Source organism: Melopsittacus undulatus, chromosome 11 (genome assembly GCF_012275295.1).
Source record: "Melopsittacus undulatus isolate bMelUnd1 chromosome 11, bMelUnd1.mat.Z, whole genome shotgun sequence".
Taxonomy (NCBI): Eukaryota; Metazoa; Chordata; class Aves; order Psittaciformes; family Psittaculidae; genus Melopsittacus; species Melopsittacus undulatus.
Window position 1 is genome coordinate 1,972,895 of NC_047537.1, and position 274,266 is coordinate 2,247,160.

Consider the following 274,266-nt stretch of genomic DNA (forward strand, 5'->3'; position numbering starts at 1 on the left):
GAAGTGCTTCTCCTCTGAGCATCTCCAAGGAACATGGAAAGATGTAATTGCAAAGCGTTGCTCCTGCTGGTGCAGGCTCAGGGGCCGACCATATGCCTTGCTAAGTGAGTCAGTAGTCAATGATTTTGGCTGCTGAGCTTAATGCAGTGATCAGAAAATGTCTGCCAAAGTGAAGTTTCAAGAAATGTTTGTTTTCTTCCCAGATCTAGATACGCTTCTAGTTTGGTTTGACACCTCTAAATACTTCTCTAGCTGTAGCTGGGAAGTTGGTGGGCAGCTGTGGCAGATGTAGTAACACAAGGCAGTGTGCTCTGTGCTCTAGCTGTGTGTGTGGGTTTGTTTGCTTAACCACTGGGTGGGCATGGCATGGCTCTGAGTGTAGGTCCTGCCAATGGCCTGATCCTTCGTGCTTTGAAAGCAGGAAAGTAAGATGCTAATAGAGTTCTCTTCTGTGCTGTAGAATGAAGAAAAAAAATGACTTAATAAAAGTTAGACCCAAGTTCATGATATTTTATTGTGTCTACAACTGCTTGTCTGTTCTGCAGGAACGCTGTCAGAGCATTACTCATGGCAGAGGGAATATCCCTGAAGAGTTTTTCACAGTTCATGTGTCAGACAGGAATGCAAAGGATCAATTTACAGCCACAGACAAAGATCTGAAAATGTCCGGGGGGACCTGGGAGAATGCTGCTCACCCCAAATAGCTTTGCTGATCTAACTGCTTCCACTTGTCTGACTGCAGCGTGTTTTACACCAACCCAGAGTTAATTTCTGAGTGGCAGCAGTAAAAGCATTGCATGTATACAGCAGCAAGAGCTGGTATAGGAACGTTAAACATTGTGTCACCTCCTTGCAGCCTCTTCTGTTAGAAAACTAAAGGGAATTTCAGTATGTTTTGGAAGGCTTCTGAGTGCACTTCCAGGGGGAAATCTGCTGGTGCTGTGCAGCTCCATGTCCATGAGGACCTTGCTTTGTTTTGCAGATCATCCTTTAACCTGGGCTGCAGCTGTCAGAAGGAGCCAGGCAGTGAGCAGGGGGGTTGTATTTAGCAGTGCTCTCTGGGAGAGCTGCTCACAATGGTCTATAAGCCAAGCAAAGCACGTGGGAGTAGTTTACTGGTTCTGTTTAGCCAGTTTGCAGGTAATGGTTATACTTTACCTTAAAGTTGGTAGATGTTCATTCATTTGCTTCTTAGTTGTATTTGTTTATTGTAATTTAAAGTTTCCTGGTAAACTTTAGTCAAAGCCAGAGGATGCATTAATCTGTCCAGGAGACACTGGTTTAAAATCAACCTTTCTTTTTTTCATGTAATTTGCAACAGGATCTCTAAAGTTAGGCCTTCATTTTAGATGCATGCGTATGTATCCAGTAAGAGATGGCATGAGAAGTGTCACTGAGTTACCAGGAATTATTTTGTTTGGAAGAGCACACGTGCAGTTCATCCTCTTTATGGCTCTTACAAATGTTTGTTTCTTTTAAGACTGAATAAAAAATAAAGCAAAGATTTCATTCTTATTGTGCCTTCAAACCCAAGGTGAACTAGATCCCCCAAATTAAAGATATGGAAAATGTAATCAGCATTCAGGATTTAGGGATAAAAAGCAGGTGCCTTCAGCATGAAGCCAGTGCTCAGCACACTCGGGGCTGCTGCCTGTGCCTCTGCCTAGGAGAGAGGCATGTTTTATTTTCCCTGCTTATTCATTTTCTGAGTCATTCATCTTGTGCTATAGCTATTGAAAACTGTAACTGAGTCTGGGAAGCGCTTGGCTTTTGAGTGCTGCCTCCTGATTGGACTGGGGAATGCTGCTGCTCGGGAATAATGTGTGAATACCATCTGCTCCGAGGAGCTGGGGCTCGCCGTGAATTCTGCTTGGAGAGGCACCTTTAGCCAGGACTACAGGCAGGGAGCAAGCTTGCTTTTCCTGTTTCTTATCCAAACTTTTAGTTGTCGCTGGATTTCCTTTGTATTACCCCATTGAACTTTTTTTGTGCTTTGCTCAAGGGCTGAGGTGCTTCTCCTGTGGCTTTTGGGCTTGTTTGTCCTTTATATTCTTTTTGTGCCTGCATGGGATTTCTGCTGGGGTTCAGCATGCACACCAACTGGGGGAACAAATCAGCAAGTTTTGCAGCAGTTTCCTGCAGCACAACAGTTCACATGGAATGTCTGAGGTGCTCTGAGAAACTACTTCCCAAAATTTGACCTGCTCGGAAAGAGGTAAGCACTGAGGCTTCTCCATTTCAGGGACTTTCTCCTTGCACAAAGGTTTTGTTTCCTTAGGAATGGTTATGTCTCTTTTGAAACGTGCAATTGCTTTGTAGCAATCCCTGAGATCAAAGACTGTTTTGTCTCAGAATTTCTTTAATGAGCCTGAAAAAATGAGCACAGTTGGAACAATGATTTCTCTCTGCTCTTTTATATAGAAATTGTTTTGTAATGGGTCTTAATACAAACTTTCTGCAGTGGAAGTGGAGCTGTAATTCAAGACAGCATGTGTTTTTCAGTTTGCATCTTTAGGAAGAGAACTCTTTCAACTCTGGTTTCCCTGATTATGGAATCCCTTTTCCAGCCTGTTATCTCAGATGAAACACAGCTATTTTTCAGCAGGCTGGATTTGCAGTCAAATGGTACATTCCACTTCAGGAAGAGAAGATGTAGTTTGTGAGCCCCTTAATTCCTGCTCACTAATGACCTGCTGGTGCAGCCTCAGTCACTAGAGAGAAAACTGGAGCCATTCCTCAGAACAGGCCTGACAGCAACAGGATTGATGGCCACCACTCTCCCCCATTACTGTTAGCACATACTTAACTTTCTGATGTTGCTGTTTTAAAACGTAGTTATATTTCAGTTCAGTCAGGCACTTTATGTGCACACGGCAAAGTTAGCTGAGGGAGGACATGGAATACTGATGGTTTGCAAAATCTCAGCCTTCCTTCCAGTGACTCACATTATTCAAATTGCTGTTGTCTGTTCTAAGGAGAAATCTGCAAAGCAGATTCCTTGGACTTTGCTGAAGGCTTCACTGTAATTTGACAAATACCTGGTTTTTAGCTTTCCCTTGTGTGTTAACTGTAACTATATAGTAAGTGTGTAAGTTGTGTGTACTTACATGTATGCTACGAGAAATGTACGGCAGCTGTAAGCTAGGGAATGGTAGATTTATGTAACTGATACTTGATCTCACCTAAACTTTTCATGTTGAATCCATTTTAAATAAGGGAAGATGTGACATCTAGCCTGCTTACACTCAGGCCTCTGGAGCTGGTGCTCTGGTGACACAGAAAAGAGCTGTTGCTGTCTGCAGCTTCACTTTTAAAAGAAGAAAGGTTAACAGTTGGGCATCTTTTCTCTTAGTCACTTCCACGGCAAAATGCCAGGTCACCAGAAGTGCCTCTTAATGAGAACAAAACTTACTTTGCTGATGCCTGAATGAGGAGAGCAGTGGCAAGCCAGCACAGGAATGCCTGAATGGCCCAGAGGTGCAGCCCAGTCCACTGGCTGGTGGTCACTGTACTTGCTTAGAATGTAGGGTACAGGGATTGAACTCTCACTGTGCCTGGTCCAAACCCAGTGTCTATCTCTCACTTTATGTATGTTAAAAAACCTTGAAGGGTCATGCATTTTCCAGTACAAATGTGTTTTCCAGTCATCATCATAATTTCTGGGGATGGAAAAAGTATTTCTTATTCATTGTTACCGATAATAAGAGTAAATGGTCACTTGGGTGTTTTTTGGTGGAATTATATTGTCAGTGGTGGATTTCCCAGGTGCCTTTATTGATCTGTCATTGGGCCAGACATAATGAGGAGTAAACTTCTGACCTTTGAACTCCAGAGGTGAAGATCACTTCCATTCCAGACATAGCAGAAAGGTTTTTAGCCATTGGCAGTAGTAACAGATAGTGTTGCTGCAGTGAGATCAGAGCTTCTTAATCCAGTGGTATGTACACGTGCACATTCAAATCAAACACCAGCTGCCTGTAAAAGTGGGTTTATTTTTCGACCGGAGTGGACGAGCTTTTTACACCTCCTCTTCATCTAAAGTAGTCACTTGGCTCATGGTCTAACTGCGGTAGATGATTTTGCATGGGTAGAGTTTCTTGTTTAGGACCTTAACATGGAACCTTTCTGTAGGGGCTGGCTGCTAGATCCCTCCAGAAAGCGCTCCACAGCTACTGCTGGTTAATATTTCCTTTTAATGTGATCTGTGTGTCTGCAAAGCACTTGTTTGCCTGTCTGTGACTAATATGCCAGTATGACCATCAATCCTGCAATGCCAAAGTGTTTTTAACAGTCTAATCCAGGTATCTTCATACCAGCCGGACATGTGTTGCTATTGCCGTGCTCTTAGAAAGGGGAGCTGACTTGAAAGTCACTTTTCCAGGGTGATGCACAGGAAGGATTTATCATTGTATTGTAATTGCATTGCATCTTCTGTGTTCCCAGATAGCTCCTCAGCCATTCTGCTTGCTCCCCAGTTGTCTTCCTTACCCATTTTTCCATTTCTTCCTCCTTTCTTCTTCCCTCCATGCCCTCTCCAACCCCCAGAAAAGAAGACTAATTAGCTGGAGGACAGTTGTCACTTTGCTATGGGGAGCATTATCCCATTATCCACCTGCCATGTCTGTAGGCATCTGGAAAATCTCAGTGCTGGGTTATTTTCAGCAGACCAGAGTATTTGTTTCCTTGAAGATGAATTGTTGTCATTTTCACTATAGGAAAGAGAACAGTCTTGGTACGGTGGCAACTCTGACCGTGCAAGCACACTGTTATGTATTTACAGCTGAGTTTCAGGAATCCACATGGATTTTTCTTCTCCTCTTGCCTGACTTAGTTGCCAGACTTCTTCTGGCACTTCCATCTCACTTAATTTACAAAGAATGTGGCTTCCTCTGCCACACTTGCTGCCTGGAGCCTATATAAATATATTTGTAGTGAACTTCAGCTTAAGACAAATGTGACCTACCTAGAATACAGGTTTCCAGACAAGAACCAGAGTGATGCAGCACTGCCATTAACATTAAAGTACTTTACATGCATCTGTGCCAGCTATTTCTGTTGCCTTTTATATAATCTAATAATGCTTTGCCAAGGAGTAAAATGTAATAGGAACTATTTTTGTGTTCTTGGGAGCTCTGAGCTCCTCTGAATAGATGCCGCCTCCTGCAATGATCTCATCGCTCCTGGTGCTTGCCAGTAGACTAAACCATCAAGGCAAAATCAAGACAACAAAATCAAGATGGGGAATGGCTCTCTTGCCTCTGTTTTGGTCAGATGAAGGTTTGAAGCCAGTGCTTTGAACAGAAGAGAAGCATTAATGGGGAGAAAAGGACTTCAGAGGAACCAGGACAGTCTAGTGGCAAGCACAGTAGACTGGAGAATTCCTGGTTTCTGTTTCAGACACTTGGAGACCATTTTGCAGAGCAACTCTGGAAGTGGAAATCGGCAAAAGTAGGTTTGGCTTCTCATTTCCTCATGGAAAATTTGGAAGTCCTTCTTTCCCTCCGGGTATTTCAGCCTCCATCTGCCCTTTTCTCACAGGAGATCATGCTAAGTACCTTGCTCTGGAGTGGATTCTCTTTAGTTCCCCTGACGCAGGATCCCAAACATCTTATGTGTAATGACTGGCACAGGGACTGAAAATGAACATATTCTGTTTCTTAAGTCCTGAGAATTTAGTCTTGGAAAGCTGTAGCCAGAGCTGTATGGCTGTTACATGGAAAGCTTTAGAATGATCAAAATCAGATTTTATACAGAATAGATGATTTCCCAAAGAAAATGGAGCTAATTTCATCTTTCCATGTCTCCATCTTCCACATTTTTCTTTTTAGATAGTATTTCTTCACAAAGTTACAATGTCTTACTCTGACTTTCATAGTTTCTAAAACAATTCCTGCTATGTTGAATAAAAATAAACCAGTATTTTCTACTGCTTAAAGAGTATCAGACCGTAGTGATGTTCCTTTGAATTTATGAGTTCAGCATTTAACCCATAGAATGAATGCTTTAACGTGGTTAACTGCTCCATAGAAATGAAACTTGGTCAACACTTGTGGGGTTTTGCATGTTTTCCTTGGTGATTTGCAGAAGTATCATCACATTGAACTGTGGGCTGCAAATCAGCTCCAAAACATGCCCCATGCTACCTGCTGGCCTCCTGCACTTATCTGGCTGTGGTTGGCATGGTGAAGCAGAAGGCTGCTCTCTAGACTGGAATGTGTGTGGGTGTTTTCCTTCAAGAGTAACTACAGAATAACCACAGAACTCCATGACTTCAAGTAAAGGCTATAGGTTAAACTCCAAGTGCAGTGTGGAATATAAAGCTGTTACTTTTTAAAGGTCTTGTTTAAGGATAAGATTCCTTAACATTTAAAGCAATAAATATTTGTAGATATTGTGTGTAATATACAGTGTATTAGACTATATTATCCCTATATACCAAAGGAAATCTAATAGGGGTGGCCAACCATAATATTCCAAACTGTACATTTCCAGTCTTGCTGCAGTTCCATGGAGCGCCCTTCGCTTCTGATCCTGACCCCAGCAGGACAAGAACGTCCTTTCTGTTTTGAGATTGTTTTTAAGTAACCCAGAAATGAAGGCAAAGAATATTGTCAGCCGGAGGTAGCTTGTGCATAACTTCAGTCTGCAGCTGCATGAGAACCCAGATTAAATGGTTTATGGACAGTGAATCTGTGGAGTGAAGACAAGGTTTAAAAATAGGTGTTTTGAGCAGAGAAGTGGTTGAGGAGATTAATATTTTAATGTGCATAATACCTCTCACTGAAAAAAGAGGATGTGGTTTAAATGAAGACTGTGTTTTCCCAGTTGCAGTGTATGAAATGGCTGCTGGGGATGTCTCTAGTTTATAGAGAAGAATGTCCTCCTAGTATTAAATGGGGAAATGGGAAATAATTATTGATAGGATTACAAAGAAATGGAAACTACTTGTAACATATGCATGCTTGTGCTTTTCATACAGTCTGTGTGGGTGAATTGAGGGGGGGAGTAAGACAGAATAAGTCTATTATAAAAAAAGAAATTCCTTTAGAAAGATTCCTATCTTAGTGCATGTGGTTTCCTCAAATTTCTTATCATTTTATCAATATGGCTTTATCTCTAAAAGCAAAGTCCCCCCCAGCCCCTACCCTGCTCAGATGAACTGCCGCTCTCAGAAGATGACACCAACTTTCTCCTGCGAGTGCTGAGTAACACTGTAGCTGTGGAAAACGTGGAATAAGAGGATGTTCCAGCAGCCAGATTTTCAGGACAGTGAATAAGATTTATTAATGAGTGGAATGAGAAGATTCAAGAAGAAGGGGTTAGCAGCTTTAGTCATTGATTCAGGCTAGTGCACAGCACATTGATTCCATTCACAGATTTATTCCTGGTATTGCTTCACATAACCAGTATCAGTTAAGGTTTGAAGTACTGATCTTCTTATTTTAATAAATCCTTTAGTATGAAACTGGCTTTAAACTCCCCTTTACTATTGCTATTCCTTAGTGCACAGGGAGTGTCCTGAGATATATTCCTTTAAGGTATTTATTTCTGACGTGAAGTGGGCATCAGTGCTTCATGTTTGGCTTAAAACATACTTTTGGTAATGATAATCTTGGAGTGTGGTGACAAAACGCTTTTGCAAACTCTCCTGCCTAAGATAAGCTTGGAAATGCTTTTTCCTTTTCCTTTCTTTTAATTGCCACTTGCTCCCATGAGCCACACGATGCTTTTGATAACAGTCATCAAATTTTACAGCTATCGCTATAATCTCGCTGCTGTCAGCCATCTGCATCACTCCTCCTGTTCTATAGAAACTGAAGAGAAAACAAACACAGAGTTAAATTTAGACAGCACATCACTCCTGTTAATGGAGTTTTGTGCCCCAAGAATCATCAATGTGCAATATCTGTGCAAATAATCTCATGGAAACGAGAGAGAATCGACACACCAGTAGATTCCTAATGATTTAGAGCCCTTAAGACTGTGTTATGGATAGAAGGAGTGGGCTGTAAATGTTGGAATCGTATAAAAGTCTGGACATTCAGTGTTAGAGCCTCTGGTTAGCAGATTTTCATTTCATGGAGTCTGAACTTGTCATCGCCTGAACAAAGAGGTTGAGTAAAGAGCCTCCAAGTAGTTCTCATAGCACACCTGGTCAAGTGCTGTCAACAGCAGAGTGCAGTGCATGCTCTGAACTGCAGGAGTGACAAAATCTGATTTGATTAAAGAGAAACCTGGGCAAGAAAGGTCAGTCAGTGTTTATACAAACCCATGACACTGTGCTTTGATTCTAGAAAAGACAGGACTATGCAAGGACAGATGGAAAACACAATCACATGGATAATGGGGTGGTCTGTGTCCTACAACTTCACCCTGTCTGTACCATGCTTTGTTCTGTGCCTTTAGAGAAGGTATTTATTCCTCATCATCCATCCTAAATAAAAGTTGCCAGATGTCACACCTAATATGGGATTTCCTGCACTTCAAATCCTGTGATTTGTTTAAAACCACATGGGATCTTGCCTTCCTGTGCTGCTCTTGTACTTCAGTACAGAACCTGAGTTGAAATATGGGTAATATTGCTCCCCTGCTCTGCTCTCCTGACTTCTTTTGGCTCCTTGGGGTAGTGAGAGCAGTGGTCAGGGAAGGTCCCATGTTGGGTAGGTGGAAAAAGAGCTTCTGAAGTTAAATGTGTGTCAGCTCCCTGTAAAAAGAGGTAACGTACCTGAGGTGCAAGATCTTCATTTGTGAGGGTTAGTCAGATGTTCTGCTCTTACATGCCAGGTGTTGAAGGAAAACCACAAACTTAACAAATAATGGTCTTTTATCACTGCTCTGTCTACTGCCTCTTGCTTGCTAGGAGTACCAAGTGCTCAGCAGGTACTGTTTTACATGAGTAACACACAGGAGTTTGCCACTGTTTGAAATATACCTTAGAAGTAGGCTAAAGCTAAATACTTGTTTAAATTACCCCCAAAGGGCAGAAACCAAAACCTGTATCTCCTTGTGTTGATTACCTTTATATTTCATTAAAACCACAGAACAATAGAAGGTTTATTTTGAAGACAGAGCAGTGGTAACATAGACAGAGGGACTGGTTCAGAGATAGAGCTGTCATCTCGAGAGCAAAATTCAAGCCCCTGTGTTTAGGCTTCATGTGAGTGCTGAGGATGACATTTGTGTTCAGCAAAGCCTTTCAGCAATACATTCAGTCACTGTGGCGAGGTGAAAGGGGTCCCACAATAAAACTGACATGGTTTAAATGTCCCGATCACAGCGCTTTAACCTTTGTAGCCCTGACAGGCAAGAACAGAGAAGTAAGATTTAAAAGGAATGTTCACTGAAACTCTGCCATTTTCTGTCTCCCCAATTTTTTCTTTGTGGGGAATCCATTTAAAATCCCACAATAAACCCCTCTTCATCCTCTGAATGTGTCACTGAGCTGCAGAAGTGAGAGCTCGTTCTTGTGAATGAGGGGATTGTACCCAGGTGATGGCAAAACCTTCTGCAGATCTCGGCTTTATAAATATTATTCTGAATCTAATTTTGTTACAGTAATTCATGTAACATGAGTGAGAGCTGCGCAGAGCTCTTCACATGGGGAGACCACACACTGTGTGATCCTTGGAGCCAATCCTCAGCTTGGCTTTTCTTAGCTAAAAACTTAACTGCAGGATGATAAGATATAGCCAGTGCTTTACCTCTGCAATGGCATTCTAAAATTAACTCCATGAGGATAAAAATTAGGCAATGTTTCACCTCTGCAGCTGGATCCTTCTCAGATGAGACTGTTCATCCCACGCTCTGAATCCTGCCTTCATTACCTGTCGTACTCTGCCTCAGAGAACTGGGAAACCGACTTTGCAGTAGCACTGCAGACCAAATATGTTCTTACCCAGTGGTAGGGAGATGAAGCACCTTTCAGACTGTCTCTGACAATTAGAAAAGCCATCCAAACCCTCCTCTTTGCATAATTGTTTTTATCCACAGCTGGCAAAGCGCTCCATAAGTGATAAAGAGCTACTCTCATAGCAGACAAAGTGGTAACTAAAGGTCAGTGAGATTAATGGGGGTTGCCCATGGCCACACAGATTATCTGTCAAAGGCACAGCGAGGTTTCAAGGGTCTCTGTGTGATACTAGGGCCTGTCTGAGGTCCAGGGCTGTGCAGTGCCAATGGTCTGACTGGAAATGAATTGTGCTGTGAGAGTCCTGCTCTCAGCATGCAGCTGTTTGGCTGCTGAATGGTTCCTGTGCTTCTTGGACCTGCCTCTTTCTCCCATGTTTTCTTTCTATGTGAATGCAGGGCTGCCAATGGGGCTGTAGCTGTGCTCAGAAGGCTTAAAATACTCTGGTCATGATTTGGTGCAAACTTTGTCAGTTGTGTTGGTTCTTCTCTAGAGGAGGTTTGTGCTTGTTGCTAGTCCTGCTCATGACAAGGTTATTTTGAAAGCAGAGGAGGAGGCAGGTACCTGCTGTCAGAGCTGGTCGGGGGAGTGATGAAAACGTGACATGAGCTAAACTTCTCTAGAAACTTGGTGTGATTTCTGTATGCCTTGATGGAAATCTGTGGAGAGCTGTCAAGTGAAACGTGGACAGTGCACAGCTGTCCCATGGGCAAAACCAGCAGAGAATCATCGAATAGGGTTGGAAAGAAGCTTAAGATCATCTAGTTCCAGCCCCCCTGCCATGGGCAGGGACGTGCTCCATAAAGACAAGATTTGGGAAGGAGCTGGAATCCTCCTTACTGTAGAATAGGGAAATAAAGATTTCCAGCTGTTAATAATAACAAGCCGAGGATTTGTCTTGTTGGAGCTGGAGCAGAATTGCCTGGAAGTCCCTGGAGAATTCCATCCCAGCACTGCATGTTTGAAAGATTTGGATCCTGGTCTCAAATATTTCCATTGCTTGACTGAATCTCCAAAACTGAACTAGTTTTTTATCATAATCCACTCAGAGACGTGAAATATAAAGTGCTGTTGGCCATCAGTTGAATGTTTTCATAGCAGTAGCGTGACTAGAGTTTGCTGCAGTCCACAGGTCATGGATACCCTTAGGAAGAGAAGAAATCCCTGTGTAGTGCAGCTGACTTTAAAGAAGTAACTAGCAATGGGTTTGAGGTTCCCTTTTAGGTGAAAGAAAGGGGACAAAAGCCAAGTGAATGCCAGCACGGTGCAAGGTCTGGGAACACTTTCAAGGCCTCTTTTATTTTGAGTAATTAATTCTGGGGTGTATTAGAAATGAGCAGGTTATTTTGTGCAATGCTGGAGCAGGAAACGGTGGCTCAGCAGAAAGCTGCACTCTGCTGTAGCATTACGTTTGCAATTCATCACCTGCCTGTAGTGCTTACTCAGTGTCTAGCACAAGTTTATTGGTATTCAGACCAATTATATTCTACATTCACTTAATAATTATCTCTCAAAGACAGATGACTTTAAACAACTCAGTGTTTTACAAGTAACTGGAAGAACCTCTAGTGTGACATCTCTTCTTCAAGGCAGTCTAAATGCAAGCTGCTTTTTGGTGATTTGTTTTGAATAAAGTGATTTTATTGAATAAATATATGCATTAAGGCTTGAGTGTGGAGTATGCAACTTTATACAGATCTGGAAGCTACAGTTTTCCTTGACTTTCCTACAAGAACATTGAGGGCTGCATTGCTGACCTCAGCAAGCCGCTCCTGGCAACCAGTCTTCAGTAGAGCAAGGTGATGACTACCAACTGAATGCAAGAGCCTAAACTCTCCAAACTCTTGCTACATTTTTAGACTGTGCATGTGTTTTCCTGCTTCTCCAGGTGTAGCAGCCACCTCGGGCTGTGGTGTGTGTGTGCAGCTGGGCCCCACGGCTGCAAACATAGCACTAATGGATTATCTGCAGCGTGCAGCTTTTGGGGGCTGCAGTTACTGCTCAGGCTCTGCTGAGTTACTGCATGACTTCAGGCAGCAGTTTTACTGAGTGCAGCAGATGAATTTGCTGTGCTTTATGGAGCACAGAGAAGCTTGTTTTCTGAATTTTAATAGTCTCAATAAATTGTGTTAAGTTGTGTTCCATTAGACTGCAGGAAATTAAAGAGAGCAATTCCAATGTGGATGTTATGGGGAAGGTGTGATGCTAACAGCACAGGTAGAGAAAAGTTCTGAATTTTGGCTGAAGGTGATAGGGATTGCAGAGGGACACAGTGCAGCTCCATCCCCTCCCAGCCCTGCTCTGTACTGAGAGGGGGTACCATGGCCCACAGAACAAAGTGATGATGCTTTTCAGGTTGTGCTTCACAGAGGTGACGAATCATTTGTAATGGTGATCACGTGGCTCTACAGATACAGAGACTGTGAAAAGGACATTTTCTTGTCAAACTATAGTTCTGCATCATTTAAGACAAAACCAGGAACTGCAGCCACTGAAGTTGACACTTTCTTCCTTAGAAAGGGTCTTTGCTGGCTATGATTGTACTGTCATGTAGTTAAAAAGTGATAAAGGAGAAGGATTATATTTAATGGGAAGTGCAGTAGGATGTATGGAGCATCCTCTGACACCAGTAAATTAATCAGACCAGCACCATCACCAGAACCATTTTGATTCTGTGACTTGCATTGGGTGTTAATAACCACAGCAATGGACATCAGCAGATTTTACTTGCAGCCTCTTCATTCCTCTGCACTAAGTGGAGAAATATTGGTTCTTTCCAAGGAGAGTGGTGATGCATCTTAGGGACAGAGAGCATGTGTGGTGAGTGGTTCTCAGCCTTCCTAAGGCTCCTCTTTTGGACAGTAGCTTTCAGATCCTGATTTGCAAGATTAGCGTGTTTTCAACAAGACATGCCAGGTTGAAGCCTCTTCATTGCTGTATCTCAAAATATTATATTGGAAGGCTGTAATGATTGATGAGCATTTCTTGTTGCAATTACAGATGAGGAACAGCAAGCAACAAATCATGCCATGCTGGTGTGTAAGTTACTGAGCTGCTCTCTGTAGTCTGGCCAGCAAGCCATTAAATCAAGCAAAGATGAGCAAGGGCTGCCTGGATGTTCTTGCCTCAGCACAGCAGCTGAGTAAGCTGCTGTCTGTCTAAATCAATCCCTGTTCTGGGAATTGAAACAGTGGAGACACGGAGCCTGTCCGTAGCCACATAAAAGACACATTATGGCTGTAATTTAGGGGGCTACACTTAAAGCAGTTCTTTGAATCCCAAATCCTGTCAGCTCAAAGAATAGAAATTGAGGAGACCATACTGAAGAATGTAAAACTTTCCTCCCAACTTCTTCTCAAACTGGGGGATCCAGCCTGCAGTTAAAGCAATGCATGGGGAGTTTATGCACAGTGTAGGTTGTAATGGGATTTTACAACACAAATCTTGGCACTTATATTTAATATTTGACAATTAAAATAGCTTGGCTGCCAAACACACTGAACATTGCCAGATTTATATAAGATCCTGTCAATTCCTGACCTAGATACTCATTGAGGGAGGGAATTTGCGAGGAGGGAAGCATGAACCAAGCATGGAAGACTGGACTGGCACGTCTTGCCCATTTTCTTTACGTCTTCTGAGTAGTAAGAATCTAAAACATGCAAAATGAGGTTAATAAACTCATTTGGGATGATCACTCTTAAAGTTGTTCCAGTTTCTGTCTTTACGTAATTTACCTGATGTTTGGGGTAGTGAATAATGAGAAATCTGAACAAACAGAGCACTGAGCCTCAATCCCACATGTAAATCTGTGCACATGTGCTGCAAACAAGATAGCACCCATGGACAGATTTGTTTGTGTTGCCAAGTGAGCCAAATGCCATGGGTTTGCTGCTTTTAATTATTCAGTCCTGAAAGAATTTGCTGTGAAATCCCACCAGGCAGAGATAAGACTAAAACCTTGTAATCTACAACCCTACAGGAGGGTCAGTTTATGGCATGAACGTGCTGGATAATTTAGATGGGGAGAGAATCCTTCCTAGTGAAATGGGATGAAGACCTGTGTTATTTTAGTGCTTTGCAGTATGTAAACCAGTTCTGTCCATGACGAACCTAAAGCTGGGAGAACCCAAATGACCGGATCAAATCCAGCTTTGCTGTCCTCACGAGTTTTGTTTCATTCTCAAATGAATTCAGGTTGTCAGGTTAATCCAGTCCGGACAGCGTACGGGCAAGACAAATTCATTACCTTCTGCTCCATGAGTTCTGAGGGGTTTGTGTGCTCTGTGTGAGGATGGGCAGAGGCCCTCCACCGTGACACCCACCCTCATACTGCTCCCGGCCATGTGAGGAGCTCATGTGTGAAAATGTTCCTACAGTTTGGACTGAAGAGCGCATTCCTGGTGCAGTTACAACCACTCCACCAGTAGGTATTCCCCGGGCACTGCTCAGCAATTGCAAGTAATGCTTTAAAGCATCAAATACAGAATGTTTAGTTCGTAGAGAAAATGGCCAGAGCTGGTTTCATAGAAACAACCAGCCTGGGTCCCACAGCATCTGGAACTCTTACATGTTGTAACCTCACTACATGGAAGACAGTAATGGAAAATGGAGTTTTTGCAAGGGAATCCCCTGACATTCCTACCTGGACTATCTGCCTCTCTGTTCTTCATATACACAGATTCTCCATCAGACTGAGAGTCAAGTCTCACCTCCTTTAAGAATACCCCCAACCAAAGGGAAGCCAACACTTAATTCTGTTTTTCAAAAGGAAAAGAAAGTCGTGTCTTGGGAAGGAGGGAAATCAAATAAAAAATGTAATGCTGGAGAAGAAAGGCAAGAAATGCGGTTGCCACGGAAACTGGAGCAGAAGTAGAAACTTTCCAGCACAGAGCAGAACCTAAAAATGAGAAAGCAGAGTGGAGAGGCTTGGCAGATAGCCCACAGCTCCCACCACCTTCTCCTCTCCTCCTGGTGAGGCTTCTTAGTCATCTTTGCCACGCTGTGGAAGTGCTCCGTGTGTTCAGCGCGGGAGGCTGTGCCCCTGGGTCAGGAGCTGTAAAACAGCCCTCAAGGTACGGCAGCTGTGGCAAACCCCACGCTCTGTGCGACCCCGTTTGACTGTATTGGCACCACTTGGTGCCACATCCACTGAACAACAGGAATATTGGCTGGGAAAGGGCATAAGGTCGCAGTGGGTTTGAGAAGTAACTCAGAAAGCGGAAGCAAGACCTTGGTTCTTATTCACACCAAGGCTCTTACAGTGCAGCAATAAGCCACGTAACGAACTCCAAGTGGGCTTGAATACACTTCTGATCCCCTTTTAGCAGGGAAAACAGATAACCTGAGGTCTGCTCCGAGTGCTGCAGTGACTCTGACAAGGCAGGGATGCTGTAACTCAGATCTGTCACCCTCTGCTCTTATCTCAGTCACACGCTGCTCCTTGTCAGAAGTCTGCCTCGGGCACAGGGCATGTTTCATGTCAGGGTACCAGTTGCATCCGATGTATTTTGGACAGCAGAGGTGTATTTCAGGCATTTAGTTCTATCTCTGGATTGTTTGCTGCTGGCACGTTTAAGTCAGCTCTGTGCAGTAAAGTAATACAGTCACTGGATTAGCAATTATTAGGTTCACATGTGCTTTTTAGCATGCCATGGAAAAAGGCAGCTTGGGAAAGCTGGGAACATTACCAGGCAGTGCTGTAAAACCTTCATCCTGCCAGGAACTGGCTCGGGTGAAAGAATGTGAGTGTACCTGGGCCTGTGTGCTGCTACAGATGGAAGTAATGAAACCTACAGTGTTTAGATTTCATTTAGTCATATTGTTGGAAGTAAGCACGTGTGAGGGAGTTGTGCTGGTTTGACCTCAGGCTGCTCAGCGTCCTACCCAATCGACTCCCTTTTTCATGCAATAGAAATGCAGCACAAGCCAAAAAAACCCTGTCTTTACCTCTTTGTATGTGAGGTCTGGATCCCCTCCTCTCAGATATAGCACCCCAAGTGCTGTTATCACTAACAGCAACCACAGTAAAGCACACACATATTTAAATCTGCTGGTTTGCCACTACCTTTACTGCTGAGCTGCACTGCAGCCACTTCACCTGGACTAGTTCTTTGCCTTTCATATGTCTCATTGAAATATGAGTCTGAAGCAGAAGGATTTGTGGTTTGGGTTGTGCCCTGTCCCTACAAACCCTTGTCAAAAGCCCCTCTCCAGGTTTCTTGTAGCCCCTTTAAGCACTGGAAACTGCTCTAAGGTCTCCTCAGAGCCTTCTCTTTTCCTGGCTGGTGTTGAAGCCTTGAGGAACTCACTCCAATACTTCACTGGTGTTTTGTGGCTGAGTAAAATGGATGTGGGGTTTTTTGTTTGTTTGGGTTTTTTAAATGTTCTTTGGCATCTGTGCATGAACACGCCTGTACACAGCAACTGCAGAGTGTGACCTTGTATGTCTTTTCCTAGGCTATTTCTAATGCCAAAGGCAAAGTTTATTCAGCTAAAATAACAAGTATAAAAGGCCTGGCCATGGTGGTTCAGTTCCCGGTTGGGGGTATGTGTGTGTGTTCTCTGCACTCCGCAGAAAGGATTTGAGGGGAGAACAGCTCTCGGGAGGAAGCGTAACCACTTGTGTACTTGGTTAATGTGGGCTCTTGGGACCGATCCCCATGGCAAGGGCTGGACTTTCCGGGTACACCCACGAGTCCCCAGGTTCAGTGGAGCCGGCGCCGTGCTGCCTGCGGGCGGCAGCAGAGCCGTGCGGAGCGGCCCCGGCCCCGCTGCAGACCTCCGGCCCGACGCCGCTGCGGTCCCTTGCCTGCACCAAGGGCTTCCGATGGAGAGACAAAAGACCTTGGGGAACTGCTGTGAAGGAAAACCCGAGTGTTCATTTGCCGGGTTAGAGCACGGTGGTAATGGAGGAATTTACCTGGAAGGGCGGCTTTGACAAGGTTAAAGATAGCGCATTAGGCTCTTCTCAAAGTGTCGATGTGTTACAAAAGAGTCTGGTGTGATAAGGAAAACATCCCTTTAAGCTGTGTTAGAATTCAGGTCTGTCTTCGGAACATAACAGTATTCCATTAGGCTTAAAAGTGCTGACATGGCACTCCGGGTTTCTGGCGTTTTCAGCTGAACAGGCTTCCCCTCCTCTTCCATGCCCTGTGCTTGGTGCATACAAATGTCTTTTCTGTGTGCCCAGAGCTGAGACATTGTAGTTGTCTTTGTTTTATATGGCTTAATTTGAAACTGTCTGATTTCCGTTGGAATAGTGAAAGTATTGTTGGACTCTCAGGGCTTGTTTGTTCCTTAGGAATGCTCAGAAGAGTTGAGACAAAGTGAATAGAGGTGTGCAGTTAATGTATGCAGAGCAAAGCCCAGGCACCGCTGGCAAAAGCTGCACAATACCCTGCATTGTGTTGATTTATATACAGCTATGTGTGTGATGGGATGGAGTTTATGACTGACATGACCTACCCAAAAGAGCACTCCAGTTGCTGCCAAGGTTAGATTCCAGATGACTGGGGTTGTAACAAGATGCCTGCCGTGTAGTATTACCACATACAGAGTAAAGGTAGAGGCTGCTCTGTGGAGTTGCAAGGAATGAGCATTTTGGGAAATTCCTGCTCCTGATGTCTGTTTTCAGCATTGCTCTTAAGTGTTTTACCACTGCAGGTTTGACAGCGTTTGCCAGACTGGCTTGTTTGGATGTTGGATGAAGGAAATCTGTGCCCCTGGCCCTCGTGAGTTCTGTAAGGAGCAAAAGCACATTTGTGTAACGAGTGAAACGGGACCTTCCAAAATCCCTTCAATTCCAGGAGCACGCTCAGCAGCTTTCTCCATGTGCAATACAGCATCCTCTGCTTAGATCTGGGGATCAGTGCAGCCCAGGCTGTGGTCATGGCCATGTAATCTGATGTTCAAAGCTCAGACTTTCAGACACAGTAAGGAGTATTTTTCAGCTCATGGCCTGACCTGAGAGGTCCTGCTATCAGAATGGGAATCTTAAGCTCTTCCTCAAACATCTCTTTTGTTGGGGGTTGGAACTGAATTTCAGAATGCAAAATGCACTCTTCCCAGATTCTTCCCTGGCAGTTGTGTGTACCTTGCTCTCCCTTGGCATCCCAACCACCTTAACAGCCTTTAAATACGCTGTAGGCTCAGGGTGATGGTTACCATATTGTTCCTCTTCCCTCTGCAAGCTGCTCATGGAAGAAAAGACAAGGATGGATTGGAAATTATTTGCTCATACGTAGTTCGTAGTCCAATTTTTAAATCACCTCCTGCTTGTATTATTTCCAAGTCCATCAAACCAATGACCTTCCCCATTACCTGCCCTGTCCACCTCTTAGTGCACAGCCTGCTCACAGCTACCCTCAGTTTCAGAGGTGTCTCTCGCCTCCTGACAGTAGGCATGAACACCAGATGCAGCAGTATCAATGCTGGAAATGGGCTGCACATGGGAAGATCAGTGTTCCTACTAAATTATTATGATGTTATTTTTCTCTCATCAAGGGGAATTCCCTTCACCTCACTCAGAAGAGCCTGTTAAACTCAGCCAGTACCAAATCCCAACAAACATCCTTTCATAGTTTCAGGTTTCAGCTCCATGGCCTCTGACTGTAAGTTCCTTTAATATGTTCACAGCTCCTCTGGGAGAACTAAGCCAAGAATAACCAACACTTTCTCAAGCCAGGCCTCCTGCTTTAAGGTGCTCCGCGTTTCTTTCCCTGCTGTAGCTGTACTTGCTCATCTCCACAGCTCACACTTCCTTATGCTCACAGTGCCCATGGTGAAATGAGGTGTTACCAGGCTCCTGAGAGGAGAGTGCTGCATCCAGTGCTTTCGATTTTGCTGGCTGAAGGAGGACAAAAGACTTCTAACATTGCTCTGCAGTTGCCTCTTGGCTTGGCATACTGTTCATTTCAATAATAAAGTGTTTCCTTTCATTCTCAAACAGTCAGGCCCCTGCCAGAGCCATAATTGTTCACAGATGACTCATTTTGGCTGCAGGATCAAAACGAGGGAAAAGTGCTGTTTGCACAGTCTTTGAAACGTACAAGATGGGAAGAGATGTTCACGCTTGATATTTGTACCATATGTTGTTCCTAAATTTTATTACAGAGCCTTTACATTTCAAAAGAGATTCTCCTCTTATCCTGGGGATGATTTAGAAAGAAAAAGATAAGTAGCGTTTTGACTTAGACTGAGACTAGCAAAGACTGGCTGCAAAGCTTGAGCTGGGAAGTAGCATCTGGTAGGGCTTTGGGAGGGTGGGAGGGTCTCCTTCTGCTGTGAGATATATATATATAATATATGTTACATATATACATATGCACTTTTTAGGTGTTACAGACCCAGTTGTGGTTTTTATCAAAATCACACTGAACATTTCATTCTTTGTAGAATCTGGTTTGCAATCTTGCATCATTGCAGGTGTTCCCATTTTCTTCTCTATAATGAAAACCTAATGAATGTATGTAGAGTGCTCATGCACAGTCACAGTATGGCTCAGTCCTTTGCCCTGTTTGGGTGTTAGCTTTCTGTTTAAAGAGTTCTGTGTTTACTTCAGAAGTCCCTGCTGGGAGGTTAAGCACAGAAGTCAACAGCAAGTTCTTTTTTTAGGGTAGAGAAGAAGGAAATGGTGTGATGGTTCCTGCATTGCTGTTCATAAGCAAGCACGTGCTCTGTCACCTGGGAGCTATTATTTGTCTCTGCTACAAAGATTGTTTTGAGGCCACCCAACTATTTTAAATAGAACACCAAACAGCCATCAGAAACCTTTGCTTTCTTTGCTTTAGTGTGTCATTTTGACTAGGAACTTGTACAAACCCTACAAACCAGGCCATTCAAGACTGCTGCCACATGGGTATATGAGGACCATGAAGACAAGCTGTCACTGGAACGCCCTTTGCAGGTGCTCAAGGAAAGAGTCAAGAGCTGTTAACCAAGTAAAAGAGAGAGTATTAGAAGAATAAAGAGTAGAAATTCAGTAGGAAGAGCTTTTGCTGCAGCTTTTTCCCTCTAAAACCATGATGGGTATATAGTGGAATGGGTATATGTAGACCAGATTGTTACTCTTGTTACAGATAGTCACAGAGGGGAAGACCAGACATGTGAGTTGTTTCCACCAAGTTCCCACACAGAACATCCCGTCCCTGGCATTGCCCTCACATTGTCTTTTGTATTTCTGTTATTTCAAGGAGGTTCTTCACTCTTTGCAATCAGCTGCACTTGGACAATAGCTTCTTTCACACCAGCACTGTGGTGTGGTGCCAGAAGGAAGAATGTAAAATAACAGAAACTACCCTCACAATGGTCTTTAAAAACTGGTTTCCAGTTGGTTTTGTGAACTGGTCTTTAAAAACAATAGTTACATTTTCATGTTTTAACTTGCAAAGAGGGTCTTCTTTTAAAATACACAGTGTTTCTGTGATAACTGTCATGGAAACCTGATAAGGAAGATGGCTGAAGAACATACTTGCCAATATATTTCTTGGAAGAGTAATCTGATGCCAAAAAGCAAATAAAACAAGCAACTCTATATGTAGTGTAGTTTGCAAATTATGTGGCAAGGAAAGGAAGAAAATAATCTGTCATATGAAAAATGGAGTTTGGATTGTATGTATATAAATCAGCAATTTGTTCTAGGAGGGTAAGATCCTTATCAGGCATTTAAACATGAACTGGAAGTGTCTAATCTATTAATTAATCAGCAAGTAAGTTTTACACAGCATGTGGAATCAAGTTCAGCTTTCATTTCATTTGTCAACATAGATGCTGCTTTCAGTGTGATGTTATCATGAGATTAAGCACCCCAAGTGCTGATTCATACAGCTGTGTAGCTCTCATGTGTCCTTTGGAAGCAGCTCTGCCTCAGGAGGTGAGAAGGAAAATGCCTGCTTCCCTTGGAGCAAACTGGGTTCCTTGGGTTAGGTACATGTTTGTGCACAGAGTGAGTCACTAACACCTGTAAAACCCGTTTCTTCTCCCACCTGGAGTTAAACCAGACCAGACTTCATGTGAGCACGGATTGTGATGCCCTGCAGCAACATTCAGAAAGGTTCAGCTGGTTTTTCTGGCCTTCGAGCACACCACATTGGCAAGCTGGTGTATTAGAACACTTAATAAATAGCTGAGACTTTTGCTAATAATAACTAAGAAATTTGGCATAGGAAGCCAGTGATGCCAAACTTTTATCAGCTTGTTCCCTGCAGCAAGTTCACTACTGAATTACAGAGTAAATATTTTTAGGAGTTAATTTATTTTGTTATATGAATATTTGGATGCAAGTTCATGCAGAATACACCGTTTATTACAATAACTTATTATTACCTCTAATAATTACATTCCTAACCTAAAGGGGTTGGTTTTTTAATTTAAATTTGCAGATAGGGAAGATCAGTGTCTAATTCATGTCCATGTGGGTAGGGAGCAACGTGTGAATGTGTTACTGTATTAACATCAAGAACTAGTGATAACTGAGCATCAGAGCCCCATATGCAGCCCTTCATTAGGTCATAGACTTCCCTCGTTGTTTCTGCACTTTCCTCCTCACTGGCACAGAGCACTCTGCTGGCTGCTGCTTTCTGCAAGACTTGACTGGCAGCACTTGTCTTTGACCATTTGTCTTCTGTGCTACCGGTTGCAATGTTTAAGCCTTCTTTGGTCATAGCAGTTTATCAGCTAAGCTCCCTTTCCAGATGATCTTTTGAGGTCCCTTCCAACCTGGGCTGGTCTGGTCTGTGACTCTGATTGATGATTCCTGTACCAAACAAGTTGCACGTCTCTGCTATTTACTGTGAGGAACAGAGACTGCATCTGGTCAGGATGGATGCGTGTCTTTCAGTGATGGGGCAGCCACAGCTTCTCTGGGCACCCTGTGCCAATGTCTCACTGCCCTCAGAGGAAGAACTTTTCCTGATGTCTAATCTCAGTCTCCCCTCTGTCAGGGCAAGGAGAAAACTTGCACTCCATGTGGTAAATGTCAGGATTAATATTAGCCCAGATCTGGGGAAAAATTCCCATCATAGTGTATTACTATAAATAACAAATTTCCAGACAGTGGCATTACAAGACTGAAGTGAATCACCTCTGAGCAATCCATACAACTTTCCCCATTCATTCTCCCATTGAGAGAAATCCCTGGAGCAGCCTTGGCCTGTGGTGCAGCCAGTGCCTGCTGTGTTGCTGCTCTGGCACTGAGCAGGAGCTGATGCCAGCGTTGTCCAAGGAAATTCTTTATAAGGGGGTCCTTCTGCCAAGAGGAAGTGTGTTTGGTTCAGGCTGGCTGCTGAGGTGACCCCTGTAAATAGCAGCGTTAGTTCAGCTACTCAGAGGAGTAAAAGCATTTCAATGAGCACACTTGAATTGGCTGTAGGTTGAGTTCCCAGAGAGCCCCATGGGTCAGCTCACAGAGGCCATGCACAGAATTGGTTTCGCTTTGTCTTGAAGAAAGAAATGGGAGATCTTTGGAAGCCCAGAGCTGCAGTTACTCTGTTAATCACTCAGTGAATCTTTCTTAACATTTGATTTTAGTAATAAAGCTTTTCTAAAGAATAATCAGGCTTAAACAAATGTTTCCTCCCAGCAGCTGCCCATGCATAGTGCTAGCAGTGTTGTACAGTTCCCATTGCTGTAGGAGCAGCTTTGGTTGGTGTGCGGGTCTGTACAAGATACTTCTTTTTGATACAGGAATTGTTGCTATACAGTGCAGACTTTGCCACTCATGGGGTTGTTTCTCCTGGGTTATTGGAAGCAGCACAGGCTGGTTTGAGGCATAGGATGCTGGATTCTGGTAAGAGTTTCTTCTTCAGTTTGTGTTGGGACTCTGTGTGTTTAATTACTTCATTAGGTGTGTGGAAATCATAGCACAAATCTTCAGATAGATTTTAACATTCTAAATTTTATTAGCATCGTTTCCAGTCAGGTTATAAACCAACTTACCCATGTAGCATTTCTTTATTGTTAGGGTACACGTCAGTAAGTTTAGAGTGAGTTACTGGGGTTTATTTTGGGTTCCCCAGCTAGCTGAAAGCTGGTTTGAAAACGTTTCTGTTCTTTAGCTCTATTGTTCTACTGGGAAGTAGTCAGGAAACGTGTCCTGCTTTGAGGCTGGTCCGTGTGTTTCTTCCCTGTTTCCCCGCAGTCCGGAGCTCATTGCGTGGCTCAGGAAGCGGCGCCGGTCGGGTTCTCAGACACACTGACTCTCCTCAGCGTTACCGTAACCTGCCCGGGACCCAGCAGCCCTTCCGATGGGAATCACTGCATGTGCTATTCACAAAGCACTACACGTCCTTCCAGCGCAGGGAATAACATGTTTGTCCCCTCCTGTTTGCCTGTTCCACACTGATTTGGAGCTGCAATGTTGTACTGTGTTCCCACTATCCAGAAGCCACCGTCTGTACACAGAAAGCAAATGTGGGCTGAAGCTCAGTGTGTTGATAGACTTGCTGGGAAGTAGAATCTTTAGGCTTTAGTTTTATTTCTCTTGCTTGGAGAGCAATGAATTTGATGCTTAAATGTAATGTAAATGTTTATTTACTATGAGGGTGCTGAGGCGCTGGCACAGGGTGCCCAGAGAAGCTATGGCTGCCCCATCCCTGCCAGTGCTCAAGGCCAGGTTGAATGAGGCTTTGAGTTCCTTCCAGCCCAAACCACTCTGTGAATCTCTGATTTCTCATTTGGTCCTTAATCTTTGTACCACCTTGGTGCAAGGCTGTCAAAAACCTGCTGCATTCTAGCTGAAGTGGTAAGGAAATTAATTTCCCTTTGCATAGTCATAAAATAATAATAGTTTTCCATTAAAATATTAATAAGATGTAGTTTATTTTTAATTGTGTGTATGAAACTTTCCTTTTTAGGTCTTCAAACAAATATGTCACTGAAGATTTTGCTATGGGTGCAGCTGAATTGAAAGTTAAGTTATCCTTACACAGCGGAAATTGCCTTCCTCTGGCTCTGCGTATGAGTTTATGTATCCCTGGTAGCCTTAAGGCAATAAGCTTGGAATTCTTCCAGCTTCCAGTGTGCTGAACTGCAGACTGCTGAGGACTTGTGAGCAAATTCAAGCAGGCGCATCTTGAGAGTGTCTGGGATCACTGACAAGAACACTCTTATGTTTCTTTTACTTTTTAAAAGACAGGTATTTTGTAGAGATTATTCCCTTATTCCTTCTGCCTCAGACTGTGAAAGGAATATAATCACTTTTCAGAGGTAGAGCAGTTACATTGACAGGGAAATCTGGGCTGCAATTTGTTTTTCAGCTTCTCTATATGATCCTTCTGTAGTTCATGGACCTAATGCAAATCAGAAGTTCAGCTGATACCCACCACTCCTCCCTGCTGCCCACGCAAAACCTTTCCTTGCTTATTTGCTTGCACTTCTGAAAGCCTCACTTCACTTCTTTGGGAGACAGAAATGAAATCATGGAAGCTGTTGTTTCCAGACAGAGGGCTGAACTCAGGCCATTAGTATGTGTGCGGACACATCACTGTACCTCATACCTGTACACACAGAGCTTTTGGGGCCACACTGGGCCCCACAGACAGAACACGGGAACTTTCACTTTCAGAAGAAGGAATTCCCCATAGGATCTGAGGGAGTTAGGAGGAATGACTGTTTCCCTTTAAAGCCCTTTGGGAAAGCAGGAAAGCAAGAGGTCTTAGGGGCTGCCTCAGGAACGTGTGATCTCAAGTACAGTCATTATTTTCCAGGCACAAAGCAATAAACAAATGCTAAAACAGGCGAGTGTCAGCCACTGGGGAGGCTCCTGTCACAGGCACGGCTCCTGTCGTGACATGTGGCTCCTGTCATGATGCATGGCTTCTATCAACCATCCCCCTGGCCCCACAGCCCCGCTGCAGCTGAGCAGCCTGCTCTTTTTGCTGTCAAAGCAAACAAACCCATGTTTGTGTATCCAGAACTTAGTCTGGTGCTGATGCAGAATTTATTCCCATGCTGTTAGTTTTGGTAAAGGAATGAAAGAAATCCCTTTTGCAGAGCCTCGGTGGCCAGGTAACAGCAGTAGAGGATGGGAATGCCAGGTCAGTGCTGGGTGCTCTGATTTCCCTCTGAAGCCCAACAATACATCAAGATGGGTTTTTACTGAGGCATTACAGTTTGGTAGATGCTTAATTTGGTAGGTTAGGTTCGTGTTTGATGTTGGGGACGAGGAGTTAACACCCCCAGAATCACTGCGAGGTTTGGCTCCATTTGCTGCCCTCCCTGAGTGCTTCAGCAGAGCCCCGTGACAGAGCTCATCCTCCTGCCTGGGGAGGGAACAGCCTGACTGTGATGTGTTATTTTAGAGACAGAGGTTTTAATGTTGTCAGCTTTTCTCCAGAGCAGTTAATGTGTCTGACGTTGGCAAGTTATAGGTTCTGCTGTACAAAAGAGCTCTGGTGTCAGGATGGGGCTTGCAAAAAGGCAAAAGAGAAAAAGAAAAAAGAAAAGAAAGAAAATCAAGAGCTGGATTAATTGGAAAGGTCCAGACCAGTCACATTCCCTCCCAGATGGGTCATTCATTTTGTTGCCTGCTGCTATGTAGCAGCTGAACTTCAAGTCTTCAAAAACATTGTTGAGGTGAGAAAGACAGAGGCAAGCTGGTGAAAACGAACAGAACTCCAACCATTTCTGCTCTTATAGCAAAGCTGCTTTCTCTTGCCAGGAGAGTTTTTAGCCCCTCATTAACTTCTCCTGGGTCATGGTCACCTGTGTGAGCGTTTCTGAAGGTGCCAGCTTGATTAAAATGAAAATCCCTCAACATGGTCCAGCAGCTGAAGCACAAGCGGGTGCAGGCACGTGGCCATAGGCACATCCTCTGTGCTTCTACCTGCTTGTAGAGGATGCGCCCGGTCTGCCACGTCCCAGGTAGTGCGAGGATAAGTCACCTACCAACACACATGAACCTTCCCTTTCAGCTTGTCTGCGCTTGGAGGAGCTTTTGGAATAGTTTTGTTTAAACTCTCATTTCCATCAGTGCCTTTTGTACTGCTGGGAATGACAAAAGGAAAATGAAATTGGATCGGCTGCTTTAAATTCATTCCCAGTGATAAAAGCGTAATTGTAAAAGATTCTTTTGAGAGCTACCAGCTCTGTTATTAAGACACAAAAATGCGGAGACGAACCTGAATTCTTGGCTTCTTGTCTACAGTAAATCTCTAACTGACCCTCGGTATTTTCAGACTTCCCCATCACTGGCTTCCAGATGTTCTCAGCTCTGTTTGTGAGTTGAATCCCCTGCACGGGATGAGTCTCCGCTCATCTGGAAAGTGGTTATAGTTGTTCCTGTGCTTTTTAGTTTCTTTTTTTAATCTAAATATGGAATAAAATACAATGACCCTCGATAACAAGAAGAGGGCAGATGTGCAGTAACAGAAGCCTTTACCTTTATGCTGGAATCTAATGTGGGGCTGTAGGAAACGGTGCATGACATAGAAGCACAGAGCAATGTCCCTGTGCAGCATCCCCCTCCCAGGGGCAGAGGGAGCCTCTGCTGTCCAGCTGGGATCTGCCTCCTTGACCTGAACTTGGTGTTGCCCTCTTGATTGGCTGTTCCTGCTCTGCCTAAAAGCTGGCGCTGAATTCCTGATGTGTGGCCTCAAAACCAGGCATGGACTTCCCCGAAGATTGAGACCTGCTTTCTTCCTCCTGGAAGGGCCTTTCTCAGCTGGTAAACATCATGGGTTTACTACTCAGTATGAGAATAAGGAAATCCAGGGTTTGTGGAATTCTGATGTTTTCCATGATGGCACAAGGTTATGAAATGCTAAAATTAAGGCGGATGGTTGGTGGTAGGGAAGAGACTTGTTATGCTGAGGGGGCTGAAGTCTGATCATTTCTGCCTCTTGTTATTGGAGGTACCACACAGTGTAATCCAGGGAAGCTGTCAAGCTTCTGAAGATGCTCCTTCTAACTGGGGAACGCAGCCTGTCCTCAGCCAAACCTGCCTCATGCTGCAGCTTCACCAGACACCACAAGGAGAAACTGCCACCAGAACTAGGACAGAGAGCAGAGAGGGATTGTGCAAGTGTCCTTCTGCGCTTCGTCCCACTCTGATGAGCTGTTTCTGTTGCCTGCCCACTCGTGTGAAGAAGTGGCAGCACATGAAGCTCTTGGCCTTCACAGATGTCTGTGGCTCTTCCTTCAGAGCACTTTCTGTGAAGGGTTCTGGATAATTCACTTCTGACCTTTTTAAACTCTCAGTATGGAGTCATATATTTTTATCTGGTTAGTCTCTTTTATTTTATTTGCCTTTTCTTTTCCTCCATGGCTTAAAGTGTTAATTCTGCCCATTGAAATGTGATTTTATTGAGCAACATGAGCCGGAGGCGGAATCTTCGCTGCCACCAGAGCCCAAATGGTAAATAGGCTCTTTCTCTAATTTGTGGGATGTGCTATAACTCAGTTTGAATGTTGAAAGGAAATGGGCCTCCAGGGGAGTCTGGAGCTCTGTTCATTCAACTTCTAATTAAAGTTTTCCCCTCTCAAGTTTCACTTTATTTTCCGGGGCTTTTGCTCCATGATGATTATTAACATGTGTCCCATGGCCAGGAAATCATTATACCCTTCCCCAAGCCAGTCTTTTGGAGATCCCTCCTGCTGCAGACCAAGTCGCCTGAAACTTCATCTCCGAAATGATCTGATGGCCGGGGCAGGTAGAAACCAACAGCACCCTGAGGCTCCCCAGCGCTTTCCTGCAGCAAGCTCTTGAGCTTTTCCAGTGCAGTGGGATCAGATGTTGCTGTCTGGCAGAGAGGATCCAGTCCAGGATTTCTTCCAGCCTATTCTTCACGTTTCAAGAGCCCAGGCTAACTCTGGCTTCCTATTCCAACTCCAGCAGGCTTATCTTTTTTGGGGCAGGAATTGTTAGTACAGTTTATCTTGCTTGCTGCAAGTCCTCCCTCAGCTGAGACATGTTCTCTGGTGCCGGGGTCTTTTTTTTCCCCTCTCTCTCTCTTTTTTATGTTTTCTTGTTGTTGTTTTTCTTTTTAAATGTGTAAAGTGAAGAGTTCCTCTTCCCCCCTCTCCCTTCCCACGCCAAAGAACCAGCCTCCAGTGAATTAACCGCTGGAGCTGTTGCTGCTGTGCCAGAGGGGAGAGTGAACCTGTGCCTGCATGTGTTTATGTGTAAAATAGATACCAAAATGTCAATGAACAGCAGGAAAAGTTCTGGGAGACCATCTTACTACTATCGACTGCTCCGGAGGTCACGACTACAGAGACAGCGAAGCAGATCCCGGAGCCGGAACAGGCCGCTTAGTAGGGGTAATTGCAACACCCGTTCTCTTCCATTGCCACTGCAAGACATAGGTGCTGTTGCTTCATTACTGTAGATAAGAGTGACCGGTGTGAGGATGTGTAAGTGTACCTGTGTGCTGTGTTCAGCTTCACAGGACAGTGCTCGTGTCTGCTGCAGGGGAGGGAGAACTGGTTGATTTAAAGGGCTTGGGGAGTCAGGCTTGGGGTGTTCCTTATGGCTCTAACACCTTGTGTGGCTGTGACTAACCCAGTCCTTTCACTTATTCATGGTTCTTCTTGTTTCTCCATGTGTATAATGATGGTAACTACTTTCCTGGGCTGTTTGGAGGCCTAGCTGATGGTGATAGAGGTGTGAAAATCCTTCATTAAGAGATGGTGTCTAGGTGCAAAGATGTGTTGCTGGAACTTCTTGTTCCTCCTGGGCTGAGCATCACCAGGGGTTTTGAAATGACAAAGCTGAGTGCAGTTTAGGGGTGGGATTTTCAAAGGAGCCTGAAGATTGTGCTCCAGAGGCACTGCAGAAACCTGTGGGACTTGTGTTCCCAAATCACTTTGCGCTTTTAAAACCCCTGCTCTAAAAGGGCCTATTTGTCCTCATCAGCAGGAGTGAGGTCCAGGGAGTAATGTTTCTTTAGGGCATACTCACTCATGCAGCCCATTTATTCTTCTTGAGGCAGCTACTGACCCAGTTGCATTTTAAAAATCAGCTTTTCTGCCTTTCTTTTCTAGTGTGAAAGAAATGTTTACTGATGCTTATGCCTGTCCTCAGAGCAGGCAAAGAGGAGGGAGGCTGCAGGTCACTTTGCTGCTGAACTGTCTTTCAGAAAGCAGGGGAGAGGTTTGTGTTTGGCCTCTAGTGGGACAATCCGGTCACATTTAGAATGTCTGGAGCTTAATCAAAGTCATTAACTGAAAAGGGCCTTTTACTGTTAGTGTGTGAGTAAAAAGCCATAATAAAAAGCAGCACCGCATCAGGTGTTTGTGCAGATGCAGTTAATCACTGGAGTTAATCCTGATTTATGAAGCAGATTCTGAAGTAGACTCTAGCACTACAAGATTCAGCTCAGTGCAATGTCCTCTTCTGCTTTTCCTGACATTCAGGACTTTTTAAAGGGTTTTGAATCATCACTGAGAAAACAATAGGAAGCTGAATCAGTCCCTTTTCCTTTGAGCACACACTGGTTTTCTTTCCATGGTTTGGTTTTGTTTTGCCTGTCAGGGAGGAGTGTTTGTAAACTCCACAGCATGTAACAGTTCCTCTTCCTCCTTGGTGCTGCTCAAACCCAAATAGTTTGCTGTCATTTCAGTTACTGTGACAAACTGTGTGAGTTTCGTTTAGGTAACCCATTATGAACTTAATGGCGTGATGTGTTATGAACACAAGGAATATACAGGCGGTTTGATGGAAGTGGAATTCAGCCCTAATGTCTGTAAGGAATTGGATTTGAACCAACGGAAATCTTCTTGCTGTTGATCTCTCCCTGGGTATTTGGTGTTTGTCCTACGTTGTCCCTTGGATTCCTGCCTGCTGGAATACCCAGCACTAGTTGAACTCTTCTTGTCTGTAGATCTTACAGGGATTGGTAAATCTGGATAAGAGTTTTCTCCTTATTTTTGACATGTTTTGGTAAGAGATGCAGTGATGTTACACAGCAAGGCCAAGCACTGGGGCTGTGGTGGGGCTTGGTTCAGAACCTGGAGTCCTTTCCTTGGCTCCTGTGCCTTGGCTGCCAGTCTGGCCAGTGGGAAGGGAGTGCCAGGGTACATCAAAGGAAATGCTTCCTTAGCAGCTTTGGTCCCACTGAAGCTTAGAGGTGTGGGAGCTATGGAGAACGCAGGAATCAAAATGAGGTTTGAGGGGTTTTTGATGTAATGTTAATTTCCAAAACCTACAAATCCGGATGAAGGAAGGAGCTGAGGGTCCCACAAATGGTGATGTGCAGCGTGATCCTCAATACTCAGACATCGGAAATCCTCAGCAGGAGGTCACCATAAATGCATTGGAGTTATTTCACAGGAACTGGCCATGGTCTGCTTGCCACATGTGTGTTCCCAGGCATCCTCTTGGCAGCTTTTTGCTCTCTGCAGACTCCAGACCCTTTGCCAGGATCCCCAGACAGCCCAGGTAGCCCATGACCCTTGCTGGAGGAGCAGCGGTACCTGGAAGTTGAGCTTTTCCACGGTGTATCACTTCAGCCCGTTATCAGCATGCTTTTGGACAAGGAGATGTTACCCATTTACCAGGCTGGAGGAGGTCTCTGCTGGCACGAAACCCCCTCTCCCCATCTGGAATCATTCACTGCTCTGCATCAGTCCTGGATGATAAATCCCTGATGCCGGCGCTGTCAGTGGAGCACCCCGGAGCTGCAGGTGCTGCCATCTGCTGCCAGCAGGCTCCGGGTCACAGAGCTGCTTTCCGCCCTCTCTAGCTTGTGTCAGTCTCTTTGCATACAGAAGAGGTTGGGTTTAAAAGCCTACCTTTATACATTGATATTTCCCCCTATCCCTCCCTGAGGGGGCAATGCCACCGATCACACTCACCCTACTGACCAGCCTTGCTCCTTGAGGGCCCGCTGTGGAGCGCAGCCTGCCCAGGACCAACATCCCACCTCAGGCTGGGTTACAGCTTGCACAGCCATGGCACAGTCACAGGCTGCTGCAGCTGAGACTGACTTTGGGAAACAGGGCTTGCTTCCTGAGGTAGGGAGGCTGTAGAAACAGCTGCTCCCTCAGGAGAGCTCTGCTGAGCACATCAGATAGACAACGTGGACAGAATGTGCATTTTCTATGCAAGTATCCAAGGCTTTCTGCTGGGACTCCAAATGCAGGCAGTCTGCTGTGGCATGCAGAAAAATGTATAGGACTGAGCTCTTCACAATGACAGCCAGTTTACTTGATGGTTCATGTGGTGTTACTCTCTATTCCAGGGCTCTCTGGTTAGCCCTGGTGCTTTTAACATGCATTACTTGTGTCAGTATGTTTGCCAGCCTGTCCCCATGGGAGGACCAGGGGTAGAATAGTGGAAGACCAGTGGAAGTGATGGGGAGGGTGAACTGGACCAGAAGAGGACAGCTTGCTCTCAGGAGCCTCATGGGGTCATGCCTCCAGTGTGCTGTTTGACAGTGGATAAACAACAGACATTTAGCCCCACTGTTCATCTTTGTTAGAGTGATGATAATGTCTGAAATCTCCTGGCTCTGCTCTCCACAGGGATTCAGGACACGCTGCAGGTATACACTAGTTAGTTAAAAACCCTAACTGCAGAAACCCCATCTCCTCCATGGACCATCTGTTCAGCTCAGAGACGTGTGTAACGATATGAGGAATCATGGCAGTAATTATGATTACTACCAGGTGATCCATCTAATGTACTGGAAGGTACTTGAGAGGCAGAGAGGGTAGGAGAATTGTCAGTAAAAGCAACACCTGCTCCTGCCTACAGTACTCTGTGGCTTTCTTCATGGTATCTCTGCTGCTACTTTATTATGGGCTTAATGCAGGAACGGGGATCAGCAGCACATGTTCAGTTTGCTCATAGAAACTACTCATGGATGCTTCATTCACAGGTTCATATCTGAGCAGATGCAGCTTTGGCTTCAGGTCTTTCTTCTGTGAAACTCTGCAGGTAATCAGTTGTCATCAAAGCTCTGAGAATTGGAGAGCATTTGGAGTTCCTGATCTTGAAGGTTTAGTGTTCCCAATACTTTTGGCTCTGTCAGCTCCTCGGACAGAAATGTCTTGCTCTAAGTTCTGTTTATCCCAGATGCTTTTCAAGGTGTTCTATAAAAAGGATTTTTATTAAACAAGCTTTCTTCTTTTCCTTTGATGGCTGCTGTGAAGAGAAAAGTGACTGATCTTCAGCAAAGCTCAGTATTTTAGCACACCAAACACTGAGAGCTCGGAGGCGAAGGTCAGACTGGTTTTCTCTCAGCTCAGGCTATTCAGATACACATCTCTTGAAAACGGCTGGAATTTTGTCATTCTCTCTCTCTATCTGATGAAATCAAAACCTTTAAAGTGCTTAAATGAGAGATCAGCATATACCCAAATAGCCAATACCTTAGAGGTGTACTCGCTTGGGATGAAGGATGCAGAGACTTGAAAATTGCCCCAGCATGTACCAGAATGTCATCACAACAAAGGAGGTTTTATTAGATTTAAAGTTAACTCAAATTTCACATGTTTTGCTCTAATCTTTCCCAGCTGAAAATCTGTTTTGTAGCATGTTAACAAACGTGATGTTCAACAAGGAATGCCACATGGAACTTCTCCCTTTCCACCTCTGCAGGGCTTTGTCCTGGAGGCGCGATTGAACCGGATGTTATGAGGGAAGGATCTCTCATTCTGATTAGAAGTTTTTCCCTTACTGAAAATTCCCATTTTATTGTTAAGTAAGATTCAGGGTTAAGTAATTCATTCATTCCCATGAAATGTTGAAACAATACTTTGTTCTTTCATGACCCACAGTTAACTTTCCCTTGAATTGCACATAGCTCCATGCCTTTCAGATCATGGAAAACATAGATGTTTCAGTGTGTGTCTTCTGTTTGCACTCAGGTGCAAATGAGGTTTAGCTTAGGTATCTCTAGCCATGGTAGGGCCTGGGTGTTAGAATCCCTGCATCATCCCCAAACCTGATAGCTCAGCAGTGACCAGGTCTGTGTCTCAGAAGAACAGAAACGTAATTAACTAATGAATAAATAAGCATTTATCATAAGTATAATGCATAAGTAATTTATCATATGCTGTCCCAACAGAACACGTCCCCACACTTACAGTGCCTTTGTCTATCTGACAGCCCCACCATGGGCTGCCCTGCTTGGCCATCTTCTGGTCACAAGCCACTGCAGGCAGCACTGGGGTCATTTCAAACTGAGAATCACACTTCCCATTCTTCATTTATCATTCACTTGGGTTTAAGTTGCAAGTTTTAAGTTACTCACTTTAGTAGCCAATCAATAGTACAATTATATAGCGTTACGTTATAAGGCCTTATGTTCTGCATAACCAAAGGGGTACCTGCATGTGAGATTTCTCGAAGAATCCAAATCTTGTGCCTTAGAATACCTATAATAGTTATTAAAAATATTGCATAAGAGTGTTTTTTCCTTTAAGGACTGAGAGCAGCAAGTGAAGAGTCCAATAATAAATGTGAGTGATAGGGGTTTTTTCCAAGGGTGGTGTCTTTTAAATGCCAGGAAAAGGAAAGCTTCCTGCTTCACAGTGTTTAATGACCATCCCTTTGTTTTTCCAGTCTCTTTAGTGGCATTTTCTCTTTGCACTCGATTTCTATTTGAACTCGTGCAGTTTTTCATTGAAATTTTACCAGTGTGGCTGACAGATGCCCATAGAAAAGATATGCAAAATGTTTTAAGCTGTGCTCTTTGCAGGAACTGTTCAGTGGCAGCCGTGCTATTCTTAGCACCAGTGCTCCAGCTGAGAATGTGCCACATTTGTTCAGTGCTTAATTGTCTAATAAAAATCTCCACTAGCTCTTTTAGCTTGCATGATGGAGGAATTCTTGGAATCATAGGATCATGGAATGGTTTGGCTTGGAAGGGACTTTAAAGCTCATCCAGTTCCATCCCCTGCCATGGGCAGGGACACCTTCCACTAGAGCAGCTTGCTCCGAGCCCTGTCCAACATGGCAACAATTCTTGTATTTTCTTTAGCATGTTTCTAAGAGCTGCAAATACTTGGTGGAGTTGTAAGGTTGATCCATTCTTGTTTAGTGTGGTGGCCAGAGATAACCTGCAGGAGGTCCTGGGGTGCTCAATGACACAGTCATGGCACAAGCTCCAGCAGCTCACTTTCTGTTTTTCCCTAAGGCTTTCCTTTTGCCCCAAGGTAAGAGGAGAAGTTTGGACTCCCATGTTCTTTGAAACCATGACCATAACCCCATGCCTCAACGTCCATGATTCCAGCAGATGCATCCTTTGGAGATAACTAAATATAGCATCGGTCTTGATGGCACTGTGAGATTTGTCAATGCTGCCTAAGAGTAAGTCGGGGAAATCACTATCTAAGGAAGAGCTTATTTAATGCTGTGACAGAAATTTGGAAATTGTACCAGCAGCTTTCAGGCAACTTGAAGATTGACTCGTGTCTCTCTGTGCTCACCTTTCATTTTAGCTCTATTTTAAGGCCTTTTCTTCTAGTAGTAACCTCACATTCCCTTGCCGGTGTTGCTAAGAGGGGCTGATTGCTCTGAAAGGAAGTAAGTAGCAGAGCTGCTCCCAAGTAATGCAGTGTGAGTTTTTATCTAAAAGCCATAGGTAATAAAATGAGAAAGAGGTTAAAAAGCCTGGTCTGAGTCCAACATGGAATTGCTTCCAAAAGCATGCTTAGAGGGGTTCCAGCAGCCTGTTCATGATCGCTTATGTATTAGAGTAAGTTTGTCTCCTTACAGCTATGGCAATCCAAACAATTTAGACACAGAGCTGCCTTTTAAAGCTTTTAAACCTATATTTCCCTTGAAGGTCTTCCAGTGTGCCACTAATCCCTTAAGTTATTGCACTGAAGGCGCTCTATAATCCTTTAATTTACTCTGCTCTCAATGGAGTCAGGAATGAGCTGGGTCACTTCCCATACTTGGGCATTATCAGTTTTGCTTTTTTGCACTGGCTGGGGGTAGTTTGCTTTCCTTTTAAACCCTGCAGAGAGTATTTTAAATGCAGATATGAATTGCTTGTGTGTTTGTGTATGTGCATCTTAAAAATGGCTCACAAACCCCAGCACTCACCCCTTTCACTGTTAGTGCAGCCTTGGGGTCCGGCTTGCCAAGGTTTCCTCAGGCCCCTTTGGAAATCAGCAAACATAAAACTTGATGGCTTTTTGAAAGCTGGGAATTCAGGTACCGTATGGAGCAGATGAGGGTCAGGAAACAGCATCAGCCACAGGGGATTTCTCCCTAGCCTCATGTCCCAGACCTGCAGGAGACAAAGCTCCTCACTAAAGTGTCTCTGGCAGTGCTGAAGGTAAAGCTTTGTGGTGATGAGTAACTCCTGGCAAGTGCTAGGGTTGGTTTTAATGAGCAGAAAGACTACAAAAGGCTGTCTGGAGCAGCACATGGGTTGTCTGAATTTGGAAGGTGTGTCCTGACCGTTGCTTCTTGCCTGCATAAGGGACATGTGGATTTATTGTAGGTTGTTCTTGAGAGCCAGGCTGGGATTCCTGACCTGCTCTCGGAGGCTGCTCGCATTACTTCAGAAGTTCACTTTCAGCTGAGCATTAAAATGTTCACGTTGGGTAAAAACATGCCCTGCAATTGTACAGGCTTTGAGAAACATTGACAAGATAAAGACAGCCAAAGTTTTGCTTCATTAACATTTACACTGAAAGAGGAATCCTCAGATGCTGAGCACTTGATGTTTCTTTTTGAAGCAGCCAATTTATTTGAAGTGCAAGTTTCCTTTGTACATTATGTGCTCACATTTCTGATTTCTTGCAGTACTTCTGCATCAGTGAATTTCTTGTGGAGTCAAAGATCAAGCCTGGGCTTGTTCTGAAGTATCCAAATGTGGTAATAGGTGGACTGCTGTAAAATTTGGCATCTGGAGTTAAATTACAGGATGCTTCTTAAGCTTCTTGGTTACCATGGTAACGAGTAATAGTCATCCTTCATGATTAAGCAGTGTCCATGGTAACCAAACGAGCAAGTTCTAAATGAAAGATATTTTCCCTTTACATTTTTAGCCGTCAAAGGTTAACAGTTATTACCTTCATACCTTTAGATGGGAACAGATTTTGATCTGGCTGCCACAGTTAAAGTGAGAACATTTGGTGTTCATTTACATAACTTTACTTCTAAAACCAGCTGAAACTGGGGTGAACACCAGAATCGAGTTTCTGAGAGGGGTGCAATTCACTGATCTCCCCAGGAAGAGCCAGTGTGGTTCACAACGTGTATTGAATTGTCCTGCAGCATTGAGCGTGCTGCTGAGCAGCTACAGAGCATATAGCTCCTTGAGGGACTGGTTCAGTAGCACAGGAAAGAATCCTGACCCATACTCTGGGTCTTTTTAGGATGGAAACCACAAGTGTAGGGGTTAGTGTAGATAAGAACATCCTCTTGTTTCCTCCCACTTCAAAAATAGGGTGGAAGATGTACGAATGCTGTAGCCCTGGTGGATCCCTTGATCTACCACACATGTAGATAAACTGAATAAAGCATGGCAGCACCATTGCAAGCCAACACAATTGCTGTGGGTTGGTTGCACAAAGCAATGTAACAGTTTGAATGTGGTTTCTGTATGTCCATCTGTGGCATACTGTTATTTATATGAAATAAGGAACCATAGCTGCTCTTAGTATTTTCTCTACCATCTCTTTCATTGGCACTGAGGATGTTTGCTTGAAAGCTAAAAGCTGATACCTGCAAGTATTCTCAGAGTGTGTATGTGTGAGAGAAGCAGATACCCACCCACCCCCAAAGGAAGGAGAAGTCTGAGTCACGATAAATGAGGATTTCTGTTTCACAATTAGAAATCATGGAATGTGAAACGATTGCTGGGAGAGTCTGGCTGGCAGGGAGATGTGTGAGGAGCAGCAGTGAGGAGGACAGGGTGCGATGTCAGCAGCACTCTGGGCACGTAGGCACATAGGGAGATGGCTGATGCATTGCAGATGTGCTGTGTCCTCACATACCTGCCTGTGCGTGTTCTCCCTATCTATCACTGCTGCTTTTTAATACAGCCTTTGAATTGCTTCATCAGGAGAGATCCTGTGTTTTGTCCAGTAGGTACCAACACTTGCTGCTATCCAGTTGGTTAAAATCCAGTACTCTTCTGGAACTGTTTCCAAAGAAACTGAATCCTAAACATCCAGTGTTAAATCCCAGCCTTCTGCTTACTCGAATAGTATTAAAGTTCCTTCAGTGTTAAGGCAATCTAACTTGGATTAATTGGCTCTGGGCATTAAGACTCTTTCAGGCTGCTGCAAAAGCTGCATGTACTATGTGAATTTCAACTCTTAATGTTTGGTCTATTATGCAGATGGATGTGAATGGAGATATGTATGTGACCCCATTTATCTCTCTAATGAAGTGCCATCAATAGAACATCTGTTTCTTTGCTGTAGAAGATGAAACCTCTGATGAATCATGCTTATAAATGAAGTATTTATTTATTTCATTTGCATTCTGCCAGTACAGACCTGTTAGAGCAGCCAGCACCACACATGAATGGAGACATGGCCTGGTATTAAACTGCACACAGTATTCACTTACACTGTGCTGCTACTTCACCCCCAGAGTAAACTGTTGTGAAGGGGTTGTAGTTCACGTGCCCATGTCAGCTGTGAAGGAAGCCCCAAACCAAAGAGAATGTGTTCACAATGAAACAAACCTCACTGATGGGAGACACCAACACTGCTGCAGTCTGGGTGAAGCTCCTGTCTCAGGGGTTGCCACGGTGGCACTATGGGCCACTCTACTGTTTAGTTCTCTCTGCAATTGGAAGCAAAGATAGCCAACGTGCTGCTGTTCTTGTGAGATTTCCAGCTCCCTTTGCAGCTCCTCAGGAGGCCTGGCAGGACCAGTGCCTCAGGTGCTGGGATCCCTGGGAGAGACCCAGCTGCCGAGGGACCCATCCGTGCTCCAGCCATCCTGCTGCAGGGACCCTGTGAGCTTAGCCGAAGGCTGTGTGATACCTGTGGGCTCCACCACTGCATGCTGATGGCCACGTTGTGTGGATGCAGCAGCTCCTGACAGCCTCCAGTGGGAGAGGGTTATATTGTCCATGCCCCATCCCTGCAGTGACAGAGGTGACAGAGAAGGGAGCAGTTTGTCCCTTGCCTTGCCCTGCCCCTGTGAGCTGATGAAGTGCTGCAAGAGAGCAGCCCAGTAACAGCGTTGAATCTTTGCAGAAATGTTAAGCATGATGGATGAACCTAATTTAAATCTCCCCAGAGCTCACTTCTTGTTCTCCAGACTCCTTGTTGCTTGTCTTTATCATCACATAGGAAGAAGCTGATGTTCCACTTCACTTCATCACCCTTTCCAGTTTAACCAGGGTATTAGCAGTCTCCATGATCTGGTCCCCAACCAGGCTGGAATTTCAGCTTCTTCTGATGTATTTTTTAAGCCTGTGCTTGATTTCAGCTTCCCCCTGGAGAAAAGGCTCCTAATGCTATGCCATTAGCAAAAATGAATCCGTTCTCTAGACAGCATCCAAAGAAAGATAAATATCATACATTTTTTTTCAGAGACTGATAAATAAAGGCTAAAAATACCAAGTATATACATAGATAATTAAAAAATACCAGGCAATAAAACGGACTTTGTAGTAAAGGCTGCTCAATCAGCAGGATTTGCTATGTATTGTTAGAAAGGGGGGTGATTTTCTGAGTGCCTGATATTCTCTCCCTGGCACCAGGTCTGGGTACCTGCAACTCTGCCTTCCTTTTGGACACGGATCTGATCCATTTCTTCAGCTTTTCAGGATTGAGGAGTCAGTGTGTCCATACTCATCCTCCTCATGTTGAGAATTAGCTAAGCTTTCCTTTCCTGTTTGTGCTGTTTTCTTCTCTCCTTTCCTTTTTGCCCTCAGAGTAGTTTTTTTCTTGACAAATACATCTCGTCTGTCTCCTCAGGTAAAGAATATGTTCCCCATCAGTCTCTCTGAGGGTAGAATTGCCATAGATACCTCTCCCCAAGCCACAGAACAAATGCCGTGTCCAGACAGGGCAGCATCCCAGTGGAGATGTGAACTCCACAGCAGTGAAAGGTGAGGAGCAGTGGAGAGAACAGGGAAGGTCCTCTTAGGTACCAGCGATACTGAAGGTCAACTAAACAAGCGGATGAACAGCACCAGAGAGAGATCCCACCCCTCTGCTCTGTCCCAGAGGCAGGTTGCCTTCAGGCACTGCAGGTCTGCGCATCTCATTTATCCTGCTGGGTCAGTGCTTTGGGGTAGGGTGGCCAGCAAAGGGGCTTCAGCTCCCTCTAGTGAGGCAGCTGGATTTGTGCTGACAACATTCGCTTCACCCGGCTCCTGGGTGAAAATACAAACAGCTTATTCCAGCTTCGAAGGTTGGGAAGTCTGCCCGAGCTGTCCAGAAGAGATGGGGCTGCAGCACTGGGCAGCCAAAGCCCACGGAAGGACAAGAGCAAAGGGCTGAAGTCCCTTTGCATGGATCAGAGAGCGCCTCAGTGTGCTGCTGGTGAAAGGATTATCTTCCTAGGTAATATTGGAGAAGATAGAGGAATAGATACATATCAAGTACACTGAAAAATAGCACAGCTTTTTTCAGTACTAGATTCAAGAGCCATTAATAGCACTTGCACAGGAGCACTTTGAGGAATATTAAATACTACAGAGCCCACGATGTCCAGGAACCTGACACAGAGATGAGATGAGATGAGATCCATTAAAGTGCACAGTGTGCTATGGCAAAGGTCAATGTCACTTCAGATCATTCTTTAACAAAGGAAAAGCTCTTCTTCCAGCAGATCTTAGTCCCTTTTTGAGAGCAGATGTCATCATTTTTAGCTGATGGGATGATGTGCCTGAGAGTTGAATTGTTTCCTGTTTTCCAGCCATTTCAAATAAGGCTCTTCAGTTCATATGACTGTCCCAGCCACCATCCTTGTGGCTGCAGAGGATTGTATGGCTCTGAGTGGTGCTTCAGGAGCCTTCTATGCTTTCAGGCAGGGACACAGTTGACTCAAAGGTTTCATTCCCACTGCTCAGCTGAATATAGTGGTTTTGTAACACACTTCAGACATTTGTGAGGGCACCAAAGGTAATGGCAAGAAGCTGGAGCTGTTTGGAGTAGTCACTGTGGCATTCAACCAGCCTCGTATTGTTTAATTCTAAATGTTTTGTGCCGGAGTGTAGCACAAAAGGCAAGTAATGCTCCCAGTTTGGCTTGTATGTAAATGCTCAGATAAGTGAGAGTATTTTATTTTAACAAGCTATAGTTCTGTAACCAGCATCCTCAGTTGTCTGAAAGCATGGTGAGAGCATGAGAAACTGTGGCATTATTTCTACTTAGAGCTTTAAATGACTGGGGAGTAAATCACTGATCCTGCTGCAGCCGAGCTGTGGGGACAGCCGGTGGGATTGCTGTGCTCTCTAGAAGTGTATTTAAGCCAAGATGCACAATAATTGTATTCTAACACAAAAAGTGGTGATACAAACTGTTATAGCCTCCACAACACCCCTCTGAGCCTTCATTAGCTGTGCTTTGAGATGAGTGTTTTTTCCGAGGCCACCATTACCTGCCCTAAACCTCTGCTTCATGACCAGTTTCATTTAAAAGTCGATTTTATGGCCTAATAAAGGTTTGACTTTTAACTATTTTCACGTGGAGTAATGGTTCTAATATTGCTGTAGGGGATCAACTGGAATTCACTCAGGGATCACCAGGGCATTGGGTGATATGTTCTCATCAACAGTTCTCCAGGTAATTGAACATTGAAACTGTTCGATTGAAACTGGATTTCCAGCCCAGCTGACAGGAGCAGGAGAGGTTAGTGAGGGCTTCATAACCCACCAGGCTCATAATGCACCTTTGTCCATTGGAAATCAGGCATTTTGGCATCTCTTCTCTCCCCCTCTCAACGCCTCATGAAGGGGGAAAGTTGGCTCAACTCAGTATTTGTTATGTTCTGTCATCATTTATTCCCAGGGTAATATTCCATTTTTAAACAGCACCATTATTCTAACAGCAGCTTCTAAATACCTCTTTGGATTCAGATTAAAGATCCATCTTTCCTCCTGGTCTCAGGTGGCCACCTAAAGCCGTCTGAAATGTAGTTTTCCTGCAGCCTCTCTTGAGTGTTTGGAATCACACAGACATTATAAATACCTGCTCTCCAGGGACTGCTTTTAATTCATAAGTGCTACCGTGAGCCGTGTTAAATCACTGCTGTCACTGTGTGCCTCCTCCTCTCCTCTGTTGGGTTTGTGGTAAGGAGTTCTTAGATAATGCAGAAATTAGAGGAATAACACCTAAATTCATTAAGCAATAAAATTAATGCGCAGAGTGTAATTGTGTGAGCAGGAGACCGGTAATTCCTGTTCCCTCTGGTTTCACAGAAACTCCACCCTGGCAGGCTCGGAGATGTCAAGCACTAACCCGGTGCACGGGGCAGGACAGGGAGGAGCACAACCCCATTGGCAGCTCACTGCTGAGCTCCGGAGCCAGCCTCACCTCTCCCAGGGCTCCCGCAGGATCCTCTCCACCAGCTGTGGGTTGTGATGAGCTCTTAGTGTTCTGCATTACTCCAGATGTCCTGGGGAAGTCTTGTCCTCTAAAGTCTCCTTTCCTTAAAGCACGTCCTTGTGCCACGGGGCAGGGACCTGGCCTCCTGCTGCCGGCCTGTGCAGCATTCCAGTCATACTTCTCTTTCTTGCTGCCTCTGATGAAGTCACCATCTCTACTTCTCTTATTCCTGGCTGGCTCGGAGTGCCATGGCATGTGTGTTGCTGACAAACACGGCTTCCTTTTGGTGAGTTGAGGGAGATGCTTTCTCGTTGCTAACTTCTCTCGTTCAGATTTGTACCTCCTTTTCTTGGCTGGAGTTGGAACAGTTACATAGCAGCAAATCAACTTGGTGGGAAGTGCTTGCTTGTTAGTTATTCCTTCCAGCTGGTTCTCTTTGCTTTTGTTCATCCTGTCTCTTCCACATGGTGATCCCTGGAATTGTGTGTGAGAGGAGAGCAGGAGAGGGGGAAGAGTGTGAAGTAAGATGAACAAACAGGAGTTAATGTAATTCATTCCCACTAATGAATGCATAATCCTGATGATCTTTTGGACTAGCTGTGATTCACAAGAGCAGGTAATGCAAATGTAAAGCATCTCACTTGCTAAGTGCAAAGTAAACAGTAGTAATACTTGTTTGTGTGTTTGTTACACACAATGACCTGCTCTGTGGCAGTGTTGGAGAAGTTGCAGCAAGGAAGGCAGTGATGCTGAGTGGGTTAAACAAGAGCTTTGGTGCCAGGAGCTCCTCACAGGCTGTTCTGCTGCCAATGGCCTGGGAGCCTTGGGGCTGCTCTGTAGCTATTCCACAGCATGAAGAACAGGCATGGAGGAGTGTAGCGAAGACGAATTGTTCTGTCAGATCGGGTGCCATCACTTAGTTAACAAATAAAATGTGTTTCTCACTGTACAGAAACAGATTCAGAACTGCTCGCAAGCCCTACCAAATGCTGCATTAAGGTGCCGTGTTTACAGTGCTGTGTGTTCTGGTGGCTTAAAAAGCCATCCTGGTGCATTACACCCCAAGCAGCTTTTGGACCCAGCTCTGTGTGGTGACTGGGGAGAGGTTTCGGGGGGTTCATAACTTCAAGGAAGTTTCTGTCTGAAGATCTTATCCTGCACTGGGGGAAAGCCAAAACACTGAAGCCTTCTGTAAATATTTGGAAGAGCAGGAAGCCCTTGGGTTGGTTTGTTCTTGCTTCTGGGTCTGTGTGAGGTAGATGAGCCCCAGCCCAGCATGGGTCTGGGGCAGACACTGAACAGTGCTTCTTGTGCAGAGGTTCAGAAGGTGTTCATGAATGAGAACTGGGAGGCTCCTCAGGGGCATGGTTCTGCACTGGGGAAAGCCAAAGGGAGGCTGAGTGGAAATGCCTGGATAGCACTGGGCAGGCTGAGAGAAGTACAGGGAAGATGCTGTCAGGAGAAAATTAAACAAGGGATTTCAGTCCGAGTGGCCATGATGCTCCTCACTGTTCACATGAACCTTTTCCAGCCCAAATCTGAGCTTTTTTCAGAGCTCCTAAAGGGCCAGGTAATATATTTATGTGTGTCTGCCTGATTCAACTGTCCATCAGCTTCTTATTGCTCATCTGTATATAGCCTGTCCTTTATCTGGGTGTTGTGTTGCAAGTGGCAGGGAATCAAGAAGCCATCCCTGTCTGTGGGTATTTGTTCCTGCATGCTGGCATCTCTGCTGTGGGTGCTGTGGCTTTCCACACTACACCCAAGGAATCCGTTTTCAGACCTGGTATTCCTGCACTATAATCCTCATTTAATAGACTGTTACTTCAGTGATTTTCAGGCCTCTGTGTCATAAAAGAAAGATTTGGAGGGTTTAAGTTCATAACAAGTTGAGGACTTTGGGAGAGCAAATAGCGGCCTTAGATACTGTGTGTCTAAGTCCTCAGATCAAATCTGATACAGAGCAAATAAATGGACAAATGAAGGTATAATCCTGGAATTTCTATGAGCTGAGGGATGATATTAAGCTAACAGAGAAACTCACTGTCTAGTGAGGATGTTATCTGATAATACTAAGTGCTTCTGGAAATGTCATTCTGTGGTTAGCTGCCTGTGGTAATTCTGTTCCTCGTTCTGGAATCCTTTATCTTGGGATACAAAGTGGATTGCAGATATTCATTAATGAAACCTTGCAGTGTTCCCATGGGGTTTGCCAGGTTTTTATCAATTGTGAATCTCACGAAGAGCATTAAAATGGCAAAGGGTCACACTGTAGTGTGGAACCTGTAGGTCACACTGTAGGTAGCACCCTGGACTCTCTGTGCTATTGAGGGTATGATGGGCTGCTGTAGAGTCTGTCCAGAAGTAGACAGGACAGGAGGAAGGAGCATCAGAGGCTGTGAGGAAAAGGCTGAAGTCAGATACTGAATCTGATATCAGATCATCTGGTCCCATCTGCCCCAGAAGAGAGGAGGGAGGAAGCTCATTGTACCTGAACCTGTCCTGGCAGGCAGAGCTCTGCCACAGGAACCTTTGAGATAGGCTTGAGCACACATTACTCTCTGCAGAAGATCAATTCCAGTGTATAATGTGTCAAGAGAAGACTTCTCCCAATGGCCAACCTAAATGTCTTTTGCTGTAAATGGTTAGCCATTCTTTATCAGCCTCTAGTGGCTATAGAGACTTAGTTGTTGCCTTACAGTGACCTGTTGTGTGTGCGCTTGCTATATAGCAGACATGGCTAATGCCCATCTCAAGGCAGAGTAACCCAGCCTAAGACTTCTCCTCTAATCCCAAGGAAGTAAACAGGGCAGTTCAATCCTTCATGTATTCATACTATTCGCTATGTAAAACTGTTCTGCTGTACCCTTCTGGTAGTTAGGAGTTACTCATTTACCTGTAAGCTATTTTTACTTCCCTTTAAAACAAACATCTCCCCCCTCCCCGCCCCAAACACCCACACCCAACCCTCCTGTGAGATATTCCTGGTTCCTTCTAAAGGGTTTTGTAATGTGTCTCTCCTGCAGAGATTCCCCTCTCCAGCAATACCCACACGACTTGAGTTAAACTAAATGGAGGTTTGACTCCACTTGGTGAACCATAAACTTAAGGCTGATAGAGAGCTTTAGGTTCTAGCCCATCATTTGTTTTGGTCTGGCTCACACTGATGTGTTTGCTGCTCTGTTTTGGGTATATATTAACAATGAAGTAAGAATTGAAGAGTATGGTTTGTGACTTTGGTGCAGTCAGACCCAGATACTGATCAGCTCTGGGCCATAACACACTCTCCCTTTCCCTGACCTGTGTGGTGGGAAGAGGAAGCAGATTGGGAGATCACTGAAAGTGAGACCATTGTGCACTTTGCTCCGACAAACCACAGTGGTGCAAACCCATAGTGCTGTAACACCTACACGGAGCAGTGTGTACCTGCCCTCTGTGCCGAAGGTAAAAGGTGCGTTGGGTTGAGGAAGAAAGCTCTAGGACTGTGCTGCAGGCCCCTGGGAAAGGCATTTCTTGCAGCTGCTTTTCACCTCACCCCATGCTTCCTGTTTTCCAGCCATGTATATGAGAAATGTGTTTATTTTTCTAGTCATTAGGAAAATGCAAAGCAGCTTCTTCAGTGGTTTTGTCATCTCCAACTCACTTTCAAAACGCTGTAATCAAGTAGGGGTTTATGACAGTCCAAATATAAAAGTGGCCACTGTTCAAAGGAGCCCAAGTGTGAAAGGAGCTGACGTGTGAAGGATTTATTGCCTCCTTGAGGTTCAAAGAGCAGCATTCTGCAAAGAAAGTGGCCAAGACATTAGAAGGCTTGGCTGGAAGTTGTGAAAGCCATTGTGAACTGCTGGGTTTGGCTTTCACACAGGCTGCGTGGCTGCTGGTGAGGGATTATGGGCAGGATTTGCAACCAAGGAAGATGTCACTGAACACTTTGCCCAGTCCATGGGTGGACTCTCACTGTCTGTCCTTGTGGAATAGTTTAAGATATGTTTCAGGACCTGCTGAGTGGAATTGCAGGTATCAGTTGTTCCTTATGGATCCTGAGTGATGGCAGATTTGGCAAGGGGAGAACCTCACTAAGGGGACAGCCCTCCTTGCCAAGACCTGATGACAGCAAACTGCAGATTGCAGAGGCTCAGGACTGGCATGGTTTGAGCAAGAAGCTTGTTACCAGGTCTGAGCACCACTGAATGGCAGCTTGGAAATCCATCTATTTTTATGAGATCTATGGTGCTTTCAAAGAGGGTTTGTGAACCAAGGGAACACCAGCTCATAATAGCTGCTGACCTTAGCTAATACTGCTCTAAATCTTCTCAGTGTTAGGCGTATTTGCTAATTTAGCCTTTCGAGCTCCCTCCCTTCCTCACCTGCAGGGAAGGAGGTAAGTATCCACATTTTATACTTTCATAAATGCAGGGTTTAACAATTTTTCCTAGTTACAAAGCAAATTGCTGGAGGAATTAGAGAGGCAGCTTCAGCATCCTGTGCCTGTAACCCCATTAGCAGCTTCCCTTAGGAGTACCAAGTCCACAAGTGCACGGATCTGTACTTTGCATATAATTCCCACTCAGCTCAATCCATTTTCTGTTTACCTATCTGCAGACTGGAAGTAATGATAATGCCAACCTGTCAGGCATTATCTGGAGCTTACAGTTGTGTAAAAAATGCTAATTGTAGAAGGTGAGAGTCTTGCTGATTGAACACCGTTCTGTGGGAAACAGTGGGGTTGTTGTGTTGGCTCATTTGCAAGAGCATCTCCAAGGAGGAAGCCCCGTTCTGCATGGCCTGCTGGTGTTCCTGGGCTCTTCCTGTGCTCCCGTGTTTGTAACTGTCCTTTGGTTTGTGTTCCACCCGCAGAGTCCCCCCCGGAGAGGTGCGGGCAGAGGCGCAGCATGCCCAGCGGGGTCCCCGAGAAGAACCCCACCATGGAGCCTGCTGCCACAACACCCTTCCGCGTCACGGTACGTGTCTATCCCCATCCCAGAGGTGTGGGAGGGGGGGTTGCTGGAAGGGAAGAGAGAGGTGGTGTGTGTGAAACTACTTGGTAACTTACTCCACAGTAAATGTGGTGGTGGTAGATGCTGCCAGCAACAAGCAACCGTAAAGTATTTCTTGGTAAAGCAACAAGATCTGGATGTGAATCTGGAACAGGTTTTGGTAAGTTGTTCACTTGGAAGACTTTCCTGGTGAGGTTTCCTTTGTGAATCCTAGGGTAATGCAGTGTATTCCTGGATATATTTACTGGTCTGTAACTGTACAGGATGTCTTCATACTCCTACAGAGTATTTTCTAATGTATCATGAGCCTGGACACATTTACAGTTAATGCAATAGAGTCTTGGGATGCTTTGTAATCAGCTGAAGTTGTGTAACATTTCAGGTAACCTCCAGTAACAGTAAGAGAGAAATCTAGTTAGAGGTTTAAAAACATAAGTCCGAGCATAAAGTACACCCAGCTGGAGATGGCTCTACCCAGTCTGAGCGACAGCCATGGCAATCAGAAGCTCATGTTGTCAAGAAGAAAGTGTCTGCTATATGTGTACAATAAGGTTGCACAGAGGTGTTTTTGTTCAGAGAAGAAGCCTTGGAGGTTTTCTCTGCAGGCCACACCTGCTCTCCTGGCTCAGGCACTCCATAACAAACCTGGATAGGTAGAACCAGAATTTCCAAGGCAAGACAATGGTGCAATCTAAAATAAACCTGAGCACACCCAGTTCACCTGAGAGCGTTTGCACGGGTGAATGAATCATCAACAGCAGTTTGTTCAAGGAGTTTACTTTAGTTCTGTAAGCTCTGAAGCTCGTGCATGCTTCACACTCTCTGTGGAGGTGAACTCTGTAGCCATGATATGCAAACACCTACCAAAAATATGAGAGTGTGGGTTTTGGTGCTGTCTTATTTGAATAGTGAAGTAATGAAAGAAGTGAGTGGATGGCAGGAGCCGAGCTCTGTGTTGGTGTGGGTACACCATGTGGCAATGACAGAAGACAATGAAATAGAAAAACAATGGGGTATGAGATGTGTTTAAGCATTTGTTGCAGGGTTGTGTTTGCTTTTCTTCTCCTGGAGTGGATGAAAGGTATTCTCCTAAGAGATCCCTGTTCAATGAGGTCAAAGCAGAGAGGGATCATCTTTTGGTTTGATGCCTCTTGTGGCATCACCTTTTTTGCTAAGCAGAGTGCCTCTTTTTCAATGCCAAGAAGGAAAATGATCTTTTTCCCTAACCCCCTTGGTCCACAAGCCATACACCCTCTCTCTGAATTGATCATCAGTTACATATGCTCCAAAACTCAACATAACAGGCAGACACACAGTAAAGCTACCTGGACAGGCTTCTGCTGCATGCTTTGCATTTATCACAACCTGTCCATGTTAGTCAATGTATATCATTGAACCTTAAACAATGTACTACTTGTTGAAGAAAGAGGCAAAGAATAGAGGGAAAATCTGGATTCTTCACAAGACAGAGGATTTGGGAGTATTTTTCTTAGTGTACTTGTAGTCAGTGAAAAAAAATGCTGTTTATTCCTTTCCCAATGGCATATATCCTGCTTTGTGCTTTTAGAGACTTTAGTCCTGTCTTTAAGCAGGTTAGCTCTGAATAGTGAAACAGCCTATGTGGAATGTGGTTGCTTGCTTTGACTGGCTCTGTTATTCAGTATGGATAATGTTATTCACATGGATAATACATAGCATTTGTCTTCTGTGAGTTACAATCCACTATCATCTCATTTCTGTTCCTGCTCAGCCCTCTGAATGTTATTGCCATTAATATGAATGGCTTCATTACATACAGTTTTTATGGCTGCCCAGATTTCAGCAGATGTCTGACTTAAGAAATATATTCTCCCTCACCTTCCTTCATTAACCAGAGGAACATTAGCAGTCAGTCCACTCCAGCCACTGGGAATAGTAATTAGTGCTTTAGTTTAGTGGTAATGGGATTATTACTTTGGAGCCTGCTGTTGTAGGTTTTGATGTCGTAAGCTTTTCATATTTTACAGCTGATTGTTCTTCCCTGACATCTCCATCCTTCTGCCTCTGAGCCTCCAAGGGACCCGTAAGCTCAGGAGCCATCAGATTCAGCTATTTTGACAGTGTTGCACTCCCAGTTGCTTTGTGTGGACTATAAGAAACCTTCCTGACTGCCGCATTAGTGCCTAAATCAGTAGATTTCGTGCCTGTCCATATAAAACTTCATATAAGCAGGAACTTCTGGTTCTAATGAATTTATTATTGTATCTCATATGGAAGAGATGCACATGTTTGCAGGAGAAATCTTCAGAGTTAAATGGTGTTGTTGGGACTTGTCCTTGTCAATGATTCCACCTCTTGAAGGAAGAGACCTAATTAACAAGTGTTTCAGTAGAAGTCAGTATCTAAGGACAGAAAAAGGAAGACAGAGGCTTGACTTAACAAGAGATGTCAGTTAAATATTGTCTTCTTACATAGTCATCCAGAGTTGTGTGCCCTGAGAATGGGTAATTGGCAGGAGCTGGTAATGCTCAAGAGCTGTAGACATCAGTGGAACCAAGGGCAAATGCTGGACTCTCCTCTACACCCAAGGGACAGTAGTAAAGCCTCATTGCTGACTGGTGTTTACCTTTCAGGAGAATACAGAGAAGCTTTTAGCCTCTCTGCATTGAATCCAAATAGCTTAAGGTGTGAGCTGGGTTAATCCTGAAGCATGTGTTGTGTTTTATCAAACACAGGGACCAGAAGATGAGAAGCTCTGCTGGGTATTAATTAAATCCTCTTGCTCTGCCCACCTTGCAGGGGAATCAGAGCAAGGGTGGGATTGCTGAGACTTGCTGTGGGATAACTTCTCTCCCATCTCATTAGAGTACTGCCATCTATTGACTGCTTTCTTTAAAGCCTGATTTATTTACTTCTCTGTGCAAATATCCCTGGCCAAGCAGGAGTCCAGATTGCCAAAGAACTTGTGCAGAAGAGTTGGAGTGAGGGATTGGATCCCGGAACCAGAATGAATTCTTGCCGCTAGTCTACCTCACTGACTGTGCAAGGAGCATCCTTCCAAAAAGAGAACATTAACATGTGTAGTCTGAATGTTTTTAAACAGCTTGAATGGTTCTCTGCCTTTCTTACAGATCTGTGCCTGAAGAAGCATCTGTGTACTCTCTCTTACCCTGAAATGCTGGATGGAGTTTAGGATTTCCTTCTCTCCAGACCTTTAATCCTCAATTCTAGTATCAATCATTTGCTTTCCAGGATCTCAGGAAACACTTCTGTGGTTTTGGTAGCCACATTGGCTACAAACACCCACCAGCAAAACAAAACCCAGACACTCTGCAGGTATAAAGCTACGTGCTCAGGCTGTCCATTGGTGGGTGGTGCAAGCTGGACTGGAAGGGCAACAGTTGTCAGAGAAGATGCAAAAGCCAAACCCAATGGTATAAACCCTCTTCACTGGCTTATCGTCAGTCATGACAAGGAATATCATCTCCTCATTCTCTCATGTTCCTCCATTATCTGCTTCTTGTCTGTTGTCATGCACCTCAGTGTGATGTCCTGCAGCAGGAGCTTCCCTTTGTGGCTCAGTCCTTAAACTGCTTTCAAGCCCTTCAATAACGGGGTTTTATAGCGGCAAAGAAATAGGAAATCATTTTAGGTTTTAGTTCTTCTGCTTGGAATGTGAACTTGTTTTCCAGCAGCTTTTCTGCTTGTTTGCGTTGGGTACACAGCAGAATTTACAGTGATACATTGTAAGCTACTCTGAAGGCATTCCTCCATCTCTCCTGTTTTTAATCCTTGATAGATGAAGTATTAAATACTAATGACATCCCAGCAAATGGAAACTGCTGAAGAGATGAAAGTGAATGACCCTTTAGCACCCTTTAGCACTCCTCTCCACTGAATATAATCCCAAATAATGGGATCCTGGTTCAAGCTGCTGTGGACAAGATAGTGAAGGATTTTTCCCCAAGATTCTGCCTGCACATAATCCACACCATTTCCCTCTTTTATTCCCCAAAAGCAGTCCTATAAATTGTATTATAATGGTTTTCCTTTAGAGAATTTGTCTTCCTGTGTTATGTGAAGAGCTGAGTGGTGCTTCCCTCAGTGTGATCACCCCATCTTTAATTGAAGTGTAATTGTTTACTAAACCATTCCAACTAGAAGGGAAGATTACTGTCATTTTGCTCTGTGGCTGCATACATTAAAATACCCCTTTTCCAGGGAGTGATTTTAAACAGTGCAGGAACATTATCACAGATGATATACAAACATAAAGCTATTATCATTAAACTGTCAACTGAATTTGGGTAACCAGTGTTAGTGGCAGTAAGAAAGATGTAAATTACTTTGAGAATGTATCTCTCAACTCAGCCACTGTTTCTGGACCAGGACACACTTGGAAGTGTTGGGTTGGAAGAAAAACAAGCTCATTTTTGAGTTATTTCTATCTCACTGTGTTCAATGAGGAGCTCTAACCTGACCCTCAGATTCTGTGGTGTCAGGTACAACAATGTCATGCAGACTTTGTACTCCTAAAGCATCTTGTGTTGATGGATTTCCAGGCTCTCCACAAAGGTATCTCTTTATTAGCACCCTTGTTTTACAGCTGGGAAAACAGAGGTAGGGAAAAGTTAAGTAACTGCAATTTGCTCATGCAGCAAAGCCAGGAAATATGTCCTGAGCTGAATTTCTTGGTTTCTAATTCCCAGCCCTGGTGTTAACCATGAGCTAAGCTGCTCCTAATTACTGCTCTGAAATCCTCCTTCAGTTTCAAGAGAATTGAATGTTCTTCGCAAGCTTGATCCTGTCATGTGAAAATGAGTAAGTGGTTTTCTGGCCTCCCAAGTCACTGCTCCCAGGTCAGACGTGCCTGGCTCTTTACTGGCTCTGCCAGAACCCCATGTCAGATTTCCAATCGCTTGTTATTAAAATTAGAGCTCTCTGTCTTACTCTTCCAAGTCATCCTCTCCATGTAAATCTCTTGGTGGTTTTGCTCTTGAGTTTTTTGCCTGTACCTTCTGAGACATGGGATAAACTGTAGTTAAAGCATGAAAGAGAGATAAAAGGTCATCTTTTCTTCCATCCTCACTGCTGCCTAGCACAGGAATTGGAAAATGAGGCTGGTTGTAAATACAAAATGTGTAGCTCTTTGAGTCTGACCTTGTAGATTGAAAACTTCCCAAGGAAACTTGGAGGTTCCACTTGGGGGAGTACTGGAAGGCAGCACAGTTAAAGCTGTGTGGGGTTGTCAGATTTCAGCAGAGAGCTGCAGTTCAAACCACTGTGGATTTATTATGTGCATCAAGCAGGAGACAGGAATGACAGGATAAAAGACATGGTGCTATGACCTGCTTCACTGAAAAGGGCTCAGCAAGGCGGGTATGGATTTTTTCCCCATTCTGAACGGAATGTGTTCCAGGGAGGTCTCCTCTTCAGAGCCTGTAGCTGTCTGAAGGACACGTCTACAGAATGGAAGAGGCATCAGGGCTCATTCACAGCAGCTTCATTCACACACTGAGGCCACTCTAAGAGTATTAGTAATCCTGCTTTAGTTCTTGTGGGGTGGAGCATGGTGTTGGGCTGCTTTTGATTGCTGTCAGACTGACATGGTTGGGCAGCAAAGGCTGCAGGGCTCTGCAGGGGCTGCCCAGACAGCAGCAAGGCTGGCGCTGGGACAGGGCAGGAAGAAGGGGATGGGAGATGACCTGGTACTGTTAGCATCTGTTAGATGCTTTGTATGAGAAGAACTAATAGAGCTTGGTTGGCTCCTAAAGGATGAGGATCCAGACAGTCTGCAGTCAGAACCTCTTTAATCTGCAGGATGCAGCTTCCACCAAGAGGGAAATAGCCATGAAGCACTGAATTGCTGTGCCCCAGCCACCACTAAAGCAGGGAGAAAGTCACCTTTTTGCCTCCACTGTTGGGCAGTGGGTTAAGAGGGGAGCTTGTGTTTCTAGGGAAAACCAAGTCAAGTAGTGCATTGTTCCCAGGTGAGGAAGGGGAAAACAACATTTCAGCAGGTTGTCTGGCTCTGCAGTGAGTGTAAATTAACCCAATTCATTGATTCTGTGTAGCTATTCCAAATGTTTACACTTCCTCACCCCACTGGGGCTATGAAAACCAATGGCTTTAGCGGAGCATTGTTCAGGGTGAAAAGGAGGCTGATGGCAGAACATCCTTGGAAACACCCTTGGAGCTGTGACAGAAATCCTTGTACCAGGAAGGAGACTGGAGACAGGGAAGGAGTGAGAGTGAGCTCCAAGTGCCTCTTCCTGGAAAGCCTGGGGAAGCTTTTGTGGGAGAAACCTGTGTTGTTCTCAGGATGTTTCTACTCTTTGCTTCCCTCCATTCCTCCACTGCTGTGGAAGCAGCTCTGTAGAGAGCCCACAGGAAGGATATTTTAGGCTGTAAGTGGGGCTAATAGGAAATGCTGATTCCCATTTCATTCTTCTGATCAGTGTGTGCTGGATGATAATTACAGTGACAGTACTTGACACTTCCATAGCACCTCTCATCTGAGGCTGTTAAATTGTTCTGTCAATCGGAATGAAGACAACCTTGCACTCACTGTGGGGTTGCAACTCATCATAATGCCTTCAAGTAAATGGGGAAACTGAGGCATGGAAAGATGAGATGACTTTCCCCACCTTTCAGAATCTGCCTAAAAGGGTTGTGACTGCATAGTAGTGCTGCTGGTCATCTGGTAAGGAACAGAAACAGCTCAAGGCATCATTTAAAATGGTGACGGTGCTTCAAACTGTCCACATGACTGTCCTTAACTCTCTGAAACACATTTGTTTGGCATTTTCTGTGGCAATTTCACCATTTAATACATGTTCAGGTGCTCTGTTGTATTTTACGTTGCAATTGTCTGGATTCCCCCTGCAACAACAGACAAACAGCCTCAGGTTTTCACTGCTTTTCCCAGCAGAATGGTTTGTTACCAGTTCTTTAGAGCCTCCCATTTCCAAAGGACAAGTTGAACAGCAGTGGTTACCTCTTGCTCATCTCCAAACTGCTACACCACCAGATGTGGTGCTATTTCCAACCCTTCCCAGGAAGTCTAAATGCAAAGATCCTTTATTAAGTAACAGGCTGCAGGGACACAAGTGGATGTGCCCAGTTTCATTTCTGGGGGAAGAATGAAAGGCAGAAAGTAAACAAACAGAGGCTTTAATTTATTGCAAGCTCCAGGCACTGCAGAGCTCTCAGATTGCTGCGAGCCCACAGAAAAGCCCATTAAAATATACAACTTGACAGTCTGCCTTTAATTTGTTTCTGGGTCACAGATAGAGAATTGTACTGTAGCTACAAAAGGGAGGATAATAAACACGTTCCCTTCTCCTGCTTTCAATAGCAGTGATACTGTGCTTTCAGAAAACAAGCCCAATATGTACAGTGTGCTTAGAATCTCTTAGAGAGCTCCTGTAGAACACGAGTGTCCGTTCAATCAGGACCTTCATCTCTGAACTTTTTCCATTGGGGAATCTGTATTGCTTTAGCTCATGGATGGTGAGGTAGTAACTTAGATATGAAGTTGATTGCAGTGGAATGAATAGAAACGTGTGTTATTGCCACAGTTAACACTGAGTGTTCTACCAAGTTTTAACCTAGTTTCTGAGGTAGGTTTTTCTCACTTAGGCTAAGCCCTTCTCTTTAATAGCCACGACTATTACCTTAGTAATATATGTATACTATATATATAATATACCATCTTTTGAGCTATAATGTGTTGGGCTTGCAGTGTGATTGATGGCTGTGTACTCTGGTAAGAACTCAGGCTGCTGTGACAGGAGACTGTGTAGGAGATGCTCTGGTCCATTTGGAAGTGATCTTGTCTGCCTTGTTCATGCTCTGGAAGTGTCTGACTGAACTTCCACAGGTATGGAAAACCTTATGGCACTTGCTGCTAAATTACATCATTTAGAAGCTGTTTTGTGGTTTTCTTCCTTCCGTCCCCATCCCAAACTGGTGCTGCCTCATGTGAGAGTGTTTCTCCAGGTGGGGACACTGTTGTTCCAAACCAAATGCAGCTTCTTCAGACTGCAGGTCGGGGGTGGTCTCATGGTGATTAATTACATGGTTTCGTGATACTTGCAGGTGAATAACTGGCTCCTGCTGTGGGTCTGTGTGTAAACATACATGTTGGGATAACATTGATCTCTATATACTTTTCCCAAACTTAGTTACCATGGGAACAGCCTCACTTTCTCCTTCATGCTGTCACTTCTCCTTAGCACTGTACACTGATAAGCAGACTGTACTTGTCCTCCCCACACTCTTTTATTCCTTGTGAACAGTGATAGTCATGGCTCAGGCATCGAGGATCATTTGGGAGAGGGATGATACAAGCTGTAAAGCCTTTCCTGAGGTATTCAGGTGTTCCTGAGCCTGGTGCTCTGCCAGCAACTTTCCTGTCTTTATCTTCCCACATAATTACAGGGAATCATATCTTACCTGCAACATTCTTCAAAGCACAAGGAAATCAGCTGCAGAACTCATCACCTCTTCATTTCCTACATCGCTCTGTGTAGTCATGTATGGAGCTCTGCAGAACGGGATTCCCAGGGATCAGCAGGACCTGCCTCTGCTCGCCCGGGTCTCCTCCCTCCCTTCCTGCCACTCACAGGATCATATCCACACACTTCCCATGATGTGACAGCCTGGCCCAGTTGCCATAAAGGATCAGGTTCCCATCGCACCTCTGCAACTGGTGGGAGCTTTGCCCAGTTGTGTGCTCCAGGCTGTGACGTGCTGGGCTCTGTTGACTCTGTCATGCTCAGGGAGCAGCTGGACCCTGAGGAGTTGCACTGTCACTCTGCCTCCTGCCAGGACCACAGCAGTGTCTGCCTGAGCTGCACTGACCTCCGCAGCCGCTGTCCCGGGCATGCAGGTAGTGTAAGGAAAGGTGCAGCCCAGCTCTGTGCTCATCTGCCTTATACAGGAGTGGGTGGAATCTGGGGTTAGTTTCCTTTCTGTACTGACCTTACTTAGTAGTTGATTATCTGCTTTAATACTGGGAGCAGACATGACCATGGTTTTAGACATACTTGGGGAACAGCCATGTGGTATGGAATAAGATGGGATGAAAGATCAGTGTGTCCAAGTAATGCTGCCCCATATCCCTGCAGCCATTAACTTGTGAGCACTGCAGGCCCCTTTCAGAAGAGCAGGGTCAGAAATGCACCCCTATACTTCCCTATATATGCACCTTGCTTGGTGTTCTGCACCTGCCTGTCAAGTCTAGACTTTAAAAAGATTTACAAATAGTAATGGAAGCTTTGCTAATATTAGGAGGTAGAGGAGGAAATGGCACTCAGAGCACTGCATGACTGGCACAGAGCTGCTCTAACCCAGGGACAGCACACAGGCCACGCTCACCTCCTGGTTTCAGACCTGCTCCGGGTGAAGCTTTCCTTGATAATTAGCAATGAGTCCAAACCAGTTAAGGAATAAATGAACAAGCCTTAAAGCTGCCTGATAGAATTGAAGTTTCCTGCTGGTTGACAATATTCCGCTTTAAAGATAGTAAATCCACTGCTAATAATTAGGGAAGAAATAATCACTGCTAAGACCCAAAATAGGGTCTGCTACTTACAGTGTCTGTCTTGTTATTTTGAGGGATAAGCAGCAATGAACTTCACTTGCCTCCAGTCCTTGCAGGCTATTCTTTTGGGTTTATATCCCTGGCAAGCTTTCAATGTGAGCAACCCAGGCAACCTCATTGTCAGCTGGGTAGTTCAGTGCTACCCCACATCACACTCTTCACCACCTTAACCCAAAGATCAGACACAAGGTACAAGGTTAGGAGGAGAAGGAAAGGAATAAAGGTGGAGAAAAGCACCAGGGAGTGTTCTTGAGTTCTATTTAAATTGATGGTTGGATATTTGTGATTCCATCGGAGCAGGAAAAGCTGCTGGGTGCTTTGCAGCTTTATTTTGCATAGAGGGGCAGGGAGAAGCTTCCGGTCTCAAAGGGCAGGGTGAGCATTTCCAACCTCTGGTTTCTGTTTGAATTAGGAGGGACTTTGGCATTTTGAGAACTCCTTTACAGGTTTATAAAACCACCCTAAAGTTCTCCAAGTTTTGGTGGTATCATTTCAAGTAGAAAGATTCTTTCTACCCCTTCCTAAGGATTATTGTCTGTTACAGTCCTCAGCTTTCTTAATTGGAATACTCTCTGATCTGTGTGCCATGAAGGATAGAAAGGCTCCTGAGAGCAAGGCTGGTGTAACCCCTGTACGTGCCATGCGTGTGTTCCATGTATTCCTTCCCTGCAATTTTTCTGCCTTTTCCCAAAGCTGCAAGCAAGTGAATCAAAGTGAAGTACTCATATCATAAATTGTGAGGTTAGGACAAATGAGCTTCATCTTCAGTATTTCCCCATTGTCTGGAATTGAAGTTGTCTAGAAAGGTAGATAGGGAGAGAAGCACGACTGATGTGTTACAGTTGGTATCCCCCATACCTTTACCAAAGCTAACATTTTTGTTTGATTGCAGCTGTAATTATGGCTGAATACAAATGTTCCAATTTAAGCTTCAGAAATGTGGTGAAAGGCTTTGGAGCCAAGAGCATCTGCCTGAAACATGAGTTTCATATTTGAATGAGTAACTCTTACTGCAAAATTACACGACAAATCCCTGCATTCAAAGGATAATAATAATTTTTTATTCTAAACATATCATCTACCAACTGCTTTCTGCAGATTTATTGGCCTAGCAGCTGGTTTGCTGGGAAATGTGTTATTAAAAGCACACAAGATTTGTCAATGAAAATGCAGTGACTTGATGTCGATGCCTTTCTGTAGACTTCGAGTTGGTCATCAATATTGTGCAAAATGGGGTTATCTCCTCCAGTGTTTGCTCTGCTCTGAAGATTTCAGATGGAAATGAGGAGGGAGATGCCTGATGACTGGATACAGCATGACATCCGTGTGCTGCTCCAGGGCCATCAATCAAAGCAGGGAAAGCACATATGAAACACGCTCATGAAACAGTTTATCATATAGGAAAAGTGGACTTTAAAAGAGAACATTAATGCAAACAGATTTATGGAGATGGCTTTCTCATCTCCCCTGTGTGTTTATTGCTCATCTTTGATACCTGTTCTTACATGAGGCAATGCATTTGACTGGTTAGGCTGCTGGCATGGCAATATATTTGACTGGTTAGAGTGCTGGCATAGGAACGAAGCATTCTGGAGAAGTAATCCTGGCTTTGCAGTTTATCTGCTGTATAGTCAGTGTAGCAAGTCACTTAGACACCTCTGCCTTCCCTGTCCTCTGGGACCTGCCAAAAGAATCTGTTTTGACAGTATTCCCTACCTGCTATTCCACCTCTACCTGCATTCCCTCAGTTCTCTGTCCCTTCTTGGACAGCAAGCTTGTTGAAGCTTGGATCTTCCTATGGATTGTCTTTTAAAAGGCACTTTCTTATTTCTGGTATTGTAAAAGAATTATATGAAAAGATACTCTCTTTTCCTGAAATCAAAGAGCAGCTTCATTTATCCCAACTATTCATGCACAGATTCTGTACCTGGTATAAAGGTGTTGGGCTAAGTTCTACCTGCAGTAAAGGTTCCAAAGTGCAGCTTTTGAAGCCTCCTGGGCTTCTTAGACCATGGCAGAAGCACCAAGGGACTGTGGATCCGGATGTTTATGGCCATGTGCCTTGCACTGCATTACTTTATCACAGCAAGCAGGTCCCTTTATGTAGTTATATGCCAGTATTTTGTGCACAGGCTTGAAGTCTTAAGAACCTGCAGGTGTTTTCCCTTGGATGCCTCCTATAAAAAGTCTGAGTGATAGAGACTATCAATCTTTGCAGAGTTTGGTTGGTTTCCATGCCTGAATGGGATCACCAAGCATCCAAATATACATTGCTACCGTGTCCCCTTAATTCTTTATCTTCAGCTAAATCACAATTATATTTGAAAAGCAGGATGAATGTAATAATCACGGCTGCTATTGAGTGTTTAAGTCATTATTATGCTACAAAAAGCTTGATAGAAGTGTGAATAATTTTCTGTCAACTGGGGATTATCCCTTTTAATCTCAGAGTCACTCCTTGTCCCATACCTGAGGTGTCAGAAACATTGGAATCTGTTGCTCTCTGTTGTAAAATCAATCTCCTGCATGTACAGCATGTGGGAGACTGTAAATGTGAAACTTCCTGTATTTATTGAAAGTCAAATGCTGAAAACTACATCATAAGCAACCGGAGTCTCTGTACCCATAGGATGTGCTTTCAAAGTGTGGAGTAACGCTTCAGATGCGTATGTTCTGGGTGTGGAGATTGTGTTTGAAGTCACTTAAACTCCCATGAGTCTAATGCAGTGAGTATGGTTCTCTTCAAAAGTGCATGGAAAATTGCTGTGGTCTTTCTTAGAAATGTGGACATTCCTTTTCTGCTTCTGCCCTTCTATCCTGCAGTGGGGATTTGCTGCAAAAGTGGGTGGTTGCCCCAGCAGGAGGATGGCTGTGGGTCTGTAATAGCTGTGCTGTTTGAGAAGCTGCATCTGGAATCACTGCAGGCATCTCTGCCATCCCTCAAGTGAGAATGGGCATTTTCCGGGTGCAAACAAGGCATGAGCAGAGCTCCTCCAGGCTCCTGGGGAAGGTTGTGCAGATGCACACTGCCTGCAGGCTTCCTTTCAGAGCTCCAGCATCTGAACTGCATGAGCAAGGGTGTGCATCAGAGAGAAGCCATTAAAATACTGTCGTGGAAATGACCTGAATGGAGCATGGGATGTATGTGACAGCCATCCTTTCCAGAGGCTTGGTTTAACAGGCAGGCAATTCCCTGCAGTAAAACAAATAATAAGCTTTGTAGGAAAATAAACCCTTCTCTAAGCCTAAAGTGGGGAAATGAACACATGTTGGTTGTGATGCTTTGAGGAGGGACAATTCATCTCTACCAGAAGGATTCTGGGCTTCCCCATGTTACATGATAAAGGGAAATGGAGTCATGACAACCCCTGGCATACTGTTAAATGTTGGTATTCTCCTCTCCTTGCTGGCTGTATGAAATTCAATCTCCAAATTGATCCATATAAGATCATCCTGCTTTAACTATTAAGGTTAAATGCCTTACTTTTTTCTGAAGTACCAGTAAAATTGACTCTCTCCTAGAGGTCATAGATGTTGGGATGTTCCCTTGAGTTTTTCTTGATGACCCTCACTGTGGCTGGATTAGTTTGTTTCTTAAAACCTTACATAGAGAATTGTCTCTGGTTTTATGTTACTCAGTTTTCCTCTTTGCAGTAACAAGTCCCAGAATATGGATAAAGTGAAGCATTCTGTTTGCTCTCTAAATGACTGGCACAACTGCAGCAGAAAGCAGGCTTCATGAGCAGTGTGAACCATTCTCATCCACACACTGCTGGGATCTTCAGGGACTATCAGACACTTTGCTTAGTCCTGAGGCTGTCAGGACACAGTTTTTCCTCTGCTGCAATTACAACCTGCCATGGTGGTTGCCAGCACTTGGTTTCAACTTCTGCTCAGCAGTGACAGCTTTGTTCTAGGGGACAAAAGATGGCCAGGAACATAATTTGAGCACCATTCTCTAAGGAGAGAAAGAACAGAGGAAAGCAAAGCTTGGAGTCCCTTTTCCAGCATTCCAAGGAGAAGCAGAGTCTGGGGATGGCCACAGCAAGTCTGGTTCCAGGAGCTGGCAAGCAGCTCCTGCAAGGTGTTACCTGGTCTAACTTCAGTGAAGCACTGGGGAGCTGGGCTGCCCAGCACTGCACAGGAGGTGCTCTGCTTCCATCAGGATTGTTCTCACTAAAGGCAAAGAAGTTCTGTATATAAACAGCTTGTCCTCTGGGATGGTTAAATAGGAAACTTGTTTCACTCCATTGACATCCTTATCCAGGTGACATCCTCACTTGGCTTCATCTAGGCAGGTTTTTCCCAGTCACTCCTCTCTCTGGGTAAACAACTGGTTTTGCTCTTCAAAGTTACTTGCATTCTACCTGTATCTCTGTTTCTGCATCATTCATCCCTGGTTGCTCAATTACCCTTCTCTTGTCTTCCTAAGGAATATTTATCTGTCTTGTTCAGATGGGAGATGTTGACAGTGTGATGATTATGGAACTGTGAACAAATACTCCAGAGCCGTGTGGTTGTGTTTTAATAGGTGAACAAAGGAATCTGAATTGAAGAATTAGCTGATCCCTGGATAACAACTGCTGTTGAACTGCAGTCATGTTCTGGAGCCTTCCTGGTAGTTGCATTCCTTCATCCTGCCTGTTCCATGTGCTAGCTGGGAATTGCAGATGGAGGATTCCCGAGTTTTCTGTTACTTTACTGTAAGGCCTTGGCTTGCCTGAATGTTCCTGGTAGTTCTCTTGGTCAGGGACTAAGGGCTGTGTGCTGGCTGGGGGTGACTTCTTCAGAGCCTGGATAAGAGTCTTTCCCTGCTAGAAAAGAGCAGAAAAGGAACAGAGGGAAATTCTGCCAAGAAACATTTAGCTGAGTATGATGGAAATGTCCTGAGCTCTCCAGCACTGAGGGCTGCCATTGTGTGCAGTGGTAGAAGGACCTGTGACTGGGACATAGGAAATGTCCTGAGCTCCCCTTCACTGAGGGCTGCCATTGTGTGCAGTGGGAGAAGGACCTGTGACCGGGACATAGGGAAATGTCCTGAGCTCTCCAGCACTGAGGGCTGCCATTGTGTGCAGTGGGAGAAGAACCTGTGATGGGGACATTTTCAACAGGATAGGTAAAATCTTCACAAAAATAGACCATAAGCAGCAATCCTCTTTTGGCCTGAGATGGAAAAAGGATGAGATGTTATGTGCTAAAGCTATTGCTTCTTCTGTCTGTGATTTGCTGATACTTCCATGTATTAGATTTGCCGTATTCATAATTAACCCTCAGTGCCTCTCATTCGACGTAATTCCAGGTTTCATGACCTAGAGAGACCCACACTGTCCCTTTGGTGACCTGTGGGCCTCAGTGCATCTCCATCTGATTTTACAAATGGACTGAACTGAGTGTTTCCAGCGACACTGCAAATTTGATTAATCTCTTTGCCGTAGAAGGGCAGTGTTGCTAAGCAGCACTTACCAACACGAGCTGTTTCTCACATTCCAGGACTGCTTTATGGCCTGGCTCACACACATACCCTCTCATGCACTTAAGTCCTGTATCTCTGTGTTTACTCTCTAACTCCGGGTGCCAGAGCACAAGTCTGAGCCCTGCGTGTGGAGCAGGAGGATTTGAGGTTTTGTTGCCATCTCTCACTGGACACGCAATGTTTTTGCAGCTGGTTTTTGTTCTTTTGGGGTTTATCCTAACTCCAAGACACTCGTGTCTCAGAGGGGCTTTCCTTATCCATACAGAATAGTGTTTTAATGTAACATCAGTCAGAGGAAGTGGTGGTTCATGGATGGATGTCACTTGCTCTCACTCTCACACGTGAGAGTTCCTTACTTCACCTCATCTGTGTGTTTCTTCAGGGGCTCAAAAGGTGGCTGGGGAGGGTCCTGAGATGTTGAAATGAGACTGAGAAAGAGAAACCAAGGGACCTACTTTTCACCCACTTGAACCAAGTCATGTGTTTGGCCTCACCTGAACAGAAGGGGCAATGTTAGTCTGTGTGTGCATTTCAGGGCCAGGCAGGACGGGGCCTGGAGCAACCTGGTGTAGTGGAAGGTGTCCCTGCCCATGGCAGGGGGTAGAACTGGGTATTGCATGTGCTAGAAGTGCACTCTTTGGGGCAGGAGACTTCACCAGGGATGTCCATTCGGTCACCTGCTGAATAGAGCCCTTGATCACATCTGACAGGAGGAGAACTGGATGGTGGGCAAACAACTTATAGCTTGGAAGTTCAACTCAAAATAGCTGACAGTAATAAATGATATATGAAGTCTTTGAAGGGATACATATACTTACATGCACATGCCTCTATACACTGAGCAAATAAAAACTATTCGATCCGTAAAGGTCAGCACTATACATGCAATTCCATTCCTTCCTTGTATCAGTGCCAGGAGACCACTCGCTGGATTACTGCTATTCTTAGGCTTTGAGAGACATTTGATTCCTAAACTCGGTGGTTTCTGGTTTGGGCACTTGTTGTAGCTCAATGCAGTCATGTTCTACGCAGGGAATAGTAGAGGTGGGCACTTTGGTGTCTTTACCTGGTAACAAACAGTATCAAATGCTGCCCCAAAGAGGTTCCTATTTTAATTTGAAAGCCAAGACTAACACTGGTAATTGTAGAGACAGGTAAACTCACCTTGTACACTCATGGCTATAATAGGATGCTTAGCATTGGCAAGCCTCTACTTGGGTCACAGATAGAACTATTAATTATCCATTCAGTGGAACCTCAGTAAAAGGCTATTCCCGTGTGCTGTGGAAGAGCAAAAGCAGGAAAAGACCTGATTCCAGAATTAAGTTTAATATAAAAACAGAAATTAAGCATCTAAAGCCTGAAATAAGGATGGGTCTAGGAGAAAAGATTTACTCCAAATTTTACACTCATAATCTTATCCCTTATATACTACAAAAATCCCTGACATCAGATACAAAATACTGCTTTACACATTGAGACTCACAGCAAGTAATTATTTGTGGCAGTTTCATTATTATGAGTAGTGAAAAACTCCCTGACATCCTCTCAAGTCCTCTGATTTACTTGAACTGAAACAAAAAGCTATGGAAGAACTATGAAAATAACCCCATCTGTTCACTAGTTCTTGTGATACCCTGTTTATTGTGTGCTCTTTGGATGAGAGCATAAAGCAGGACCTGTGTCTGCTTCTTCAATGCTCCCGTTAGAGCACTCTAACTCGCGGTTCCAACCCTCACCCTTTCCCATGTGGGCTTGGCCAGCCCCTGTTCTCCTTGCTCAGGACATGCTGAGAGCTGCCAGGCCGTTTCCAAAGGAAGCTGCTTGTGATGCATCCACCTTGATTTACTGATATATTATGTTTAAATTTCATATATATTATGTTTCCATGGTGCTGACTTGTTATCTTCCAAACTTTATCACGTGGGTTCACTGCAAATGAGCATTAATGGTGTGGGAGTCAGTGCCAGATACAAGACTTGCATCAGTACTTTATTTTTCAGAAAACAAGAGCTGAGGATTTTGCTGTCATGAATGCTCAGTTCTGTACCCCTCTCTTCACTCTCTTCCTTCTAGTGTGCTCATCATTGGCCCAGGCTGTGTGAAGGTACATAGCTCCTGCACCTCAGAGGCATACGACTCTGATGGGCTTGCGCATATGCTTTGGAAGGAATATTAAAAATGTTCAAATATAATAATAAAAGATTATAATTTAATAAAATATCATTTCCAGGTTCTTGAGTAATTGGAAATGACACAATTGATAAGCAGGAAAATTTTTAGTGAGAGTCCTGCCTTCCTCCATCTGCAGCAAGATGATGGCAAGCAAGATAGGAAACAACAACCCAGATCCCAGCAGACTGAATTGCCCTGGTTTGAATTGTGCTTCCCTCTTTAGCTGAAGTAGCAGTGATTGTTATTAAGCCATTCCTCAAAAGGATTTGTTTTGGGTTTTTTTTGCTTTCATTCCTTGTATCTTAATATAACTTCAGTCAGCTCTTCTGATTAGAGCTATTGTGTTCCAGACTTGAGGATGTCAGAATCAAAACTGCAGGAACGCAACAAGAAAAGCAATGCCCTTGACTTCAACAAGTGAAATCACTGCACAGGGCAAGCTCTGTATGTCTTTTTCTTGCTGGGCTATTTAAGTTCTGTGCCACACTCCTCTGTGGACTTTGGATGGGATGTCTCATGGTTTTCTGCTGTGGCAGATTCTGAAGGGATGCTTGGGCTCTACAGGTTTCTATTTATTGTCATTTCACAGAGTCTATTAACTTGTTCTGAATGGAACCTCCCTGAGTCTGTAGTTTAATCTTTCCTAAGATATTTTTACTGTTGGTATATGCTGCCCACACATAGGAAGACACAATTCTGCCCTAGACAGCTCTCAGTGTAAACTTAAAAGCATTTAAAGAACATACAATAGAAAAGCCACTACTTTAATTACTGGAACCCACAAGAATGCAGCTAGGCTAGAGAAGCAGGCGATGTTCATCGTGTAGGACTAGCCTCATTTGTCTGGAGATCAGAGTCAAATGTGCTTTAAAGTCATAAATGAAGAAGCAATGGATGATGATGATGTTCTTATGATCTCAGCAGGAAAGCATGGCAGTCACACCCCAGGTCAGGTTGTCTCTCTCTTGTTTTTGTGGAGACCAACTCTTCTGTTTTTTTCTTACCCCTCTAAAAATTACAGGAGATTGTAATTCACACATTAGACTTTCTGATCCCTGGCATGCACTATGGAGGTGCAAAGTATTGCTATAGCAGCATCATTTATCAGCATTAAAATCTCTGACATCTCATTCTCCCAAGGAAGCTAGCAAAGAAAGCTGAAAATTGCCCAGTGTGATCTTCTTCTGGTAGCAGGGAATGTAAAAACAATGGGAAACAGAAGGCAAGTAATGTCTTACTGCAGCCCTAAATTCTCATTTCTGAATCCTGCACGAATCATCTAACAGTTGTCGAGATGTGAAATACAAGGTAATGAGAGAAAGCTGAGATCATCATCTGCTGCAGAAGGTATTTGGTTTTTCCCTTGTCAGTTCCCAGTCCAGAGTTCAAAGCTGTGACTGGATGTGAGGAGATGGCTTGGTAACACAATGACACATTTGTGACTGTGCTGCAGTGATGGAGGAAGTCCACTCTTGCTCCTGCATGATTGGCCAGTTGCATATTTTAGATCTTTTCCTTCCCAGCAAATACTGGATAATCTCCAGAGCAACCAGAGACCTGATCCAGCCAGAGGAACAAGAGCATGAAGAGTTCATATCATAGTGTAAGGCTGATATCATGTCAATAACACCAGTATGAGGCCAATACCATAGTATGAGGGTTATATCATGTCGATAACATGAGTATGAGGCTGATATCATGTTGGTATTATGAGTACAAGGCTGGCTAAGGTCTGAGTACCGAGGGAAATATCTTAGCAATGTTCCAGACAATGCAAATCCTCAAATCTGCTGTTTCATTGTCATGTTTCTCTATTGTATAAAAATTCTCTAAAGGAATTTCTCATGGACAAAAGCCTTCTGAAAAGGCCTTTGTTATCTTAGGCACTGGCTTTGTGTAAGGTGCAGTGTGTGTCACCTGATGGCTTGTGTTACATACATCATGCTGTTTCAATCATGCAAACAGCTCCTGGAGAAATATTCAGTTCACATGGATGTGTGTTGCATACTTCATTTGTAAGGAAGGTGGCACTTAATAACTGTGAAACACCTTGGGTTAGATGTTTTGAATTCTTGGTGTGCTAACAAACAGGAAAGTCACTTCCATAACGAGAGCTGTGCACACTGCCCGAGGGAATTGTGCAACCCGAGAAAAACAGAATGTGACCCATGAATGTCCTAGGTGGGGAAGGAGTGTTTAAATAGCATGAACAAATGACAGGCTGGATGTAACTTAGACTGTGATTATCTTCCTACAAGACATATAAAGGGTATTAATTTGTAAAAGGGAGCTCCTAAAGGCTACATGACCTGTATCCATTCCTTAGTGTTGACTGGAGAAGCTACTGAGACTCCACCTGGAGCGGAGGAGTGCTCTGTGGGTACATCTGGGATGCTGGCATAGTACCCAGTGGAAAGATACCCATTCTTCTCATATTTCTGTCCTTATACGTGTCAAAATCTGTGCTTGATCCAGGGGATATCTTATCCCTGTTCATGGGGATTGGGAAGGGAAGTGGTGCATGCAGAACCTCAGGTTGTGCAGGGATTTGCCAAGTTGTTTGTATCCAGCTGAGTTATTTCTTTGGTATGATGGTGCATAAAAGGAACACTTCTTTAGGCTTCACCCCAAATCCTGGTTTCTCTTCAAAGTGCTGCCCCTTTTTCCAGCTACTGTTCTCAGGCACTCTAAACACTGGACACTACAGTAGTGTTCTACTTTTATTGCCTTATTTAGGGAAGAGATTAAATGTAATGTTCAGATTATGTAGAACATTAACTCCTAACAATAAGCAAATAAGACATTAGAAGCTTTGCTATTAAAACGTTTAATGCTGGCTTTGCTGAGGAGCACTACGGGATCCGTGACTTATGTTCCATGAGGGAGGAGGCGCAGCGGAGAAGAAGGCGCTCTGCGTTCAGTTCCTTCCTCCGTAAAGATAGTGCCTATAGCTGCCCAGCCGGGCGCTGTGCTTAGCCTCTATGGAATAGTTTTACGTGCAGCTCAAACACCTGAATGCAGCCCTGCCACCATGGCTGACAACCTGGAGGCTTTCGAGCAGGTAATGAAGTTCTTGCCTGTCTCCCAGCGAACAGCATCTCACTCCCGAGCCTGCGAGCTGGAGCGGCCGGGCTGGGCCGGCGGAACCCGGCGTCAGCCTCTGCTCCCGTCAGGAGTTGCAATGTGCGAGTCTTGTCTTTCAGACAGTATTTTTATGGGAGCTGATGGTTGCCAGGGAAACGGAGGCTTCGGGGAGTCTCACGCCGACGCAGCGCCCGGCCCCGGCAAGCGCTGGGAGCAGATGTTGGCTGCGAGGAGCTGCGCTGCTGGCGGCCGCACATGAAGGCGGCTGGAGAGAACCATTTGCCTGGCTGCACCCGCTGCAGGAGAGCAGGGCCAGGGCTCGCGCTCCCTTTCTCCCTTTTTGGGTTGTAATTTAGTATTCTTGTCTCACCCCACAGGGGTTCCTCAGCCGGCGGCTCAAAGGCTCCATCAAAAGGACAAAGAGCCAACCGAAGCTCGATAGGAACAGCAGCTTCCGGCACATTTTACCTGGCTTCAGGAGTGTGGACAATGAAAGGTAAGGGGACGTTTCTCAGGGGGTGGGGAGGAGGGGGTGTGGAAGAGAATGAGCATATTGATTTTTCCAGGTCTTGTTAATATCCTGCTTATGTTATTCCGAGCAAGGGCCACATCTGTGATAGAAGTAGACTTGCTTAATTTCCAAGAGGGGTAGTTTTAATCTGTTGGCGAGTACACCGTGCAAGCCCTGCCTTTTCAGGCTAGATAACATGTACAGAGAAGCCCGGCTGCTCTGCTTTCTTTTCCCCAGTAAATCCTAAGTTGATGCACCAGCATATAAATAGCACACAGATGCAGCAGCCAGAGCCGCCTGCTGCAGGTGAGGGAGGGAGGGGAAGGATGCTCACACACTGGACTACACTGTGAACATCGCATTAGACATTGTGTGAACAATAACAGAACAATAGCAACCGTAGTATCCCAAATCCCTCTCTCCTCCTTCTACACACACACACACATCTTCAGCACAGCCCTTCACTGCCATCACTACACTGAGATGGATTCTCGGCATGTGGCCGAAGCTGCTTTTTCTGTCTGAGCCATGACAGGATCTTTCAGTCCAGGAGGGATGTGTTGCAGGGAATGTGCAGATGGATCGCATGAAGCATTTGACATGGGATGGTCAGTGCTGGAGCAAATGCAAGTGATATAAAGGAGAAATGAGACCTTGGTTTTATTCCTCAGCTCAGTTAGAAAGTACAGAGGCTCTGTAGTGGATTTGTATCTATTTATGTCCGTGCAGGTTTATGTCAGTGTGTGCGTGAGACAGGCACACGTTCCAGGTAAATTTATGTGTAAATTCACATGCAGATCAAGGTCATGCTTGGGTAAGGGAGACTCCATTACAAAGAAACAAACTAGTGGCTTGCTTTCAACCCTACATGAATCATTTTGGGGAATGACACAGAAGTACTGAAGTGCCAAGGAAAGTGTGTGTCTGAAAAGGATGCCAAATTGGACATAGGCTGATGTAACCGTTTGTAGTAGTGGCATTTTCATATATCAAAAGGGTACTTCAGAATCCATTAAGTAAATGTTTCACTTTAAAAAGCAATGACAACTTTTACTTTGGTTTAGTTGTACTTATTCACCGGAGGGGCTGTGAATTTCTGAAGCCCTCAGATGACAAGAGTTAATCTGGATTTTTCCTTACCTGCCCTATTCCAGCCTCCTAAGCTTTTTCCTTCTGGATTCTGCAAGTAGAAGGAGTGTGCTGGTCAGTGCAGAGTAATATTTCAGGGGTTGCTATCTAGGAAGACAGAGTTGATTTGATTTGTGTGCTGCAGTTTTCACAAATGCTCAAAGTAGGGCACTGTGTTCCGTATGGAAGACAAGCCAGTGGAACCGGGGATGTGCCTCTAGTGCTGCTGCTTCCCTCAAAGCACAGGCACATCAGACACTGCTGTGTTCTATCTAGATGGATTTTGTTTCTTTCTGTGCATTGGCAGCACCGAGCATGGGAATTAACTGTTTTGGCCAGCCCTGCAGCCAGAATCATTTTCCCAAATTAAGCCTTGTTATTTCCCTGTCCTCCCAGCACAAGAGCCTGGAGCTTGCTGAGCAGGGTCCTTCAGGGAAAGCCACATTTACTGCAACTTTTCTTTAAAGGGATTCCGTGAATGGCTGTAGAGCATTTCCAGTGTAGAGCTGAAAGGGTGGGTTAAAGGAGAGGTAGCATTTGGCAGCCTTGAATAAACCCCAAAGATTTGCTTATATCAGTTTTTAGAAACTGAAAATGAAAGGCTTCCATCAGGCAGTGTCAGTCAGAAATGCTGTATCTGTGATACCTTGACATGCCCTGATGTGGAGGAAACCATCTGACACGTGATGGCTTTTGACAGCAAGATTTAGACCTTTGGCTTTCACAGTAGTGTCAGGTCTGTAATTGTAGGCAAGTGTCCTTCTGCAGAAGACCTTGGCCTTAGGTCCTGTTGCTCTCGGAGAGGTGAAAGAAAAACAGCAGCTGGGCTTCTCAGCCATGCAGTGAGGGTTTGGGTTACAGGAGATAATTTTATCTTCCTGAACATTCCCATCCATGCCTGCTAAAATGCACAATGCACTCACTTCCCTGTGTGAAAGAGCTGGAGTCCTTTCGATCCCTCACCTGCATTTTCTGCTGTCCTCCCTTGTCTTTCCTGCAATCCAAGAACTGTTTCAAGGAAGCATCTGGTATTGGAATATTTGCCTCTTAAATATTTGATTCTTGACTCCATCTTGTATCCAAGCTGACTGTTCACAGACCGCTCCTTTGCTCATGGATATTCCCATTGTAGCAGTGCTCTGGTCTGGAGCTGTGTAGGATTTCTGCAGGAGATGCCATAGCAGAAATAAATAGTGCAATAAATGCAGTCAGAACACTCCAGGTTGAAATACTGACCTACAGGAGATCATAAATGGTTCTGTGACTTGGCTTTTGTGCATCTAAAGTGGTACTGTGTCATGCTTCTTGGTTTCTTTATTTTTCCTTCTCTTGCATGTCGTGGTTAACCTGCTATGTACAGCAGATGCGTATGGATAATGTGCATGTACATGTACAGGCAGCTGACTGGGGGAATGGGTAGAGAATAGGATATAAAGAAACAAATCTGTGCTTTTTACCCTGTGTTTGAGTATTGCATGCACTTAAATACATCATGGAAATTTAAAGCGGAAAATTATGATCTCCTACAATAGTGAGAAATTTTACAGTGTGAGTTTTATGACAAAGGAAAACAGGGAAATAATGTGAAATGTGGGAAAAGTCACGGAATGTTTCACTGTTGGGAATCACCTTGTTGATTTTGTGCCCATTTGGGCTGGTTTCATACCTTGCCATGGCACAAAGCGAGCAGCCAGGTTTCCAGTGGGGTCTCACAAAGCTGCTCTTCTAAAGTGGGGTTATTGTGTGCTGCGGGGAGCTGACAGCTTGGAAATGGGGGTTCCATCTCGGGTTGATGTGCTATCCACCAGTGTTCCCCTGGCCATGGCCAGGCAGATGTTTGTGGTTGTCATGGGTTCCCTGTGTGTATGTGTGTGTGTGTTCAGAGCAACTGTGAAAACTGAAAGAATTCCAGGTTTGGAAAACCTTGGATAACCATTTTTTTCGCTATAGAGAACATCTGGGGGATTGCCCAAAGTGATGTGTTAGAAAAATACACTGATTACAGCCAAGCAGAGCTTATGTTTGCAGAAGAAACATGCTTGTTTCTCATGGAATTGGATTTTACAGTGATCGAGAAGAGACCTTTTGCAGACCAAAGGGTTTGCAGTAACTTCAATAAATGATTATGGGGTTCATATGATGTGGTTTGCCAGATTTCGAGTCTCTTGCATCCTGGGAGTCCTGTTACTGTAACAGTGATAAATTTACTGATTGTGAACACAAGAAGTAAAATCAGATCAAGTGTACCAAGAATTCTATGTGAGAGGTGCATTAATCGGGTACAATCAGTTTATGTAAGTGTGAGGTTTCCAGGAGGATTGCAGACCAAGTGCTCCTTCCCGTTTGTTGGCTGCTTGGATTGCTCATTAAACCTAAAAAGGGTTCAGTAAAAGTGGCCTTTTGCTAACAATGTGTGCTGCAGCCTGATTTATTACCGCAGCTAACCAAGTTTTTATCATGGAGCCTGAATGTTTCTCTTTGTAGCAGCCTCTCTGGAAACAGCCACAAATCAAGCATTTGGCAGATGGATTTTCCTTAATTGGACCCACATTTCTCCTACAAAACTCATGATGGAGAAAGTTGCTGGGTTGGGCTTTGGGCACAGGGAGAACTGAGAGAAGGTTGTTCTGCTGCGGTTGCTAATGATGGTGGTCAGTGCGTTTCTGGTTGTTCTCTTGTTGTAGTGACCTTCTGAGGCCCTGCTGCCACTTTCTTACAATAATCTTTTTAAACCTCATTTCTGACAGTTTGTCAGGAATTTAACGAGTGGGGTCTTGGATGGGGTTTGGAATGGTTTTTAAATCGAAGTACATGAACTTGGTCCCATCTCCCCTGCAACAGGCAAAGGCTACACTAGCACTGAGAGGGCAGGGACACAGCATCACTTCACAGGACAAATACCTTCAGACTGCTTTGATCTGGTGGAAGATGGGTGCTCTGTAGAGCTCCGTGTTCTGATGGGATCCCAGTGTAGATCATTCCTAGGGATGCTATTCCTCAAATTCATTCAGTGCTGAGGGACTCTGCTACTAACGTTTGTGATAGTTTTGTGAGGTTTTTTTCCTATTTCAGAAGATAACATTCTATTTCAGCTTTTCTTGGCACTACAAAAGTCTGAGCATATGGTTGATTGTTAAATGAGCCTCAGCCTTGGAAGGGGTACAGCCATGCCATAGTAACAGCAGCGACCTGCACTCCTGCGACTTCCTCTTCCAACCGCTTTGTTTCTTTATCCCATCAAAAATCTCTGCTAAGAATCCACAGAAGGAAGAGGAAGTGAACAAGTCATGTCCTGCAGTGCATTTAACTCCTCATGTGGTGCTCCTGCAGGCCGCCTTGTGGGTTTTCTGTATGCAATAGGAGAGCATCAATAACTCATGAACGTCTGTGCTCATACAGTCAACTTAGTGTGTGAGTTCTTTCCAGGTCTCATTATCATTTGTTTATTCCCAGCAAACTTGATACACCAAGTATTTTTAGGCATGATGAAAGTGGTTAAGTTTGATGTGGATATGGTGCTGGAGAGCTTGTGTTCTCTTCTGCCTCCTTACTCTAATGGTGTTCGTAGCAAAGCTTTCTAAGTAGGAAGACTTACAGTATTAAGTGTGGATAGTGAAGGGTGACACTCACAGCATGTTCAGTACGGTGCAGCGGCCTCTGGTTTTAATGATAATCAAAATACTGTGAGGAAACACTGCTCAGTTTGTATTGGAATCCATTCAGCACTGTCAGTGTCAGTAACTGAAATGCAGAATGAAGCATCTCGCAAGGTCAGGATCAGGAATACCTGGAGGTCTGGTACCATGGGCAGTGTCTGCTCCCACCCCTGGCCAGGGCACGAGCATCAGTAGCTGAAGGATTCAAGCACAGACCCACAACTGAGCCTGGCCTTGCAGAGCACCTTCATTTCTATCAAGGCTACTTTGTCCTGGAATATGTAAATCAGTCTGTTAATGGGGTTCCTTTGCAAAATATTTCTTGAACCAGAAAGTTAATTACTGATCTCTAATTAATGGCTATGTAAGGAGGCTGGAGCAAAGGCAGAGAACTGCTTTGAAGGAGAGATGCAGGAGGAAATTACCAGTTATCCCCAGAAACTCTTCTGTTCCTCATTTTCTTATGGTATTAGCAAGTTTAGAAGCTGGTATTCATATATTTTAAAAGGATGATACTCTTAATGGAAAGAGGGAGTTTTGGAGGAGGAATTGGGGAGGCACTGAAACAACAAATACAGTCCTTGATATGGAAGAAAGACCAATATTCATACAGCAGAGCCTTGGCAAAGCTCAGGCTCTTCCCTGGTCAGTGCTCCTTGCATTACATGCGCTTGAGGAAGGAAAGTAGAACTCCAGGTAGATCGGGGAGGTTGCAGATCCATCTCACCAGCCCATGGGTACAGAAATAGTTGTTCTAAAGCCCTGTTCAGCTGCTCCAGCCCTGAGAGGGACTGAGAACAACCTGATGCCTTTAGCTTCTCCCAAGGCAACAGCAAGGTTTCAACTATTCTTCCTGTTAAATTGGTTTTTGCACGTGGATGAGAGTCCGTTATTCATATCTGAGGCTGAGGTATTCAGTATTCTCAAATAAATACATAAGCACTTCCCCTTATCCTACATATCCAAACTAACTTGCTGACTAAATAGGGAGGTCATGTCTGATATCTTTCAGTAACCAACTGTATTAATTCCTAGACATTTTTCAAGCCATAGGAAAATGTCAAGGGAAGGGCTAAGAGGCTGGAATTATTTTAACAGCCTTCCTCATGTTCCTCCTTTTCCCAGGTCCCTAACAGTCCAAAGGGTGCTGTGCCCCATGTGGTGCAGCTACCGCTTTGACTCCACTTGGAGTCATGGAGCAAACTGATACAATCCTCCCTGCTTCGGCATATGCAGCACTATTGGGATAATTGGCTTCATGCATCTTACAATTAGCTTGCAAAAATATGTTTTGCATTCCTGACCTTTTCTCTCTAAGCAAGGCCATTGTTTCACTGTCCTGCTTAATTACAAAATATAGTGTTGTGTGAGGGGAGAGATGGCATCGTTGTAGCGTTGCCTCTAATTTGACGAGACATCATAATGGGGAGTTTTCATACTGAGGGCACTGAATTAGTGTAGCGTGAAGCCACAGTGCTCCAAACCTAAATAAGGAGAAGTGAATTTTATGCTCTATCTTTTTGACGTTTGTAATCAAAGCATTGTATTCCAGCTGCAGATGGTTAGTGTTTGAAGAATGTTTGGTAACTGCTGACAATCGGAAGGCTTTGTGTCGGCAGCGGGAGAGCAGGTTGATTAATGGATGGAAGGATGCTGTCTTTCATTTTCCCCTTCTCACAGGCTGAATACACATTATTGACTCATTTGGCCATTGCCTAGCAGACACGATGTTGTGGTGCATCAGTGTACACCTCAGGGTTACAAGCAGATAGTTCTGTTCCTACCCTTCCAGCAAAGACTTAGAGCCAGGGTGACAGTTCAGTTGCATTGTGGCTGATGGCGTCTTGCTATTCCTCAGCTCAAAGACAGATTCTGCTACTCCATTAACATTTTGTTTCCAAACAGATCATTTATTCTGGCTTCGCTGCGGTGAGATTTTCATGTGCATGAATTTCAGTGCAATTACATTAGCATTACTCTTCATGTCAATAAACTTCAGGGGGGGGGAAAAAGAGAAGGAAAATGCCATCACTACAGCCTTTAGACCAGGAGACGCTTCCTGTGAGTTCTTGACCCTTCTGTTTGCTAGTTTAATTATTATTTGTTGACAATAAGAACTAAGATACTTCTATCCCAGGCTGAAACACTCTGGCACACAGTGAAAACTGCTCATGATGAAGACATGACCTTAATCTGGGAGGAGCAGTCTTGCTTTCCACAGGCCTCTGTCCCCTGGCCATGTGTTCCCTGTGCAGCAGGTCCAGTCATCACGCAGTCGCAGGAAGGTCAGCAAGTTGATTCCATGGCAGATTATTATTTAGGTGATGATTTTCTGATTGACCAGGGCACTGAACCAACTCATTTAAGTGCAGAGGAACAGGGAGACGGCAGGAAAGGACTTTTCCTTTCAATGGCATGTGCAGTTGCATTTAATGAGGTGCAATGTCAAACTCTCGGTGTGTAGCCATGGGGGAGAGATATCCACTTGGCATCTGCCTCGTGTTCCGTCTTCCAGAATGGAATTTCCCTTCTCATAGGAGAAGTACATTGCTTGATGGATTCAATTTCTCTGTCCTCTACTCTGTCATTTCTATTGGCAATCAGTATTAGCAATAAACGTCTCTCTCTTGGAAGGAGGAAATGTTTAAAACCAAGTTTCGCTGCATTCCATTGAAACTCTGCAAAACCTTGATTGGAAAATCCATGTGAAGGGCAAAGAGTTGTAAGTGAGCACATAACAACTGATGTTGGGCAGGGTTTGCCATCCTTTGTTCGGGAGCTGGAAGACGCGGCTGTTTGACGTGGGTATCTTGTTATCCAATTTCATATTGCAGTGGTCGTGCACAGAAATGCGCCGATTGTAGCTGGAGGCAGCGTGTGCGCTGAGCTCACTGCTGGCAGCTCCTTGTACAGAGCACTGGGTGTAATGATGTTCAAGACTTGTGAATATAAAATAACTCTGTCAAGTTCATCCATCAGCTGGGAGGGAAGGGGAAAAACAGACGGGAGAAAGAATACGCTCCTCTGTCCTTCCTCCTTACCACAGTCTTTAATAATGCCTTCTGATGTGGAGCCCTGTCTTACATGATGATTAGGGAGGTATCATTTAGTTCATTCACATATGGATGTCTTCTCAGGCTCTGATGTTATGATCTTGTTTATCTGGTTGGCAGTGTTCATCATTTTAACTTTCAGTACAACTACAGAATATCTCATTTTCCCTGGCAAGATTCAGGTCAGGTGTGATGAAAAGAAGCAAGAACTGATTTTAATTGAATGAAAGCACTTCATTTTCAATTGAATTAAAATACAGTTTGTTCTAAAACACTTAACTGATTTGAACTGAAGCCAAAAATATGAATTTAACTTTAATCCATGTGTGTTATATAAGTAATTCGATGAGAAAGGGATGTGGCATGCATTGCACATGATTGATGGTGTGCAGGAGGGTGGCATTCATTCACAAAATGATATCAGTGTATTAGTAATTATTCAAGCCACAGGTATTCTATCAGCCCTTGCCCTTTGCTCACAGGTACAGATGTCTCTGGGGCTGTGCTGGCCCTGTGCAATAGCCATGGCTGGGACATGAGAGATTACACACGTCCCTTGCTCGAACCATTCCAAGCTTCTTCCCCATAGGAGTCCCTCTGCAAAGTACTTACCAAATGATTTAGATAACTCAGTTGTATGTACCTTGAATAATTAATATTTTGCTGTTCTTGCTGTGTGGGAAGATTTGTTCCATTATGGATGTGTTTGTTCCTATACAGAAAAAACACTTTAAATTATATGGATATATATATATACAAAGAGAGAAGAATTTCTATATCATTTTTTTCCTGTCAAAAGAGAATTGACCTGTGTGTGTGTGAGAGATTTTTGGCATTTTCAATCAGAATACAAAGTGTTTCTTACTGCCTTAGGACATAGCAACAATTTTAGTCCTGACTATTGCTAAAAACCAGTGAGAAGCGAATTCGAATTCCAGTTGCCATTTGCTTGATTTTGGTGCTATTTGGATCTCTTTCATTTTAACCCAGGTGCTTTCAGAAGATCAGGTTTACATGCTTTAAAAAACAACACTGCAGCATCTTCCATTTCATTTGGTACATTCTGAATTGGTTACTTTAATGCTTTACCTTCATACTTTAGTCACTGACATGGCACTGCTCACTATTACTCTGTATTGCTCCATTTTCACTGTAACTTCTTCCTAAGTAAACATGGAAAGATGTGTCTGTGCAGTGTCTGTGCTGGTGAGCAGAGAGGGCCAACATGGCACCATTAGCACCCATGGGAGTGCCTTGGTGGATGCTGGTGCCCAGCAGAACCAACAGGGAAGCAACAAACACTGGCCATGCCTTTCCTGAGCTGGCTCCATCTGCAGAGGCTCTGCATGGAACCTCTCCAGCTCACCCAGAATTAATTATTCACTGATCATCACTCAGACCTTATGGATTAGGGAGCAGGGAGAGAAGCTGGCAGGGGGTGGATAGAAGATGGAACAATTTGGATTGCAATTAGTATTTCATTTCTTTCCTTACTCCCAGTTTGCTTAAATTGGAGATTACATGTGAGAACCAAGCGTGGATTTATACCCCAGCAGTGGAAGTTCCCTGTGCACCAGAAACTCGCAAATCCACCATAGTCTTTAATCTCCCCAAAGAGATAGAACACCTGGTTCATTGAAGGACTTGAAACATCAGCAGTGCAAGTTTTGCTCAGAGACTGTTGCAGGGGAGCAGCAGTGCCCTGGCAGAGCAAGGGCACTTCACTGGTTATGTCCTACCCTTATGATGATAGAATCATAGAATGGTTTGGGTTGGAAAGGACCTTAAGATCATCGAGTTCCAACCCCTGCCATGGGCAGGGACACCACACATTAGACCATGTCACCCAAAGCTCTTTAGATATTGTCTCTCTCCATCCATTATCTCCCTTGTCTTCTTTCTAACTCCATGAGTGTGCTCCTTGCCAGGAGTCCTTCAGGGATTATGGCTGTGGTGGATCCATGCTGGATACCAAACCCTGTCTGGAAGCACCCCTGAGCAGACAGCCTCAACCCCAACCCACCAGAGCATCAGCAGCCACAGAGAATGGGATATTGAGTTCAGTCATTACAGAATTGCCAGCCCACAGCTGAAAGTCTGATCCATTTCTGGTGAGAATGTGTCTGATGTTGAACCCTCCAGGGGTTTTCTAGATCCTACCAGTAACCACAGTCTGGGTCACACTTTGCAATAATTACCCTGATGTCTGAGAGGTTGTTGGAAGGTCCCCGGAGGAAGGGGCCCAGTTGTGTTGCAGGATTTAGAGGTAAATGCTGGCAGACCTTCAGCACTTAGAGATCTTTTTAAGTTAGTGCCTTTAATTGCTTTCTTGCATCTCTATTCTATTAGAAACCCTATGAGCCATCTAGAGAAGTGAATGTAGCTAATATTAATCTCCTCGATCCTTCTTCCTATAACCAGTTACTCCTGGCTTCATTTACGCAGACATTTGAGCCCTACCGAGTGGGTAATAATTCTGACTCTATTTTCATGTTCTCACAGAATGTGTAACTTAGGAGAAATCATCTGCATTGGCTTTAACTGTCATCTCTTAAGTGTGGCTTATGAGCTTTGTGTAGCATTGCCGCTTCCCAAGGCTGCTGGCAGCTCTGTGATATGTATTCATAAAGCAATTCCAGGTCCTTGAGTGAAACCTGCAAGAAAAGGGCAAAGAATTATTTGTCTTTTTTTTCATTATCAAGGCCCTCTTGTATCCATTCTGACATGCACTGGAGAGAAGTTTCCGACTTGATGCCTTTATAGCGAAAGCTCTCTCTTTGTATAAAGCAAGGCAGGGTGTCTTGCCCTGCTCAGATAGAGTCACTCATGTTGAGGCCCTCACCAGTTCATGGTTGGCTTATTCCCTGCTCGAGAGCTTGGTTATCTCTGATGCATGGTATAAAAGGTTTCATTGCCTTAAAAAATAACAATAGTCCTGTTCGAGGCGTGTGAAGCCTTTGTTCACAATTACATCTTGTATCAGTGAGTCCCACAGAGGCAGTGAGATGTGTGATACATAACGTGTACCACCAGCATTTTTTAATCTATTGTTAGGTATCTTTCATCTTTAATATCCATTTCTTGGCATTTTAGTAAAAGACAGTAACTAAAAACAGACAGTTTATTCTTATTTTACCATGCTTATTTGCTGATAATTTGCTAAGGGGACATTTGTCATGTCCTCCCTCCTTTTCCAGCCGAAGAGCCTCCCGTAGACTGTTTTCTGTGGTTTATATCGCTTCTTGAGGCTTTCCCTAACAAATACATCACCTGTGTACACTAGCACACCATTGGAAGAAACACCTTTTCTGCTGCTGTCTTTCTTGAAAGCACTGGCATGTATGTGGTGTGCATCTGCAGGATAGGTGTCTGAGGGGTGCTGCAGCTGGGAAACATGAGGAACATGAAGATGGTGGTTTGGTAGCATCCAGCACTCGTGGGACCTGATGAGAAATTCTGGGCTGGAGGAGGAGGGAGACAACAGGGACACTCAGCAGGTGCTGTTACTGACTGAGCACTACAAGGAGACCTGCTTGGAGCAATGTGCGCAGCAGTACAAAGGCTGTGGACTGTCAGCATCCATCCAGGGTGGTCAGGCTGATAGTGCCGTGGCTCTAACAGTCTGTGTCGGATACCACCGCCCTGTGCTGTGTCAGACAGGTTGAAGTGGTGTGGCCCAAGCAAACCCCACACCTCTGGAGATGGAGGATGTGCTGCTGTGAGCTCCTTGCTAGCACCGGGAGGGTGCAGGCTGCCTCCCTTCTGCATCCTTCTCACCTCTGTTCCCCTGGAGCACTCGCCCAGAGCAGGAAGAGCAGCAGCAGCAGAGGCAGAGGCTCCAGAGCTCCCATGGGAACAGAGGCTCCAGGCTCCCTGCTCTGCCAGGCGCTTCCTCAGCCCAGGCATAACACAACCTGCTGCCTTCACTCAGCCTCCCTTTCCATCTCGTCATCCCCTCTTGTCTCAGAGGAGCACATCCTTTTGTTAAAATGAAGTGATAGAGAGTCAGCATTACACAGAGGAATGAGTTATAAAATAATGGGGCTAATAGGCATGTAAAATAGCCTGACTGTGCAAGAGTGCAGTCTATGGAACAGCAGCTGCAGCAGATATATTCAGGTTATCAGTGTGTGGCTATTCTGTGCTGAGAGGGCTTAGGTGTAATGAGAGTTACTGCGTCACGGCACCTCTTGGCAATGAATAGTGACATTTTCCAATAACAACTTTTAGAAATGAAGAAACTCCTCTGGATGAATGTAGCTCTGACTGACAGCCTGGGGAGCTCCTGGCTCTGCCCTCACAACAGCCACAGCTTGTGTGGGCATGGCTGCTTTCCCTGTGCCTCCCAGACAGCAGCTTTGTCCCTCACTGCTCCTTCAGGCTACACGTGCCCCAGGGAGACTGTCAATGGAGAGGACATGGAGCAACCTGCTCTAGTGGAAGGTGTTCCTGTCCCCCGTGAGCTTTAAGGTCCCTTCCAGCCCAAACCAGTCTGGGGTTCTGTGATTACTGTGAGGTGGGGCAGCAGCTGAGAGAATTGGACTGAGATCACCAGGCTGAGTTCAGGCACCCAGATGGTAACTCTGGATTGCTTTAGTCCTACACCACTAGCTGTGGCTGGAGCACTCATCACTAATTTCCTGGGGTAACTGTCCTGGCCTTGGTGCTCTGGAAGTCAGGTTTGATTGATTTTGTAAAATGAAAATAGAAAACCAGACTTAACATAAATAATTCCACCAACACCATCACAAGTGTGAATGGTTTGGGAGTACCAAATTCCCTTCAACATTTAAGGTAATTCCGTAGTCCCTGATTTCACACAGCCCATAGAGTCCAGACTGGTTTGTGTTGAAAGGACCTTAAAGCTCCTCCAGCTCCAACCCCTGCCACAGGCAGGGACCCCTTCCACTGGAGCAGCTGCTCCAAGCCCCTGTGTCCAACCTGGCCTTGAGCACTGCCAGGGATGGGGCAGCCACAGCTGCTCTGGGCACCCTGTGCCAGCGCCTCAGCACCCTCACAGGGAACAGCTTCTGCCTCAGAGCTCAGCTCAGTCTCCCCTCGGGCAGGTCCAAGCCATTCCCCTTGGCCTATCCCTACATCCCTTGTCCAGAGCCCCTCTCCAGGTTTATTCTCCTACATTATCCTAATTTGTTCCAAATCAGCACAAGGCATTCTTGCTCCCGACTCCAGCAGCTTACAGAATAGAGCAGTGTGTCAGTATTTTCCGAGTTGGATGAGTGCTGTATCACCTGCATCTCTGGCATTTTTATTTGCTCTGTGTGATGTATTAAAACCACAGACCTTGTCACCAATAACCTGAAGAAGCATCAATCACCTCTGAGTAGTTTTTCTGGACACTTTTCTTCCTCTTACATTATTTTTTCTCTTGCTTGAAATGTCAGTGCATAAAGGATGCAGAATTAAATTGGATTGGTGCTATCGGTGTTTGGTACAGAAAGAATAACCCGTTTGGTGTCAGTGAAGTATACTGGAGTAACTGGCCCCTCCAAACTGTGCTCATCCTTACGGAGTTAAACCCCTCATGCACCTCTGTGTATTAGGGCACTGTTTGGAATAGCGATTAGGAGACTCTCTAGTAAATGTTGTGATGTGACATTGCAGATGTTCCTGTAATCTCCTCACTGTTTACAACGATTTGTAAACCTTAAAAACGATCCAGATTTTATCTCACCTGAAAAATTGACTGAGGATTCTTCATTATTTTTGTGTTGAAAAATGATGTGAGTGGCAGATTACCAAAAAACCCAACCCCAAACCAAACTGCAACCCCCAAAATAGTCAAATGGGGCCTTTTGTGAGGATCTCTTTGGATGGGCTGTTTCATCCAGTGATTTTAGCCACCATTTGTATCCGAAAGTGCTCTGGGAAAGGTTCCATCTCAGGCAAGTGTCCTGCTTTGTGTAGCTGTTTGTTGTGCTGCTTCTGAGGTCACAGAGCTCCAGTTTTAATGTGTCACAGCATCCAATTCACAGCAGCCTCCCCACGCACCTATTGTAAAGGTTCTGCATGTCCTTCCCATGGTCAGCTTGACTTTGCATTAACTACAAAGAGAACCAAGTACATTGCTTGGAATTCATGTCAGCAGCAGCCCCTTTTCCTGGAGCTCATCTCTGCACTGCCCTTTTCCTTCTACAGCAGGTCACATTATTCCATGTCAATGCATTTGCAGGAAGATGTGTCCTTTCCGTGGTGGTCGCAGGCTGCTGCTGAGCTGTCACCCACTGAGAGTGTGCTCCGTGGTAAACTGGGAGATTGCATAATTATGGCTTACACAACACATCCAAACAGAGCAGGGAATTACGTGTAGGCTGGACTAGGGAAGTCTGAGCTGTTCAGCTTTCACCACCAGCATTCCCTGCAAAGGGAATCCCTGCTACTTGATTTAGTAACACAGAGATGGGGGTTTCGCTTCTCTGGAGAAGGTGGGAAGGAAGGTGGAGAGGTTTGCTCTGAGCTCAGGGGATTTCTGCTGTTGCCACTCTCTAACGGCTCAGAAAGGAGGTGACTTTCCCTGGATCCAGTGCCTCACATCCTTGCTCGCCTGCATGCAAGGGAGTGGTTTTCCACAACAATTGGCAATTCCAGCTCTTGTTTTAAATAGCATGAGAATGAAGCAGACTGTTCCCAGCCTGGTCTCTGCAGATGGGCAGTGGTTTAAAGCCTGCTTCAACAGCCAATGCTGCTAATTCTGGAGTTGGGGGAATACATCAGGGCCTCACATGCAACAAACTCATTTCTCCATCGTGATTCCTCCTCTTTGCTTTGTCTCTGCTTTTCTTCCCCTTTGCTGCCCCTGCACTTCCAGTAAGGGAGCTTGTAACAGCAATGTAGTAAGTGCTTGAATGGCTGGAAACCCTTTCATAGGAAAGAAGATGTGATTGTTAGTTATGTATTTTATTTTTGGGTAACAAACGGGGCTTTGGTGCCTCAGGGCCCTGCATTCCTGGAGTAATTCCTTATGACATGTGTCAGGCTCTGTTTTATTCAGGTGGGTGGTACGATATTAAACAATAAAGCAAGCTTGCATTTCCCTGCAACTGTATTCAGACACACACTCCCTGGCACGGAGATGCCTATTAGCACAATGTCATATCCACACTGGCTGTACCCAGCCTCAGACATTTGGCAAACACTGCATGGGCCTTAAGAGGAATCATCTTAAATCAGTCAGATACCCTACCTCCAGAGTGTCCTTTCTGCCCTGCCTTTGTCCAGCAGAGATAAGGCTGCAAGAGACATTCCTTAAGTGATGCTCCAGATGAAGTGTGCACATCTGAATGGAATATTGATTTTCTAATTGCTGGGCTGCTGTTAAATGAGTTGTTAGTGGGGAGCAGGGGGGAAGCAACTCAAATGTGTTGCAGACTAGCTTGGGTTGGTCTCTGCTAAACACACCAAGGGTGTTAATGGGAGAAATACAGCAAATGGAATAAGGAGGGATTTGTTTTGGTATGACACTGACATAGAGAGGGCAGTATCTTATGCAATATTCCTGGGAGATGGGTCAGTCGCTCTGAATCATCCTTGGAATCATAGAATCCCAGACTGGTTTGGGTTAAAGGGACCTTAAAGCTCAGCCAGTTCCAATATCCTGTCATGGGCAGGGACACCTTCCACTAGAGCAGCTTGCTCCAAGCCCATCCACCCTCCCAGGGAAGAGCTTCTGCCTAAGAGCTCATCTTAGTCTCCCCTCTGGCAGGTTCAAGCCATTCCCCTTGGCCTGCCCCTACAGGCCCTTGTCAATTATCCCTCTCTTGCAGGCCCCCTTTAGGTACTAGAAGATTGTTCTAAGGTCTCCCGAGAGCCTTCTCTTCTCCAGCTTGATCTCATTTATCTCCTTGTAGCAGTCCCTAGAAGCGACCTACCTGGCAGAGAAGCAGACCTACCTTCTGAAAAGCCTTTAGTTGGGCACTTTGGGAAGTGAAATGCAGTCTGTGTGCTGAAGTCTTTATCGCAAGGATCTTCCTGAGACAATAGAAGTGACTATCAGCTCTGCCACCTCCAGCCGATAAGGATTTCTTACTATAGTTTCAGAAAGCACAGCATATGTTTCTGTGTTCAAACACATCCTCTCAGCAGAAAAATAGCTTCTTTATTTTTCTGAAGATTAAAATGCCAAATCAACTAATTACTTTTCTTTGAAAGCCTCCACCACATAAAACACATACTCTCTCGGTGAACTAAATTGATTTATATTCAGCCATTAATTCTTTATAGCCCATAATTTCCAGAACAACAGAGCTCTCTGGAAAATGTGCCCTATTAAGGGACAAGCAGCTTTCTGCATGAGATAGAAACATGTTGGCATGGAAAAGAGCTGTGGGTGCAGCTGAGGCTGGGGTGGCACCAGGGGCTGTGCTGGGACACGGGCATGGGCTCAAGGGGCAGCCATGGGAGAACATCCTGAGCTGCTGGATACAATTCCTGTAAGGTGAAAGGGGAATTACCCTTCCTGAGGTAACAGAGGGCAAAGTCCATGTCCAGGAAGCAGGGGCTGTGGTGTTGTACATGTGATGGTAAATGTGTACAGCCCTGAATTTCTTCCCAAGCCGTTGGATGCTCTTCAGTGCTGCTGCATGTAATTCAATTGGGTGCCACGACCTTTCCTTTTGGGTGGCTCTGCCGTTGGCTTAAGAATACTTGAAATGGTTCCTAATGGCTCCATTGGTCTCATTTGCATTATCCATGGAAGATATTTTTTTGTTATTATTAGGGGAGTTTAGAAAACTAATGAAATTAGAGGAGGGCTCTTCCAGTATGTGCATCACTGACTGGAACTGAGAGCTTGATAATGAAATTGGAATTCATCTACCTCTGTTTCGGGGTAGTAATAGGATGATGATGGAATAAGCCAAGGCATTAGGTACAAAACTGCCGGGTTTTGGCAAATGAAGGAGATGTTATAAAAGATTGTGTCTGACAGGAGGACAGCTTGGACTGCGTGTCCAGAGATGGTACAGGAGGCTGGGCACCGAGACAGGACTTCCAGTAATAAACACCAGCAATAAATGTGCCCATTTGAATGAGGTTTCTCTCCTGCCTTGGGTTTTAGGTGGATCTCAGGCTTTCCCTGCAGGGCTGCCTGTTTGGTGTGTGTTTTATGGAAATCTTCTGTTTGTTCCCCAAACTGAGAGTCTGTCAGACACTGAATAAATGCAGGCAGAGCTGGCAGGGAGGTGTTACAGCACAGGAAACAGAAACACAGTCTTAAACAAATTAAAAGGATGGTAATTAACCAAATGAATTTCATCCTGGAGATAATCAGAGGAAAACATTTAGAAGGAAAATAATCCCAATTCTCAGCAAACAGTCATTAAAACACACTCGTTTTTGGGAACAGTTAACAAGCTGCATCGGAGGCAGCAAAGTAGAATCGAGCCATGATGGATGCTCTTTGGGATGCTGTCTGACGAGGCCCTGGTGTGTGATCTAAACATAGCCCCTTGGTGGGATCAGATTGGGAGTTTGGGAACATCTCTGTCTGCATCAGCCCTCGAGCAGCTGACGGGAGTGCAGAGCAGAGCCTGGTCTGTTATGTAGGTCGGCTGCGGGGTAACAGAGGATGGATTTCATAACCATGTATTTAAAAGGTGTCAACAGTGGGGAGGTGAAAGAATTTAGGGTGGATAATTGACAGATAGACATGGAACAAGGTGGGAAGATGCAGGCATCCAGGCATCGGGAAATCACCCGCATGCAGCATATGTCAGGCTGGAGCTGGCTGCCTGGAGGAGTGAAAGCTCTCCAGTTACTGGCATGGTCCTTGAGGATGTGCTGGAGGAGTCAACCACCCAACAGGTCTCTTCTGCTTTCCATTAGCACCTGAGGATGCCAACCAGGGGCTGAGTAAGGAGATTTATGGGGGAAAGGAGGGTCTGGGGGGAAGAGGGGGAGAATGGGTTAGGGTGCATTGTTTAAACGTCATAGCCTGGGTGCAGTGTTTGTTCTCCAGCAAATATTGGCTGGAGGAGATCTTTGTTTTTTCCTTTTGATTCTCTTGTATAAGCCTCAGATGTTGTCTTTGATGGGCAAAACTAGAGATGGGACATGGCTCCAAAACAGGGACTTGTCCCAGTTGAAAGATACAGAGTTGGAGGAAGTTCGAGGCTTTCTTACAGTTGGTTTATGGCAAAGGAAGCAGTTCTACAGGGCACAGGGCTAAGGGGAAAAGTGTTTGTTTCACAGAGGAAAAGCAGTTCTCAGGGTTTAGTCCAGTTCTCATAGATGGATTCATGAGAAGGAGAGTGTTTGGGTATTACAGAAGGCCTGCAGAGAGGAGAGATCATGCTGGAATCTCTGGGAAACAGACCTGTCTGGGGTTGTCCGGTCTTTACCTGCCCACTCAATGGACAGAGGATGGAGAAAGAAGCTCTGTGCCTGGCATGGAGACCCCAAAGGGTGTCTCTGAAGGGAAGGCAGTGTCTGCTGTACCCTGTCTCACTCAGTCCCATGCAAATAAACTAGATTAAACAAGCTGCTTTTAGGATTAATGAACCTGAGATCCTTAAATTGCATGTTAGGGGGTTTCTGTTGGATTAAGCCTTCTGCACACCACAATGCTCTTATCTAGAACTTATCTGTGTGCAACAAAATGAATTAGAAAGGAAATGTCACTGGGAATCACATACATTAATATGCAGATTTATAATCCCAAATAATCACTGTCTTTTCAAAGAGTTTATGTATTTTTTTACCCTCACCCCAACTTCAAATGTTTCATTTTAGATTTCCATTCCTAGTCTTGCACCATCTGTATGTATGGCTGTGCCAAAGTTTACCTGTTCAGGGACTTCACTGTAGCCTGTGCTCTTGCCTAACAACAGAGAATTATTGTTTCTTTCTCTTTTCAGAAGCAAATGCCTATTTCTTTCATGCTACCTTTGCTTGTAGCCTTGGCAAGAGCAGGGCTGGGCAGTGCATGTGCGGTGGGGTGAGCTGCTGGCCTCTGGTGCTCGGGCAGCAGCTTTGTATTGGTAACACCGGCTCCGGGCTGTTGTACAAGTCATTGGGTTTAAAACCTTGTGTGTGCTGGAAACTCCTCGTGGCCTGGATGTGTTAAAATGGGACATTTTGTCCCGCAGGTCATCTCCTACAGTGCTCACCATTCAAAGCAGGGGTTTGCTCGGGTCAGGAAGGCTCTTCAGAGAAACTGGAGTATCTGGGTGGTGATTCCAAATAGGGAGTTAGGCAAAGGGACTGCCTGTGGGGATTGAACATGATACTGAACTTTGGAGGTAGTAAGGGAGTCAGCTTGGAAAAGTGGGCTACCACAGCTACCATTGAGTAACAAGCCTGAGCTTCCCATTCTTGATCCTTTCCTCCAAGCTATCAGTCACTTAGAAAGCTGTAGAATACCAAACTGCTTAAAACATGTCAAGCTTAAAAGTAATACTCTTGAAACAAATAAATAGCTCATTTTGCCTCTGAATGTGCAGCACATTGCTCCTCACAACCTCTTGGTACAGACATCCTCTCTCAGTCTGACATGCTTTTCCTTTCTCCTGTTAATTACGCTCCGTTTCAAGTAGGTGCTCTGCACTAACAAGTGACTATCATTTAGGAAGGCAGAGTCGGGAGGGATGCGGAGCTTCAGGGAACCCTTTGTGACCTTGGAATGTAGCAGACATTTTTCTTCTTATTTTATTTCAAGTTTGACTTCTTCAAAAGCAGACCTTGGGCCCCGCTCAGATTGAGCCGTGCCTGTGCTGCAGCCATTGCACATCAGTTAAAGTACCTTTTAAATCCCTGCTAGCAAACTCACATCCTCCAATTTATCAAGTTGTGTCTCTTTTACAAGTCCTACACTGCTCCTTTTTGAAGGTCTTCCAGGATTTCCAGGGCCTTCTCACTGAGCCAGAATGTGTTGTTTTAATCTCAAATCTCAGCGCAACAGGGCTGTATTATGGGGTTGAGCTGTCTACAAAGGTACAAATGTCACGTAGGCTACAGAGGAGCCCCTCAGGTGACCAGTGTGCTTCTGCTGAAGTCCTGTCTGAGCATGGCCTCCTTATTTGTCTCTTATTTATTTATTTCTATATTTGGGATTGGGCCAGGAGCTGAAGTCTCTTCTCTCCGAGGAATCATGGCTTTAAATGTTGAAGGTTGAACCTGGTCTGCTGAGCGGAGCTGCAGTGTACTTTGAAATCTGCTTCAAGGTCTGAACTTTTTAAATGGCCCTTTCTCCATTTAATGTTAGAGGAGGCAAAGTCTGAAGCCTCTGAGTGGATTCACAGTCACACTTTAATTAATCATATTTTTACAGCATGCTGCCAGCAACTGTCAGGAGGCAGGAGATGCCTCTCATCCAAATTCACAGCAACAACAAATGACTGCACTCGAAATATCCCCAGCCGGTAAACAGAATAATACCCTCCCCACAGCCCAGCCTCATACATCTGATGGGAAGCAGATTCCTTCCACCCAGCCCCAATCAAACAAGGTCCATTTGCTAACAGGAGCAAGTGCCAGCAGCGGCACGCCTCATAGGAGCCCAAGTGGAAGTGTAGGTGGTGAAAAGGAAAACTGCTTGGCAAGCAAATGGATTTCAGTTTCAGCATCCCCCAAAGGATCACTGTGAAGAGTAAAGGGTGGGGCAGGGAGTGGGAACAGGAACAGGATCTTGGAAGGATCCGGCAAGTTTTGAAATCCCATCTCAGGCTGCAGTAAACTAAAGCAGTTCATTGAGTGTTACATGTGTGGGGGTGAGAATGACCCGTGTGTTGCATTGGAACTGAGTGTGTCTCAAGAATAATGCTTTCTATAAAGAGGAAAATGGCCACAATGAAGTTCCAGCTGAGTGAGGCTCTTTGAGAGAGTACAAGAGGATGAGAAGTGGTCAGAGCCATGTTTGGGATGATGGATTTGAGCCTTCCATAGTTTAAGAAGTGTTCAGGAAATGGAAAGCAACTCATTTTCCTTCCCTGGGCTCTGGCTGGCTTGGCACACATGGGAAAAAGATTAACTTGGTAAAGGATGATGAAGATATTTTTCTCCCATCAACAGGGTGTGTTTCACTGGCCTCTGTTTTGGGCTTGGATTCCTTTTCTAGTTAATATTCAAGCAGCTATTTTGAGAATAGTTTGTTCCTTACCTTCTTTTAACAAGGGGATTCCTCTTGCTGTGTATCTTCATTCTCTTCTTTCTGATAACTGTGAGTCAGGGTGGGTATGAGGCAGCTGAGGAAGAGCAGGGGTTAGGAGATAAATCTGGGGAAGGGGCCGAATACCAGGTATTGGTTTACTCCCTAAGATGTTGGTGGAGTTACTGGGGTGCAGGGATGCTGGGCTTCCCCATGGCTTGGGGTGGGGTAAACTTACCCAAGAGCGGTTGCTAGTGTCAAAACTTATCCTCCAAGCCCTGTACTCATAGAATCATAGAACCCCAGACTGTTCTGTGTTGGAAGGGACCTTAAAGCTCATGCAGTTCCTAACCCCTGCCATGGGCAAGGACACCTTCCTCTAGAGCAGTTCCTTCAGGACCAGTAAGTTTCCTGTACCACCAGTTGGTGACACCACCTGCCTGTGTCACCACTGCCAACAGCACCAGAGGAGGAACTTTGGGGATGGACAATGCTGTGTACTGGGAAAAAGAGAAAGAGAAGGGAGGATTGACTCCTGGATCTCAGCAGGACTGACTGCAGAGAGGGAGGAGAGAACTGTTCATACATTGACTGTGCAAAGAGGGACGTTGCCATTGTCAGGGCTCATAACTCTCTGTGACTAAGCGCGAGTTCTCTCTCTCCAGGGCTTTCACCAGTGCTAAAACCCAATTAAGCCATGTTAAAAGAAACCTCCCAAGAAGCTGACAGCAAAAATACACTGACCTTCTCTGGCAGACGCTGGTGCTGTCATTGGAACCCGGTGCTCTTGTTCCTGTGCTGCCGGTGCCTGCGGGCAATGGGGCCTGGGCTGTGCTGCCAGCACTGCCTGTGCCTGCAGCATCCTCTGTTCTTCCTACCTGTCCCTGTGACATTGCAAAGCTGCTGTTCCCCAGGGCTCGTCCCGTTACACGTTCCCTTTCCTGCCTGTCAATGCTACTGACCTCAGTGTGCTCCAGAAAATCTGAGATGTGGTTTTGCTCCCTCTTCCTGAGTGGTTTGATTTATTATTTATTAATGACATCCAGAGGACACGGTAGTGATGGTGCTGTTATGATGACTGCAGGAAAACTGTGCTTATACAGAGTTACTGGGAAGATAACGCAGTTGTTAGGCAGACTCTAGGCTTAATTCTGCGTAATTCTGGTCTTCCTTGTTGTATGGGGATATATTTACATGAACTTATATGAACTATTGGCAGGGATTAGATTTGGAACAAGACATGAAAAAACAGGCATTCCTGAGCTCCCCTGGGGAAATCACAGTAGATGTTGGTCACAGACACCCCTCGGCCTTTCTCTGAGCCTGCAATGTGAGCAAAGATTAATGCTGGCTCTATGGCTTCTGTGGTGACCTGGCCTCTAGCTGGGGCCTCCAGCTTAACTCTTACAGCCATTGTCCAGCACCCACCACATCTGATCCCAGTGCCTGTGGGATCCCACCCTCACACCACAGAGCTGCTCCCGACCCTCTCCTTGTGCATCCTGGATGTTTAATGAGCCAGTGATGGTGATGGGAAGGCACCACAGAGGCACTGCTCACAGAAAGCTATACTGATGTTTTCCCTTTGTACCCACTCAGTCTGTTACCATTGCTGCTGCTTTGTCACATCAGTGCAGGAACTCAGGAGTCCCTGATCCCTCCCAGCTGCTGAGCTCATTCCAGTAAACAGCCTCTGGTATTCCCAAGGTAAGGGACAATTCACTTCCATGACAGCAAACCAGCTGATGGCCCCATTCAGCCGGGAAACTCAGGCTACATCCGTGCCTTTTGAGGTCTCTTCCTCTACCCTTGAGTCAACGTGGGGCTTTGTCATCCACTTCAGGAGCATCAGGTTTGAAGCATTAACACCCCAGTGCCTCAGGAGTCACAGCTTGGATGCAGCCAGGAGCCTTTGAGACTTTGATTTTCAGGAGGTATCTGAGAGATTATCATAGTCACAATAGACACTCATCCTACTTCTGTGCATAGAACCTCCTTGCAGCACACCAGGACAATCTTATTGCGCCTGCAGTAGGAAACACAATAGGGAAATCCTTTCCCATAGTGCCTTTGATCATTGATTTCTCTGGGGCCTCTCATTGGCTTCTTTGGGGCCTTTAGTGTCATTCTAGCTGAGCCAGTGCTTGAAACCACAACCAACCAACCCAATACACTGTGCACTGCACTTGTGGCTAAGGCAGGTTGGCTGCTGCCTGTCTGCATATCTGATGAAATGAAGATGAGAGGGGCTGTGGAGCAGCATCCTCTGAGAGCACAGCACGGTGTGCTCCACCTCACTGCCTGCTGCCTGCTTAACAAATTGCACTAATTGTCCAGTTCAACACACGTGGGAATTGGGATACTCCAGGCACAGGGGAAAACTACAGCCGCCATCTGTGTGTCTGTGTGCCTCCTGCTTCAAGAAGCTGCCAGTGGAGACTGCTTTGAATAATTCAGGCTCTGAGCTGCAATGTGTAAGATAAGGGGCAATAAGAAGTGCCTGTAGCTGTCTGCAGTGGCACTGACTCTTGCTACCAAAGTTCAATATCCAGCAGTTGCCTTTAGGAGTGAGTTGAACAGTCAGAGCCCTTCCTGCCTGCGCTGGCTACGTGCTGAGCTGCTGTCATGCTGTGGCTGTGAACAATCCTGCACCCAAACGCTTGTACTGAAAGCCCAGTACTGCCCGTGCATCCATCCGGGTTCAGGGGTTTCCCCCATCACTTCCCCTTGATGGTCTGTGTCATTCCACAGGTGAGATCCTGCTGATAAGAGCCATAGGAATGCCGAAGTCCATGGGAGCTCAGCTCACTTGAGGTTTCTCTCTGGGAATTCCTTAAACCAGGGTCACTTTCCAAACCTGCTGACAGTGCTGTGGGACCAAGCAGTGTGATGGAAGAGTGGACAGAGAGGAGGAGGAGCTGATGACTCTTCATCAAAGTCAAGACTGATGGAGGGCAGCGCAGAACCCATCCTGATGCTTCCTTCCCTTCATGTGAATCCGTGGATACCCGTCACAATATTTCTCTGAGCAGCATTACACTTCATTAGTTTGTATTGTTAACTGTGAAAGTCCTGTCAGTTTTTATCTATTGTTTCCTGCCAAGTGCTTTAAACAATCAGAGCTCAATTATGCAGCTATTTCCTTCAGCAGACAGACGGCAGGACCGATAGTCCTTCAGTTGCATGAGATTAAAACAGATAAGTTGCAAGATAAATAGCAGGTTCAGGAGTTCCTTCATGGGCATTAGCACAGGATCGTGCTCCATTGGTTCCATAGCCCTCCCCAGAACTCCTCTGGCTCAAGGTCTTGCTGCTTCTCACTGCCCCATCTCCTTCCTCCAGCCTACCCAGAACACTGAACATGAAGCCATTTATCCAGTGTTGTGTACTTGTGCTTTGAAGAACTAAGTCCTGTAGGATGCCACAGTGTCCTTGTGTGATGTGGTAAGGCAGAAACAGTCTCCAAGGCTGCTGAGCCATTCCTATCAGGAACAGAACTGTTCTGTGGGGAGACCAAGCTTCGTTCCCACCTCCACCACAGGGATATGAGGAAGCCATTAGCCTCAATTCACTGCAGTGCTTCTCTTCGGGAAGACATTAGCTTGTGTCTAAGTGTTCTCTTGAACAGAGGAGACCTCATTGCAAGAAACTTTAAAGGCACATTTACAGCTTGAATGAGACTTGCTGACAGAAATAAAGGGGATTGCAGACTGATGGGTACAGAGTTTTCTCCTGATTTTTAAAACATAAGGTCATCATGGCTCCTTCAAGTCAGCGTGAAGATGCTTATGTAGGTACATCAGTAAGTGGCCTACTTTTCTGGGATGCTGAATCCATTAAAATCAATGGAAATTCTGCATCTCTGAATAAAATGTCACTTATTTTGCTTGCTAATTTTGGGTACCCAAATGCAGGCACTTTGATCTAAAAGTAAAAGGTATTTTAAAACACTGCTGAATTTTTGCCATGCTGTTGGAACATCGAACTCCATGGTGTGTGGTTAAGGCCTGGCTTTCAGGACAATTCAGATGGAAGCTGGACTGAGCCCTGCATGAGGAACTCACCTGGAATCACCTTAGCGTAGAAGGAAGGACATTGTGGAGCACAAAGTGCGTGTGAAACCATCCACTCTGCATTCACAGCCCAGGCTGAGGGCAAAGTGAAAGCATCCAGTAAAAACACAAGTCAGAGCACGCTGTAAAACTCTCCCCAGGGGATCAGTAATTCCTGTAAAGGCATTTTGAAGTCGTCCCATTGCTCAGGCCAGATACAATCTCTGTGCATTGTCCCTCACAGAGAAGTTGCCAGGTCATGACTTGTTTTCTTGCTCCATCTGAACAGTGCTGGTAAATGTCAATGCTGCCTCAGTAAAATGAAGTGAGAGATTTGTCACATGCTTTAATCGTTAGTTTTATAGCACTAAGTATAAAAAATGAGAAACAAATGTCCTTTTGTCCTGGGAGGTCAGTGATTTTCATTGCCTGTCCCTGCTGCGCACAGGAGCTCTCTGGCCTCCTTTGTTCTGCAGAGCACTGAGGCTGGAAGTCCTCATCGAGGACTTCTAACGCGCATCCTCTCTCGTGAAGTATGAGCTCTTCTGTCAGCATTTGTGTCTCACACTGGATCCATCAGTTTGTGCTGATGCTCTGATCGTGTCACACATCCCCCTCCTGAAGTCTCTCAAGCTTCCCAGCTTGTCTGGCATCACGTTCCAGTTGCCTTTCCCCTTCCAGCCTCAGCAGCTTTTCCACAGTGTGTATCCTGACCTCCAAGGAGCATTCACTCCTCTCCCTTACCATTTTCCTGACTGGGTTTTATGTCATCTTTGTGCCTATGACAACACCTCATATTTAGAAGCTGTAGCCTCTCCCTTCCACTCACCCTCTGTTTCCTGGGCATCGGTCATCCCCCTGCTCCAGGTCCTCCTTCCCTTCTGCTCTCCCAGACCTCATCTCCTTTCACTCCTGGGTCTGTCCTGGGGAGTTTTGTTCCTTCCCACATCACCTGATTGCAGGTTGGACTCAGATCCAGCATTCTCCTCTCTTTCTGCTTGCAAATCACCCACTGTGAAGAGCAGAGGCCATTAACACCGTATCACAGTCACTTGTCTGCTCCTGCACAGAACAGCTTCTAGCCACTCATGTCAGCAGTAAAAGTTCTCAGCAAATCCTTCATTTATGAAGTACTTGCAGATTAAGGAAGACCCTGGGAAAGCTTCAACTCACACACACACACACTCACACACAAAGGCCAGAGGGACCACGCTCAAAAAGTCTTCATTTGAATACAATTATGTTCCAAGAGACCCAAGGAACCCTCGTTTGTTTTTAACTGGGTCAGCACTACATCTGCAGCGCTCAGCGTGTTCCATGCGCCAGGATCACCCACTCTGTTTATCTGTAGGCAATATGCTCCTGCAAACTGCCAATTAATTGCATATTTGGTGCCTGCTCTCTCCCAGCATCCTGGATAAACACGGCAAAGCCAATCAGAGGGAGCTGCTCTTGGCTGCCAGGGGAAGGAGATCTGTCATTGTCTCAGCCTTGTTATCTGCAACCGAGGCAGACTTTGAGCAGCATTCTGCTTGTAAACACCCTCTTTAGACACCTTCTGATTTCCATAGATGGCACGTCAGGCACTGTCTGCAGTGCTACCTGAAGATGCTTCAGTAATTGCTCTCCAAAATTCTAGCTGCAGTTTGAGCTTGTTAAAAGGCAAGAGCCATCAATGCTGATATGAGGTGGCAAAGTCCTTAAAATGGAAAGATAAAGCTGAGTCCAAGCAAATGTAAGAGAGAGGGAAGGGGAGGACAAGATAGACTGGATATTAGGGAGAATTCCTTCCCCACAGGCTGCCCAGGGCAATGCTGGAGTCACCATCCCTGCAAGGGTTCACACACGGTGGAGACGAGGCCTCAGTGCCATGGGTTAGTGGTGGCCTTGGCAGTGCTGGGCAATGGTTGGACTGGATGAGCTTAAAGGGCTCTTCCAACCTGGTTGATTCTATGGTTCTGTGATTCTAGGATATAGGCTCGGTCCATAGTTAGCTCTGCTCCGAGGATCCTTCCCTTGGATTTTACCTGGGTTGCTGTTTGGAAGGTGGGGAGCAGCTCTGGTTGTGACATGGCTTTTTCAGAAAGGTCTAATCAGTTGATGTGAGCACAGGGGCACCTTGTCCTTCATCTTCTCCTTCTTAGGTGGGAAGCATTTCCTACCCTGTGCAAGAGTCGTCTGTTATTTAGATCTATATTCGGACAAAGCAATAAACCATAGGGAATAGTCTCCACTGCATGCAGGGTTTTGTGACTGGCCTTATTCTTCTTTTCTGCCTCTCAGCTCTGCTATTGAAATCCCTAAAGAATGCTCTGGAGAGATGATCCCTCATTGGGTTTGGATGTGCACTGGCTGCAGCCAGCAGGTCCTCTCTCTTTCTTTGTTTCTCTCATACTCTAAGATTGAGTGACTTCAGAAGAGGCTCAGCTGAATCAGTGGCCGCAGAGAGCCGGGGCAAGATCTTCTCCCAGGGCAATCCTCAAGAGGATTTTAAACTGCAGTCTTGACATTGAGTTATTGTAAATTAACTGTTGCTTCCAGGCAAGGGATGATGAATGGTCTGAAAGGAAGAGAATGGTCTGAAATGAAGAGATAAGCATGCATATGGATACACGCTCCCAGGCTCTCGTGGACCTTCTGCATTACTAGCAGCTGGGAGTCATTCCTAAGACAGGGAATATTCAATGCTAGGTCAATTCTTGTTTTAGTATGCTCATGTATGTAGAGAATAAATGAGTGGAATTAGTTTGAACCAGTGTAATACAGAAGAAAAGCAAGCTCCTTGTGTGCTCATAACCACACAGGCACACAGGTTTGGGGGTTGGTTTGTTTGCTGAGCTGTTCTTTTGTACCAGCCTCACACTGTCCATGGTTTTATTGTGTCATTTAATATCTACCTACTATTAATGCCCTAAGGCCATAAGTTAAGATGTGCCTGTCTGCCAGCCAAGGATGGGGGTGAGCCCATGAGGGATCCTAGGATGAGGGATCCTAGGAAATGGGAGGCTTGCAGTTAGCCTGGGACAGCCTCTCTATAGTCAAATCCTGCTCCTGTAAATGGAGGAGAACAGAGAACAGAGCCAGTGGGCTGCAGTGGAAGTGGCATTTGGCCTAAGACTCCAAACCTGAGCTCTGTCACAGGCACTGCAAAGCTATTTTCATTCTTAGCCCTCAGTGTGGGATACAGCATGATTGCTGGTGCAAGAACATGCCCTGGATCACAGCAGATGCTCTCAGCTCCCTTTCTCATTAACTCAGGGAATGGTGCAAACAGCTGAGATGGATAATGTGACTGTCCCCACTGCTTGTGGTCATCACCAGAGCAGCGAATCTAAACATGTGCTGTCAGAAATGAGCACAAACCGCTGCTCAAGGAGGATGTTTTGGGCAAGGGGGGAAGGCACTGGGAGCTGTGGGAACTTCAACACAATATTCCAGTTTTGGGTGGTTTTCCTTTGATTTCTGTAATGTGCCAGAATCTTCTCATTGGCAGAGTGGAGGAAAATCTGTTGTCCTGAGCCTGCTTACCAGGGCTTTGTGGAGTATTGTGGTACTGAAACACAGTGAGATGAGATGAGATGTGTGTTGCTGTCAGACTGGAGTTTATCATCATGCTGTGTATGGCTAATAATGAAAGTTTAGATTTCAAGAGGATTTGAGGAGAATGGCCTTTAATTCCTGTATGTCTGCATTGTGGACACATCCCTGTACGCCCGGGCTTCTTTACAATTCAAAATGTGAATTGTAAATACCCACAGAAGGAGGCTGCAAGCTAAGCTGGCAGCATTTATAGTTGCAGCTTTAAAGATTAACTGCTTTCAGGAAGTAATAAAGATCAGGGCTGCCCGATGCCGATGCAGCTGCCTGGGAAAGCACATTGACATTGCAATGCCAGGCTTGGGGAGCAGTGCAGGGAGGGGTGGGAAACCTGCGCTCCTCTGATGCCACCAGCATCCATCCACCCAGCAGCTCCCAGTGTTCAGTAGCCAAGAGCCTCAGGTAGGGATGGTGAATACACAACAGTTTGGAAGCGATGGGAGCCTGATACGGAGTAAATGAAGAGGGAATGTTCACATTGACCTGAGGTGCAGAGGAGCCGGTGCTCCTGTGCAGCCCCTCTCCCTTCTTACCCGTGTGTTCACACTGATTATGTATGGGGGAGAATAATGCTAGGTGAAGCTTAATTAGGAACGAGCCGCTTTGTGATGGAAGCTGGGAGTGCGGTGCAGTTTGTTCAGCCTGGATCCCAGCCAGTACCTGTGGGAGCTCCCAGGCAGCAGGGAAGGGGCTGGGAGCAGATGCCTCTCCTCCAGAGCAGAGCCTCAAGGAAGGGTTTGAATTACAAAGGAAGGGAAGGGGCTGAGCTTCCCAGCCCCCCACCTCCTCACAAAGGGCAATAGTCAGTTTACTTTAATAACCCCACTATCAGCTGCAGAGGAAGTCTGGCGGTGCCGGAGTCTGGAGCACATCAAGAGCCCGCTCAGGCACCGAGCAGAGGGACAGGCAGGAGATGGGCTCGCACTGCTCGCGGAGGAGCTGACTTCTCCGGGCACCTCAGAGCTGGGTTCTCTCCTGATCTGATTTCTCTGTCCCGTGGAGCTTGGGGTAAGTGTCTGGTAGTTTTCCACTTACCTTTCTTTTCAGTGGTTCGCTAGGATTTGCCAGATTACAATGGACAAAGTATTCCCTGCACCTTCGTGAGCTTGCTCTGGAAGTTGGACCTTTAAAATCCTTTTAACTCATATGCTGCTGTTTAAAAAGGGACAGATGTGGAGAAAACCGACCTTCCAGTGCCTTGCTTCAGCTGGTGGGACTGCTGGGCTCCAGCATCGGAGCGTCTTAGTGTTCAGATGCTGGGTTGCTCTGCACAGGGATCTTCCGAGGTCCGTCAGTCGTTCAGTGGTGCAGATGTGTGTGCTGTTCCTGTGAAATCAGCCTGGGGGCTTGAGCTGGAGCCAACCTCTGTGTTTCATCACCCACCGAGTGCTCCGTGCCTGCTCTAGACATAGGCAGGGGGAGAAGGAAAGATGCAGGAATCAAATGGTGAGTGGTGTGTTTGGAAGGTGTTTACTCCAAGCATTGGTATGCCGGAAAAAGGGATTCGATAATCTGGGAGCACAGGGAAGCAATTCCCTCCCATCCCGGGAGCGGAGCGTGTGGCACAGCCTATGGAATGAGTACAGTTTTGGAAGCGGCTGTAAAAGCTGTGGATGGTTGTGAGAACAGCACTGGCCAGGCTGGGGCGGGTGTGTTTGCAAGCAGGGTGCGTGTAGGCGGCTGTGTACGTGGTAAGAGCGCAGCAGAGCTAACTTTAAAGGGAGATGTACTGGAACTCGTGTAATGTAGGAATCCGAACGTCCCTTCCCGGCCTCCGTGCTGTGAACCTGAAAAGACAAACCCTGAAACGATTGTTAACGCTGCCTTTGTTAGTCATCCTTCGTGCAGTTTGTTTCTTTTCACGTTTCCAGTCAAAGGACATAGACTGGTTTCACTCCCAACTCCACTCCTCCTCTATTGTTAGCCTCTCCCAGCTTCCCGTGCAATTGTCCAGCTCCGCTCTTTCCAGCGCCCAGCGGAAAAGGATATTGTTGAAAAGAAGGAGAGTATTTCAAGTTAAAGCCTGGCAAGCACTTGCGTCCTCAGAGGCTGCAGGCACACTTCCTCCCTCCCATCTTTTCCCCCCAAAGTAGCAGGTTGACCAGTATTGTGTCCAATATCATAGACAGCAGCAAAATGACTTTTAGCCATTCACTAGTTAATAAATACAGCAAATAATAATCACTGTTGGAAAAGGCAGCATATTTATAATCAATGTACAACTAGGGGAACACCCAGATACAATGAAAACAGTGAAGTGTGATCACAAGAGAAGCCTCATTCAGTCTTGCGAGCTGGAGACAGTGAGGATTTGCCTCAGCAGCAGCACTGAGCATCTGCCCCAGGCTTGGGGATTGTGGCTTGTAAGAAGGGCATAAGGAAAGGAGAGTGCAGGGATGGAGAGAAGGTCAAGGCTGCATCTGTGTTTGTTCTCTTTAAATCATGCTTGATGTAGCAAATGGTAATTAAGCCTCATGTTAATGGTCAGAGGTAAACTGAGTGACTCTCCTTGCTCCCTTCTGATTCCCAGCCATCATGGAATGGTTTGGGTTGGAAGGGACCTCAAAGCTCATCCAGTTCCAGCTGCCACAGGCAGGGACACCTCTGACACCTCCAGCAGAACCCATTGCCCTGTGGCTCTGCAGTGCAGTGCCAGGGCTCCTGCCACCATCCTTCCCACTGCACAGCCAGGAGCAGGAGGTGTCCCCAGGCATGACAGCAGCCGTGGGAAGGAGAGGGCTGCCGTGGGGCTTGTAAATACAATGTAGGCTCCTGTGGCCTCATTAGTGACAATGTTAGTAGAGGGGACGTGAGCAGAGCTGTGCTGTAGACAAAGAGGAGCCTCAGTTCAGCAGGAGACATTGCCCAGCACAGGGTGCTCCACTCACACCCAGCCTGAGCCGCAGCCCTGTGCCTCTCTGGGGTTCTATCTCAGGCTTCTGTGGCCCCAGGGTGCATGGCTGGGAAGCTGGGAAGGCAGGAGTGGGATGAGAGCACTCAGTGATTCTGTGAGCTTCTTTCTGCTGACAGTGACAGCAATAACACCTTTTCTGATTTAAAAGGCTCCCTCAGCTCTGCTGGGTATTGTACAGAAACACCCCCCTCCGTGGATTCTCTTTGACTTTCACCATTTCAGAGACGTGCAATTTGATGACAGATTTAATAATACCAGATACAGTTGTCATTTGTGTTGAGAAGAGCTATTTGAGAAACTTGGAGCTCTATCACCTGTGCTAGCAAAACATAAGACACTCATTTGTTCACTCCTGATTTTAGGTGCTGAAGACACAGTTTTAACACTCTTTGGGCACTGATGTCTGATGGAGATGTGTTAAATGCTGGGCCCAAGCTGCCAGTTGCTCCAGTCAATGACTATGCATATAGCATATGCATTAGCATGTATAGGCTGATTATATATGATTATTATAACATGTTAGCTTACGTTCCAAGTTCCAAGATTGTCTCCCTTCCCCAGCACTGGTTCTTTCTGCCCTGCTGCAATGGGCAGATCTGGCACACTTCATTTTCCAGGAAGGAGCAGACTGGGCTGCAGCCAGTACATTTACAGCAAAGACAATGAAAACAAGAATTAGAGTGATAAAATGATTAAAAAGGGGTTTTAACAAAGCCTCCAAGCAGTTTGTCATATCCTGCAAGGTGCTTGACTGCTGTGCTGCACCGGAACCTTCTTGAAGGGGTTGCACAACGTGATGCTCCCATGGGAGAGAGCAGAAAACTCCAGCACAGAGATTCATAGAACAGACTCTCAGAATCATGGAATCATCTTGGTTGGAAAGGACCTTTAAGATCATGGCCCCCAACCATTAACCCACCACAGCCAAGGCCACCACTAAACCAGTCCCCCTGTTAGTGCTGTTTGCTCTTGGATTGCCCTTTCCTTCCCTGCAACTCAGAGGATTGCTGCATGTTTTAGGGACCTCTCCTGCTGGAGCCTGGGACAGGCAGTCAGCACCAAGGGACAAGTGATATAGAGACAACATATACAAGAGTGAGGAGAGCAATGCCTGATGAGCCTGTGGGGCTTGGAATGATGGGCATGAGAAGAGCTGAGAGCATGAAGTTACACAGACCATGCCAAGAGAGAAGCATCCGAAATGTGGGATCAGAGCTCTCCCAGTCAAAGCACAGGGCAGATATTAACTGTACTAACAGTGGTCCTTGTTGCTTTATGGAGGGTGACACAGACTTGGCCTCACCAGGCTCCTGAGGGTGTTGCCACTGCAGTTCTTTTCAGGATCCAGGTGACGGGGCTGGATGAAGAGTGCTCCAAGTGATGCTCGTGGCAGCCCTTCCACGGTGCTACAGCTTGCAGCCGACTGTGGCAGAGAACTGCTGCACGGAGTGAGGTGACACCTCCTCTGTGTGTGTCTGTGTGTCTGTGTGTCCGTGCCTCCATGCACATGGAGGGGCTCCAATCCAGAGCCGGTGTCCATGATAAATGGGGGTTATCTGAAGACAGACTGCTTGTGCTTCCCTGACCGTGGCCAGGCAGTTGTCCAGGACACCTGCAGCACAAGGCAGCCTTCTCCTGCCCACCCCTGGGCCAGGACAGCATCAGTAACAATGAGAATTGATGAGCTCTGTCATGTCGAGCAAGCAAAGCGCTGTGCAACAGATTAATCACTGGTTGCAGTGCTGACGGGAGCTTTCTGCTTCTCTCCTGGCATCAGTGCAAGGTTGTTAGTTAAAAACGAGTTTGATAAAGAGACCCTTGACTCCCAGCACTTCTGTCTCCTCTATTACCTGCCCACCAAACATGAGGCACTGTTAGCTCCAAAGGTGCTTTATAGTGCTCAAGTTGCTCTAGCAGAATGTAGCAGCACTAACAGCTCTCCACACTTGTCCATTGCTTCCTAAGCAGTAACTTTGCAGTCACATAATGATCTGCCTTCCCTTAGGCAGAAGCTCTTCCCTGTGAGGGTGCTGAGGCGCTGGCTTAGGGTGCCCAGAGAAGCTGTGGCTGCCCCATCCCTGGCAGTGCTCAAGGCCAGGTTGGACACAGGGGCTTGGAGCAGCTGCTCCAGTGGAAGGGGTCCCTGCCTGTGGAAGGGGTTGGGGCTGGAGGAGCTTTAAGGTCCCTTCAACCCAAACCAGGCTGGGGTTCTGTGATGCTATGATCTGTTGGCTGTGTTCAGTGAGAGATCTCAAACAGGGCCGTGGGGCCGGGGCCGCATGTTTCCCTTTCCTACCAGAGAGACTTTGCTCATTGTTCTCTAATTTCAGCAGGCAGGAAAAAACCCACCTTTGAGTTCTGCTGCCTGCCCTGGCCCCACAGCTGCTGAGCCATTGTCCCTGTGCTCATACCCGGACCCGCTCTCCTCCTTTCCCCATGGGTAGCTCCGAGATGTTATTGTTCTGCAGTGATTTTATTTAACCCTGACTGAGACCAGACCATTGTTTCCTATTGACTCACATCACCTGCAGGTGGCCTCTTCCTGTCCCCACATGAGTGCAACGCAGGGTGGGAGATGGTGGTGGCTGGACCTGAGGTTTAAAGACTGCTCCCACTACAGCAACCCCAGGAGGATGCCGGCAGAGGAGGGAGCAGTGGAGCCATGAGGCTGCAGCCGTGTGCTCTGCAGGCAGCCCGGGGCGCAGGTGAAGAGAATGGAGAGATCCATAGGGATGCTGTCTGGTGGTCGGGATGTTTGCCCCTCATTATGGCAGACTAGTATCAGCTGCTCACATCCAGCCTCATTTGCTTGTGGATGGTGCATCCAGAGACCCTCTGGCTACACACATTGTGTCAGCAGAGGCCGAGTGCTGTGCTGCATTGAACGCTTGACAGGTCCATGGAGCGAGCTGCCAGCAGGTCTGTTTCAGCTGCAGGTTCAGTTTGGTTCATCAGGCTTGGCTCTCACTTTTCTCCTTGCTGATTTCTCTTTTAAGAGCTCTCTTACATCAGAGCCGGGCGCTGTTGCCCATCTTCGGTGTTGGAGGTGACTTGTGGAACGGAGCCCCCTCTGCTCCTGTTAACGCTAATGGCAGTTACCCAGCGCTGGAGAGGGAGCAGCGCGTTCTGCATCACAGATGTAACATCCACATGAAATTTCATCACCTTGGTTTCAAGAAAAATAAACTGTGGCCGGACTTCAGTCGTGGCTGTGAGGAGGAGTACGAGGGAGCCTTGTATGAGCATGGAGAGTATTTGTAGCTAAGCAACCAACAGCAGCAGGAAGGATAAATCAAAAGTTTCAGGGCTCTGCCTGCCTGCCTTCAAGGGTCAGGAACTGTATTTTCCCTTTGTTAACAAGATTGCCTTCCGTTGAAACATCAGCTATTAGCTGCTGCTGGAGGCAGGATACCATATTAGATAGACGAGGAGCTTGTTGTGGGGCACTGGGCTAGAAACATAAATGAAAGGATGGAGAAGAGAAGCCTCTTGCCAAAGGCCATGGAGTGAGTCAAGTCTTCCAGCAGCTTACAGCAAAATGTTCTTGGAAAAGTAATGTCTAACACATAGATTAGAAAATACTGTATATGTTTGTGTTACACCTGTGTAAGTCCTCCTAAGAGCTCCTCACGCTGCTATAGGCCACATCCCCATTTCAGAGATGGCAAAAGTCGAGTGGCTGGATGGCTGTTGTGAGTCACGTTTGAATCGGTGAGTCTCTGTGGCTTTGTTCATTGCATGTGTTTGCACAGTTCTGTTGCTTGGGGCACTGATCTCCTGCTCTATGATTGCAACACAGATCCAAGCCCCATCAGCTAATAGAGCTTTACTTTCTACAGAGCTATTGTGCAGGGTTCTTCACTGGTTCGCACCAGAAAACCCAGGAGCAAGAGTTTTACTTTAAAATAGATTTTATTTATAAGGGGGAAATTTCCCAGAAATGCCAATGGGAACAGCAGCAAATCAAATCCCAGCAGTGGGTTCTCAATGGAACTTCTCCTTTTAAATACCAGTTTATAACCTCAGGATATTTTCCATCTCTGCTTCTCACTCCTGCTTAGTCAAGAGCTGGTTGGAAATGATGCTGTGGTCTCTGCCCTGCCCTGCAGCCTCACAGCTCACCTGAGGGACATGCATCCCTCTGTGCTGCAGAAGATCTCCTTGAGCACTTCTGAACTGTTGGAGCCCCAGGCCCCTGCTAAATCCACAGCTGTAATACACCATAAATCTGGGCCTTAAATAGATTTATTCCCTGATCAAGAACCCCAGAGACCTCTTAGCCTTCATAGACACTAAAGTTGGTGTTAATTATAAAGCTGAGTGTATTAAGGCCAGATCTCTTGGTATTTATATGGAACTGTATTGCTAAGCCAGATTTATTATTTTAATGAGAGGAATAAACTCTAATACAGTAGAACTCTTGTGGTCTTGAACTTCCAAGACCCATCCCAGCACCATTCACATTGCTGGGCAGTGCTGTGCCGAAGCCTCTCAGCAGCACTGACCACATATTTTAGCACTTTATGGCATTTTCTCCACTTTCCACCTAAAAACCTTCCTGTATCAGTGAGCATTTCAGTGGCGTTTAAAAAACTGCCTCAATTTTTATGTATTCCTACTCTTCATACATTGCTCTGTATTCAGAGCATCCTTTAAAAGACAGTGACAAGCATATAACTTTTAGGGAGGCAAGGGCTGGTTTTTCTCTCTTATTTACTGATGCAGCTCTAAGCCTGGCTGATGGTGACTGGAGTTACTCAGCTGTGAAAAGCACTCAGGGATGTGAAAGCAGAGGGTGTTTCTGGCCATTAGCACCAGTGTTAGCACAAGAGGCCACTTAGTCCCAACCCACAGCTGGGCTCTGAGTGGTGCCTTGGGCTGGCAGGTAGAGATTAAATGCCTGTTGGGTATATTTAGCAATAACACTATGCCAGCATGCCAGTGAGTGATTCTGGGGCTACTTTTAATGTTAACATTCATCCAGGATGGATTTTATTTCTTGTATTGGAGAAACTCTCACTTTTGGAAGTAATGGAAGCATGGTTTGGAAATGGCATCGTTCAAGGCCAGGCTGGAGGTGGTTCTGAGCAGCCTGATTTAAGATATTCCTGCTCACTGAACTCCATGAGCTTTGAAGGTCTCTTCCAACCCAAACTATTGTATGAGTCTATTTTAGAAGAGAAAGAACCCCGTGCATTGGCAGTTTGAGGGGGATGTTCTGCACAGACAAGGTACAGCCTGAGATAAGAGGAACCCCATGTGTTCATACAGATCTAAGCTTTGCTGTTTGGTACTTTTTCTCTCCTCCCACCCACCTTGGGACTGAAGTGAGGTAGATCTGACCTGTTTGCACTGCTCTGCACACAGGAGCTGAGCCGCCCTGGCTGGTTCCTGGGTTATTCCTGGCTCCCAGAGCACTCAGACCAGGAAACCGCTCCCTGAGGCACTGAGGGACTTTCTGAAGTGCTTCCACAAACACAGATAAGGGCAAACTGTTGAAACCCAAACACTGGGGCTCTCTCCTGACCCTTCCTCTGCCTGCAGTGGGACAGCGGGTGGTGGGGAGGCAGCTCCTGCCTCTGTGCTGCCTGTAGCTCACCCTCCTAGGGATGGAGATGGACCCAGCTGGTTGTGAAACAGATTGAGGACACTGCAGTCCACTTAAAATCCATGTTCAGAGTGGTGGTTTCATCTTTCTCTCTTCACCTGATGAGCTTTCCCCCTCTTATCTGTGTGTGGCAGGGTTTTGTTCAGTCGGGTTCTCTCCGGTTTGTCAGTACATCCAGTCCCTGTGTCTCTTACGGGAAAGCAGAACCCTGAACCCAAACCCCTCTGTCTCGTGGCTTCGGAGTAGTTCCATATTGGCAGTGCCCCCATGGTAACTAATGTTATTTATTAATTAATCCTTTGAATGACAGCCAAGCAAATAAGCAGGAGTGCTGGCTGCTCCTTCCCAGCTCCATGCAGGTCCTGGGCTGGCTGCGACAGTCCTGCCCTTGCCACGTCTGATGGAACCAGGCTATTGGGGTCCTTTCTCTGAATGTAAGAAGTTGCTCTTCAGTGCTTCTTTAGGGTGTTTTCTCTACTTCCATGCCCTGTAAGTGCCTCTTTTTCACTGTCACTCTTCTTCCCCAAAATCACAGCCTCTTGTCTTTAGTTCAATTTTTCCATTTAATGAAATAACCCTGTAATTAAATGCTCTTTACAAATCCCTGGGCAGGGTATCTCCTGACAAAAAGCACTCTGAGTTTTAGTATTATTACTAAAGCAAAGTAATGAAATGCTTGAATCCTTGTCAAGTGTAATTCAGGGGGTTAATCACTTAAGTTGAAAGGAAAAGTTAGCTCCATCATTGATGCTGAACTGATCAGCTCTGTGTCCTGTCAAGTTCTTTACTGTTTAATTAGCCTTTGTTCTGGCCTAGAACATGAATACATGTAGTTGCACATACATTTGTATGAGCTTCTGTATGGTAGCACAAGGTGCTTAAGTATGTTTGGGTTTCTGTTCCACTGGGCAATAAGCTAAATAGAGGGGAAGCTGAAGGAGAATAAAAGACTTTTCATGTCTGTGATGTGTAGCTTGACAAAGCCACTAAAACACCTCACTAAGAAAAGCAAAGCTGAAAACATCTGAACTTGCTGAAATGTTCTCATCATCGAGAAATAGTTTTGCAGCTTCAGTTTGAAGTACAAAAGAAAAGCAACTCTGTGAATCAGACAAGCCCACATTCCCTCCTGACCTGCACTAGCTGCTGGGTCATGCACTCCTTTCCCATCTCCAAGCTGTTTGTGTTAATGATTTCCAGACCCCAGCTAAAGGCTCAGAAAGCACTTGGGCAGATATTGGCCATCTGGGCTCTCAGAACAAGGCTTCCCAAAGTCAGGACAGGTTCAGCTTCCAGAGTGATGGCTTAGATATGGAGCCCTTGTCACAGCTGGGGCAGCTGGGGCTCAGAGTCTGTGCTTGCTGGGTATCCTGCTCTGGGCATGGGAGCCTGGGCAGGGGTATGACAACTGTGGGCTGTGGGAGATTGGTCTCTCCTGTTGCTGTCAGTACAGCACTGATGAAGATGGCAACAGCAGGAGTCTTCTGGGACACCAGAAAGCAGCGCCAAGGTTACAAGCAGCCTTTGTTTGGTATGTAGAGGCTTTACAGCTAAAGTTGCACATCTCTGGCAGGGGACATCTGCAGCAGATGCAGATAGCCAGGGAATGTATTTGATACCTCCTCACTGAGGAGCAGTCTGTGGGATAAGAAGCGTAACGTGCAGGACTGACAGTGCTGGCTGCATCCATGAACACATGTGTGCTGGAGCACTGGGAAAGGGCAGGGAGACACTATGGAAACGTGGCATACGATAAGGTGAATCATTCCAAAGGACTGTGGAGGCCTGTGCCCTGGTTCATGGCTGTGTCTGTACTGGATGTGATGCTGCAGCACAGTGTGTGTCCCCAGCACCTCCCACATCCCTCTGTGCCTGCCTGGAGCAGGCAGGATGTGTCCTGTGTGGTGTTGCCCCTACCTGAGCATCCCTCTGCCAGCAGCTCTTCCTCATGAAAACACACTGTCCTGCCCCATCCTGTCTTCAGTGGCCAATTTCCCTGGTGCCATGGTGCATCCAGTGCCACAGACAGGGTTCAGCTCCTTCTTCATTGTGGTCTCTGAGGCTCTGCATGGGGTCTGTGCTTGTGCTCAGCTCTTCTTAGATGGCAAAGAGGCTGCCCCAGAGGGAGACAATCACACAGGAAGAGCAGTGCAGGTATGTTTGGGGTGGTTTGGAGGCAGTGGAAGGGTAAGATCAGCTGGAAGGAGGAGGGCGGAGGGTTCAGACTTGTTAGTCTGCATGTGGCCAGCTGAAACGTTCCTTGCTTCTGATCTTCCTTCATCCCATCTTTGATCTGAACCATACTTCTCCCTGGAAGGCTTCCAACATTCCTGGTGTAGCCATGAAGCTCCTTTTTTAACCCCCTATGCAGGCCACATCCCTCAAATTTAAGAAGGACGCTGCGATGATGAAGTGGGACTGCTGTGTCACTCCTGGATAAACACGTTTGACTTCTTCAGATGTTCTTGATCTCTCTTTATTGCTAGAACAAGCCCAGAACAGGGGACAGCAGCACAGGCACCCGCATTCATCTCACGGTTTGACTCAGTGCAGTGAGGAAAAGCATCCCCATAAAGGATTCAAGCTGAGGTTTGAGTACAGTTGTCCAGTAAGTTGAGAACTTTTGGCCTCCCTCATTTCTAGACTGACATCTCAGACAGATCCATGTGCCAGAAGCACACTGGGAAGCAAAGACTGGGTTGGGAGTGATGCCAGGAGCCAAGATGCATCTGTACAGCTTTGGAGCAGCAGCTCCTAGACCATCTCTGGCCTAGGCAGCAGGGTGATGGAGGGAGCCCCAGTGCTGGGTAGTGATGATGCTTGTAGAAAGGACAACACAGAAAAGCATCGCACCCTGCTCCTGCTTAGCAAGGTCAGAAGCAGAAGAGAAAAGGCTTCGCTCTCCAGAGGTGAAGAGCCTCTCCTTCCTGCAGCAGGAGAAGCCTGACACTAGATAAGTAAATGTGAGAGGATTCATAAAAACCTAATTTATAATTTGCTAGAATATAATCCTATTTGATCAGTGTTATTCAGTTCCCCTTTCTTTTTGAATTCAGTGCACTTAACTGTTCTACGAGGGTTTATGAATGTTTAAAAATTGCTTTGTGGTCCCTAAAGTAATTCGACAAGTCTGACAGCTATTGATTAAAAACCTGGAATTATTCAGGCTGGAGGATGACTTAGGGGATTAGATAGAAAGTTTTTTCGAATGTGAAAGGAAATAAGATGTTGGAAAGTAAATATGTTCTGGAATAGTTTTGAAAAATCCATTACAACTGTGAAATTAAATTGAAATGAGATACTTGGTGTGGAGATGGAGGAACTAAATGCTGGCTTTACTATTTAGGCATGGGGTAGGGCTTGCTGTCCCAGCTCCAACAAGTGTTTCCCTGGAAGGAGCTGGATCCATGGCAGCAGAGCCCCAGCACCTGCCCGCTCCTGGCCGGGGATCTGCCAGCTCCTCCTGTTCAGCCCTTGTGCATCACGGAGTTAGATTCCAAGCAAGGTCAGTGGGCAGCTGTGGGGCTGATGGGAATGTGGCTCTTTCTGTCCAATATGGATGTTCCTGTTTGTGGGATAGACGGGAGCTGATCCAGACTAAATGACCGCAGCCTCATGGACTCTCCTCATTTGTACTCCCCTGCGGTAGCTGGGAGCAGTGATTATGCTGGATACCTCTGTCTCAACTTGTCCTTCTGCACCAGACCTCCAGGAAGGAGATCCAAGAACAGGCTGTACATCTCTGTGCATGCCGAAGAGACTCTCCTAGGAAATTGTTAGACCAGCCAGGCCATTGTCCATAAGGAAAGGACCAGAAGGAATTCTTTGTTCAGCAGATCCAGAGCTGTTCTGTTACTGATAACAGTGGTTTAGAATATCCTTCATAAATGTGTTATCTCCATCTTAGCATCATGGAGGTTTTATCCTCATTCTCCCTCTTTCTGGAAGGCTCATGTCAGATTTCAGTTCTCTCACAGTTAAAAGCCCTCTTCTGATTTTCAAGTCTCCATCTGTTCACTGCCAGGTTTTAGCCTCTTGCTTCCCCAGTGCTGCCCTGTGGCCTGAACAGCTCTTGTCTTTCTCAAGGACATACAGTCCTCATGCCCTGCAGTCTCTTGTAGGCTGAACAGGCCGAGTGTCACAACCTGAATGTGAACCTGAGGTATCGTATCCCTCCACCCCTCTGCATTGAGACTCAGGTCAGTCCTTTGGGACAGCAGTGGGAACGTTTCCAGCTTGGCTGGGACCCAGCACTCAACCCAGTCACAACGCTCTGCAGATCTGAGGGGCATCAATGTTGCTGGTGTTTAATCAGATGATTGCTGGCTGTTGGTATTGGTTCTTGAGTGATTCTGTCCACATAGATAATAAATTGCTGTGATGATTCAGTTCCAGGGATTGAACAGCAGATCTGTGGATGTGGAGATATTAAATAAGCAGGTTCCTTGGCCTGTTACCTCTGCTGGGTACCACACAGCCTTTCCTCATCTCCAGTAAATCCCAGTTTCACCGGGATCAGTATAAACCATGTGTTCAAAAGCCTCTGTCTGGAGAGTCTGCAAGGTACAATATGGAGCTTCTCCATGGTGTCACCTACACCAAGCATGGCATTTTAAACCCTTGGGCTATATATGGCTCTCAGTTATATGGCAGTGACAATATGAAGTCTTAAAAAGATGAATGGAAAGAAAAAGAGACCTTCAAATTTAGTTACTGCTACAAAACACAAGGCACCAGTTGTCATTGTGCAGCAGACAGGGATTATCCCTAAACCCAGCACCTCCAAAGGGAAGGGCAGTCATGAAGCTGACCCCAGGCGCACTTTGAACTTGGCTACCACTGATTAATTAAGTTTTTCCTTCCTTGAGCCTGATTTAGTTCTTATGCTCGGAATGAAGGATTGAAGTTAAGAGACTGTTGCGAAATGGAAGGACAGCTCTCATCCCCTCTTCCTCCTCTCATCCCCTCTTCCTCCTCTCATCCCCTCTTCCTCCTCTCATCCCCTTCCCTAGCACATGCACACACATGTGGGTAGGAGAGGGCTCGATGTGCCTGATGACAAATCAGTCTCGGAAGGCATTCCTGTCCCAGAATTCTTGTCATTCCTCCTGCAATTGCACCACTTTCCCTCTGGATGTTTGTTCCTGTCGAGCTTGAAATGTCAGCAGGGCATGACGAACACTTGGCTAGTGCTGGCTGTAGGTCTCGGGGCAGGGTGGAAGGTGTAACAGTGATTCTGTGTTTCTATGGCAAGTAGGAAGGTTTCTGTGCAGCTGTGGAGTTTCTTCCATTCCTTGCTTTAATGACTGGGCTTTCTGGGATGTTTCAGATCCATTAGTGGCAGGGCTGAGGCCCAGCACTGCCAAACAGGACCCCAAGATCAGAGTTTTCCTCTGCTTCAGAGAGCAGAGGTTGGGCATAAGGATGAGACTGTGGCTGCTTGTGTTGCTCCCCGGGGTGCAGGCTTGCACAACAGCCCCGAAACTTCACAGCCCTCCTTGGTTAATAGCTATAATGAGTATAATACGAGTTCATTGATGTACTGGTATGTACAACCTTCCGTATGGGCAGGGAAATGCTGAATAAACCAGAAGGAAACCCGTGCAGGTACAGTGAAGGCACTGGATCCAGAATTTTGGTTGTACTTACAATGACTTGCCTAGACCAGAGACAGAGTGGCTGGAAGCAGGAGGTCAGTATGGCACCGGCACCATCAGAGCTCCCTGGCACCATTGAAACCCTGTGTGACAACTTTGTGACTTGTGACTGGGGACAGGCAGGGACAGGCCAAAGGGAATGGCTTGAACCTGATAGAGGGGAGACTGAGCTGAGCTCTGAGGCAGAAGCTGTTCCCTGTGAGGGTGCTGAGGCGCTGGCACAGGGTGCCCAGAGAAGCTGTGGCTGCCCCATCCCTGGCAGTGCTCAAGGCCAGGTTGGACACAGGGGCTTGGAGCAGCTGCTCCAGTGGAAGGGGTCCCTGCCCGTGGTAGGGGTTGGAGCTGGAGGAGCTTTAAGGTCCCTTCCAATACAAACTAATCTGTGATTATGATTCTGTAACTGACATTTGCAGGGTTATTTCCACTCTGTACTGAACAGGGCAGTAGTGTAGATCACTGCTGAGATGGACAGATACTGGCTTTGAAAAGTCTGTTTAGGTAGGATTAGTGACAAGGGGAAGTGCAGACACAGAGCAGAACAGCTCAGTTTCCTTTTACCCTCCACTTCGCTGGTATTTGGTTACCACAATGGAATTGTTTTGTTTTGGAAGGAGTTTTATAGAACAAAGGTGGGAATAGGTTTGCTCCCACTCACCAACTGAATCAACTCATCTCTGGAAAGCCATCCAGCCACTGCTTTCCTAACGCTCTGTGCAGCCTGGTGCTGTATCCCAGTAAACACGCACGGATTTACAGGGATGGTGGTTTTACATGGATAGTCAGAGCTAAAACAACTTGTCAGATATGATTCTGCTGATCCCTTAATTAGAATTCTTTAACCCACTTTTGGAGGCGAAACGATAGTTTAGAGTAACGAGGGAGTACGTTTTGATTGAAGGATGTACAATAATCTGCCCCGAATCTGTTCGGCTGCATTGTACCAAATTAACTTATTTCTCTGTATTTGTTCCTATTCAAAGCATAAATAATTCAGCGTTTTGTCTCTCTGTGAATGTGAGGAGCATGCTTGCTGGTTCCAGATCAGATGGAGCAGCGATGTTTATTACTCTGATGGTGGGGGATGATTGTTGCATATTTAATATCACCATAAATAAAACCCATGGAGCTGAGGTCCTGCTTGTGGGATGGGCATGTGGCTCTCCCCTGGCATGGCTGATCTATAGCACTCAGAGCTTTTGGGGATGCAGAGGCTTTACTGGCTTGTGGTGACACAAGGCTTGAGGGTTGACTGCATTGACCAGCATCCTCCTGCAGCACTCCCAGCCCCAATCTGCTGAAGCAGAATCCTTTGTCTCACACAGAAATACTAAGACTCACACAGTGTCACAAAGCAAATACCAGAAGAAGTAAAACAAACCTCATTAAAATAAAGTGGCTGGATGATAAGGTGAGTGTTTAACACACCTTTTAACAGCACTATGTCTTTTCCTCATTTTGTCTTGCTAATGCCTTTAAAAGCTGCCTGAAAGTATTTTAGAGTAATTGCCCAAGTAGCTGGAGTTTTAGTGTTCTTACAATGGGCATTGAACAGCTCTGATTCCAGTAGGTCTATTAGTATGGGGAGAGTACCGTGTGGTGAGTGAGTATCTGTGCCATGCCTGTTACTCCCAGTTATAATTCACATCCCTTCCAAGGGTGGCACAAGTTTGAGAGCACTCTGCAGTGCTGGGCCTGGTGTTGTGCCTCACTGTAGTAGTCTTGCAGGGTTTGTCCAGTCTCTGCTGGGGCTGTGCACAGGGTTTCGCTCCAGCACTTTGCTGAGCTCTGGCCTGTCACCCAGCGCCGGTTTCCATCTTCTGCTCTAAAATTCACTGGCATGGAGATAAATTCTTGTACACTTTACCTAAGACGCTTGCCAGAATAAAGGGAGTGAGGCGCTGCTTGGCAATAGTGAAAAGCAAAGGAGAAAGAGTGAGCTTTGTCCATGAGCCATTTGCAAGCCAAGGCAGTCCCGCTAGGTCACATTCTTGTTCTCTCAGCCTTGGCATGGATCACCTCTTTTTAATGGAGTCCAGTGTTCCCAGTGTTTCCAAACTTGTTTTAGTGTTTGCAGCAAGCTGGGATGGTCTCTGAGAAACAGTTTGTCTGGATCTGATTTAGAGCAAGGCAGCGTCATCGTGTTGGAAGCACGAGAGGCTCCGCACAGCCCTGCGAGCACCAAGAGGGATGGACGCTGCTCCTGCTCGCATGGGGAAGGCTGAGGTCTCTTGAGAGGATCCATGTCAGTGTCCAGGGAGGACTGGGGAGTACACACAGGGCACCAGCTCTTCCTGGTTTGCTGCTCTTGTACTGGCCAACCTGCTAATGTGGTCATGTAGCAGGAAAGCCCTCCTGTCAAGCATGAGGAGTGACTCCACTAAAGCCAGCAATGCTGGGCAGTGTTAAACAGATGTGGATCAGAAGTGATTCAGACCCCTCCCTTTCCTGGAACACAGCCATTCTGCTTGTTTAGTATTCTAAAAGCAGAGTCAATAACTATTTTTGTCTCTATTCTCATTTCTCACGTACATATAAAGGCTCTGTTGATGGTGAGCTTGACAAGCCAGGCTGCAGTTAGGATGCCAAAAATCTCAACAGTCATGGAGCGAGACAAGGATGAAGTTAAAAAACAACTTAGATAAAAGGGCTGCGGTGTCCGAGCTGCAGCATGTGGCACATCTCCCATCCTCCGAGACACAGGAATTCACGTTGTGGAAGTCTTCCTGGTGAACAGCTCAAGTTGTGCTTCCCGGCTGCACTTGGGATGTCACTGGATTTGTGAAGAAGCTGCTTTCACACTTCCACAGGCAAAGGCATTGAAAAACATCTTTGTTTCTTAAAGTGTAGAAGGTAATAAAGTGTTTATGGGGTATTGTAAGGGGAGGCACATGTCAAAGGCACCGGGACTGTACTCAGGAATGGCACATCAACCTAATGCAGGGGTTTTTATTGCCTTCTTCCAAACAATAGCGTTCAGACTTAACATTCATCCCTTGGCTGCATCTCGGAGGAGGGCCTGGGTCAGGCACTGTCTGACGTTACGTCTCAGGCAGGCACTGAACCAGTTTGGGTTTCCTCCCAAGCTTCCTCCCAGCTGCTTTCCTTTTGTCGAGACAATCACATTGGTCGTTATTAAAGTAAAACCAGAAGGGGAGTAAAGTGAATCATGTTCCCAAGCAGCTTCACTAAAGGCTTTCATTAACTCACCATGGGCAGGAATGTGTCTGCTGAGGAAAATGTGCCTTGTCCAAGCGACCCGACTGCTCCAACCGCTGCGTCCTTTTCCACTATGAGGGCTCTAAGGGAGCCCTGTGCCAGGAGTGACCTCGTGCTTCTGGCTGGCACTAAATACATGGTGTTTGCCCTGGAAATCAGTGCTTGTCCTGGCACCGTCACCCCTTGGGGTCAGCAGAGTGGGGTGGGAGACATGAGAGTGGAGTCCAGCCTCGGCTCTCCCTCCTCAAAGGTGAACCTATCAGAGTGGGGCTGAGCCAGATGCATGTGAACCCTGCTGCCAGCCCCAACCAGAGCTGCCTGCTGCCCAGGGACTGGGGTTCCACTTGCCACCAACTCTCATCTCTGTGAAAACACAAAACTAAACAGAAGGAAACAAGAAATCTGGGTTCTGATCCCATCCTTTCTGGACATGAATGTGTGTTGTGGGCACTTCAGAGAGGTGCTTGGCAGCTTTTCCAGGCTGTGGATGTGCTGCTGGCAGCTGTGGTGCAGCTGGTTTGTGCAGAAGATGTGGTTTGGAGGCTGCAGACATTGAACCCATCCCTCTGCATCGGGGGAAAAGTAGTTTGTGTTATCCTTGCATTACCCCCCTTCAGCAGCCAACCTGATCCTCACCAGCTGGGCTTTTCTGAAGTGTTCGAAGGGATGGAATTGTGGAACATTTTCCTTACTTGGGAATTGTTTTAACTTCTCAGAAGTCACCATGGCACCAGTACTGTCCATGTCCCACCCCTTTGCTGACACATGAGCCCAGCAATTTGAATTGGCCTTGTACTCTGTAAATGAGATAGGACTGGAGGTCAGGCAGTGACTGGCTCACAGTGTGCTCAGTTGCTCATGGTCAGCCAGGGTCCGTTTGTGTAATTCCTGTTGACAAGCTGTTGATTTCCTCATGGAAAGACAGCCCTCACACACAGGCATGCGCACAGCCTTGCAGCCAGGGCTGGAGCCAATCATGCTCCAGTGAGACCATTCCCGAGGGTGTATGTGTATGAGTGTGTGCCCAGCTTTCGGAAGGAGGCAGCAATTGGGCTGGTCTGGAAGATGAAGTCAGGGACCTACAAATACAGCACAGGCAGAGAGGAGTAATAGTGGGGGGCTGATAACAGCAAATGGAGCTTTTCAGCTTGCAGTTTGAAGCCAGTATTCACTGAGATGGGTGGCTGTACTTTAGAGGAGCGATGGTGAAGTGGTACTTGTTGAGGTCCTCCAAGGCCTTTCCCCATTGCAGCCCCACCTGGCCTGGATAGGGGACACCCAATGAGGACAGTGGCTGGGCTCCTGGGGGGCTCCTGGCTGGGAAGGGGGCACAGCTCAGCTGAAATGAGCTCACCCATCACCTGAACTGGTTCAGCTGGATCACCTGTCCTTGCCTGTGCCTGCCTGTGCCCTGCATGAGCCCTGCTCTGCCTGCAGATGGGGTCAGCCGTGGCCTGGAAAGGAAGGACAGAACAGTCCCGGGCCACCCTGGACATGGCCCTGATTGTTTTATAGAGCCCTGTTAGGGTTTACTGCTCACTGCGCGGCTCTGGTGACGACAGGCGGAAAGCAGCTGGGACTGGCTGGGCTGGGCTGGATGCTTTCCCGTGTGTACAGTGCGGTGCTCATGCGGGAGCTGTGCTGCTGCTGCTGCTTTCAGTTTTGCCCCTCTGGGTTGGTCTATAAAGGCACACGGGCTGGTGCTGCCGAGGCTGTGCGGAGGAGAGGCAGCATCGCCAGCCAGCGGCTCCTGCCTCCCGGCCAGGTGAGTGCCCTCATCCCGCAGGCACTGCCTGCTCCGTGCCCACCCGGCAGCACCATCCGCTCTTCTCCTCTCTGGCTCCCCTGCTCCAGTGCTGGCTGCTGTGTCTGGGAGCTGAGGGCAGGCGCTGGTACCCAGTGGGAGCCTGCTCCAGCCTCCGCCCTTCCCCATGCTGGGGATGCTGCAGGTCCAGGTCCCTCCTTCAGTGCTAGGTTTCTAGTTGCTTGGGTTTCCTCTTAAGCCTGTGTTCCCATCTGGTTGAGTTTTGGGCAGGAAGAGAGGTGTAGGGAATGAGCAGATGAGGTGGCAGTGGGCTGGGAACAGGCAAAGTGAGGGCAGTGGATGTTGGGAAGGAATTTGCAGAGCTGGACCACAGAGTTCAGCAATGCTCAAGGCCAGGTTGGACACAGGGGCTTGGAGCAAGCTGCTCTAGTGGGAGATGTCCCTGTCCGTGGCAGGGTTCGGAACTGGAGGAGCTTTAAGGTCCATTCCAACCCAAACCTTTCCATGATTGTATGAGTCTATTATATTCTGTCCCTTCTCTTTGCCTCATCTAATTCCTCAGCAGAGAAGGTGCAGTGCCCTTTGCCAGCATCAGCCATGCCCCCCTCCAGAACAGAGCCCGGCTTTAGCTGCCATGGAGCGCATCCAGGGCAGGCTCTTCAGCTGAGGAGCAGATTGCAGTTCTGCTGATGAGAACATACGCTGGCCCCGGGTATTCCCAGGGATTTGACCTAAGCTCAGCATCTGTCAGGATAAGAAAAGTGGTTTAGTGGCACTGACACAGTGGCAGTTCAGAGGATGGGCAGCAGGGCTGGGGGGTGCAGGCTCTGCTCTCTTCAGGGATGGGTTTATATTCCAGCACAGGAAGAAAAGCTGTTTGTGGAAATCAGTGGTTTAAGAAATTAAATGCAAGAACAAAATCAAACCCCAAACTTCCCAGATCAAAACACACTGAATTTCCTAGAAGAAAGCAAAATAAGAATTCCTGTTTTCCACTGTGCAGATTTAACCCTTTAGAACTGAGGAACCACAAGGTGAGTGGAAAAGGCAAGAGCCAGGACTGGGTGTAAGCAGTGGAACCAGGGCTAGATCTGCAGCAGAAAAGTGTCCATGGCACTGTGCTTATTTTAATGCAATTGAGCTACATCAGCTCAGGCTCTTTGTGTCGTGTGTCCAGTTTTAACTCTTCTTGTGGTCAGTGCAAGCTAATAGCCTCAAATGTAGGTTTGCATATGAAGAATGGAGTAAAACTGCAGATGAGACAGAAATACTCCTACCTCAGCAGTCAACTGAGGCCGAGGCAGGTTGTGAGGAGCTGTGCAGTGACCCTGGATACCCACTGCAAAGGAAAATCCTCTGGGATTCTATCTCTATAAAGATTCTGCACAACTCTCAGTGTAAAATGCAGCCCTTTTTGCAATGAAGATGAGCAGGAGTTTAATTTGGTTAACAACTGCGGCAAGTTAATCCTGTTCAGGCCAGGATCAAACCAGTTTCAGTGCATCTGTGTCAGTGCTTTGCATCTGCCTGACTAGATTGATTTAAAATAACTTGGTTACAAAAGGAAATTGTTCTTACTGCACAGCTACTGAATCAGGGCACAGACCAGTCCCTGTTGCTGCCTCCATTCCCTTCCTGCTTATGAAACTTTTGGTCAAGTTCCCCTTTGGTTCCCTTGTGTAGAAGATGAGGATGCAGATACCCAGGTACCAGCCAGGGCTGCTCACAGAGTGCACTCGGGAATCTCCATGTCCAATCCAGAAGACAGTAGAAAGAGTTTCTGGTCACAGTGTTGTACTGGGTCTAATTTAATCTCTCTGAGAGAAGTCAGCCATCAAATGTTAGGAAATCAGTGCTGGTTGACCTCTCTGTTGGAAGCTCATGTGTTGGTTATGGCAGTTAGAGGGTTTTAAACTTAGAACCATAGAGACTGGTTTGTGTTGGAAGGGACCTTAAAGCTCCTCCAGCTCCAACCCCTGCCATGGGCAGGGACCCCTTCCACTGGAGCAGCTGCTCCAAGCCCCTGTGTCCAACCTGGCCTTGAGCACTGCCAGGGATGGGGCAGCCACAGCTTCTCTGGGCACCCTGTGCCAGCACCTCAGCACCCTCCCAGGGAAGAGCTGCTTTCTATTATCTAATCTCAATCTCTCCTCTGTCAGTTTAAAGCCATTCTTAAAGCCAACCTTGTTCTTTTGCTGTCACAGACAAGAGAGCCAAGAACAAATATAGAGCTGAGCTTTCATCCCCTGAAGAGAAGATGGGTGTGAGGTTCCTGCACCCCGTCTGCTCTCTAGGCTGGAAGGTCTGTTGGAGCCGATGTGTGTCACAGAGAGCACAGCCACCAAGGCCAGATCTGTGCTGCAGGTACCACAGGGCACACTGTGTAAACACATCTGCACTCATCAACACCCTCTGAGTCCAGTACATGTGCTGGTAAGAGCTGTCCCTCCCTTCCCTGGAGAATGCCATCCTGACTACGTTTTGAGATCACAAACCATGACTCTCACTTGAAGCAGACTAGCCTGTGTTTCCATCTTCAGGGAGCCACATCCTATCCTCAGCCCTGGGTAACCATAACTAGCCTTAATAGACCCCAACAGCTTTACTGGATTCACTGATACAAGGACCCATGTCCACGGTTGGGAAACTGAGGCACAAAAAGGGCAGAGAGACCACACCAACCCTGAGTAAAACAGACAAACCCCTCTTCTTTCAGTCTGGACTTTCTCCAAGTATCACTGTGATACTTTATCAGCTCTTGCTATACACAGATTTATATAAAATCATTTCTATTCCATTGAAGTAATTGTCAGAGATTCATTTTTAGGGTGTTAGCACTGATTCCTGAGCGGACGTGCCCTGCTGCTCCCACCAGCAGCCTATATCCAGGGAGAGCTGCACTCTCTGGTTTGGGGGGATGCTCTCTCACCCTAATTTATTGAAAAGAATTAATTTCAGGTTTAAAATAGTGCTGTCATTTCTGAACCCTGTTCAGTCTGTGCCTCACTCCCGAGTCTTCGCTCTGACCTTTCCCTTATCTTAAATCCTCTGGGCTGTACGCAGTGTTCATTAGTTAAACTTTCAGAAGGGAGCAGCAGGTGTAGGCTGTGGATAAGGACTGCACGGGAGCTTGGCTCCCTGCTCACCCACACCCCCCGAGCAGGCTCTGCCTGTAATTTAATTTAGGGCAGTGCCAGGATTTGGGCTTTTTTTAAAGAGTTTTTCACACTTTGTCAATTTTAATAACCATTTTTCCATCAGCTCTGGAAGACACTGTCCTGGCATCGCCTGAACTCCATAGGGGTGACACTTGTGCTTGAAAACATGAGCTGGAGAAGTGATGCTGTGCGCCCTGGTACTGCACGGTTTAACTCCTGGTCACAGAGGGTCGGGGTCCCAGTGGGGTGGCAGAGCTGTATGTGCTCCAGGAAAACCAGGCGGCTCATTCCTGGAAATGGGTTATCAGTGTGAGTCAGTGGAGAGAATGGGGAAAACCAGTGAGGTAATCTTTAAAGGTGTCTTTCCTTTTCCTACCTGTACATTGGGGAAGATGGGGACAGCAGTGGGGATTTCTGTCAGGCATTGCTGCACTGATCCTGCAGACACATCTTCCTGCGCAGGGATCTGGGGATGTGTTCGGGATGGGGCTGTCTGTGGAGGTGCTGTGCTCCTTGTGTCAGTGTTACTCATTCTGTTGGTGCTTGGCCATGGCCTGGTGCTCCCACCCAGGCACTGGATCTGCCCTCCACATTCCTTAGTGTGTTCTGTTGGCCCTGTACCTTGCCAGTGTATGCTCAGATGCCAGAGTGCAAAACCACTCTGTCTTCCAAGGGCTTCTGTGTCCAGTAACATGCTGGAAGCAGAGGAGAGCAGGGGATAGTGTGTGCTCCCCAGGATGGATTGCCTACAGTTACAGCTCTGAAAGCCATAGAAAAATCACCAGCTTCATTGGTGTGAATCTCTCATTCCATCTGAAAAGCAGGTTCCCATGAGAAGGATGTGCTTTATATCCCTAGAAGACACTAAAATCTATCTGGCTAGAAGGCAGATAGCAATTGGAAGAAATTAGCTTTATATCCTGGTGCCATCTCTGGATAAAATGCACACAATCAAAACAAACTTTAAAAGGCTTTGAGCTTTTCTTCCCTTTTTTAAGGAAGTTCAGCAGCAGCAGAACATTTCCCTAACTTTATTCTGTCTTCCCATTGATTGGATGTTGCGTTTTAAGAACATCATTTTGTTTAAGAACATCATTTTGTCTAAGAACATCATCCAGCCTCTGAAATCAGCTATTACCTATTACACCAATGCTATTATGTAGGCACCAATATTGTCAGACAGGAGAAATCAAAATAAAATGTAGCTTAGATGCTACAACATCTATTTGTGTTTGTCAGGCTCAAAGTCATTGGTACCCCTGCGATTTGAAATTCAAACCTTGACTCCTGCAAGTGCTCCTTGGCTCACACTGTTGTGGAATGTTAAGCGGTGTCTTCGGAGCGAGACTAATAGCCCAAAATGAGAGCGACTGTTTGCAGGAATGGCACCTCACAAAAAGCTCTCTGAAATCTGCTGCTAATAGCAATGCTGGGTTTTAAATACAACCTCCTGGAAAGATGAGTGGCATCTCAGCAAAGACAGGTTTCCTGGTGATTGGGATTAGGAAAGCCTAACGCTTGTTCAGGGGAGCAGAAAAGTGAAGCTAATTACAAGCAGAAAGAGAAATTGGCTGGTCCAGACCCACTGCCCAGCTGTGATGAAATACGGTGTAAAAGGCAGCGTTAGGCAGAGGTTAAATATTCTTTCAGTGTAAATACTGTTGGACACGGTGCCTGGTTCTTAGGAAGTCCAGAGGTCAATTCTGCTTCGTGGCTGCAGCCTGGCTCTTGTGAGCATCCAGCCCATTGGAATAGAGCAGGTGAAGGAATCTTTACTAAACCCCTGTTTAAGCTGGCTGCAGAGCCTGGGGCATTTCTGTGCCCTCAGCCTCAAATTACCTGCTTGGAACTGAACTGAAGGACAAACCAGACACAAACGCAGCCAAGGGTTCAGGCTGTTGAGCTCCATGTGAATGTGTGGTTTGATGGAGGAACACTGGGAGTCCTGACAGCCGGTTTAATGATACCTGCAGTGAAATCTCATGTTGCTTGATGATGCTGTAGGTTGTGGTACAGGCACTGGAGAGTTCGTCAGAAGGCCCCCACAATGATGACCGTGGCCACCCCACTACCAGCTCTGCAGTGACATGTCTTTTCATGTTAGTTAGGCTGAAATATGGGATTGTTCAAACTGCTTTTTACAGCATCACCAGGTATTTGATCTTAACTGTAAAACTGGAATAAATGTGGATAGTCACAGTCCCTTCCACTGCTAACTCTTCATGGTTTTTAGGGCATTCATTTTTCCCCGGTGATAGACAGTGTGGTGATAAAGCACTGGCTTCACAGTCAATAAAGAGTGAGAGATACCTGGGTTTAAGAGCTCAAAAGGGTAAACACAGCAGGGGTTTGGAAAGGTCATTGCCCAGAGGACTGGAGGCAAAGCAGTGCCTGACCATCCTCCTCTATCCAGCTGAGGAAAGGGAATAACCCAGGTCTGGCTGGGACCAAGGAGGAAGAGCAACCCAGAGAAAGAGGACTAGAAATAATATAGATAATAATCCCTGAACTGTGAATGGAAATGGCTGTAATAACCCATTCAAGGTGTTGTGTTACCTGCCCTGTGATGACAAGTGCTGCTTCTTAAACAGTGAGTCACTGGGTAGGTGTTGGGATCCCACAGGAACAGGAGGTGCAAATGTGAAGAAGGGGAAAAGGTCACATACTGTGCCTTGGGAGGATGCTGGTGTTGGCAATGGTAGTAATAGCTCTGACTGTTGTACACCCGTGTATCACCCTCAGAGCTGCCTGTGGGGAGAACAGTCGGCAGGGAAACACCACCTTGTGCAAATGAGGAATGAGGTACAAGCTTGATTGAAGGAAGCTGGCTTGGAACAAAATTAGCTGCTTTTTGGTGGTGGCAATGCTCACTGCAGCTGTATTTCAGCACTGAGCCAATGGAGTGAGGCTTCTTTATGGTCTCCCACTCCATGGGGACGGGGAAAGAGCCATCCCCAAGGCTCTGGTCTGCAGAGGTTATGGGGGGAATGACTGACCTGTGCATGCCCCAAGGAGCTGTGTGTTTTAGAAACCAACCCAAGCCCAGCACAATGGCTGGGGCAGGGCCATGGCAGCACATCACTGGTGGGAAACATGTTATTTGTGGAGGTGGGAAAGCGCAGCAGGATGGGTTCCAACGTCACACATTACTTCATCTCCCAATGCCAGGCTCCTGTGCCAGTCCTGCACGGACTGACCTTCTGGAATTCAGGTCTGGAACAGGGGAAATCCAACTGGGCAGTTCCCAGCTCTTTCACTGGATCTTGCCATGTCATCTGGCAGCAGCAGTGCAGCTGTGCTGGGTCCTTACGTCACCTGGAGCTGCCACCATTCCCAGTGTATCTGCTTCCTGCTGGATCGCAGGCCAACAGCACATTGTGCTTACTGGGTTCCCTACCTCCTTCCAGACTGTCCTCGTACTGTGTCTGAATGTGCAGCAGAGAATACTCCAGTGCTGGGCTGCAGAGAACCTGGTTCTCCTGTCCTGTTGCCTCTCTGAGGGCTCATTCCAAAGTTCAGGCTCTGCCTTTTCCTGCCTTGCCAGGAAGATAACAGCCTTGGTAAAACGGTAACTTGACCTTAGCGTTCCACCACAGCAAGGGAGATAAGGTGCTAAAGGAAACACGGGGAGCAAAGCATGGCTGCAGGAGAGGGGACCCCACAAGGCAAAGGCTCCCTGGTGTGGACCCTGCTGCGCTCTATGGGTGCTGCTGGTGAGCCCAGCTCGCAGGCTGGGGGATGCTGAGTGGGATTCCAGTCCGGTGTGCCCCACACCTCTGCTCTGGCACACAAAGGACCCCTGTGCTGCTGCCACTGCAGACTGAGGAAGAGAAGATTGACTGAAGCTGCCTGTTATTATTTTTGGCTACTCCAGCAATGTATCAAAAGCCTGACGCTGGGTTGATGCTGGTGCCCTACTTTATAGAAGCCCTGAAAAGCAGATCAAGGACAGTGAGCTTGTCTCTCTGCATGGCAGCTGCCAGCAAAGGGTGAGAGAACTTCAAACCGCTGCTGGGGGGAATGGGGGGAGGTAGAAATGAGGTAAAATGTGCTAAATGCAGAGCACTGTTTGCAGAGTGCAAGGGGAAAGAAAGGATCTGCCTGTGCTTCCTGAAGGAGCACAGTGACTGGGGCTGCTGAGCTGATGCCATCGTCCCTGGGCACAGTGGGGTCCCGTTTACCATGGAAGGAAGGACCTCAGTGGCCTTAGGTGATAGACAGTGCTCCTGATTATTCAAGCCCAGCAGCAATGCTGGCAGTTCTGCACATTTCCTGGATCCTTTGGAGCTGGAAGGGGGTCCTGCCCACCTCTCTGGCTGAGGAGCAGAGGATATGCAGGGAGTTAGTGTCAGAACTGGGCAGAGAACCTGCAGGGTTTGACCCGTTTGTCAGTGCTGTGCGTGGTGGTGCTGGCTGGAGGCACAATCCGGGCAGGAATCCGGCTTGGAAGTCACTGGAGGAGGCAAGACTTGTGCCTGCTGCCTTGGGCAGGACCTGCCTATATCCCACTCCAAGACCTGCTTCCTTCCCCTCTGATGTGGGGAAACCTGGAGCGTTCGTTCCGATCAGGGATATGTACCTGTGCTCTTGTTTTCCCTTCCGATGCTGACCAGCGTTCGCAGCCCTGGTACCTGCTTCCTCCCTGATCCGGAGCAGCCTTGCCCCAGCTGGAGGATTTCTGCTCTGCTGCAGACATGGACGGCAGCCTTTGAAGAGTGGAGAAGGAAGCAGCCCTAAGTAGCAGGCAGGGGACGGTGCCATGCGGTGGCTTTTCATTTACTCGATATCCTACTTTGTTCTTGATGAGTAATGGAGGCATTTGAATACGCCAGGATGACAGCAGCAGTCTGGCTCTGGGAACGTGTCGGCGTGGGCTGGGTGAGGATGGTGGCAATCGGGACAGTTGGACCATGCTGCGCAGCCATCCCCTCTGTTCTCCGCCGCCTCTCGTCCTCCTCCTCCCGCACTTACCTGCTGCTCCGGGCCCCGTGTGTCGTGACTCTGCACTTAAACCACCCCGCGGCCGGGCTCTGAGCCTCGCCGCTCAGCCCCATGCGGGGCCGGGCTGCGGGTCATGGCTCACGCAGGAGCGGGCGGCTGCTGCTGCAGGCGCTACTCCCTGCTCTGGCTTGCGCTGCTGCGGAGGTCAGTGCCTCGGCTTCCCAACACGGGAATGGCATGTACGGGGCGGGCGGCGGGCACGGCCCCGCGGGGAGCACCGGGCCGGGCAGGAGGGAGGCAGCAAGGGGAGAACAGAGGCTGAGGACGGGGTTGATCACAGCGCGATGAGCACGGGACAGGCGGGGGCACAGCGAGGGGTGAGCGGCTCCGCGGGACACGGTGCGGGCGGCGGCTGGAGGCGCTCCCGGCCCGCACCCCCCGAGCCGGGAGCCGGGAACCGGAGCGGGCCCGGGGCGCTCTGCCCAGCTACAGCGCAGCCAATCGGGCGGGCCCGCAGCGGCGCGGCTGCCGAGCGGGGCGGGGCGGCGGCGGGGCTGGGGGCGGCCCGGCCGGCGGAGCGCGGCATGGCCGAGGCGGAGCGGGACCGGCACCGGTACCGGGCCCTGCGGGTGAGTGCGGGCTCCGCGCACGGCCGCGGCTCGGCGGGGGAGCGGGGCCGGAGCCGGCGGGGTCGGGCGGCGCTGGACAGCGGGGCTGGTGCGGGGAGGCCGGGGCCGGGGTGAGGCCGGGGCCGGGGTGAGGCCGCTGCGGCTGCTGCCGCCCTCGGCCCCGGCCGCCTCCTCTCGCTTATTTTTAGCTGCGCTCCTGATGCGCTGCGCTAAGAATTTGTTTTCATCGGTATTTGTTAAAGCGTCGGCTCGGGCTCGGGCGGCAGCCCCGGTGTGGTGCGGGAGATGGGGCTTGTGCTCCGTTTCCTGACGGTCAGTCCGGGAGCAGAGACCCTGCCTTCTGCTTCAGTTCTTGTGCGGTTCTGCTGCCAGGCTCGCACTCAGCACAATTCTCAGGGATAGAAACCAACCGCTTTATCCCCGCCGGGAACTTGTCCCGGGTGCATCCCGGGAGCACCCTGGGTTTCTCTGGGATGGATCCGGGGCTCCTGGCTTTGCCTGTGCCTCCGTAGAGGTTCCCCGGGTGTTTTGGGGGCTCTGCAGTCCCTGCTCACCCCGAGGCTGCTGTTGGTTCTCAGAGCCTTGCTATGGTTGGAGCTCCAGATTGGAAGCGCTGGGTCTGTGGCTGCTGTCTGCATCAGATGTGCACAGATGTGGCACTGTTTATGCTGGTTTAGGCTGATGGGATAAGAAAAGGTGATTTTCTTTTATATCAAGTGTTGCTTTCTGTTGAAAGAGATGGTGGTGCCACCCTGCTCTTGGGAAAGAGGGAGGAGTTTTACTCCCTCGGCTTCTTCACGTTGTGGTCATTGAAACTCAGGTATATTTCGGACCATCCTTTGCTTCTTGCTCTTGATCCGTTTTGCTTTTGCAGTTCCGTCATGTTACATGTTACAAACACAGCCCATGTCCTTGCTGGTTACCCTGTGCTGGACTTGCAGGTTTGTTGCTGCCAAACCTGGCGTTGGCACAGTGTTAAACAAACAAATGGCCACGCTCAGGTGGATGTCACGGGATAAAATCATCCTTCGGGTTGGCAAAAACAACGTTTGGAATCTGGCATGGGCTGAGAGAGTCCTTTTGAATGTAATTAATTGTGCTGCTGGTTAAAACTGAGCACAGCCTAAAAACAAGGGCAGGTGTTACTTAGTTTAATTACATGTCCTTCGTGTGGCTCAGCCAAGGTGTTGCGTTAGGGAGGGTAAGAGGCAGCACCAGGTTCATGTCCTTAGTGCTCTGAGTGGTGTCCCCCAGCACCTGCAACCCCAAAGGCTACAGAGCATCCATCCCCCTCTGCTTCAGCCCCCATAGCCCTGCCAGGGCAGAGGGAGCTGCTGGCATCTAGAGACCTGCAGGAGGAAGCTCAGGTTAGCAGAACATGGGGAGGGATGTGCTGCGTGCTGAGACTTCATCTCTGCATCCTGTCCTGCAGGAAAGGAAAACATTCTGTCATCCTCTGGGAGCTGCACGTGCTCTTGTGGTGTTCTTGGTTATTCCCAGAACATCACTTTGGTGTTTATTTGTTCAATGGAAGCGGGATGAGGCACTGGGGAGGAATGGGTGAGAATCTCAGCAGGGGTCAGGAGACTGGGAGAAGTCAGCACTGGGCAGGGGCAGTCACGGTGCTGATGTGGGGATTGCTGCTGGGCAGGGGAGCTGGTTTGCAGCTACTGCAGGAGGAAACACAGCAATCGGACTGGTTTGTACCACTTTGTACCCAGCACCAGCGATGCTCCGAGCCTGGGGTGGGACAGCCTGTCCCGATCGTGTGCCCTGGTAAAGCTGGCAGAGGATGGGCTGTGATTTACTCCCATCTGTGACTGCTAAAATCCTTCTCCCATCTGATGCTGCAAATCAGTTTGGGGGAGTTGTCCACAGACAACTGTTCTGTCACAGCCAGGACAAAACCTAATCCCCAGGCTGGATGCAGATTTAAATCCTGTTGATGCCTCATGTGCATCTCAGGGGCTGTTTCATTGTGTGTGTGCATCCAGGACCCCTGCAGCAGGTGAGTGCTGGTGAGGGGCTGAGGGCTGCCCTAAAGACCCTCTTCCCAGCTGGTCAGAGGAGAGATCTGTCAGTCCTTGCAAAGCTGAATGCAGGGAACGTGTCCTGACCAAGAGATGTGTCACAAACATGTAAGTGGGGAGATCCCATCCCTCTGACAGCAAGGAGGTATGCATTTTGCAGAGGCTGACTGCCGCTGGTGTTAATGGGATGAACAGTAAGAGATTTGAGAAAGGCTCTTCAATTTCTTCACCGTGTTTCAGTGTTAGGTTTGGTGTCTGCCCCATCCCTCTGAGGCTCCCCAGCTAGGTTCCCTGTTTGTTTCTGTCTCTCCCTCCAAAACAACAGGAAATTCTCATCATCAAGCCACAGAAGCAGCAGCGGGGTGCTTTCAGGCAGGTGAGGTTCTGTAATGAAAACGTATGGGGTTGTCCCTTTGAGGGCTTGTCTTCACAAGAAAGCAATTCTGGAATAAGAGTGTATGAGTTTAAATACACAAGACCTATTCCAGAAGCAGTCTGTGTAGACAGGCCCTACATCTTCACCTCCCTTGTAGCCTCAGCAGAGCATCTTTGTTCCTGAAAGAACATGGAGCCTGGACCTGGGGCAGTGTGTGTGGTGCTGCTGCTGCAGAGGGATGGTTGCTGCCTCCATTGATCCAAATCCAGCCTGGAGTTTGGTGAGGAATGGATTGTCCCTCCAAGCTTGTATTCTCTGCAGCCCACAAGCTCCTGGCTGGATGAGGTGTGCTGTCACAGCCTGGAAAACCTTGACATCCCTAATTTGGGCTGCTCTGGAGGAGCAGGCGGAGGGGGATGGCATCCCTTCACATGGAAATGGTTTATGGCTTTCATTATTTAGAACAACAATCCTCTGTCATTGCTCGTGGGCAGTAAACCTCTTCTTTAATAACGAGAGACTGGCTGCCTCTCTGCAGGACTCTCCAGGTCAGCGCCGGTAGCAGTTATTTCTCTTTAGAACTAATGTGGTCTTTTATGAGATTTCCCCCTCCTTCATTTCAGCTGAACTTCAGGCAAGTAGAAAGGGATTAAAATAAGGCCCGTGGCAAAAAGAACCGAACGTGCTGTTTGGAAGGAGGGTTTCCTGCTGTGAGATTTCTCTGGGCAGACGCCCGTTCCCACTGTATTAAAACAGAAGTGTAGGAACTGAATCTGATCAGCTCACGTAAGCTGGGATGGGACCTGGAATACACAGTGAGTTATTAGAGCAGGAGAGTGGATGGCTGCAGGGGCAGCGTTTGAAAAGCGATGGTAGAAAGATGAGTCTGAACGAAGTACCTGTGTCACCTTGGAAGTGTATGTACACAGTAAGCAAATGATGTTCCAGGTGAGTTTGCCTGTTAGGATGTTGGATGGTTAAGGAAGAACACGAGTTTACAGGCGCTCTGGTACCTCTGTTGCCGTGGGTGCTGCTCCCTGCCCATGCTGGGTGAAGGCAGGGCTGAGGAGTATCCACCTCCTGTTTGTATTGCTGTTCTGCCCAGGGGGTTGTCACATCGTGTGTGTAGTATTTCTGCACTTCTTTATCAGGGAGTGGAATTGATGGGGTTTTGTAGCCCTTGCCCAGTAAATCATCTTTGGATGAAGCTCTCCACATCTTTTGTGGCCTGATGCAGTACAGTTCTTGCTCAGTGTAACACAAACACAGCGAGCTCATGTTTTCCTTGTCCAAAGTGGGGCAACACTGAGTGGTCCTTCCAGTAAGCAGAGTGCTCCCAACCTCGGGGTCAGGGAAGCAGCTTTCGGCCTTAGCAAGACCTTTCTCTTGCTGTTAATACAAAAGGAAGTCTGTGGGGGCTGTGACAGGGACTTGCAAACATCTTCCAGTAAATGGCCTCCTGCTGCAAATGTCATGTTGTTATCAAAGGACGTGAGGAACACGCTCTGCTCTACAACAGGGTATGAAAATGAAAGGACTGTGTGTCCTTTGAAGACTGATGGTGTGTGTGGCCCTCCCTGCACTCCAGGATGTCTGCAGGCCCCTGGACTGCCATGGGTTAAGTGCCATGGCATTAGTGCTGGTTCCAGGGAGCTGGGGAGAGGATGGGGCCAGTCACCGTTGGAGGATGCTCTGCAGGGACAGCTCTCATCCTGCTCTGCCAGGGCTGCCTCTGGCACATCCCTTCTGCTGGGATTTCAAACCAGAGTCTCTAATTAATGACATCTCCCCGTTTAGCTCTTGATACACAGACAGATGCTGAGCCTTTTAGGGCTGATTGGAGACCTGCAGCGCTCCCTCAGTGCAGAGCAGCATCTGGTGACAAATGGTTCTGTTGCTGACCTGGGTTGGATTTGATCCTTCAGGAGTAAGAGACATCGTGGGAGCAGGTCCTGCCTGCTGACAAACAGCCTCCTGCCTAGGGAAAGTCCCATTAGTTTTGGGATTCCCAGAGGCATATGGCAGAATATGAAGGGATATAAATACACATTTGAATCTGGTGAGAACAGAATATGTCCTGAGAAGCTCTCCCTTGGTAATTCTTCCTCTTTGCACATCTGCACTCCCCCCCCAGCCCCAGGACCCTGCAGCTGCAGGAGTTTTACATGACAAATAAACTTGTTTTATTAGGCCAGCATGAAGGGGTCCAGCTGAGCCAGGTACATCTTCGTGTCACAGCTCCCCAGGTGCGGGTTTAGTTTATCCATATTCATATTTGTCCACACGAGGATGCAAGTCTCAGCTTGTTGAGTTCTCTAATTTCACATCTCAGATATGGAAATAAGATGTTACTCTAACTGCCCTGCTTGTGGGCTTGGTGAGCAGGCTGTATTGTCAGTTCTTGAGCTGCTGGATATTACCTCTGCTCTCGGTGTCCATCTGTCTGCCTGTATTAGAGTTATCATTCAGAGGGAAAGGATATGGACCCTTCTCTGTGAAAATAATGGAAAATCACCACCAAGTACTGGGAAACGACTGTGCCCAGTTCCTAGAGATCAGTTTATTCACCACAGAGATCTGGAGTAAGTGGGTACTTTAGAGAACCACTAATGGGATGGAGAGCCTTTTGCTTCAAGGCTCCTGATGCAGCACTGGGCTGCTCTAATGCAGGCTTTCAGCATCTGAGGGCCAGGGGCTGTCCCCTAAGGAATGAGTGGTTTCCTGCAGATGCCCTCACGGGTACCCCTCTGGCTGGGCCTGGTTGTGGCCTCTGTGGGTGCAGGGAGATGCCTGGAGGCTGTGCTGTCCTGCACCCTTGGGCAGTGTGTCCCGCAGTGCTGCCGGAGGGGCTGTGGCTCTCCAAGCATCCATTTAGCATGCTCAGCTGGAGAACCCAGCTGCAGGCTGATCCATTATCACCTGGGGGCTCATCCATTGTGTGAATCTTAATGGTGAATCTAAGGCAGCACCTGTTTATCTTCTGCTGCTGTTTATCTTAGCATCCCCTTTGGCTGGTCCCTAGGTTCAGCCTGGCGTGTGATCCCCTGGAAGCTATGAATTTTGCATGTGCTATTGACATTTCCCTGTCGTTTGGTCAGCTTTATTCTGGAGAACCACGAAACTCAGCACACACAAAGCAGGCTGAGAGCATACTGGGAGCATTGTTGTTTCACTCACAAAACCCGCGCTGGGAATATCTCAGACTCCCTTTATCTGTGTCCTTTGAAGAAGATGTTGTGCTCTCTGTGTAGACAGAGGGACACGTGGTCTCTTTGGAAGACCCTAAAGTGCTCTACAGAGCATGTAAAGGTCAGTTACCAGGATCAGAGCTTTGTGAGCTGGCTGGAGTAGGACCATTTTACATGGTGCAGGCTATAGAGGAGGCAGCTGCTCCTGTTGCTCTCAAGTTATTTTTCCATCGCCGCTTTCTGCTTTTGTTGTTTTCCCTGGGAATACCTGGCTGTGTTTTTCCCCCTAAGCTCCCTGGTTGTGCTTTAAGAGTTACAGCACCATTGATTGTATTGGCTGTCTCGAAAATGGTGTGCTGCTTGCTGTCTGTGGGCTCCCTGCTGCTAAATGCTGCCAGTGGGACTCCAGAGCATTTAGATCAATCGATAGGGCTATCATGGCCTTATTTTCCACACTGTCCCCATCCCAGGTGTAACACACAAGCCCTTGGGTTGTTGGCTGTAGCGTGTGGATCCAGACACCAGCTACAGCACTGAGAGGGATAAGGGAGCTTTGGCAGGGAGAAGGGTTCCTGTGCATGGGAACTCCAGCAGTGCTGGTCTCTGGGCATGTTCTGCAGGCAGGGAGCAAATGGATCTGGGGTTTTACAAGGGCTAAAGTCACTAATTCCTCCCCATTTGCAGGTAACTTCCTTTTGTCAGTAGGGTCTGGGTGCAGGATGCGCAGTAGGATGCTAATGGGAACCCCGTGTGTGTGTAAACCCGTTCCTGACCCAGCAGTCAGGTGCTGCAGACCCAGCTGTGGGTCTGACAAGCACAGTGGTACCTGCTGGGGCAGCTACAACCCACCTGGAAACAATGGGCATGGCAGATATTTAGAGACATGTTCAGCTGTGCAGAGCCCCACAGCCTGCACACCTCTGATAACGTAGTCCTGGCTGCATCAGGGCTTGGAAAACCTGGAACAGAACCTGCTCACACATTATAAATGGGGCAGAGGAGCAGTCCCTGCTATCCTGGGCCCTCTGTTATCTCAGGGCAAAAGATTCCCAGGAATATTCTGCAGTTGTTGCTAACAGATGGACTGAATTCTGGGGAGGAAAACATGCACTGATCCCATTCCCTCTTTCCTCTAGATCCCATCTAATGCCGAGGCTGAAAGAATCACGCTCCCACGAGTCTTTGCTCAGTCCCAGTAGTGCTGTTGAGGCTCTGGATCTCAGTATGGAGGAAGAAGTGGTCATCAAGCCGGTCCACAGTAGCATCCTGGGACAAGACTATTGCTTTGAGGTAAGGAGCCTTTCTGTCTGTTTGTCTGTCTGGCCATCCCAGGGGCCATTCCTGCTGTGGTAGGGCTGGCTGGGGAGCCAGGTGTGGGCTTGGAGCATGGGTTCTCACTATTGTAAAGCATTACTCCTCTGAATTGCTACACAGAGGCCGTTTCATAGGCAGAAAATTACTCCCATCTTTCCAAGGAGGATCATATCCACAAAATCAGAGCAATAAGCTCTTTGCTTTGTACCCGTTGTCGCAGCAGAGCTTGCTGCCACCACAGGTGCTGAGCTACTTCAGGCTGTGTATTAGCAGAGCAGAAATGTATAGTTCATGTTCGTACAGATAGGAGAAGGTGCTAATCCCTCCTCAGTGCTCACAAAGACGTTATTCACGGTCACGGAGCTAGCGTTCTGTTGTCAGTGGGAGTGTTGAGGACTTGGGCAAGTAAACTGAAGCTTCACTTGTTTGGGTAAATAGAAAAATCTGTGAGTATTTCAATTTTCTTTTAACATCTGCTGTGGCATGTGGTTGGGTCTGCACTAGTGGGAGGCAGTAGGACACGTACAAACCAGTCTGTTGTTGGATAATTCAGTGTCGTATGTCTTGGGAATCATTTGTCCTGCATTGTGGATGGTAAAGTAGTATTGCTTATGGCAGTGGCTGAGTATGGAGCTGGGAAGTGGTTTTCTTACAGTAATGTGGTGGGCGATACTGTGAAGGGAAGGGTCCCTCTTTGTATTGGTCATAGAAGAGCAGATACGTGCTTGGATTGAACTGCAGGTTTCCCTTGGATGGGCAGTGCTGGGTGAAGACAGCCTTGTCCAAGTGTCCAGGAGGAATCCAGCTGGAGAGATGAAGATTCTTTCCTGACATTAACACACTGAAAGAAACGAATTGAAAGTTCCATCTCTTACACGATAAGCAGGTAGCACATAAAGAGTCGTGCAGAAACCAGCCCCCAACATCAACTCAGAAGTGGGCTGAGGTATAAATTTGCCAGTGCTGTTCATTCTGTGTAGAATTGAACAGCAGGTCAGGAGGAGAACAGTTTTGTAAATTATATGGCCTCTATTACATTCCACTCCAGAAAGATAAAATGAAGCTAGATGGAAAATAGATGTGACATCTGTAATAAAAGAGTTGTTTACCAGTTCTGGTCGGCGCACAAGAGCAGGGGAAGGGATATGAGCAGAAAGTTGACTGAGAGGGAAATGGCACAAGTTGTGGCTCATGAGGAGGAAGAAAATCTTTATTTTTAAGTGAGTTGGGTAAAGAAGAGTCATACAGAAAAGAGAACATGTTAATTGCTGCGCTGCAGATCCTGCAGGGGAAAGGAAGGATGCCAGAAAACAAAAGGGACATTGATTTGGAACTGACGGTTACTCATCAGCCAGCTCCAGCAGGGAGGACCGAGGTGGGAGCTAAATGTCATGTTGTGATAATGTGTTGGTCTTTGATCTCCAGAGAGCCTCTTTCAAATCCAGAGTGAGGTCAGCACTGGAATGGGTTTGCAGATCGCCTGGATCCCTGGTGGGTGGCAGGCAGCGACCACCTCGGTGTTGGATGTTGGCTTCAGTTATCATTATTGAGGGTCCCATCTATGGCCTGTGATCCTGAGTCCTTCAGCATTGCTTTATCTGAGTGCAGGCAAGGTTTGTTGATGACTGCTGCCACCCTTCAGTCGAGGCTCAGCAGAGAGCAGTAGAATCTGTGGTGGTTTCTGTGGCCTGGAACTGGGAAAGCTCTGCCTGAAGTCTGCACGAGTCTGGAAACTGAAGCTGGTGGCCAAGAGCCATCACACTGCTGAGTATGGGAATACTGAAGAGTGAGAAGCTCAGCTGATGTCCTGGAAAAGAAACCCTCCACAAGAGTGAGAAGGGCCTGGAGACAACAGGAACCAAGATACTTTCTGCACAGAGCATTGGGAAGCTGCTGCCGCTTGGTAACAGTGCCTTGGCTCTGCTTTGAGGCTGTTATGGATCTGTTCTCTAGGGACATCTGTCAGGAATGGCCAAGTTTGCTGTCTCAAAGTGAGAAGTGAAGCATTGCTGTTGTTGGGCAATGCCAGCCCTACACAGCTCTTCAACACCTTCTCCTTGTGCTGGGGTTCTCAGGCAGTGGACAGCAAGAAGCTGCTCCCATCACCAGCTGAGGTCTGTGAGCCCTCACTTGTGCAGTGAGCCACAGCTCCTCCTCCACTGAGCTGCTGCAGCAGCCTCATGGCTTGGAGAAGAAGATGGCAAGATCTGAGATGGCTGCAGATGGAGTCGTGCTGAGAGGGCAGGTTCAGAGCAGGAACTGGCAGTGCACCCAAAGGGAGACAAAGGCGAGAGGTGCCAAAGCCATCTGCAGTGGAACAAGCCCAAGTGGCTCTGTTGGAGGCAGTTGGCTGTGTAGAGGTGCAGTGGGATTGTTTCTTTAGCTCAACCAACCTGCATTAAGACGTGCTAAAGCTGTTTGCTCAGCTGGGCTCTGCCTCGGTAAGGAGTCAGCAGTAATGCAGAGCTTTTCAACTGCTGCATTTGGCTTTTCCTGCTTATTTAGTTCTATGAAACTTGCCTTTTCCTGTCTCAGTACTTGGCAGTTGGTATTTATTTGTTTTCTTGATTGATTTTTATTTTAAAGTTACTCAGCATCATCTTCTTTCCCCTTATAAGACTTCCCAGTCAGCATAACCAGCTAGTGCCAGTGCTAAATACACAGTGGGCATCTTAGCCCAGTGAAGCAGATTTGGAGTTCAGGTTCCCAGAGCCTATTCCTGGCTCAGCTATTTGTGGGGTCCTGGTGATTTGGGCCAGGCAGATGGATTAGAACTGAAGGGCTCTGTTCCTGCCTTAGCAGACCCAAGTCTTGCCCTGTTGCAGTGCTGGTGTCTGGGCAGCCACAGGATATAGCAGGGGATGCAGAGCAGCAGAAAAGAACACTGTAGTTGCTCCAGTGCAGCTGGACCCGTGTTGCCTCACCCTGGCCTTGCTGGAGCAAGGGAGAATTTAGCAGAGATAAATTTAGCTCCACTAAATTTAATGCAGCTGCACAAACGTTCCCTGGTGCTCCGTGGCCCCGAGCAGCTGGAGCACCTCTGCAGGGCTGCTTTGTCCTTCTGTGCTTGGCCACAGTGGCATTGACCAGCTTGAGCCTCAGCTTTTCCTTTTGAACACCCTGAGCTGAGCAGCTCCAGTAACTCTGTTATCATCTTCTGTAGTTAATCCTGTGGGATTCTTTCATCTGTACCTTGGGGAACCCATCCTGTGCCTAAGATATTCTGTGTGACTTAAGAGATCACCCAGGCAAGGACTGTGGATAGTGGATGTGAATTTAGAAGTGAATGAGTTTTACTAATTGAGCTTATCCTGTACATTAATAGTATTCTAGCATATCCAAAGTCTTCATGAGATGAGGATACTCTCTTCATAATCAAAACCCCATGAAGATCACTAATGCCATGTGATGTGTAGGTCACAGCTTAAAGCTGGGATGTTATTTCTGATTCGGGTAAAATGATATTTTTGGTCACATGTGGTAGTTATGACCTTCAATTCCCATCAGATCAAGAGGGCTTCATAGCTGAGGATGTTCCTCTTCTCTCACTGAAGTATGATAGTTACAGGGCTTTTGGGTTTTGAGTGATTAGTTAATTGGTAATTGTCTTAGTATTGAATCACAGATTTTACCGTAATAACTGGGTGATAATATGCTGATTTAAGTGTGGCAAGAATATACCAGATATTCGGTGTGACAGAGAGCTGGTAAAAAATGACATTTAATGAACAGGTTCAAGAAAAGGACAGCTGAATTGCACGCTTGTTTATTTGGATATGAATGCTCTATGCAGCTGTGGGATCTCTGCGTGTCACCCAGGAGAACTTGTCTTTAACAGAGCATCTTTCAACAGCCATCAGAGAAGTCTTAATTCTCTTCTCTGGTGGAGCTTCCAGGTTTCCTACCACGTTCTCTAGATCCAAGAGCATTGTTTTCAAATGCATTTATTCACCAGACTCCCATCAAAACTAAAGAGCCCAACAAAAAGCCAGGTGAGAAATGGCCTTTAAGGTAATGAGCTGATGGTGTAGCTTACTGGAAGGTGTATTTGACCTACTCCATCTTTATTAACTGGTTTTGAAGCACTCGGTATGGACTGAATTTTGTGACCTTAGAACGTCAGCAGGAGGGTTTGCCCATGAGCAGTGCTCATTTGCTGCTCACCTTCTGTGTTCCTTCAGTGTGAGTTCTCATCTTGAACACTTGCTAAGTGGTCCTTCTGGCACTTTTGTGTTGGTGATTCGGTGTTAAGATGGTGCCATACATCAGCAGTGCATCAGGTGGGTGTTGCTGCTCTGTACGTACCATTTCCAGGCAAGAAAAGGATCAAGATGCAGAACAGCCAGACACTCTGGCAGGGTCAGGGTGTAGGGATCACACACCATGGGCACAGTCTTGCAAGTAGGACATCTCTTTCACCACCAGAAGTCCCTTTGTGAAGGGTCAGGGATAGAGGTTCATATGAGCATCCACAGCAACAAACAGGAGATGGAGCAAGCTGGATTTGTTATGGGAAGCTGGAAATACACGGAAGCATGAAGGGATAGTGAAAAGATCACACTGCTGTGCCTACTAATTTGGAGTCTTCTTGAAAATAGAAGATAGCCTGTGCTCAGAAGAATATGTAGTTTTACAGGGGAGAGGATAAAAGCATGTTAGGACAGGAAAGAGTGATGTCCCAGAAGAAAGCCTCTGGGATATCAAGGGTGGGAAGATTTCTTGCATTTACTGTGTGAAGACAAGGATGGGCCTCTTCTCATTTTGTCTGGGTTAGATGTCTGTGTTCAAAGGCAGAGTGCCTTCAGCTTGTCATTGAGGTTAGCTAATGACAAATCTTAGCAAGTGCCAGCTCTGCTGTAAGAACAGGTTAGGCTTCTGGGAGATACATGAAATTAAAGGAGATTGTGTCTCTCAGCAGCAGATAACCCAGTGTGCAGTGTGGGAACACAAGCACTCTGAAATGATAAAGTACTCAGAAGTAATTCTGCAGCTTGAGACTGGTGGAAATGAAGCTCAAGGGGAGTTATTTACAGTATTAGCCATGTCCATTTGGCCTGCATCAGAGAGTGTTACTGGACATCAGCAAAAGGAGTGAATGCAGAGCTTGTGGAGGGCTTTATGGGCAGCATAGAGCTATGGTACCATGGTCACAGGCTGTCAGCTTCCCGGCAGGGCCTGGAAGAGGCAAGGGGCTTGAGGAATACATGTATGTGAGAAGATGCAGGGAGCTATTGGCCTTTTAGACCTTGGCTCAGTAATGGATGCCAAGGAAGCTTGGTGTGATGGATAGGAAGAAATGCTTAGTGCCTGTCATCCTGGGGCTGCTTTAGTGTGCTCTCAAGAGGGTTATGTCCGTTTGGTAGCACAGATGTGATAAGGAATGAGGGGCATTTGCACCACTGTAAATGTCACTATTGTGAGCATTCTTCTTCAGAACCCGGCTATGGAAGCCCAGTGGCCAGAGAAGGTCATGCAAATACTGCAGAAAGGCCCCCTGGAAGCACGAGAGGAGGGTTCAGCAACACTTCACTGCCCATCTCCATGTCCAGGAGCCCCAGCCTGGTTCTGCCCAGCTGGGAATGAGGTGCTCTGAGAGTGGCAGTGCCTCCAACCAGGCTGCAAGTGCTGCTTGTACTGCTGCCAGCAGTGGGGTGCATGTGCTTGTCCCTATGTTCTTCACAGCGTGGCCTTCGGAAGCAACAGGGCACAAAGGGGGAAGGTGGGAAGCCAACCTCCCCAGGCCTGGGGTTCTGCAGGAAACAAGGAATGGGTGGTTACTGTCACAGGCTTTGGGCTGGAGGAATGCCAAGTGGTTGCAGTTTAGTTCATGTAAAGATTTGTACTCTCAGTTGTGGAACTTGGTGGTTTAAAGCATCGCATGCGGGGGGCCCATGATGTGCTGTTTTCTGGTGTAGAAGAGAAGTAATTGGGATTTGCTTCCATGCTTATTTCTGTGACACTGAGAGTTGCCCTGTTTTTCCACCAGCCTTAGGGGCTGTTGCTTCATGCTTGGGTAAAGCTGTTTACTTAAAATAAAACAGAACATGAAGAGATCCACTCGCATCTTTCCTAACTCCCCTTCGCTCCCCACATCGCAGTGTGCTGGTCAAGGCATAATCCTGTTCCTTTCCCTGTAGGTGACGACTTCATCAGGAAGTAAGTGCTTCTCGTGTCGTTCGGCAGCAGAGCGAGATAAATGGATGGAAAACCTGCGGCGTGCCGTGCACCCAAATAAGGTAGTGGCTTTGAGGAATTGCCTCTGTTAGAGTTCAGTTCCTCGTTATTACATTTTATAGCCCAGTGCATAGTAGCAGCAGGGGACGTATTGTCATTACACAGTGAGTAAGTGTAACTGTGGGTCAGCCTTTTTCCGTATTGCTTTCTCCCACAATTATATTTACAGGCAAGTGCCAATTACTTCTTCCCCTCTTTTCTCGGTGCTTGCTGCTTCAGCTGTTGCTGAGAATTGATCAGACCTGAAGAACCCTCAGTCTTGCTCTGTTACTGATGATACTTGCTGCATACATAGGACTTTCCACTTGTAGGAGTTCAGGAAGCTCTCGGGTAGCTGCCAGCAAAGTGACAAGTCTGAGTAGGCTGGAGAGTTCACAGAGCACACTTCCTGACTCTGGGAGTGCTTGTGGTGTCTGCTTGAGTGATGGAGGAACTCAGCTGCCCCTCACAGCGAGCTCTCTGAGGCAGCAGTGGGATCTACCTTTCCCTTCTCCAGTCAGTTGAGTGGCAAAGTCATCCCCTTAGGGAGCTACAGAAACAAATCCTTCTCTTCACTAGAACACAGGGGCACCCCATACGTGGTTTTATGGCTCACTAGGACCAAGAGCATCCTGAATTAAAACCCACAACTGCTTCTCCCTCTGTGCACTGGAGATGGGGAACAAAGATTGATCAGGATTGATCAGCTGCAGGGTTTCACAGCTGATGAGTTCTATCAACAAGTCTTTTTCTGCTGATCAGAGAAAACACAAAGGATGGGATCCTGTGAATGTTTTCCTGGCATCAAAGCCACATAACTGCGTGCAAGTTAGGTCCAGGCCTGGCAGGTTGCTAAAGGAGCCCTCTGTGTCGGAGCTGATTGTTCCCAGCACAGTGCCAAATGTCAGTATAAAAGATTTCCTTCAGTATCATGACCGGAGCAGTGGAGGGGATTGTTCCTGGACTCCAGTGCTTTCCAAGTGCAGCAACCTGGTAGTAGTGGTCTGAAAGAGCTGTGTAAGGTTTGTGTAGTCACATTCACCACAGGAAAAGTCCTGGGAATGTGAGTTGGGACTGGGCACATCACTATGGCTTTGAGATGGGAAATTCATTTGGAAGTGTGCCCTTATCTCAAAACATGCCATTAACTGATGGCTACTTTTCCATCTTTGTTTGAGTTCACAGACAATGAACTCTCAGTATCTGACTTGATATTTCTGTCAGGAATTCAGTGTTCTTGTGTAGTTCCTGCATCTACTTCCTGAACCCACAGTACCCCATTGTGGACTTGCAGCAGAAGTGTTCCTGCCCTGATTCCTAGGCTGCAGTGGCTGTTTCAGTGAGGGGCTTCCCAGCAAACCAGGACACTGAAGAGCCCCTCACAGTGCTTCAGCCCTGAGTGCTTTATCTTTCAAGTCACTCCTGCAACAAATGCCCCTGGATATTCTTCCAGGATGAGATCAGCATCACTGGGGAGCTCTTAAAGATCCACATCACCCTTTGCTCTGTTGTTGTTTAGAAGATATCCAAGCCACATTTCTATTTCGGGACTGTGATGATCCTCCTGTGGGACTGGCTCTGCCTCCTCATGTTGTAGTCTGGGTGCTCTGGACATCAGCCCTAAAATACCATGAGGTTTTGTAAAGGCTTCTTTCCCTGCCAGAGGTGGTTGCATTCCAGCCATGGATGAGGTGATCCCTGGGTGTGTGCTCAGATCCCTTGATTGCTGCTCTATTACAGGAAAGAAAACAGACTCCAGTGCTGCTGTACTAAAAAGGGAGGTGGTTGGGAGATACCTGAAACCCAGCTTCTGTTCTGCAAAAGGCAGTCATGATCAGTGAGGTTCTTCTGGTTTCTGCTGAGGCCCTCTTGGCAGTGAATGGGAAATGGTACCTCTATGATTTGGAGGGGTTTTATCTTCCTTGTTCCTTATATTAATTGGCACCAGCAGACATGGAGAGCATGGTGATATTTGGAAAATTAACATAAGTAGTGTTATTATGCAGATTCCTGAGAGCCAGTATTTCCTTAAAATAAAATGTAATTAAGTCTCTGCTCATTTAGCACATCCGAAATAATTAACTCCTATCTCCAGTTGTGTTGTGCTTGGCTTTGTGGTTTGGGTGTTTTTAGTGACCTGTTTTTCTTTGCATCTCCTTTTCAGGACAACAGCAGAAGGGTAGAGAATATGTTAAAGTTATGGATTATTGAGGCCAAGGACCTGCCAGCTAAGAAGAAGTACTTGTGTGAATTATGCCTGGATGATGTTCTTTATGCACGAACTACCTGTAAATTGAAAACTGATAATGTCTTTTGGGGGGAGCACTTTGAATTTAATAACCTCCCATCGCTCAAAAACATTACAGTGCACTTATACAAAGAGACTGACAAGAAGAAGAAGAAGGACAAGACCAACTTCATTGGCCAGGTGAACATCCCTGTCAGCTCCGTCACGGGCCGGCAGTTCGTAGAGAAGTGGTACCCAGTGGTGAGCCCCAACCCGGGCAAGGGCAAGTCCCCGGGGCCCATGATCCGCATCAAGTCACGATACCAGAGTATGAGCATTCTTCCCATGGAGATGTACAAAGAGTTTGCTGAGTACATCACTAACAATTACATGGTGCTGTGCTCGGTGCTGGAGCCCTCGCTGAGCGTGAAGAACAAAGAGGAGATGGCATCTGCGCTGGTGCACATCCTGCAGAGTACAGGCAAGGCCAAGGTAAGAGCCTTGCGATCCTGTCGGACACCATCGAGGGCAGGCTCCTGTGTTAGGGTTTGAGATCACCACATGAGTTGGGCTTCAGGCCTAGCCATTCATACTCTCTAATTTTGCTTTTAATTACGAACAGGTTGCTAGCAAATTGCAAACTGCTTAATTAGCAAGAGGTCAGTGGGACCTCGGGATACCAACAGAGTCATTTTTCTCCCTTCTGGAGGCTCAGGGGCCAGGCTCTTGCCTTATGAACAGTGAAAGTAAAGCAAGAAGGCAGTTCTCAGGGATGAAATGGAAGCAATGTTGGCTTAAGCTAAGCAGCCTGTGTGTGCTGGGTATTGCTGCAGTGAACACCTAGGGCAGTTCAGTCTATGTGGACCACTTTGAACATATTCATAGCTGGGAATCCCCCACCAGGTTGGGAAGGAGGAGGCAGAGTGGGATTTATTCCTGGTTGTGATCTGTGAGGGTACCTGCAGGGTGAGCAGAGCTGAGGACTCCCTTACTGGACAGCACAGGCAAGCACTGAGGTACCCAGCACATGGAACATGGAGCTGTGTGACCCTTCTGCTGCAGAGCATCCTGCATCCCCGAGTGGCACAGCACAGCCATGGTGAGCAGGGCCAGTGTCAGCACTGCAGGAGTTAAGGCATCAGTGTTTCTCTGCTGGAATCTCCCTGAACTCTGCAGGAGGGAGCTGGGGAAGAGCAGGATTTCCAAAGCCTTTGCAGTGCTGAGGAGATGTGAGCTCCTCACCTGAGGGGGAATCACAAGGCTCTGCTTCCTCCAGAGCTGCCACTGCTGTCTGGGACCACGGCAGGGTTCATGGATTAGATTTAATTACCTTCTGTTGGGCAGAGAAGTGGCTTGGCCTCCTGATCTGGTTCAGGGCAGGCAAAGCTCACTGAGAGGATTGCGCAGCCATGGGCCTGCTGTTGCAGAGGCAGAGAAAATAGCTGTTAAAGCCTTGCTTACCCCAGGCAGCAGTGTCAGGCCCCAGCAGCACGGGGAAGGACCACAGCCCTGCTTCCCTTGGCTTCGTTGCCCTCAGAGGTGACAGAAGTGGTTCACAGCCTGTGAAATGTGCTCTGTGGTTACACAGGGGAGCACTGTAGGTGTCCCCTCCTCACTCCTTGTGCCGGGGCTTCAGACCCATCAGTGTGTGGTTTCTGGGCACAGCCCTGTGTTCTGCCGGCGCATCTCACCAGGAACCATGGGCTGTGCTGCTTCTGGCCCACTAGTGCCAGAGCTCTTGTTGGAATAGCCTTCCATTGAAGGACCATGTCCATGGCTTGCACGGTCCTGGTGCAAAAGGCTTCAAGTGTCACCCCAGTCTCAGTCACCACTGATCATATGTTGGCATGACTGAGCTGTTGTCACTGTTCCTGCTTTTTTCCTCTTCTCCTCAGTACTGGAGAGGCTCCAGAGAGAGCAAGTGTGTTTCCAGACATGTGTCTGCATCAGTGCTTGAGATCCCAGAGGCTCTACACAGGGGACATGGCAAACAGTAAACAGACTTGATGAATTTCCCCCTAAAATGGAGCTTCTGCTTTCCCTGCCTGTCATCTGCCATCAGCATTAGCACAGGGTTTAGGGAGCTGTCAGAGCAACAGGAGTTATTGGAGCATGGGAACCAGGTGGTGTGTGCTTTAGTTGGACAAGCAGAGAGAGGGGAAAAGCAGCAGGAAGGTAAAATCATAGGATCATGGAACAGCCCAGATTGGAAGGGACCTCAGAAGATCATCTGGTCCAACCTTTTGTGGGAAGGGCAGCCTAGATGAGATGAGCTGTCTCCCTGTCCAGCTGTATCTTGAAAGCCTCCAGTGATGGGGACCCCCCCATGTCCCTGGGGTGGTTTTCCCAGTGGTTGATTGTTCTAAATGTATAACATTTCTTTCTTATATCAAGATTAAATCCAGCCTCTGCTGGGTGAGGAGCATCTCATGGCACCCCCCCCCCCTTCAGGCTCTGTCCTGCTGGGACCTCTGAAGCTGGAGGTGGGTTCTGCATCCCTGTGCCTTGCCAGGAGCCCTTCCAACCACCTCAAGAGCTCTCCCCTGCCCTGAAGAGTGCGGACGTGGCACTCGGCAACCACCAATTGATTTTGCTGATAAAGGGGGTTTTGTTGATCTTGGCTGCTGTAGCTGATGCTAAAGCAGCAATTAACAGTTGGCCCCAGAAACAAGTGTCCAGTAGATTATCTGTGAAGACTCGTTAGTAGCTAATTGCTCGTGCAGTGTTTCCTGTAGTGATTTACTGTAAATATGGTGTAATCCCTTAATGAAGCAGGGTCATGGGGTCCCTGTGTCCACCCAGAGCCGCTGCAGGAGCTGTGTGCAGGACAGGGGTGATGTGGTGCTGTGCGGGTGATGCCACATGCAGAGCTGCAGCAGGAAGGGGACAAGGGCTGGAGCTGAACATTCTCCCTCAATGCCTGCTTCTTCCTGGGTAGCACAATAGATTAAAAGGTGGAGAATGGAAGCAGAGTGTCCTTGCTGGGAGTGAGTCCATGCTTCCTTTGATCCCTGTTTGGGAAAGGGAAAAGCTTCATCCCTGCAGTGCTGTGTGAGGGTTTGGTGAGCATCAGGGTGTGCCTGGAACCTCCTGAGCAGCCACCAAGGCACTGAGGAGGGGGAAAGCGTTCTGATGAAGGTAAAAGTGCCAATGGTCTGGCTGAGGGATCTGCCCCAGCTCTCTGGGAAGCCTGACAAACATCCAGCCCTACACCAGCTCCCTCCATCACACAGTGCTTGTTCACTGTCTCTTTCTATGGCACATAGGGGTGGGAAGAGGCAAGAGGGACTTGGGTTTGTGGCTCAGCACAGGGATGCGGACTCTCAGCATCATTACGTGACTCCATCTCCTCGGTGAGAGCACTGATAAAGTGTTACTAAGGGTGTGGAGATGCCTGATTATTTCCATGTGGTTTGCAACCCACAAAGTCATAACTTCAGGTATTTCTGTTGCCATACCTGGTGTGCTCACCCCTGCCATTAGCATGGCTTGATGTGGCCCGTGTGATGTGGTTGTGGCTGCATCCTTCCCAACATGACAATGACTGCAACTTCAGATGCTTCCAGAATATTTCCCATGCTTAGATTTGTTTCAGGGCTCTCTTAACAACTTTTGGAGCTCAGTTCATGACCATAACTGTCTAAAACACCCCTCTCTTGTCCAAATGGTTGGTAGCTCAAAGCCAGCATTAGACAGAGCCCGAAGGAGCCAGCTGCTCCCTTGAAATAAATATTTATCGTCTTGTGAATGGAGTGAAGAATAAACATGTGTCCCTGTTTGTTTGTGCTGCAAGGATTAGCTTCAGCTAAGCAGATACAGTGATTCCTTCCATGGAGTTGGGGCAGAGCACTGGGAAAGTGCACAGGGAAGCAGGGATGCTGCACAAGTTCAGCCATAGAGGAGCCTGCAGCAGCCAGATCCTCTTCACCATGGAGTTTATCTCTCTGGTAATGTTTTATAGCAGTTATAGTTAAACTAACCAGGCTTTAAATGAGTTTTATGAGCATCTGTACAGTTTTTACCCCTCTGTGGGGGGGTGAGCAGTTTCTGAGCCTCCTGTGTGGGATCCAGCCTCTCTGCTCTCATGGGGAGGTTGGGGAGCACTCAGTGTGTTATTGCTACATCCCTCAGCTTTTCTTACTGCAATGAACAAGGTGATGGGAGCAGATTCCTTTGTGTTTACCCTCACGTTGCCACTTCACCTCCTTTCCCAAGGAGGGAACATCATTGCATTTCCTAGCAGAGACATGTCCAGCACAGCTCCTCAGAGGAACTGTGGGCATCAGGAGTCAGTGACTGGCGGTTGGGATCCTTGGTTTCACACCCTGTGTCCAGAGCCCGGTCCCTGCCCTCCACTGCTCTCCTTGCACATCAAGTGCTGTGTTTCTGTGCCACTGCAGCGCTGACACTGGTCCACCTGTAACCTACAGCCCTGCTAACCCCTGGTGTTCTTCACCTTTGCATAAAAGCCCAGCTGGACTCTGGGCTAGTCTTTGAAATTAGCAGTAATCTTATTACCTTTATCAATTCAATCCTCTTAAGGTTAAGTCAATCCTCTTAATCAGGCTCATGATGTGGAGAACCTTATTATTTCAAAGTCAATCTGCCCATCAGTCACTTACAATACTGGGAGCCGTCAGCTCCAGCCCTGGGGGCTGCGTGTTCCAAGTGGTGTGTGCAGGGCCATGGGGCTCCTCAGCTCCCTCACACCCCATGTGCTCCATTGTGGACACATCCCGAGGGGCTGGAGGACAGCGAGTGCAGCCTCCATCCTGCCTGTGCACAGGGTAGTCCTGCAAGGCTGGTGCTCCTTGCTGGCTCCCTTTGCCAAGGGAATGGTCCTGCTCCCACCGGCGCTGGGCCAGGCACCCGGCTGGCTCCATCTCTGTGCCTCCTGGGTTCAGGAGCTGGAGGGGGCTGGTATTGCCCAGTGACACCCCCCGGGCACAGGGGTGCATGATGCAGACAGACCCTGCACCAGGGTCTGCTTTCTTGGCACCGGCAAGTGCAAGCACTGGAAGTCTGGAGCACTGTGGGATGTGCAGGGCTGAGGGGTGCTGGAGGCTGAGCTGTCAGCTACTGATCAGATGTGTGACTGGATTAGCTTTCTTTGCTCTGGCTTTGTCCCCTGTGAAGAAGCTTTTTCTGCCCGTTTTTTGTGTTGGAGCAATGCAATTAGTCCGCTTCCTTTGCCCCATTGATGTGGGCAATGGAGGATCCTGTTCCTGAGCAGGTGTTGGTTTTTCTTTTGGTGGATTTCACTTTTCAATGAGCCTTTTCCAGTGGAGGCCACCCCCAGGGCAGCAGCTTCCAGCAGCCACCTGCAGGGACCACACGTGGCTACAGTGCGCTCCTTTCCGGGGCATCACCCCCATCTCCATATTCTCCTGCCAGTTTCCCCAAGCAAAGGTTTAAGGGATCCTCCATGGCAGCGTCAAGGATTCCAGCTACAGGATGACTCAGGCATAGAATCGTGGAATGATGTGGGCTGGAAGAGATCTTAAAGATATCCAGCTCCAGCCCCCATGGACCAGCTTGCTCCAAGCCCTGTCCAGCCTGGCCTTGAGCACTTCAGGGATGGGGCAGCCACAGCTTCTCTGCTGCAGGGACCTGGCTGCCACTCCTGGGTGTGTTTCTGGAGGAGCTGCCGTAGCACAGCTCACACTGCTGGGGTTCATGCTTGGTTGGTTGAAAAGTGCTTGGAACCAGTGCACTGGGTTGCTTTATTCATGAGCTTCTCTTCTTGACGGAGTCGGAAGGGTTGGAGCTGGGTGATCTTGAAGGTCTCTTCCAGCCCAAACCATTCTCTGATTCTCTATCAGCATATGGACAGTGACTGAAGTTGCACAGGTTCAGCCATGTCCAGTCTGAAGCAAATACCCTGAAAAGCACCAGGGGCACAAGCCTGGAGAGCGCTGCCACAGCCCTTCATTTTTACTGTAGACCTTTTCCTTCCCCTCTCGACTCCCATGTAATGAAATAAAGCATCTTATTTTCTTCCATTGCCAGGGGCCTAACTGAAAACAACCCCCTGCTGATCTCTGCTGCTCAGAAACAGGGAGTTTTATTGGCTTTAGTTATTGCATTTTATTCAGAGCCTTGTATGTGGGTGAGTGAGGCCCCCGGAGGGATTCAGCAAGGATTTGCATTCCATTTGTGTGTTCTGAGTGCTGGCTGCTGGCGTACTTCAGGCAGAGATACCAGACGTGTGATCCAGAGCCGATGTGGCTTTTTGTGCAGAGGGAAGGCAGGATCTGGATATGGCCCTGGGACAGGAACTGCAGGATGTCATGGGAACTGACCCATGGAGGAGGCTCCTGTCCTGCAGCAAACAGAGCTCCCCTGGGCTGCCCAGAGGCAGAGGAATGCACTCAAGGACATTGGCTGTGTGTGTTTTGATCCCTGATGCACCCCAGCGCTGGTTCATAGCCTGGCAAGATGCCTCCTGCAGCCTGGGGAGGCTGGACCCTGCTGGGGATGCTGAGCAGGCCTTGCCTGTGGGATGCTGGTGCATGTCCTGGCTCTTCCCTCCATCCCTCTGTCACTTACAAAGCCACATCCCACCACATTGAGTCCCAGCTTTGAGTGTTGTGCCATAATGGAGCTCTTTGGGATTTCAGCAGCTTTCCTTCCCACTTTGGAGAGCAGAGGTTGTTCCTCAGCTGTCAAGCTGCAGGTGCTCCATAGTGGATAATGACAACAGTAGAGGTTTCAGAGCAACCTTTTCTGGCTGCGTGCCGAGTCCCACGGTGGAATTTTGCCTCATTTTAATTTCTGGTGGATTCTAAATCAGCAAAAATCATTAAAATTCACATTAGCAGGGGCTAAACCTTGTCTTTTGGGTATCCAGCTCTTGGCAGCCCTGGCTCCAGTTGGGGTGTGCATCACAGCTTGGACCAGCATCCCACGGCTGCCAGTCCTTGGCCAGCAATGGAGGGGAAAGCAAACCCTTGGCTAAGAGAAACTGTAAAACTCAGTTATTCCTGAGATAATTAGTATGTTGGGAAAGTGACAGAGAAGAGAACTGAGCAAAGCCAAGGTCAGTGGCTGCTAATTAAGAATCAGCACCTTGTGTCAGCCTGAGCTGTGGCTTAGAATTGAAACGGACCCCGGGAGAGACCCAGGAAGATAAAGGTGATGGAGTTACCCAGATAGCAGCTAGTGGGAATTGAGCAGGGGTTTAAAGTTTCATTCCAGCCTGGCTGATAAAAGGGGCTAAATGAGAGAAAATAGTGGGGGAAGGCACGTGCTTTGCTTCCAGGAGGGATTTTTTTGCCTCTGCAGCTGCAGGAGCATTGCAGACATAGCAGGATCTCAGGAAGGGTAAAGAAATAATGGAAGTGACTTCTTTTTTTAACCAAAGCTCCTCTGGCTCTTTCTGAGGCTCTCTGGGAATGTCAGGACAGTGTATTGTTCCCAGTCTCGTGGGAAGGTGGGAGAGATGGGCCATTGGGTGCTGTTTGAACCTTGATTAAGCTCTCAGTGCACAGATGTCCATATGAAGGATGCAGTGGAGCTAAGTGCCTCTCTTCTCCCAGCCAGCTGCTGGCAGGGATGGGACCTCAGTGTCCCCTCTCCTCAGCCTGGGTTGGAGCAGGCTGGGTCACAGCCATGGTGCTTGGGAGCTGCGTTTTGGGAATGGCAAGGACAGGACCTAGGTCTCCTCATGACAGCTCTGGGATGCTCCTGGTACCCTTGCCAGGAGCAGGTTACCTCTGGTACGGTCATGACAAATGAAGGGGAATTTCTTAGTGAAAGGTTATTACCAAGCAGATGATTTTGTTCTAGGGGAAGGCAGTTTAGTAAAAGGGGCCTTTGGTTGTGGAATTGAATGTGTGTGTCAACATTTGTCTGTCTCCTGCATGGGAAACAGTGAGCGCTTTAATGCATCTGATTTACACGGTGCCTGTTCCCCTTCGTCCAGGTGAATGGTACAGGGTGGGAGCAGATGGACCTTCCCAGCAGCCAGCACAGCGAGGAGCTGGGCAGGAGCCCAGAGCTGCTTTTCCCATTAGCAGTGCAGTGAACAGGAGCTGAATATATATTAGCATTAAAATCTGCATGGCATTTCTCCTGCATTAACACTGCCTCAGCACACTAAACACCACACCACGCAGTGGAGTCTCTGCAGAATGCATGGGGACCTGCGTGATGCTCTCTGCTCAGTTAATGCTGCTGCTGAAGCAGACGTGGGGCTCTGAAGGGCTGGTTTTGGTTTAGGGTTTGTAGCTCAGCAGCCTGGCCTGAAGCATGGGGCAGCTGTCAGCCTGTGGCCTGTCCTGCTCACCCCTTCCATTGCTCTGCAGCCCAGGGGATGAAGAGCTCACATGGGATTTGGTTGTGTGCACATCAGGCCCCAAATCTGTGCTGTAGCAATGCTGTTTATTTCCGTGAGTACTAAGGAAATGGGACACTTGAGTTTCTTGATGCATATTATAGGCTTGATTCTCAGCCATTAACTGTGGGACACAGCTCATGACATCCGAGGTGCCCTTGGTTTGCAACCAGTCACTTAGACATCAAATACAGCCACACTGAACAGCAAACATGATGTTTCACCCACAAAATGGGAACTAGATGATGTTAAGGTCCTTTCCAACCTTGACCGTCCTAAAATGTGAGGCAGATAAAAGACCCAGCTGGAAACCAGCGCTGATGGAGAGGCAAAGTGGTGCAGGTCTGAAATGCATTGGTTTTTTGGGGTCATTTTTGAATAGTTTATTGTGGTGCAAAAATTGTGATTTTCTAGAGATTTATTTTCCTCTCCTCTATGAGGTTGGAGCAGGAGGGAAGTGGGGCTGGGAGCAGCTCAGCATGGGACAGCCAGGATCACCCGCAGCTCCTCCACTCTGTCCTGTGCCTCACAAAGCCGAGAGGAGGGGAGGCTGCCTGCTCTGCTGAACAAAGCGTGTGTCAGTGCGTGGTGACCCACCATGGGCTTTGCTTTCCAGGATTTCTTGACTGACCTGATGATGTCTGAAGTTGATCGCTGTGGTGAGAATGAGCATCTCATTTTCAGGGAGAACACACTGGCCACCAAAGCAATCGAAGAATACCTGAAGCTGGTGGGGCAGAAATACTTGCAAGATGCCTTAGGTACGTACAGAGCATTGGCAAGGCTCCCCCAGAGGAGTCCTCCTCTAGGTTGCAGGGTGCCCTGTGGTGGAGCCTTGGTACCTGTCAGAGGGTTTCACTGGCAGCAGGTTCCAAGGCAGGGCACAGCCGTGACCCAACAGGTTCCCAGGTGAAGGTTACCACTGAGTTAGTGCTTCAGTCCACTTTCAAAGGAGATGAATTGATATGTGAAGGCATTATGCTGCCTTCCACGGCTTCTGTCTCAGCACCATCAGCATCACAGCAGCTGATTGAACCTTTCCCCTGATGGCACCCCCGGACCAGAGACGCTCCCTCAGTTCCTTGCAGCGCTGGAGAGTCAGATGCAATCTCCCACATCCCAGTGATGAGGGAGTCATGTCCCAGATCCCGCTGGGAACAGCCCTCCTGGTGGTTGGGGTTTAAGTGCTGGAGATGTTCATGGCTCCAAAAATATTCCTCTTGATGCAAATGAAAATAATTAGAGCTTCTGCTTCTGGGCAGGTCAGGAAGGAATTGCTGTGTTGCTGCTTGCAGCCAGCACAGCACGAGGATGGGGAGAGGCTGCCTTTGAAGCATGATGTCTGATGTCTCAGCCGAAGGCAGGTAGATTGGATCCACAGCAGTAGGATGAGCAGAGCTCCCAGTGAAGTGTTAATTTTTCAGGATGTTGGGTTCCTACCAGTGGATTTGTGTAATTTTAGCAAGGAGCAAAGAAGCATGAATACTTTATTAAGATAATAGCAATAATGACAGCATCGTGCAAGGGGAGATCCTGGAGTCGAACCAACACATAGCCCACAAGAATAGGAAAAGGAACAGTATTTATTTGTACCTTGTAATGCTTTCTGGTTGAAGGCAAGGCTGTAAGTAGATTACCCCATCTGAGTTCTAAGCAGCCAGGGGATTAATGAAGGCACAGAGTGCTGAAACATTCCCCTTTCAGGGCTCAATGCAAATGCTGCCAAGCCAGCTCCAGCTAGTGCAGGTGGAGCCTTGGGTTCCTGCTTGCTGGTCAGGGCACTGGTCCTGTGTAAGGCCTTTTATCATTGAAGTGATTCATCTGTGTGTCACCGGGTAACACAATACAGCACAAGGTAACACAATAAAAGATAGTGTTTTCCTTTAAACCATGAAGCACAAGCAAGTAATAGGGCCAGATGATAACAGCAGGCATCACCTGCAGGCGAGCAGAGAAGCTCCAGAGCTCCGTGGCAGAGCTGAAAATACATTGGAGAGGCTCTCCAGTGTGTAATTAAAATCTGTTTTGGCAATAGGGGAGGAATGCAGACGAGAGTGAGCCAAAACCAGGAGTATGGGAAAATCCAGAATGGTCAGGAATGAGAAGATGAGCAAAGCAACCAGAATTAGGAGATGAGCAAACCAACTGGAATTAGAAGAAACCCAAAGCAAACCTTTCTCCAGAACATCACCTGGCTCTGCAGATCCCTTAGATACTGCTTTTAATCTCCATTATCCCATCCCAGTGCTAACTGGGATGGGTGACTGTCACCCCCAAGTTGGACACTGGTCCAAGCAGTGGGAACATCATCAGCCCCATCAGAAGGGATCTGTCACCCAGGGTGAAAGGTGGCACAAGAGTGAGGAGCTCCAAAGCAGACCCATGGTGTGATCCTCCATGGCGTGAGGAGCAGCCAGGCACAAACAGGAGGGCAGGGAAGCTCAGAGAAATGTTTTAATTCAATTTGGTGTGATGTTCAGCTCGAAATAAACCCAGTAAATGCTTCCTTTCCTTTAATTACCCATTTCTCCAGTGAATCACAGCGGCTTGTCCATGCCAGGGCACAGGCTGCACTAGCAGCCATCCTACAAATAATTACAGAACTTGCCAGCATACTTCCTACTGGATTTGCCCAAGGGAGAGTCTCTGGAACCGGTGTAATGGGGGCTCAGGGCAGGCTGAGGAAGTGGGTGTGTTGGCAGCTCAGCTCTGATGCAATAGCCCATAGCCACAGAAGCAGAGCTGCCAGCTGGGGGGGAGGGATGGAATGTGCTCATTGGGAATATGGGTGCCTTTCTGCAGGGTGCGCCTGGTTATGGTCAGGGGTCCTGAGAGCTGGTGGGGCACAGCCTGCCCTGGGAGCCACCACCAGCTCTTGTACCCACTTCTGTTGAGGCAGCATGGTGGGGTGCAGGGTAACTGCTGGGGTGCTTGGGCTTGTGGACAGAATTGCTTGCAGGCTGCATCTCGTGTCTCTAGAACCCATCACCAACTGTCTCTTTTACAGGGGAATTTATCAAGGCACTGTATGAATCAGATGAGAACTGCGAGGTGGATCCCAGTAAGTGTTCATCTTCAGACCTTCCTGAACATCAGAGCAACCTGAAAATGTGCTGTGAGCTGGCCTTCTGCAAGATCATCAACTCCTACTGGTCAGTATCCTGTGAGCATCGCTCACCTCTGCATGCCCTTGGCTAGCACAGAGCTGATGCAGCTGCAGGGACAGGGTGGCAGCAGCCCATGCTCAAGCTATTGGTACCCATCCATGATGGGCAGCTTCTTAGAGAGCTTTGGAGGGAGAGCTGGAGGGCCCTGCTCACATCCTGTGGTACATAAAGGATCAGGATGGCCAGGGGGTGAGACAGCAGCTCCTGCTCAAAGTATGGAGTATCTGCTCTATGAGTGCAACAGCCTCACTGATTCTCCATCAGGCTTGTTTTCAGTGGGTGTTGAAGGGTTACTGGTGCACAGACATGGGGACAGAGCAGTGGAGTCAAGGAACATGAAATGCTTTTGTAAGTATGGCCAATTCAGAGAGGGACTTGATGCCAACTGTGTATGAAAGTCTGGAATAAAGGGCAGAAGTGCATGGCCTGAATCTCCTGCCCATGTAGTGATTCGGTCTGGATCAGGCTGATGCACTCTGCCTGTCTCAGATGAAGTTCTGAGATCCTCTCTGCCGCACGGAAGCTGCACCAGCACAGGGAGCTTTTGTTTAGGCAGATGTTCTCCTGTTGCAGAGTGCTGGAGCCCAGGAGGATGCTGCTGTTCCTCTTGCTTTGCTCTTTGGCTCAGCATCCTGCATTCCTCTGTTAACCCATCTGTCTCGCAGCCCCGGGGTGCTTGCTGAGGCAGAGGTGGGGAGCCCATTGCCTCCTTGGCTCAAGGCCTGGTATGCAGTTTGAGGCATTTCCTGGTTGTTTATTCTCAGGGTAAAGGTTCTTGCAACCAGTTGGGGCAGGCTCGGATATGCAAAATTGATCGGAGTAAGGTAGTTGTATCCTGTTGTGGAGGAGGCTGTCGGGCTCGTGGTGTGACCTGTGCTCAGCCCTGGGGACTGGCAGCCAGGAGTCCCTGTCACAGATGCTGCCTGCAAAGATGACCTGAAAGGGGGAAAATGGGACTGTGACTCTCTTGGAGAAATAAAAGGCTTTGCTTTCTGCTGCTTCCCAATGTACCTGATCTATATGAGAAAATTACCCTTGTCTTACTGCTGGGTTTGCATTCTTCCTGCTTCAGAGTGTGGGCTTCGTTTGTGTTAACATGTTTAGTAACAACACTGGTGTTGCAGAACATCAACTCAGGATAATATTGGAGGAAGGAAGTCTTTGATAATAAGGATTTCTCATTTTCTCTCTTGTCCTAGCTGTTCTGTTGAGGTCTGAAAGCTCATGATGTGCAATCTCCCAGGGCTGTGAGTGCAGGCCCAGGAAGGGAATTGCTTTTCCTGATCCTGTTCAGGGACAAAACAAGCAGCAGGAGGCTCATTCAGACAAATAAGCAAAGGGCAGATTTCTTGACAGGTATCCTGTACCTTGTCCTGGGCTGATTGGCTCAGGAATGGTGTTTACCTGCTCTCCCAGGAGGGATTCACTGCTTTTGGCCACCAGTGGATTACAATTGTTTGAATGAATGTCTTCCTAAAAATACCCAAAGCAGCACTAAAAGGTCACTCTAAAAATAGGCTTGAAAAGTGACCTAAGGAGAGTCAGGAATGCAGGGGAAGTTTGCTCCTCCAGTCCTGCCTTTCCCAGGAAGGCTGAAGCAGCTGCTCTGAGTGTTTCCCCCTCACTCCTTTGTGCTCAGTGGTTCTTAGGGATTAATAGGGCCGATGAGTGTTCAGGATTGGCCAAGGTATCCTGAGAGCTGACAATCCTGCTTTAAATAGTGCCAGAGTGTGCATGCTCATCTGCAGAGAGAGCCAGAGAGAGGAAAGAGGTTTACAATAACTGAAAATTGTTATAATTATGACATAATTTGGACATCTGGGAAGTTTCAGTGTAAGCAGAATTGCAGCATGAGGGAGCTCATCACTGGGAACTTGGGGGATGGATTACGGGCCCGTTTGTCACACGGAGCTGGGAACTGAGCTCCATCCGTGGGACACAACTGGAGGTTTGTGGTCTCCATCACTGGTGAGCAGAGCTCGGGGGCTGCGTGCAGCCGGTGCGTGCATGGCGAGGGGTTGCTTCCCAGTGTCTGTACAACCTGTCCTGATCAGTCAAGCCTTAAATTGCTTAAAGGATTCCTCTGTTTCTGGGCAAATACCATGAAGTAGAAGGGCTTTGTCCAATTGTGTGGATCAAATCAAAGACAGAGGAGAATTTACCCAGCCGGAGACGTTGGCTAATGTGATTTATAAAGCACAGGGTAAAAGCTCATGGATGTGAAAGCATGAAGCCAACACAGAGCAGAAGCTGAATGCAATGGAAGCATTTCCAAGCGCTTCCATGGAGTGTCACCAGCCATATCAGGTCGGATTGAAACCTGGAGCACAGCTGCATGGGCATTTCCATGTGTGGTGGGATGCCCTAGGTGGGATTAACAGCAGCATCCCCAGACCTGAAATGGGGGTTTGCAGTTGAAATGAGGGGCGAGGGCTCTGACTGCTGAGTGTGGATGCTGCAGAGCCAGAGGCCACGGCTGTTGGGTGCAGGGTACCCACAAACCCCATAGGTCTCTGCAGTGTGGCCAGGAGCAGTCAGGTGGGCTCAATGGAATGAGTGTCCATAGCCCTGGGAAGCAAAGGCCGGAGGATGGGGAGTGCTGGCAGCAGGAGGAATGACCTTGTAGTGGCCTGGAGGCCTGGCAGTGCTGTGTTTTGGAGCCTCCCAGCTGGCTCCTGCTGTTGCTGGGCAGTGAATGGTGTCTCTGGCCATGCAACTCCCAAGATTTTCCCTTCTGCAGTTAGTCCGGGCAGGCCATTGAGAGCCAAGCTCATCTTGTTTTGCTTTTCCCAGATAGTCCCTGCACCAAAACTGGGAAACCTCCGAAATGGCTGTTTGTTAAGGAGATTTATGGTCTAAAATGGAGTCTGACCTCGCTTCAGTTTGGTTTTGTACCATCCAGCTCTGGTTCTGAAGCAGAGGCAGTGGTTGCTGGCCAGCGGGTGGGGAGCTGTGTACCCAAGGGACCAAGGGCAGTGTGGTGGGACCCGCTGCCAGCCTGCTCCCAGCACTGGGAGTATCCAGCTGAATAAATACCACATGCTGGGAACAGGATAAGGTGGGAGCAGGGATTGGGGAGGGCTGGACAGAAACAGGCAGCAAGCTGTGCAGCGATAAGGGCTGCTGCAGCTACCGACTGCTGGAGCCAGGGGAATTCTGGTGTCCAGGAAAGCCAGGCTGAGGCTGTGTAGCTACAAAGCAGGAGGAACTCCAATGGGCTCCGTGTTTGTACTCATCACAGCAGGATTCGATCCATGTGCTTGAACAGGAGTATTACAACCTGCCCAGCTGCACTGGTGACCCCGGATGTTCCTGCTGAGGGGGTCCCTGATGCTGTGTTTCTTCAGGAGACACAATCCCCTCGGTGGCTGAGCTTCCCCTGGTTCAGAGCACCCTGACACACAACCAACTGGCTTGGGATGAGGTGTTTGCACAGGTTGTCTCATATCTCCATCTTCCCAGTTGTCCAGGGTTTTAGCACCCAGCACAACCAGTGTTCATTAGTCTGATGAAAGCTGCTTCTCCTACAACATTATGGAGCAGCTTTGCTTTGTCATGTGTGGCTTGAGTGTCCCAATGGACACTGCAAAAAACAAGGACAGGGCTGTGACCAATGCAGGTGGTGGTGCTGCTGTGCATTAGCAGGGTGAGAGGGCTCTACCGCTATATGGGTCTGGGTGTTGTACCCCACAGCTGATACACACCATATGTAGTTACTGTCCTGTGGCAGTTTGAGCACCCTGGCCTTGAACTTGCCATCCCTGCAACATCCTCCTCTCGTTCCAGTGTCTTCCCAAGGGAGCTCAAGGAAGTTTTTGCCTCGTGGAGACAAGAATGCAGCAACCGCGGCCGCCCGGACATCAGCGAGCGCCTGATCAGTGCCTCCCTGTTCCTGCGGTTCCTGTGCCCGGCCATCATGTCCCCGTCCCTCTTCAGCCTCCTGCAGGAGTACCCGGATGACCGCACTGCTCGCACTTTGACCCTCATTGCCAAGGTCACCCAGAACCTCGCCAACTTTGCCAAGTAAGCCGGAGCTGGAGCAGGCAGGAGGTGCAGGCAGGAGGTGCAGGCAGAGCCCGGCACCAGCCCTGCGCTGCCTGCTCCTTGCCTCCATGGAAGGGGTCTGGCTGTTTCCTGTTGCCTGTTTCCCCCACGTCTCTCTGGGACCCATTCCCTCCCTGCAGGGTCAGGGAGATCACTGAAGTTTCCAAAACAGGACGTGTTTTAGGAGCAGGAAAAGGAGCTGTTCTGAGCACACAGAGGAGCCAGCGGGCTGGCAGCAGGGACACCCCGGCACAGCCAGGCACGTTGTCCTGGCATGGCATGGCTGGCCTCTGAGGGTACCAGCAGGACCAGAACCCCAACAGCAGCTTGTTGCTCAGGAGCTGGTCTTTCCCTCCTGTAAACTCTAGGACCCTCCCTGCTATTCAAATGCAGTTGTCTGAACTGGGAGGGTATGAAAGGAGAAGGGAACACTATCCGTTTCCAACTAAATCCTATCAGTTCCTAACTAAACCCATTGGTTTGGTGGAAACAAAGCGAGAGATTTCTGTGAATCTTTCCTCTGGCTGCAGCTCTGAGCTACTTACCCTGAGCTCTGATAACAAAATGATGAGCTTTCCGAAACATGAATGGACAGTTTCTGTCTAAAGCTCCTTAGATTTGGAATCCAGCTTAGTACACACGCTCGCCGTCAGGAGCGTGCAGGCCTGCAGACGCAGATGGAAGATGTACAAGTGTGTTACACTTGATGACAGCAGTTCTCTGTATTCCTGACCAATCCCTAACTAAAGGGTTTTCAGATTCTCAGCACTTTGCAGCGAAAACTCTTTTACCTAAGCTGACATTAGTCAGTCAAAGTGATGGAGCTGAGCTGGGCTGCAGCTGGCACACAGCCGAGCTTCGGGATCACTGACACTGGCACAGCACCAACCACTGCTGGTACAGTTGAACCACGAGACCCTCCCTGCTGTGCTCTAAATAAGACATCTAACCCAGAGGGAGGTCTTGGGGAATGCTCGGGGGCAGAGGAGGTTGCAGAAAGCCAGGGGGGACACATGGGCTGGCCCAGCTGCAGGTGTAGCTCTGCAGGGTGATCCTAGAGCCATTATGCTGGGGTTAGCTCCAGTGCTTGTGGAAGAGCAGGGAGAGCACAGGATTCCTGCCACCATCGTGGGCTTCAGTCAGTTGATGGTGCTTGGTATTATGATTTATTTCCAGTGACAGGTCCTATTTCTGGAGGCTGTGCCCTGACCCAGCAGTAAGATACACACCATTGCCAACAACAGCTTTGTTTCTCTAGCTTTCACCTTTATTTCTGCTGTGGAGAACCCACGCTGACAAGGACATATCTGGGTTAGGCTGGGGTTAATTTTGGCTCCTCCATGATCAGTGAGGTGTACCAGGTGCCTCTTGGCAACCTGAGCATCCCAAAGGCTTTGAAGGATTCAGGTGGGAGAGGAAGGTTCTGGCATCCTCACCTGCTTATGTACCTACCCATTCTGTTGGCTGTACCTCTGTTTACAGGATTTAGCTGAAATCCCTGTTGCTGTCTTGATAGGTTTGGCAGCAAAGAGGAATACATGTCCTTTATGAACCAGTTCCTGGAACACGAATGGACTAACATGCAGAGGTTTCTCCTGGAGATCTCCAACCCCGAAACCATCTCAAACACTGCTGGCTTTGAAGGCTACATTGACCTTGGCCGGGAACTGTCCACTTTGCACTCGCTACTCTGGGAAGTCATTTCTCAACTGGAGCAGGTATCCAGGGGGATCACAGGGGCAGCCCTTGGCTTCTATAGCCGCATGTGCTGGGACATCCCATAGCCTCAGCCATGGGGGTAAATGATGGAGACAATGGATGTTGTGTGTTAAATGTGATTCACTGAAGAGAGTGAATTGAAGCCCACGGCTCTCTAGCAAAACCACAGGTTGTTGGTAGTGATTCTGCTCTCTCTTTACCCAGAGCACTGCAACGAAGCTTGGGCCTCTGCCTCGGATCCTGAGGGATGTCAACTCTGCGCTCAGTAACCCGGCCTGCGTGCAGGTCTCGGTCATGGCCGATCACACTGCATCCACACCCAGTGCTGGCAACAGCATCTCTGCGGGGCTCCAGAAAATGGTGATAGAGAATGACTTGTCTGGGTAAGAGCATGAGGGGCCTGGCCACAGAGCAGGGAAATGCTGAATGTTCATCCACTGCCAGACCTGAGCACCTGCAGGGACAGGCGGGTCAGGGTGTTTGTGCAGGTGGCTGATCCATTCACTAGGCTTTCTGATCACAGAACTGGCTGTAGTTTAGCTCTGAGTCCGGACAGAGCAGTGGGCAGGAGTGCAAGGACACGGCTCCGTGCTGGGTCCCTTGAGAGCCAAAGCTGGGATGTGGTCTGGGAAATAAGAACTTGGTATTTCTGTTCTCAGCTCTTGGCATGTGGCTGCAGAAGCAACATGTTCATCCTTTGAAGACTTAAGGGCTTGTCTGCACTAACCTCAAAGTGGTCGGTGTTGCCATTAAGTTCATTGGGTCACTGGGTATGCAAGATCTGCACTGGTATGCAAGATTTGCCTTACCCATCTTTGTAAGACATAAGGGTATGTGCTGAATTCACTGAGATCCAAACCTCGACATTTCTTTACCAGTTGCAAAGCTGCAGAGGCCTGACAGAGACATTCCAGTCTACTCTGTCTAGTTTTATAATCCTGGGTGTTTTTAATGCTGAGCAGTGATTCACAGACACAGTCACCTAACGTGTGTTCTGGGCTCATTATGTAAGGAGTTCCATTCATGGGGAAGATGACTGTTGTAAACCTGTAATGTTTCTGTTTGTGGAAAATGAAATGGAGCCCACACGAACTGAAAGACTGAGCTGGGAAAATAGTTTGTAAGTGGAAACTACATCATATTTAACAGTTTAATTAGGAACGAAAGGCAGCAATGGCACTGGACTGGCTCTAATCAGAGCTTTCATCTCTAATGCTTCCCAGCATGAGGTGTAATTATTTAAATCTAGTGCTATGGAGGATGTCTGACAATATGCTTTCACCCAAATACTTGCTTACAGTGTACCATCTTTGATCAGTGTATATTCACATTAATCTACTGCAAAGCTCTTTCTTCCTATCCCCAAGAAAATCAATATTGCATGAATGTGTGTTGCAGCAGGAGGTCTGGGTGCATAACCTTCGGTTGCTGGGGTGTAGCTCTGCTGCTGGAGCTCTCTCTCTGATCCTTGAAGGTGTGGTGTGGATCAGGCTCCCGTGGTGTTCCATGCTCTCTGATTTGGCCAGTGTGCCCTCAGGAGCTGACTGCCTGGGTACAGAGCAGGGCACACGAGAGCAGCACAGGTACAGCCAGCTGGGAGCAGAAGGGTGCCTGACACATGATGATGAGTGGGGATGCATCCTGCACAGCACAGTGCTCCCCACGCATACACCCACCCTGGCTCCCTGCGTGCTCCTGCCTCCCCCCATGGGGCTGCCCAGGGCTCCCCCATCCCCCTGCACTGTCCCTGCATCCCAGGGGCTGGGTTTTGGCCCGTCCCACACAGCTGCCACGCTGGTTTCTTCTGAGTGATTTGGGTTTTTCCTGCTCCGGTGCAGCATTCACAGCTCTTCTTTTTTGTTTTGTTTTCCTCTCCTCTTCCTTACGCGCTGACTTCCCTGCAGTCTGATAGATTTCACACGGTTACCATCTCCAACCCCTGAAAACAAGGACTTGTTTTTTGTCACAAGGTCTGCTGGGGCCCAGCCCTCGCCTGCCCGAAGCTCCAGTTACTCAGAGGCCAATGAGCCCGACGTGCAGATGTCTAATGGCAGCAAGAGTTTGTCCATGGTGGACTTGCAGGACAATCGGCTCTTGGACAGTGGGGCCAACGCGCCGGGCGCGGCTGACTCCCTCAATGACAGTCAGTCATCCCTGGGGCAGTTGCAGGGCATATGGACCACACGGACTCAGCAGAACAGCATCACGGGCATGGCCACCGTGCGCCGCGTGGGCCAGACCCCGACCACGCCGAGCGGCGAGAGCGCTCCGGGCCGGCCGCAGCTCCTGGCCCCGCTGTCCTTCCAGAACCCCGTGTACCAGATGGCAGCAGGGCTGCCGCTGTCCCCGCGCGGCCTGGACTCGGGCTCCGAGTGCCACAGCTCGCTCAGCTCCCACAGCAACAGCGAGGAGCTGACAGCCAACAAACACGGCTTCACCGCGCCCGTGGCCGAGGACTTCGCGCGCCGCACCGGGGAGCTGGCCCGCAGGCAGCTCTCGCTCACCGAGAAGGGTGGGCAGCCCACGGTGCCAAGGCAGAACAGTGCGGGGCCGCAGCGCCGGATAGACCAGCCCCCACCGCCACCACCGCCGGCCACCCGCGGCCGCACGCCGCCCTCCCTGCTGAGCACCGTCCAGTACCCACGGCCCTCCAGCGGCACCATCATGTCCTCCTCGCCGGACTGGCCTGGCAGCGGAGCCCGGCTCCGGCAGCAGTCGTCATCCTCCAAGGGTGACAGCCCCGAGATGAAGCAGCGCACGATGCACAAGCAGGTGAGTGTGGGGCTGGGCGAGCTCCGGGTGATGGAGGGGTCAGGTAGGGTCACACTTGGAGAAGAGGGTGACCAAGTGGGGATTGCTGCAGTGGGAGGGGATGGAGCTGTGGTTCTGAGTGACCCCATCGGTGCCAGCCCCGTGGTGGCACTGCCTTGGAGGTACCCTGGCTCTGGCAGCCAGCTTGGCCTGAGACAGAGGATGGGGACACAGATCGGTGTGGGGCCCCTGTGCTGATGTGTGACTGCCACAGGGCAGTAGGTGGCAGAGACACGAGGGCAGTGGCAGCCGTGCCTCTGTCCTGCGCTACCATCTCGTCACTGCTTTGCCTCTCCATGCCCAGGCTCTCATCCCATGCCATAGTCAACCCCGCGCCATCTCCCAGGCTTGGACCAGGCCCTAATCTCTTGTCACTGAGAGTGTCCCTGCTGCTGCTCCTGTCCCAGCAAAGCCAGAGCACTCCTGGACATTCCTGTTTCTTTGCTCTGTGATACCCTCCTGTAAGTCCATCTGAGGAGGAGAGAGAGCAGGAAGGAAGGAGTGTGCTCCCCACCAAGTGATGCTCCTGCCACATGCTGGTCTGCACAGAAACAAACTCACTGTTCATGGTGCTAAACCAGAAAGCAGTGGGTCACTGACCCAGGCCCTCTGGTGTTCCTGGCAAGGATAAATTGGTTTCTAGGACTCATTTATTCATTCTACATCTCAGAAGTAACCCTATAGAGAATTAACCCCATAGGGCCTCTCAGTGCCTAAAACAAGAGTGCCACAAACCCAGAGGATGTGGACAACAAGAGCTCACTGCATCTCAGCCCAGGCACAGGTGTTAAGGCACCACTTCAGCAGTGTGCTATTGAACAGAGCTGGTGTAACTGCCTCTCCTTCACAGGGCAGCTGGGGAGGCCTTTGGCACTGGTGCCCATTCAAGGCTGTTGTCAGCCCCATCTGGAGCCACTCGGTGCACACGGTATCGATTCATAAGCACTGACATTAGCAAGCACGCTGCATAGCAGCATTTGTGCAGTGGGGATCAATAGTCATTAGGGACAGAGGGCACAGAGCTCTGCCTGTTCGGGAGCAGGCAGCAGTGAACTGAGGGTGACCCTCGGGAAGCCCTGGCCAAGCTGTGTGTGCAGATCCATCCTCCACCTGCCCCTCTGGTCCTCTCTGAGCTCCTCTCAAGACCTAAAGTCCTCCAAGTGCCTCTCCCTGCTTGGATATTAGCACCATCTGTGAACCATAATGAAGCTGCTTGCTCGGAGGTGTGGTATTAAGCACTGAGAACAAAGGAAACACGTTTGGTGGCCAGTTTAGAAGTCCATGAACCTCGTTCCTGGCAGCCAGAAGCTCTTCCTCTGCTACTGAAGCTCATCTGCTGAGCTGAGTTCAGACTGTCCTAGAGATCAGATGTCCTCATTCAGAGAAGGAAGAGGCAGAAGGACCCGTGCAGAACGAGCTGAGCTCTCACATCCTTTACACTGCTGAGCTGAAGCTGGGTGGCTGCTGCTCCTTGGAGGCACAGAATCTGAGCAGCCACCACAGATGCAGTGCCTGAGCTGGAGATGCAAGAGAGGTGAGGATTTACAGCAAGGGATTTCATGAGCTGAGCCTGGAACTTCTGATTTGGAACTGTGGAAGCAGAAGGCAGCACAGGGAAGCCTCCAACCCCAGTGAGGTGGTGAAGGCAGACCCACTCCTCCCAAGGACAGAACCTGCTGTTCTGCTTGCTGGTTTCCCTGCAGTCCAGAGCTTTGAATGAAGAGGAAGTCCCCAACATTCCTGACTCATTAACTTGAATTCCCTTGTCCAAGTCATCCAGATCATTTGCATTCATCCAAGAAGCTGTTTACTGTGGTTTACAGTGAGCCAGGATGGAGCAGAAATAGCTGGACATTGACTTCCTCAGCCTTGTTATGTGGTTGGAAAACATTCAGGCAATGCCATTTGCAGTCCCTGCCCAGGCTAGCACTGAACAGCAGCCGTGGCTCTAACTCAGTGACCATGGGACTGCCCCCTGAGCTGCTACATGAACACACCTAGAGATACACTACCAACATGTGGAGCATTTGGGGACCCCTTCAGCATTCTGAGCATAATCTCAGCCAAGAAGAGACATTTGTGTTCCAAAAAGGCACCGGAATGACCAGAAGCAGCATTTCAGTTTGCAGACCTGGTTTTATCTGTATGGAATCTCCACAGCAAGCAGAAAGCAGCTCAGTGGAAGAAGATGAAGAGTGAAATCTCTGCTTGTGCAGTGCCTACAGCACATCCAGCCACTCTGTTTCCCTCAGTGCCTTCTCTGGTCATGTCCTTCAGAGGTGACAGGACTGAAACCTGTTCCCTTCCAGCAGGAAGCTGCACTGCAGCCCCTTGTCCTCCGCCTGTTGTGTGGGGTGGCACAGGGAACAATCTGCCCTGTTAAAGGCTGTCTGACCTAAAACAATGTGCAGATACAGACCAGCAGCAGTTCCTCCCTGTCCGCTCCCGTAGCTCAGGTTGTTGGATGCTCTTGGAGCAGCATGGGAGAGGGCTTGGAAGCAAATTCTCTCTCCAGCTTCACGACCATTTGTGTTACAGGTTTTTCTTTTGTTATGGTTGTATGTTTCATTGTAGGCCCCTTCTCCTGTGAACCCCAATGCCCTGGACCGCACTGCCGCTTGGCTTTTGAATATGAACATGCAGTTTTTAGAAGATGAAAGCATTGACCCAGATTCCAAGCACAGGGATAAGCTCAGGAATAAGGACGAGCTCAGCCAAGCAGAAAAGGTAAAACCTGATTGGATTGAAACAAGTGTCTAAATAGAGAGAGGATTTCCTTGAATGTCTTTGATCCGAGCAGCCTGGGGACAGGGTGGGCTGTGGTCCCTGCCCAGGACAGGGTCCTTCTCTGCCCTGCTCAGCTCACAGGGCACTCCTGGGGAAGGTCTGGGAGGTTTTCACACACTCAGTGTCTGGAATTAGCCTCTGATCAAGCAAGTAAGAAAAACAGGAGCCAGGAATCAAGTGCTGGTGCTGCTCTGCAACACTCTGGAGCCAGACAGTGCCTGTTACTTCCCCCATTGCTGCTCCCATCTGCAGGGGAGGAAAGCTTAGAAAGTGAGATAAACACAGCTATAAAAGAGATGAGAGCGAGCTGCAGGCAGCCTCACAGCAGGGACATGGAACAAGAAGCAGTTTCCGTGTCAAAATGGAGCTGTGAGCAGCAGATTCTGGTCTCAGAGAGAGCACTGGGGTGTCTTCTGGTGCAGTGATGCTGCCCCAGCTCACGGCTGTGTCACACAGAGCCTGGGGTCAGTTCCAGAGTATTCAGTTGGAGCCCACAGTCCCTGTTCCAGGACAAGGCTTGGGTGGGATGAGCAGGGAAGGGACAGAGAAGGCCTGGCCAGGGGTGAAGGAGGAGGGTTAGAAAAGAGGAGTCAGGAGCTGGGAAGATCCCATCTTTGCTGGTGGCTGCTTCTGCAAGCTGCTTCCTCACAGCCTGGCACTGCCGGGACCTGGAGAAGGGCACGGTTGGCATTTGGGATGTTCCTCAATGTGCTTCTCTTCTGTCCGCCGCATGTCACTGCCCAGTGCCACAGAACTGAGGCATCCCCCCCTCGACCTCCTGCCTGCTCTTCCAGCACAGACGTGTTTCTGCTCATGTTAAATCCCTTCCTGTTCTCGTTCTGCTGTGCTGCATCACTGTGGGACTGCCACCTGCTAACTTCAGGGGTATTCCGAAGGCAGGTACCATAGGGACTGGCAGCTCCAGCTGCCCCATGGGGAACAGGGCAGAGTTTTGTGACAGCTCAGCTCATTTCTCACTGGCTTTCTGCTCCTTGGGTATGCCTGTAAATGCAGACATGCACCGATCAGGCAGCAGCTGCCCCAGGGACACTTGCAGCAGGCTGTTAGCAGGGGTAAAGAAATCTTAGCTACCACCTAAGTACAGACACCCACAGGCACAAACAGAGCGGAGGTGTTGTCAGACTGGTGCCTCACGCACTGGGTGGTTGCTGCTTTTAGTCATTGTGGGGCTTCTGAAAGAGGTTTGAGTCTGCAATGGGGATGTCAGGGACAAGCTTTGGAACCAGGCTGAGGTGAAAAGCTGAAGGAGCACACGCTAGGAATTGGGTGCTGGCCTCTTCCTGTCCCCCTGGGGTGGACATGGTGCGTGCCAGGCTGAGCACCGAGGGCATTGCATCAAACCCATCCCTGCCCCAAGCTGAGCAGGAGCACACCCCCCAGGAGCCTGCTGTCTCATTCCCATGCAGCATCTTTTGTTACTTTGCTGTCACATCAGTCACTGACATTAAAGATCACCATTAGCATAACCTCTCTCCCCATTACTGTAAGACGTGAATGGTAACGGAGAATGAGACAAGTGTTCTAGAGACAGGAGCGACTCCTTCGGTCTCTGAGGCCTCTCCGGCTATCATTTGAGCTCCTATTTTAAGGCTAGGGTAGGTATTTAATCTTTCCTGTTCAAGCAGCTCCCTTCTGTCTGACTTTAGTGCTTCTGTGTCACTGTATGGGCGTTTGTGTTCCCTCATCGCTGCAGGTTGCGTGTGCAAACTGTGTCCTCCCTGTGCCGCAGTAAAAGCTTTGCTAAAGGAGGATCAGAGATGTGTTGTGCTCAGGGCTCCTGCCCATCTGCCAGCCATGGCTCAGGTGCAGGTCAGGAAGCCCATCAGCAGCATACATTTTCAGTCCCTGGGAGTTAAAGCTCCTTTTGCTGTCAGTGGAATGACACTGGGACAGCAACATGGATTGACACGGGCTGGGACACTCCCCATGACTGGGACACAACCATGCCCATTGCTTGGGTGCTTACACAGGTGGCACTGGCCAAAGGGAACGCTGTGGTTTCAGCTGATCACTTCAGGACACATTTAAGTGCATTTCTATCAGCTCATGAATAACACCTGGAGCTCTGTAACAGACTTCATGACTCAGATGAAGTCTTTTCCCATATCTGACTCTCAAAGCAGCTTGTCCCATTAGCAGCAGCGTGTTCAGTACCCTGAGCTTGTGCCAGCTCAGGGGCTGGGTTCAGGACTAGTTCCAAAGGTAATTTTTTTAATTAAGGTCTTTGTGTTAGGCTGGGTTTTTACAGCTGAACTTTCCTTTAGCAAAGCAACTTGCAGCAACCGCTGAGCTTCTGCAGGAGCTGAACCAGCTCCACTGACTTAAAGCTCTCCATGTTTTAATTGCTTTATGTGATTCTTCTGCTGCTGATTTTAGCTTCATCTGAATGAACAGAACAACCGTGGGATCTTGGCTTCATGCAGCAGCTCTTCTCGGGTTGAATCCTGGTTTGACATCTGATTGTGTTTAACATGCTGGGCCCCATAAGGTAGTGATGTTCACTGCCCCACTCACTACAGTGCGTTGCCCTCTCCTTGATAAGGGTGGACTCTTTGTGCCAAGAGAGCAGAGCCTGGCTCCTGGCAGGGCACAGGCAGCACTGATGGCTCGTTCTTGGCTTCCAGCATGTCCAAAGCCCCCACGTTTAGCACTGTGATGAAGAGCTCCTGTGTAAAGCCAGACCCCACCAGTGCAGCTCCTCCTGCCTGTGCTCAGCGCGGTGCCGCTCCTCTAACCTGCATCCCCTGTGAGATGCCAGCCTCTGCTAACGTCCCCTTCTCTGAACCTGGCAGCGGATGCAGCCTCGCTCCTAGTGCAGTGGAGAAGACAGAAGAGGAGGTGTCTGCAAGCAGGGCTGTCCCACACGGGTTTGCAGCTAGGCCTGTGCAAGGAGAGGGGCGTGAGGGGGCGATGGGGAAACCCAAAGCCCTACAGGGTAATGTGCCACATGTGTTTTCTCCTCCTGTGTCTGTCCTTGCGTGCTGCAGTACCAGCAGGACCTGGTGGTGCTGCAGGACAAGCTGCGCATTTCCAACAAGAAGCTGGAGGAGTATGAGACTCGCTTCAAATGCCAGGAGGAGACGACGCAGAAGCTGATGCTGGAATACCAGGCCAGGCTGGAGGAGAGCGAGGAGCGGCTCCGGAGGCAGCAGGAGGATAAGGAGATCCAGATGAAGGGCATCATCAGCAGGTACAGGGACATGGGAGTGCTGGAGGTGATGGCAATGCAGGCAGCCTGGCTGGCATCAGAGCTCAGGACAGTCTGGGTTCTTTGGAGGTGCAGGCAGGTTTCCTATGTGGGTTTTCCACAATTTATCCACTTCCTGCCTGTCTGGGTTACAGCTCCAGGGGCAGTTTAAAGCCCTGACTCTGGGTTCCTTCCCACCCATCAGTGTTACCTGGGCAAGGAAACCCTGACACTTCCCTGACTCACAAAGGCAAAACTTCATGAGGGGATTGCTGGCAGCCTTCCCCAGTTCCCAGAGGGTCTGGCAGGTTTGCTCCTCTGTCCGATGAGCAACAGATGTGATGATCAAAATGTTCTTTTCCTGGTGTTTAGCTAAAGCTCTCATCACCATCCCATTACTCCTAGCTATAAATGTCTTCTGCCCAGTGGGATGTGGTGTTTACATTTGTCTGGGTCACAGCATGTTCAGTGCAGCCTTCACCTGAGCCAAACCAACCTAGTGCTAGTAATGAACTAGTGCTAGTAAATGGGTCAGCCCTCACCATTCTGTACCAGTTAAGCTTTGGGACAGTGCTGTAGAGAGCTCTAGAGAAGAGCCTGAAAAAAGACTGGCTCTAAACTATTGGTTGGTGTGTAAAAGGTAAGTGCCAATGACTCTTGTTCAGTGCTTCTGTTCTGCTCAAATGCACAACTGCAGCTCATAGAATCATGGAGTGGTTTGGGTTGGAAAGGACCTTAAGGTCACCCAGTTCCAAGCCCTGCCATGGGCCAGGGCACCTTCAACTACTCCAGGTTTCTTCAAGCCCTGGCCAACCTGGCCTTGAAAACTGCAGGGATGGAGCTTTCAAAGCTTCCTTGGAAAACCTGTTCTAGAGCCTCACCACTCACAGGGAAGAATTTCTTCATTATATCCAAAGTGAATCTCCTGTTTAAGGCTGAACCCATTGCCCCTCATCCTATCACTACAATCCCTGATGAAGAGTCCCTCTCTGAGTTCCCATCTCTCCCTTTGTGCTTCAGACACTTACATCACCCCTTTACTTCCTTAGTGTCAGGGCCTGAATGGGGACATGATTTGTATCATTCACTCTGGGTGGCTGATTCAGGTGTGTATGAGGCTAAGACCTGGGCTTAGCAGAGCCCGACACGTGTAATGCTCACTCTTGTCTGTTTGACCAGGCTGATGTCAGTTGAGGAGGAGTTAAAGAAGGACCATGCAGAAATGCAGGCTGCTGTGGACTCCAAGCAGAAGATTATCGATGCACAGGTGGGTCCCCACTGACAGGGGCTGCAGCACTTTGCAGGGTGTCTCTGCCCTGCAGCAGGGCCTGCTCAGGCCTGGTGAGACTGCACCACAGAGCCAGGGTCAGCAGTTACTGGTTTATTGTCACAGCATTCACATTCATACAGTGGTTTCCAACCGCAGAGCTTGGGAGGTGACATGGAGGATGTGGCACTTTGTGGAAGGATCATGGCCACAGTTCAGTTTGTGGCAGGATCATGTCCTTTGGGCTGTGGTTTGGAGGATTGGGAAGCTCAGTTATTGCTATGGATTACACTGGCAGAGAGCATCAGATGATGGGTTCGAACAACAGGCTTGGAAAAGAGAACCTGAAAATACACTCTGATTTGTTTAGGCATCCTCCCAGCAGGCAGGTCTTCCTCCATGTTGGGGCTAGGTGATAATATAGTCTAGGCTTACTCTTAACAACCCTATTCATCACTTGGTGCGTCACTGCTGGTGACTAATTCACCATACAGCTAATTAAAAAGGGGCTGAGGCAGTGGTAACTTTGGTACAAGAATCACTGTTTTTGTGTAGGGTGTTCACAGCCAGCAGATCCTCCTGTTCCCTGGAGCCTGGCACATACAGGTGGTCTGTAAGGTGGGAGCCATGCAAACAGCACCTCTTGACCTGCTGTTCTGCCTCCTGCCACACTGTGTTACATGTGAGGCTCTTACCATGGGCCCTGCACATCCTGCATGGGTCTCTTTTTATCATCTAAGGCTGTACAAGAGTGTTGGACATGTTCATACATGAGGGACCTTCAAAGTTACTCAGAAACACAACTTTTGAGTCAGTTCTGGTCCCTTTTGTTAGTGGCAGACAGAGGAGGATGACACCAGCAAAGAACCAGGCTGCAACACAGCAGCTCTTGCTCCCATCCTTACGATACTGCCATGGGTAGGAGTTGCCATCAAAGCCATCCTGGGACAGCACAAGTCATTTAAACTATTAATTTATGGTAACAAAGTCAATTAAACACTGAAGGAATAACTGTCTTGGGAGAGCTTGAGTTTAGCAAAGGGATCTTACCACCTTTTATCAGCTGCACTTACAGTTCCTGCATAACAGGAATTAAACTGTGCTACCTCAGGATGCTGACAGGAATTCAGCTCACATTGCACAGGCAAAGCCCAGTTGTGTCCCTTCTAAAGCAGGGGACTTCCAGAACCGCTCTGCAGCACTTAAATACCCCTAAAAACCTCAGGATGCCACAGAGAAAGGTCCTGGTCCAAGAGGCATCACAGAGGGATGTGTCTCTGTGCCTTCCCACTGACCCTCTGCCCCTCTGCTTGCAGGAGAAACGCATTGCTTCCCTGGATGCTGCCAACGCACGGTTAATGAGTGCCCTTACTCAGCTCAAAGAGAGGTACAGCATGCAGACACGTAATGGGATCTCCCCCACAAACCCAACTAAATTGCAGATTACAGAGAATGGCGAATTCAGAAACAGCAGTAATTGTTAACCCGCGGAGGGAGCCGCAGGAGGAGGCCACAGAGACCGTGCAGCAGCAGGCGTGAGCTCCAGAGAACGGCTGCTCCCCCTGAGGACCCCGCTCCTTACTGCGGACGGCGCTTGACTGAGCCTCTGTGGGAGATGCTAATGCCAGCACATTGAGGGGACGGAAAGATCGAGTGTGAGATGAGTGGCATAAGGAAATAACATATATTTGAGCATTGCTGTCACTGTTGGATTTCAATCAGTGTTTAATGGTTAAACAAAAGTTACCTTTTTTCCTTCTAAACTGCCCAAAGGATACACCTCACCCCTCCCAGCAAGGACTAACGTCCTTGTCATTGCAGTAAGCGACACAAAGGGAGCTGGGCAGAGCCTGCAGCAGGCAGGGGCCCAGTAAAGTCCAGTTAAAGGGTGCTGCTGGATGTAGCTGTACGAGGGATGCAGCACCCGCTCCTCCTGTGACTCCCCTGGATCACAGCCCTCTCCCAAAGCAAGCCCCGAGCCCAGCCCAGCCTCCTTATGTGGCTTTTGTGAGGCCACTGGCTGCCCACAGGGGCCTGGCAGGAGGATTAGTGCTGCATTAACTCCAGCAGAGAGGGAGCACAGTCCAGATGAGGGCAGGGCACAGGCTGGGTGCTGGAGCAGCCAAAGGGGTGCTGCAGGGCAGCGAGAGGGGCATTGCCGGGGGTCCCTGGGCAGCCCAGGGGAGCAGAGCAAGCCCAGGGCTCTGGCATGCAAGTGGAGGGAGGAGCTGGCACCTGAACAGCGACCTGATGCCTCTCTACAGCTTCTGCTCGCACAAGTAATGGGGAAGAGCCTGTGTAAGCCATAGCCCCGGGGCGCTGCCGTCCTGCCCTGCCCATCACTTCCAGCCACAGAATAAAGAAATGCTGCCTGAGCTTGGTCCCGAGCTGTGAATGAGGAGCAGGGGCTGGATTTCCTGTGCCCGGTGCGGTAGAGGGGGAGCGAGGGGCTATGTGCACTCACAGCTTCTTGTGTGCAGAGGGGTCGTTTGGGGGTGTGATGCTCTGTGCAGAGATTGTTACTGTTTCTGGGGAGAAAAACAGACAAAGAAGAAAAAAAAAAGCCCTGAAGACCCATGAAGATCGGTAATTGTATTTCTTTTCTTTCACAGTATGCATTAGAAAAAAAAAGATCCCATTTTCTGGAATACTGTCCTCTTTAAATTGGGAATGAGCACTGCATGGAAATTAACCGGCTCGAAGAATGTAAAACATGGTCATAAGGGAGTAACCACCAAGAACAGCAGCCACCAGCGAAAGGCCCCTTGTCAGGAGCACTGTGCAGGCATAAGCCAGGATTAGACTTTCCCAGCTGCTGAGACGCAGATCCCGGCACATTCCCGTTGTGCTCAGCGGAGGGGTCACCTCCTTAACGGGGGATCGCGCCGCCACGGTGTGTTTGTTGGGTTGTGGTTGTTCTAAGGTAGCACTTCATGACTCCCACTCTCAGAGCAGGTCACTCGTAACCAAGAGCCCCAGGGCTCTCTCTGAGATACGGATGACAGTGTACAGTGTACAGGACCTCTGCCTGTTCCTCCCACTAAGGTTTATTACACTGCTCAACGCCTCTCCTAGCTCCTCCTGCCATGTGTAAATGTACAAAGGGACTAGGATGCTCACTGAGCTCTGCACAGCTCAGGTACCGTCTCCAGCCTCACCCCACCTAGGCTGCCTGAGCAGGACACTTTGCCAGTAAGCTCTGCATTGCCATGCTGCCCCACAGGCTCATTCACAGCATTCACCACATGCAGTTGTTTTCACAGCTAAAGATGATGCCTTTTGTTCCCAAACGCTTTTCTGTTCCCGGGAAGCCCTGGGCCGAGCTGGGTACGGTTTGGTCCATGGAGGCGAGGACGCGGTGCACTGAGGTCTGTGCACACCACCAGCCCTGCAGTGTGGTGCGGGCACAGCAGACCCCAGCTGGAGCTCAGAGCACAGGAATAAGTGTTTATGACAGAGACAAGCACAGCTGGCTTGGAAGAACAACACCAAACTGACAAGGTTCCAACTGGAGAAAGACCCAGGCAGGTTAGGAGCACACAGGGTACTGTGAACCCTCGGGTACGTACACTTACATCTGCCATTGCCTCAAATACATGGTAACAACCCTGCAAAAAACGCGACTGTTTTAAGCCACTGTTGCCCTGAGATGTGTGTTTAGAGCTGATGGGGTCTGAGATCCAAATATTTGTGTTGCAGAGATGGGAATTTGCCAAGAGAGAAAGAACATGAGGAATGGAAACGAGCAGGGCCTGGGACGGGTGGTGCGGTCCCATTCAGACACGGATGCGATGCTGGGATGCAGTCAGTGGGATAAAGAAACACCCACAAAACAATTGTTTAGTCCTGGAGCTCAGCACCCCACAATTCAGGCTCCTCAAGCCCAAGGCAAGGCCCTGCTCCCCCTGCCCCATCTGTCACAAGCTCCTGGTTATCTGGGATGTACCAGGCACTGCACACACATTGTTCTGCTGAACCAGCAGGAACACTGAAATCCTGCCCCAAAGAGTCATTAGAACCTTAGAAGTTCCAGTGCCAGCACCTCTGGAGCTGCAGCTCAGGCTCCTGAGCCGGTATGAAAAGAAATCCCACAGGACATAGGCTCCTGGCAGTAGATCCCTTCCATTCCTCCCCATTCCCTCCCATCTCCTTCCCTGCAACTATCAACAACTAGACCTAACCGTGACCCTCTCGTGAGCAGGTTCTGGGGTAGGTTTGCAGCTCCAGGCTCAGTTCTGTCACTTCACTTTGTGTTTCTGTTATTTATGGACTGTACATGGATGGGGGGGGTGTGCACACGAGCACAGCAATACCAGAGGCAAGCCCAAGTGGTGTTTGCAGCTCTGGAGCAAAGCTCCATCCCAAATGTTTCCTGAGCGGCTCCAGTTCCTTTCTCGTTCTTGTGCTTCCTCCAGTAAGAGGCTGTTCTGGTGCAACCGCATCCGAGTGTAAATGAGACACAATCACACTCGGGTTTTTATCTTAATACAAGTCTTAATAGTTTGGGGTCAATGTTCTCCGTGTTGACTGTACCGTATCTATCTCACTAACAGGTGTACATAGTAACCGCTGGTGCTGCTTGTTCGGGCAGGATTTGGCTGTATCTCACTGCTGTTTTGGAGAGGGGGGACTCAAGCTTCCAAATCTGGATCCACACCCCCAGGTTTATGATTTCAGCCTCCTCCCCTTGGGGATCTGAGGGAAGGGGCAGGGAGAGAAGCCAGGGATCCAGATTTGGGGCTGGCCCACCCCAAGGATTCTGTTGTACGAGTTTTGATTTGGGGTTTTGTTAAACTGTAGTGAATGCTTGTCAAAAATGAGCAAAGTTTCATGTGAAGGGGATGAAATGGACTGACCAGTATCCCAAGGTCTCTGCAGACGCAAGTGTCATCGTTGTGGACAGGGATTATGGCTTCAGTGCCAAAAGATCGGAAGGATCCAAGTTCTTCCCCATGCCAACTAATACTACATTGTAGTCACCAGCCCCTTTTGCACCAGTTTAAGCAAACCCTGCTGCCATCCAAAGAGTCCTGCATCACTGCACTGTCATTTGAGTCTGACTGGGTTTGTTTCCTGCTTCTGCAGTTGTAAAGCACTGATTGCACTGTGAGAACAAGCTGAATCCTTGGGGCTGGGAGCCAGCCCCATAGGCTGCTGCAGGGTGCAGAACACTGGTCCTGCTACTACAGATATTCCTAAAGGGCAAAGGGACTTGCTGGCCCTAAGCAAGGCATCACAGGCTCTCCTAGGAAAGCAGCTGGCACATAATCAATCATTCCCAAAGCTCAGAGTGCTCTCAGCTTTTCCCTGTTACTGATACCCATACCCAGATGCAATAGGAAACACACTGAGGTCTGCTCTGTGATGAACAAGGAGAGAACTCTTCATCACCAGAGGTGATGTGTTCATCCAGAACAGCCACAGTGTATTCCATGGGTCTGACCTGCAAGGGGCTCATTGCAGCCTGTGACCCCCAGGAGATGCTGTCCCCAGCAGTGTCCAGCCTGGTCACTGCTCTGTCCATAGCACACAGCTGTGCCTGGAGGAAGAGAGGCAGAAAGCCCAAAGGGAACAACTGTCCCTGGGCTGAGCTCCCCCAGTATCCCCCTTCCCAGCCCAGGCGCTGTTGGGATCAGTGCTCACAGCAATCCCAGCCTGACCCACTCAGACCTCATGGCCACCACAAGATCCCTTCAGTAGCCATGGGAAGGGGCATCTCCATCTCCAAGCAGGTCTTTGGCTGCTGAGCCTGAGGCTTGGCCTTGTGGCCCCTGCCCTGCACAGGTACCTGCTGCTGCCTTCTCTTCCCATGGGGAATGTGACACATGGAGAGGGAGCAGAGAGCAGCACATCAGCACACAGCTCCTGGGCTTTACAAACCAAATCCAACCTCGAGGGCATTGCACAACATCCAGACCAACCATGCTTGGGAAGAGGTGTCACAGTCAAGCACTGACTTCCACAGATACCCAAGCTGTGACACTGCTGTAAATGCCATGTGGTTCTACATCAGCTACCAGTACCCCAGAGTGCAGCCTCCATGCTCACATATTCCTTTATCATACATCACTGTGTCTTAAGATATACCTCTCTCTGTATATCTGCTTAGGCTGATACTCGTTCCTGATAAGCAGTCACTATGTTTTATATCCTCTTATAAAGAAAAACAAACCTTCTTTTGTAAGTATGTTTAAAAACCAAGCAAAGTGGAAGTGTTTGCTGAACCTCCTTCAGCTCCTTTTAAACTATGTAATAATGTACAGAGAAAGTTGTTGGTGTTCAAAGCAATGATGTGGCCGTGCAATTTATGTACATTTGCAATTAGAAATATTAAAGATTTATTTAGATATTTTACACAAGTGCTCCAGCCCCTCTGCTCAAGTCATTTCTCAGAGCATCCTGGTACACACTGGCCACATGCACACAAGGATTTCTTCCCTGTCTCTCCAGACAGATCCCCCTTGTCCCAGGTTGAATCCTGGCACCAGCCCATCCCAGGAATACCCTTCTCCAGCCCATTCCCACTGCCTGGACACACACTGACCTACCAAGCTGCCCCAATGGCAGTGCTGGGGCTGAACCAGGCTGCAGCCAACAGGCAGATCCACTGCTGCCTGCACCCTGCCTGCACCCACCTCTGCCTCCTGCCCACCCTTCTGCCCTCTGCAACAGCAGGAAACTTGGAGGAGTCATTAAACCCTGGGCAGCATCAGCACCTCTGCCTCATCAACACCACCATAATGAGCTCCGGGCTGGCTGCAGCATCCTGGCTCGGGATGAGAGCACCCATGGCTATTGCTGTGGCAAGCAGCAGCTCTGTGGTGGTGGCTCCAGCCCCAGGCTGGGCACTGGGGTCTGCTGGTGTCCAGCCCCATGAGGAGCCAGACCATAGAGTGCCCATGCCCAGGGTGCAAGCAGCCTCTGCTGCACTCACACTGCTCCTTGCACCTCCTCAAGGTCCCTGGGCAGCTGCAATTCCCAGTGTCCAGGTGGCAGAACTGCTGCTGCCCTTCCCACCATGGCTGCAAGAGCCCTGAGCATCCTCCACGCTCCCTGGTGTTCCCAACCGGGCTGGGAAGCTCCTGAGCCTCCAGGTTTAACCTGGTTGATTTTGAAGGTTGGGAGAGAGAAACAGCTCAGGAAGCAAAGAAATCCAACACTGAGGGCATCCAGAAGCTGCTGCGAGGAGGGGTAAGTCAAGAACACCTTCACTTGTACAACACATCTTTAGCTGGGGCTTTAGCAGCATGAAAGAGCCTGTTTCAGTGGGAGAGCGGCAGGGATGTGCAGGGATGAGGCTCAGCACAGACAGCAGCAGCTGGTTTCTGCTGCTCCCATAACCATCTCCCATCCTTGCTCCTCTCAAGCATCTTTCACTCTCATCTTCCCAAGCCCTTCACACGCACTCAGCCCCCACCCTCCCCAGCAATGTGAACGTCAGCAGCCTTATTCTTCCAACCGGGGACATGCAGAGCACAACTTTCCCAAGGAGCCAACCTCCCTCCCTCCCTGTTCCTCATGCACCATCCCACGCACCAGAGCCAAGGCTCCAGAGCAAACATCCTCTGGAGAAGCAATTCAAACCAGTAAACAACTCCCCAAAGCCTGAGCCCTGGAGATGGGAGAGGAGCTGCTCCCGGCCAGAGGAGTCAATGCTGACAGGAGAGCAGAAAGGAAGGGGCTGGAAGAACAAGAGTCATTAGTGGAAGCTCCTTGTTTGTGCTAATTAGATCATTATCTGGGAGCTGCTATTGATGTTGCTATTTCAGCTCCTGCTGCTGTTCACAACTTTATTTTATCCACCTCCATTGACTGCCCACACTCTTCCTCATCCCACAGAATGGACCGGCAGTGCTGAGCCCACAGCCAGGCTGGGATGGACATGGTCGGATGCTCCAGCCTGGGCCCACTGCAGCAAGGACCAGCCTAGGACCATGTGGGCACCACAGTGAAGAGAACACACACACACCAAGTGTCCCAGCAAGAAACTCCCCTTGTTTTTAACCTTCCAGTGCTCACCTGCACAGCCAAAGGACCTGCACCCCTCCTATGGGTCAGTGTGTGGGATCAGGCTCCCGGCCAGCGCTGTATCCCTGCAGCGAGGGCAGCACAGGGCTGGGAACACAGGCTGCTGAGCAGGAGCCAGCTCCCAGACATGACCCTGGAACAGAGACCAAGAGCAGATGAAAGTCACTGGGGCAGCAGGAGGCAGCAGGAGGGCAGCAGGAGCAGGCTGCACACTGTGCTCATTGACCAGGCCAGGCCACCTCTGCCTGTCAGAGGATGAAAGCTGCTCACAGATCTGTTCTGAGACACACTCCCTTCATGTCTCCTGGTTTGTCATTACCTGCCCTGTGCTATTATTGATCCTAGAGAGACATCAGATTGGGTTATGCAGTTATTAGAAAAGGGGGTGAGGGGAAGAGAGAGGAGGACTTGGGGACCTGCAGGATTCCAGCCGCTTCCCCCCGGCAGCAAGCACAGCTCCTCCACACATAAATGATACTGATGCAGGCTCCTTACATTGTCAGATTTCCCACTGGTGTACGAGTGATAACTGAATAACCACAACCAGCTCATTCCTGTGCCAAGGAATGAAACCTGAATAACAGAACTCCCAAGTGCATCGATTTATGACAGTCACTGTTCTGCCTCCTGCAAGCCACAGCCCTCCCCTCACCACCCCAGGGAGGAGAGCAGCCTGCTTGGTTTGCCCAGAGAAGCTGTGGCTGCCCCATCCCTGGCAGTGCTCAAGGCCAGGTTGGACACAGGGGCTTGGAGCAGCTGCTCCAGTGGAAGGGATCCCTAGGTTGGAGCTGGAGGAGCTTTAAGGTCCCTTCAATTGAAACCATTCCATGATTCTGTGATTACATCCAGGCCTTCTTGCTGCCTGTTAGCGCATCTGACCCTGACCTGCAGAAGGGCTGTTACACTTCCACTGATGAGGCGTAGAAAGAGGAGAGAAAATTGCATCACATCACCATAATCGGCTTTTGATTTTGTCCTTTACAGCAATTTCATAGCAGCTCTACCCTACACCTGCAGCAAATTGCCAAAAATCAGCAATGACACGAGTGAACCTGCTTCTGCCATCAGAAATCATCATCCCCATAGAGCCAGGCATGGCGGAGGGCAGGGAATGGCATGTGGCCCGTGGCACATCGCATCATTCCTAGGGAATTCCTTACCCTCCGGATGTACCACACACTGCCCAGCACCCAGAGATGATGACAGCAGGCACACAGAGCACTGAGCCCTCCTGCACCTCTTCTATGTGCAGCCAGGAGCAGCCAGTCCCACTTACCAACCTTTGCTTTGTATGGGGCAGTGGTGAGGAATGGGAACACTGGGAAAAGCTGGCACAGGGCTCAAGGCCAGGCTACCTTCAGCTCCTCACCTTCCTGCAGAGCCTGACAGCATTCCCTTGCTAAGCCCTGCTTGAAACACCGACTGCTGCACCAAGAACACCGCGTTCACATAAATCACCTCAAACTTAAGAGGTGCCATTAGCTATTAGCAAACACTCCAGGCCTGTGGGTGAAGGTAATTCAATGTGATATGCTTGGGCATGCAAGGTAATAGGTTTCGGCTGAATACCATGTGATACAATCTCCTCAATGGGAGGTTAAATGAGGCTGAGACAGAGACCAGATGGATTTATCTGGGTAGTGCTGCTGAGGTTTGTTTTCCTGGTGTGCTTAAGGTGAAGTGAAGGTAGGGAAGGCAGAAATAATAAGAGACAAAAGCAGGAGTGTGGCTGTGTGAGGCTGGGGCAGGGTTGGCAGAGGCTCAGGACCTTGTGCTGCTGGAACACACTAAGCGAGGAGGAGGATGCTCACAAGGCACTGCTGATTTAAACACACATTTAAACTGACCTTGACCAACTCCTCCAGTTTCTGTTCCAAGCAGGACATGCTTGGTATGGAATATCCTGTGTTGGCTGTCCTGCTCTGCTCCCTCCCTGCTTCCTGTGCATCTCCCCATTGGCACAACATGGGAAACTAGAAGTCCTTGACTCATTGTACACACTGCTCAGCAACAACTAAGATACGGGTGTCCTATCAGTGTTATTCACACTACATCAAAAACCACACAGCACTGTACCAGCTACCAGGAAAAATTAACTCTATCCCAGCCAAACCAGGACAACTCCATGTGCCTGTGCACAGAATGAACCCACTGCTCCAGCAAGGACCAACAGAAAATCAGGCTCCCAATGGGAAAGTTACAACAAGAAGAAATCTCAGTAGTGGGCTGAAGATGGAGATACAGCCAGAGCAGACAAGTGCACAACAAACACCTCTCTCCTCTGCGCAGACCTGAGTCCTTCTGTGACACACATCCCCCAGTAACATGAAAGGCAGAAACCATCTGAGGCCCTGAACAAGCTCATTTCTCCTTCGCAGACAGCTGAGATTCGCAGCCTCATACCCATGCTAGCCTCAGGATGCTTTTCTCCCTGGGGATGCATGAGATGGTTGATGCCATCCCCCTTCCCTGCCCACATCTACCATCACTTTCAAGATGTGAGTGGGGAGCATGCATGGAGCTGCAGCAGCTGATGGTAACAGCAAAGACCAAACTGTGCTGCTGCTGTCCAGGCACATCCAGCTCCCACCCCTGCCAGCAGCATCCTGATCCCCCCAGCACCATCCTTCACAGCAGGGGTGGAAAAGAACCAGATCCTTCTGCACACTGCTCTGGCCCCTGCACACTCAGACCTTGCAACCAGAGGCCAACAAGCCCACACCACAGGACAGGAACCAGACCCCCTCCCAGAGCCAAGGAGTGGAGCTGGGGCTCAAGGTCCCTGCTGCACTAGAAATGGTTTAAGAGCTGCTCTGGCCTTTGACCAGCACTACCTAGAACACAGCAGCGGACACAGACACAGCCCAGGCCTCGAGATCACATCTTTTCTTGCTAGAATCATCTCCTTACAGGCAACTCTTCCTGCTATCATACACATCTGGAACAGCACACTGACAGGAAAGGGATAGGAGCAAAAGAAGCCTCTGAGAGTGACAGGTCCCTCCCCAAGCAGTGTAAATACACCTGAGCATCCAGATCACTACAGTCAGTGAGAAACAATGGGAACAGAAAAGAGCTCTACTGGAAGCCGCAGTGAAGCACTGCTGAGTGTCTCAGCTGTGCTATTCTATCTGCCTTGCTCCTGTTGGGGTATCCTCCATCTCTGCACACCCACTCTCTGCTGCTCACTCAACTGACTCAGAAGACAAGAGCGTTCTCACACCTCCTCCCCAAACTACGCACCAGGAGAAAAGGGAAATAAACATCTCTCCCACACAAAAACAAGTTTAAAAGCAGAGGTGGGCAACAAAGCTGGTAATGGAGCAGCAGAGCTGACAGACACAGACACAGACACCGGTGGTGACAGCACTCACAGCTCTGGGGACAGGTTTCTCATTACCTGTTTGCTGCACTTGCAGGCAGAGGCACATCAGCAGTCCTGCCAGACAGCACCTCCAAAGGGAGGGGACAGCCACATAAACAGAGACATTCCTAAGAGGATAAAGCTGGTTAATGCCCATTTGCTGCACAGGATCCTGGCCTCACCAGCTCACCTGCAGCAGGCTCATGTGCTGGCAGAAAGGCTGGTGTGAGGTGCAGGATGAGCACGAGGCTTGCTCCTGACAGCAGGCTGACAAGACAGGCCATGGGGAAACTGCTGCAGGGATGGCAGCCATGGGGCTGCATATAAAGCATGGCCAGAAACACAGAGAAATACCTATTGCTAAACACTTTCAAAAGGCAACCCTTGATACCATTGCTTGAATTGCTGCCTTCACTATTGAGACATTTTTACGGCCATAATACAAAGGTCCCTGTGCACCGAGCTGTTTGGCACAGACATCAGAACAACCACAACAACTGGATGCTGTCAGGTTCTCCCACCTCCTAAAGGCTGCAGATAACAGCATCAGGTAGTGCAAACTTGGTGCTGACTTCCAGCCCTGCTCTGCAGCCACACACAGCACAAGATTCCTGGGTACACAGCCTGCTACAGAGGAGGGGGAGCACAGCACGAGCAGCAGAGATGGGTACAGAACAGGCTGAACCATGGACTGGGGAGCTGGGATGCTGCAGGGAGATCCTGGTTCTTCAGACAAAACTTCCCTGCAAAGCAACTCTCCCTCAAACAGCAACATCAATGAGAACCACAGAGTTCAATGATCTAACTTGATAACACCAAAAACCCCAGGATCAGGAGAGGGAAGGTGAAGGAGCTCAGATCTCCCATCCATCGTGACAATAAGGGAGGGAAAACTAAGAAGATAAAAGGGAAAAGCAAAGGTAAAACTGCAAAGTTTAAAGCTGCAAGAACAAGAGTTTCAAGTCAAACAAATGAAGTGAAGCTCTTTGATCAGAACAGAGGGCAATGGGCGAGCAGAGGGAAGGAGAAGAAAAGAAAGATCACTCTTCTAAAGATCTGTTTGTGTTCCACTAAAGCTCAGGGGCTCTTCCAGCTTACTGTGATCCGAGGAGCCCTGCTGCTCCCCTGCCTCTGCTCCCACCCAGCTGAGACCCACACTCTTCATCTCCACATCTACCTCATCTCAGCATCATCCATCCAGGGCTTGGTACTGATGCACTTCTTAACAATACTTATTAATTGTACTGCACTTGGGTCCATTTAATAGTCATTGAATGATATTAGTAAAGCCCATGGTAAGCACAGCCCCAACTCCCAGCACTTGTGAGGACCTTGGAAAAGGGAGGATCCCCCTGCCCAGTCTACCATACACAGCTCCCTGCTTTGGGAGGCTTTGATCCACCCCCTGTGGATGGTGGAGATCAGAAACAGAAGAAAGTACAACTCACACCAGATGTGCCCATTACTTCAACCTCATCTCCTCATTTCAAGCTGCACAGCAGCACCTCAGCATGCTCATCAGGCACTAACAGCATAGAGCCCAGGCAGGACCCACAACCCAATTCCTCCTCTTTGACAATGAGCCACAGCAATTGTTATGAAAAGGAACCTCTTTACTCAGGGCTCTACAACATCCCTTCCCTCGTGCATGGGGATTCTCCAAGGAAGCCCATGGGGCTCTATCTGGCAGGGCTGGACCTGAGTTGCAATTTATTGCTCCTTTGATTGCATGTTTCTGCTCTGTGAAGCAGAAGTGGGGCTGAGAGGCTGGAGGGCCAGCACCCACCTGAGAACACCACAGACATCAGTCCTCCAGCCAGACTCGGCAAAGCCTGACGCATGGCAACACCTCAGAGAGACGGTGCGGGACAGGTTCACCTTCAAAAAGGAAACACTGCAACAGGAACAGTTGTACAGCAACACAGGGAGCTGAACTAATGGATTTAGGCAAGTTGACCATACCAGTTTATTAGGCAAGCTGAGAAGCAAAACTGTGGGATCAGGAGGAAATACAGCAAAGCACAACCAAAAGAAAACAAATCAGAGGGAATGGGGTAACATTCAACAGCAGGTTGCCACTGTCCATCAGAGAGAGATGTGAATGAGGTCAGACACAGTGGGGGCTAGAAACAAGCAGCTGTGATGGTGACTACGAAAATAATTCATGCCATAGTAAACAAGTGCAGAGCTGAGGCACCAGTTAGGGCCCAACTGGCAGCTACTCCTGCAGCAGCTCTTCCTACAGCTCTAGCACAGCCCTCAAGGGCTCCCACACCCAGCACTGCACAAGCAATGCCCTAAATCACCACACAAGTTCCAGCCCCTTCCAAATTGGGCACCCAGAGAATGAGGATTTGCACCTACCCTGTCCAGTGACCTGCAGGAGACTCAGCCAGGAGGAGAACTAAATCCTTCTTCATCATGAGGAGTTCCCAAGCAGGCTTTGACCTCCCAGACTGATGCAACCAGAGGGGCAAAGCAAGAAAATGAGGATCACCTACAGAGCATAGGGGTGGGAGCTGCAGCTGAGAGGACCAATGCAGAAGCAGGTGGACTTCGGTCTCCCACCTGAGTGTAATTTGTGCAGTTAGCTGAGGCCCTCCCTTTCCAGCTGTGTTTTAAATGAAAAGAAAGCAGCTACAAGTATGTGGCAAGTGATCTGCTTGTGCAGATTAAATATTCCCAAGATACACAGCTGTATTAGGGAGAATTGGGCAGAGGGCAGTTAAGTGTCAAGAGCCCAGTCTAGCTGAGGCAGAAGATACATTTCAGCTGTTTTAGCCTACAACAACCTTATGCAGAGAAAGAAAAACCAAACAAGGAATCACCGAGTGAGTCTGAGCACATTTAGGCTGGATAGAAACCTGCAGGGAAGGGGGATGTCTGGACTGAAATTCTGGACTCACTTGCCTCAAATCTTCCTTAGATGAGAAAGTGTTTTACTCTGAATTATACCCACAGGAATACCAGGTCCAGTGTGTCTGATAACGAGAAAGATTGCATAGGTGTGCATTGTCCATATCATATGTCATGAATAGCATAGTGAGTGTTGTTGTATCCTCTGCAAAGAATATATAGAAAAGTACTATTAAAAAACAACACCTACTACCTTCCATGTATTGTTTCTTTAGCTATAAAGGTACCTCACAACTAATAGATTATAGTGTATTAGCCTTCCTGTTCTGAATAAAGTGTCTCTGGTCATTTTTCTGATGGGTGTGTGCAGACTGGTGACTTAAAGGCTATGTGAAGTTACTTTGGATGTTAGATCATATTCAGAGGAAACTGCATTAGATGGAAGAGAAATGTGACTTTGTCATGAAGTCTCTAAAGTACACTCCTGTTTTATCTCCCCCCTCCCCTGAGAATAATATGGCATTCAGTTTTCCAATTATGTAAGTACATGAACACTGGATTACTAGAGACAGATAAATGAATATTTTGACTGCTCTACAAGGGACCCTTCATATTTGAAGGGGGAGATAAACAGGGCAAACAGCAGGCAGCCTGTGTATGCAGCTGGCTGTAAAAATCTGTTAGATCCAGAGAATATACAGATCTCCAAAACAGAGAGAGATCTTATTGGTGTTCATTATATACAATAATTATTTTATTCCACTGAGATAAGGGTAATTTATACAATAGCAAAACTTGGCTATTTTAGGCCATAGATCATATTAAGAAAGCGGTAAGGAAAGGCATTCACAGTTGTATCATTTCAAATCTGACTCTTCTGCAACTCTGTCTTTACAGGACATCAATCACAGGATGAGAGAAACTGTAAGCTATTTTCTAGTAACACACTGCCAATCGCAAGACAAATGTCAGATGTCCCCAAGTAAGAAGTAACCATTTTTCAACTTGTGAATGTCTTCAAACATATTACAATGAAAGTGTGGAAAAAAAATGGCCCTTTCAGCTTCATTTGTTCTGACAGATGCCAGACCTTAGAGTTTGGCATTTTATCTTCATATTGCAATAATCTTTACAAAACTTAAACCAGGCAGTGGCATTAGGCTGCAATTGGCCTCTTATGCACAATACATAAAATGTGAAGCAGTCTAGCCATTGAACTGAGAATCATTTACTGCTGCTTTCATTGGTGTTACAGAAAAGACAAAGAGAAGAAGGGATGCCCACATCTGGTATTAGCACATGCTAGGTATTACTTTCTTGTGGGCTCAGCTTGCCTTCTGCATTGTAGTGCCATGCTGCTTAACAGAAAAATCAGGAAAGAAACTCTAAACTTCTCCTGAAGTAACAACTCACTCAATACGGTGTGTGCATTTAGTCCATGGCATTAAGTGGGTGGGCTGCCTGGCACAGGCAGTGTGCTTCCTGCAACGTCACTCCTCTGACACACCAGCCATCGGCACATTGTGACCTCGAGCTCAGGTCATTTTCTCCAATCCAAAGCTAAATGCCTGTGCCATTTGTGATTCCTGACAGCACGAGGGACACTGGAACATAAGCAGACTCATTAACATTAGAGAATAGAGCAAAGGAGAAAATCAAACTCGGATGCAGACATACATCCTTGTAGTAAAATACAAGACTGAAAAGGATTGGACTGAACAGCCCTGATGTTCCAAGTTATTCCTGTCCTACCAGCCAGTGTCACATTGTGCTCAGCCTCCCCCCCAAAGAGTGTGATTATCAATGTTATGGCTCCCTCCTTGAAAAATAAAGACTTTCTGTACAACCGCAGTGGTATAGCCCAGCATTCCTGACAAATACCCTGTTAAATACTACAGATCTCATTTTTACAGAATTATACAGTTATTTAAGGAGAAAAAAATTAAGAATATGTGCAAAGACAAAAGAAAAATCTGCTCTAGATGTTACTGCAGGTCCAGAAAGGGCAACAAACATGCAAAAGGCAAAAAATCAGCAAACCTAGAATACAATAACTCAGCCTAAAGTCAGCGACAGGATTGGCTTCACTGGAATTTAAATGAACTCTTTACACCGTAAAGCCATTTGCAGAAGCAGTGCTTAGTACCTGAAGACAAAACCACCTCTTGATTCATTGGATCTGACTTAATGAAGTACATTTTTCCTCTAAGTGTGAGCTTATCAGTTCTATGGAAGCAAAAGGATAAATATCTTTAGTTTTTCTTTAGAAAATTAACAGTACTTGTCATGGCAGAGACATGTACAAAGAGTAGAAGCCAAAATATCATTTCAGTGTTTTAAGACCGACTTTAGAAAAGGAGTACAAAGTCAATGACCAAATCTGTATTGATTCCAACATGTACAGTCCAAGTGACCGAAAAAAGAGTCAAAGCCTGAAGTCTGACCACAAACCTAACTCCAGGTTTCAGTTTTCCAAAGTCTGCAACTGGTATTTGAGACTGCAGCTCCTTACTTGGTTTCCATAATATGTCCAGTGCATACAGAGCAATGTAATTCCTTTGACATAAGGGTACCTCTCAGTCACTGCAACTCCGTGATGCTGGTTATTATCCCATTGTATTTTGGTCCTTGTCTTCACACGTGGTTTCCTATATACTTGGGATGAAAGCACAGTTTGCCACGTGAGGTGTGCTGCAGGTCCAACAGAGCTGTAAATAAACAGCCATTGCCAGGGTTGTTATTTGAGAATGGGAGCTTGCAGGAGGCTTTTTGAAGAGCATAAATAAGAAAAGCTGAAATAAATAACTATGCCTATCAGCTGAAGGGATTCAGGAGTTGGTCTCTCCTCCTGCAGGACATGCACGTACCTGGGGATTAAATCTCAGTTCTGTGCTGGTGAATTAGCACCGTCACTAACGATGATTTCTATAATCTGACAGTTTACTAGCTGGGGCCGAGCGACCCAGGAGGGATGGATGTGAAGCTGGTGCGAGGTGAGGTCCATCTGCGTGACAAAGAGCTCGGCGCTTTGCATCCAGGACGGTGAGCTGATACTCACAGAAATCAATCAGCAATGTCACTTGCTGGTGGAGTGGGAGGGATTTGTATTTCTTCTGAGCCAGACAGAAGAAAGCTTCCACAAAGGCTTGCAAACACATCCCTGCAAGGAAAAGGTGTTTATAGGAGGGAGATTCATAGCTCACTGCTCCCTAGCAAACTACTTCTTTAAGCATAACACTATCTCTTTGTTTCTTTTGGCAGCAAGGTCAAATGTGTATGTGCTGGGTTAGTGTTAGTTAAGGTTTTTCATTTACACAGGTGCCATCTAGAATGCTCACTTAGAAACCATCTGGCCTTCAAAGACCAAAAGGAAAGGTTTTATTTGTACATAACACACAAAAGCTCATTCAATGTTTCAGTACAGGGTACGCCCTGGCTGGGTTACAGATAGGTGGTAGCCCCAGTGATGGAGGATTCCTGGTACCAAACATCAGCCTATCCAACAGCCTGGCATCAGGAGGCAAACTGGTACAGCAACAACTGATTTTAAGATGTTGTACAATGAAACAGATATAATATCAGCCTCAATTTCTGCTGTCTCAAATATTAAGTAGAAACCAAGTCAGACGCACAGTAACATACTGAGCTTCAAGGAAAACAATCCACTCAAAGAGAAAAATTAAGTTTCTATCGGCACTGAATTGGGTCATTTAAACCTTGTATTTTGAGACCTGGACCTAAACCAGAAGTTCAAATGCAGAACTACTTAAACAGTTTGTTATTTCAGTCTACAGCACTGCAGCGATAACCCCATTACCAAGCATCACCTTATCACAGAAGTGAGTTTATCTGAAGTATTGCTTCCCTTCTGCAGAGCCTGTGGTGGGTATGAATCCTCAGCCCTCCTTTTGCAGGTGAAGAGGCCGTTGTTTCAGCCATACCCATTAATTCTGCACTAGTAATTTTGTTTCAACTGAATGAAAAACAAACAGCTGAAGTGTGTGCAAAGGGAAAGTGCCAAAACATTTCTCTGCTATAATAGAACTCTGCTCTGCCCCTTCACAAACAAAAGTCCCCTGCAGAAACCATGTGCTGCAGTACAGCCTCTTCAGGTGCTGTTTGATCACATCTTACTAATAACCCACTACCCACAGCCAGTGGAAAGAGGGGCTGCATGTTAACACTAATTATTGTATTTAAACCCTTGAAATAATACCTATTTAATTCTTAATTAAGAAGCCAAACCACAATTTGCTTTGCAGAATGCCAGCAACAAGGAACTGTTAGGGCTGCTTTGTGCTTTAACTGGCTCTCCCAGTCTGAACATACACTTTAAGGGGATTATTTTAGGATGAGGTGTTGAAAGCTTTGGGTTTTTTTAACTGGATGTTGGCTCATTGATGCTGCAGGAAAGGACCTTTTCAGAATATTACAATTACATTGTGAAGTCTAATTTCTCTCCACTCAGGCTGCAGGTGGGGTTGCTTACAACCCTGCCCGTAAAAGAGCTTGCAAAGGAATTGTTATCTGAAAGCAGCAGCTGCCAGCTCAGTAAATTACTTTATCAGTCACGGTGAGCTGCAGGCAGGGAAAGCACCTTTGGTACCATACGCACTTTCTCCCCCAGAAGTGACACTCATGTGAAGCATATAATGAAGGAAGTTAGAAGCTGGTGGTGTAGAGCAACAGCAGGAGTTTCTGTACTGGTTACAGCTGGAAGTGGGCCAGACACAGAGCAGAAATGGAGGTTATTTTGTGTTTTAACACAACATCTGGTTTGCTGAAACCATCAACAAATCTCTTTAATTTCTCAAAGCCTGAAGGTTCATTTGCATTTCTATTACTTCTGCTCGTGGAATTCTATTGGCTCACCACATAAATGGCTTCTACCCACACTGAAATGCTAACTGCAAATACTCAGATTTTACATACCTATGAAACTAAGGTGACCCAAACCTACTTAAAGTAGTATGGGAGTTCATGCACAATAAACCATATTGGCTCCTCTGCACCATACCTTCATTTTCTCCCTTCTATTCTTAGGTCTAGATTTAGTCTTTCTGTCAGCCACATGAACAGTCTATATTCTACTTACTCCCTTTTTGCCTTATCTTACCTGACTTCATATACACAGACTCTATACTGTAGGATACCCATATTCAAGAAAGACACATAATAATTACCTATTTCATACAAATATAAGCTTCATTAACGTTTCTGAAGCACCTTCAAATATTCAAGAAGGTTATATACAACTAATTTTCCTGGTGTCACACCCTACCACACTGTCACAAACCAGTACACGTATTCATGTTTATGCAGGAGAGAACTACAGATGTATTTGTAGGGAGGTGGATAACAAATACAGAAGTCAGTCTCAATTTGGAGACTTTTGATTCTTCTGCTATTTTAGCATTGAAAATAAAAAAGCATGACTATATAGATCCATGTCCATGTTCAGCTTCTTCTATTAAACTGTATTTTGAACCAGTTTCTGGGAAGATGCCAGCCTGCAGCTCTGTGACCAGCATGCTAGTTACACCAGCAGCATCGAGGTGCATCTCTTTATCCCACACTGATTTAAATGGAACCTTGACAATCCTCCTCAATGGCCACAAGGAGCAGTGGCATAAAACCTTCCAGAATACTCCAGCTGCTGTTTCCCTCCTATAAATGGCTCCAAAAACTGTTGTCAGGAACACATGAGATGGGAATATCAGCCCAACTGAAATTGTTCAACGTTTTACAGAAGCTGTTGGAGAAATTGCCAAATTTATGCACTCAATTTTATACAGAGGTGTAATAGCAATTTTAGAAATTAAGTTATATAATAAATGGTGTATTTAGGCCATTAAAATAACAAGAAAATAATCCCTAAACTCTGCTATTTGATAGATTACTGTTTCAGATCTGAAAATGTGACCAAAGCAGATGGGGAGGTAATTCATTACTGCAGGCTGGGTTGGCTGATTGACCTAGCTCCTGCATGAACAAAACAATTACAGCAAGGAGTGGTTGCAGCACTGCTACTCACCCTTAGCAAAGGCCCTGAATGTTGCTTGAGCTACCAAAATTGCAAGGAAAACCTCAGCTTCCATAGTTTTCAAATACAGAACACTGTTACCTGATTCTCTGTGGTCAATTCCCATGCCATTCCTCCTTCTTGTGATATCGATATATAAGATATCCACACAAGCCATTGAAAAATTGCTGTTACTCAGTTTGCAGTTTCTGTTAAAAACAGACAAAACAAAGAAGAAATTCTGATTACATCCAAACTTCCAAGTTAGGAAAAACTCTGCAAAGGTAACTGAGAGAACACTGAGGAGAAAAGTTTACCCACGTCATGTGCACACACTGTAACATGCTTGTCAAATAAAGCACCTATGAAGAATGTGTATCTGAAACAGGCCTGGATTTTTCATGTGCAGAACATCTCTTGTATGTGCCTTGTCCTGCTGCCTGTCCAGATCACACCAGCACCACCTCTGCCAGAAGTAACCCTGGGCGAGAGAAGCATCCCCCTTAGAGACATGCACCTAAATCCAATTTCCATGTGCAATCTCCTGTCAGCCTCTAGCCACAGAAAGGCAGCAGGTCAGATTATAGATTATCTGGTTTATTTGGGTTCTGCAACAAAGCAGGAAAAAAGAGAAAACCCTGCATATTTCAATTAAAAATATGACTTAACTGTTACACACTCCTTTCTCCCACCTATTGCCAGCACTCTTTCTCAGGCCATAACAGACTGGAATTCATTGGTACACTACAAAACCCAACAGAAATCAGCACAGACTATCAACATAAAGCAGTCTGCACAGAAAAATGCTCTCTTCTTTGACTGATTCTGGCTGAAAAAGGTTGGAGGAAAGCTTTCAAGCACAAAATTACTTCTTCATGCCTGAACACTGAGCAGATTTGCCCTGTGCATTCCTGAAGGCTGCATGGAAAACAGCAGCATCTCTGGCTGTATCTCGGGCATTCGGTGATAAGCACATGTAGGAGATCTGACACTTGTGTGGTCTGAGCCTGCAGTGGTGTTGATCAGTCTCTGAGCATTAGCCATCTGTCCAGGATTTCCAGATGTCTGGCAGCCTGGCTGGAACAAGAACACATGCCAAAGAACGGGCCAAAATTTCTAGCCAGAAAAGAGAAAAACCCAACAACAAAAACCCCACACAAATACCCCAAACCCCATACAAATCCCCCCAAAACCTGGATAATATAAAAGAATCTTACTCTTTAATAGCATGAGCAGAGCTCCCTTAAAACAAAGTTAAGGTCTGGCCTAGATAGTCCCAAAGAAATCTTAAGTAGAACCCAAGCAAGGACTGGAGCCACCATCAGTGTTTTTCTTTGAGCTACTTTTTACAATGAAGATATTATTGAAGAGGAACAGATTGTGATTAGCTAAAATTTGAGTGGATAGTCTCTGCAACCACTTGCCCACACACCCAAAATCACACTTGTGTGCCATTTGCTTCTTGAAAAGTGATATAAAACACATCTTGGAATCATGACCTTACTTCTGAAATGAGCAGTAATGTCAGCATTCAGAGAAGGGCCAAATAGTTGCTACAGATCCCCTGGGAAAAATAAACAATGTATTTGCCAATATTAAAAGGTTTCATTTAACATGCATTAAGAAGCTGCAAACACTATTGCACTGAGATATGGCAATGTATTTTCACATTCTTAAAATGCTGGCATTTATTCTGTGTTCCTCTTACAAGTGCCAAATTAAGGCTGGACTAAACAATAGAAAACACAGAATTGGAAACAATCCTGCACTGGTCTATGGAAAGAGCAGATGCCTTCAGTCATTTTCTATATATCATAATTTGTATAAATCAAATTGTTTATATTCATTCCTGAATGCTAAATGCATCTGCATAGAAACAGGATCCGTACTTTAAGGGTACATCTGCTGCTGCTATTTCTTTTGTCGCTGTCAGTGAAAGACAGAAAATGAGGTATTTGTACCATGACTAGAACAGATCTATCCATAAAAACAATGAAAAGAAAACCCTCATAAATAAAAAAAACATGTGGAAAAAAGAAATTGAGTTCCTTGCCATTGCAAGTTGCAATTTCACAATGCAAATCCTTAGTGCACAATGCAGCAGCAACTGGCATTTGGAAAGGCTTTCGGGTGGCCTGGGGCAGATGGCTGTGCCCCACAGCCAACAGAACCAGATGAAGTGACCCAGTTTCAGTTGTCACTTTCTCACACTGGTATCCCTACAATTTACTAGAACATGACATGTTAACAAAGATTGCAAATAGTATCTCCCAGGGTATCCCTGAGCTGCTGTAAAGACCCAGGTTCCTACTAGACACAGCTTCATAGGTCACGTATTTTGGGAGCTTGGAATGATAAAAATTTATGTTTTATAAAAAATTTGCAATGATTCAGTGGAACTTGTGGGGAAAGGTTTCTTCAGAAGGCATCACTCAACCTACAACTAAAAAGGTACTACTGTTAGGGCCTGCTTTCATTCAGCAGAACCGATGGTAAGCACAGGGACAGCAGTGCTACTCCACAGGACCTGTAACTTCTTGATTACACATTAAGCAATTTCGAAAGCAACCTTCACCTTACTGACCTTATAAACGTCCGGAAACCTGTTGGCCCCAACTTTGTTGTCCCTTTCACACCAAGAAATCGGATAAACAAGGCAGCCACTCTGTCCACAAGCCGTAGGTAGTTAAACTGCTTCGCGTACTTGGGAAACACTTGCTTGAGACAAAGGGAGGGGAGTTCAGGCTCCAGAGTTCTGGTGCTCTCATGTTCCAGGCCGTCTGCTGGTCCTGTGTCCAACAGGTTTTCGTTTGCTTCTGTCACATGCTCTGAAGTCTGACACCTGCAGCACATAAAATAATTGCATCTTATGTTAACCTTCATCTTCAGAGATTTGATGTTCTTTCTGATTTTAAGTATAAAATATTATGAGATCTTTACAATCATGAAAAATCAACAAATATTAGGTTCCCTAAGGCAGAAATCATGTTTTAAGAGTTCAAGGGATAAGACAACCATCCCCTGATTGTAGTAACACAGTCAACCTGTGTGGTTCCCTCTAGACAGACCCTTGGCTGTTGTGTCCTAGGAGGAGGTCATTGGTTTCCTACACAGGTATTAAACTCCAACACATTCTAGCTGTGTGCCTTTTGGGCACTGCCCCAGCTGTAGAAACAGATGGAAAACATCTCCAGGGTTCAGAAACTCAGCGGGATGGCCATCAACCCAGCTACCAGATTATACATGAGTATTTTTTAAAAGATGGGTGATTTTAGAACCTCAAATTATGGCAATTTAAAACATTACATTTGATGTGACTGTTCAACCCTTCCTGAAAATCATATTCCTTCCATTTATTTAATCTAAAACATTCCAAAACTGAAACACTAGTAACAAGATATGCCTGTATGATTCCCTTACAATTCCCTTTCCTATAGAAACATTTATAGTGCATTCACTGATAAAGACATTTTAGTTTAATAACAGAAAGCCTGCATGGGCATCAGGCTGCACTGCTCCTTTCTGCATCCCTGATCTGGAATAATATTTTTCTCTCATCACCTTTTTTCTTAGTTCTCTACAAAAATCAGGCCCCACTGGGCTGTTTTTATCTAAAAGAGCAGAAGATTGGTTTTAGTCCACAGAGTTACACATTAGGAGTCATACGGTTCAACCTCCCCCCATAAGTGATTGTTCTCCTCAATGCAGATCCCTTGTGATGCTGCAGAATATCCATATTCCTTTCAAAAGGTCCTTACAACCTCATGGAAGGTAACAGGCTGAATTCTTCCCCAGAGACAAGGAACCACCAATGTGCAGTTACTGTCAGCATCAAACAAATTTAGGTATGTAGAAAAAGATGAGTTTCATGGAATTGCATGGAACATTTAATAGGAAATGTTTAGAGATTGTAACAATCTAAGCCTAAACTTATTTCCCACTGATGATCAGAAGCCTTTACCTTCTCTGATAAATACAGTACAAAAAGTTCAGTAAGATATATTTGCAGAGAACTTGTAATGATACATTCAGAAGCAATACTGTTCATATAAATGCAGACTGGCACTATTCAGGAGACAATTTCTGGGCAATCCCATTATTTTGTCTTCAAATCCTCTGTGCATCCTGTCAAAATACATTATTTCATCTTCATTGTTGTTGCCAAATTCCCTAACTAAAGCTGATCGAGATAATGATGTTCCAAAATAGATGTTACATGTTTATTCAGCATGACATAGTTTTACTTCTTTGTCTGTGTTTGACATACCCAGATAAAATTAAAGATTGCTCTTCTCCCAAGTTCAGGAAGTCTGAGAGTCGATGGCAATTATCTGGCACACACATAAGCATATGCAGGTTTTCATTTGCTTTCCAGTCATTTTTCTAAGTACCCATCATGGAGAATAAGTATAATTCACACTAGGTAGTAAAAAATTAAGTGCTTTTACTCCATTGATCTTTTGTGCTATTGAGCAGATTTAGTGTCCTTCAGAAAGTTCTGTTCCAGCAGGGGACAACAATCAACATGGTTATTATACACCCACAGCACTGGAGAAGTTATCAACTCAAATCTCCAGTGAATCTATACCTTTGACTTTGCAAAGGCAGCAGATTTCCTTAGCCCTCTTGCAGCCAGCCTGTAGTCACTCAGCCAAAACCAATATCCCCATGGATTTGTAGACTTTCTTTGCTACTAAATTCCCCTGAAAGACACTACTCCGTTGCCATGCGGCTTCCCCTTTAGTATGGAATACTTCAAAGTTATACCTTGAACTTCTAGTGAGAGGTATGTTGGAAACTAATGTACGGCAAGTGCAAGACAAAGGGCCCTTACAGGAAAAAAACAAGTGAGGATTGCAAGGAAAGCAATAAAGTTTTAATTAGGATGAACTAAACTGTGATGTCTAATTTCTAAAAGACATTTTTGGACCCAAGTTTTCAACCCTGCTTGAACGTGGGCTCTGAACTCATTCACACCTCCAGATGTCACCTTCCAATGGCAGGGGATCACCATTCACTGCAGCACCCCCCCAAATGTGACCACATACGTGACCACTTGACACAGACCTGGGACTGGAAACATCTCCCTGCACCAAATGCCAGCTCCAAGCTTATTTAGATGTTGAATGTTAGCAGCCATTGGAACAGTTCTTTGTAATAAAAAGCATCCACACTTATGTTCAGTGGTGTTGAATATTTATAAATCCAATCACTTTTGAGCTAAAAGGCTCTAAAAAGTCTTTAAAGAATAAATGCAGATCTTGAGTAGTGCTGTGATAATGTTCCTCTTTGCTGCAGATAGCAAGGAAAAGAATGTTATTTCTGTCATTATTTAAGTAAAGCTTAAAGCAATGCATTATTAGTTTTGGGGGTTTCTCATGTAAGATTGGATGGTGTTTCACTGCTCTCAAGTACCCTCTGGCTACCAAAATTGAGACTACATAAAGCCAAGAAACAATAAGCATGCAGGCTTCTATTTTTCATCTCAAAAGGTCTCTTGCTTAACTTAAAAATTCAAATCTTCAGCCAGTTTGAACTAAACCCTGACCAAATGTGAAACCTCGTACTCAGGAGGAGAGAAGGTTGTGTTCTTTGTAATGTAACTCTCATTTTAATGACTCCTGGAAGCTCCAAACCCTTTCTCATTCTGAATTCCAGAGTGTTTTGGATAGTACATTATTCATTCATCATTAATGCTTTCAGTTTCATAAAATACAAAGCTTTGCTTTAAAAGGTGCAAGTAGAGCTGAGGAAATTTCACTGTATTTCATTCTGTACAGAAAATGCTGAGGAGACTGCTAAAGGGATCAGCTTCAGATAAATTAATTATAGCCCCAGTGCTCTTTGGTGCCTGTGCTGCCCAAGGCAGAAAGCTGGAGTGTTGCTTATCCACTGCTTAACACCGAGACCAGCATCTGACTTGGGGATCAGCATCTCTCACCACAGTCTTCATCTGCAAATCTGTCCTTCCTTCACAAATCCATATCTCTTTCATGGAATGCTTCGTGTTGGAAGGGACCTTAAAGCTCATCCAGCTCCAACCCCTGCCATGGGCAGGGACCCCTTCCACTGAAGCAGCTGCTCCAAGCCCCTGTGTCCAACCTGGCCTTGAACACTGCCAGGGATGGGGCAGCCACAGCTTCTCTGGGCACCCTGTGCCAGCACTCAGCACCCTCATAGGACTTTTTGCTGAAGCAACAGTCCCTGGAACTTCTGAGGAAGTGCAATAGCTTAAACAAGGGGGTGTCAGCCTTTCATTTTTCAACCCATCCTCAAAAGAAACATGAAATGACCACAAAGAGAACAGCCAAACCGTTAACAAATACTCTGGACCCATTAGTGATGGAAGCCACAAAAGACTCTTGTCTCCCTGACTGATCAGGAATGGACACAATTCCAAATGGACACAATTCCAAATGGACACAAGTCAAATTATGAAGCAGGACTATGCTGGGTTTGTACAAAGGTCAGAGAAAATTGTGTTTGTAGAGAAAAAGCCCCTGTATTATGGTGAAAGAAGAATTATTGTTGAATGTAAGAAAGCAGAGGCTCTAAATTACCACCCGGAACTTCCTTCTTCCCTTTGTATGGAGAAAAGCCTACAGCTGCCTTTGAGGTCATGGATAAAAACTCAAAACCAGCATCCCATTTCAAACCTTTACTGAAATAGCTTTTAAACATGTTTCTGATTAGAAAGGTGTTTTAAAAGTAAACCCATGCATGCTACTGCATGCCTCATTCCTTTCCACTCATATACTGGGAAAGTCTATAAAATATTTAAATCAGAACAAGAAACATGTCATTCAATCTGCATTGCCAAATCTTGTACTTCCATTAAGTAAAAAAAGAGAATGTACTATTCAATCTGCTTTTATAGGTTACTGCTTTTATAAAGTTTAATGGTTTGTTTTCATTCTTTAGCCTAGCTCTTACCCCCCAAGTTTTCCTGAAGTTTAATTTCCTAAAGCACATATAATTTAATCATGATCTGGATTAAAGTCAAAGTATCTTTTGCAATTTTAAGAGAACTACTTCTTTTCAAAGCAAACCTGCACAAGAGCTTGTCCCTATCTGTAAAGTGAATTGATAAGCTTGCCTATTCTGCAGGCTCACCTTAACTGCAAGCACTTACACTGACTATACTCCAACTGTAATTCTCCACTGCTGCCAGAGACACTACTTCAATAAAAGTTTATTTCCTGTAGATCTATGGCCACACATGTATGCACCAAATCTCTACGTGGTCTCAACACGACTCATTAAGGAAAGCTGCTTAGCTCAGGGATATTCCAGTCAGACTCAGGATCTATAAAAGCAGGATTTGACTGTGAGCTGCACATTTTTGCAAGGGAACAGTGCACATCCTATTTTTTGCCCTAGTGCTGGCTGAATTACGCTCACTCGCAATGCACCATTACATTTTCTGCTGTGTTTCACTGCCATCTGCCATCGCCACACCATAAGGGTGTAGAGGATGACAACTCCCCAAGGGTCATACAACCCAAGGCCAGTATGAGCACTGGCGGTACAGCTACAAGAAGCAGACATACAGCTCAAAGTCCAGCAACAATGAAAATGCAAGGGGAGATTTTCACCTCCCTTTCTACCATTAATTCATTGGACAACAGGACAACAGAGTTCACCTTTTTGTAATGTTACCTGTCAGATTCAAAGAGCTGCTGAAAACTCCTATACATATTTACCATCCAGTTCCTTCTGACTCCAGAAAGTGACTTCCAACGCACGTCTTATTTACTGTCCCATTCAAGGTTTCACCTTGAGACTTTGGGTACAACACTCAGGGCTCTCCCTGAACATCCTGCAAAACGTCTATGGACAGCGCAGCTGTGGGGAAGGGATCAGAAAATGCAAACCTCCAGCAAGAGACTCTTGCACCAGTCCCCTCCATTACCTCTTCTCTTGGGGATTCCCTACAGGCACAGGCAGGAGAAGCAAGCTGAGCCCCACACTTTAGAGCTGCTCCTTAGAATTAATTGTTTTGACTGACACAGCTGAGTCAGGCTAAATGAATGAAAGGTCAAACATAAGGTAATGCTTCTGTTGCTGTACAGAATAAAAGCAAAGCTTCATTTACATACTAATGTCTGACCCCGATACATTAATTTCTCTCATTCTGCAGCTCATGACAGGTCTCTCTTTAGAAATGATCAACTGTGGAGAAAATATTAACTGCATCTTTAAAAAAAGAATTTAAATTTTAATAAAGCTTATGGAAATGACATCTAAGACGACTTATCTTTTATACATGATTACTAATTTATTAATGTTTCCTCCATCTATGGCTTATCCCTTTCATTCTGACCAGCCTTAATCTTTATGCAAATACAAGTTGCTGAGGGACAAACAAATCTGCAACTACTAATTAAAGGCCTCAGAATTCACAGCATTTTGTCTACTTGTATATAAAAGTTACCCAATTGTACTCTGAACTTGGCAGGTAATAACTGCAATATTCATATTTTTAGGAATGCTCACGTGATGTATTTAACATCTAGGGCATTGCTAGAAGTATAAATTAAGCAATTTTGGTATCAGCTGACAACTGCTTACCTAATAAAAGGAAATATTATGTTCTGGGTTCTGAAGCTATAATTATTCCCTCAGCTGAGCCTCAATTCTCAAAGCAAGAACTATGTTAACATAGTTAAAAACAGAGAATAATTTGCATGACAAATCTATCTATCCACCCATTTATCACCACAGTCTATGGACCTCCCAAGAAACAGGTATGTCTTTGTTACTGGGGTGTGGAGGTATGAAGTATGTTTGTGTGCTCATTCATGGAAATAAGTCATTTAGGAAACTAAGTCAAAGCCAGAGCAGTGGCTCTGCATTATCAACCATTCATGAATTTTCTCTTATGAGCTAATCCCATTGCTTTTATTAATGCACAGAGCCTTCCAGCCCTCACAGTACATGACAACAAGAAGTGCCACAGTTTGACGGCATCTTGTGTGAATAATCAGCATCCTTTGTTTTGTCCTGGCCACTTGTGAGTTTCATGAAAGAAACAGAATATTCATCTCCTCTTCACCCTCTGGCAAAGTAAAAACCATCAATAGGCATTTCCTCCTTTCAAAATAATAATGAAGTTGCACAAAGATAAAAGTATTAAAGAAAGATTAAACCCCAGAGAGTAAGGAGATTTTGGTAGTTACATTAGAAGCATTATTGCTCTTCCACACAGTTTAGTCACCATTTGGCGAATGCTCTGAAGTAGTCAAAGCAACCACAGTAGAGTCCATATTTCAAAGAGCAGAATCCATCGCATTAGAAATAAGGATTGATAATCACCATGTTGTTGGCAGACAACCATCACACAAAACACAGCTTGAAAACGCAGCAGCTGCCCTGTCTCCTGGAAGCAGATAGAGTTTCCATCTCTCTCCAAGAAAAAAGAATCCATATCTCAAAAGAAATAAAGCAGATAATCACATCACTTAGATTTTAACCTTCTTGTGAGCATGACCACATCTAACTCTGCGTGCACTTCCAAGGCCTAATGTTGCATTCACTCCAGAAGGGTGAAAGAAATGGAGCCCACCAAGTTTGTCTGTGAGTTGGCAAACACATTTTAGGTGACTCCAAGGACAAATTAAGAATGTACTCCATCGCCTTGCCATTTGCTTAACAAAAGCAAAATAATTTATCAGATTCTTGAAGAAGTTCAATCCAAGCCCCTGCAGCCTGTCATCTACAATCCCAGCAGCTCTCATGCCCAGCCATCTGCTCAATGCAGCCTTTCCATTTGCCATCCCAGGAGTATTATTTGTTTACTGCCTATCATACTCTAAGCTCCACAGACATCAGTCCTCTTTCAGAGAAGGATGGTTCAGTGCTTCTTCAGACTGGGTGGGTTTCTTACAAAAATAAACACTTCTCATTAAAGATTAAATAGCTTTTGAAAGAAAACAGAAGACTCTGCAAGTCTGACACCTTAACACATTGCTAATGAATGTTTGCAAGATGTTGAAACATTGTGTGGATCCTCACTTGCTCCACACCAGGGACACAAAGTGATGGATGAGAATACTTCTGATGTTTTCAGATCATATGCAGAGAAGACTAGAGCCACCCTTCAAACTCAGAACCTTACACAAGCTCATGTGCTGTCCTACACATTTTGTGTGGGAAGAAATGAAGTTTGTATGAGGTAAAGTCCAACAGCCACACAAGAAATGACACTTACTGCAGTTATCAACAAGTACTATTCAAAGACTAACACTTCTCTTTCAAAGGAGTTGTACAGAGCTCTCCTGGCTAAATCATCATGGATCAGAGGAGTTTCTGAGAAACATGTATGAAAAGAAGCACTTAGGTCTTCAAATCAGAAGTCAGAAAGGCTGGGTTAATTCCCTTGTATTTTAAACTAAAGCTCAATCCAATAAACCATTTCAAACCTCATAACCAAAACTGAAAGTGCTCAACAGTGACACTGTGATTAAAGAGTTTCATTAAACTCCTGCCTTACTAGGTGATGACTGGAATCAGTGCAGCAGCACAGCATAGAGAGAAGGGACATCCTTTAGAGATACAAAGCAGATACTGCACACACGGGATGAACATCTAACTGTATGTAATATTTGCACTTGAGCTCTGTTTTTATTTCTATAGAGCTCCCTAATACATAGTTTAAATCACTGAAGAAATGCATTTGAGGAGTCTCAGATGTAAAGTGCTGAAAAAAGTTATTTTCTAGTTATTAATTGAGATTCTTTATTTCCAACTTTCTAAGAATAATGGTAATATCAGTCTGCATCAGCTAAAGATTTATTACTTTCAAAGTAACAGGAGCAGTGAATGCTCATGCTATTACCTGTCATCTAGTCTGAGTGCTGCAGAAATACAGCATTACTACAATGAAATAATGGATAAGCAATGCAAAACCTGCATCAAAAGACTTCATTCCACTGTAGCAAAGAATTATTATAGAACAAAGATCATTACGTATTGTCCCCAATACTTCACTTTTTCTGGAGGTAGCTTTTATTATTCCTAGTAGATTTATTTGTGTTCACTATTTGCTTTTAAGGTACTTATGTGCCTCATTACTCCTCCAGAGTTTCCTTTGTTTCTCTAGGAAAGTGTGCCTTAAAAATAGCTATACAGGATAGTGCCAAGGCAAACCAGTTGTAAAGCCTGATGATGTGTATGAAACCAACATTAGACCACCAAGTGCCTTACAGTAGAAGAGAAAAAAATCTGAACCCCATGGAATTTCTTCCCCTGTGGAAATGATTCTTAGAAAGCAGTTGTGATTATGGTAGGACAGAAAAGGAGCTTTACCCTGTCATCCAACAGCGCAGGAAGCAGCAGTGCAATTGCTTTCTATCAGCAGTAATCCTCATATTAAAGGTGAATTCTACACACACAAAATAACACTACTGGTGATTATGCTCCATGTGGCTTTATGCTTTCCTTCTGTGGCAACTGGGTGCTAGGCAGTTTTATGGCTCTCATTTTTCAGAGACTAGAGACCAATTATTACTTAAAAATAAGCCAATCAGCTCTCCTGCTAAAAGATGACTGGCAGCAGAAGTTAAATTATAGAGAACATCACTGCCCCCAATACATTCATTTCTGTCACTCTGTCACTGTAAGAATTTACAGCAGATAGATATAATCTCTTTGAAGGGGGATCAAGTCATAGAAAGTACAAGCCTAGTTTTAAATAGAACTTTAATTTTAATGAAAGCTTCAGGGAATGATGTTTATGCTGCTTATCTTTCATACCTGGTGATTAAGTTAATTTATACTTAATGGAAGAGGATATTTCTAATCCCCAGACAGGCTCAACATCTGTCTGTGACTATGTTTTTGGAAGCCTTAAGCTGCTTGTGATTGATGTAATAAAACCAGGATCCTGCAGAACTAACACCTGAAGGATATCTGTAAGAGGGAAAATGGTTTTCTTCCTGCTCAATGCCTGTGCTTAACTCAAACCAAAATTCCAAGCCCTTCATTTTGCTGTCCCTTTAAAACCTGCTTTGCACTCCCTCACCATTAGTATGTGAGTACAAACAGGGGAATAAGCAAACAGTTCTCAGACATGGTTATGATCTAATATTCATACTCATTATGTGCAGTATCTGACAACACAGAACTTTCTGATGGCCTGAAGCTAATGAGAGTAATAAAGCTCCTACAAAAAAACAGAGCAATAATCTCCATTTTTCCTTCATTTCTCATTCCATTCCATTTAAGACCAAATGTTACCAAAATAAATGCCTGCATTTACCCTACAGTTACAGCAGGGAAAAAAAAGTCTTGGAGAGCAAACATCTTGCCAGGAACAGAGATCATTGTCAACCCTATGCTGCCAAATCACAGTATTCCTGTACAAGGCAAGAAAACACACAGCAAAATGGTATTTCCAACTGCTATGTATATCCATGTTATTTTAAAGGGATGCTCTTCCAGGGAGGAAAGCAGCTACCAGAGATTATTACAAAGCAGTCCAGGAATACTATCACACACTGGAAAAACCCATGGAGGTTCCAAGCAACAAAGAATGGAGGGAGGAAGACCTAGAATGCGAATGGAAGTCAAGTGGCAAAAGAAAAACAAAAGTGCTTAATCTAAAACTGTTCCTCAAAAATGATAAGTCTCCCTGGAACAACTTGCACTTACACATTAACCAATGATACCGGAAACATGTTAAAGCAGTGCAGTAATATTTAAACTCCAGTACTGTATCAAGTACCTTGTAAGAATGTGACACGCATCATTATCATCTCCTCAGGTCTAAAACCCCCTTGTTATATTAAAAATACCCTCAGAAACCTTATTAATGCTGTATCTTTATATTAAATTGTGAGTATAAATTGTTTCCCTGCAGTAAAGCAGCAGAACACTTTGAGCATGAGCAGCACAAGCTGGACCCATTCCATGGCTCTGTTCTCTGACATACTTGTTCCGCAGCCGTTGACTGGGTCCATCCTGGCACAGGTCACTGCCCTGATGGCCGGGGAACAGGCAGCACAGACAGTTGCTCAGGCAAAGCAAGGCTCCAGATCTAGAACAGCGAACACACGTGTAATGTAGCACCACACCAACCCACGTACAAAGCATGGAACAGCGAATGCACTTAAAACACAGAATCACAAGAAGGCACACTGAAGTTCACTTTCACAAATCAGGAACACGCATTTAAACTCTGGCACTTTCTAGCCACTGAACCCATCTAAGGAACAAGTTCCAGTTAAGTGTTCATGTGGAAAAGTTGAGTTAATAGGAGATTCTTGCATTTCCCTAGTCTGTCTGGTTTTATCTCAAGGAATCTATTGTATTCATCTATCTCTGTCTTTGACTTCTGTGGTCCCTTAGGTTGATTTTGCTTCTCCCTCCTCCAGGTTCCCCTCTAAGGATTGTCACACAGCTTACATGTATAGGACATACTTGTTAAGGAATTATCAAGCCTCTAATCCTTCTTGTTTTGGTATTTTCTTGAGAAGGTATTTTCTCCTACATCACATTTTGATACCCCACTTTAGGGTTTATTGAGTAAAGAAAAATCTAGGGAGTCTTTATTTTACTCCAAAGGATGAAAAAGAATTGAGATCTCAGCAATTTCAGCTGCATGCAAAATTCAGCAAAAGCAAACCTGTAATGAGAAGAAAAGGATCTTTTCTATCTCCCTCCACGTATCTTAGCAGCTTTACTCAAAGCCTTCTAGAAATAAGAGGGCTTTTTCAAACCAGAAGAAATTCAATTAATTTCAGAACTGAGCTGCCTTTTCTAGTGTTCTCCTCAAACCACATATCCAAGCCAGTGAAAGCTGCTGGCTGAGACACACGTTGCAGTCAATGAAAGGTACCATCAGTTACTTCAGCCTGCCATAAGAAAAGAATGGATTGTGTTTTGTTCAAACTAACAGTTCCAAACTTGGGCTTTCATGTTCCAGTGCAGTGAATTAATGGTTTGCATCAAATGGAAATGCAGAAATGAACTGTGTTATTTCTTATAATGACATGGGCTAATTAGATCATTCAGTCTGCTCTGTAACTCACAGCTGTACCGACACTGACGACTATCTGCTCCAAGTTCTCCCATTCTGAACCCTGACATCTCAATACATTGCCAAAACATAACTCTTCGAAGGCATTTGCATGTATGAATTTTCCACTGGTGTTAAGGGATATAATCCATGCATTAGCATTCATTTATTCCATTTTACTGTTACCTTAATAAAACACTGTTATATGGCCCAGGAGCCCTACTCCACAGGAATTTGTTTCTTTTATTAGGAAGGTGATGTACTTTAGTATGCCCTTGGCTGATCGATTTGTTATAACATCTTCCTGCTTGCATGAAATCTTATTTTTTTAAATCAATTTGCTTGTGGGTTGTGCCATCCCTGAGAGAACACAAAGTACACATTGCAGCTCAGCAGCTACACGAGGAACTTACAGATATTAACTGGAAAGCAAGACAAAGTATTCAAGGCTCACCCCACAGATTTCACGCTGTCAAAGCTATTACACTTGATTGTAGTTTTAGATACACGTAACATACAGATTGTAAAGATGGCAAGGAGACAGGTAAGAAATGAGACATTTTTATACTGGGTACAAATACACACATAGGCATGCTGCATATACAGGCATATACACAAATATGCATTAGGTATACTACCATGTATCGTTATATTAAACACCTGCACACATATTCTATGAAAACTATCTGATGGGAAGCAATTTAGTACCAGAAAGATTATAGAAAATTGGCAGTTCCTGAAGTTTACATTATAAACTAACTGGAAAAAATTAATTTAAAAGTGGAGCTGCATGGAGCTCTCGGAGCGAGCCCAGAGGAGCCCATGGAGATGCTGTGAGGGTTGGAGCACCTCTGCTCTGGAGCCCGGCTGAGAGAGCTGGGCTGGGGCAGCCTGGAGAACAGAAGGCTCCTTAAGGGGAGACCTGAGAGCAGCTCCAGTGCCTAAAGGGGCTGCAGGAAAGCTGGAGAGGGGCTTGGGACAAGGGCCTGTAGGGACAGGACAAGGGGAATGGCTTGAACCTGCCCGAGGGGAGACTGAGCTGAGATCTTAAGAAGTTCTTCCCTGTGAGGGTGGTGCTACTACTCCTGCAGTAAGTCAAGATATCACCCAAAAGACTAGATTATGTTAGCAAGCTACAGGGTGAGCAGAGGTGAAGATTATTCTGCTGATAGCAGAAACTCAGCTCTAATGATTAGCATATTGAAGAGTCAGGCAAAAAACAATCTGCACTCAAGCCCAACTACTAATCACCCTCCCTGTATGTACATACAAATACAGTGAACCCACTTGGACACAGAAGGCTCACACATATGCTGCCTCTGCCCTACACTTTAAGACAGAGAGAAAAAAGGCAACTTCAAATCACAAGAGCTTTCCTGTACTGAAAACAGAGGAGGAAATGATAACAAATGCACAGAAAGAAGACAGAGTGCTATCTCTTAAAAATGTACTTTAAAAACAACGATGCAGTTTTCTCAACAACAAAGAAAACTGCTCATTTTCCTCCTCCTCTTTGCACTAGACAGGCTGAGATTAATGCAGTCAAGCAGAGGAAGAGAGGACATGGCATTTGTAGAATGTGTACAGAAAACAAAATAAACTTCTTTCCCTATATGAGGAACAAATTAGGTTTCAATCAAATCAGTTTTATAAGCAGAAAGTTACTTCCTTATGTAGAGTGTTGCTGGACAGCCTGGTTTCCAGTTAGCAAATTACACCATGTCCTCCTCTGCCCTGTACTCTCTTCAGTGGATTCATTAGGCACAAATTCATTTGTTTAGCTTTTACTACACAGCAGGTTTTCAACTCAAGAGTTAGCTCAGATTAACACCCTTTGACAACATGTACTGCACTTGCAGAGCTGGATGGATGCCTGGATCACTGAGGCAGAGAAGCCCAAAACAACCTGAGACAAGTACTGAAAATGAGCTGGAAATTAAGCCCTTGTCCAACACAAAAACACAAACCTTTTTCAGGCTGAAGAGATGTCAGCCTTAAAGAGTACACACAAGAAGCCCTGAATAGTGGAAATAACATCTAAGAACATCAAGGACTTCTCTATCATATTATTTTTGCAAGCCAGTTTACCTCTGAGGTAAAAGGAAAAAGTGAATGGCCAGAACAACTACAGTAATTTCACTGTCTGGAAGGTATAAAGGGCTAACTCCACAAAACACTTACCTAAGCACTTAAGTACTTCACAAATAAGGCATAAATTGCTATTTGTTTTATATCCTATTCAATGTAAATTGAGCAAGTTTCTGACCATGCTTAATGTGAGTTTTCACTACTTTCAGCTAAAGCTTGCCATCAGCAATGGCCGGATACAGTCAACATCTGTACACAGCAAATCTCCCAGGGATGCTTTGAAGTATTCCTGAGCTCATGTTTAAAGAAGAACAAAACCAAACCAACACAACACAAAAGGAGCTTACTCAGAATTCAGTCAAAGGAGGAGCACACACCAAAGGAGCTCCAACATTTATGCTGTCAGATACAGAAGGAGGCTTGATCAGCTGCCAGTGAAGCAAGGCCTTTGTATTGCAGCTCAGTGAAGCCTCTTGCCCCAGTCATTACTGCTGGCTATGAGGGATGCAAAATACAACGTGCGTTACAGCAGACTCTGTTACCACTCAGACTCACTTACAATCTCTATTAAGTAACTGTATTCAAAGATGTATTTAGACTCACTGCCTGCACATTCATTTTTATGCCATTTGGAAGGAGACTAAGCAGCCACCCCACTTTATTCCTGACCTCCCTTCTCCTGGAGCAAACCTTGAAGATCACAGCAACTTTTGCAGCTGCACCACAAAGACTTGAGGAAAGTGACATATTCTGATGAAACCTTCCTTGTTCCTGGACTTTATCACAAAGGTTTTCATTTAATAATCCTAAGAAGAAAAATACAGAAAGATTTCTTAATGATCAACACAGGTATTCACATAGTATTACATTCTGAGAGATGCAATTGCTGCAGCACGCTTTTATGTATTAGGATGTTTGGAAAGTTCAGATTTTATGGGAACACTCTTGACAGGTCACATTCCTCAGTTTATTTCCAATCCCTTCTCTATCACTCACTAGAATTCATAAAGAGCAGAAAGAGATGCCAATAAAAGTGTAATTAGATTAACTGCATCTCAAAACGTGGCGATTCAAGCCTAGTTGGACAAACTAGTCTCCTTTGGTAATTTGGTAACATAACCCCAGTTACTGCAGAAGCAACGGCTGCTTTGGACCAATTCATTTCACAGGGCTGAAAATGAAACCTTCAAAAATTATTCAGCCCATATCAATTGACACTTTTAAATAACCTGGTCCTGTCATCAACTTGCTTGCAGAGTACATTGTAAGCACTTCCAGCTGTCCCTTAACATGGCTCATTTCAAGAGATGCAAAATAACACTGAATTCACTCTTTATGTGGAAGTTAAAATACAGTCTTTACATTCAAGATGTTGGTGCTTAGAATACAATATACGAGTAAACACAGACCACCCTGCAAAACTGGACTGTGAATAACAAAATGGGATTAATCTGTTGTTAAGCATGGGGTCATTTAGTGACATGTTTGTGTGCATCCCAATGATATTCCATGATTTCTCTGTTTTATTAGCAAAGGACTAAAAATGAGAAGAAAATAACACCAAAGAATGACACTAAGAAAAACCCCTTTGAAAATCCCAACATCCCAAATATTTAAAGAGCACACCATGTACCATATATATCCTATGCTGTATAGCAAATGTAATGGCTCTACACACTGGATGGGAGAAAGCAAAAGATAAAGAGCTCAATAATGACAACCAGGCTGGCAAAAGGTACAGAATGGTTTGCAAACCTTAGCAATCACCAGGAATACTTACTGAAGAACACAGAATCAGACCTAAAGTCTTCCAGAGAAGAAAACTGAAGCTTTTCTGTCATACTTCTATACATCAGCAATACATAAAACTGACCTCATACACTGCTAACAGGCCATACCCTGAATGCTATTAGCTTAGAAAGACTGGCAGTGCATGGGAGAAGCAAGACATCGTCCTCTTTTCACAGAATGAAAATGGTAACAGGAGGAAGATATTTTGTCTAAAGGTCACTGAGTAAAACTGGCTGAATCAGGAACAGAAATTGCATCTTTTATGTCCTACTCCAGAGGTATTTTCACAAAACCAACTTCCCTGTAATGGTTTGATAAATGTTGAAGTGAATTACTAAATTCCTGCTGTATTTACGTAAGGATATGGTGCTAGCTATTTTTGAAGAAACATTATTGCTCATGTATTTATGCATTAGTAGTCAACTAAAACATTCCAGATTACAAGCTACTTAAAAACTAAAAGATCTGACCTTTCTATCAGCAGATTTTGTTTTCCATGCTAGGACTGCTGCCACAGCACATTCAAATTATGTGCTACTGTTCTGCACCCTGTATTCTATTTTCTGTTGTATTAAACACTCTTGTGGCACTCTCCTCTAAGTGGCTCTTAAAACCAACATAGATCTGTTCTGTGAGTCAAGCACTACCACATCCTTCCTTTCCAGTCATGGAGGGACATCCCATATTGTAGCTGGTAGAATTTCCAACAGGGCCTGTCTAATCAATACAAGTAAGGTTAAAAGCTCTGAAGGATGAAGCAGATAATTGGAAAAGCAAGAACAGAGAGCAAAGATCAAGGCACCTGTACCATTTGCTTCACAGAACTGAAGGGAGTAGCTGAAGCTAGTTCTTGAGCAGGATGAGAAATAGCAGTAGAAATAAATACTCTCCAACTACAGAAAAACAAACATTTCAATAAACTGAACTGAAGTTACATTGACAAACATCACATTTAAAAGTCTCCCTCACATGTCTAACTCATCAAAAGCCGCATGGGCTAATGCAACGGACAAGAATTGATTCTAAAGCTGGCAGACTGCCTGATGAAGGAATAAACCAAAAAGCCCTCTAGGAAAGAGAAAGGGTCTAATTCAATGTGCTTTCAAAGGGCTCTGACAGAATGATCCCGAATATGAATGCTGGGTCATTTTGACTGATGGAGAAAAAAATTGTGTCAGCCTCCAAAATGAAGCACAGCAGAAAGATCAATCTGAAGAAAGCCACACATATGAGTTTATACACTCTCAGGCAGAAATAAGGCTTGAAATGAAGAGGTGGTGCTTGAGAAACATTTGAATAGCTGAAAACCTGACCAGACTTCCAAGTGAGAGCAAAGGGATAAGGAATCAACCTAAAGCTCTAGCCGTCAGCTCATAAAGTCAATTAGCAAATGGAAAGCAAAATACTGATACTACCAAAGCCAGGTTTAGTGCGTGCTTATTTTTATAAGCACTAAACAGCCTGTACAATGCAAAGAGCACTGACAACCCTGAGAAATGAATCCCTGGGGAATCCTGTACAGTTATGCACAGAAGCGGAAAGTAAGATACATTACAACATTATTTTCTGATCAGCAATAGCTGCAACAGCAGTGTTCTCCCATCCAATCTCTCCACGTGCTTGTGCACTGAATTTCTGACCCTCTTAAACAACCCCTGTCACACAATCATAACCTTAGAATATGTATAGTGAGATAAACACAATAATCAATGGCAAGAATGACTTTATCATCATCAAAATCTAGGATAATCATACACTTGGGACATCTTTACAAAGTATATTTTCCTATTTCCATTAAACATGACACAAACATCAGGGGAGGTTATGAAATTGGATTTAAAGAAATCTCTGGAAACTAAATGGAATACGGCTGCACAGGTTATTTCCTAACTTTTTTCCCCTTCTTTAAGGGAAGAACCCTAACCCCAACCCTTAAGAAAGTACAAAACTGCTTCCCAATAGCAAGAAATGAAGAATCCACACAGCAGAAAAAAAGAACCATCTTGTTTTGTGCAAGAAAACCGTAAGATCTCTTGGGAAGCAAGTTCTGCAAACCCTTGACTGGAATTTCTTCCTAACTCCATAACACTTGCAGATAAAGAGTCAAACTGACATACATTAATACTTACAGGGTGCTCTCTGAACAGAGTGACATTCGCCAGTGTTTGGCTGCTGATCTTGCAAAACTTTGAGAGACACCACATTGGGGTTCTTCCTGCTCAGAGAATGAGTTAATCACACCCGACATTTGCTAGAGCCACAGACTCCAGAGAAGAGAATTGTACCTGACATATATTTAACAGAAGGAAAAGATAATCAGAATATCATAGGCTGACTTCAAATAGAGAAGTGATCGGTACAGCAAATAGCACCCAAGGAAAGATAAACTAGCAATGAAACGGAATGCCATAACAGGTAATAAACCCAAAGCACTCAGTTTTGCGGCCACAATGACTTGATTGGTTTTGTAATAGCCATAGATTAAATTACATTTCATTTCCAAAGTGTTCCAATTCTTTCTTCTGTCAGTGGCTATTTCAGCGCTGAATAAAAGCCATTCTATCACTTAGAGGGCTGCAGCTTCTTCATCTCTAGCAAGTAAAAAGCAGATTTTATTCCATGAGCAACTGGAATGTCACAATACTATGCTTTCTTTGTCAAAAGAAAGAAATGCTTCCTTTCTGTCTTGAAATATGTAAGAAACTAGGCATGTGAATGCAAGAGATCACACTGGGACACAGAATAAACAACAGCAGCACAAATACAAAGAAGTCTCTTACAATGCTAATTAATCCAGCAATAAATAAACTCGGGCACAAACATTCCTCACAGGAAAGCAGGTCATTAGCATTGATGAAATGATAGAAATGATCTTCATAAGACATTTAGAGCAACCCGTTCCAAATGATACTCACGCCTTGCAATTATACCACCAGTCAAACACTTTTCATCTACCATCCAGTGGAGAACATACAGTATTTGCATACAAGACTGAGATTCCTTTTTGCTCCTCAAATTTAATGGAATTTTAAAAAGAATTAATTGCTAACAATTAAACACCCAAACTAACACCTTTTACTGCTATAACCAGTCAAAATCAAGCACAGAAACCCAGAAGTTTGTGAAACCTCTTAAAATGGATTTTCTGCTGGAGGTGCAACATCAACACTGATTTGCATCAGTGATCATCTTAATTAAACTGCTGTTTACATAAGTAACCTTGATTTACTTTAAATGTTGTTCGGTATCATTAGACCACTCATTTAATTGTGCACATTTCCTTTAGCTGAAGCCTCCTCCCACCTTCAGCAGGCTGTGAACAGCACTCTGCTACAAGTAGTAACCCAGAGCAAATGTAATCCTATACAAGCTTAAGGCGCACATTTCTCTTGCAGTTTAGTAGACAAGGTCAGACCCAGTGGACACAAGAACAGCAGGAGACATCTAAAGAAGCTGCAACTTTAACATAAGTTACATGTAAGGAGGAAAATAGTTACTTGGAAGCCTTATACAACTTTCTCTGTACAAACATTAAGGAGTATGTTTCAGACCCTTACGCTATACTAGATGTAACGGGGATTTCACTCTTCAAGCTGGGTGTAGCCAAGATTTCTGACGATGCTGAATGCATACCTTGATCCTGTGAAGGAACATGTGCCACCTCTGCTATACATGATGCTCTGAATGTGTTAAGTAAAAAGAAAACTACATTCCCTACCTTCCTTTTGCTACATTTCTCACTCAAGGAGGAAAGCTCCCCCCTGATGCTGCAGTGACCAGCTGGCTCATGTAATGCTGAAAGTCTTCACTAGATCATAAATTTGAAACAAAAGAGATGAAAAACCCCAATCTTAGATGGAACAAAACCACCAGGATAACTCTGAAATGAGCAGTGGCAGATGCTCAGAACAGAAATCAAGATCAGTGGCCATCACTACCTCCTGAATTCACTCCGTAGTAATGCTAGAATAAAGTAAGGTTTGTTCAGCAATATTTACAGATTTACAGAGCTTAAAATTCCATCTTTCCAAGAAAAGAGCTCAGCCACAAATGACTGTGCTTGTTCCAGCGTGTCATCAGCATGGATGATTGCAATGATCTGCTCAAGGTTTACAGTCCATGAGAACAGCACTGCCACAAAAACAAAAGCAAAGAGTAGGTATCTTCCAAATTATTTATTGTTTTAATTTCCTAATTATGAGTGAACTTGGAGTTCCAAATTCAGGATGCCCAAGGATAATAGGACAAGTCTAGAAATCACAGCTAGGGCAACAAGGGCTCCATATTTCTTTTCATAACCATCCATCTTCAGCTGATTTCTTGTTTCTTTTATAAAGAGCAAAACAACCAAACAAAACACCCACCATGTAGTTGATGAGTTGCCTCCTTTCATTCCAAAGGGCTACCCAGGCTCTGCTAGGGCAGGCAGAGCCAGGCATCAATCACTCACCCTCTGGGTTACAGAATGGCTTGAAAACAGGCTAACAAAGTAACCCATGGGGCTGCTTTCAGATTCTCCTCTTGCGGGGCTCCGAGCGGTTGACATACATCTTCACCCTGCAGAGCAGTGCATGGCTCCAAAGCTCCCTATTAATAGCTCCTTGGAACTCTGCTGTCACCAGACTTTGCCTAAAATCATGCCAGTGGAAAGGCTTTGGAAGCAACAAGGAAATTAATGCAGCAAAGCAGGACATCAGTGTTCATCAGGTTACCTACTGCCTTCAGGATCCCTCTCAAAAGCGGCACACGTGCCTGGGTCACTTTTTATCCTACTTTAAGTCCTTACCTTCTTTGCAGCATGGAAACCCACAAAACCTTCTCTCATCTCTACAACAGAAGATACTTCCTCCACTTAAAAATAAAATCAAAATCTTTGCATGAATGTTAAGTTTCTGTTTAAACATGTTACATGCACAAAATATTAACCACATACACCTCAGTACTTACATGGCCCAAGCCAATTCTTACAACTCAGAAAAGATCATTCATATGTGGAACAACAGCCACTGAGCATATTTAAGCATCTTCATTTGAATGTGTATCACTGGAGATTTTCAGTGACTAAAGGAAATTACTAGTGGTTGGGGCATGTAGAGACTGGAATTGCAGTCTGAAAACCAAGAGTTATGTATGGCACAATAAACTGGTCTTATTCAACTTAACTTTCTTTCAGAATTACACATCATGTGAAAGGAAGGAGGAAAAAATCATCAAAACTCCATAAAGATGAGGAAAAATGAAATTAAGAATATTTCTGAGCTATTAATCTTTCCTGATAATGAAGTACTTGAGGATGACTCCTGAAACTCGCTTTCATTTAGATGCTTCATTTATTTTAATCTGGGAGATAATTACAGGGAAATCAAATCCATCTCTACAGCAGAATGTTTACCTGAGATGCAGCTCAGACTTCGCAGTATTTCCCCTGTGTGTTCGAACCCAGCGCTATAGATATCATTAAAACTTTACTCAGATTAATGTCCATTACTTAATGAGCCTCAAAACTGGAGTCTGCAATGTTTGCTGCTGGTCAGCTGTCAAAACAGGAATTATTTCCTATTTCTTTGCTATTAATAGGCCAAATGTTGCTTTCCCTGCTGGCAGGCACAATTAAGACCAGCAAAAAGATTACAATGGGTAGGTGAAGTAGTGTCCAGCAGTCTATTTCTAGCCAATTATTGAGTTATTATCTTTGGCCTGCAGACAGAGGAACGATGCCATTTATCTGCAGTTACCTGTAGGAGTGTTTGGAGAGGGAATGTGGGAGCACACATCAGAGCTGGCTGAAATGCACCAAAACAAGCGAGAGGTGGGACACAAAGCAAAAGCACTGCAAAACCTTTGCTAGCGAAGGCAAGGCAAAAGCAACCGGTGCTCAGTTCCTGTCTTTGATGTGAATCTCCATGGGTGATCAGAATGAGGTCCTTCACATGAAGCTCACAGTAAGATCGTGTCTCTCCCAAAGTTGCATGCACCATCCCCAGTTCAATGAATAGTCACCTGGGAGTAGAAGGGCCAACTCTCACCTGAAGGGTGGGGGCAGTTGTCACCCATGAGTTCCTGTATATCCACACAGAACACGATCAGAAGATTGCCCTTTGCAGCAAGAAACAGGACTGACTTATGGTGAAGACATGCAAATATTCATCAACAAGATGCTCTGTTAACCAGATTATCCATGAAAAAAGCTGCACCACTGATGAATTCTTCTTGTGACCAGCCAACAGTTTCTCTCATCACACACTAATCCTGTTATAAATTATTCAGGACTTGAAATGTATCAGAGAAGAACCCTCAGCTGCATGAGTGTTCCACACACACCAATGTTCTCCAGGAATTTATTTGTAGTTAGCATTTTCCTTTTTTCCCTATCTAATATTTAGCTAATGAATGCCTGACATAACTTCAGCATGAAAAAAGACATGACTAGTTACATAACTACAGGTTAAAAATGCTCTTTTTTCAGCTCCATGCACTGAAGGAATCTTAAGGGTGAAGGTTAAGTACAGGCCACACACAGTACAGATGGCTTTCCAAGACATTCTGTACGCTGACCACAGCAACCCCTCTGTGTGGCACTGCCTCTGAAAGAATAGTTTGATCTTATAATATTACTACAATAATAAAGATTTTTTTAAGTATTACCAGTCATGTCTTGTTCATGGGACTCTGTCTACAAAAGGACATCAGGTTTGTGCTTGAAATCATTACAGAACGTGAATAACATATTTAAGGTTGCCACTAAGCACCAAGAGAAGAACAAGATCAATATTTCAGTATGAAGGCAGGCCTATAAGTAAGAATTTCTAGGGGGAAAAAAGAAATCTCCCTTTCATATCTCCAAGCAACTGCTTAAAACAAGGTATTTCATCAAAAAAGAAGACACTATTTCTCTCAGCCTGATCCCCACCATAAGCAGTGCTGTACAAGCTGCTCCAGGCAGTTCCTCTCATTTCTAGATCATAGATCTAACTATATTTATTATCACAGATCAAGCAAGCAATTTCTAAATACAATATTTATACTTTTCAGCTCCAGTGGGGCAATTCATTCAGAGTAATTGGTGATTTTCAAGCAAATTAACACACAAAATTTACTTCTCATGACTTCGCAATGGAAAAGGGGCCTCAAGTAAAAGTACAAGTAAATAAATCTGAGTTACTAATTGTTTGCATCAGTTCTGAATCAAAGGTAAGATAGTCTAAGGGAACTGATAAACCCCGATTTACTATCAGTTTGTGGACGTTTTCAATTCCTTGAGTACTTGCATGGTTCCTTGCATGCTTCCACCATTGCTCTAAGAAAGCAGCACATGATGTGATCAGAGCTGAGCTGTGAGACTATCATTTGGTGGACTTGCTGCTACTAAACACAGAGTATAACGAATTGTTTTCTTTGCCTGATCTTCCCTTGGCAGATCCACAAACTCAAATACTCTTTTTTGTACCACGCCACCAAATCCATATTCTACAAGCTTTTCTGAAAGAGTTACCACTGTGGATGCAGAAGGAGTCACGCAGACAGTGGGAATGCATCATCCTGGATAAACTGACACAACTGGGTGAAAACAGTTCACTTTTAGAACTACTACAAGGTACTGATACAAAATAACTCAAAGTCAACACACTCACTGGATATCTTTTCTCTTTTTATTCTGAGGGTCCATCAGACGAAGAGTGTCTCTGATAACAGCTACTTTCACTTCTTCATCAACGGGGCTTGGGACGTTTTCAAATACTCCAGGAGAAAGCTTTCAATTACAAAGGGATGCAATTAGTCACACAGACCTGAAGATTATTTATTCCACATTTCCTCAAACTTCATGCATGTCATGTAAGTTTTAAATACACAATGACTGACTACAAAATACTTCTTACAGGATACACAAACACCTTCATATTTTCAGTATGATATTACAACATTTTAGGGCAATTTTCTCTAGTAAATTGAAGTATTAAGAAACAGATTCCTGCCAATGTTACCATTTGTATTATGTATACAAACATGAAAAAAATGATTAGCAATCCCCTAAAACACAATTAAGCCAACTGCAGGGGATGATGAATAAATGTATTCATGACAAAGATGATGGAGAGCTTTCACAATTCCAATAAGTCATATTTGCAGTGTATAAGATTAGCAATGATTTCAAAGCAGAAAATTACAGAGAACCTTGGCAGTTTCATATTAGTAGACAGCTTTCATCTTTCAAACAAGGAAAAAAAAGACCAGAAAACCAAATCTAAACAGTTTCATTCCAATATCACTGTCATTTTGAGAGGTCTTACCTCTTGCTCATGTTCTATTCTCATGCTGGGGTTTGCATTTACTTCAAGTAACATCGGCTTCAAGTTTTTCATCAGGAGAATGTCAAACCCTAAAATCTGTACATAACAAGCAACGTGTTACTTCAGTTCTACTCAGTCCTTTTCTAGAGAACGTAATGGTCATCCATACGGCAACGATCAGGAGGAAGAAATATTTGAGGGACAAAAAAGAAATAACTAAGAAACATGCCAAATTGCTGAACAATTCCTGAAGCCATTTGCCTTCAATATTAATGGCTACTTTCATACTATTCCCATCTCAAAATACTGCATCTGTCAACGTGGAATCTTAGCACCTATGACAAGTGGGTCTTACAACTGCAATCATCTTAGCAGCATTAGGAAGCTCCAAAGCTTCATAGTTACAACATCTAAAAGATGGAAACAAGTGAATACTGGTATTAATGATTGATACCCATTGAAAATTCTCCATATATGTTTATGCCTAATAGTGACACAGGTCAGGAGATCGAGATGTGTAAGGTAAAACCTGGGGGTGAGAAGAACCTAAGGTCTGAGCTAATGCAATGCTACTCAGTGTATGCAGTACACCCAACCAGTGATCAGCACAACTAGAGAAAGCTTTTAGAAATGGAATTAAACATCAAAACAATTAACCCATGCATAGAAACAGCAGCATTCGTGGCAGGAATTCCAACCTACCTGGAAGCAAGTTGGTCCAGGCTTTCCTGCTGGTATGTCAGACTGATAGTAAACTTTCAGTTCTGGTGTCAGTGCAATAATTGTTTTTATCACCAGTGAAATTATATCTGACCACAGCTTTTTGACATCAGCTCCTCTGGAAGACAGCCTGCATAGAATGCTGGAGAAAGTCCTCTTGCTGCCAGTGTTCACACTGTCAGAATGGATGAAATTCCCACTATGGATATTTAGTGAGTAGTTGGTTAAATGCATAAAAACCTGGTGCAAATTTTTTAGTGTGGGTTCTTGGTAGGGCTCTGTACAGAATCTAGAAAGTCCATCTTTGGCTATATAAATCTCTAAGGGTTCTAAAGATTTCAATAAGACATAAAGACGAATATCAAACTTCAGTTTGTCAACAAGCAGTGGTTTGCAGATGTACTCCTGGACCACAGCTGGCCGGCTCTGGATGCTCCCTGTCTGCCTGATGTCACTTGGGTCTTTAATGAGGTAGATTCCATCCCCCTGGCACCCTCCATCAGGTTTTACAATAAAAGTGGGCTTCCAGGATGGATCGCTGTCTTTCATCATACGAACCTGGAAGGAAAAGGATGACACTGAAAGACATTTAACTGAGGAAGGGGAAAAGGGCTGATGAAAACCAACAAATTGCATTTATAAACAGAAATAAACAAAAATAACACAATCACATCACTACAGCAGTAAACACTGTGGAAAAAGGGGTAAACAGCACTGACAAGCATAGAGACAAAGCAAAAATCATGAGTAGGGAATTAGTAGTACAGATAAAAGGTCATTTTATTTAACAAGCCATTGTATAAACTACACCAGCAACTTCTTTTTAATGTTACACACCAATTTACACACTGAAATGCTGTGTATCTCTTGCACAGAGAAATGCTTCCAGTTCACAGATCTCTTAAAGAGTTCTGACAAATACTCATCACTACTAACAAGTTAAATTAATAGAATCATTCCAGAAACGTTTTTTTTCCCAGAAGAAATACGTTACCAATTGAACTTACTACACATGGGTGATGGGAGATGCCCCCACTAGAAAGGCAATAGGAGAGAAGAAATTTTGACACCTACTAACACTCTGTGAGCATGCATATAAAGGTCACCAAGACACAGAAACAGCATGAAAAAGGAGAGAAGAGGGAAAAAAAGAGGAAGAAAAAGGTCAGCAAACCAGTAGCTTTCAGGATCAGTTTCTCTCCATTGTTTGTAGTGCCTTGCCATGAAAGAGTGCTGTTTGTTAAAGTCAACTTTAATACTTTGTAAGAATGTCGCTGGAGGACTCTGTGACCTATTTCTGTGTTGTTTACAGCAGCGTGGACCTCAATATTCGTCTATCCAATTCTCTTGGTGCTTTGCGATATCCATGAGTACAGTATAAGCCATTATACCCATATCTCAAGGGTTTTTTTCCACACTGTGCCCTAGATTCTTGGGACATAGGAGGGAAAAAGGTTTAAATGGTTCACTAATAGAAATTATGGTAAGAGTGATGGGGAAGTATCCGGGGTTTGTCAGAACCTAACTGCCCTATAGCACTGAAAGGGAGCCCTAACAAAGAATGCAGCTACAGAAAACGCAGGACACAGGCTAATACGTTTATCAGCTGCTCATGGGATTTGGAAGAATAAAGCACTTAAAATCTGTTCTTTTCAAAATGGAGGGATGTCACAGTAGAGATCACTCTTTTCTTGCATTCACATGTTTTACAGCACCAGACCTGCAGCTGCTATTCTCTCTATTTAGCCAGACACTGCTGAACAGAGGCAGGGATCTGGTTTTACACAAGCCTGAGGCTTGCCAGCAACAACTGAGATTGTCTTTAAGAAGCCTGAGGATACAAGCTCACCAAGAAAAAACCCAGTCAATTGCCACTATCAGCCCAGGCCTGCAGAATGAAAGAGAAGAAACCAGCAGACAGGAGAAAGCTGAGCACCAGTGAGATCATGGTGATTTTCAGACAGCACCTTCTGCTGCACTACCTCAGGCTGCAGACCTGCACAAGAGCTCTGCCAGCCACAACATTCCCAAGGTCTGAAGGACTTCTGGCTCCATCCTATCCAGTTACTTATTTCATTGAGAATCACACTGCTAAAAGCCTTCCTATTAACTACAGCAGAAATTCAAGGTTAATTATTTAGACTAGGATTTTTGCCATGGCCAGGTGTCACACTAACGCAGTGAAAGATCCTTCTTCACTACAGGTCACTTTGAGGGATCAAACGCCACAGTGGAGATCAGGCTACATAAACTGCACATGGATAAATAGGTTCGAGTAGATTAGCAGACCTAGATGGGCATAGAAGGAGAGCAGGATTTATGCCCTTGTCTTTTTACCACTGCAGAATAGCATTCCCCTGATGTGATATTTCCCTGCATACTTGAGGAGCTTCTCTGGCTGTTAAAGTCAGCTTCCCAGAAAGATTCTTCCTTAATCTTAAACCTCCGTGACTAAACATACCCTACTATGACTCTAGTTGTATGCATGAAGTGCCAATCATGGTCTACGAGGGCAGAAAGTAATAAAGAACCTCTATGAAACCAGCCAGGGCAATCTGCCTCCCATTCCCACGTCTGCTGTTCACGCCTCAGGCTACTTCTGCTCTGCTACAGCAGCACCTTTTCAAAACAGATAAAGCTTTCTGGGAACTATTGTTACAGATGCAACAGCAACCTGCTTTTGAAGCACTGCAGCTTAACAATCCCTGGTCTCATAGATCTCATACTTAACTCTTTCCACTTAGCTGGAAAAGAAATCATTTTTCCATCATTTTCTAGTCCATGTTAAATCCAAACCTTACACTTGGCAGATGAGCACAAAACAGTGGGGAGATAGGTAACAGTAATCCAGAGTCAGTTTGGGTTTGAGCCGCTTGACTCTCTTGAAGAAAGCAGATGGTTTCTTCATCTTCAAGGAAATTTCTGAGTCACCTTCAAGTTCTCCACAATCCCAACTATATTCTTGCAAAGTCTCATTATGAGGAAGCTTCTCCAGGTACAGAGAATTTAGTCATATAAGAAAATCAGTTCATACAAAACGGGGTATTTCTGTGTACTGAGCTTGACAGAGGAAATTATCTTTAAAAGCACATTAACAGTTTACAGTCCACAGCAAGAGGGGAGTATGATGTGTAAAGGCATGAAAATCTGATCCAGCTGCAGGTTTGCCTTTGGTGAGGAAGCACAGGCTAAATGCACACAGAGTTCTGAAAAGCATGCATACAATGGGTGATAAGATTTGACAGCACAAAGACTAGAATATTCATATCAATGCCTAAGAGGTATCTAAAAGCTGAAAACCTGATTAAACCACCAAAAATATGCTGTGCTGGAAATCAGACTGTCCAAATCAGATTCTTATTAAAAATTAATCATATTAGGCCTATTCATCATCCTCACAGACAACACAAAGAAGGCAGCATGAGAGCAGTAGAGGCCCTGGTTTGAATCCCAAGCTAGTCGCTTTTCAGAAATGGGAATTTCCTATAAGAAATAAGTTTTTAGCACACAGATTCCAACAGATTCATCTCTGGTAGTGAAGGGGTGGTTACCATAGCACCTGACCAATTTGCAATTCACTTTCTGTTATGCTGAAATGTCAGTATAAAACGGTTTAGAAGGTAAAAAATAGGTGAATAGTGAAAAACACCTATCACCAATTCATTCCAATACAAATTAATTACCATTTCATTCCAATACAAATGATACTAAGGGAATTACCATCTTGTTGGTATGTCCCAAATGAAGGTCATCCACAAGCTCAAATGTACAGCTTTCTCAACACCTACTGGCTTTTAAAGCACAGAAGATTAATATTAGATGAGCCATAACATTTTCCACCTGGATTTACAGGAAAGTGGGAAAAGCCAACAGCATTTGATTAGTTATTGATACAAATGTATGCTAATAGTTCATGATCCTGTTTACAGAAGTGAGACACAGTAAGAATACCTGAGACAGAAGTTGTCTTGAAACGTTACAGTGCTTCAGGAGGAGGCAGGGAAACTGAAGGTCTCAAGAGTTTAATCTTTCAGTTGTCATTTCTTTTACAGGCAAAGCCTCCAGGTATTCATGTCTCAGTCCAGCCCTTTGTGACAAAATCCTATACCACAGACAGCACCAAACCATCTTCTCATGTCTAAGCTACACCTACACTGATAGAGATTTTATTTTCAGTAATTAACTATGCCCCAAAGGACATGAATACTAGTAACAGTGAAGGTACAGCAACACTAGTTTGAGCATGACACATCTAGAATATATACACAGTAGCTGCAGCCCAGAGCAACACAGCTTTACTTCCAGAAGTACCAGAGATGCCTAAATCACCTTGTGCTCAGGGAAATATGCACATGACATTCACATAGTCAAGTGTATGCCAGTTCCTATGGGGCTATGTCTAACATGCAGGCACTGCCAATGCTGTATTTGACTCGTTTGTGAATAAGCTGAAAATTCAGTCTCCAAGAGCTGATGTTTTCAGCAGCATTAAGGTCCCTTGGTTGTAAAGCAAACAAACCTACATACGAACAAGTAAACAACACAACAGACTGGAGAGCTCCTACTGATAGCTCAGGGAACAAGTGAAAAGTGTTGTGAACCATTTATGGTTCACAGTGATTTGGAACGTTCTGGTTTGTAGTTTTTCTTGTTTTGGAGGGGTTACATTACAAACTTGTGTTAAGTAGAACATAAACTCTTACAACATAAAATATGTTTGATAACAAGAACTATGCTTTTCTCAAACACAGATGGAAGAACATATGCAAAGGAAACTCCTAGGAGTGTGTTACTGGACATCTGTTATTCTTGGAACAAAAAACGAATCATTTTTCACTCCAGCAACCGTTCAACCAGAGAAAAGTATTTATTTGCAGTGCCACCTGCTGACAGAGTGCAGGTCTGTGCGTGGAACCGGAGGTAGACCACGTTGTTACCAATGCTCAGTTCATCAGCGCCTAGCAACCAAGACATGGATGATTCCCAGGAGAACCATCACCAGAACCCCCAGTGCACCATTCTGAAAGTTTACTTCCAAGCCATTTGCACTTATTTACCTGTCACTGCTAAATTGATTGGATAATTTACCTTCCTTTACAAACCGGTCCTGCCTCTAAAGCAATAAGGCTGAAGTACTGTTGGGATTTTGTTGCTTTTTATTATTAGTGGCAGTGCCACAGCAGTGACCCAGCACACTTGAAGTGTATGTATTAAAGGATGTTCATGGATTTAACTGGATTGTGGATATGGTAACTAGCTAAAAAGTAACACACATTGCAGAAGTCTATTAAGGTCCATACCTTTTTCTCTCCCTTTTCCACGCAGAGCATACTGTGGAATAGAAGAATGCACTGGGTGGGTCAGAAAGGGTTAAAACAAACACATACAATATTTTTATAGATATCTGCAACAACCAAACACCAACACACAGCACCAATTCTTCCCAAAAGAGATGAAAAAGAATGGAATTTTATTACATTCTGAATATTTAAACAACACAACTACAATCTGGTGAGAGAGTCAAACAGTCTTTCAGGAAGGTGTGAGTGTATTTAACATAGCACAGTACAAAATGCTCTTTTGAAGGATTTGGATAGAACAGGCTTGATGGACTAAAAAGACTTCAGTGACAATGAACCTGGTGAAGTACCACACCCAATACACTGCACTGCAGCTTCCTCAGCCTTTTTAAACTCAGTAGAAAATGCAGGGAAAGGGCTTATGGTTCTACCATATTTACTATTCAGAGCTCTCTTCTGGCATTGCAGAGATGTGTAACTGTTCTTAAGCTTATTCCAGAATGTAACAAACAAAAGCAGTTCATCCAAACTACATCTGATACCACACTGAAGATGTCATCCCCAGCACCCAAGTGGGATTTTAAACAACCTGATAGGTATGAAAAAGTAAAGAATGCCATGGTGACAACACCCAATAAGTAATACTATTTTGAGAGGAAAAGCAATCTACCTCATCCACAAAGAGGGGAAATTCTTCTGGCAGAATCCAGGATCGAGGATAGAAGTTATATTCAAGCGGAAACAGATCCTGCATTGTTCGCACTGCCCGACTCAGGGTAACTTTTCGTACCATCTCTGTCATACCTGGGAAAAGAATACACAGTGTCTAAAAGCCATGGAAAACCTGCACTGAAGCCTCATCCTAAAAGTAAATTGTTATACTATTACTCATGCTACTGGCAAGGCACTCTAGTCATTGCTTTCATAAAGCTGAAAAGCTTTTAAAAGGTAAAAGCTGACAAAATATTTGGACCATTCCCCTGCTGTATTTCATATTATAGGTATTACTGTATCACATTAGGAAAAAATCAATTACCAAAAATACAGCACACAATTATAGAGCCAAACAGTAACTACAATCTTTGCCATAATCCAAAATAATGGCCCTAGCCTGCTACTGTTCCAGAAACAGGTGAAACATGTCATCTAAATATAACCAACTACTCTGTGTTTACTTTGCATTCATTTAAGTAACTATGTCAGAAAGAACAGAATGTTGTGAGGAGCCCAACTTTGCTGTTTTCCTGCAGCTTTGAAATGTTCCTGGGAATCAGGTCTAGTTCTGAAGGACTGGGTTGGACAGCAGTGCAGGGCACCTGCTCACCAGGTAGAAGCCAGAATCCACAGAGGGTAACATTCATCTAACACAGATTTAAACCACCAGAAAACTACACTGTCCACTACTTGAGCGTGAACTTCTCACAGCCAGGAGAAAGTCAGGGTAAATAAAAGCATAAATTTCTGTATCTGAGGGCTCTTATTCTCACAGCATACAAACAGCAGCAATAAATCTGAAGTAAAGAGCTTAGATAAGTCAGTACCTAAGCTCTTAGCTCTTATTTAGAGACATCTCAACAGGGATTAAACAAGAGGGAAAAATAAATAAAAGAGCTTAAAAAGTTGAAGAGTCATCATCAAACGAGGGCTGCCATGAACTCTTCAGTATTAAAAAATCCATTTGAGGAACTTTGCTTTGAGCTTCTCCCTGAGATAGGCCAGAGGATGAAACAGAACAGATTCTTTGCACTTTGAATCAAAACCAAACCCAAAGACACAGTTATCAATGCTACAGAACTGACAGTAATTACAGACTTCACTTAAATTATAGCCCACCAGTTATGTTTTCCTAAATTCATACATATGAAGTATTCTTTTCATCAAAAACATTTTCTCTCCAAAACAAATCATAGAGAAAAAACTGTTAGACACCCATCCTGATAGTCCAACCTGTAAGGAGAAATCACCTACCAAAAAACAGCAATATGCTGAAAATACTATCAGCTGGTTAGGCAGATAATTCACATTAAAACAACAGCAAAGCACAGAAATGGTTAAAATAATCATATTTTTAAAGCATTTGTTTGAACTACAAACAGAAGTAAGGTACCTGGAAACTTGTTGACTTGACCTGAGAATATATTGTTGTCATGAAATGATACCCCGTGCCAATAGATATCACACGGCAAGCGTCTGCCAAAAGGATACTGGAAAAGAGATAGAAGACAAGTTTTGAAGCAGTCTGGCAATATCCATTCATTCCTTACTTTTCTAAATGCTCGTATTAAACAGAAACCATTCAAGAACAGTCTTTTGACTGTCAGACGAAAATACACTCTGTATTTTGGGTGCAAAACTAAGAGTATTTTGATGGGTTCAACACTCTCAAGTTCAAGATGTTAACAAGCCAGGAAAGGTTTCCAGAAACTAAAAACAAATGGCTGAGAGGCATAATGTGTATGGAGAAACTCCGAGCTCGTTATCAACCACAATTAAGGCATGACTCATTTGTAATTTAAAATACTATTACAGGGAATAAAATTTCATTAAGCAGCACTTAATTCCGGCACATGAAGACACAGCAAGAGCGAGTGCTACAGCTGGGAAGCAAACATGCTCTGATGGAGTTTTGGGTTGGGTTTTTCTCCTCCTCAGTTTAAGGGGTGATAAACAACCAACAAGGGGAAAAAACAGGAGAGATCCTGGAGAAACTGTCATTACTGGCAGTTACTAAATCAACTCCTGCTCTTCTAAAGATCACCAGAGCCCCATGACTTGCTGTTATTGCTCCATCTCTGCAGGTTGGCCACCCACATCCCTTTCCCAGAGATCACCCATTCCAATGGTCACCCCCAACCACCTGACATTTCCATGTGCTCCCTTCCAGTCTCACATGAACATGAAGCATTTCTGCTTCCTAGTACTTCATTTCAGGGAAAACATGGAGTCAGTAAGATTGTTGTAACTTAATAGTAAGTTGTAACTGCAAAGCACTTCCTGAGCAAGCTGGTTTAGTGGTGTCCAATTCAAAATGGATATTCAAAGACACTTAAGTGAAATAAGTGTATTATTCATTTATATATATATTCAGTTATATATATTCATTTCTACAGTATTAATTCTTTTCTGGTACCAGTAGCCTGTAATTAAAAGAAAAGCTTGCGATTCAGTTAATGGTTTGTTGAGCATAAATATTTCAACTACTGAGAACAAAGGCAATTATTTCAACAATATTAATTCCAGCTTCTTTTCCCATTCATGCAAGATCTCGCCATAAATTGGAAAACTATAGCGTTTCCTATTATCAAAGATCAACCTTTTTTAAAGCAGCCTGAAGAGCTCTGGAACAGCACTGCCAATTACCAATAGCAACAGTTTCTAATAGGAGTAAAGTGGGTTTAAATTAAGACTACCAGCAGCAAGAACAAAGAGCCCCATGAATTAGCAGTATCAACAGTTCAGAGCATAATAAACCACCCCAAATTAAAACCCAAGCATTTGTAAACCATGTTATAAAGTTTTATGTAAAAAAGGAACTCTTCTATGCTTGTTCTCTCAGACACAGACCCACTTATCAGTCAAAAACACCACCCATCTGATCTTCAACTCCATGTCAACACAGTTTTAACACCATATGGAATACACTCACAGGAATCCCTTCTATTATTAGGCTGCATCCTTTCCAAATTAACATGCTGTATTTGTGACCACAGCATTTTTAAGACGCTTTTGTATTATGTATCAATCGCCCCCATCACCCAATGACTTCAGTACCATTTACTCATAGAAAGAACCATCCTATTTTGCAGAAACACTTTATTCTTTACTCCAAAAGTCATTTTTCTTCCTTTAAAACGTTTCTTTAAGCACTGGATTTTTTTTTCTTCAATATGATAGGGAAAAATAAAAGACTCTCCCAACGCTTTGGAGGGAATTACTTTATTTGCTATTTTAATTAAAATTTCAGTTTCCTCAGTAAATAGCCTTGAAAAATTTAATTTCAAATGCTAATTGAGCCACGCATCCTTTCTCTGTTTCCTCACTCATAGGGATGAGATACCAAATTTAACAGAGCCAGTGGATTCCTCACTTATTTCATTATTATTCAGCCTGCAAAATCCGGTTTTCTACAAGTGAAAATTAATTCTGTTAGGCTCCAAAAGACAATCAGTGGCCTCAACCTCTCTCTGCAGGTATAGCCAGAATACAGATGCAGCGCTGGGTCTCCGCGCACCCTTCCCACTAAAACCTGAGCAATTTATTTATTTATTAAATGAAATTGAAATGAAAGGAATGGAATTTGCATTTATATAACACCTTACATCTATGGAGGATATCAAAGTACTTTACAAACACCACACAGAAATCATTTCACAACAGATGAGGAGTGAGCAGCTCTGGACTGGAAAATGGAAGCACTGCACTCCCGCACCAGCAATTCAGATAGCACAGCAACTTCCCCACTCCTAACTAATCGAGATTGCTTGGATTTATCCAACAATGAGATCAAATTCACCTCCTGAATGAGCTGGAAAGGATTCTTTATCATCTGCACTAAACTTTTACTTAAGAATAGTATTTGGAAATGAACAAGGCAGTTCAATTATTTGGGTCCCTCTGGCAGCACCAGGCAGATAGAAATTAATCTGATTTTGGTAGAAAAGCCCTTCCTGCTGCCTCCCAGCTCCTGCAGCAGGGGACTAGCTAAACAGAAAGGCAGGTAATTGAAGTAACATCCATCTCATCTACCTTGTGGCAGCTGGAATAGCCTCAGATCTGCACTAACCAATGCCAAAGCGAAGGTGCTCACAGCCACAGAGGGATGGAGGTAAGGAATGTGACTGGAGCCATCCTTGCCACTGCATGGCTGCACTGTGCAGAAAACCTGAGTCCAGGCCTAGGATGAATCACTGCAAACAACTTTCAGGTTGCAGTCAATTCACTAACTCTTTGAACAATTCATTTTAAATCTTCTATTCAGATTCAGGGTGTATTTGTCAAAACAAACAAGGGGCCACAAAGAGCTTTGTTTCCAAAGTTGTTTCCAGCACTTTGACACACTTAATAATCCTTCATGGTCAAATTTGTCTGACAGGTCAATCCTACCTTTTGATTAGAAGCCAATCATTTAAATTGTCTCACGGGTCACATCAGTCTGTTCCATCATGTTTAATGACAAGTTAAATGACTCATCTTCTAGTCAGCTTGTCCCAGCGTAAAATTTCAACCTATTTCTACGCCTCCATCCAGCTACTGAACAGCGAGACAAATGAAACGCTTAATGCTGGTATATTCGATGCCTGAGACATCTGCTTCTTCCACTTCCCTGGTAATTGAAAGCTAGGTGAAGAAATAATTTATTAAGTGATGAATAAACTCAGGATGCAAACTCAATTTGTGCCCATTATTTCATTTGCCATATCATGTTCATTTAAAGGATGTGACACACTGAATCAGATAGTCCAATCTAGTGAGGGGAGTAATTGCTTCACTGGCACACACATTAGAGTTCTGCAATGCTTTTTAAAAGGTCCCCCCTGTGTGTCACTCCAGCCAGGGCTATTATGGGTGCTGATTTAATTTACTTCGAATTGCCACAGCTGAAAAAAGGAGGTTTTTTTCTGTCTTTTGCTTCCACTAACAGAGCTTCAATAGTTAAATTGGTCTGTTGGATGCTTTTATTCTTCCCCATCTACCAGTGCGATAGAATAAACTGTGCTCACCAATATTAGCCATGTTTTGAGTAATCTTCCTTTTTTTTTCTGTCTTCTAATGGCATTTCCCATATGCCAGTTTACAAAAATGAACTACTACCATGTGGACAATTCTGTAATCACACAGTGCATTATGACTTACTTCTATGCATTATCAGGGAGCTTATTGCAGTAATAGGCTATTACTGAAACAAAGCTCTTCTGGCAAGTAAGAGTAACTACAGCGAGGAGATTTCAGAACATACAACTTGAAACAAAATGCAAACCAAACCAAAAGGCTGTATGAGTCTGTAATACTACACATTAGACAAAGTTATCAACAAAAATGAAACCACTTTAAAAAGCCTGTTACAGCATCTCCTGCCCAACAAAATATTCAAGCCAGCACATCAGCAGCAAACATAGAGAAGAACAGAAACAAAGCAATGGGGAAAAAATGTAAAAGTGATGAGGGAGAAGGATCAAACACACTACATCAAAGTTCAAGGTGCAATCACCTTGCAAAGTATTATACAAGGGGTGAGAGTAGAATACCAGCCCCTGAAACATCAGTATTTAAAATACATGCATATCATTATTTGTTCCAAGATTATTTCCACATTACTTGTATGGATCCTACAAGAAACAACATCTGTGTTCCCTCTGCTGGGCCTGCTGTAATAGTGCACCGATTTTCAAGGCTCTGGTCATCACTGAATATTTTAGTGCTGTTTTTCTAAACATCTGAGAGGGAGAGCTTTCAAAATCACACATAACTTGAAGAGGTTTTCTTGGATTTTCCTCATCTTAATGGTACTTTTCCCTTCAAATCTAGACAAGATCCTGCTTACTGATTCCCTGTGCCTACTGAAGTCTGCAAGCTTGAGGTCAACACTTTGTCTTGCTCCCATCCTAGAACACTTTCACCTTCATATTTTCCACAATGTCAACAGTACCAGTGAGGAGTCACAGTTAATATTGGGTCCCCTTTCCCTACTCTTTCACCTTCAGGGTGGGGGGTGAGAGGGAAACAGAAAGAGAGAAAACTGATTGTCACACATACATTGGTATAAGAAAGTATTTCCTTGACAAAAAGTAACATCACATTCACACTTATCAACCTATTTATAAGCTGAATACATTACAGTGGCTTGTTGACAGGGAATGAATTATGGGCCATCTAGATGGTAAAGTCAAGCATCACAACATTCCATATTAAGTCTCTTCTTTATGCAAAGGGGCCAGAAGAGGAAGCAACAGACTAAATGAGAAGTATCGACAGAACTAATGAATGGAAGAGAAAGAATATTGAAGGAGGCAGTAAGCAAAGAAAGATGAAGTAAAGGCAAAAGCAATTGCTGTTGGGGGATGCAGAGCAAGAAGGAGGATGTTGATTAACACAGTGCAGAAATTCAAGAGAGGAACAAGAGCATGTGAAACATGATTTGTAGAACAGAATATCAAGTACCAGGCAGATATGCACAGCAATAAAATCTCAGGAAACAGACAAGGCAAAATTAACCAGTACGAATGGCTCATTACCAGCGCAATCTGTGAGGCTAACTTATATCAGTAACTCAGCAACAGCCCCTGCAATGGCACCAGGAGCTCTGAAGATAAAGCTTAACCACAAGAACAGAGAAATTAGGTGTGAAGTCCCCCTTGCTCTGTACGTCACCAGCTAAAACACAGCGCAAGGCTGCTGACAGACACTGCACAGGGGCACTGAGGAGTAAGAGGGTAACGGGCTTTAATTTCACGCTTCTGGAGTTTCCTTATGAGTTTGCTGCAAGAGCAGGAGTTGAGAACTGGAGCATTTGTGCAATGAGATTGTGACATTCTCCCACTGGATTTAAATACTAAAAATGTTGAAATTAAATTTTATGCAGCCAGAGGATGAGGAAGCATTACCCTTCCTGGCAATGAGCATAGATGTGATATTAAATATTGAGGATGTTATAAGCAAACACAGGTAATATTCACTGCCACTCCATCCTCCTTCAGTTTCTATAAAGTTATTAGGGAAAGAAAATCATTACAATTTAAGAACAAATCAGCAGCTATAATAAGATATATATTAGAAATCTCTTCAGGATTTAAATAAAGAGTTCCAAGGCATCACTTTTGTGCCAGCTCCCATATTGCAGTTACTCTGGTTCAGCAAGGACAGGCAGACACTGAACTCCTCACACAGAACAGATGACTCAAGCTGCAGGGGGAGGCCATACCTTCTCTGCACACACTGATTTAGAACCGTAAAGCCTGTTACATATGCTTTGTTGAGTGGTTCAATATTCATTCATACACAATGCTCTTTGACATGCCTTCTAGATAACCTGTGACGCAGAGGCTTTGCCACCAGATCAGACAGCTGATGTATCAGGTGATACCCGAGAGATGTCTGCTGTCATAAGCCTTATTTCACATACCCTTACTATGAGGGAAGAGTGTACAGAAAGATGCAAAGCAACATAGCAATATGCTTTCTCCATATATATGTACAAGCAGTGCAATTTCTCCATAGCGCTAGGTTTCTTCTTTTTGCCCTTTCCAGCGATCAGTTTAAGCTTTGAAGCATAATATCCGATTACCCCTATTCTGGCTTGCATAACGGACCGTGGCAGCTTTGATCATTAATCAAACCAGCCTCCAGATGTGAAATCTAATTAGAAATAACCCCATGGTGGAGGGGGATCCCCCCGCGGCTACAGGAGCCTGCTCTGGAGAGGAGGCCATGCCGGGCCGGCAGAGCAGCGGGCTGCGGGTACCACCAGGCCAGGTGGGCCCTGCAGGAGCCAGCGGGGAAGGAAGGGGCAGCGGCCCGGGCTGAGGCCCAGGAGGCCCCCGAGGGCCGGTAGGGCGCTCACCTCCCTCCAGTGCAGCTGCCGTAGGCTGATCTTCAGCGCCTCCAGCGAGGTCTTGGCCTTGGAGCTGTCCACCGTGACGCGGGGCCGCCGGGCGGCGCGGCCTCCGTCCTCCCCTCCGCGCCGGCCCGGGGCCCGCCGGCCCCTGCCCCGCACCGACCGCCCGGATGGGCCTTTCGGGCCGGCACCCCTGCGGCCCCGGCCGGCAGCGGCAGGCAGCGGCCCATCTGCCGGCGGTGCCCCAGAGGGGTGACCGGCCTGCGGCTCCTCGGAGGGCAGCGCCGGGGACCCGGGGGGCTCCTCCGCCTCCCGGGCCGGCTCCATCCCGCGGCGCTGCCTCCGCTGGGCCGCCGCCCCCGCCCGTTGCCATGAGAGCGGCGCGGCCGACGGGACGCGCGAGGGGCCAATCTCGGCGAGGCCTCTGACCCCGCTCGCCCCGCCCCGCCGGCGCCACGCGCTGTAGCCGCCGCCGCCATTTTGAGTGCGGGCAGAGCCGCCGGCCTCTGCCTGGGAGGCCATTTCGGAACGGAGCGGGGCGCGGCCGCCATCTTGGAAGCGGGAAAGCCCGGCGCCATGGCGGTGGTGCCTGAGGCGGGCGGTGCGGTGCTGGCAGCCGCTGTGCTTGCACCGAAACCTGCGCCCGGGGGTGTAGAAGTTAAATCAACTCTTTATCATGTGGGGGGCGATGCTCATGTGAGGCGGGGGAGCTGCTACTCCAAGGCAAAGAGCTGCTTTTCTGCTTCGGGGTAGCTCAGCTCGTCGGTTTCCTCACACTTCCCCGTAATGACCGGTTTAACACCGTGGAGTAATGTCTGCCGTGTGGTTGGGCGAGTTTCTCTGTCTTCTTGTAATTATTCTTAGTGGAAGGCCCATGAAGGGTGAGCAGAGCAGCACTGGGTTCCTTACTCCAAGGGAGCATGTAAGACATCGACTGAAGGAGGCCGAGCCTCCAGACCCTGTGGGTGTGCTGGAAACGTCTCCTCAGGCAGGTGCTTCCACTCTTGAGTGCAACTACTGTGTTTGTCATAGAGTACATTTGTTGATTTGTAACAATACATGTGTGTGCTTGTAATGGAGCTGACTGCAGAGCGGCAGCCGAATAACCAAGCTGCTAGCATCGCTTTGGTCTCTGGATTGACACACACACTGGATTTACACACAGTGGATTTACACACTCTCACACTGCCCAATGAGGCAAGCGCCCACCCGGAAACCACGGAACCCGTTTCACGGTGTCAGTAACCGGATGCAGCTCCTCGGCAGCAGCCGCAGAGCCCTCAGCGGCAGCTCGGAGCCGGTGAAGCGGAGGCCATAGGAGCGCTGCCGCCTGCGGGGCAGCAGGAGCGGGTCTGCGGCACTGAGGAGCCGCGGGCAGGCGGTGGCGCTGGACGCTGGGAAATGCAGCGGTGAGGAACGGGAGAGGCTTGGGAAGGGGAACAGGGGAACAACGGGGGGGCTGTGAGGAGCTGTCACTGCAGCCGTGCTCCTCACACACAGCCGGGCCGCAACAGACAGCAGAAGAAAGCGTTTAATGAAAGGCAAAGTTAAATAAATGCAGCACAAAGTTTAGCTGCACAACAAATGGAAAGGGCATGTCCAGACCAAGCTCCTTCCTGTGGCACTCCTGGGACTAGGAGATGTGAACGGATCTGCCCTGCTCCATGAAGCTTTAGGAGCATCGGGATTAATTTCTCATTCTCTCCTCACGCATTCACTGGTATCTCACATAACCCGAGCCATGAGACACAACATGCTGGTATCTGTGGGTCTGTACACGTGGATCCTTCTCCACGAGTCACCAGCAGGTTAAAGGTTTCATCACCAAGATACTGTCTTATTTCAACAGCAAACCAGAGCTTCACCCGCAAGCCTAATACTGCCCATAGGTTTCAGTGCATCACTTACCTTCCTCCATTCACCCATGCAGGCAACAAAAAGACCAATGCATTACAGTGAAGTGCCCAGGAAGGCTGAGGTCCCATAGCTGGCTCTCGGTTGCTATTCAATTATGTGCATTGGGTTTTTATAGCTGAGATGGTTTGTCATTAAAAACTTGGGAGCGTTTCCCCATGCAAGCAGGAGCTCGGAGGAGCCGGTGACTTTGGCAAGGATGAGCTGTGCTGGTGCTGCCTCTTCTGCATCCATCACTGAGGGCACAGCCTGGTTGGCTCCCAAACACCACCGGATGCTGGTGTCTGCCACCAGAGTGTGGTTTAAAATGGTGCCCTGACTCTGTCCCTTATCTTACCTCCAAGCCCCTGGATACAGAGATTTATCCTCAACCAATGTCAGCAGTGCCAAAAGAAGCCAGAGAAACAGCTAAGATGGGCCACAGCATTGAGAGGCTTTGGAACATAGGAAATAACCAAACAACATTATTGCAAAGGGGAAATATTTTTATATCTAATAATGATATAGCCACATTTCTCACAGGTTAATAAGGTACTAGTTGTTTCTCTACCAGAGAAGTTGTGATATACCAGATACATGGTTTGCACTGTACTGTATGGGTAAAGCCTTAATTTCATGTTGAGATAAATAGAGATGGTCTGCAGTGTGCAGCATGAAGTCAGACTGCACATGGTTTTCAGGTACTGCCAGGTAGCAGAGTAAAATATAGGTTGAGCAGTAATAGGGTAGCAAGGTAATGCAGAAGGCGAGTGTATCCTGCTGAATACTGCAAGCTGGATCTACCAGCAGGAGAGAAATAGGAAACTTTAGATCATCTGTCCCCTGTGAGAAGGGAAATTTAAAGTGTGCTCTTAAACACAAGCCTGTTTCCCCAGAGCCTGGCTCAGAGGGAGTTGTTAATGAGAACAAATTGCTGTCTGGTGATAATAAATGACCGAGGATGTGTGTTCTGTCAAGGAGAACTGTGCATCTGTTAAAGCTATGATGGGGAAAACAGCAATGTTTGCTTCTTCTGAATCATCTTTCAGCATCACAGGGGTGATGGTGTTTGTAGGCAGGACAGAACAAGGTGTGTGCTCCTACACAGGAAGGAATCTGATGAGTATTGGTATACATGTAAAGTTATTGGCACAGTATCACACACCTTCAAGAAACACCTCAATTCCAACCTCACAGTATTCTGCCTTGTAAGAGCCATGATCTGACTCCTAATGTAGTGTCCCTATACTTCCATTAGCTAAATTTAGGATATCAGATCTAGCAGAGGTGCTAGTCTGATTTTATGGGAATCAGGAAGGATACTCTACAGTATTTTACTCATCTCTCAAGCCAACAACTTCACTCTTATTTATCCTAAATCAAAACTTACTGGGTCATTACACCAGGAAATGGTTAATCTGATGTTTGCGTGTGCAAATACACATCTTACCACGATGTGCATTGTTACTGTCACATCCAAGGGGGAGTTTGGTAATAAATACAGCTGCAGAGCACCAATGGAGTACCACTGCAGACATCAACCTGTTTGTCTGAACTGTGCTAGCAGACACTCCTCATGTATTTGCAGGAATATTCTCACTGAAAACCTCATTCTAAGACTTACGCTTTCCCAGACAAGTAAACTGAGCAGTTTGAGTTTCACATCAGGGTAACAAGCTGATCCACACAACTCACATGAAGGGGAACGGCACTGCCAACTCGTGGTGTTAGACTTGAGAACTCATTGAGCTTTTGAATTTAATAGATAACATTTTTCTTAAACAATAAATGTGCCTGTTACTGAAGCAGAATTTGTAGCTTTTATCCAGCATCACAAGGACAATAAACGTTTTTTTTCTGTATTTTTAAGATAGCCAAGAGAAGAAAACCTAAGTAGCATGTAATGTGCAAGAAGAACACGCACTCTCTTTAAAATCATACAACACTGGCCTCCTGCCAGTGGCAAAAGAAAAACTATTTGCAGAAACACTTTAATGTATTTCTGAAAAAGAACACGCTTCTCGAGCTATCACTATAAAAGTTCCTCATTGAGAACCATCCATCTGTGTCTGAAGTTAATAGTTCCTTTTGCAATGATGGTGAGTATCTTCCATCAGCTGTGCTTTCACAAATCATTAAGCAAGCAATGCTTTATAAAATGAAAAGTCAGAAGAAAACGTATCGAGTAAACAGACTCCACTTGGAAAACGTCCGTGGTGGTGTTATGCTTCAGACCAGGTTTAAATCTATATACATCAACCTATGCTTCCAGTGCTTATGTTAGACCACTGCAGATTTGTGGTTGACCTACATATGCAAACAAAACATTTGCTGCACACTTGGGGCAGGGGGATTTACATGACAGAAGATGATGAAAATATGCATAATTGTGGATGACATTTTTCATTCCCGAGTCCTGCTGCACAGAGCTTTGGAACTGGCCATGCATGAAAGAGGCTTGCAACCCTAACAGGCAGCTTGCCTGGCCACGCTGCTGAGCTGAACCTTCAAGACATTAAGCTTCTGTTTCTTCTTGAGCAACGCAAATCTGGCACGACCATCTAACCAAGCAGACCCTGTATTTGCAAAGGACACGTATGACACTGAGGGGACTGAAACAAGGACGGTTCCACATGTCACGAATGAGTTGGTGCCCTCGGGCTTGCTTGTTTAAACAAAGATGTTAGTTTATCACCTAGTGATCACAAGTGATAGTTATCTGATGTAAAGCAAACAAGAGGCACTGCAGGTCAAAACACGCACATGAACTACTTCAACTTTAGTTTGCTAATTCACTTACACAGAAAAGTTCAGATTTGGCAACAGTTGGGGTTTCTGATTTGTTCCCATCTTTTCAGTTAAATGGAAGCTCAAGATCAATTCATTTAAATGAAGATTGGGCAGCCACATACTGGGGAATGTAACTCTTTACCTCCCCTTGCTTCCAGATCTTTTTTCACTAGGGGAGAGCACAGCTTCCTAGAACAGGAGGAGAAACACGTACATAACCCTCTGACTTTGCAGTAGCTTCATATGACAACATTTCATGGTTGTGGAGATCTCGTCACATGCTGTTCCCCTTAAGTCTGCATCTTAACTTTTGATCACTGATTGTCTTAAGATACCAAAAAAAGCTAACAGATTTTGTTCTCTTCTAGTACTGCTTAATTTTCCATCCTTGAGTACAGCAATTGTAAGGGAAGCAGAATGTGTCTGGAATTCTGGAAATCCTGAAGAATGGCAAATGGATTCAGCTGCTAAATCTCAATGGGATGTCCACTGGCACACTGCAAAGCTGCTAGCATGACAGCACACTGGAGGCTTTACTCTAAGAATTGCACTAGCACAAGTAAGTATTAATAACATTGATAAAGTTGCATGACAAAACCATGTCTGCTAAGATAGTAAGCACATCTCTCAGTTCTTGAAAGTATGATATGGAAGTTATTTCCTGTAACAGAGGTTTTGTCTGCCATTACTGGATGTCTGTCTCATCATTCTTGCTATGTCACATCTTATTTGTCACTTAAAATCTTTGCAGCTCTGCTGTGCTGAAGTGCAGAATGGGGGAAAATTCCTTGGCATCAAGACCAGATCTCCTTTGGAAAGCACGCACTGCCTCTGCAGCTCCTTCATCTGGGTTGTGAAGGTGGGTTTGAAAGAAACCTGACAGCATCAGATGGAGCAACAGGTACCTTTCCTGCAAGCCAACTGACAAAATGATTAAAGAACACCTCGCATATAATATGCACTGTCCAATTTACACCACATTCGAGGTCTCTAAAAACACACACTTATGCAAGAGGGATTTCCATGCAGAGTAAATGTCAATACAGTCACAAATGTGCATCCGTGTGAGAGAAAGAGAAGAAAATTTGGTAGCCTGCGCCTGAAAAAGAAAGCTGATACAAACCTGTTCTCTGCAAAAACACTTGAAGCTATGTGCCAAGAAGCTGTCTTTGGTGCTTCACTCCTACTGTGTTCAGAGAAATGGGACTTTCTATGTGTGCTCTGCACATCAAAGGAATAACTAGCACAGTCCCTCCATCTGATGCAAACACCCACTATGAAGTTTGGCTGTTTGCTTCAAGAAGGGATAATGCTAGTGGGGGTTTATACTAAATCCATGATGATGTACTGTGAAAGTGTTTAATTCCACATATTTGGCCAGTTTTATTATCTGAAAGAAAAGGCACAGCTTTCTTACCTGCAGTGGAGTCCAAACATTTTCTTTGTCTAACAAGCAAACTGGAAAGTTAACAGCTTTTCAAGTTTAGCAGCCTTCAAACTCAATCCTCAAACACAGATCCAAACCATTAACCTTAAAAGAGCTAAGCCCTATGAAAAGTTCATGGAAGTTAATGAACATGGAATATTAAACACCTCCATTCAATTGTGATCTAACACAGTCTGGCACTGCAAGCTTTATTAAATCACAGTTGCCTTCTTTTTCTCAGGATTCCCATGAGATGTTCCTTTCCCTCTACCCAAAAGATTTTATAATCTGCGGGATACTGGAGAGCACCAGAATGAAAATAAAAAGACCATTCTTGTTATTTCATCCTCTCCTATGAGATTAAAAAATGTAACTACCCAAAGCAGAGCCCTTATGCTCCCACTTATATAGGAATGCTCTTGTGGGAATGGGAGGGTAACGAGGAGAAACTCTGAGCAGCTCAGCACCCTGACAGGTTCATGCATGCCCTAGTTAAAATGCAGTATTGCAGAATCAATGGAGAGACTCACCAGTAGCGGCCGTGTTGGGGTTTTTCCCCTCACTAGTTGAGCTTTGCTAGCGTTAGCATCAAAGCAAGCACAAGGATAGGCTGACTGGTGGCATCTCCTTCTCTTTGGGCTTAGGGAGAACCAAAGACCTGAATCTTGCTCAGTCAGTCCAAGGACATTTGCACGCAAAATGTAGGTTATTCATTCAGGTCAACGGATACTTTTAAATGAAGATTCATACAAAATAAGAAAAGCACCATGGAATGTTCGAAGTACATGCTGAACATCGTAAAGACCACACAAAATCACCACCAGAGAGCTAAACTGATGAATCTGCAGGCAAGATGTGTATCTAGACTAACATATTGGACAGAAACCAATGAATGTATTTACATACCTGAAACAACTCCTATTTTGAGTTATGCTTTATAGAAGAGATATCAGCATAAACATGGGAATATTTAAATGGAAGGTAATGCACTATTATATATTGGAAGGAAGAAAAGAGAAGCCTGTCTGGAAACAAAACCTAGCAACGAGAGGAGGCTGACCACAGAACCTATCCCAGCTCAGGTGCCAGAATGAGCTGCTAATCCCACAAAGTACTCGAACATGTAGGGTCACAGCCAGTGAACCAAGAGGAATGCTCTGGGCTTTTTCTCCCTCTCTAAGTTTCTTGATTTCTGGCTCTTGCCAGTCTCCCACTGACTTCCAAGTAGTTAAAGATGCCATGAAACTCAGGACAATAACGCTCCTGAGATGGAAACAGGGAGCTGTGCACTGTCCGCCTGTGGCCACAGTTTTCTCTCCTGGTAATGTGAAAGCCACATAAAAGGTGGTGTCCAACAACGTTCAAGCATACGGGTGGGAGTTATTTGTGTGACAAAAACTTACAACTGATCACTCAAAGGTTAATTCAGGGAACCCAGATGGGGTTGGTTGGAGCACATATAAGCCTTGGCCCATTGGATCCTACACAACTCACATTTCTGATCATTCCTGTAAAAGGCAAAGAGCCATACTAACAGTCAAAAGACAAGTCTTTGACTCTCTACACCACCCCTGTGCATGTGCTTCATCCTTTACCTGTGTCGGTGCCTGCTGAGAGGAATGGCATGCTCAGGCATGGTGGGTATTCCAGAGCAGCAGCCACAAAGACTCTACTCCACACCAGTGGGGCCATGCCAGTGTGATGAGGCTGGAAGGAAAGAAGACCCTGAGTGCACAGAGCACCCAAAATCCTGGCAGCATTGAGCCAGACAGTGGGTGTCAGCTGTACAACAGGCTTCTGACAGTTTACATGCAAATCACTAGCAGAACAGTCACATTAACACGGGACATATGCAATGGGTTTAGTCAACTATTCTTGTGCAGGATCTGCAATGATATCCTAGATCATGGTGTACACTGACCTCTGACACAGGAAATGGAGTGGGTGCTGCTGACCTGACACAGCATCACTTACACTGCACAAAAACACAAGTAATTCAGTTAAGATGTGACTCCATCCAGGGCCACTGCACCCAAGGGAACACCACCTGCTCCAGGATACTCGGACACTTCCCTGCAGTGTATTTACAACCGAGAACGAGGGCTTGGTACTTTTCTGCCCTTGGAAGTCAAGACCTGGCATTGCTCCTCTGTATGAAAGCCATCAGGCCAGCCCAGACAAACCCTCCACACGCTCAGCCTCAGCACCGTGTTTCAGGCGCTGTCAAACCCACAGACAACTTCCCCAGGCAAAGCCTCCCTTGCAGCTCCTCTGCTCCCTGCGGGCCCAGCCCAGTGCCGATCCCGGCTGCACCAGACCCGCTCCCCGGTAACCGGTCTATGCCCGCTGTAACGCGGGTGGGTTCCGGATCCCGGCGCTGCCTTTACCGGGCCGGAGCCCCGGGCCGCGGCTGCCGGTGGGGCGGAGCTTCCGCGGCTCCCCCCGCGTCACGTGAGGGAACTTCGGGCCAATGGCTGCGCGGCGAGGGCCGGGGCCCCGCTCGCACCCGCGGACGCTCATTCAAAACGCGGCCGGGCTCGGGCAGCCCCGGAGCCGAACCCGCACCGGGGCTCTGCGGGGCCGGGGGGCTCCGCCACCGGCGATGCCCGGGGGGGCCGCGGCCTGAGGCGGCCCCCGCCCGCCGCCGCCATGCCGGTGAAGAACCGGTACAACCTGGTGGACGATGGCTGCGACTCCCGCGTCCCGCTGCACAACGAGGAGGCCTTCCAGCACGGCATCCACTTCCAGGCCAAGGTGAGCCCCGGAGGCGGCGGGGGCGGTGGGGACTGCAGGCTGGGGCGCACCGGGGCTCCGGCCCCCGCTGTCAGAGCCCCTGGTCCCGTCCGGGCTTCGGCAGCGGCGCCCCGGGCAGCCCCTGCAGTGCTGGGCGCTCTGTGCCCTCGCCCGGTGCAGACCAGCCCTGGGCACTGGGTCCCTGCGGGCCGGTCCTGACCTGGGCAGCTTCTGGCCTTGGGCCGATGGTCCCATAGGCTCAGCCCGGGGCTCGCTGTGACCCTCCAGCCATGCCCACCGTGTGTTCTTCAGCTGCTCCGGTGCCAGGTCTAAGGAATTCTAAGGAAAACATCAATACATTAGCAAAGCCTTACACTTTAGCACAATCAAACAGGTTCTTGCTCTTCTAGTATTTTTCCATCTGTTTATCCTTACAAGCTGCCTTGTGCGCTTCGTTTGAGAACTGATCTGGAAAGACCCCTCTCGACAGCGCAGTGGACACTGCCTGTGGCGTGTCCTTGCTCGACCTGGTGCCTGTCATCAGTTGGGTAGGACCCTGTTCCTGCTGCAGCGAGTGACAGCTCTGTATTCCCCTGGAAACCAGCAGACTGTTACGTGCTGCTTAAAACCATGCTAGTGCCTTATTCCATCTGACTTGCTCATCGCATGGGAAGCCGTGCAGGTCCTCATTCCAATGCAGTCTTCAGGTGTCAGAAACACTGAACAATCATAAATTGATTCCATATTGATCATGAGCAGTCTGGCAGCATCACTGTCAGAAAGTGACTCCATTGGAATTGACATTCTGGAGATGGTGCAGGGTCTATAATTCAGTGGACAAGAAGCACTGCATTTTGCTGGAGCAACTCTAGGGTTCCCTTTCCCTCTTTGCAGGTGGCCTAGCACAGATTAGGAATGGAATTCATGCCTGCTGTCTCCTGAGGGGCAAAGAAGGGGCATATATATTCAAATAAAGCTTTGAAATGAGGATTTTGTGCGGTTTGGTTTTCCAGCTAAGAGCCGTAAGATTTAAGCAGGTGGGAGAATGGATCTGAATGGACAGTTAATCACAGTTTAATAATAGCTCTCTTCCTTAGGGGAGAAGAACAATTTATCTTTGATTTCTTTATTTTAAACTAAGATTTGCTGTGCTGAGGAGAAGAAAACTCCTCATTTTGATTTTTAAAACACATGAAACAACTATACCTTGAACTGACTGGAACTGGCTTCTTCAGATTGACAGCTTCAGGCAGCCAGAGCTGTTCAGAAAGTGGCTATCACGCTGTTAAGATGTGTGGGTCTGAGATGGGGTTTGCATTTCCTCGGTAACATGCTTGCTCAGTTCTGCTCTACAATCTGACTCTTCCAATTAGAATGCGCATTGTGGGCACATCACTCAGCCACAACTGACAATGACAGGGCTGTAACCAGTGCCAGGTGTCTCGCACCAGGCAATCTTAGTGGCCACATTTAGTCTCTAATCTCCACATACCAAACTGCCTTACTTGCCCTATAATCTTCAGGGACAAACTTGAGGAGGTCAGTACTGGGAGCTGCTTGTGGAGAGGTGCCTGTTTGTGCCATGCTTCACAAGCAAGAAGGGTTCTGCATGGGAACACAAGCACCCAAACTGCAGCAAGGCCAAAGAGGGGGTTTTGGAGGATGTCCTCTTGTCCCAGCCTATCAATTTATCTTGGGTAGTGTGGCCTCTTCCCCACTTCAGCCAGCCAGGCTACATTAATGTGGATTACCTGCGACTGCACTGAGCCACTGCGGAGCAGGGAAGGAGATGCCTGCCAACCAAAGAGACCTCAGATAGGGAGTGATACAGATAGGTCCTCACCACCAGGGCAGAGGGAAATCCTGGCTCAGTCACTCCCTTTCCCCACTGCCCTCAAGCTTTCATGGTCAGAGCGATTTGACTCTGCTGTGGTTTACCAAAGGCTACAGCTGAACTTAACTGCTCTTAAAAATGCCATTTTGCAAAGGCATTTACAGAAGCATCAGAAAAGCCCATGACCTTTCAGATTGCTTGTGGTGTTTATTTCAAGGCAGGCAGAAGAGCAGTAAATACTGACCCAGGAGAACTCATCTCTGAAAGCCCTTTTAAACAGAAGTATTTAAAGATAAAACACATCACAAGCTACAAGCTTTAGAGAAATAAAACCAGAACTATGTCAGGAACAGTGATAGCAGTGGAGCTGCTCTGGGGGAAGTATTCTATCTCTGTTCATGTGTCTGTCACTCAGTGTTTGGAAGGGCCTCCTCATCAGCTGCCCCCTCTCCTCCTCCCCTCTCCATAGGGGAACAACTTCCAAAACCCCCCACAACTGGACAGCACACACTCAAACTTAGATGCGATTCATGAACCAAAAGCTCTTGAGAACATTTGTAAGCCCAGCTTTGTAACCTGCCCTCTGCCTCCTCTGCTAACCTGCCTGTGACAGCCATGCAGAGATGGGCTGTGTTACACTGAGGGAGCTGATGGGTTCCCCTGGCAGCACATCAGCAAGGAGTCCAGCACCCTGCCCTCAGCACCAGCCTGTGCTGGCAGGACACTGATGTTTCTCATCAGGCCACTCACCACCTCACTCAGATGGCATTTTTCTTGCCCTCACCAACATGCCCTTGACATGCAGGTTGTTTCTCAGAGCTATGAGCCACAGCTTCACAACATTCATGGCCTTTTGCTCCACACATGAGCTGACCATCCAGGACACTGCATGTTTTCCTCATTCCCAAGGCTGAGCTGGCAGCTTTGTGCCTCCTCCACTTGGCAGTGGTGCAGGCAGCACTCTGTGTGTCTGTGCTGTCACAAGTACCACCTCCTGCCAGCAAGTGCACAACCAGAGTCTGCTTTGGTACACAAGCGTTACAACCCAGCGTAAGGGGAGAGTACAGGCAGCACAGAGAAGAACACACGGGAGGGAGAAACGCCAGCAGCAGGAAGCTGTCTGCCTGCAGGTCTTCCCTAACAACCCGAGTAGCATCAGCCGCATACAGCTATTGCATGCAAGAGAACAGGCAGCCGGCTGGCAGAAGCTGTAGGTGTAGTGAAGTGGTAGAGGCGGAGGTGCTGAGAACACACCATCTGCCCATGTCTCAGCCTCTGAGTAAAGGGCCCTGCTAGGACTGATGCTTACACTCACTTCAGTGCAGCACCCAATGCCAAGGGCAGTGCAATCACCACTTAGTCAGGCAGCTTGTTTAGCAAAGCAGCTCCCCTAAGCATAGTTAAAACCTGCTGGTGTAGGATGCAGTTTTGAGTGGGTTTACCAGGATTCCACATACAGTTGCGCTGGTCCAACCAAGCAGAGGCAGTGGTGTCCAGAGGGAAGGTGATCCAGACCAAAAAGACCAGAATCATGAGCCTTTTCCAGGAAAGGTGGTTGCACATCCCGGTAACTTCCCAGCTCCTGTGCTTTTTGCTTTGAGTCTTGTAAAAGCAGCTGTAGTGAGGAATGACAAAGGATGGACAGTCTCATTTTCAGACCCACAGTATTGTGACTTGATCAGCAACAGACATTGCCCTGTAAAGCACTAGTAAAGGAGTATCCAGAGGCTGAATGAGGTCAGAAGTTCCCACCCAACATTAGAGATCAATGAACTTCTCCCTGACTTTGATAACATTGCCCATACCAGATATTCCTGTTGTGTCCTATTCCTGTGACCTAGGTCAAGAGAGCCTAACCAAGCAAGGACTAAATGAGAGGTGGTGTTTGTCTGGAAGAAGCCTTCAGCACTAAGTTGTGCATTGCTTTACAGACATCTCACTGTTGTGTCTTGCAGTACATCGGTAGCTTGGACGTACCCAGGCCCAACAGCCGCGTGGAGATTGTGGCAGCCATGAGAAGGATTCGGGTAAGTTCAAAAGAGCTGAACCCACATGGAATAAAAGGTTACATTCACTGGAGTGACTTGGTTGCAGTGCACTGTTCTACATCCCCCTTCCCCTGTCTTCCTGTCCAGAGCTCAAATCTCAGCACAACCAGAATTGTAACAACCTGCTCCAGAAATTCCCAAGGCATCTCAGATAGACCCGTCCCCTGCTCTTTGCAAAGGGATCAGTTAGCAAAACTCAAATAGCAAACCCTATCCTGTGCTGAGCAGGTATGGGGATTCTCCTTGAACCTAAGAGATTTATTTAGCCTGTTTGGGTTTTCGTGTGTGTGAAAAATGAGATGTACACACAACGTGCTCCACAAAAGCATTTGTATTCATTGCTAGTTCCAAATATGTTATATATTGAAATATATCTGGCAGATGTGATGGATGCAAATCCCATCAGACTAGACTGTGGATTCTGCTGCTCATGGAGTAATTTGCTCTTCTCCCACATCCTCCAGTATAGATTTACAGTTCCTGTTTCTCATCATAAAGTCTGCAGTCTTTCTCCTCTAGCCTTTTATTCTTCAGAACAGGCTGTGAGTGGTCACCAGATTGAGCTACCATTAGCAGGGTGAGCTACCTTACATCTGCTTCATGTATAACCAGTTCAAGTGTATGTACCCCAAAAGGCAGTGCAGCTCCTGTGCCTGGCTGAAGTTCTGCAGGGGTCTTAATGCTGAGGCTCTTCCTGTGTCTCACAGCAGCTAAAGCAGGTTTGAGAATCTTCCATTTAAAGCTTTGAAGGGATTATCCCATTTCTCTCCCTCCCCCCATAGTATTTAACCCATCTAATTTTCATTTAGAATAGTGCTTTTTAAACTTAGTCTGTAACTGGCTGGGGAGCTGATGTATTCATCTCCAGCCAAGCTCAGAAATGACATTCCCCTGCTTTTGCCTGCTCAGACGATTAGCACAGCTCTTGCTCAGAACACAGTGCAGCAGCAATCTAAATTGCCCTGGTTATTTATGGAACAGGTGAAGAGCTATAGGAAGGAAAAGCAAGAGGTGATGACTACCAGGGCAGTTCAGAAGCTGGCATAACTATTGGTAATTTTTGGTCTGATTCAATATTTAGCCTCAGATTTGACACTGCACTGCTGATCTTGACTGATAACACCCTTGGAAGGAAAAACAGACAGTGGTTTAATATCAGCTCCTAGAAAGTCTTGCATTCTGTTTTCACACCTGCTATGCCACAATGGTACCTAGCTCAGTCTTGGCAATGCAATAGCATGCTTGAGTGCTATATGAAGCATATAAGAAACCACTGTGCACTGCTGGATGCCATCAGTTAATCTTATCCCACAATATTTTTAAAGCAGGCATCCTGTATTCTATACTGGGGTTTTAATCTTGGAAGCCCTTTCCAAAAAGGGAGGGCTTCCCTTTTCATGGGCGTATTGTACAGCAGGATCTTATTCAGACACTTCCTGGCTGCTGAGCGGAAGATGCTTCTCTATTGAAGATAGTTAATTGGCACTGATCCTTAATTAGAGCATAAAGAATGAACTGGGAGGTCTTTGAAGAGAATTCTAGTGCATAGAGTACACAACCTAGGAACTGAGGGAAGATGGGGGTTATTTATGTAGCGTTCATTTACATGCAGAGGCCTTGTCTATACTAGAGCTTTTTCCCATGGACTCTCAGCGGCACCAGTTGCAACTGGGAGGAAACAGTGGAAGAAGCTATTGGTGGAAACTAGTATTTTGCTACCATCTTATTGTGAGTGGTAATGCCTGTTTGCACTGCGAGAGCAAGAAGGCTCCTGTGGCCCTGCCAAGTGTTGGCAGGAGCACATTGTGCTGAAGCTTTCATCCTTTGTGCACTCCAGTGTTCCAGTGGAATTCTCTACTGGAGCGGAAGAGAAGTCACCCAGTACAAGCCCCAGCACAACATTTCCTATGCTGCTCTTAATGCCCTGCGACATGGGAGGAGGCAGCATGAGCCACCACTGGAGCAGTCGGTGACGGGGCCAACCCACAGCACAGGCAGGTTGTTACTCATTGCTTCTGCTACTCTAGAAGAGAACCAGGGAGGAGGATGAGGAGTCACAGCTCTCTTTTCCAGGCTCCGACAGGGCTGGTTACTCTTGTTATTCATGAGTAAGTTGAGGCAAGCTCTGAAACTGCCTTCTTACTACTATGTCTGATTCTGGTCTCTAGTCTGGCTTCCCCAGGGAAAAAAGCTTGAGCTATCTAGCACTCAGAGTTGTTCTTGGAGTTTGAGAGCAGAGAGGGCAGTAAGTAGCAACTCCAGCTGCTAAATCTGCTCCTTGGCATATTACCATCCTGTGTTTTGTACTGGGCTCTTTTGCCAGCTGCATATGGATTATGCCAGGGAAGCTGGGAGGTTCAGTGGTATTCTTCACTGCATTAGCAGAGCAGTCTGCTTGGGGGCTGAGGACGTGCAGGCTGTAGGACATCACCCCCAGAGAGCCTCAAATGACATGTTTTAACATTAGCCTGCTGAAATCAATCTGCTCTTTTGTGGTAGGTATTTAAGATGCACTCTTACAGTAAAGCTTAAATCCATATTCCTGTCTGAATGGGTGCTTGTAGAATTGCTAGCAGTACTCCATTAGTCACACATTAGGTTCCCATTTCATAACAGAAGGGAAAACCTTGTCTCATCATGTTCTATGCTTCCACTGGAGGGAATGCAGATGCAATAGATACAACAGGGAAGCTGCTGCTCTTCGCTTCCCATTATGCAGAGCTAGACAGCTTGAAGTTTGCTAATCCTTCCAGTGGATTATTAGCTGCATACAGCTTGTTATTATATGATCATCAGAGTTCAGACTAATCCCTCTGCTCCTCTTGCCCTGGCAGGGGGGGTGATGAAATTAGTTTGGTACTTGGATAAGCGCTATGTGCTATGACAGGCACATCAGGCTGCTCTTTATGAACCCAACTCCTTGTTCAGGCAGGAGTTCCTCCACCTCCCAGAGAGAAGCCAATCTGCCCTCTCCTGCTGCCCGAGGCCATCCAGGTCTGGGTGTCAGGCAGCTCATGCTCCTGTGCTCACAGCCAGTGTTCTGGTGGAGATGGCTTTCTGCTGAAGTGGATCCACCTGCAGGTGTTTAAGGAGCTTATGTACAACACGAGGTTTTTCTTCCTGCATAAGTGGCAGCTAAAGTGAGGAATGTGACAGTCCTGAAGGGCCCAGATGGCTCCCCCAGTTCAGCAGAGTCACCCTTTCCCTTGACACACAACTCCTTTTGTGAACAAGTGACTCGCCAAGCTCCCCTTAAACTGCACGAGAGCCTTCACCTGGCTAAGAGGAAAGATATTGTGGAGCCCACACAGCCTGGAAACAGTAACAGGAAAGCTTTGCTAAAGATGCCTATGGGTACAGGTCTGGGGGTTAAGATAGGGTTTGTAAAACACAAAACTCCTGAGGTTGCTTGGGAAATCTTGCCCTGGGAGACCAGAGAATGGTTTGGGTTGGAAAGGGCCTCAAAGTCATCCAGTTCCAACCCCCTGCCATGGGCAGGGACACCTCACACTAGGGTGCTCAAGGCTCCATCCAACTTAGCCTTGAACACTGCCAGGGATGGGGCAGTCACAGCTTCCTTGGACAGCTTGTTCCAGCTCCTCACCACCCGCACAGGGACGAATTCCTTCCTTATGTCAAACCTTCCTTATGTCTAACCTAAACTTCCCCAGTTTAAGTTTGAATCCATTACCCCTTGTCCTGTTTATGTGAAGGGTTAACATCACACGTCCTGCGTCCATTCCCCAGAGCTAGCACTGATCAGAGGCGAATCAGTCAGCTGTTTCCTTCCTCAAGCAGCACAACCTTCAGCCCAGGGCTTCAGAGCCAAACAGCCCTAGCAAAAGCTGCTGTTGTGAGCGGTGAGTTGTACAAGGACACTGCAGGAGCAAGTGTCAAAGCCTGTCATCCCTACAGCCACCCTGCTGACTGCAATCCCCAACTCACTCCATTTAATTACCTTTAAGACACAGAATCAGTTTCCCTGGAATTTACACTTAAAGATTTGACAAAGCCTAAAGGTTTGAGGTCTGTTTGGAAGGCCTAGCTGGGACCTGAGCAAGCACTAGCACTCGAAGGAGACAGATGTTGGATTATTAAATCATTTCATAAGGGAGCAGCCAACTGGTGCTTTGCCCATCCAAGCACCAGGATGAACAAAGAAGAGGCAGGCATCCAGACTAATGTGTTTCTTCTGTTACCTCCACATTTCTTAGGCTTAACTTAATTGAGAAGTCTTTTCCCCCAGAGGTTGATGTACCAGAGAAGCAGAAATATTCCTAAATCTTGACATAGGATACATATGAAATGCCTGAGTTCTCCTTGGCATGAGAACTGGCTTCTCACTTCAGCCTCCCTCCTATCCTGATCACTCTTGCTGCATGTAATCTCTTAAGGAGAGCCTCACCTCTTTGCAGTTTCTCCACATGGTATTCCAGTGAGGAGGTGTGATCTAGCCACGCTACAAGTTACACAGACTGCCAAGTATCAACCTGTAGTCTTGAAGTGTGACATGACAGCAGTTTAAATCAGGATGAGTAAAAGTTACAGTCCTACAAGTGCAACCATGTGAAGCAGAGGAAGCAGCAGCGACAGAACCTGCCTCTCCTGCAGCCACTCTGGTAGCTGGGCTGGCTTCATGCAGCAGCTTTCACTTAAAGCTATAAGCTGCAACAGTTCAGGAGCAAACGTGGGTATCATCTATCAGCTCCTGCTACAGGAGAGGAACCAGGTAGACAGCTGGCACAGAGCAGGGTGACTGCCTTCAGCCATCTCAGCTTCATTTATCACTGTGGCAGACTTCAGAGGTGCTTAATAGACTTGTTCACAAGATCCTTCTAGAACATAGCTCCTTCAGTTCTCCCAGGCAGCCTTCCTACTACAGAAGAGAAGCTCACCAAGCTTGACGGCTGCAGATTCCTCTCATACATTCTGCCTGTAAGCCCTTCCTGAGTTCTTACTATGCTTGGAGCTAACTTCTCCTGCCAGCTTCTTGTTAATCTGGGCTGGAGTTTGTGATCAAGACAGAAGCTGAGCTCCCAGCTGCTGGGTTCTTGGTTAGTCTTCACAGCCTCTCCCACTATAATGACATTGTTTGGTGCTCTGCAGCTGAGGCACAGGCTCAAATGTGGGAGCACAAACTGTTGCAGCACTTGCCCTGGTACAAGCCTCAGTAGCTGCATTCAGGGTCTGTTGTTATTGGATGGGAGTTTGTTCTACTGCCATTCCTGGAGGGCTTTTCCTTCCAGCCTCTTTGGAAGAGCATCCAAATGCTCAGCTAATGACAGCCCTGGGCTGTGAAAGGAAATAATCCCAGCATCTGAACATATTTCACCAGCCCTCAGACTGCTGGTGGGGACCTTTCTTTAGTTCTCAGAGTGCCACACACCTTCCTTCCATTTACAGGAGGGTGAAGGAAAAACATGACAGTTCTCACATGGTTGGAGTGTGAAACACAAGCATTTCATGTGTCTGCTCTGAACTGACAGCACACGGTGGGGGGGAAATGTTAGTAACCAAATCTCATTTCCTACATGTTGCAGTCATGGGTTCAATCAGCATTCATAGTGACCAGCATACAGGCAGACAGCAGAACTTGTGGGAAGATGAGAGGAAGACTTCCGAGCGACAAGTCTGTATGTTCCTCTTCCCCCATACCAAAAGGACTATGCATTTACCCCAAAGAAAAAGATGCTCTCTTGGAGCATACTAAGATACCTTCCCTACTTCTCTGGACAACCACACAAGGGTTGCTTACACTGAGACATATTAGACAGAGCCTATAATGTCCAAGAGAGAGCAGTGGTATACAAACCAAGTACACATGAGCACGTATAAACTTGCTCTGTTACCTTCTACAGAAACTCTGGTGTCAGGTTGGGCTCTTCTCCAAAGCAGAGGCTTAAGAAAGGCGCATGCAGCTTCATGCAGGCAGTGCATGAGCAGACTATGGTCAGTCCTCAGCACAGCATACAAGTCCACCCAAACTAACCCTGAGGAACTTGCACTAGTGACTTGGAAGGAGATTTACAGGCAGTCATGTGTGGCTTTGTCTTCTGCCTACTCTCTAGATCTCTTGGTATTTCTGCCTCCCTGTCCAGCAGCCCACCTTACCTGCCATCTACTTTAAGGGAAGATAGACAGCAAAGCTATGGGCAGAGAACAATCTGTCAGACAAGCAGGCTAAGAAAACAGAGATTGGCACAAGGGCATCAAGAGCAGAGGAGATGACTTGGCTCAGTTCATCCTTGCCATACAGCCCTTCTCTTCCCCAGGCAGGGCTGTGTCCCATTACCTGCCACATACAGGACTGCTCAGGTCCAGGCACTGTGATCTCAAACACCAGTTACTCCCAGGGTCCCATCCATGACAGGCAGATGAGCCAGTTGAAGGTTTCTACCACACAAGATTAAGCTAATTGGTTCTACCTTTCCAGGCCCTGGCAAAATAGAGCAAGTGTTTTCAGGTTGGTAATTAAGTGTTAATTGCAGCTAAGTTTAGCCCTAATGCCTCATTAGTTTGTTTTCCTCTATTTGTTGCAGCTAGAGCAGAGGCTCCTGCACAAGGATGGGGAGCAGGGTGGGCTTCCTGGGAGGCAGAAGCATCCTACAGCATACTGTGAGGGTCCTATCAGGAAGCCTCTTACCACCTCCTACCCAACAGGAATTGGTCTAGGTGAGACAGAGACACACCTCAATGCTCTAAATAGCATCTAGGCAGCAGCTCTTCAGGGTCTTTGGTGTGCCCAATGCACACATCAGCCCATTTCCATGATACAATGGATTTTGCATCTCTTCCTATTACACCTTTGCTGGAGCCTTCACCACCTCAGCCCCCACTGCAGGTTCTTTGCCATCTCCCATGCTCAAGGGCTAGTCAGTGACTTTAACAAGGGCAGGCAGTACTGAAGCTGCTCCTGTTCAGTGCCCTGCTCTACTGGAAAGGACTTTAACTCTTCCACACTACAAACAGCACCCGGGTTTGGTTCCCACAGGCTGTTTGCTGGTCTCTGAGAAGATAATGAACCCAACAGAGATGCCGTTGGGAGGGGAAGCCACCTCACATTAGATGACAGACACATTATGGGTCTTACCTTTCTGCAGCATGGGTGCTGAGGAAAGAGATGAGCCCTCTGGGAGAAGGTCTGGCAGGAATCCATTTCTCCAGGCAAAACAAGCAGCTTGGAACTGCAGAGCCTCCTCTTGCAATAGGCAAAGCCACAGAGCTGCAACCTCCCACCCTACCTCCAGAAAGGGCTTCTTTACCCTGCCCTATAGTTTTATAGCCCATCCCATTTCCCAGTATTCCCTGCAACCCTAATTAGCCAAAACACCAGGTGGGATGATGTCTCCCAAAGCTCCCTTGCCATGAAGGCCTATGGAAGGGAGAAGGCTGGATCTGGAAGGATGGGTTATGCAGCTGCAGCTCCTTAGGTGTATCTACACGTGTTCTCCAGCCCATTGTCCCCTTGGCAGGCTTGTTTCATGCTATACCCTGCATTATTGGCCTTACAGAACGTGGAATTTTCATAAACTGAAGAAACAGCTTTAGAAGTGTGCAAGCTGCTTCTTTAGAATTGGGCCTGCCACATCTCAGGCTAACCCAGCCTTGGTTTATCCCATTTCTGCTCTAATTATTATCATAACAGAAAGGAGGGAAGCTCTTAATGAGATGTTTTTGCAGTGGCATCATGCAGTGTTTCCAGGCAGCATCATGTGGCTGTGGTGGAGGACTCACTATGCTGTGCTTGTACATCTTGAGTAGGAGAGGGATAAGCACCTCTGAGATAGCACAAGAATCCGGCCTTCTGCTCACTGCCTGGGGACATCTTGTCATGCCCTAGAGCTGCTCCACTGGTTTAGAAGCTTTTGTAAGTTTCCACCCTGCTCATCTCCAACCCAAAATCACAGCTGGACTCTTGCCACACTATAGTGATGTTATCTTCTGCCACTTGTGAGCTGAAACGAGTGGGCACTGTTCTAGCTGTGAATAGACCACTGTAACAGAAGACAGCTTAGAACTCTATCAGTATCCATGTGCTACAACCTAGGTTTGAGAAGTGACCAGTGATTACACATGCTTCAGTTCTTATTTACACCCTGTTCAGTGTGTGCTGTGTATGATTGGTGATGGATGGATGGAGGGATCACACACTGAAATGTGTCATCTCTTAGCAACAGCGACCTTTCAGTGCCTTCTTCAGAGCACTGAGAACTGGATGGCTTCTCCAGTGAGGGGGTGGAAATAGTGAGGCATATTAATATTGGTTTGCATAAGAGTCATGATGGATTGGAGTTTAGATGAAGCTGCTAATAAAAGCAGCAGTTAAACAGATGAAAGCTAAATTAAAATGTTAGTACCAAATAGAACAAGACAAGAGCTTTTTGTCTCATGCTGAATCTTGGCGATGAGGCAGGTACCTTTTAATTGTAAAACAAAGTGGCTTTAACAGTATTATCATTATGTTACTGAAACATTCGATTTCACTAGCAAAAATATCAGTGTATGAGATCTCTGCAGAGCTTTTATCTAGTTTGAAATAAAGTAGCTTTTCTCACCAATTATGTTACTGGGTGTAGGTTATTACAGGGATGAAATATAACAGCTCTCAAGTGACATTGTGGTGTAGAACAATCAGCCACCACTCAAAGCTGCTGCTTTATTAGTGAAAAACTGCAATTGAGATGGCAACCAGAGCAGTAGGGAGCACACTGGATTAACTCAATGAGGAGGTGCCTTAATCTCAGTGACAACTGCATGGGCAGAAACTGGGGTTGTCCATGGTGTGGAGATGCTGGTGGAGCAGAGACCCTCCTACAAGTGCATGGTTCATTTCCATTAGAGCAAGTTGAGATGCTTCAGGAACAGGAACGAAATGGAGAGGTCCATGAAAATACAAACACTTGAACCTGTCCCATGGGTGAAGTTATCTACATGCAGGGAAAGAACTAAAACAAAAATATCAGCTTGTAGCTATAGTGCAACCTCGGTCTTTCTGGTCCTTAGATTAAGAGGGTCCATGCTGGACACAAGGCAGCGGTTAGATCTAGTGCCACAACAGTGATGTGTAGATGCTGTCTTGATTTTGTCCAATGCAAAAGCCCTTTGTACTTTATGGATCACTGTTGTGAGAAGGAACCATGACCAGAAAGCAAAATTCTGCCTAGTAAAGTGAGATTTGCTAACAATAGCTTGGTTCTGTGCTTGCTTTCTTAATTCTGCTTTGGCTCTGTACTAAACAAGGCCTGAAGGCAAACAGAATTGGTGCTGCTTAACATAATACTTTGACAAGCTGCTTCATGTTTTGACCAAATAACTCTGTGATAAATCTACAGAATCAAACCCTTGAATGGCTCCCTGGAGGGAAGGATACTTCAACAAGGGAGAAGGGATTTTTCAAAGCCATTACAGAATGGGTTCCTTTCTTTCCTTCAGCAGTGATTAGACAGTCTCTAAATGGTCTTTTTCTGGGCCAGATGGGTTATTTGGACTAATTGGCAATTGCCTGGTTGTTTTCAGGATACCAGAGTCACTTCTCCCTTCCTCCATCCTTCTGTCACTGTGTTGCTGCAGAGATGCTGCCATGCGGTGGGTCTGCTGGGGGGAGGATGCAGCCCTTGTAATGCAGAGCATCACTGGCCAGGCTCCGAGTCACCCTTCTTCTTGCACAGCCACATCCAGTGTACCCCCAGGAACCCCCAAACCCTCTGAGCTCCAGGGTTTCCTTTCTAAAACAAATGATTTTTGTCATGGAAGAAGAGCAGTGGGACACGTTAAGACTGGATGCAGTGTGATGGAGGTCTGGGCATCTACAGCTGGCTCCAGGAGGGTGTAAGGCACACAGTTACTCTTCAGGCACATGGGTCCTGTGGTAGACCTGTCCCAGATGCTGGTGCCTGCCATCAACACCAACTACATCTGAATGCCCTGTACCTAGCACAGAACCAAATGCAGCTCATGAAGCACTGGGTTCAGTGATCCTAAGCCATCATGGACCAGTTTGGTCCTGCTGCAGCCTGTGCTCCTGCTGTTAATGGTCATGGGATTTAAACTTCCAGCCCAGACACATTTTCTGTTGGCTCCCCCCCCAGGGCAATGCTGGTCTCCTGCTTGTTTTGCTTCCTTGCATCCAAGCAGGGGGCAGGAGCAGTTGTGACTTGGGGTAGGGAGCACTGTGGTTAATCATTGACCTGTACACGAGCAGTGCAGGATGCTACTCTTTGTAGCTGCTTTAGAGGCTGTCTGTACCAAGTCCTTCACCTCTATTTACCCATATATAAAGTAGCTGCATACCCAGCTGAGGACCCTTTCTTGCCTCCAGGAAACATGGGCACATACAGTGCCCAGCACCACGAGCCTCCAAACAACATACAAATCATCCAGCAGCCTCTTATCCAAGAGCTTGAAAGCCCAGCCCAGGCTGCTTGCCTCTGCCTTGGCACTTGGCAGTGATGCTCTGGTACAGTTTTAATGATGAGACCTCTGTAACAATAAACATTAATACCATAAAACCCTCTTTATCCATAATTCCCACCAACTAAACCCAGGCTCTTTCTCTCATCATGATTCACTCACCTTGGCAGCTCCCCTGAGGCTAACAAAGTCCTTGAACTGCTTAATATTCTGGAGTTTTGGAATGACACAATTAGTGTTGAATTTTCCTTCTCTTACTGTAACAGCCTCGTTTCCAAATTTGAGTAAGATTTTATGGGCAATTTGAGGAGAACCCAGAGACCTTCCTTTAGATTTAGGGATTGCCCACAGTCTATTGGCAACTTCATTAGCATTCAGTGATTTTTAACCAAGGACCACTTGTTCTTTGAAAGTCCCTCTTAATTCCTGTATCCAAATATCAGACCTGGCTCTGCTGCTTCTGCTAAGGCAGGATCTTTCAGTACTGCATGCCAAGTCTACCAACAGACCTTACATACACAGTCATTGCAGTCCTACAGTGCCTGACCCCCTTCAAGATCAATGGCCTGTTCCAGGCTGGAATTGCTGTACTGTTGGTGCTCTTAGATGCAGACACATCCTTTCTGTGCAGCACTTGGAGGTCAGCTATAAGTCACTGTGCTTTGTGTAAGAAAGGTTTTCTCAAGCAGAACTGTTGGAGATCGATAGAATTAAGAGCTACACAGAAAAAGTCTCCTTGGCTGGGAATAAAGCAGATTATTTCAGTCCTTGACTGTCTCAGACCAGTACATAGCTTTTCATAGCTTGTGAAAGCTGTTGGCTTTGAGAAGTAGAAAGGTTGAGCTGCACCCAGGGCTTGAACTAGCAATGAGAACAAAGCCTGATTGCACCTAGCAGATGAGCCATGAACCTGGTCTGCACATAGCAGCACACTACACAGCATCCCTCCCGTCTTCATCCTGGTCTAGTTTGTAATCAAAGCCATTTCTGAATGCAAATGGAGACCGAGTTTTCGTTCTAGCTTGAATTCTGCTTGCTCAAAAATAGAGGTGCCAAGTCCAGCTTCCTACCTCTGCCATAGACAGGCAAAGAAAATGCTAATTTCTCTAGTAGGTGGCTAAGAGAAACTACAAGACAGAGCTGGAAGACAGCACCCAAGATGCATATGGTGTGTGATAACAAGTTTAGAAGCCAGGAGATGGTCCCTCCTTGCAGCATTTACCAAAAGCAGGTGTTAGTCATGCAGATGTAGCTTCTCCAGATTCTCAACAGCAAACTAGATTCCTCCTCCTCCTTTGGATAAGCATCCACCCCGGGTGGGCATGCTCAGCATCACTCTCCTCCGCATCCTGAAATCACAGAGGCTTTAAGGAAACTGCAGCCACACAGTTTTTCCTGGCCACAGAGCACCATAGATGCTGGAAGTGGAGAACCACAGCAAATCACCCTTGGTCCTCTTGGGACTTAGTTACCTGTTTGAACATGTGGACCTTCTCCATCTTAACCTCACCTGTGCTCAGCCTCAGGAGCACTGATGCTTGCTCTCCATCCCCACACACAGCATGGCTCCCCAGCCTGCCTCTCAAGCTGCCTTCACCTCCAATTTGCCATCCTCCTTTGGACTACCTGCACCAAAATAGCATCATTACATAAATGTGAAGTGTTGCATTATTTAGGGGCCTGAAATCCTGGTACCTGCCTCTGTCAGAGCCCCAGCATGGAGTAGGATCAGGGTCTCTCCCCATCTCTGTGCTGTGCAGTGTGAGTCCCTGCCAGGGTCCTCAATAAGCATCCCTAAAGCCCCAGTCTCATGGACTGCAGCTCCCTCCACCTGCACAACCACATCAGTGAGTAGAGACCAAATGTACAATGAGCAGGAATCCTCAGTTGCTTCCTGCTCATGTCTTTGAGCAGTATCTGATGGCCTGGTCCTGCTGGCTGGGTGCTGGGTGGCTGTTGCTTAGCAGGGGACTGCCTGTAACCAGAATGAATGAAGCAGAAAGCAAACATCCTTGCTTTGGGGATGAGAAACCAACACACAGAATACTCCATTACCTTCCCACAGCCAGGAACGGGGTCTGAGGCTACTTCACAGAGCTCTGAGCCTGCCACAGAGTCCTGGCTCCTGCTCTTCTGAGCTTTGTTGTTTGAACATTGATGAACAAGGTTTAAAACAATTCAATCTAACTCACCTCCTGTCCTACAATCCAGGCTAGAGGGCAACGAGGATACGAGCATCATATGTACAAAACCAGGGCCTTCTCTGCAGGGCCTCTTGACACTGATGTTTATAGGGAAATACAGAGCTACTTGCAGGTATCAGAGTGTATAATTGCAGTTTCACTTGTAAGGGTTATTTCAGGTGACTCTGACCTGCTTCTAATGAAATTAGCACTTTTTATCCGCAGTAACCTAGCAGCTCTTTGAGGTAGGCACCATTTCCATGCTCATGTGCATTCAGTGCCTGGTACATGAGACTCCATTCGGGTGGGGTCCCAAGACACTACTTCATTACTGAAAGTAATTAATCACCCAGAGCAGTGCGGATGGAAAGGGTAATTTGTTTTCTCCTGCAGAGTGAATAGAGGTAGGCAGGAGAATGAACCCCAGCTTCCCTGTGAGCCAGGCTTGCTCTGCCCTGGTGGGACAAGGGCTGTGTGTGGGAAAGCTCCCCATTAAACCTGGGGGCAGCAGGGGGTCCCTGGAAGTGACAGTCACACAAAAGGGCTTTTGTGAGAGAGGCACCAAAGGCCAGATGATGTCACCTTGTGCCTCTCGGATGGAGCTCAGCACTGTCTCTTTAAGGCAGGAGGCAGTGAAAAGGCTGCCTTTATCCCACCCTTCTTTAAAGGCAGGAGCAGCTTTGTTCCAGCCCAGTCTGCCTGTTCTCAGAGGTGGAAGGGACTAATTAAAGAGCCACTGCTCATCTCCCCACCAGCTCCCATCACCTGCAGGAGTTCTGCTCTGCCCCATGGGTGTTGTGGAAGGAGCGTCCAGAGAGGCTGGATCCACAGGATGCTCTCCTGCCCTTCACAAGCTGCTTCTCTGCAGCTCCCAAATCCTGGCAGGAGGGTGGCACTTGGTGCTGCTTCCTAAAGGACTGGTTTTTCCACTTGGACTTTGTGTCTTCACTCGCACATGACCCCAGAGCATCTCCAACCAAAGCAGGAGGCAAGCAGACCACACATGCCCATTGTTCCTACTGGTACCTCTCCCAGAAACCTCTGTCCCCTAAAGAGCATCCTAAAAAGAGACAGAAACCACCTGCATCTCTGCAGAGCTCAAACACAGCCAGAGCCAGGACTAAGAGGCAACTTCCAAGTAGCTGCTTTTGGAGCTGCAGTTTGAGCTAAGTCAGGGACTGGATAAGCACAGCTCCAGTGTCCTCATGCTGGCTGAGGGGCTGCAGGGCACAGGGCCAAGAAGACCTGCAGGTTAGGCCAATTAAAACAGTGCTGAGGATGCCAAGCAGGAGGCTCCAGAAGTGTAAATGTTTTCTGAGCTTAGTGTCAGGTTTCTGCATTTCCCCCAGTGTCTTTCATCCCTCAGATGCAGTGAGGGGCTGACCACCGAGTCCTAGCATTACAGAAGGGTTTGGCCAACACATCCCTCATCAGGGAGATGTTTGTGCATCTGCTTGTACCAAGACAAGTGCGAAGGGCCACACACTGCCCTGGGGTCAGGGAGCAGCCAGGGTGGCTTTGCTGAGTGAGGAGGAGCTGATAACAGGACCCTTGCCAGCCAGGACCCCAGCACATCATACCTGAGCAGGATGGGCAGAGCAGACCCTGGGGAGCAGCCAAGCTCAGCATCAGGCAAGTCCATGCGGATGGGACAGATCTGTTTCCAAGCCTGGAAGTCAGTCTTCAGGTTGAGATGAGTAGGTCCATAGCCAGGCATGACCAGAGAGCAACATTCCTACCCTTGAACTCAGGAAAAGAGTAAGGGCCCAGACCTGAGCTTAAATGGAGCCTCTGCCTATGGGTGTGGGTAGAGACCTCAGGTGAGGCTGGTCAGGACCATTAACACCTCTTTACAGTTGGCCAATGTGAGAAGAGCCAGAGGTGAGAGATGCCTGACCAAGCCAATGCAGATGATTCTGTGGCCTGATGGGCAGAGTCTGAGCACATAAACAGGAGTTTCCCATTACTCCTTTCCTCACAGCCATGTGCAAATTGTCTGCAGCTCCTGCACTAAGGAGATCACCTGCAGATCCCATGTGCAGGGCACCAGCTCCAGGCTGGCTGCAGTAATCCCTACCCACCAGAAATGCCGGGGTCCAGAGCATCTGCAGGGCTGGAGCACAAACCTGCACATGACTGGAGAAGTTACAGAATCATGGAATAGTTTGGGTTGAAGGGACCTTAAAGGTCCTCCAGTCCCAACCCCTGCCACGGGCAGGGACCCCTTCCACTGGAGCAGCTGCTCCAAGCCCCTGTGTCCAACCTGGCCTTGAGCACTGCCAGGGATGGGGCAGCCACAGCTCCTCTGGGGAGCCTGCTTCCATCCCCACCATCCTCAGTCCCACCTGGCCCCACAGGCAGCCCTGCCAGAGCATGGAACTGGGAATACATCAATAAACCCCATGTGATGAACCATGGTCACATTTCCCTGCTGCCCTTCCAGGGACACCCAGAAACCCAGAGGGGCTATGATAGCTCCTTGCCCCCCTCCAGCTCACTGTGTGGGGACTGGGCTGCAGCATCTACAGAGAACTTGTTGGATGCTGGAAGGAGCTAATTGAAATGAGGGGATAAAACCGGACTTTGGGTTCATTGCCAGCATTCTCCTTGCCCATTGTCCTCCCCCTTCGGTTTCTGCTTTCCACTGAGCAGTTTTATGTTTCCAAGGATCATAAATTCTCATTTTTCCACTGGGCAGGAGGTGCTCTCCCGGCCTCCACCGCTTCCTGCGTTGCTTTTGTGTCCGTGTTGCCCAGTTACTGCAGCACAGACCCAGACTATGCCCGGCCACATTCACCCCGGCCATGTCCCCGGGAGCGTGTACCCCACCGGCATGCACTGGGAGTTCATAGGATGCAGACAGGCACATGCTTCCCAAGAGGAACAAAGGAAAGGCCATAACCCAGTGGTTTCCAGCTGGAGGCCACGAGGGAGCCACTGGAATGCCGCTGCCCGCAGGGCTGTTGTGGAAAGGTGGGATGTGATGCAGAAGGGGGATTGGAGGCTGGACCACAGCCTGTGGTCCAAAGGGTATGGGAACTGACAGCGCTGGTTTGTCAGCTCCGGGGTGCTGTGCTTGGCCAAGCTGCACTTGCTGGGAGCAGAACGTGGGAGTTTTCTGTAGCATCGGTTCCAAGCGGCAGCGTTCCAAGCATCCGTAATTCAAACAGCAGTCAAGATAACACCGTGTCCTCATGCCGTGTGGATCAGTTCGCTTTGAAATTAATTACATTCCTCAGCTTGAAGTACTTGGATTCATCCTGGCTTTAATTCCTAAAGCGGCGCTCACACGGTATCGGAGGTTGTGCATGGCAGCGGGAGGGAAGGATGCATCCCACAGGGCTGGGATACAGCCAAAGAGCAGGAGCAGGGGTGCTGGGTCCTGTTGGGGTGCCCGGAGCCGGTCTGTCGGGGACCTCCTCATTGCCATGCTCCCTGTGTCCGTCCAGTGGGAGAGGTTGGGAAGGGGCTGGGACTGCTTATTGTTGGGGGGTTGTTTATGGACACATCCATCCTGCAGCCTGCCAGGCCGGGACAGGGCAAGGGGAGGTTAGGGGCAGGACAGCAGGTTAAGGGCTGGCTGGAGGATTTACAGCTGCAGGGATGCTGTACATCCATTCCCAAGCTTGTGGCATCTTTGGGTGCACAAAGTACTTACCCAGCAGTGACTGGAGCACTGATGCACAGCAGCAGCCACCGTTTGAGCCACGGCAGGAGCGTGTTCTGGCTCTGCTGTTCTCCCAGGTCCAACCCTTCTGCTCTTTGTCAATGAGGGAGATGTGTTTTTTGGAAACAGAGGCTGCCTTTAAGACCTTCAAACTCTCTATTTTATGACAGTTTCCATTTGCATAATGAAAGCCCTGATACCTTCAGTAATTAATCACATTAAGAATTGCTTCCTTGAATAACTCTATTCATGCAAGTTGTTCTTAGTGCTAGAAACTGCATATGATTTCCAATGTGCATTAGCCCATCTCTTTCATCAGCAGATGGAAGCTGGTAACTGCATGTGTAATTTATATCTGCTTGGGTGGAATTATCAGATGAAATATGCATCACGCAGCACCATTAACATTTCTAGTCATAGAGTCTTTAGCTCCTGGGTAAGTTAAGATTACATGCCAACAGTGTGTGGGACCGTAGGAAAGGCAAGGACTTGAACACGGGGATTTAAAAGCAGAAATGAGAAGTATTCCAGGTCAGATAGAGAATTAATGACATTGCTGAATTAAATGAGATGCATTGCCCCCTTTCTGACCTGTGTTTTCCTATACAGTGTCCAATCTTGTCCCCATAGTAAAGAAAGCTGCCAGGCCTGATGCTGGATCACCGCTTGTGAGGGCAAATCCAGATCCTTTAACATCCAGAAAGCTTCCCCATAGGATAGCACAGGCAGCAGGAGAGTATGGACTGGCTCGCAGAAGGCAGCAGAGCAGATGCACGCTGCTGGGTGGGTTTGGGTTTGTTGGTAACCTTGACAAATCTGGGGGGGAAATCACATCAATTCAGTAGTAAGAGAACACAAATCAGTGCCTGGATGTTCTCTGTCAGTGCAGGTTAGCCAGGAGCTCAGGCTCAGCCGTGTGTTGGTTTATGCATCACCATTTGTATAGATGAAGCCTGCTACCTCGGAGTGCATTATTCCATGTGCTTTTTTGTCCTTCCATAAATCACATTTAATTAAAACACTGATTCCTGCTTGATAGGAAGCAATTAAATGTCTGTAGCTGTATCCCATCTGCCTCTTGTGTGTGGAGATGGGGAGAGAGCCCAGTCTGAGCTGGTGCAGCGTGGGCTCATGGGGCTTTCACCCAGCCCTGCTCTTGGGAGCACGGTGCTCTCCCAGCTGGTGTTACTGAGCAGCCAGTTGGGCCCAGGCCATCCTACAGCTCCTTTAGAAAGGATTTTAGGGCCCAATCAGTTTTACCTTCAGGCCAAGGTGGGACCCCAGCATGTGGGGAACAAGCATCGGCCGTTTGTAGATGCTCTGATGAGGATGCAGGAGCAAGGCACAAGCATCAGCAGCTATGAGGACCAGTGAACTCATGAGCCTCCTTCCTCAATGATGCTGTGGCACAGGGCCCAGTGCAGAGTGTGCCTTCATCCTTGGTGACATGGTTATGATTGATGATCTTAAAGACCTTTTCCAACCCAGCTGATGCTGTGATTTTGCTCCTGCTGGTTGTATGGCTCTGCTTGGAGCTGAAGCTCCATACCAATCCCAGAGTCAGGCTGGGGTGGTGCAGTGTGGTGTGGCAGCTGCCTGGAGTTCCCTGGCTCTACAGAGACTTGCCATGGCTCCTGGCAGCAGCCAGGGATGCTGCTGCTCCCGATTGTTCCTTTCTGTCCAAGAGAGAAGGAAAAAGCATCTCTGCAAAATCCAGACTTGGACTTTGCTTAAAGCCCTTTGAGTAAAGAGCCTTGTTTGAATGTAATTGCACCTCTGTTGCTACAAAGGGAAAATAAACTGGATTGCTCTCTCTTTCTTGGAAAGCTCAGCTAGTATTTTCCCAGCCATTTGTGCATAAAGAAAGATAAATAGCTCTTTAGTGGGCAGAACAATCCATCCCAGCTTTATTGACATGCATGCGAGCAGACAGGGAGGAACAGTTTGGTGCTGCTGAGTGCAGGGGAGGGGGAAGCTCCAGCCTGGTGGAGATGGGAGCACGCAGTTGGGGTTGCAGTTGGGTTGGGGTCCCCAGCACCACTTGGGTGCTGAGAGCAGCAGCCCCCCAGATGTGTGCATCTCCTGAGGGTCCCCCAGCCCACAGCAACCTGCAGGATGCTCCCCCCATCATCTCACTTCTCCCTATAGAGACGTGTATGGCAGACTTAGCCCTGGCTTCACACACAGCGGTGCTAGAGAGAGGTTTTCAAAGAGCTTGTCTCAGAGTAATAATTCATGGGGAGATCAAAAGGCTGCGGTTTAATCTGGGGTCTGTCTGATACCATAAACCTTGCAGAGTGCTAAGGATTCATTGAGCAGCATCAAAAGCCTGATAAACACAAAAGCCACCCGATTTTCTGCTGGGAGGCTGGTGTGGCTTACAATGGGTGCTGAGGAGCTGGAGAGATGCAGATCTTCTCTGTAGTGCTTGGGTGCTGACACGGAGCCACACACAAGGTCCTTCAGTTTCAGGCTCCTGAAAGAGATTCCTGGACTCCCTTAACATCCCCATTGCTACCTGCGGCTCTGCCACGATGTCCCCTTTGCTACATCCCGGCTCTGTTACAGCACCACTGGCAGTATTAGACAATTAAAATGGGATTTGTAACCTCTGCTTTTCCACTATGGGAACTGTACATTGAGTTAATCCAAAGGATATTGTCTCTAATAGATACATGGTGGCTGTTCCTGTAGCTGCACTGGCAGTAAGGGATGTGCTGGTTTAGATAAATCGAGGATCTGGCTCAGGAGTGCTGGATTTCTGATAGGGACCGGAAAATACAGGCATCAAAACGCTGTGTTTAGAAGCCAAATATAGTGCCTAAACTGGAGCCAGCAGGGATGAGTGCTGTGAGCACAGGTCTCCAGAGCAGAAGGGCTCTGCCGTGCTTGTGGCTGTCAGCAAAGCAGTGCTTAAAAGCCATAAGTTTAATTTTTAACACAAGCAGAGGTGAGTTCAGGCAGCAAACACCTGCAGGTGAGAGCTGGGTTGTTCTGAGCCCACTGAGGTTAATGTGATTATGGAAATGACTGAGGTGTAATTGCATTACTGCCACCCATCTGGCCCTCCTTGCAGTTCACCAGGGATTTCATATTCCCCATGCACTGCAGCACTGACATACAAGGGCGCTGGAGATGCCATAAATCACTGCGTGGTGTTTGCTGCAAGTGCAATCTCCTGTCACGCCTCTGAGGCAGAGCCCCACTGGACTAGGCATGGCCAATGCATCAGGAAAGTTCTTCCTGGACCCGAACTAGCAGTCTCTGGATGTAGTCCAGAGGGTTGAGCTATGCTTATCATCCCCCAGAGGATGCTCCTGACAAAGCCAGGATCCTGCCCAGCATCCAAGCTATGGCAGTGAGCCCTTCCCAACATGGATTTTCTTAGCAGGATAAAACAAATTCCCTTCCCTGGGATTAAACACAAATCCTAGTGATTTAATGTAAAACACTAACAGCACACACTGCCCTAGGTGCTCTCTTTTCTAACCTGGGTTTTTCCTCCCATCAGTATGAATTCAAAGCCAAGAACATCAAGAAGAAGAAAGTGAGCATCATTGTGTCCGTGGATGGGGTGAAGGTGATTCTGCGCAAGAAGCAGAAGGTGAGACTTCCCCAGCCCCACTGGGGCACCCGGGATGTTGGCTCTAACCATGTCTGGGTATCACCACTGTTCAGGATGATCACACTTTTAACCAAAACTGTCCTTCTCTTAAAACCCCTGAATTTTCTTAAATGCCCCAAATTTTCACAAGAAAACACTCCATTTCCCATCAAACTAATAACAAAACCTCACTGAATAAAGAGTAGGGAAATGACTCTGTGGGAAGAGGATATATTGTTGGTTTTCCCATCAAAACTGTCAAGCTTTCAGGAAATAGGTTCTTTCTCTTGTTAATACCAGTAGGCTTTTTCTGCACTGCCTGGGCTGAGCATCCCTCAGCTCCCCGCCCAGGCAGAGCTTCCTAAGCCCTGGCTCAGAGCCTTCTTCCCCAAAACGTGTTACTCTCCTGCATATTTGATGCTATAAATCAATCTTAGGGGCCATTTTCAGCCCTGAAGGCTGGGATCAGATAACCAGCTGTGATAAATGAGCAAAGAAATCTATTTCTATCCAAGATACCAATGAAACAGCCATTGCTCATGTAGCCAGACTGTAGCCTGGCTTCCAACTTGGAACAAAGGCACCATTCTCAGGGTTCCTGACCATCATTATTCTTACCTGACTCACCAACTTTGTTTCTGCACTCTGTTCACAGAGGAAGGAGTGGACCTGGGATGAGAGTAAGATGGTGGTGATGCACGATCCTGTGTACAGGTAGGTGCAGGGGTTTACACCAGTAGGTCCCATCAGCCCTGAACGATGTGCATCCATCCTCCCCCTTGCTGAGTTCCCTCCACCAAGGCTGTCTTTCCAAAGGACCATGAAACATTAACGAGGATGCAGAATTGCTGCTGATGGAGGATCCTTCTCATACATTTTTAAGGGTGAGGTGGGCTGATGTAGCTTTGAAGCTGGCTCTGCTTTGAACAGGGTTAGACTAGGTAACCCCCAGAGATGCCTTCAGCTCGCATTACTCTGACTCTGAAGACAGGCTTCCTGTGGTTTTCTTCAGAGCATGGCTCACTGTGGGCTTCTGAAGAAGAGTATAAGTGCTTCCAGTGAATTAACCCCTACAGGACATGGTAAGACAGCACTGACTTTCCACAGCACTTGCCATGGGATCTCCAAGTGTTCTGCAGACCACAAGCCCCATGCAGAGGCTTACACTGCCTGGAAACCTGATGCCTCAGGAGCCATGAGACAACCTCAGCAGTGGTGTGTAGCCCCTGGACACAGTTCTAAGCACAGGTTGCACCAGTGAACAGTTGTACCATGAGCACAAAGTCCACAGCCTCAAGGACCAGGGTCACAGACACTGGTTTTCTGTGTTAGAGCCCTTGGTGAGGGCATTATCTGTGCCTACCTCTCACTTCTGGCATCCCTTAAAGATGGTTAAGACATGGTATATATACAGCAATAATTGCTCCAACTGCAGGTTCAACACAAAAAATCCCAGTGACAGGAAAGAGTAAAACAAAACAACATTTCAGGAATCCCTTTGGTTTCTTCTCTATTCAGACCTGAACTCTCTTGTCACGTTTTCACCCAATTAAATCAAACATAGAAAGAGGTCTTTTAACATGGTTTTGCAGCACAGGCAGAAGGAGTCAGCCTGAACAGGAGAGCTTGCCAGTACTATAGGTTTTGGCTTTCCCACAGCATCTTTAGAAAAAGCCTTTTCTACTTCAGAAACCAGATTTTCCATCAAGGCAGAAACACTTTAAATCCATCACCTCCTGCTTGGTGATTGCATGAGGGGCTTTGCACCAGCACTGCATCGTTCCTCCAGGCCTGAGTGCTGAGCCAGCCCATGTGGGGACACTGGGGACCCTCTGAGGTTGTCTGGAGGCAGAGACTCCCCTGGGTGTTTAATTCCCTTTGTCTCTCTCCCATCCAGAATCTTCTACGTGTCTCACGACTCACAAGACCTGAAAATATTCAGTTACATCGCAAGGGACGGTGCTAACAACTCCTTCAGGTGCAACGTCTTCAAGTCAAAGAAGAAGGTAGGATGCTCCTGGGGGGCTATGGCCAGGTCATCCCTGGGGGGAGGTCTCCAAGGGAGCCAAAGTAACCACTGGATGCAGCTCCATGAGGGGAGACCAAGGCAGCACCAGTGCTGGATGTCCCCAGCACAACGTGCCTGGTGTCTGTCCCTGCTGCCTCTGGGCCCCATCCCGCAGGGAGATACCAGCCCCCATCTCCAGGAGCAGGGGATGCTCCATGGGGCTGAGCATCCATGGGCTTGCTCCACAGAGCCAGGCGATGCGCGTGGTGCGCACGGTGGGCCAGGCCTTCGAGGTGTGCCACAAGCTGAGCCTGCAGCACGCGCTGCAGAACGCCGATGGGCAGGCGGATGGTGCCAGTGACAAGTCAGCGGAGGAGCAGCCACTGGAAGGTGACGTGTGGGTCCTGTGGGGCAGGGGGCTTTGAGGGGGGGACACCTGCAGGTAGGCAGGTCCTTCATGGCCAGCCCTATGATGGCCAGACCTCTGGTTCCGTTCAGATGGGGGGTGTGGGGATTCTGCCCCGTCTGCCCTCTCGTCGTGGGCACCAGGAGCACAGAGGTTAAGCCCCATTGTCCAACACGCTGAGGGTCTCCAGGCACCAGCCCCTCATCTGTGTTGTTCCCTTTCTCCTACCTCTTTGCAGCATGGAGAGGGTTGGGGCATGTCCTGGCCGCTGTCCCTGGGCTGTCACCCTGGCTGCCGGCTCCGCTCCAGGCCCTGGGTTCTTGCACAGGGGGGGCTTGGGTTTATGTGTCTGTCCCGTTTGAAGTTCACCAGATAAAGGGCTCCAAGATCACGGATGAGGTTGGCATCGACTCTGATGGCATCTGTGTGTCCGAGAGGGGACCCGGTGAGCTGCCAGGGGCCAGGGTGGACCTCAGCCTGCTGAAACCTGGGCAAGCCACAAAGGATAAGAACTGCCAGGTAATGGGGACAGTCCCTGTGCTCTGCCTCTGCTGGGGTCCCTCTGCTCGGGGTCATTGTATCATAGCTTGATTTGGAGGACCTTTCATGGAGACCCCGTTGCAGACCCCCCCATTGCTCCTTGCTACTAAGCTCTGTCCCAGAGGTGGGACAGGGGGAGAGGCAAGAGGAACAGCACATGGTTGATCAGGCTTCAAACAGCCTGGGTGAGCACAGGCAGGGCAGAGCACAGAGAGGCTGTGCTGCAGTGATCACCCAGTGCCAGAGAGAGGCAAGGCAGGACCTTCCTCCTGCAGCAGCATCCACACAAGAGCCAGAAACTAAAAGGAGGTGTCTAGTGAGACAACCATTTCCCTGCCATTCAGGGTGCATTTCTGTGCCCCTGTTTGCTCATCTGACTGCTGACAGTGACACCCGGCTTCCCTCACCCCAAGGCTTAGGGAGCAGCATCCCTGAGGGTCCCAGCCTGCAGCAGACACCCAGGGTGCATTCAGCACGAGCAGTGGTTTCACCCTGATGAATAGCTGCTCTGCAGAGCTCCCCTGTGCACGCTTCCCAGCGGCCTGAATGGCATCGCTTCATCTCACACAATCGGATCACTTGCAGGGCCTGCCTGGAACCAGCTGCGATGAAACACACTCAATGGGATTCATTTCCGTGCCTGGAAAGGCAGAGCTTCCCTGCAGCTTCCTTCAGGGGCTGGAGCTGCCCAAGCAGGGAGAGCAGGGGGCAGGAAGGCAGCACCCACTAAACTGTCCCTAAACACCCACTGCCAGGGTGGAGGCTCCCTGCTGAGACCCCCAGTGCCATGCATGGGGCCACTGCAGGGTCCCCAGGGCATGGGAAGTGGCTCTAAGCTCACCCACCCTGTGCCATCCCAGCAGAACCAGGCTCTAAGCACCACAATGAGGCTCATGGCTGTCAGGAGCTGCTCTGGAAATGGTCAGTGGGAGCACTGCCTTTCTCATACCAGTATCTCCACTGCTGGGACCACTTTTAATACACTGATGACCCTGACACAACCATTGCTGCCACTGGCAAATGTGTTAGGCAATGGGATACGATCCAGCCTGGACATTCCCATCATGGGGAAAGTGATGGGGTATCTGTGTCACACCCTGCCACCTCCTCCCTGGGGTCCTGTTTGGAGGTGCAGTCAGACACAAGTGATTCAGCCCTGCAGCTCTCTGGGAGCAGACTCACTCCAAAACACATCCCCCATGGATCACACAGACATGCAGAGCCCAGCACACAGCCCAGGGCTGTCTCCTCAACAGACCCTTGCTGCCATGGGGACACACAATCCAACTCCCTGCCTGGTCTCTCCGCTCACCCTGCCTGTTCCTTTGTGCCCAGGATGCTGAGAACTGTTCGCTGCACCCGGCTGGCTCCCAGCCGCTGCTCAGCCCCAGCAGCCCCTGCTCCGCAGCCTCCATCACCCCTCTGGCCTCCCAGCACTGCCTCCAGCTGCTGCAGCAGCAGCTCCTCCAGCAGCAGCAGCAGACGCAGGTGGCTGTGGCCCAGGTACGTGTCGTGTCCTGCCCCCCCCGGGGCAGCACCAGCCCTTCCCCTCTCCCTGCTCCAGCCAGGCTGGGCTGATACAGGGGACACGATAGGAATGGTGCAGGGAGTTCAGACACGGAGCTGGCTGCATGCATAAGCCCAAGCTGTTGTAACAGGTTCACAAGGGGCCTGGCAGAGCCACCAGTTCCCATTTCATCCAAGTTTCAGAAGCCATCCCTACCAAGCTTCTTCCCGCACACCAGCATCAGAGCGGGCCCCCCCCCTCGACATTCCACATTACCGGGGATCAGCAGATCCCCTCCATCCCATTGCACCAGGCCCGGGATGCAGCCGCATCCCCGCGTGTGCCGCTGGACCGGCTCAGGGGGTCCCGGTGGGGTGCGCGGCGGGGCCGGCAGGGGGCGCTAGAGCGCCGCGGCTCCCTGTGCCTGCCCCGCATCGCCCAGTCCCTCATCATCCCGGTCCCCCATCATCCCGGTCCCCATCGCCCCGTCCCGCAGGTGCAGCTGCTGAAGGACCAACTGGCGGCTGAAACGGCGGCGCGGATCGAGGCGCAGGCCCGGGTGCGGCAGCTCCTGCTGACCAACCGGGACCTGCTGCAGCACGTCTCGCTGCTGGTGCGGCAGCTGACGGCGCTGGAGGCTCGGGATGAGCACCGGCAGCCGGGTGAGTGCACGGAAGACAGGGGTGGCACATCCACTGTGCCCAGCCTCACCCTGGGGGAAGGGGATTGGGTGCTGGGGTGCTCACGGCATCATCCCTCTGGACCATTTCTGCACTCCTTATGGTCCCAGGAAGCAGTTGGGATGCTCCCAGCAGGCTCTGGGGTCAATTTAGTGCATCACTGCACTACCTGCAGTCATAGTGAGCAATTTAGGCACTCTCTGGTGCCATCCCAATAAGCTCTGTGGGCCTTTGGAGCACCTCTGCACCCCTGGGATGTAAGTGGGATGCTCCCAGCACCAGTCCTTCAAAGCATCCCTGCAATGTTATGGTTCCAGGCAGCAGATGGGGTCCCCCCAGTACAAGCCCAGCAGGTTCTGGGGGGGCCTTTGGAGCATCTCTGCACCCTCATGGTCCAGGGTGTTACAGGTCCCCAGCTCTTCACACCCTCCTCTTGTCCCTCTCTCACCAGTTGACCGCTCCCTGCAAAACCTGTCCCTGGCTCAGTCCCTGTCCCTGAACCTGAAGAACCACTACAGCCTGGACATCCACCTCCCATCCACCTCCAGCCCTGCCAGCATCCTGGGCAGCCCCGTGGCGCCCGGCTCACTGCCAGCCCTGGGCTCTGGGGACTCCTACCTCAACCTCATCAGCCTGGAGAGGGGTGCCCACCGCTGCAGCAGCAAGGATGGGGACGAGTGCCTGGCGGTGCTGGAGGGACAGGATGGGCTCAGCCGGCGCGTGGAGGGCTCTGAGGTCAGCGACTTCACTCTGCTCAATGGGAGCATCCGGCAGAAGGGGGATGACACGGACAGAGGGGACGAGGACAGGTAGGATGTGCCACCAGCACCTCCCCAGCTGGAGCAGGAACACCCCTGCCCATCACCTCCTCTCTCTGCTTTCCTTCCCAGGCGGCCGCAGCCCATTCCCAAGCTGAACCCACCACCTCCCATCCTACGGAAGAGGTCAAGCAAGACCTCCCCGAGCCTGGAAGTGGAGGTGAAGCCTGAGAGCGCTGCCCACATGAGCCTGCCCAGCCCCAGCATCTCCAGCCTCACCAGCATCGCTGCCAGCTCCCTCACCCTCTTGGACCCTGAGGCAAGGACTCCTGCACGGAGCGGTGCCTCCAGCATGGAGCCCATCCCAGCTGGGACCTGCCAGCGTGCTCTGGCCAAGGACAGGACTGGGGAGAGCGGGCAGATGTCCCCTCTGACCAGCATCCATGACCCTGCAGCCACTGAGGCCTTGGCCAAGGACTTGGCTGCCCTGGCCAGCCCCATGGACAGCATGCTGCCCTTCTCCCCTGCGGATGACACGTGCTTGCACATCAGCTTCTCTGAGGATGAGCTGCTTGAACCAGAGCCGCACGCTGCCCTGGGGCCCACCAGGGTCCCCTCTTAGTGGGACTGCAGTAGATGGCAGCTGGCTCCCAGCAGCTCCATCCACACTGCTCCACCAGCCCACACTGGGCTTGGGGGGCCTGGTGCCCTGGCTGGGAAGCAGGTCCCTTTGCTGTTCCCATCCCATGTATGGGGCTGCCACACAGGATGCGACCTGGCCGGCTCATGCCCTGGGTCTGCACCAGCTGACACTGCCTTCCTGCTGCCCCATCCTGTCCTGTCACTGCTGTCACAGCAGGGTGCTGCCCGGGGTCCCTGCTCCAGGCACACAATTCCTGTTCATCACCGCATCCCTTCTGTTGGCCAGGTGGCTGCAGGCAGCCCCGCACCAGCCCCTGGCAGGATGTGTGCCATCACCTGCCTGGCACCTCCAGAGGGCCAGGAGCAGGCAGACAGCACTGCTGGAAGCCAGGGATGGTGCTGGTTTGACTCACCCTTGGGAGCTTCCCACCCAGCCAGCTTTCCCATGGGATGCTCCACAGCAGAAACATCCCTGGGGCTGAACAATGGGAGCAGCCAGGGAGGGACATGGCACAGTGCAGGGCTGTGAACACCCGGACAGGAGGCTGCTGTCATAACCCCATTCATCAGTTGTCACCTGCGAGTGGGACCATGCAGCGCAGGCACAGTGCTGCTCCTGCACCCACCCCAAGGCGGGTGCCAGGCTGCCATAGGATGGCCCATGCTGTGCCCAGCCCAGCTTTTGGGGACAGCAGCCCCAATGCTGTGTCCCCACAGGGCAAAGCCACCACTGCCTCCCTCCATAGGTGCCTTTTCCCATGGCCCAGCACTGGGGCCACCCCCAGAGGCCAATGATCGGGTGCAGGGCTGGCCACTGGAGCCCTGGGTTATAGTGGGTGACCCCCCCAGAGGGAGGGTGCAGCCGGTGCCTTGGGGTCAAGGGGGAGAGCCCTGCTGTGCCCCTCGGGGTGCCGGTGTCTGCTCCATCGCGCTGGTTTCAGGGTGCTGTGGTGTGGTTGGGGTTTGGTTGCGGATGTGCAAGTGTCCTGGGGGGAGTTAAGGTGTGAAAGAGAAGCCCAGCTCTGGGTGAAGGGCACCAAATGGCCCCTTGACCCTGGGCAGGTTTTGGGGAGGGACCCGAGTTGATGCTCATCCACCTCGGTTGTTTGCAAGAGGGTGTTGGGAAAGTGTTGGAGGGTCGAGATGGGAACGTGCCAAGCAGGAATGGAGCCGGGAGCAGCCACACTGCCTGATGCAGGCACGGTGCTGCTCCCATGGTGGGGAAGATGGGACATGCACCCCAGAGCCAGCCATGGCCAGGAGGGTTAGGGTTAGGGCAGCATCCCCACTGGGGCTTGTAAAGCTGGGGCTGGGCTGTCCCATAGTGTGGTAGAGACATCCTAGGAATGAAGTCACTGCAGCTGGTAACTGACTTTGGAAGGTATAAAATAAAGGTGTCCAATTTGCAGAGCGAGTGCTGTGGTCTCTGCCGCACAGGGAGCCCCAAGCTGTGCCCATGCCCTTGGATGTGGATTGGGACCCTCCAGGTGTTCCCAAAGAGTGAGCCCTGCTGTGACTGGAGGCTGCCCCAAGCCTGTCCCCTGCACCCTCCCATCCACAGCCCCAATTCAAACACAGCTCCCAGCAACCCCATAGCAGGTCCTGTGTCCCCACACAAGCTGCCACACATCCAACAGGTTCCTCCATCAGGGATGGGGCCCATTTCCAATGCAAACCCCAAGCCCAGCAGCACTCAAACCTTGCTGCATGGCACCAATACAACAGGGAACACAACAGGGAGGAGGCAGATCACAGGCAGGCAGCAAAGCCCCTGCAAGGTGAGGAAGGGAACCCATGGGTGACGCAGCACAGAGGATAGATGGGGACCCCATGAGCCTCCTGCCATGCAGAAGGGGGGACCCGGCCCAACCCTGGCTGTTGGATGGACCGACAGCCTCTGTGGTGGTCCTGAGCCACCCTCCATGGCATGGATGCAGCCTCCAGCACGATGGAGCCAGGAGCAGGGAGCCCTTTCCCTAGGCCCACTGCAGACATCTGCCTGGGGGGGCTGCCTGCATGGGGAGGGGGCACTTCCAGCCCAGCATCTTATTATGCTTCCTTCATGGGAAGAAACTTTTTCCTCTGCTGTCTGGTAAGCTGGTAGCAATCATCAGGCAGGCAGGTGGTAAAGATTCACATCCATCAAACAATGCCATTTAGTTTGTAACCTGTGACTAAATCTGGTGTTAGCTTTAATTTCAGAGTCTGCTTTAGGGCTCGCTTGTTAATCTCTATGCAAAGCAGATGAAATGAATATGCAGCATTTGGGATGTAATTGTACGGCTTCAATTCAGCACTATAATTTTCCAAACAGGATCTTGCAATCAAGCTTCTATTCATTAGTGTATAAACAATTTAGTTTCTCAGCTCTCCAGTATGCCAATCATCTCAATGGAGTGAGCATCTCCGACAAACAGAGGAGGAAAGTTTCCTTTGTGTAACAGAGGTAAAAGTTGCTCCGTACTTCGGACAATTCCTGCCTGGCACATCCATGGGCAGTTCCCATGGAGCAGCCCATTCCCAGTGCCCCACAACACTGACCCACTGCAAACAGCATCCAGGGGGACAATGCCCTGCTAACCTCCCAACCAATACACACCAGGCCCCCAAACAGCTCTCCATGTGAGACCCCAGCAGATGACCCTGGACCACGCAGGATCAGGCCGCCTGGAAGGATGCAACCATGCAGCACCTCAGCATCTCCCACTGATCCTCAGGGTTCCCAAAGCAGCCCACGGCTTTGGGAAGGGAACGGCCACCCCAGCCAAAGCCCCTTCACATCCTCATCTCCCCTACATCACACACCAGCTCAGCCTTCCCTGCTGGAGCACAGCACCACTGGACACCCCCATCCAAGGACACCTCACATCCAGGGACTAACAGCAGCTCCCCCATAGAGCAGTGGCACAGTGATGGCTGTGAGGCGGTCCCATGGTCTCACCCCCTCACATCTGGGTGCTTCCCTCAGCAGGCACCCACGGATGCTGCCCACCCGCATCCATCACCATCCGCATCCCCATCCCTCCGCTCCCATCCCACGGAGGGACCGAGTGCCTCGACAAAGGGAAGCGCTGCCTCCAAATGAATATCGACAGTGTTAATTACAGGCCGCCATGCAGACAGCTTATTAGCTCCTCACAGAAAGACAGTATTGAACCCGCAGCCCATGGTATTCACGAGCACAGCAAGACGCTCCCCAGACAGCACAGCGACCCAGGCAGGCAGCAACCTCCAGCAAAACTAATTACTTCCTGATTGTCTACGGCCACCCACTGGGTATAATGGTATAGACTAAATTTGGCATATACATAACTGAGCACTCGGCACCAATTTGGCGCGCGATAATCATCCTCTGTGTTGCATAATTAAAATCTGATCACTTGGAGTAATTATTTCATATTCTCACTATTGGGTGAGGATTGCATAATGTGGGTGGTGGGAGCCTGGGAAGGAAACTGGTCATTCTTATAGGTGTTGGATCCCTGGCAATGGTGCTACAGCTCCGGACATGGTAAGAGACCTGCTCAGTGCTGGCTGCTTCCAATGGGTGCCAACAAGGCTGTTGGTCAGCACTGGAGGAGATGGAGTCACCTTATTCTGCCCCTCTGTGGCAATGAGCACGGTCCCTACAAACCCTCACTGCTAGGGAAGGGCTCTACCCGCTCAGGACAGGCTGTCCCCATGTCCCCAAGCAAACACCCTTCGCATTGACCTTTCCAGGCAGGCTGCTGCCACCCGGCCGGGATGCTCAGCACCGCCCGGGATGCTCAGCACCGCCCGACCCCATTGTGCTCCTGCGTCTGCTAAAGGCATTTGGAAAGACACGGCAATAAGAAATAAAGCCCCAAGTGGAACGTGTGTGTCTGAGCCATTCACTTCCTCTGGCGGCTCCCCGAGGACCCGGCGAGGAGCAGAAAGAATACATGGATATTGCACGCGCCCTGGCACCTTGTCCCCGGGCCAGCCCCTCCGCTGGCCGCTGCCACGGGCTCATAAATCACAGCGGGCGACAGCGTTTCACAGCTCGCTTCCCAGCCAGGATATGGCCATTCCTGCTGATTACACGGCCGGCGCGCGGGGGAAGCTGCATCTCCCACTTCCAGGAAGGGAGGATCCGCAAGGAAAACGCATTGATAAAAAGAAGAACGAAATCAGCTTTGTTCACGTTGCGAATCTCCCATTGTTCCTGCTGCGGCCGTCAGCCCTCGCTGGAGAAAGTATTTCCTCAGCGATAAATCTCCTGGGCTCCTCGCCTTGGCACCAGACCCTCCTCGGCTTGTTTTGACCGAGAAAGCAGCTTTAGCACAGGGTAATTCATGGTGTGATTGTGGGGGGGGGATCAGGGTTAGGGGGTCCCTGTCCCATGTCCCCAGGCAGACCCACACCAGGGACCTGCACTGTTCCCATCCCACAGACCCCAAATCCTCCCCATTGGCACAGCACAACCTGGCAAGGGCCTGGGGAAAGCAAATCTGACCTCAGCCACGCTAATCCCAGCAGGGAAACACGGATCGCGGTGGCCAAGCACTGGAAATACGGGAGCTGGGCTGACAGTGGTACAAGAAAAATAGATCGAGTTCCCAAGAAAATAGAGGAGAACTGATCTGATTTTCATCAGCATCTTTGGGAAGCCCCAGCCCGTCCCCTTGTCCCTGCTCTGCTTTACAAACCACTTAATTCCTTGTTGCTTTGGAAACCCTCACAAAGACCCTCTGCATCCCCCAAAGTAACGAGCAACAGATGCTGCTCTGACCCCAGCAACTTCCTGGAAACACACATTTGTCAAAATAAAAACAAAAAGATTAATGTGTGGAAGGCTCCTAAATTATAAGGAAACAGCAGACGGAGCCCGGCCGTGTGCCTGCATCGGGAATGGAGAGCACTCGGATAGAGCAGGAACAGGGGCTGGACAGGGAGAGGGCTGCAGGACAGGGGGTCCCTGTGCCCCTGCTGCCCTCCAGCCCCAGGAGGGATGCAGTGGGTGCAGGGCAGCCCTGCCCTACTCCATCCACAGCACCTTGAGGGGCTGCAGGTTGGATCAGTGACCACAGAGTTGCTTCAGGTCAGGTTTGCAAGATAACCTGAGAGTCAATCAAAACCAGAGGCTTTCAGCATCCCTGAGCAAGCCCCATCTCCAACAGGGCCGCACACCATTCACTCCTCCCATGTTTCTTGCTTTACAGGAGTAACTGTCTTCTTATAGGGAGGTTTAAACCCCCTTTGCTCACCCCACAGGCGGAAGGAGATGTGCAAACCACCGGTAACCAGGAACTTGCCGGTTGTGAGTGCTTGAACACCAGTGGGTTCCAACCTCACCCTCTGGCTACAGCCCCCGTGCTTGTGCCTGGGCACCCAGAGCACACACGATGCCAGGGCTCCTGACAGCCACACTGGTGAGTGACCCATGGCACAACCCACCCCCTGCAGCCCTCAGCACTCACCAGAGCCGCAGGCAGGCAGGGAGGCAGCACAGGCTCCATATGGGAGAAGCCCATTCTCCTTCCCAGCTTTATAGGATCAGCCAGAAACAAGCTGCTGGGGAGAACTGCTCCTGGGCCTGGTGGGAGGTGGGCTGGGTGGAGCTGGGGATTCAGTGCACCTGGAGCAGGGGGGCTATGAGCACATTGGCCATCCCCATCCCCACCCTCATCCTCATCCCCATCCCCATCTCCATCTCCATCCCCATCCCCACCCTCATCCTCATCCTCATCCCCATCCTCATCCTCATCTCCTGGTTGCACCCAGCTTTCTGCTGCTGGGAAACCTGAGGAACACCCTCCCATGGGGGTGTTCTGTCCCTGGGGGTGCCCCCACCTGGGTGAGAGGCTGCAGCACCCTCAGTGAATGCTGCACCGGGAAGGCAAATCCTGACCCAGGCTGGGCCGGGGGCTCAACCCTCCCCAGCACCAGCAGGGAGCCCTGCGGTAGCCATGGCAACGGCCATATACATGTACATGTTCATCCCGTTAACCACAGGACATCGGAGCAAGTGTCCTCACTGGGTTGTTCCCACCCTACAGAAGGGCTGCAGCTTCCCCACCTCACACCTAGGGCCGTTCCCTGTGTCACCCTTCCCTGTTCCCATGGGAAGCTGCCTGAATCCAGGCACGCTGGCACCTTCAGCAGTGATGTCCCTGTACCAAATCCTGGGTGAACCCATCAGGAGGAGAAGCATCAAGGCCTTGGCTGCTCGAGATGTATTTGTCTGACCTCTGCCCTTGGCAAAGGACCAGGAGTAGTTGGATCAGCTGGAGATGTTCACATTTATCCGCATCAACCCCTCCTCAGTGCCAGATTTCCCCCATTCACCCACCACAGCTGCCTTTGCCCATTGGCATTTTGGGACCAAACACAACCCCCTGGTATGGAGGATGTGAAGGTGGATGTGAACCTCCTTGTTCTGCTTCAGACAGAGCAGGCAGCAAAAGCCAGGCAGAGAGAGCACAAACCCCGTGTGAAAGGGGCAAATAAGGTGCCCCAGGGAGCACTGCTGCAGGGGAAGCATTCCCAGACATTCCCAGACATTCCCAGCACCCTGCAGCTCAGGAGAGACAAGATGAGCGCCCTGTTCTGCTGCTTCACTTCCAAAAACAACACCCATTAAACACTGGTGTGACCCAAGGCTGCAGACCTGCATCCCCTGATGGAGCAAAGCTCAGCAGCCCTGCAGGGACCAGCCAGGATCCGATTGTCTTAAACAGGAGATTAAAGAATCAAGGGATGGTTTGGGTTGAAGGGACCTTAAATCTCCTCCAGCTCCAACCCCTGCCACGGGCAGGGACCCCTTCCACTGGAGCAGCTGCTCCAAGCCCCTGTGTCCAACCTGGCCTTGAGCACTGCCAGGGATGGGGCAGCCACAGCTTCTCTGGGCACCCTGTGCCAGCACCTCAGCACCCTCATCTCAATCTGCCTGAAGGGAGAAGCTGCTCCCAATGCCCCCAATAGCTGGGGCAGGTGCTGCAGCCCAGGTGGGTGTCAGAGGGGAAAGAGCCCACAAATGCCTTTCCATCACACTAATGAGAGCCCAGCAGCGGCCGGTGAGCTCACTGGTGCTGGCAGGTGCATGTGGGTGCTGCCAGCTCCCGACACCAGTGCCAGGGCCCTCCCGTGCCAAGGGATAATGACGGAGCACAGGCACAGCGCCGCTGGCTTCCATCGCTGCAGTGTGTGCCCAGGACACTGCCTGAGCCCCGGCTGCATTCCCACTGCTCACCCATTGCCTTACAGCTGGCAGCACCTCTGCACTGCCAGGAGCTGAGAGGTTCTGTCCTGTGCCAGGAAAGGGAGCTCATCTGATGAGCTACAGGGAGGAGAGAAGCCATCAGAGGGGATCATTCCAACTAATCGTTCTCTTGAACCACATCACACAGAGCATCACACAGAGCATCACACAGAGCATTGCACAGAGCATCACATAGAGCATCATATAGAGCATCACACAGAGCATCACATAGACCATCGCACAGAGCATTGCACAGAGCATCACATTGAGCATATATAGAGCATTGCACAGAGCATCACACAGAGCATCACACAGAGCATCACATTGAGCATCATATAGAGCATCACACAGAGCATCACATAGACCATCGCACAGAGCATTGCACGGAGTATCACATAAAGCGTTGCAAAGAGCCATGTCTGCAGCCACAAGCATGGCTGCCTCTTGCAGCAAGGTGCAGGGACACCATCTCCTCTGCTGCTGCCTGCCTTCTTCCCCAGCTCATGGGTGCCCAAGGAGCACTATATGCCTGGCACCATGGCATTGCCTGGCACCATGGCATTGCCTGGCACCATGGCA

The 274,266-nt window shown here is 47.1% G+C and overlaps 3 protein-coding genes across 10 annotated transcripts; 2 read left to right on the forward strand and 1 right to left on the reverse strand.

The window, feature by feature from the left end:
• The first annotated feature begins 41,323 nt into the window (after positions 1-41,323).
• Positions 41,324-172,670, forward strand: DAB2IP (DAB2 interacting protein). 8 transcript variants are annotated; one of them, XM_034067921.1, is made up of 16 exons: positions 41,324-41,612; positions 46,184-46,287; positions 67,019-67,137; positions 130,356-130,509; positions 136,671-136,769; positions 138,911-139,465; positions 147,925-148,069; positions 150,316-150,460; positions 154,262-154,498; positions 156,036-156,237; positions 156,443-156,621; positions 158,209-159,010; positions 161,624-161,776; positions 164,845-165,047; positions 166,224-166,311; positions 167,628-167,928. In XM_034067921.1, exons 2-16 carry the CDS (start codon positions 46,219-46,221, stop codon positions 167,793-167,795), a joined length of 3,318 nt encoding a protein of 1,105 aa, XP_033923812.1. In that variant the 5' UTR covers positions 41,324-41,612; positions 46,184-46,218; the 3' UTR covers positions 167,796-167,928. The 8 variants fall into 8 exon arrangements, with proteins under 8 accessions (XP_033923812.1, XP_033923810.1, XP_033923809.1 ...); XM_034067919.1 differs by having other exon boundaries at positions 41,325-41,612; positions 158,143-159,010; XM_034067918.1 differs by lacking the exon at positions 41,324-41,612 and having other exon boundaries at positions 46,186-46,287; positions 158,143-159,010; positions 167,628-172,670.
• An 8,619-nt stretch (positions 172,671-181,289) lies between these two features.
• On the reverse strand, positions 181,290-227,858 carry TTLL11 (tubulin tyrosine ligase like 11). The gene is made up of 9 exons (XM_034067719.1): positions 227,343-227,858; positions 220,893-220,989; positions 219,456-219,589; positions 213,468-214,043; positions 212,766-212,861; positions 212,109-212,227; positions 189,166-189,423; positions 186,684-186,790; positions 181,290-183,719 (listed from the first exon to the last, which is right to left on the reverse strand). The coding sequence occupies exons 1-9, from the start codon at positions 227,856-227,858 to the stop codon at positions 183,472-183,474; spliced, it is 2,151 nt and encodes a 716-aa protein (XP_033923610.1). The 3' UTR covers positions 181,290-183,471.
• An 8,093-nt stretch (positions 227,859-235,951) lies between these two features.
• On the forward strand, positions 235,952-267,879 carry LOC101868313 (carboxyl-terminal PDZ ligand of neuronal nitric oxide synthase protein-like). The gene is made up of 11 exons (XM_034067320.1): positions 235,952-236,199; positions 239,968-240,039; positions 259,832-259,924; positions 260,580-260,638; positions 261,822-261,930; positions 262,181-262,322; positions 262,703-262,857; positions 264,214-264,381; positions 264,882-265,047; positions 265,517-265,874; positions 265,956-267,879. Exons 1-11 carry the CDS (start codon positions 236,095-236,097, stop codon positions 266,443-266,445), a joined length of 1,917 nt encoding a protein of 638 aa, XP_033923211.1. The 5' UTR covers positions 235,952-236,094; the 3' UTR covers positions 266,446-267,879.
• Positions 267,880-274,266: the final 6,387 nt, after the last annotated feature.

Bases quoted from the DNA above. Each gene is read 5' to 3' on its own strand.
- DAB2IP (XM_034067919.1), top strand. From the start codon at position 46,219: ATGCCCAGCGGGGTCCCCGAGAAGAACCCCACCATGGAGCCTGCTGCC. The intron at 130,510-136,670 runs GTAAGGAGCCTT...CTTTCCCTGTAG, and splicing joins GACAAGACTATTGCTTTGAG to GTGACGACTTCATCAGGAAG. The intron at 148,070-150,315 runs GTACGTACAGAG...TCTCTTTTACAG, and splicing joins ATACTTGCAAGATGCCTTAG to GGGAATTTATCAAGGCACTG.
- LOC101868313 (XM_034067320.1), top strand. From the start codon at position 236,095: ATGCCGGTGAAGAACCGGTACAACCTGGTGGACGATGGCTGCGACTCC. The intron at 236,200-239,967 runs GTGAGCCCCGGA...TGTGTCTTGCAG, and splicing joins GCATCCACTTCCAGGCCAAG to TACATCGGTAGCTTGGACGT. The intron at 259,925-260,579 runs GTGAGACTTCCC...CTCTGTTCACAG, and splicing joins TTCTGCGCAAGAAGCAGAAG to AGGAAGGAGTGGACCTGGGA.
- TTLL11 (XM_034067719.1), bottom strand. From the start codon at position 227,858: ATGGCCTCCCAGGCAGAGGCCGGCGGCTCTGCCCGCACTCAAAATGGC. The intron at 212,228-212,765 runs GTAAGACCTCTC...TGTAATTGAAAG, and splicing joins GAATAGAACATGAGCAAGAG to CTTTCTCCTGGAGTATTTGA. The intron at 183,720-186,683 runs GTAACAGTGTTC...TTTTCCTTGCAG, and splicing joins AATTGACCACAGAGAATCAG to GGATGTGTTTGCAAGCCTTT.